The 243,793-nt window shown below is 48.9% G+C and overlaps 6 protein-coding genes, 1 long non-coding RNA gene and 1 pseudogene across 9 annotated transcripts; 1 reads left to right on the plus strand and 7 right to left on the minus strand.

Annotated features, from left to right (window-relative positions):
* Positions 1–133,781: 133,781 nt before the first annotated feature.
* Positions 133,782–135,972, minus strand: LOC128944155 (schlafen family member 13-like). The gene is given in 2 exon segments (XM_054287290.1): positions 133,782–134,496; positions 135,655–135,972. Coding segments are annotated over 2 exon segments (909 nt in total). The 5' UTR covers positions 135,849–135,972.
* Positions 135,973–136,065: 93 nt separating this feature from the next.
* BCL7B (BAF chromatin remodeling complex subunit BCL7B) lies at positions 136,066–140,246 on the minus strand. 2 transcript variants are annotated; one of them, XM_054287434.1, is made up of 6 exons: positions 140,128–140,246; positions 139,736–139,811; positions 138,925–139,021; positions 137,754–137,924; positions 137,484–137,563; positions 136,066–137,092 (listed from the first exon to the last, which is right to left on the minus strand). In XM_054287434.1, exons 1-6 carry the CDS (start codon positions 140,217–140,219, stop codon positions 137,000–137,002), a joined length of 609 nt encoding a protein of 202 aa, XP_054143409.1. In that variant the 5' UTR covers positions 140,220–140,246; the 3' UTR covers positions 136,066–136,999. The 2 variants fall into 2 exon arrangements, with proteins under 2 accessions (XP_054143409.1, XP_054143408.1); XM_054287433.1 differs by having other exon boundaries at positions 137,754–137,939.
* A 527-nt stretch (positions 140,247–140,773) lies between these two features.
* TBL2 (transducin beta like 2) lies at positions 140,774–146,479 on the minus strand. The gene is made up of 7 exons (XM_054287075.1): positions 146,273–146,479; positions 146,062–146,186; positions 145,602–145,786; positions 144,828–144,979; positions 143,615–143,741; positions 142,827–142,979; positions 140,774–141,360 (listed from the first exon to the last, which is right to left on the minus strand). The coding sequence occupies exons 1-7, from the start codon at positions 146,400–146,402 to the stop codon at positions 140,904–140,906; spliced, it is 1,329 nt and encodes a 442-aa protein (XP_054143050.1). The 5' UTR covers positions 146,403–146,479; the 3' UTR covers positions 140,774–140,903.
* A 660-nt stretch (positions 146,480–147,139) lies between these two features.
* MLXIPL (MLX interacting protein like) lies at positions 147,140–164,690 on the minus strand. The gene is made up of 17 exons (XM_054287488.1): positions 164,395–164,690; positions 158,301–158,407; positions 158,075–158,157; positions 157,795–157,884; positions 157,545–157,589; positions 157,055–157,253; positions 156,301–156,378; positions 152,650–152,864; positions 151,973–152,567; positions 151,259–151,332; positions 150,756–150,930; positions 149,997–150,109; positions 149,716–149,835; positions 149,384–149,511; positions 148,958–149,081; positions 147,697–147,826; positions 147,140–147,273 (listed from the first exon to the last, which is right to left on the minus strand). Exons 1-17 carry the CDS (start codon positions 164,688–164,690, stop codon positions 147,140–147,142), a joined length of 2,706 nt encoding a protein of 901 aa, XP_054143463.1.
* Positions 164,691–170,075: 5,385 nt separating this feature from the next.
* LOC128944286 (uncharacterized) lies at positions 170,076–186,432 on the minus strand (annotated as a pseudogene).
* On the plus strand, positions 186,339–227,746 carry BAZ1B (bromodomain adjacent to zinc finger domain 1B). Its single transcript, XM_054287516.1, has 19 exons — positions 186,339–186,543; positions 192,790–192,906; positions 194,962–195,106; positions 195,896–196,088; positions 197,472–197,593; positions 198,394–198,591; positions 199,710–201,405; positions 202,904–203,042; positions 203,507–203,637; positions 204,946–205,057; positions 211,484–211,582; positions 211,997–212,174; positions 212,626–212,811; positions 216,910–217,057; positions 218,557–218,704; positions 220,904–221,022; positions 223,214–223,362; positions 225,016–225,119; positions 225,657–227,746. The coding sequence occupies exons 1-19, from the start codon at positions 186,431–186,433 to the stop codon at positions 226,021–226,023; spliced, it is 4,464 nt and encodes a 1,487-aa protein (XP_054143491.1). The 5' UTR covers positions 186,339–186,430; the 3' UTR covers positions 226,024–227,746.
* Positions 203,857–209,538, minus strand: LOC128944317 (uncharacterized). Of its 2 annotated transcripts, XR_008483792.1 has the most exons (4): positions 209,353–209,538; positions 207,766–208,996; positions 205,146–205,270; positions 203,857–204,487 (listed from the first exon to the last, which is right to left on the minus strand). It is a non-coding gene; the product is annotated as an uncharacterized LOC128944317 (long non-coding RNA). The 2 variants fall into 2 exon arrangements; XR_008483791.1 differs by having other exon boundaries at positions 207,766–209,538.
* Positions 227,747–231,361: 3,615 nt separating the features above from the next.
* On the minus strand, positions 231,362–233,514 carry FZD9 (frizzled class receptor 9). Its single transcript, XM_054287123.1, has one exon. The coding sequence runs from the start codon at positions 233,461–233,463 to the stop codon at positions 231,709–231,711; it is 1,755 nt and encodes a 584-aa protein (XP_054143098.1). The 5' UTR covers positions 233,464–233,514; the 3' UTR covers positions 231,362–231,708.
* Positions 233,515–243,793: the final 10,279 nt, after the last annotated feature.

Raw genomic sequence — 243,793 nt, forward strand, 5'->3', positions numbered from 1 at the left:
GGACACGGCCAGAGAAAAATCCATTGGGATGCAAACAGACATCAGAATTTCACAGGGGACAGCACAGTTTTTTACTTTTGACACCAAAAAAGTCTCACCTTTTGCATCCTATCATTCTTCGGGTGGCATCCAAGAAACTCCAAATGGTGTTGGAGGTCTTTTCCAATCTGAATCATTCTATAATTCTAATTCTCTCTGGCCCACCAGCATCTTCCACAGCCAAATGATGATGGACTGGGGCAAAAAACCAGGATTTTGGAGACAATGGAGTGGAAACTCCTCTTAAAAAAGGTCGTTCCTACCTACCCAAGCACATGGATACTCAGCAGCATGGACACATAAATGCTTTTATTTTGGCCTTTATTTTCATTCATTTTTCATTATCCTTCACCCAACATTGGGGTAAATATAAAGACATTTAACTAACACACGGATGGTGACATTGTGGGACATGGGTGGGGACATGGTGGGGATGGGGACAAGGACCTGGGTGGGGATGTGGTGGGGATGGAGTCAAGGACCTGGGTGGGGATATGGTGGGGATGGGGACCAGGACATGGCTGTGGATGGCGATATTGGGCATGGGGGGGTGTCACAGATAGAGATGGTGACATGGGGCTCTATGGCCATGGAGGAGGACATGGGGGACATGGCCATGGATGGTGACACAAGTGGCCTAGAGACAAGTCCATGGGTTGACATGTCCATGCCATGGGGTGTCCCATGGCCAAGGACAACACATCCCCACCACCACCATGATACTGTCCCTTTCATGCTACCATTTATTCCCTGCTCCTCCCCATTGTCACCCCACTGTGAACCCAGCCAGGGACAGGGGTGACATTTGGGCACACTCCTGTCCCCACTCCAGCACATACCTGGGGCCAGCAGAGAAGGGGATGAAGGACGACGGGGACCGTTCCTTGCTGTTCTCCGGACTGAACCTTAGAGGACTGAACACCTGGGGTGACACCGACACAGTCACACCGAGGGGACACAGCTGTCACCACCATGGTGACAGGGACACCTCATAGGGTGGCCCTACCTCAGGCTTGGACCAGAGGTCTGGGTTGTGGTGGGTCCCGTAGATGCTCATCAGGCAGATGACCCCTGGTGGGATGGGAATGGCCACTTTAGGGACAGCAGATGAGGGTGGGTGGTGACACTGGGGACACCCTGGCCATGCCATACCCTTGGGGATGACACAGCCATCACACAGGGGGATGTCTTCGGTGCAGCGCCGGGACACAGCAGTGACAGGAGGGTGCAGCCGCAGGCTCTCCTTGATGCACATGGTGGTGAAGGGCAGCTGGGACAGGTCGTCCCTGGGGACAAGCGGGGGTGGCACCGTGTCCCCGAGCCACATGACCAGGGTGGCCCTGGGGACATCTCACCATTCAATGTCTGCAGTGTCCTGGCCAGCCAGGAGCTCCTGGACCTGCTGGCGGCATCGTTCCTGGTGCTCAGGATGGCCGGCCAGGTTGTAGAAGAGCCATGCCAGGCCACTGGCCATGGTGTCATGTCACTGGGTGAGTGAGGGGACGCTGGAGTGGCTCCTCCCCAATGGCACCTGCGAGCTCGTGCTCACCCTCAAACATGAAGGTGTCAGCCTCAGCCGCGATGTCCTCATCTGACAGGGTGCGGCCATTCTCGTCCTGCAGGGGCAAGATGAGCCACGGGCCACTGGGGCCACCAGTCTGTGGCCACCTGGGGCCAAATCCCATCCATGGCCACCACCCTATGGCACCACCATCCCACTGGCCACCAGCTCTATGGTCAGTGCTGCCCATGGCCACCACTGTTCTCCTGTGGCCACCAGTCTATGCCCAAGCCTCCCATGGCCACCAGCATCCTGCTGGCCTCTATGGCCAATCCTTCCATGGCCACCACCACTCTCTTGACCACTTTCATGCCCCATGGCCACCACCCCAGCCCCACCTTGGTGAGCAGCAGGATGTACTCGCTGGTCTGTCTGCACCAGGGACAATGGGGGGACACTGTGGCCACCAGCATGGATGATAGCAGGACCATTGGGGCCACCAGAATGGCCAACAGGGACAGTGATGGGAAAGGATGGCCAGTGGGGACCATGGCAGAGCCAGCACAGCCGCCAGGATGGCCAGCAGGGACAATGGTAGGGTCACCAGGGCCACCAGTATGGTGTCATGATCCGCTCGTACAAGCGGGGGTCATGATGGTTCGTTAACTGATCTCAGAGTGCCAAAGCAACAGGGAAGGGGATTTTGGTATTAATCAAAACAAATGCACCTTTAATTGAGTGCCCACAGCAGATGTGATGGAAGGATTAGAAAGGAGAATAAAGGATAGAGAGAGAGAGAGAGAAAGAGGGGAGGAATAGCTGCCAATGGAGAGACGAAACCCTCGTGGTCCAGCCAATAGATCCGTCTTGTCACGTCAGGGAGAATCTCAAAGTCTTGGTTCTATTGTAGTCCTCCACCAAGGGGGGGAACAGGTAAGTCTATTGAAACCACCGAGAAGGAACAGGTATGTTTACAGACAGTCCATGTTCTCAGCAGTGAGCGAGACCAATTGTTTTCTTGGTCCAGGGAACACACCTGCAGGCAACACTTGGCAAACATCTCGCTTCAGTCCGGCCAGCCCCTGTGTTAGAGTTATAGGGGTCTCAGTCTCAGCCCTTGGGAGGGGGCTTCAGTCTCCGTCCATCACAGTGGTCGTGAGGCAGATGAGGGAAACCTCAGAGTGTCTCTTACAGATGATCAGTGGGGACAGGTGACACTCACTCCTGGCAGTGGCTCTCGTGGCTGAAGATGCACTTCTGGAGCGTGTCCAGGGTGAGGAGGCTCAGGGGCTGTAGCACCTCCAACTCCACTGGCCCCCACCAGCTGCCACTGCTGCTGCCGCCCACTTACGGGGAAGGACTGGGTTGGGGAGGGAACAGGGAGGAGATCAGGGACAGGAGAGAGGTGATAAATTGGGGGGTGGGAAAGGAGTGGGAGAGGGGGAGGAGTTGAAGAGAGGGTGTGGAACAGGAATGTGGTGATGAATGAGGGGTGGGGTTGGGATTTGGGGGCAGCTTTGTGTTTGGGGTATGGGACAGTACAGAATTTGGGTACAGGACGGGGCTCGGGGTGCAGGACAGGACTCAGGATGCAGCAGTGGGTGCAGGACAGAATTTTGGGTGCAGGACTGTCCTACGGTGACGTTATGATGCTTGTATCCCCATCCATGTGTTCTGTTTATGCTGGATATTATGTTCTGTGCCTTCAAGACTGGCTCTAAAGAGTGAATGTTTTGTTTTGGTTTTGTTCTCAGTCGCTCCCCCACTGCTGGTGGGACACACAGACAGGGCAGTACATGGTGCTGCTTTTGCTTTTTGCTTGGCTTTTTGCTTTGCTCTTGCTTTTGTTTCTGCTCATTAGTTAGTTTAACTAAGCACTCCGAATTTTTCCCTGGACTGTTTTTCCTTTCCCTTTTTTGGAACCACTCAAACCTGCTCTGGACTGGGACCTGGGAAACACCGAGAGTTTGCACCTTGTGGCTGCAGCAGCTGCCCCAGCACCGGAGGGACTGAAAACAGAGCGACCACTCCCAAGAGAGACTTTCTGAATTTGTCATCTTTTTCAGAGTGGTGAAAGAGTGTTGTCACCTGGTATTGTTCATTCTGTGTGCTGGGGGTGCTTTGCCTGTTAAATGAACAGGTTCTTTCCACTTCTCTCCAGGGAATCCTTCCTGACCCAGTTGTGGGGAGGGGCAATGTGTGTTTGCTTCCTGGAGGAGCCCCTTTGGAGATTTTCTCCCAAATTTGCCCTAAACCAGGACAAAATTTGGTGCCCAATGTCTGGGGCTTGAGAGAGAGTGGAAAAAACCCTGTTCTGACTGCATTTTGGTTGCCATTACTCTGTGTTGGTATCAAGCAGTTAATGGCCATGTTTTTTGGATTCATAATGTCTCTTGGGGTGGAGGCTTGCATGCATTTCTGGTCCCTAGGTGCAGAGGATCATTAACGGGACATCACACCATGATCAATATGATCAAGTGAAGCCAATTTATTACAAAAAGCAAGCCATATTTATACTGTTCTCTATTGTTCACACCTCAAGCTAATACATGATTGGTTAAGTCCTTTTTACGCGCGAATTTTGATATTTCAGTTAATTTTAGTTAGTCTTTCTTCTTCATGCATCTCGCTGTGGTTTTCTTGTGTGCCTTTGCATCCTGAACCGTCTGCTGCTGAGCATGTTCTTCTCCTTTTGTGTCCTTCAAGGGCATAGAGACCTTACTCAGTTTCTATGAAGGCTGGATTGTGCATATGTTGCATATGTCCATTGTCCTGCAAAAAACCCTCGGCACTCCTCCCAATGCTTTCTGGTCCTTCAAGTGCCCTTCAGCTGACTTGTTTCATGCTTTGAGCTTCAGGGAATTGCCTAATATTTCTGAAGCTCAAATAAATAGCATATTAGTCAACATCTTAATTGTGTTTATATCTCACAGAATTGCCTTTTCTTTTGCCTTTGTCTAAAACTGTTCCTGTACGGAAATCTCTGGGCCATGGTGGATATGTCAGATGGTTCTGGGACATCCCAGAGCACTTGGACCTTGGCTCTGCACAGGAGAGCTCTTAATTCCCTTTCTCTCTTTTCCTCCCTCTGGGCATGGAGGGAGCTCCTGACTTCAGCGTGTGACTCGTGTGTGCAAAGAGCAAATCTGGGCAGAATCGGGGCAGGGAGGGTTTGGGGAGACCCTGGGATCTGTGCTGGGCACAGAAGGTGTTTTCCATTGCTCTGAGACTGTCTGCTTTGCAAAGTGGATTTAATATCCAGCAGAGGAATGACTTTTGCATTTGATGGAGCTGTGCCTCCCCTTGGCTTTATTGGCTGACAAGAAATGAACATCCCTCTGTGTCTTGGCCAGCTCCTTCTCCAAGGAAAGCAGGTTGGAGTTGGAGCCAAGGAGCTGAAAGCTGCAGGTGCAGCCTGGGCTGGAGGGAGCTCCGATTTGCACAAGGCTGCTCTGAGTGCCAGGGCTTGGATGGGGGAAATGGTGGGGTGGGGGTAGGGACAGAGTCTGATTGATTGTCAGCCATGAAGGACCTTGATTTTCATATCTATTCAAACTGCATGAGGAGGTGCTTGGATTCAGTGTTAATTGAAGATTGCACATATCAATTTATTAACAGGGAAAAAAACCTAAACAGGACCTAAGAAATCTTTTCTCACTGTTTTTTAAAATAGAATATATTCAGTTTGAATGCACTTCTGAAATCTGCCTAATTAACCACACACAAGATTTGAAAACTGAAATCAAATTATCCCCAGAGGCTTGGCTTGTTAAATTGTTCTGAATGTTACTGAGCCCTGGGACACTGAATTCCTGCACTGAAGAGCTGAAGGCTGAACAAGCCTCTGGAGCAGGAAAATTCAGCAGCAGCCTCCAAGGTGCTGAGGATGTCAGCAGCCCCCACTGAGGCCATCCCTGCCCAGAGACCGTGGGGGAATGGGCAGACAAGGAGAGCGTCCCTGGGGCTGGGGCAGCACAACTCAGAGGCACCAGGGGCTGCAGCTGGGAAATGGAGTGTGGAATGTGGCTGGGAGCTCAAAAGAACAAAACAGCCTTTACTGTGAACTTTAGAAAAATCAGAGAAACTTTGGCAAAAGGTTTAGTATGACGTTCAATCAACAAAAACCAATTCTCAAAGCACTGACTTGTCCCATTCACCTTCACAAACTCTTAGCTTCATCAATTTTAAGTTACTCAAATTTTACAAGAAGCGTGAATTAAAAAGAGAGAAAGACAAAAAAGATACAGAGGAGCACACACACAGCTACCAACTCCTGGATTCCTGCAGTGTTCAGATAGAAATTTCAAGAGGAGGTAGGGTCAAGATTCTGTGCTCCCTAGGTGTTATGGGGCCCCATGGTGTCACAGTGGTCCCTTGGTCTCACAGGGCCCCACAGTGTCACAATGGTCCCTTGGTTCCATGGCCCTGCGCTGCTGCATTCCCCCCTTCCCTTCTCAGGCCGGCCTGCCAGCTGAGAAATGCTCCTTGGGCCTTGGCCTTGGCCAACAGCCCCTGGGCTCAGCTCCTCTGCAGCTCATCACAAACACTGTCTGCTCCAGCCACTGCTGCTGCCCAACCAGCTCCTGGTTTCTGTAGGAGCAGCCCTGGGAACTGTTTTTGTTCCCTCAGTGGCACAACATCCCTGTTCTCACACTGCCAAAGAAAGCTGTTGATGCCAAGTGTGGCCAGGATGAACCATTGCTGGGACTGAAGCCCCTCTCTTGGGGCCCTGCAAACAGCGCTCCAAAAGGAGCCCTTGGAGCTCTCCTGGGCCAGCGACTCCCTCTGAGTGGAGCCTCTCCCAGCCGGGAACTCTCCCGTTTGCTGCACTCGGGGATCCCCAACAACGACGGAGCCTGGGCCAATCCCCCCACTCCTCCAGGCTTAATCCTTTGCCCTTTGCTGGGGAGATGCCAAAGGATCCACAGGGAGCATTCCCTGCCCTCAGGGGAATTGCTTACGGGTGCCTTGCACTGAGTCTTTGTGTCTGTGTGCACACAGGAGTGCCTGTGCTGGAGAAATGTGGCAGAAATGCTGCTTTCTGAGGGGCTTGAGTGCCTTGGACAGCTGAGTCAGTCAGGCCTGTAAGTAAGGTTACATCATGACAAATAAGTTAAGTTAAAAAGGGTATTGTTTCTTTTTTTGCAAAGTTTACTATGTTATAAGCTAAGTTTAATATTGTTTAATGTTATTCCACTATTAAATCCTTAACTCATTGGTTGTAAGTGAGGTTAAATGCTGTTAAGCTCTGTTCTTTTCCTAAATTGTGAAGTTGAAGGTATCAGTTAAGGTTAAGGTATCAGTGAAGTCCTGTTAAGTTTGACCTCTGTCAAGCTTTTATTTCTTTATTCATTTTATCCTTGCCCTCACTGTCCTTGTGTCTCACACACACTGGGACAGTTCTCAGCTCATTTCTGTTTGATTGCCTGGATTCTGTTTGGTTTTGTTGCTGCTTTGTTTCTTTGGTGTGCCTGAAGTGTCCAGTCAGGAGCAGAGTGACTCTTGCCAAGGAACTTTGTGCTGCTGTCCCTTAATATTAAATCTGGTTTTTGCTGTTCCCTTGCCAGGGATTTTTCAGCGCTCTCAAGCCCTCGTTGGTAGCAGGGTGAAGGAGCCCTGGCCCAGGCTCTGGCCCTGGGGGACACGGGGACGCTGCCGGGGGGTCCCTGTCCCCTTGTGCCACCCCCAGGGTCCCAGCCCTCCGTCCCCGTGTCAGGTTCTGGGGTCGATCTCGTGGAACATCCTCTGGGGGAGGCTGCGGGGCCGGGGGCGGGGGGACCTGGGGGGACAGGGGACCCTGCTGTGCACGAGCAGGGTTGGACTGCTCTGGGGGGAACTGTGAGGGGGGCTGGGGTAGAGTGACCTCCCCAGTGACCTCACACAGCCCCCATGATGTCACACTGCCCCTGTGATGTCACAGCCCCTATGATGCCACACAGCTCTTTTGCAATGTCACACAGCCACCAGTGATGTCACAGCCCACTCTGGGATGTCACACAGCCCCTGTGATCTCACACAGCTAACTATGAGATGTCACCCTATGATGTGCTACATCTGCTTTGTGATGTCACAGAAGTCTCTGTGATGTCACAACCATCTCTGTAATGTTACACAGCCACCCAGTGATTTCACAACCCACTCTCTGATGTCACAGAGCCACCCTCGATGATGGCAGAGTCTGCTCTATGGCCTCACACTATGATGTCACAGACAGCTTTGTGATGTCACAAACCCCTCAGTGATGCCACGAGACCTTTTCTGTGATGTCATACTGGCACTCTTTAATGTCACAGCACATACTTTGAACCTCACAGCCAGCTCTGTGATGTCATCCAGCCATGCCATGGTGCCACAGCCTGCTCTGTGATGTCACAGAATCCCCTCTATGATGCTGTAGCTGCTCAGTGACTTCCACAACAAACTCTCTGATGTCATAGACCAATCTGTTGACTTCAAAATTGCATCCTAGAGCACTGTATTCTAATAATTGATAAAGCTCCTGAACTGTGGAGTAAATAACTCGAGTTAAAATCTTTCTTTCCGATCATGATCAGAATCAATCAGAGCTGTATTTATATAAATATATCTGGTATTCCATCATTAATCCTGTGGGACAAATTGGGTTAAAGTTCAATTCCACCTGTCCAATCTTTTACACATAAACCTTTGACAAATTCTTGGGCTGGGATTGGATCCAGCTGTTCCCAGTCTCCTCTCTTAGAAGAAATTTTAGCAGTCTAGGAGCCCTGCAAGGGTTTGAGGATCCATGGTGGCTGTTGGGTGTACTTTCTGCATCTCAGGTCTCAGCAGGAGTTTCTCCAATAAAGAAATAAAGCTTTTGCCTGATGCTACCACTGTGCCCATGACAGGAACCCCTGTGAGTGTCTGGGACATCCCGGATCTTTGGCAGCCTGGGGACTCCTGGGATGTCATCGTGGAGCCCCCGTGAGTGCCTGTGACAGATCGGTGCCTTTGCAGCCCAAGGTCCCCTGAGATGTCACCATGGAATGGCTCTGACTGCCTCTGACCACAGGGCTCTTTACCATCCCCAGAAAGCCCTGGGAGGTCTCCATGAAGCCCCTGTCTGTGCCTGTGACATTCCAGCTCTGGAACAGCCTGGAGACTCCTGGAAAGTCCCCATGGAACCCCTCTGAGGGCCTGTGACAGATCTGATTCTTAGCAGGCAACCATCGCCAGGACCCTGTTGCTATGGTCAGTTTCCATAGCAACCATCACCAGCCCCCTGTTGCTATGGTCAGTTTCCATGGCAACCATCACCAGCCCTCTGTTGCTATGGTCAGTCCCTTGGCAGCTCCACAGAGACCCCATGCCAGGGGTGGTTGCCATGGACACCAGCTCAGGCCTGCAGCCACAGCCCATTGCCATGGCAACCATTGGCAGCCCCATCCCCAGGCTCATGGGATCCCAGAACCACAGAATTGGCTGAGCTGGGAGGGACCCATCAGGATCCTCCAGTCCAACTGCTGGCCCTGCACAGGACATTCCAACAATGCCAGCCTGGGCCTGGCAGCGCTGTCCAAACGCTGCTGCAGCTCAGAGAGCCCTGGAGCTGGGACCCTTCCCTGGGGAGCCTGGGCAGGGCCCCAGCAGCCTCTGGGCAAAAACCTTTTCCTCACATCCAACCTGAGCCTGCCCCGACTCAGCTGCAGCCGTTCCCTCCACTCCTGTCCCTGGGCACCAGAGGGAAGAGGTTCCCACAGACCCAGCCAGGGGCCTGCTCCCAAGGCTGTTGCCATGGCCACCAGGGCTGGGACCAGCTGGGATGCTCGGTTTTCACAGGCCGGGGTTCAGGAATGGAATCCCTGAATTTCCTGCTCCCACTAAAACCGCGCTGCCCTCGCTGCCCTCCCGCCACCCATGGAAAGAACAGAAGGCAAAGATCCTGGGCTGGGATAAGAACAATTTATTGGGAACAGCAACGAGACAAGGAACAACCAAAAACAGAAACAATATTGATAGCAGAAGGGACTGTTTACAGGGAAAACTCAACAAAACTCACTGGGTCTTCCTGGCCACAATTTCCCCTTCCTGGAAATTTCACCCTTCTCCTCAGGGAGAGAGAGAGTCCATTTCCTGCCCCTGGCAATGACCTGAGGGGGGAGTGAATGTAATGACAGGGCCATGGCCAGACCTTCATGTTTTTCCATCCCACATCATGTCATTGGCAGGGACAGGAAAAGGTACAGGTGTCTTCCCAGCATGGATCCTGGGGAACATGGATCATCAGGGCTCTGATGCTGAATTTTGCCCCAAAAGGCGAGAATAACTGCCTAAGAGACTCAATTTAAGTCAGCATAGATAGGAGGTATTTTATTACGACACGTCGGAGAAATCACAAAAGGGATTTCTGAGTATCTTGTAACAGAAGCAAGCCTTTTATACAGTTTTGAATATAAAGTTACATCATATCACATGCATAATCATGTTTTCGCATGCATATTCATAAGAGGCGTGGTGTAGGCGGAGCGTGGGCGGAGACATCTCTTTTGAGGATCATTTTGGTGGTCGTTCCGGTTGCCTTCATCGTGGGCAGGGGTCACCTGATGAGTCTTCCTCTTTAAACTTTTGAACTCCTATCCTAATATGGTCAAGTCCCGGTGTACTTGGCTTAGTCCCCATGGCTTGGCAAGGCTCTTAGGGTCAGTTTGACATTGTTGGCTCTGAACATGCTTAGCCCATCAATTCCCCTATCCCTATCTCTTTTTCCTGTCATTGTGTTCCATGCCTTAGCCGATTTATTGCTCTATATGTTTCCTAAGTGCTATGCTTTCTTCGAATGTTTCACATTCCATGTTTTAACTCATTATTTCTTGAAGGCTATCCGTTTTGGGGCTTCATTTCCCCCCTTTTCTTATAACTTACGAATTCTTTCGTCAAGTCCTGATCCTATAGGGCGCTGATACGCTCGTACCATAGCCCAAACCATTTTGGTCCTTTTCATAATGATTCTTAGTCTCCACCACATACAAATATTTGTGAGAGTTAGTAGTAACAGAGCTACAATTACTATTAGCATTGGGTGCACCAGGTAGTTGAAGACCTGTGTAGCTGTTGGGGAGTATCCTGTAAAGATATCCCACCAATGATGCTGGCCTACTTGTTCTACTTTGGTCAGGACATCTTGACATCTTTTATTTTCTCTGAATCATGTTCTACCTGCCATACCATTCGTTTAGTCGTTTGATTCACCTTTTGCACCAATTCCTTAACTTTAGGATGTGCGAGCATTGTTTTAAGAATTTTAACGTCCATCCCTATTTGTAATTTGGGAATCTCTTGATATAGGTTAAAATCTGCGTTAATTAGCTGTTGAGTAGTTATTGGGACAGTATAATGAAAATCACAACCTACTATTTTGGTAAAGTTGCATACACAAAAGTTAGTATTGTTAGTCTCTTCCTGGCAACTATCTATAGTGACGTTGTCACAAGCTGTCCTCACGCAAGCACACCCATTCCCTATATAGTAAACTTGTGATTGTGTTCTATTATGCGGAAGCATTTCAAAGGTACATAGACTATTCTCGGCATCTAAGCATAAATCTTCTGCTTCTACCACAGCGTTTTCGCAAACATAGCCTAATTGTCCTCTAGGTATACATGCTTCTGTGCTAATCGATTGCCACCTCTTTTTGGTATAGTCATAACTGGCCCAGACATTATGGTCTATTGGTCTGACAATGACATCCTGATGTCATTGTCCCTAGAGTGAGGATAGGAAAGATAGTTCTTTCCTCTGCCGCACTAATGGTGAGGACATAGGCTTCAATGTGTTCTTGTTGGGGCTCATAAGTGAAATTTACTAATTGCCACCAGGCTTGGTGATCCTTCTCAAATTGTGTAGTATGATTATCCTTTAATATGGTTTCCCTTATTTCTTGAGGTAATATACCTGACGTTCCTTCTCTCATTGTTCCTGCCGCTACGGATTGTACCCATTGTTGCGTTTGAGAGCATTGAATAGCAAGTGCAATGTCTTTGCTGAGTTCCCCTGTATAATCAGCGAGCTTCAGAAAATCCTCTGCAGTATGGTTTGCTACCATGGTTAGCAGTTTTACTACTAGCGATTGTGTTTCTGCTAATGTAAGCATGGATGAACCGAGGGGCATCTTAAGCCTTCCCAGGTTCGTCGTGACGGTACTTAATTTGTTTACTAATACCTCCTGATCTATCGTGTTTAATATACCAAATCCGGTGCCAACCCACCCACTCAGATCTCTTTGTGCCCTTCTATGATAAGACCTTGTCGCTAGCCATGCATTTCATCCCTTGAGGCTTTGCTGTATAAATGGTCGACAATCCTTCTGCAAATGTGTAACATCGGCATGAATGTTCATCCGCACCTTTTTCAGAGAATAAGTGGGGTCTAACAGTAATTTTAGTTCATTGGATTTTCTTATCACCTGAGGCCCTATAAAGGTCAGGTTATGCACTACTTTACATTCCACCGGTGGAGTGGTTTCTTGGGGTAAGTCTAGATCTGGATACAATGGGATCATGTCTCCCGATAATGCCACCCCATATTGGACAGCACGCCTAGGGAAGCTAAAACCCCGCTCCAGCGTTTTCAACTCCCTCTCGCATGTGAACGTCACTGACTGGTCTAATCTAAATGCCATCTCACACTGTGCTCTCCCTTCCTCAGGACCACTAGATACTACGATCTTTCCCGCAGGAGAGAGAAGAGGGTGGGGGTTAAAGATTATGTTTCGAGGATGTAGTTCCCCAAGTGAATCTTCTGTATAGATTACCGAGGTTTGGGGTTGTGATCCGGGTGGATCTTCCCGGAAGTCACTCCACTGGCATGAGATTGGGCTCTTTTGCTGGGTCCAGACAGTGGGCTGGCCCATCTTCACTGGACTAAAGGTAATTAGGCTATGTTCAGAGGCTGTCATCAAGGGCTTAATTGTTAATACTAGCCGCCTTGTTTTTCCTTCTACTGGGTCAAGCTCTCGACACCCAATTTGGATTTGGTCTCCCTTGTATGCTACCATGGAGGACTGATCCCATACTTTACTCGGGTATGGCTGATTGTTATGCAGAGCATAAACTTCGAAATAGGGTCCCCTCATTCCCAACTCTGGGTGGATACACTGATGTACATAAGACCATGGGTCTATTGGGGCAGAGTCTTGGGGAAAGGCTATACTTATCAAGAGTCCAATGATCAGAGTTGTAAAGGTTTGAGGTGGAGTCAGGATCATGATGTCTACTCCTCTTGTTTGTTCTCCGGAGCTCTCTTGACCCGTGAGTAATGGATCCACGTAGGTCGCTCCTTGATCCGAACCGCCGTGAAGGTAGTCAGCAGCACTTGGAAAGGTCCCTCCCACTTCTCTTGTAGGGGTTTTCCTAAAAGATTCTTAACATACACCCAATCACCGGGATTAAACGGATGCAATTTGCAATCAGGTTGTTTGGGTTGGTGCTCCATCATTACAGTAGCATTTTTATCAAACTGTTTCCCCACCGTAATTACATAATCGTAAATGTACTGATTACCAATTTGGTCTATGGCGTCCCCATTTACAACTTGCATAGCATAAGGTCTACCATATAAGATTTCAAATGGGCTTAACCTTTCTTTTGATCTTGGTTTGACTCTCAGCCTCAGCAGAGCAATAGGCAAAGCTTGATACCACTGCAAATTAGTCTCCTGGCATATTTTGGCAATTTGCTGTTTGATAAGGTGATTCATCTTTTCCACTTGCCCACTGGCCTGTGGATGGTAAGGTTTGTGTAGTTGCCATTTAATTTGTAATGCTTTGCTTATTGCTCTCACTATTTTTGCACAGAAATGTGTACCCCTATCCGAAGAAATGCTCTTCGGTACTCCAAACCGTGGAATAATTTCATTCAACAATACTTTAGCTACTTCTCTTTCCTTATTTGTCCTGCAAGGGAATGCTTCAGGCCACCCAGAAAATGTATCAGTTAATACCAACAAGTACCGAAACCCCCCTTTTCTTGGGAGTTCAGAAAAATCAACTTGCCATACTTCACCTGGAAATTTACCTCGATTTATTGCTCCCTGGTGTATCTTAGTTCCTGTATTCGGGTTATTCTTCAAGCATCGCTCACACTGGGATGTGACATGTTTTATGGTGGTAAATAATTTCGGTCCTGCTATCCTAGCTTGCAGGTACTGATAAAGCGGATCCAAGCCCCAGTGGGCTTTCTCATGTTCTGCTTTTATAAACTGCCACATCACGTTTCCTGGTATTACTAACTGCCCTGTTTCCAGTTGACCCCAACCATTCTCTAATATTTTGCCCTTATTTCTTTGAATCCATTTATGATCTGATTCCTGGTAATTTGGCTGGATGTTGGTATCCAGCTCTCCTGGTATTAGGGCCGTTACTTTCACTTCCCTAGCCCTTGTGGCAGCCAATTTAGCTTCTGTATCTGCCTTCCTGTTCCCTATTTCTGGAATAGTATTACCTTTCAGGTGTCCCTTACAATGTATTATGGCCACTTGTGCTGGGAGTTGGACCGCCTTTAGCAATCGCAGAACCTCCTCTGCATGCTTGATTGTTTTCCCTTGTGTAGTCAACAGTCCTCTTTCTTTCCAGATGGCTCCATGAGCATGTACAATGGAAAAGGCATATTTAGAGTCTGTCCATATATTAATTTGCATGTTCTCTGCTAACTCCAGGGCTCGAGTCAGAGCTATCAGCTCTGCCTTTTGGGCTGAAGTCCCTGCAGGCAAAGGGTTTGACTCAATTACTCTTTCTGTGGTAGTGACTGCATAGCCAGCCATTCTTACTCACTGCTTCACGAAGCTGCTGCCATCCGAAAACCAGTTGTCTGCATCTTCGAACGGCTCCTCTTTGAGGTCCGGGCGACTGGAGTAGACGGCTTCAATTGTTTCCAGGCAGTCGTGTTCGATGGGTTCGTCTGGGGCTCTCCCTTCTAGAAATGAAGCTGGGTTCACAATGTTAGCTATTTGAATAGTTACGTCATCCGATTCAGCCAGGATGGCCTGGTATTTTAGGAATCTGGAGGGCGACAACCAATGATTGCCTTTCTGTTCCAGCACAGCTGACACAGCGTGAGATACTAGCACAGTCACTTTCTGACCCAACGTGAGCTTCCTGGCCTCTTCTATGTTAATTATCACTGCGGCTACTGCCCTCAGACAGCCTGGCCATCCTTTACTTACTTCATCTAGCTGCTTGGAGAAGTAGGCCACGGCTCTCTTATGTGGTCCCAACTGCTGTGCTAGGACTCCAAGGGCCATCCCTTGTCGCTCATGGGAGAACAGCCAGAATGGTTTTGATACATCTGGGAGACCTAAGGCTGGTGCTCTCATTAGCTCCAGCTTCAGCTTCTTGAAGGCCCCTTCTGCTTCGGGAGTCCAAACTAGGACATTCTCGGTTTCCTTTAACAAATCATACAGTGGTTTAGCGAGTATCCCGTACTGGTAGATCCATAGCCGACACCAACCTGTCATCCCCAGAAAGGCGCGTAGATCTCTCACCGTCTCTGGTTTAGGCATCTGGCAGATGGCTTCTTTTCTAGCTGCTCCCAGGGATCGCTGTCCTCTGGAGACTTCGTATCCCAGGTACACCACTTCCTTTTGCACCAGCTGTGCTTTCTGTTGAGAGACTCGATATCCACTTAAACCCAGGAAATTTAGTAAGGAAATAGTCCATTCAATGCATTCTTCCTCTGTCACTGTTGCTATTAGGAGGTCGTCTAAGTACTGCAGAAGGGTGCCATCTCCCAGCGGCCTTTCCCACTGTTCTAATTCTTTGGCTAACTGGTTCCCAAAAATCGTGGGGGAATTGCTCCATCCTTGGGGCAATACCGTCCAGGTAAGTTGAGTCTTTCTTCCTCTATCTGCAGATTCCCACTCAAAAGCAAAAATCTTTTGACTCTCGGGGGCTAGGGGAAGGCAGAAGAATGCGTCTTTCAAATCTAATACGGTGAACCAGGCCAAATTATCCTTTAGTCTAGTTAGAAGCGTGTATGGGTTAGCAACTACCGGATGTAATGTCTTGGTTATTTCGTTTACTGCTCTCAGATCCTGAACTAGCCTATAAGCCCCATTAGGTTTCTTTACTGGCAAGATTGGCGTATTAAAATCCGATTCGCATTCTACCAATAACCCTAGTTCTAAAAACCTTTTGATTATGGGCTCAATCCCTTTCCTGTCTTCTATCCTCAGAGGGTATTGTTTTCTTTTCACCGGTTTTGCCCCAACTTTAAGTTCAACAACAATCGGTGTTGCTTGTTTTGATCTTCCCAGTTTATCAGTAGCCCAGACTAATGGGTATGTCTCGCTCAGAATTCGCTCGGAATTGTGATTCTCAGGTTTGGGTTCCACACAACTGATTGTTAGGCTTAAAGCTGTAATCAGTTGTTCCTCATTTACTTGAAATTCCAATTTGTCTTTGTTGAACTTTATTATGGCTCCCAAGTTCTCCAACAGGTCTCTCCCCAATAAGGGCTTTGGTGAATTTGGTAAATACAGGAACTGGTGAATTCCCATTTGTTTCCCGATTTTGTATTTAATAGGTTTCAAAAAGTAAGCCTTTTCTGGTTGGCCTGTTGCTCCCACAACTTGTACAAATTCATCACTTTTAGGTACCAATTCCTGATTTAAAACCGAAAAGGTTGCTCCAGTATCAATCAAAAAGTTCAATTCCTTTTTACCTTCCCCTAGTTCCATTTTAACCAGTGGGTCTGCTAGGGTACGGCCCACCGGTCCCCCTCATTCACTATCCTGATGTGTGGTAGTAGTGGTGGCCATCAGCCTTTCCCTTAGTCGGGGGCATTCTTGCTTCCAGTGTCCTATCTCTAGGCAGTAAGCACACTGATTTGGCCCTACTCTAGTCGGGTGGGGTTGGAGCCTCCCCCTCCCTCCTACTGGGTTGCCTCTACCTCTTCCCCTGGTTCCAGGTTCCGAGTAACCTGTCCTCTGAGCTGCCACTGCTACAGCCACTACTCGAGCTATCCTCCTGTCCTCCTTTTTCTTCTCCTCAACTTCTCTATTATTGTATACCTTCCATGCCTCATTCAGCAGTGTCTCCAGGTTCTTATTTGCTGGATGCTTGAGCTTTTGTAATTTCTTCCTGATGTCCGGGTTACTCTGTCCCATCATCAACCCTAACAAGTGCTGTTTCCCTTCTTCTGTTGCTGGGTCCAGGGGTGTGTATTGTCTCATCGCTGCCCTAAGCCTGTCCAGGAACTCTGATGGGGTCTCATCTTTTCCCTGTCTGATGTCATATAGCATTGACCAATTGATAGCCTTAGGAATCGCATTACGCAAACCCATCGCTATCAGTTTTCTATACTGCACTAATTGCTGATAGTGCTCTGCATTGCCCGGGTCCCACTCTGGTTTACTACTGGGAAAATTATCTTCTAGTCTCCCTGATAGTACTTGAGCATGTCGTCTTCCCGTTTCCAATATGAGTTCTCTTTCTGTATCCGTCAACTCTGACAGCATCACCTCTATATCTTCCCAATCGATATCTAAATTTTTTGCCATCAACTCAAATCTCTTCGCTACCCCCTCTGGATTCCTCCTGAAATTCTTTGCCTCATCCCTCCAATTGTTTAGATCACTTGTCAAGAATGGCACCTTTACTCTAGTCTTCTCCCCCACCATTGGCATAAGCTGTCGGAGAGGAGCTATCGTATGGTTCCCTTTCTCCCTTTGCTTTGCTTCCCCCCGTGCCACAGATCTGGTATAATACGAGTGACTGATCCCCTCCCCGGGATCTTCTTCCTGCGCCTCAGTGTCTCCCCTATTCTTTCTCTTCTCTTTCCTCTTTTCCCCTTCCTGTTCTTCATCTTCACCTCTCATCTCTATTACACAATCCATCCGATTCTCGTTTTGCATCTGTCGCCCTTTCTGTATCTGCCGGCTCCTATCCTGTCCCGGGCTGCTGTCCCTCTCGTCCTCTGCTCTTTTCTCATCCCTCTTATCTTCTATCTGAATTATTATATTCAGTTTCTGCGAGTTGCTCTCTACCTCCTTTTCGCCTGTTTCATTATTATTCTTCTCACTATATCTCAATTCAGAGACGTCGCCTCTCAATTTAGAGAGGTCACTTCCCAGTGAGTTATTTTTGTCCCCAGTCCTTGGTGTGCTGGTCTCCATTCTACAGATGCCTCCACTTCTGGATGTGTTGTTATCCCCATATGGACTGAGTTCGGACAGGCTACATGTCTCCCTTCGGCTCTCTGCTCCTGATGGACTACCTTCCTCCTCTTCGACTTCCAGTCTGGGTGGGCTGTAAGCATCCATGTAGCTCCCCGACCCCTGTGGACTTTCTAGTCCCTGAGTAGTGTTTTTCCTTTCATCGATCCCTGATTTTAGTGGGGTACCCTCCTCCCAATTGTTGTCTAGCCTCTGGGGGCTGTGCCCAAACCTAGATTTCCACCATCGATCCAGTTCCTTTAATGGGCTAGGATCCCCTTGTTCTTCTTTTGGCCTGGGAAGAGGCCCTTCCCGCCTTGGAGCGAAGGGATGGTATTCCCACAGGCTTATTTCGCTCTCCTTTCCACTGCCTCTTCTTGTTAACTTAAGACATTGTTGCCCAATGCTACATGCATCACAGCAACGTTCTTTAGGCTTTGAACCTTTCTTATCTTTTTCTAGGGCCAACACTAAGGGGTCCTGAGGTGCCACGTTTACCCCGCACTCTTTCTGCCACTCTGGTTTATTTCTTAGGGTAAAGAACATGTCAGCATACATCACCTCGTCCCATTTATTAAGCTGGCGGAGGAAAAGCATCAGTTGCAAAATAGTATTATAATTAGTTGTTCCCTCCGGCGGCCATTTCTCATTGTCATCTAATTTATACAATGGCCACCACTGTGTGCAATATTTAAGGAGTGTTTTCTTACTTATGTTTCCCCCCGGAATTCCTCCCAAGTCCTTCCAGTGCTTTAGGATACATCCTAAGGGGGTTTTCATATTTACGTCCTTGCTCTGTTGACCTCCCATGGCTATTCTTTGCGTCTGTGTTTTCGGTTTAGTCTCTTTCCCACAAACACTGTATGTCAATTTATTTTAACACTTCATACACACAATTTCCAATCGCTCATTCGCTCTCATTCATACCCACACTCTTTAATCCAAACTGTCCTACCTTTCCGGTCTATCAAAGTACACCGCGTTACCACAAGATGTCGTTGGCAAACCGTGTAGTACCGACACTGGTAAACTTCGGGCCGTCACACATACCCGTAAAAACAGCTGTAAACCAAGGTACAGTTTGCAGATAACATCACAATAAATTCTTACATACACAAAAATTGCGGTTACCACAAAATACCGAGTCCTTGTCCCGCAATCCGAACTCGCGTCTTAGCAAATTACAAAATGCTTGCAGACAACATAACAATAATAGACAAAAGCATAACACAAATATCTCCTCAAAACCTTATCAGAGAAAGGGAAAAATTGGACAGGGTCCCGGGCTTGGCTGGATACGTTCCCAGGCGTAGTTCAAAGATCCAAACAAAGCAGCAACATTTAGGGATTCAAGCAAAGCAACAACATTTAAGATGAAAGAAAAACACACACTCTTTTAACAAATACTCCGATTCCAAATGGGGGCTACAACCCCGATTCCAAATGGGGACTCTGACCCCAATTCCAAATGGGGACTCTGACCCCAATTCCAAACGGGGCTCTAACCCCGATTCCAAATGGGGCTCTAACCCCGATTCCAAATGGGATTTTGCCAAGGCGTCCCCTGGCTTTCCCGTCGGGCGACCACGTCTGGTCCCCGCTTCCCAATTAAAGCGCTTTACTCCAAAATCAATAAGCAATAAACAATTGAAATACCTCTTCATTGAAGCAGGAGATGCAGGAAACCCTCCGTCCACCAAAGAGCGCTGGTCCGGGGTGGGGAGTCTCCTCTGACAAAAATCTGTCAGGGGCGCCCGGAGGGTCCCGGCCCCGGACTCGGCTCCGGAGGACTCCTTAAGGCCCCGATCTCCCGTCTGTTCGTCCCATCTGGGTCGCCAGATATGATGCCGAATTTTGCCCCAAAAGGCGAGAATAACTGCCTAAGAGACTCAATTTAAGTCAGCATAGACAGGAGGTATTTTATTACAACACGTCGGAGAAATCACAAAAGGGATTTCTGAGTATCTTGTAACAGAAGCAAGCCTTTTATACAGTTTTGAATATAAAGTTACATCATATCACATGCATAATCATGTTTTCGCATGCATATTCATAAGAGGCGTGGTGTAGGCGGAGCGTGGGCGGAGACATCTCTTTTGAGGATCATTTTGGTGGTCGTTCCGGTTGCCTTCATCGTGGGCAGGGGTCACCTGATGAGTCTTCCTCTTTAAACTTTTGAACTCCTATCCTAATATGGTCAAGTCCCGGTGTACTTGGCTTAGTCCCCATGGCTTGGCAAGGCTCTTAGGGTCAGTTTGACATTGTTGGCTCTGAACATGCTTAGCCCATCAATTCCCCTATCCCTATCTCTTTTTCCTGTCATTGTGTTCTATGCCTTAGCCGATTTATTGCTCTATATGTTTCCTAAGTGCTATGCTTTCTTCGAATGTTTCACATTCCATGTTTTAACTCATTATTTCTTGAAGGCTATCCGTTTTGGGGCTTCAGCTCTTCCCAACATGGATACTCCAATTACTGGAGTTGAGGCAGTGCACAAAATCCTCCTGCACTTGGGGCATTGGAGGCCTTCCCTTACCAGTGCCTCCATTGGTGACTGGTCAAGTGAGAGCTCTGGGTGAAGCTCTTCCCACACTGAGGACACTTGTAGGGCCTCTCCTCAGTGTGGATGCACCGGTGCCTGATGAGGTTGGAGTTTTGCTTGAAGCCCTTCCCACAGTCGGGGCAGCGGAAGGGCCTCTGCTCTGTGTGAATCTGCTGGTGCTGGAGGAGATTGGAGCTGGTCCGAAACCTCTTCTGACACTGGGGACGCTCATAGGGCCTCTCCCCAGTGTGGATGCGTTGGTGCCTGATGAGTTCTGACCTATAGCTGAAGCCCTTCCCACATTCCCCACACTCACAGGCCCATTCCCCGCTGTGGATCATCTCGTGGCTAATCAGGGTGCTGCTGTGCCTGAAGCTCTTCCCACACTCCAAGTACTTGTAGTGCTTCTCCCCATCATTAAGCTGCTCATGGACCACCAGCTCTGAGCTCTGGCTGAAGCTCTGTCCACCTTCCTGGCTAAGGGAGGATCTTTCCTACTCAGAGCACCCTGGGCTGGGTTTGCAGCCCCTCCTCCTGTGGGATCTCTGGGGATTTTCCTCCCAGTTGAATTCCTGTGCCCTGGAGTCACTCATAACAGCCTCTTCCTCCAGGTTATTCCGTGGGGATTTTTTCTCCCTGGTCTCCATCCTCAGCTTCTTTTCTGGGGGAGGAAGGACAAGGAGAGGATGGGATTTGCCTCTGTGCCAGAGAGAAGGGGAAGGAGATCCCCCCAGTGCATCCCCGGTAGGATGGTGTTGGCAGCAGGTTTGTCCTGCAGCTGGGGACCATGCTGGGCTGGGAGATGGAGCAGGATAGAGGGGGAAAGGGGCACTGACTTCCTCCTCACTCCTGGATGTCCTGGGGCATCCTCATCTTCCTCACAGCCTCCTCTTCCATCTGGCAAATGTTTGGGAATGGGAAATCCTGTTTTCGGCAGAAAACAACAGGTGAGCACATTGTTTTTTTTACTGGTTTGAAGGCAAACCTGGGAAAGGGTCTAAGCCAGAATCACAATTTAAGAGGAAAATGAAGATCAAGGCAATGATACAGAAAAACTGCCTTAAACTGACAGAGTCAGGATATAACCTGACACCCTGTTGGGCAGGGTGGTGGCTTCAGTCCTATTAAATGGTGGCTGTAGTCCTGTGGGAGTGGTGAATGTGGTTCTGTCAGAGCAGTGATCCTGTAGAAGTGTCTGGCCTTTCTCTGAAGGTCCAGGTGGTGGTTATGGAGCTCTTGTCCTCTGAGAATCCAGTAGGCAAGCTGCTCCTGGTGTGGAGTCTCAACTTATATCCAGGTAGGAATGCTTGGATCTGCCCCCTGGCTGGAGCATCCCACAAAGGGATAATGGAATTTTATCAGTCCTGCAGTGACACTCAATGGCCCATTAGCCCAAGATATCTCCCCTGGAGGGTGTTATCAGGGCTGAGTCATGGAAGAGATAAAGAACACTGCCCCACCTGCTTATAGCAGTTGATGAAGATGGGGATTGAAAACACGCATTTGGTTACATCTTACATTGCAACCTGAAGCAGTGGGGTAATCCCTGCTCAGGGGGTGAACACCACCCCCCCTTACCCAAACTGGCTCAGGTGTAAAACCCCCACCCCAGGAAGGCCACACACACAGGGGACAATGTCACACTTGGCCCGCTCCAGGGGAGGTCTCTGTCCCTGTCACTCCCTTGCCATGCCCCGCTTTCCTCTTTCTTTTAACTCTCTCTACCTCACATTTACTGTTCAATAAAATCCACCTTGGATTTGGTCTCATTAGCGCCTTAATTGGGGCAGAGGCATCTCTCTAGTAATTTTCTTAACGAGATTGAGACATTATTTTGGCGCAGTGAGTTCAGGGCACTGTTGTCTGACCCCAAGTGCCTTTGACTACAGCATGGTTCCCTCCACTGAGGAGGTTGTGGCTCTTTCTGGCGGAACTCTTGGAAACTTGGATGCAGCTTCCTCTGAGCAACTTATGGGAAAACTGATAAGGAAAATGGCTGTGGTAGGTGGCCAGTGTAAAGAAAATATTCTGTTGTCCTTCCTTGAAAAGTTTGTTAAAATCACTGGAGGAAAGGGAGCAAATGATACCAGGAAGACTGAGAAGGTTCATTCACTCCAAGGTGAGGAACACAAGGCTGCTGAAAGTCCCAGAAGAAGCTCAGCTCAAGTAGCTGAATTCCCAAACAACTCCAGCCAGGGGTCTCCGGGAGGATTTTTTTGGAGAGTGTTCGGAGCCGGCAGATCCCGGACTGGAGCCCCGGATATCTCCGGGCTCCCTAAGAGGAACTTTTTCGGGGGGAGAGGAGCCGTGATCGCCCCTCAGGAGGGTCCCGGGGGGTCCATGTGGGGATGGCCCGGTACCGATGGGGCGGGACATTGGTTTTGGGGATCCCCGTGCGAGCCGGGGCTGTGGAACGGGGGAGCCCCGGGGCGGGGAGAGGGGAAGGGGCGATACCGGAGCTGGGGCACTCCCGGCAGCCCGGAGATGAGGCGGGGATGGGACCCCCTGACCCTGACAGGGGCGTGTCCTGGGGTGACTTCATGATGCTTGTACCCCATCGGTCTGTTTAGCCCAGAAATGAGTTCTGCACCTTTAATGCTGGTTCTGGGAGCGAAGGTGAGGAGGGAGAAGCTGCAGTTTGTTTTCATACACTGCACTCACTCCTCCACATTCCGGCTCCTGGACTGTTGTGATGCCTTAAGGAGCTGGAACAGAGGCCACATGGATTTAAGAGGAATAAAGTGGATTTTTACTGAAATGCCTTTAAAGGTCATACCCTGGCAGTACCGCAGCCAAAGCTGTGACTCTGCCTGGATGAGCAAAAGAGGGCTTGATCACAAGATCTCATATTTTTATAAGTTTTAGTCCATTTGCACATAACTGCCTAATTAATAACTTCAAATTATTAAGTTTCATCCTCCTTGCTTGCCCACCCTCCTCTTTTCACATTGTTTATGCTTTGGGCCTGAAGTTTGAAGAGATTGTTCTTGAGTCTCCAGCTAGAACAAGATTGTTTTGTCTTCACCACCCTGTGAAAAGATCCCAGTAACAGTTAATATAAAGCTAAAAGCTGCACATCGAAACAGAACAGAAAAACTTAAAACCTAAGGTATCAGTTGTCTGTGGACAGACAGACAGCAGGACAGAGCTCTCCTTTGCTTTTAGTTAGTTTTAGCTCGCTGAGGCAGAGAAGTTCCCTGTACTGTGGTTTTTCTTTTTCTTTGGAGCTGTTTAAACCTGCTGTGGACTGAAAACCCTGACTCGCACCTGTGGCCCATCTGGCCAAGCCTGGGCTGTGGCATTTCCAGTGCTGGAAGGAGGGATAAGAGACTGATAAGAGACTGAGTGAGCTGACCTACAGCCCACAGAGGGACTTTTTGAGTTTGTCATCTCTTTTGGAGCAGCACAAGGTTTTTTTTTCTAATATTATTCGTTTTTTGTGCTGGTGAACACTTTGCCTGGTAAATAAACAGGTTTTTTTCCCCTTTTCTCCATGGAAATCTTTTCTCGATCTGGTTGGAGAGGGGCCACTTGAATCTGCTTTCTAGAGGAAAATCTTTTGGAGATTTTCTCCCAAATTTGTCCTAAACCAGGACGGGGCAGTGGGGAGAGGGGGGAGCCCCAAGTGGCTAGAGTGGGGGGAGGCTGGACAGGGGGACCCCAAATCCCCCTGGAATCCCTAAGCAGGACCCTGGAGAGGGGGGATCCCCAGGACCCATGGGATCCCTACCAGCCCTGAGATGGGGGTCCACCAGAACCCGAGAGGGATGAGACTGGAAATGGGAAACTCCTGGTGGCTTTTTTTGATTCACTCTTGATTTTTGAAGGATTTCATGGACACCAGATGACTTCTAGTGATGGACTTGAGTGGGAGGAATCCCCAACCCAAGGCATTCACACCTTTTTTTTCCCCAAACCAGGATTTCCCATTCCCAAACCTTGGCAAGAGGGAGGAGGAGAAGACTTTGAGGAAGAGGAAGATGCCCCGGGATACCCAGGCAGGTGAGGAGGAAGTCAGTGCCCCTTTCCTCCTCTCTCCTGCTCCATCTCCCAGCCCAGCATGGCCCCCAGTTGCAGGACAACCTTGCTGCCAACCCCATCCTGCTGGGGATGCACTGGGGGGATCTCCTTCCCCTTCCCTCTGGCACGGGGGCAAATCCCATCCTCTCCTTGTCCTTCCTCCTCCAGACAAGGAGCTGAGCACGGAGACCAGTGAGGACAAATCCCAGCAGCAGAACCTCGGGGAAGAGGCTGTTTTGAGTGGCCGCATGGTGCAGGAACCCAATAGGGAGGAAAAGCTGCAGCAATCCGGCACAAGGATGGGCTGCAAACCCAGCCCAGGGTGCTGTAAGGAGGAAAAAAACATGGGTTTATACCTGTTTGTTCTAAGGAAATGAACTTGGTGAATCATCAGTTCCCCTTTGAAAAAAGAACACAAAGAAGAAAAGTGGAAAATAGGCAGCTAATGCCTCTAATGTAGAGCCTTGCAAGTGGCTGCTCTGCAGAAGCTCTGATGGGTCAGTGTCCCTTCATGCTGAGACGGAGTGGGGATCCATTCTGAACTAGGTGAAGTGTCTGGAAGAGGTGAGGGGTCTGTGGGGCCAAAGCTGAAGGAAAAGTCACATTCCAGAGACAACAAGGAGACAGAGAAACAAAAACAGAAATGACCACAAGGTCAATTTGCCCCAGACATAGAAATTCCTTTGATAAAGAAGAACTGGTGCTAAATGTCACTCGGAATGAATATGTATGAACTTATTGTGAAACTGTATGCATATGCATTTGGAAGGGGGATAAAAGAAGACCCGAGGTCTTCAGAGGTACGCATGCCTTTTTGGGGGCTTGTCCGGCGCGCGTCATAATAAAAGCATACCGGGCATTACAACTTTTACAAAGTTGTGAGGTTTCTTCTTTTCTCCGCAAAACATTATGGCGAGCCAGCCAGGAGTTCTCTGTCCCCGCAGGGGCAGAGGGGATAGACGGACCTCCAAGGCGCGCCCTAGGATTTTTTTCCTGGTGGGGCTCCACTCATCTCAACTTGCCACCTGCGGGGACAGACAACGACCTGCTGGCCTGCGGAGGAAGATACGGTATGTACTGAGGGGCCCCTGGGGGAGAGAAAGGAGAGCAAGAGAGTAAACCACCCAGAGACGTCTGGGTTCAGCTGATTGAGCAGCTGTATTAGAGACGGGGTTCATAATTCTGATAGAGCAGACCGCAAGCGGTTCTGGGGGTGAGCCGGGTGAACCCGTGTATGTGTGTATTGGGGGTTCATTGTTCTGATAGAGCAGAACTGCTGAGCCCCTGTGTGTTTTGTTTGTGTGTGTGTGTGATGTCTGGACACTGTGTTGCTGTATGGTCAATGCATTGTGTGGGCAGTGCACTGTGTTTGTAATCGTGCAAGTGTCTAAGTGTATGGTGTTTAAAAGAGAGTAGATCTACAGTGCGGGGGGGGGGTTAGTACTACCCGTGTTTGAAGCAGCCGAGTGAGGCCTGAGGCGCCAGCTGCAGCAGGCTGCGGGGGCAGGGAGAGAAGTGCCCTGCGGAGAAGTGAGTGGTGGAATGTCAGTGATGGTATTTATCCTGTTTAAATGTAGTGATTTGTGTAGATTTGGTACATTTTAACCGTGAGTATGAGCTCAGAGAGTTCCTTTGCCTTGGATGTTTGGACTTGATCTCTAGACTGTGTGCTGTTGATTGAGTCCAGGAAAAATTGATGTGAGTAAATGCCGAATTATGGTATGCTGTGTTGTGTTGAGAAAAGTGAGCATTTTGAGAGTTATGCCCTTTCCCAGTGACTTTGTGTGGTAATTTTCTTCCGCTGCATTGTGGTAATTTGATTCTCAGATTGTATAGTGGTGTTTGTGGAGATTTTAAGATCTCGTTGCAACAAGAGTGGCATTTTACATAGGAGAACTATAGTACAGTGATTTATGCTTAACTACGATAAAGCAAGTTAAAGGAATTCCAAGAATTCTCCCCCTCACAGCAATTCAAGCCTTGGCTCTAGTGAATTTGAGATAAAGGGGGGGTGCGGGTGCCTGTGTCCGTGTCTGTGGGCATATCAGAGTTTCGGCTGTGACTAGCACAGCCTTTTTGCAAAGCAGTAAAACAAGTGTAAGTAGGCACAGTGCTTAATTAGATTGTGCAAGAAGAGAACTAGAAAAGACTGATATTTTGTTTGATCAGAACATAGTGTCTACGTCACGTTTTTGATTAGCATGCTGTGTGAGGTGACAGTGGCTGTCCCCTGGGCACAGGGACAGCTCTGGCTGCCCCGTCTCCCCAGGGAACACGGGAATGGCCTGTGGGCAAAAGCTGGATGTGCAGGTATTATTGCAGTGCGGTGTTTATGAGAAACACTGGTATTGCTGTTTTGCTGTCAGGGCACATGCCCCGAGTGTAAATTAGAGGTTTCTGGTCAAGCGGATAAAGAACCTAAGGTCTTAGAGCTTGTGTGTGGGAATCACATCTGATACCTGCCACCTGGAGCTGTGTGTGTAGAAGGAAAACTGAGAAACTACTGTGAAGGTCTGTGAAAAGAGGTTTGAGTGGAAGCGAGATAGGGCAAGGAGAAATAAATAATGAGAACTGACCAGAGCAAACAGGTTCCTAAATTAGCCCCTTTTGGGAGGGGCTCACTGGGAGGAGGTTGCCAGTAAGAGCAGCTCAGAAAATAAAAAGATTTATAATACTTCATTGCTGTTAGTACTGTTTTATAATCAGAAGATAAATGGGATAGAGTTTTTGTATGCTGAAATGTCTTTTTGCTTTAAGAAATCACCCAGAATGGCAAAGAGACTGTAAGATCAGACCGCCCTCTGGTCTTGGCCCTTGAAAAAGGAAAACAAGGCAAAGAGAAAGCAAATCAAACATGTTGCTCAGCATGCAGCATAAGATAGCAACGTATGAAATCAGCCAAGGATTATCATGCTGAAATACAAAGCGATCACAGTTCACAAAGTGAGTACATATGATGTGCTAAAGGCTCCTCCCAAGGTAAGGGAGGAAGGGTAAAGATGACCTCCCCAAAAGGGAAGAATTTTTGCCGACACAAGGGCCATATCTTCAGTTTTAATAAAGCTTTAGTACCTTTGGAGACTCTTTATGTTGTAGTGTGGGGAATGAACAACTGGCCAGTCTGAGAAGGCATATTTGTGCAAACCTTTAAAGTAACATGTGTACTATGTGTACCTAAAGCTTTTGTACAATTTGCTAAACATTCTCAAATAAGAAAGGTTACTCTGGAGGCAAATGATAGAAAGAGGTTAGGCTTAACATTAACAGACACTGAAATTAAAGACATTAGTAAGGAGATATTGGAATAAGTAAACAAGTGTTTTCAACGGTATGGGCCTCTGCTGTACCACGGAGAGTGAAAGATGCTCCCCCATGAGCATCAAGCTTAAGGAAAGAACACAACTAGTGAGAACTGAGTAGTACCCTCAAAAGGAAGATAAGGAAGGAATAAGCCAAATAACTGATAGTACTGAATTAAGGGCTGTCAATAAGATAAGGCAGAATTTATACCCTGTGGTAGCAAATCCATATACCTTACTAACTTGTTTAACACCTGAGCTAACCTGGTTCACTGTTTTAAGCCTAAGAGATGCCTTCTTTTGCCTCCCTATCCACAAAGCCAGCCAGAAAATTTTTGCATTCAAACACGAGCTCACATAGTCCGTGTGCCTGAAGGCTTCAAGATTCCCCACTCCGATTGGAGAACAGCTTGCAAAGACCCAGAGTCCCGGGAAGCTCCACAAGAGGAAAGGAGGCTGTTGCAGTACGTGGATGATCTTCTAGTAGCCACTTGGATGAGGGAAGTGACAGAAGCCTGGACGGTAAGCCTTTTCAATTTCCTAGGACTCCAAGGACGCAGAGTCTCAAAGAAAAAGGCACAGGTATTGAAACAGAAGGTAATCTACCTGGGGCAAGAAGTGAGTGCTGAGCAGCAGACTTTAAGGCAGGGAAGCCCTATGCCAAACCCTGAAACCCCAGACAACAAAGGAACTCTGAACCTTCTTAGGCATGGCAGGGTAGTGCCAGCTGTGGGTTTATAATTATGGACTGTTCGCCAGACCCCTCTATGCTCTTATTGCCAATGGAAACAGAGATCTCCAGTGGACAAAAGACGCCACACGGGCCTTTCGCCAGCTAGAGAGTGCCCTCATGTTGGCTCCAGCTTTGAAACTTCCAGATGTAAGTAAAGCACTTTTTCTATTTTTCCACGCAAGGAATTGCCCAGGGAATATTGGCTCAGGACTTGGGCCCATACTGAAGGGCAGTTGCTTACTTCTCTAAGCAACTAGATGCAACAGCCAAAGGATGGCCAGGTTGCCTCAGAGCTGTAGCAGCAGTTGTGCTGAATATTCAAGAGGCACGCAAGTTTACCCTGGGACAAAAATGACTGTGCTAGTGTCCCACACAGTGTCCACAGTACTGGAAGCAAAGGGTGGCCACTGGCTTTTACCACAGAGGTTTCTGAAATACCAGGCCATCATGGTAGAGCAAGATGATGTAGAGATCGTGGTGACAAATATTGTCAACCCAGCTTCTTTTCTCAGCGGAAATCAAGGAGAAGCAGTACACCATGATTGCCTAGAGACCATTGAAGCTACCTACTCCAGCCGCCCAGACTCAAAGGACACTCCTTTGGATGATGCAGAGACCTGGTCCACTGACGGGAGCAGATAGATTGCCAATGGGAAGAGACATGCTGGGTATGCAGTGACCACGTACAGAGAGGTAATCGAGTCTGGACCCTTACCAACAGGGACCTCTGCACAGAAGGCTGAGATAATTGCCATGACCCGTGTCCTGGAAAGGGCAAAAGGGAGGAGAATAACCATCTACACAGACTCAAGGTATGCATTTGGAGTCATACATGCACATGGAGCCACCTGGAAGGAGAGGGGACTGCTGACCTCACAGGGAAAGAAGAGACAATCCAGCTGCTGGAAGCAGTTCAGCTACCTGAAAAAGCATGTTAAGGCACACCAGAGAGTGAGCTTAAAATTGGAGGAAAGAAATGAGCTGGCGGATGGAGAGGCAAAGAAAGCAGCAAAGGGTGAGGTACAGATTTTCCTCGAATGTAAGCCATAATACAATAATACTAATCAAAAGAGATGTACAACTGCAAGTGGTGGGCTACCATTGAAAGAGAGCTAGTAATCCCTTCCCATTTTTTGTGGTTACTAGTGAAGGAAGGGCACTAGAAAGCACACTAGGGCCTAACTACTTAAAAGCCTTTTGTAGAGTGTGGCTCCTTTCTCAAAATGACCAAGGCTGCGAGTGATACAGAGTGCATTGCAAAGAAGTGTTGACTTTGAAGCAGTAATTTCCACAGGCTTTCTAGAACACACACCTGATTGAAATAATCGTTGTATCGTTGTCAGGAATTTATATGCCACTATCACTCAGGTAAGCCGACAATGTGATCCTTGCCTCCAGACTAACCCCAAAATACCCCCTGGCCAAAACTCGGTCAGACTGGGAGAGGCCATGGGCCTGTACAGCAGTGGCAAATTAACTTTTCAGAACTCCCAAGGAAAGGGGGGTATCAGTATTTACTGGTATTGATAGATACATTTCCAGGGTGGCCAGAAACATTCCCCACCAGAACTGTCAAAGCTCAAGAGGTGACCAGATTATTTTTACAAGAAATAATACCACGCTTCAGAGTTCCAGCCACAATATCCTCAGATAAAGAATCACATTTGATTTCCAAAATAGTGCAACAGATTAGTAGCCATCTGGGCATAGATTAGGACAAGGGGAATGTCCAGAATGTCCATCTACATGATGGCATTAAGCAAACAGCTCAGAGTAATTGAGAAACATGTGGCTGTAACTCGGAGCAGGGAGTTAGATTGCCTGGGGTGATGTATACGTTAAGTGTCTTACAGAGAAGACTTCGGAACCACAATGGGAGAGACCACTGCGAGTATTTCTCACCACCTTCACTGCAATCAAAATCAAGGAGCAGAATGCCTGGATCCATCACCCTCGGGTGAAGAAGGCCCAGAAACCCCCTGAGAAGTGACGCCAGGAGACAATGAACTGAGACTAAAACTTACTCGGGCAAATGAATACATTGCAGTCAGGAGTAGCTCATATTTTAGTTTGTAGAATTGTTTTGTGTGTAACTTGAGAGTACCTCTACCCAAAGCAATGCTGAATGGCCTTGGTCCCTGGCATTTAATAAGTATACTGGATCCATGGGAAAACCTTCTGAGATAAAAGATTTAAACATATCTACTGTAGTAATCCACGAGAATCAGGTATGTGAGGAACAAGAGTAGCAGGAACAGGAACTGTGAACACTTCAAGGAATCTGAGGAGAAGAAATCAAAGTAAAGTGCTGGGTCATCAATAGGATGGCTTATGAGAGACCAGATGTAATTAGTGTCTGAACTTCCCCTGGTGTATATGAACACCAGGAAGTCTGTGATAGCCTAAGTGAATCAGACTGTTGGTGTAATTTCACCTTGATACAGCCTGTAGAAGTGACCTGCCTTTGAGCTCGAGTTGCTATCCCTTTTCCTACTGAGATTTGGATCAGTGATCGTCCCAGTCTGAGGCACTTGGATTCTGCTTAAAAGAGGTAGAGAGAGAGAGACCCCCCCCTCAGAGCTCAGCAGCAGGCTGTAGGATTTTGAGCATCACTTTTGTGCTGAGTGTTTCAAGCAGCAGAAACCTGATCCCAGTTTCTTCTGAGGCACTGCAACACTGCAATGAACTTAGGCTCTTCTCTCAGATTTCCCCTTCATTATTTACTTGAGGCTTGGACCTGAAGCTAGGGGCAAGGTGGGTGAGGTTTTGTAGACCAGGAGAGACATTCCTGCTTGCCACACATCTGGGAAATCAGGTGCTTTGGAGGGGGAAGGAGCTTTCCTGAGGTCTCTACATTTCAGAACAAACATCTGCCTCAAATATGACCTAAACCTCTGTCAGATACACTTGTGAAGTGTTTCTGAATTTGCAGTGTGAGCCCCTCTGGCAGGGAGGGATGGTCATGGACAGAAAGCAGTTCCTGTTCCCCATAACAAACATCTAACTGGCATATAAGGGACAAGATTAGGAGTTTTAAATGGAATTGATTCAGAAATACTGCTGAATAAACTGGCCACTGCAGCAGGTAACCTAACAAAATTAAAGCAGCCTTTATAGTAATCTCTATTGGCATTAGGAACTAGCCAGTGACAGATTTCAAAAGTACTGCCAAAGTAAAGAAGTATGAAAAGGCCAGGGACCAAGACCACAAGTTAACAGTAGAAGCACTTAGTACAGTTCAAGATAATGTGTCTTTAGCTTTCAGTTGTCTACAAGCACAGTTATGGATACAAGCAACAGCAGCTCTGATCATATGGGAAAGGGGTGAAGGTAATTTTCCAGCTGAAATTCAAGAAATTGTGTGGGATAATGCAATTGATATTGAAAGGAAGTTTCAATCCTGGTGGACTATGGTGAATTTCACCTATGATCCTGTTTCTAATGTGGCAACTGCCTTTGTGCTTACCATACCTTATGCCACTGTTTATGTTATCCATCCCATTGTTGCCCTAGGATTAAACCATGAAAAAACAATACTCTATCCTTCAGAACATAGAGTGTGGGCACGAAAGATGAATGGAAAGTGGCAGACAGTAAACTTGGAATCCTGCATTACTAGAGAACAGATGGGATTCATTTGTGAAAGCAATACTATTAATGCTCAGGATGTGTGTTTGGACACTGAACAGAGTCTTTGTCACTTTGGAATTCATCCAGTCACTGACCAGAAAACTGTCCTTGTATATACTGGAAAAGGGTGTATGCTTGAGAACTGCTTGTGCTGCTGTACAAATTGATAGCAATGATGTTATTCTGTCTAGTAGAAACCATTCTAATCTCTGTATTTGTAATTTTGTAAAGATTTTGGGTGTGATTTTTCATATTTGGTACCAGTAACATCCCACCAGCTGATTTAAGCCAATTACACAATGTATCACAGACTACCACCTACCCCTAGTGGGATGAACCTTACATTGGTAAAACAATTAATTAAGCACCAAGACCTATTGGAAGGCTTGAAAGAAATCCAAGAAAGTGGAAAGAAAACCTCAATTACTGTCAAACATGATACAAAGGAGACAACCAGGGTTCTACAAAGAATAAAACAAAATATGGATCATCACTGGTAGGATGTGATCTTTGGGTGGTCACCAACTGCGAATGGAATCTTTAATAAGTTGTGCCACCCCATTGTAGTTTTACTAATATTAGTTGGGATAAGCTTAGGATTATCTATTATATTGTTAATTTGGAACTGGAGAATGCTACAATGAATAGCTGTACTAACATCTTTGTCAAACGTACATGGTGAAGCACTAAAAGACACTTATTATCATGAGGGTTTTCCTTAAGTAAAAGAATTTACTTATTTTCTAGGAAAGGGGGGAATGAGACAGAGTAAAGATCCATTCTGAATTAGGTGAAGTGTCTAAGAAAGGTGAAAAGTCTGTGAGGCCAAAGCTGAAGGAAAAGCCACATTCCAGAGACAACAAGGAGACAGAGAAAGAAAAACAGAAAAGACCACAAGGTCAATTTGCCCCAGACTTAGAAATTCCTTTGATAAAGAAGAACTGGTGCTAAATGTCATGTGGAATGAATATGTATGAATCTTATTGAATATGAATCTTATATTGTGAAACTGTATGCATATGCATTTGGAAGGAGGATAAAAGGAGACCTAAAGTCTTCAGGGGTACACTTGCCTTTTTGGGGAGGCTTGTGTCCCGCGCGCGTTCTGATAAAAGCATACCGGGCTTTACAACTTTTATAAAGTTGTGAGGTTTCTTCTTTTCTCCACAAAACACCGGGGGGGCTGTGCCAGCACCTGCAGGGACCTCAAGCCCTGGGAACGCAGAACAAGTGGAACCCACAAGTGTGCAAAGGCTGCCTTTGCCCAAAGGAATGGCCAAGAGTAGTCAGGTTTTAAAAAGAAACACTATTTATTTGCCGAAAATTGGCAAATCTAGGATTTACAGAACATGTTTCATTATAACAATCGTTGTAACAACAGCAACAGTAATATACAGAACATATTTACATGGGATCTGAGGGGCTAAAAATCATCAAAACGTATTTACAGAAAACTGAAAACATAGTGAACCTATTTACAGAAATCTTCTAAACTTTCAAACGTATTTACAGAAATCTTCAAAACTTTCAAACTTATTTACAATGGCGTGGCATCTGTGCCATGATGTGCATGAGTCCTGGGAGAAAGGAAGCAGCAGAGCTGGACTGAACTGGCAGCACTGTGCCCAGCAGGGCTGGGAGCTGGGCCCCAGGGGCTGGGCCGGGGCTGGCAGGGCTGGCGTGGCCCCAGGCAAGCGCAGGGCAGGCCAGGGCTGGTGCTTGTGGCAGCACAATCCAGGCCTCCTGCAGGCACCCTGTCCCTGAGCGGGGCCATCCAGCCCAGCCCCAGCCTGGTGTCAGGGGACCCAGTGCGTGTGTGGGCAGGGTGTGGGAAGCATCTGCCTGTCTTACCTGTGGGGCTCCATCTTCATCCAAGGACCAGCGGCTCCTCCTCATCCTCCTCATCGACTTCCATCTCTTCGGTGTCACCCTCCTCATCCACTTCCATCTCTTCAGCGTTCTCTTCCACATCTACTTCCATGTCTTCAACAGGATTGGACATGGAAGTAGAGGGGGAGTCCACCTCCATCATCTCTTCCTCTTCCAGCCCCTGATCCACTTCCATCGCCTCCACAATGTGTCCGTCAGTCTGCAAGGGGCAGCACAATCTCCCAGTGGACTTCCTGTCCCGCACCATCCATTCCTACGTGGCTGCAGCCTGCCCAAGCTGGGTGCCCTCTGCCTGGAATGGCACTGTACCTCCATTGGCACAGCAGTGCAAATCCTGCTGGGATTGGCGCTCCAGATATGGCAGCAGGAAAAGCCCAGGCAGCAACAGCACCTCAGTGCTGAAGGTCAGAGCACAGGGTGAGCAGCAACTGACCCTTGGCAGCCGGTGAGGTGTCTGCTGTGCTCGTTTCCAGGTCCTGGACGTTCCACCTGGAACCCTATGGGAGCTGTGATGTCACTGAAGTTTCAGGGCCACTCCGCCGTGGGAGATGTGGATGGCAGAATGATCAAATCCTTGAATGGTTTGGCTTGAAAGGGACCCTTAAGATGATCTGGTTCCAAGCTGAGCAAGCTCCCAGCACAGCAGGTTGCTGCGGCCCCTGTCCCGCCTGGCCTTGGATGTTGCTGGGGATGGGGCATCCACAGCCTCTCTGCACTGGTCCCTGTGTCGGTGCACCCTGAGAGTAAAGAACTTCTTCCTATCATCAAATCTCTTCTACCTCTTACAGTTTGATCGCATTCCTCCGCGTCCTGTCACTACACTTCCTGACCATAGGTCCTCTCCCACTTCCCTGGGTCAGGCTGTTCCTGCAGGGTCACACGTTTAGCTGAACCTGCAGAGAGGAGAGAGAGAAGCCAAGAACGCAGTCAGACAAAGTGGGAAAAGTGGCATGAGGACTGAGAGAAGAAGGATAAAGACGAGACATGCAAGGGGGGTGTCATTTGGATGCATGGGGGCATCAAAAAAGTATTGAATTGAATTGAATTGAATTGAATTGAGAAGGTCTCTGTGCTGGTTCTCCACGGTGTTGGGGAGAGTATGGCGGAAAGGCCTCGCATTTGGTTTCATCGTGCAGGGCCTTTCTGTGTCTGTCTGGGGTTTCCCGCAAGCCACCGGTTTTTCTGGTGTTGGAAAGCATGTGGACGAGGGGGGCACTGAGGACAGTGGCTGTGACAGCTAGAAGGTCCCTCGTAATATCCTTTATTTTTACAATTCTGTTGAAAATGCCCCATCTCCCTACACTTAAAGCCAGGTCCTTTTTCATGTGTATGTCAGGGAATAACTTGGGAGGCTACTAGCACCTCTACTACACCCTTACTGGTAGCCTTAGCTTGGCTGGCGTGACAGTGTAAGGATGCCCTAAGCGTGCATGCCTCGACCATTTGTGCAATGGTAGGCTTTGGGTTGAGTGGTAGAGAAGGTAAAATGTCTTTACAGGTGTTATTAGCATTTGTTTCAGCAAGTTTAGTAAGGGGTACCTTCCTGGCTTTTGGGTGTTCAACTTGTTTCTCTGTTGCTGGTCAATAATTTTTAGAAAGGATTGCCCAGGTCCCTGCAGAATGTCTTTGAAATCTAGAGTAGGTGTTTCTCCATTGGGTGTCTGCATGAGAGCTGTCTTTGCAGCTCTTTTATCTCTTCTAACAGAGCTCTGGGAAGGTCTATTGAATGAGGTTTTGTGAAATCTTCCTCACTGGCTAGATGGACTAGTGTTATGTGTGTCCACCTGTCTTCCCTAGTATAGTCTTTTAATAATTGTTTTATTGGTTTTTTCCCCATTTCTTCCCACAGAATAATTTCAGTGGGACAAAGTAGGATGTTCATAAAATGGAGCAGATCGTGAGGCACCATAACATGTGCAGTGAAGATGGCATTTAACAAATTATTGAAATACGGTGAGCCCCTCCCATGGTCTTTCGCTGCTTTAGAAAGATCTTTCATCTCCCGTGTGGGACAGCTTCCCATCAGGGGTTAGCCCCACTCTGGTACTGCACCGGTGCTGCTTGTGTTTTAGCTACCAATTCCCAGTTGTCCTCTTCAGCCGCCAGCTTCCGCATCCTCTGCCAAGAATCCTCCGGCTCATGCTGAACGTCAGATGAACCTTCCCTCTCCTCTCCAGAAGAGGGAACTTGTTCTTTGGCAGAGGAGCGGGGCCTTGGGGTGACTGGCCAGGCCCGGTGTTGTGGGCCTTTGGTAGCCAAGAAGGCGGCCTTCCGGTTACCGCCCCTCACACTTCCAGCTCCGACAGTGTGGGATCCGCAAGGGGCTGACTTGGAGGGGGTAGGGCAGTGGGAGTAGGCAAGGAAAAGCTGGATCCCAATGCAGAGGTGGCTCCTGATGCAGGGGTAGGACCCAAACAGGGGGAGGACCTGATGAGACAGACTGTGGTGGGAGGGAGTTTGACATTGACAACCCGCTCCAGAGGAGGGACTGCATTTTGTGAGCTATCTGAGGGGGATCCAGTGAGGAGAGGTACTGGAGAATTGGTTAGGGCACAATCCAGGCCTGTGTGATCACTACAGACATGGGCAGGGGGTAGAGAAGGAGGGGAGATATCAGACAGTAGTTGCTTGTCTGTGCTTTACAGCAGTTTCCGTCTCTCATCCTATTGGTGTCAGACGGTTCCGGAATGCGGGGGGAAGAACTCAAAGACTGGATTGAATATAAGAACTTTGAACCCTTGAGAAAATTCCATAAACCATATGAAAAATTGGGTAAAATGTTGCGACTCTTCTCACTCCCTGAGTTTTCTAAAAATAGAGACTTTCCCTAACTCAGTCCCAGAATGCTATAAAACAAAGAGAATACACAGAAATGTCTGGGAGCTCCGTAAACAGCCAATGAACAAATGACTTCCAACTTCCCTTACTAAAATTCTTCCACTCTGCAAGGAGAGACTACCTAACTGGAACATATATGTCCCTCTCAGCTTTGGATAATTTGTTACTCAGAGCTGCCCCTGATGTAAAGGGTGGCCCACCCACAGAGCTAAAATATCACCCAAGGGTCCTGCACTGCAGGTGGCTGTCCCCCCATTCACTGCTCCGGTGGTGCTGGATGCAGATGTTTCAAAATGTCCCCTGGGCTTCACCAGCTGAGCCGGCCCTGTTGCTGCTTCAGGGTGCAAACGCTGCAATCAGTAAGCCTTGGTAAAACTGATAAAACGTTGTATTCAGAGGGCTGCCTCACTTTACTTTAATTTGTCATTTTTATCGTGCGGTATTATAATTCCTGTAATAGGCCCCTGGGCCTCCACAACCTTGTGTCCTCCTATCTATCATTGTAGTGAGGAGCTCAGCAGTGCTGAAAGCAGAGACCTGTCCTTGGTGTTCCCTTTGGGATGGCAGTGAAAGTTCCCTGAGTGCACATTCAGAGGCACCTTCATGGCTTCTCATGCCACGACACCAAAACTGAATGTGCAAGGTGGATTCCTTAAATGACATGTAGTCCTTTGAAATAGCTGCAGGAACTGGTCTGGAAATGCTTTCTTAGCCTGCTCCTTGGGATCATCTGTGAGGGGCTGAGGGCTGGCCTGGGCCTGGTGCTGTGCCCCACTGGGAGCAGCACCACAGGCTCACGTGCAGAGCAGGCACTGCCAGAGGCCCTGGAGTTCTCACCTGCCCTGCATCCAACACTGTCAAAGTACTGTAAACATCAGCTGGTGCTGACTTTCCCCTTGGACCCCTTGGTTTAGTCACTATGGGGAATTTTGTTCCTGAAGCCCATGGTATTTGCCCCTGGCAGGTGTGATGGGGATGCTCGGGGAGTGTGGGGCTTTGGGGGCAGCTGCCCAGGCAGGGGCTGAGCTCAGGGCCCTCTTGGGCCCATGGCCCCCAGCAGCAGCAGCAGCAGCCCCAGGGCCCAAAGCCCCGTGCCCCCTGCCCAGCACAGGCTACCCTGTCCCTGCAGCTGTCACCCAAGTGGGGCCCAGGGACGAGTGGCCGCTGGCAGCAGCAGGAATGCGGGCAGGGTGAGGATACCCTGGCTTGGCTTTTGTCTCTGGAACAATGCGGGCTCAGGGCAGTGCAGAGCAGGCTGGGAAGCAGAGCCCAAAGCCTTTGGAGGCTGCAAGGCTTAAAGATCAGCCCCTGCATTAGCCCAGATGCAGGTGGCCCGGTTGCCAAGGCTGTGGTGGCCTTGAAAGCATGCAGGTTGATTTTGCAGGGCTGTGGCCTACTGGTGCCTCTGGGCCCAGGAGTCCCCGTGGCTGCAGCAGGAAGGGTGGCTGAAGGTTTGCTGGCTGCTTTGGTGGCATGGCTGCAGGGGCCGTACGGTGAGAGCCCCCTGTGTGAGAGCTGGTGAGAGCTGAGCTCTTGGGGACAGCGCTGTGCCCCAGGCCAGGAAGAGCAGCAGTGCCCAGTGCCAGGAGGGGTGTCAGTGGGAACCCCTGTGCACAGAGACACCCAGCCCTGGGGTGGCTGTGCCAGCACCCCCAGGGACCTCCAGCCCTGGGAACGTGGAAGAAGTGGAACCCACAAGTGTGCAAGGCTGCCTGTGCCCAAAGGAATGGCCAAGAGAAGTCAGGTTTTAAAAAGAAACAGAATTTATTTGCTGAAGATAGGCAAGTCTAGGATTTACTGAATATTTGTCATAACAATTGTTATACCAACAACAGCAACAATGTACAGAAGATATTTACATGGGATCCGATGGGCTAACAATCTTCAAAACGTATTTACAGAGAACTTCAAACGTAGTGAACGTATTTACAGAAATCTTCTAAACTTTCAAACGTATTTACAGAAATCTTCAAAACTTTTAAACATTTTTACAAAGGCGTTGCATCTGATCCATAATATGCATGAGCCCTGGAAGAAAGGAAGCAGCAGAGCTGGACTTAGCTGGCAGCACTGTGCCCAGCAGGGCTGGGAGCTGGGCCCCAGGGGCTGGGCCGGGGCTGGCAGGGCTGGCGTGGCCCCAGGCAAGCGCAGGGCAGGCCAGGGCTGGTGCTTGTGGCAGCACAATCCAGGCCACCTGCGGGCACTGTGTCCCTGAGCGGGGCCATCCAGCTCAGTCCCAGCCTGGCGTCAGGGGACCCAGTGTGTGTATGGCAGGGCATGGGAAGCATCTGCCTGTCTTACTTGTGGGGCTCCATCTTCATCCAAGGACCATGGGCTCCTTCTCATCTTTCTCATCAACTTCCATATCCTCGATGTTGCCCTCCGCATCCACCTCCATCTCCTCGAGGGTGTCCTCCTCCTCTACTTCCATGTCCTCAACAGGGGAGGACATGGAAGTAGAGGGGGAGTCCGCCTCCATCATCTCTTCCTCATCCAGGCCCTGGTCCACTTCCATCGCCTCCACGGTGTCTCTGTCAGTCTGCAAGGGGCAGCACAATCTCCCAGTGGGCTTCCTGTCCCACACCATCCATTCCCACATGGCTGCAGCCTGCGCAAGCCGGGTATCCCCTGCCTGGCATGGCACTGTACCTCCATGGGCACAGCAGTACACATCCTGCTGATATTGGCACTCCAAAGAAGGTGGCACGAAAAGCCCAGGCAGCAGCAGCAGCTCTGTGCTGAGGGTCAGAGCGCAGAGAGAGTGGCAACTGACCCTTGGCAGACGGTGAAGTGTCTGCTGTGCTTGTTTCCATGTCCTGGACGTTCCACCTGGAACCCTATGGGAGCTGTGATGTCACTGAAGATTCAGGGCCGCTGCTCAGTGAGAGATGGGGATGGCAGAATGATCAAATCCTTGAATGGTTTGGCTTGAAAGGGACCCTTAAGATGATCTGGTTCCAAGCTGAGCAAGCTCCCAGCACAGCAGGTTGCTGCGGCCCCTGTCCCACCTGGCCTTGGACGTTGCTGGGGATGGGGCATCCACAGCCTCTCTGCACTGGTCCCTGTGTCAGGGACAAGCACCCTGAGAGTAAAGAACTTCTTCCCATCATCAAATCTCTTCCACCTCTTGCAGTTTGATCGCATTCCTCTACGTCCTGTCACTACAGTTCCTGACCATAAGTCCTCTCCCACTTCCCTGGGTCAGGCTGTTCCTGCAGGGTCACACGTGTAGCTGAACCTGCAGAGAGGAGAGAGAAGAGCCAAGAAGGCAGTCAGAATAAGTGGGGAAAGTGGCATGAGGACTGAGAGAAGAAGGATAAAGAAGTGACACGCAAGGCTTTGCATTGGGTGTGCTGTGGGATTCATGCCTTTTATTAGAGGCCAGGTTCCCTTTGTGTACTCACTTCCTGTATTTCAGCCTGCCCACAGCCAGCCTCTTTGAGCGACCTGCACTCCCAGAGCTGGGAGCATGCTTAAACTGCTGGTGAACGAGGTGAGAGAGGGATCTTTGTGTGGAACTGCAAACACTTCAGTGGATTACATTGAAAAGGGTCCAGGAAGGGAGACAAAATGGGGCTGCGCACACAGCGGGAAAATGGGGGGGGGGGGGGAAATCGGCGTAGCATTGCAGCAAGCCAGGTCCAAAATGGTATAAGAGAGGGGAGAACATTCTCGAGTGAGTACATATAAGAAAAATACAGTAGTTGAACTGGGTGATACCAACAAAATGGGCTGCATCACCATGAGCCTGCAAATGCCCATGGACGAGACCATTGAATTCAGAGTGATGTCTCTCTTTTACCTTGGTCACTTTGCCCAGAGGTATTACAGCTTCAATGGTCGGCCCCTCGGCCCCCAGATTTTCCCCTTTTTGTTGCCTATAAAGAAGGCTTCAGCCATAGAGTTTTGCAGGCATTTAGCATAATGGATAAAATAACTAATACAATGCAAACAATAAACCAAGTCCACAAAACAGTCTTAACTAAAGATGAAAGCCAGCCTTTTATCCCCCAGTGTTTGCAAAGTTGAGTGAACCAGTGGTAGTTGCCTTCCATCTGGATCTTCTTTCCTTGATCTTTTAGCAGCTGGATGACCTGATATACTGACTCCCTATGTGACAGCAGGTTGAAAAAACCCATGCCTTCAAATGCCTGACAGCCATCGCCATGGACAAGAAATTGTGCCTTCTCTGTGGAAGCGCCCAGCTGAAGGCATGCAGCTCAGTGAGGAGCATCCAGTTTCCTGTTCAGTAGCAACCAAAGGCAGCATCCTCTGACTTTAGCTGATTTATTATCTGGAGGCTTGGGTGTCCTAAAAGTAAACAGATAAAGTGACTAGAAGATGAAACATAAGTTCAGGTCCCACTAAACTTTCTCTTCTGTAAGCCAAGGGTGTGAACAAAGCTTATTAAAAGAATCATATATCAATGCTAAAATAAAGCTTTTATAAATGTTAATTCATGTATCCTGGTTACTGTTGTCTGAGCTATCTTGGTCTTGGTGTGTGTGGTCAACGCTGCTTAGGAGATCTTCTGTTCTTCTTCTTCTTTCCCAGGCTTCTGCTCTCTCCCTTAGGCTTCCATTCTGTTCTATTGATGGTGGCTCTGGTGTTTGCCTCACCGTTCCCAGAAAGAGTTTTTATGTATTTTGCTGGGATCGATCTTAGGAGTGTTGCTCTAGAGACATGGGCATCCTCTCTTTCCCAAGTAATTAACGGGAAGGTGCCCATAAATTGTTTAGATTCAGGTTCTTTGGTCAACACAGGTGGCTTTTCTTTTAATTGGGCTGCAGTTGAATTAGTAAACTGCCTGATGACTGGGGGAGTTGTCTCCATAAATGAGTTGTTCAAAAAGTTGAGTACATAAAAGGCCTTGGCCAGTCTCTCAATGGAAGATAATATCTGGATTACCCCTCTCAGTTGATCAAGGATCCTTTTGATGGCTCAGTTGGCCCTCTCAGCTATGGACTGTCCTGTGGCGGAGTGTGGTATTCCTGTGACATGTTTTATACCCCAGTGGTCAGAAACTTGTTGGAATCAGTGTGAGGTATAAGCAAGAGCATTATCAGTTTTAATTTCCTGTGGAATTGCTAAGGTGGAAAAAACTAAAAAGTAATGTTTTATAGCATCTTCTGATTTTTCTCCAGCGTGGACAGAGCCAAAAACCACACTTGTAAAGGCGTTGATTGAGACGTGGATGTATTTTAATCTGCCCAAATGGGCTTAGTGTGTGGTGCCTGATTGCCAGATGTGGAGACTCTCTAGTCCTCTTGGATTGACTCCAGCTCTGACAGAAGCAAGGGCATGTTCCTGACAATTTGGGCAGGTGGCTGCAATGGATCTTGCTGGGTCTGGGGTAATTTTGAACATCCTGAACAGCACAGGAATGTTTTGGTGGTAGAAGAGGCGGCCGATATTTGCCTGTATAAAGACTGTCTAAGGTGTATTGCAGTGTTTCAGATGTTTGAAGTAGGCAATTGAGGTGCTCTGGAGTGACAACTAATTATATAGTTGGTTCTATAGGCTGCAAGGCTTAAAGATCAGCCCCTGCATTAGCCCAGATGCAGGTGGCCCAGTTGCCAAGGCTGTGGTGGCCTTGAGAGCGTGTAGGTGGATTTTGCAGGGCTGTGGCCTGCTGGCGGCTCTGGGCCCAGGAGTCCCTGTGGCTGCAGCAGGAAGGGCGGCTGAAAGTTTGCTGGCTGCTTTGGTGGCATGTCTGCAGGGGCCAGTGCTGTGAGAGCCCCCTGTGTGAGAGCTGGTGAGAGCTGAGCTCTTGGGGACAGCGCTGTGCCCCAGGCTAGGAAGAGCAGCAGTGCCCAGTGCCAGGAGTGGTGTCAATGGGAGCCCCTGTGCACAGGGACCCCCAGCCCCGGTGAGACAGAGTAAAGATCCATTCTGAATTAGGTGAAGTGTCTAAGAAAGGTGAAAAGTCTGTGAGGCCAAAGCTGAAGGAAAAGCCGCATTCCAGAGACAACAAGGAGACAGAGAAAGAAAAACAGAAAAGACCACGAGGTCAATTTTCCCCCGACCTAGGAATTCCTTTGATAAAGAAGAACTGGTGCTAAATGTCACGTGGAATGAATATGTATGAACATTTTGTAAAACTGTATGCATAAGCATTTGGAAGGGGGATAAAAGGAGACCTAAAGTCTTCAGGGGTACGCTTGCCTTTTTGGGGAGGCTTGCGTCCAGCGCGCCTCGTAATAAAAGCATACTGGGCATTACAACTTTTACAAAGTTGTGAGGTTTCTTCTTTTCTCCGCAAAATATTATGGCGAGCCAGCCAGGAGTTCTCGGTCCCCACAGGGGCAGGGGGGATAGACGGACCTCCAAGGCGCGCCCTAGGATTTTTTTCCTGGTGGGGCTCCGCTCGTCTCAACTTGCCACCTGCGAGGACAGACAAGGATCTGCTGGCCTGTGGAGGAAGATATGGTATGTACTGGGGGGCTCCTGGGGGAGGGAAAGGAGAGCAAGGGAGTAAACCACCCAGAGACGTCTGGGTATAGCTGATGGAGCAGCTGTATTAGAGACAGGGTTCATCGTTCTGATAGAGCGCAACCGCTAGAGGCTCTGGGGGTGAGCCGGGTGAACCCGTGTATGTGTGTATTGGGGGTTCATTGTTCTGATGGAGCAGAACTGCTGAGCCCGTGTGTGTTTTGTTTGTGTGTGTGTGTGATGTCTGGACACTGTGTTGCTGTATGGTCAATGCATTGTGTGGGCAGTGCACTGTGTTTGTAATCGTGCAAGTGTCTAAGTGTATGGTGTTTAAAAGAGAGTAGATCTACAGTGCGGGGGGGGGGTTAGTACTACCCGTGTTTGAAGCAGCCGAGTGAGGCCTGAGGCGCCAGCTGCAGCAGGCTGCGGGGGCAGGGAGAGAAGTGCCCTGCGGAGAAGTGAGTGGTGGAATGTCAGTGATGGTATTTATCCTGTTTAAATGTAGTGATTTGTGTAGATTTGGTACATTTTAACCGTGAGTATGAGCTCAGAGAGTTCCTTTGCCTTGGATGTTTGGACTTGATCTCTAGACTGTGTGCTGTTGATTGAGTCCAGGAAAAATTGATGTGAGTAAATGCCGAATTATGGTATGCTGTGTTGTGTTGAGAAAAGTGAGCATTTTGAGAGTTATGCCCTTTCCCAGTGACTTTGTGTGGTAATTTTCTTCCGCTGCATTGTGGTAATTTGATTCTCAGATTGTGTAGTGGTGTTTGTGAAGATTTTAAGATCTCGTTGCAACAAGAGTAGCATCTTACACAGGAGAACTACAGTTTGGTGATTTATGCTTAACTACGATAAAGCAAGTTAAAGGAATTCCAAGAATTCTCCCCCTCACAGCAATTCAAGCCTTGGCTCTAGTGAATTTGAGATAAAGGGGGGGTGCGGGTGCCTGTGTCCGTGTCTGTGGGCATATCAGAGTTTCGGCTGTGACTAGCACAGCCTTTTTGCAAAGCAGTAAAACAAGTGTAAGTAGGCACAGTGCTTAATTAGATTGTGCAAGAAGAGAACTAGAAAAGACTGATATTTTGTTTGATCAGAACATAGTGTCTACGTCACGTTTTTGATTAGCATGCTGTGTGAGGTGACAGTGGCTGTCCCCTGGGCACAGGGACAGCTCTGGCTGCCCCGTCTCCCCAGGGAACACGGGAATGGCCTGTGGGCAAAAGCTGGATGTGCAGGTATTATTGCAGTGCGGTGTTTATGAGAAACACTGGTATTGCTGTTTTGCTGTCAGGGCACATGCCCCGAGTGTAAACTAGAGGTTTCTGGTCAAGCGGATAAAGAACCTAAGGTCTTAGAGCTTGTGTGTGGGAATCACATCTGATACCTGCCACCTGGAGCTGTGTGTGTAGAAGGAAAACTGAGAAACTACTGTGAAGGTCTGTGAAAAGAGGTTTGAGTGGAAGCGAGATAGGGCAAGGAGAAATAAATAATGAGAACTGACCAGAGCAAACAGGTTCCTAAATTAGCCCCTTTTAGGAGGGGCTCACTGGGAGGAGGTTGCCAGTAAGAGCAGCTCAGAAAATAAAAAGATTTATAATACTTCATTGCTGTTAGTACTGTTTTATAATAGGAAGATAAATAGGATATAGTTTTTGTATGCTGAAATATCTTTTTGTTTTAAGAAATCACCCAGAATGGCAAAGAGACTGTGAGATCAGACCGCCCTCGGGTCTCGGCCCTTGAAAAGGAAAACAAGGCAAAGAGAAAGCAAATCAAATGTGTTGTTCAGCATACAGCATAAGATAGCAACGTATGAAATCAGGCAAGGATTATCATGCTGAAATGCAAAGCAATCACAGTTCGCAAAATGAGTACATATGATTTGCTAAAGGCTCCTCCCAAGGTAAGCGAAGAAGGGTAAAGATGACCTCCCCAAAAGGGAAGAATTTTAGTCGACACAAGAGCCATATATTCAGTTTTAAATAAAGCCTTATTACCTGTGGAGAATGTTTATGTTGTAGTGTGGGGAACAACTGAACAACTGGCCAGTCTGAGAAGGCATACTTTGCAAACCTTTAAAGTAACATGTGCACTATGTGTACCTAAAAGCTTTTGTACAATTCGCTCAATTTGCTAAACATTCTCAAATGACAAAGGTTACTCTGGAGGCAAATGATAGAAAGAGGTTAGGCTTAACATTAACAGACACTGAAATTAAAGATATTAGTAAGGAGATATTAGAATAAGTAAATAAGTGTTTTCAAGGGTATGGGCCTCCGCTGTACCAGGGAGAGTGAAAGATGCTCCCCCATGGTAATCAAGCTTAAGGAAAGAACACAACCAGTGAGAGTTGAGTAGCACCCTCAAAAGGAAGATAAGGAAGGAATCAGCCCAATAATTGATAGTACTGGATTAAGGACTAATAAGATAACACAGAATTTGTACCCTGTGGTAGCAAATCTATATACTTTACCAACTTGTCTAACACCTGAGCTAACCTGGTTCACTGTTTTAGGCCTAAGAGATGCCTTCTTTTGCCTCCCTATCCACGAAGCCAGCCAGAAAATTTTTGCATTCAAACTCAAGCTCACATAGTCCATGTGCCTGAAGGCTTCAAAATTCCCCACTCTGATTGGAGAACAGCTGGCAAAGACCCAGAGTCCCGGGAAGTTCCACAAGAGGAAAGGAGGCTGTTGCAGTACGTGGATGATCTTCTAGTAGCCACTTGGATGAGGGAAGTGACAGAAGCCTGGACGGTAAGCCTTTTCAATTTCCTAGGACTCCAAGGACGCAGAGTCTCAAAGAAAAAGGCACAGGTAGTGAAACAGAAGGTAATCTACCTGGGGTAAGAAGTGAGTGCTGAGCAGCAGGCTTTAAGGCAGGGAAGCCATATGCCAAACCCTGAAACCCCAGACAACAAAGGAACTCCGAACCTTCTTAGGCATGGCAGGGTAGTGCCAGCTGTGGGTTTATAATTATGGACTGCTCGTCAGACCCCTCTATGCTCTTATTGCCAATGGAAACAAAGATCTCCAGTGGACAAGAGACGCCACACGGGCCTTTCACCAGCTAGAGAGTGCCCTCATGTCGGCTCCAGCTTTGAGACTTCCAGATGTAAGTAAAGCACTCTTTCTATTTTTCCACGCAAGGAATTGCCCTGGGAATATTGGCTCAGGACTTGGGTCCATACCAGAGGGTAGTTGCTTACTTTTCTAAGCAACTAGATGCAACAGCCAAGGGCTGGCCAGGTTGCCTCAGAGCTTTAGCAGCAGTTGTGCTGAATATTCAAGAGGCACGCAAGTTTACCCTGGGACAAAAATGACCGTGCTAGTGTCCCACACAGTGTCCGCAGTACTGGAAGTAAAGGGTGGCCACTGGCTTTCACCACAGAGGTTTCTGAAATACCAGGCCATCATGGTAGAGCAAAATGATGTAGAGATAGTGGTGACTAATATTGTCAACCCAGCTTCTTTTCTCAGTGGAATCAAGGAGAAGCAGTACACCATGATTGCCTAGAGACCATTGAAACTACCTACTCCAGCCGCCCAGACTCAAAGGACACTCCTTTGCATGATGCGGAGACCTGGTTCACTGACGGGAGCAGTTACGTTGCCAATGGGAAGCGACATGCTGGGTGTGCAGTGACCACGTACAGAGAGGTAATCGAGTCTGGACCCTTACCAACAGGTACCTCTGCGCAGAATGCTGAGATAATTGCCCTGACCCGTGTTCTCGAAGGGGCAAAAGGGAGGAGAATAACCATCTACACAGACTCAAGGTATGCATTTGGAGTCATACATGCACATGGAGCCATCTGGAAGGAGAGGGGACTGCTGACCTCACAGGGAAAGAAGAGGCAATCCAGCTGTTGGAAGCAGTTCAGCTACCTGGAAAAGCATATTAAGGCACACCAGAGAGTGAGCTTAAAATTGGAGGAAAGAAATGAGCTGGCGGATGGAGAGGCAAAGAAAGCAGCAAAGGGTGAGGTACAGATTTTCCTCGAATGTAAGCCATAATACAATAATACTAATCAAAAGGGACGTACAACTGCAAGGGGTGGGCTACCATTGAAAGAGAGCTAGTAATCCCTTCCCATTTTCGTGGTTACTAGTGAAGGAAGGGCACTAGAAAACACACTAGGGCCTAACTACTTAAAAGCCTTTTATAGAGTGTGGCTCCTTTCTCAAAATGACCAAGGCTGCCAGTGATACAGAGTGCATTGAAATGAAGTGTTGACTTTGAAGTAGTAATTTCCACAGGCTTTCTCGAACATACATCTGATTGAAAGAATCGTTGTCAGGCATTTACATGCCACTATCACTCAGGTAAGCCAACAGTGTGATCCTTGCCTCCAGACTAACCCCAAAATACCCCCCGGCCGAAACTCGGTCAGACTGGGAGAGGCCATGGGCCTGGTACAGCAGTGGCAAATTAACTTTTCAGAACTCCCAAGGAAAGCAGGGGTATTAGTGTTTACTGGTATTGATAGATACATTTTGTGGGGCCAGAAACATTCCCCACCAGAACTGTCAAAGCTCAAGAGGTGACCAGATTATTTTTACAAGAAATAATACACACTTCAGAGTTCCAGCCACGATATCCTCAGATAAAAATCATATTTCATTTCCAAAATAGTGCAACAGATTAGTGGCCACCTGTGCATAGATTAAGAACTTCACACTCCATACTGCCCCAATCAAGTAGCCAGGTAGAGAAAACAAATCATTTGATTAAGCAGCAGATTGTAACACTGGGGCAAGAAATTAATCTACCCTAGCCCCAAGCTCTTCCACTAGCACTATTGCAAATTCAAACTAAACCTTGAGCTAAAGGAATGCTGAATCCTTTTGAAATGCCTTATAGAAGACCATATAGAATACAAAGGGAATGTCCAGAATGTCCAACTACATGGTGGCTTTAAGCAAACAGCTCAGAGTAATTGAGAAACATGTGGCTGCAAACTCAGAGCAGGGAGTTAGATAGCTTGGGGATGATGTAAATGTTAAGTCTCTTACAGAGAAGACTTCGGAACCACAGTGGGAGAGACCACTGCAAGTATTTCTCACCACCTTCACTGCAATCAAAATCAAGGAGCAGAAGGCCTGGATCCATCACTCTTGGGTGAAGAAAGCCCTAGAAGTCCCTTGGAGAGCGATACCAGAAGAGAATGAACTGAGACTAAAACTTACTCAGGCAAAATGAGTATATTGCGGTCGGGAGTAGTTCATACTTTAGTTTACAGAATTGCTTTGTATGTAATTGTAACTGAAATTTCAGAACTTGAGAGTACCTCTATTCAAAGCAATGGTGAATGGCCTTGGTCCCTGGCATTTAATCAGTATACTGGATCCATGGGAGAACCTTCTGAGATAAAAGATTTAAACGTATCTACTGTAGTAATTCTCGAGAATCAGGTATGTGAGGAGCAAGAATGGCAGGAACGGGAACTGTGGACACTTCAAGGAATCTGAGGAGAAGAAATCAAAGTAGAGTGCCAGGTCATCAATAGGACGGCTTATGAGAGACCAGATGTAATTAGTGTCTGAACCTCCCCTGGTGTATATGAACACCAGGAAGTCTGTGATAACCTAAGTGAATCAGACTGTTGGTGTAATTTCACCTTGATGCAGCCTGTAGAAGTGACCTGCCTTTGAGCTCGAGTTGCTATCAGACTTCCATTTAAATTCAAAGCAGACACTGCACTTTTTACAACAGCAGGGCCTTATACAACCCATACTAGTTCAGACTCTACCCAAACTTGAACCTAAAGTGTATGAAATAGGCCCCTATGTAGTAAAGAATGTGAGTGAACAACAGCTATTATTCAATCCAGAATGGTCTCTCAAACGTGTGGAATTGATAATGCAAATTAACATCTCAAAAATCCAACCAGCCTGCTCCTCCTTCCTAAAAACATCCTTTGAGGGCTGGACGACGTGGTTACAAAAAAAGGCATATCTCAAGACCAGAGTAAGAAAGGCTCTAACTGGCATATTTGAGACAGGATTAGGAGTTTTAAATGGAATTGATTCAGAAATACTGATGAATAAACTGGCCACTGCAGCAGGTAGCCTAACAAAATTGAAGCAGCCTTTACAGTCATCTCTACTGGCATTAGGAACTAGCCAGTGACAGATTTCAAAAATACTGCCAAAGTAAGGAATTATGAAAAGGCCGGGGACCAAGACCACAAGTTAACAGTAGAAGCACTTAGTACAGTTCAAGATAATGTGTCTTTAGCTTTCAGTTGTCTACAAGCACAGTTATGGGTGCAGGCAACAGCAGCTCTGATCATACGGGAAAGGGGTGAAGGTAATTTTCCAGCTGAAATTCGGAGAATTGTTTGGGATAATGCAATTGATTTTGAAAGGAAGTTTCAATCCTGGTGGGCTATGGTGAACTTCACCTATGATCCTGCTTCTAATGTGGCCACTACCTTTGTGCTTACCATATGTAATGTCACTGTTTATGTTATCCATCCCATCATTGCACTAAGATTAAACCATGAATAAACAATACTCTATCCTTCAGAACATAGAGTGTGGGCACAAAAGATGAATGAAAAGTGGCAGACAGTAAACTTAGAATCCTGCATTACTAGAGAGCAGATGGGATTCATTTGTGAAAGAAATACTATTAATGCCCAAGATGTGTGTCTAGACACTGAACAGAGTATTTGCCACTTTGAAGTTCATCCAGTCACTGACCAGAAAACTGTGCTCATGTATATTGGAAAAGGGTGTGTATGCCTGAGAACTGCCTGTGCTGCTGTAAAAATTGATAGCAATGATGTTATTCTGTCTAGTAGAAATCATTCTAATTTCTGTATTTGTAATTTTGTTAAGATTATCGGGTGTGATTTTTTTGTACTCAGCCCCAGTGACATCCCACCAGTTAAAACCAACTACACAATGTAACTCCGATTATCACCTACCCCTATTGGGATGGACCTTACATTAGTAAAACAATTAATTAAGCACCAAGACCTACTGGAAATCTTGAAAGAAATCCAAGAAAGTGGAAAGAAAACCTTAATTAGTGTCCAAGATGATACAAAAGAAATAACTAGAATTCTGCAAAGAAGAAAACGAAATGCAGATCCTCACTGGTGGGATGTGGTCTTTAGGTGGTCACCAACTACAAATATAATCCTTAATAAGTTGCGTCATCCTACTGTAGTTTTGTTAATATTAGTTAGAATAAGTTCAGGATTATCCATTATCAAACGTACATGGTAAAGCACTAAAGTACACTTGTTGTCATAGGAATTTGTACAAAGTAAAAGAATTTACTTCTTCCTTTTAGGAAAGGGGGGAATGAAGCAAAGTGAAAATTTTCCAGGATAGAAATCCATTTTAATTTAGGTGAAATGTACATTTTTGAGTTGAGTCTCTGGTTAGAAATCGTAGTTATTTAGCCAGGCTGCAAGGCCTAAGCTCAGTGAAGTTACTTCAGCGAAGGACAGAGATAAAGGGGAGGAGACAGAAGATGATAGAGAGAGACAGGAACTGCTGTAAGGGCAAGTCGGCCTGACCTCAGAATTCTTTCTGATAAAAAGGAACTAGTGGTAAAAACACGAAAACACGAAACCCATAAAAATGAATATGTATGAACTATTGTGAAACTGTATGCATATGTACTTGAGAGGGGGATAAAAGGAGATCTGAAGTTCTCAGAGGTACGCATGCCTTTTTGAGGAGAGTTTTCTCCGCATGTGTCCCGCGCCGTAAATAAACATACCGAGCTTTACAACTTTTATAAAGTTGTGTGGTTTCTTCTTTTTTCCGCAAAACAGGGGACCTCACACTGCCCCTGTGATGTCACACTGCCCCCTGTGATGTCACACTGCCCCCTGTGATGTCACACAGCCATCCCTGTGATGTCACAGAACCAGCTTTATGTCACCTTGTGATGTCATACAGCAATGTTGTGACATCACACAAGAGTGATGTTACAAAGTCACCCTGTGATGTCACCATCTGTTCTGTGATGTCACAGCCTGCTCTATGATGTTACACAGCCACCAGGTGATGTCACAACCCACTCTCTGATGCCACAGAGCCACCCTCTATGATGGCAGAGTCTGCTCTATGGCCTCACACCCCACTCTGGGATGTCACAGCCAGCTCTGTGATGTCACCACCCACTCAGTGATGTCACAAAGCCCTCAAGAACTCAGTTCTATTGAAACACTGAAGTTCCTTGTACTTTGAAGAGATCCCTGTCAGAGACACAAAAGAGGAAGTGTCCCCAGGCCCCAGGCAGAGCAGAGAACTGGAGGCAGTGATGACAGGTGGGGACAAAGAGAAGCCAAGTCTTGGTGCCCTGGGGCACAGCAGCAGGGTCTGTGCCACCAAGGGCTGGGAGGAGACACCTTGTCCTGAGGCACTGAGGCGTCCTGGCACAGTCCCAGCCAGGCTGGGCACTGTCAGCCCCTTGTCCTGCCCTCAGCATCCCCCCCTAGCCCACATCCCAGGGGCCTCAAGGATCTGCTGGAAGGAGTCCCTGTGGAGCCTTGCTCAGGAATGGCCCTGAGGGCTCCTTAATACTCCCTGCAGGGACTGCAGGTTTTTCAAAGGACTTTGGATTTGGCTTTTGCCTTGGAGTCTCTGAGAGGTTTGTGCAATCATGGCCTCCACTTATCTGCTGTAATTAGTCCCTAGAGAGGCTTTGTCAGTAACAACACTCACTGGGGCTCATTAATGCTTCAAGGTACTACAGTTCTTTTAAGGTACTTGGTGTTTCCCTTTGGATACAGACTCTGGGAGAGGTTTGTGCAATCATGGCCCCAATTATCTGTGTTGATGAGTCCCTGGAGAGCTTTGTACTGATGCTCAGTGGGGCTCATTAATGCCTTGAGATACTCAAGGTTTTTAAGGTACTTTGGATTTTCCTTTCCACACTGAGTGTCTGAAAGGTTTCTGTGCCATCCTGGCCACCAATTCTCTCTTCCAAGGAGTCCATGAGGAGCCTGTGTTGGAGAGGGACCTCAGTGGGAGCCACGAATGCCTGGAGACACTTTGGGCGTTCCCTCTGACTGTGACTCCTGGCAAGGTTTGTGCAATCTCCTCCCAGGCCCTGGGGTTCAAGGGCTCAGCTCCAAATGCACCACGGGGCTCATTAGGATCAGGCAAGTCCTGACAAGCCATGGCTCTGCCTTGATTTCCCTCTGCTCTCATGCAGTTCATCAGGAAGGTTTCTGTAGTGGTTTTGGTTCACCAATTTGAGATTTCTTGGCCAAAGCATCAATTAGTGTGGTGTGGTTGGGTAATTACGAGTGCACTCACTAGAATACATTTACTCATTTCCCGCTGTGAGATAGGATTAAGAGAAAGGCAAAGTAGGCTCAAAGCTTTAAAAGGGTATAAAGAAAAGTTTGTCAATAGTAACTAAGAGTAATAAGAATTCAGAACACCTCTCCCTACACCCTTTTCTTTCTTACTGACAATGAAAAGAGACAAAACCTAAAATTTTCAGTCAGTTTACCACCTCTAGAATAGTCTTTCTTCAGTTCACTTAGGGAGAGGAGTCTCACTTTCATGCTATGGAGACTTCTCTATAAGAAAACAGTTCTCTTGCGGTTCTCAATTCCCATGAAGAGCAGCTGCCCTGAAAATCTGCAACTGTGAATCCCTTCCATTTTTCCACAGCTTTTCCCAAAGCTGTGTTTATTGGTCATGTGAACTCATGGGGTATTAGTTTAAAGATAAGCTGTTTAAGAGCAAAGGTTCACTTCATCTATTTCTGAAATCATCTTCATCCCTGAAAATAGAGATCTTCTTCTCCTGTGAGGGCACAGGGTCTGATCACTCTTTTCTCTTTCTCTGTTAAGCTTCTCATGGGATCACAGTTATTTCAATATTTGCTTACTTTAGCATGGAGGCCTTTGCTGAACAAGTCATCTCTCCATAGTTTTCAACATGTTATAGGGAATAAGAGAGTCTAATGTATCCATTACATCTTCTCCATGGCTTTACAAGAGGATTTCAGCCCCAAGATCAAGGTATCTCCTCATCCCTCCCATCTGGGACTCAACTTGCTCTTCACTGACCTCAGTGTCTTCATGTTGCTTCTCTGTGTGCCTGCACTTTGTCCTTTTCTCTCCCTCAAGGGTGGATGGAAGCACTGAAAGAGTTCATATCTCACCCGGGCCTGCAGATGGTTCTGTGACCCCAGCCGGGCTCGGTGCTTGCGGCCGGAGCTGTTTTATGATGGAGGTTTCTGCAGCAGCTGCGCTGGGGCTGTGTCAGGATGGGCCGCGCTGGGGCAGGGCCAGGATCGCAGCAGCCAGGCCAGAACTCAGCAGCAGCAGCATGGCCGGGGCCGATGGCTTCTCCTCCCCCTGCCTGGGGCTTGCGGCTGAACCCCAATGGTGGCAGAATCTTGGCCGAGCCGGCCTGGCCCGGGGCTGCTCCTGGGGCCCGGTGGATCATGGCTCAGCCTGGGCTGGCGGTGGGGCAGGGCTCAGCAGAGCCCAGATGGTCACAACTGCAGCCATGGCCCGGCCGGGCCTCGGCCCCGCGGCCTCCCCTGCCCTGCCCAGCAGCCGATGGGGCCTGGCGGGGTCCCTGGGAATGGGCCCGGCCCCACGGCAGGAGCCGCCCGGCCCAGCCTGGCTGAGACGGGGGCCGGGTCAGCCTTGTTGCCTCTTTGCCAGCCAGAAGGGAAAGAGACCCTCTGTCCTGGTTTGAAAAGCAAGTGAGTTTTTTGTGATGCTGTGGTTAAACCAATCGGTACTCAGATTTGAATATTGGCACGTGGTGTGGCCACTGAGGACATGGATACGCCTCTGAGAACACAGGGGGTTAAAAGCAGAGAACTGCCAAGAAAACTTTCTTTTTTTCCGGTGGGTGAAAGAAACCTGTTAGCTTTGTCTGCTATTTGAAATATTCCTGACTGTTGTATCCAAATTATTCCTAATTGCTCTAAATTTCTTGTCCACTGCATGTAATATTTTGCTATAATGTTTCGTCGTACTCATAATAAAAGACATTAATCTCATTCTTAAAAAACAAAAAAGAAGAGGAATGAACACCTTAAGAATGTTCAAGTAACGCAATATGTACATGAGAAATTTGGACAACTAATCATTTTGAATAATGCAATATTTACATGAGAAATTTGGATAAAAGATCATCACATCTAAATCCCAATTGAGTGTACCACAGTGAAGCCTGATTGATTCATTAACTTCAGGAGAAGATGTGCCTGTGTTTTATCATCAGCAGTTCAAAGCAGTCACCTGGTCATTCCATCAGATACTGATCAGCTCTGAAAAATGAAGCCCAGTGAAAGGACAAATAACCTCATCACCTTGCAGCCTTTGTGGCCAGAGCAGGAGCAGAAGGAGGACTGCCAAGACATGGCTGTGGCTGGAAACTGACAGAGGCAATTTGCCAACAAAAGCCTCATGGCATCCTCACGGTAGTGTGCTCCTACGAACCTTCTGCAGTTATTCCCTGTTCCAGTGCCCAGGAGGACATTCAGTGATGTCAAAGATCAGCATTTCCAGCTCATAGACTTTCTCATACTTCTCAACTCATTGGAAACAATGGTCATTAATTTCCATTTCCCTAAGAGACATTGGACATTATTCCTTTGTGTTCTCATGCTGCAAAACCCTTTGTCAATGACTTGATAGAATTTGCTAAGTTATGTTGATTGTAATTGGTCTTTTATCTATCTTATCCCATATCTAACAGATAACCAGTGACAACTGTGATGAGATAATACCCTCACAAGAGTGAGCTGTTTCAACATCAGAACATAGGAGCCTTTTTTAAATGAACGAAGAAGGGGAGATGTCATAGATAGGCAGAATAATGATAAAAGAAAGGCCTTTTGAAATCAGGCCTTCTTCTGCTATATTAATAGCATAATATGGCAGAACATATTCTGAGTGCAGCTAAGCAGTTACAAGTTCCCATGTGAAGCTATTTTGAGAATGAGACTTTGTGAACAATCTATTCTGAGGGTGAAAAACAAACGCACCTGCAACAACAAGGGATTAGTCCCATGAGAATCAGTGAAGAGGTAAACAATACAATAGAGAGATTTGATGCACAAGTAAAATCTAATTTATTAACCAATAACAGAAGAACTGCTAAGAAATCTATGAACTAACTAATGTTGCACATGAGGTCTGTCAAACTGTGTAAAATGAGTTTTGTGAATAAAGAGTAAAGAGTTCTCCAGCTCAGCTGGGTCTTCTGGGATTGCAGTTCCCCCCTTCTTTAGAGCTTTGGTTTTGCTCTTCTTTAGGGCTTTGGTTTCGCTCTTCCCTGGAGCTTTGGGTTCCTTCTTCTTTAGGGCTTTGGTTTCCTTCTTTTCCGGTGCTCTGGTTTCCTTCTCTGGGATTTTGGTTTCCTTCCTCTCTGGGAATTTGGTTTCCTTCTTTTCTGGGATTTTGCTTTCCTTCTTCTCTGGGATTCTGCTTTCCTTCCTCTCTGATGCTTTCGCATGGGCTTCTTTCTTCTCCCGGGTCTTGGTTTTCCCCTTCGCTGGTTTTGGAGCTTGCTTCCCAACAGAGACACTCTTCTTTTCCTTCTTCTGCCTCTCTTCCTCCTTCCCCCTGTCTTCCTCCTCTAAGGCTTTTGCCTCCTCCTCGACCTTTTGAGCTGGCTCCTTCAGCTCCCTTCTGCAGACAAAACAGAAAACATGGCTGAGAGTCCCACCAGAAACTTGGGCTCCCTAGTCCTGGCTGGCCCTGCACTTCATTCCTTGACCCTGAGGCCATTTCCATGAATTCTCCTCAACCCACATAGGTTGGGAACATCCCAAGTGAGGGCATGGGTGGAAGGGGACCTCCAGGACCAGCCAAACCTGAGATTTGCCATCATAAGGTGTTGGCTGTGCAAGCTCCCTCTGAAGGCACAGCCAGACCCCTCCAGCCCCTGCCAAAGGCTGATCCAGCAGCTCTCTGCGCTGGTGCCTGGAAACGCCCTTTGTCTCTTGGCTTCCCAGTTTAAAGCAGAGCACAGATTGCTGACATCTGCTTAGCTCTCCTACAGTTCATACTCAGCTCATTCAGCCCCCTTCTCCCTGGGCATAGCTGAAGCATGATTTTAAAGAGTTCAGATTTCAGCTGAGGGTTAGAAGCAATTCCCATTGATCAGGATGTACGTTAGATAGGCAGACCATAGGTTAATGATTATGAGATGCTTAAGCTGGAGCTGATTGTTCTATTGTTTACCATTAGGAGCTTCTTTCTAGAGGGAAGTGGAGGAAGTGAACTGTTATAAGAACATCTTGAAACCAGTAGAACGATGGTTAGCACCTGGGCTTGATGTCAATCAATCACTAAGTTGGGGACCTTGGATGGTGCCAGAGGGTCACAGAGATCTGATGAAGACATTCCTGACTTCATCCCTTAAGACCACTGACCCAATTCGAGACCATTGACCCAATTCAAGGGAAGAATTGCACAGGAGTGAAGGACCAATGACCTCATTTGAATACAGAGCAGGGATGGGAGGTGCTGGCGTTGTGCAGATGTATTGTATGTAAGATCTTGGGAAATAAAGAGAGGGCAAAGAACCTTGGACACACGGTCACACCTTTTAGGGACGTCTCTGGTGCCGCCCGCCGGTGTTAATAAACATCCCACAATCTAACTTTGATTAGTTAGAGAGTCTCTGCCCGTGATCTTCGGTTTTAATGGCTCCTAGCCTGCTCCTTCATGAGAACAATCCTATCAGTCAGAAAGCAAAGGCTGCAGGAACCCCTCTCCTGCAAGACAGGCTCTTGTCAGGCAGATTTCCTGCTGGAACCCGGCTGGGACCAAGCAAACCAGTGCTGGCTGCCATGGAAACCATTGGAAGCAGCCTCATCCGTCTCCTCCCCATGAAACCAACTTCAGCCTGGCCTGAAGAAGTCCTGATGCACAGGCTTGCTTTAAGCAGCCTCCACTCCCAGCTCCACACTTGGCCTGTGTGTCCTGAGCTGGGCTGCCTTGCTGGAGCTGAGCTTCTCCTGTGCTTTCCTACGGCTGCAGCTGCAGGGGAGCCTAAAGGACAGGAGCTTTTCTGGCTGCTGCGCCACCATAAGGAGAACCCTGGCAAATCAGCAGTGCAAGGACTTCATCTGTGGCAGGAGCAGGACCTAAAGCAAGGTTTGCTCTGTGCCCCACGCCTGCCCATACCACAGTCCCACTGTTCTGGTGAAGAAGGCAGATGATGAAGAAGATGCCACTCAACACCATGGACTTCAAGACACCTCCAGAGGTGGTGCCAAGGCAAGCCCAGAGCCCAGCTCCCTGCAGACAGCAGCTAAGCCAGCAGGGCTCAGAACTCAAATAGAGAAGAGGTTCTGTCTCAACAGAAGAAGGTCCTTCCTCTCTTGGCAGCCAGGGAGCTCAGAGTAGCCATCCCTGTGTTGCTGCTGGCCTTTGCTCTGCAGCTCCTCTGAGCTCAGAGGCCTTGGAGCAGGGAAGCCCTGCAGGGACAATAACCCATGGCAGAGCAGGAACCCATGGAAGGCTGACTCACCTGTCCCTGAGAGGGACCTGAGAGCGACAGTTGGTCTCCTGGGGGCTCAGGGAGGAGCTGACACGTGAGGCCGCCCTGGGCACCAGCACCTCGGAGGTGGAGCTTCCCTCCATGTGGCACAGCTCCGGGACATTGCAGGTGGTGTTGAGGTGGCCAGAGAAGGTGGAGGAGACCTGCTGGCTCTCTCCTGGCTGCAGCACACCTGGCAGTGGCAGGATACTGAAAGCCTGGACGGAAGACAGGAGAGATTGAGGTGTTGAGCATGGAAATGGAGGCAGAAGAGCATCTTGGAGCAAACTGCTGCTGTAGCCAGAGGGGCCTATTCCCCAAACACTGCCAGAATCACCCTCACCTCATCCTGCATCCATGCCATTGACCAGTGCAGGGACCATGGGGAAAATCTTCTCCCATACTCACAGCTCAATGCATTAATTAGTACATGACATGAAAGTGAACTGGGATGGCTCCTGGCAGTAGAAATTCTCTCTGATGCCCAACTTGCCTTTAAAAAGTTTCAAAACTTCCTGCTTTTAGAAAAGGAGGAGACTCAGAGTGAGAGCTCTTGGAGCTGAGGGAAGGAGTCCAGCCCAGCTCATCTGACTCCTGAGGCTCTTCCCCTCTCTCTCTGATTTAAATGCTTCTTTCTCAAGGTGCTACAGCAAAAGCTCCTGCAAAAATTTCCTATGGAGCACCTGAGGAGTTCCAGGGGGAGCAGTGCCCTCCACAGGTGCCGCGCAGCGTCCCTGGACAGCCCTGCAACGTGTCCTGCACGGCATCTCCAACAAGCAGCTGCTCCAGCAGCACTTTGTGATGGGCCTGCAGGGATGGGAGGCCCCTCTGTGGCCAATGCTGAGGGCCCCCAGTGGCACTGGCAGCTCCAGCCCTGCTTGCCACACTGACAATGGGCAAGGGAGACAGATTCCCTCTTGCCTTCTCTGCTCCCAGGGCAGTGTGCTCCACGTCCAGGGAGCACCTGAATCCCTCCAAGCCTCGAGGCAGGTGAGGGTGCTCAGCAGTTGGTGCTGGCACCCAAAAAACAAGCCATTTTCTATGCTGGGAGGAAGAGACAGCCCCTCTGCAAAGTCTCCCTTTGTCAGACAGCTCCTGGGCCAGCAGTGCAATAGCAGCTCTGGGTGAAAGCAGAGCCTTGCAAACAGGGAGTCTGGCTGCCTTGGGAAGAGGGTCCATGGAGATCAGGATCACCCCAGCTTGCTCTGGGAGGGAAGCTGGAGGTGTTACCATGATGATGCAGAGAAAAGCCTCATCTTACATTGGGAAGGAAACAAGGCAAAAAATCCCACACTCAGCACAGGCCTGTAGGATCTGAGTCAGCTTCTCCAAGGAAAACTCTCCTATTTCTCCCTCCCCCTCAGCCCATGTCCAGCCACTGGCCCTGCTGCCCAGCCCACTGTCAGGGCACAGCACAGCAGGGCAGCAAAAAGGGAGCTCAGCATGAGCAGGACTTGGTGCTGGCAGGCTGGGGAGGCAAAGCAAGCAGTAGGTGTACAAGAAAATCTACCTTTGCTCCTGAAGAGTGGCTAAAATCCTGCACTTCTTTCAGGGCTCTGGCTGCCTCCTCCTGTCCAGTCCTGAAGTGCCTCCATCGAGTTGCCGGGCAATCCAGACTGGTTCTCCTCTCTTTCAGTGGCTGGGGTTTGAATTTAGGTGGGTGGAGCTCATCTCTGAAAAATAAATAACTATGAACAGGGACCTGCAGTGGGAGGGAGGGAGGGACACCTGCACGAGCAGCTCCTGGCCAGGATGCAGCCCCTGGCTGAGTGCTCGCACGTTGAACTGAGAAATGGTTTGATCCAGCCCTTCCCAATCCAGGCTGGGGCAGGTCTGTTCTAAAGGCAGCCCAGGGATGACACTGAGGTGCTGCAGCAGCTGCAACTGCTTGCATTGAGCAACTACAGAGGACAGGCATTTACACGTGGTGGGGATGCAAAAAGCACAGTGGGAGAGGAAAAGACAGAGAAGGCAGCAAAAAGGTGAGATTTGAGACACCGAGGGGCAGACCCAGCCAGTGCCCAGCCAGCACAGCCCCCCCAGTGCCCAAGGCCAGAAACTCGGCAGCTCCACCTGGGATTTATCAGGAATGTTCCCCTGACACCGCTGGGGGATTGGTTGACATTTTCCAACACTCCGAGGTGACTCAGGTCGCATTCCCCATCCATCCATCCTTCCATCCATACATACACAGGCTGTGGTGCTGGGATCCTGCCAAGCTCTGCCAGCCTTGGGCTTGGGGAGATTTCTGCCAGCCGTCCTGAGCTCCGTAATTGTGCTCTCTGTTCCAGGAAGCAAGCAAGAAAGATTTTAAAAAACCCAAAACAAACCACAACAGAGAAACCTAAAAAACCTTCAACAGCTCAACCCTGCTCAAGTTATTTCTTTAGGGACAGCTACCACTCTCCAGCTGAAATGCTGGGCTTTTGGGGAAAAAGAAAATTACATGTTCACCTCCAAATCAAAAAGGATTAAGGTAAGAGAACCTTTCAAACTAAAAATTATTGGCCCAAAGCTTTAATCTTTGCAAAAAATCTCTAGGTAAGACCAGCCGGACAGTTAAACAACTGGTTCTTCTGGTGGGGAGAAACCCTCCTCTTTAAGGGAAGCAGCCTGATAGTTAAAAGCAACTGTTTGGTCAAACTTCAGGCTCCCTGGCACAGCCTGCATTGCCTTTCCTTCCTGTTCACTGATTTACAGGCAGTGCCACGATGGCCCGGGTTAAGATGTTTGGTGCCATCCAAGGAATTTGGCATTGCCATTTCCATATGTGGTAATCAAAGTTTCAATCCTTTCAACCAGTCTTCAAATGCCAGCTTTCCTTTCTTTTACAGAAAGCTCAAGGTTCCTAGAAGACTTCTGACATCCTCTTTTGTGCTCAGAGAGATGACATTTTCAAACAGATGTTTCCAAAGTTACCAGCATTTTAAAGAGTAATGAACTCAAATCCCCCTGGATTCCAGCTTAGCCCAACTCCATTCTGTGTCAGACACTGAGATTCCCACCTCTAAGGCAGGAGCCATTTGTGCCCCCCATCCCTCCTGTCCTTCTCCCCAGCAGCCTGTGCCTGTTTTCCCCGGCAGAATCCCTGTCCCTGTGCACCCTGCCAGGAGCAGCTGCACACAGGCTCACATCTCCCCTTGCCCTCACCAGGGGGTTTCTCTCATCCCCAAACACGCCGATGAGAACGTTGGTGCGATGAGTGCCCAGGGCCTGCACTGCCACCACAACTGGGATCTCTGCTGTGCTCTGGGGCTGCACAATCCCACAGGGCTTGGGGCTGGAGTAGAGCACAGCAGAGTCCTCCTTGCGTTTCTGGAAGGGACACAATTGTTGCCCGATTGATAAATGACACAAAACTCGGATAAGTTTTGTGGGTGCTTTATTACGGGCCCGGGGTGCTGGGGGACTCACGTCCCAAAAACCCAAGCCCCCGATTTCACATATGGGTGCTTCCCTCTTATACATGCGATTCACAACAAAGTCTCCAAGAAACAGTTCCCTTGTGATACATTCCTTGGTTCACAGGCAAGATCATAAATCTTCTGCTTATCTTATTCTAAGAGCATTGTATGCTGCCTTCAGACAGGTTAGCATTCTTACTCTCCTGCACTAGTTTAATTATTTACTAAATTCCTAAGACTACCTGCTAAGTTACACACAAACCAAACACACACACTATCAACGGCTGCAAAACTGCAAAACTGCTTTTAACAAACCAATTCACACACAACTCATAACTAAACTATAATTACACATTTTGCTAAATTTCATTTCTTTTCCAACATTTCCCCCCTTTTGAGCATCCTTCAGTCCTACTGCAAGGATGCTCAATCAACAGTATTGACAGTAACATCTTCATAACGAGGTGGGGAGTGTTCTTCATTCTGCCGCCCGCGGGTCATCGCCTTCAGCAACCGGAGAGATCGCTTCTTTTCCTTTTCGATCACTCCTAAGAGGCATCTATATACAATCCATATAGTCACTAAAAATACTAAAAACATTAGTGCATACTGTATAGCAGATGTAATCCAGCCAGACAGGTGAAGCCCCAAAGAATCAAATACTGCTCCTATCCAGTTATGCTGTGCTTCCTTTTCCCTTGGCTTAATTCGAATCCTGAGTAGGTCCAAAGGCAAAGCTTGAGGCCAGTGCAGTTTAGCTTCCTGGCAAATCTTTTTAATTTGTACTTTCAGGGTTTGATTCATCCTTTCCACCTGCCCACTAGACTGAGGTCTCCAGGGGGTATGCAAATTCCATGTTATATCTAACAGTCGTGCTAATTCCTGTACTACCCTGACTATAAAATGCGGACCCCTATCTGATGACAATCTTAAAGGTACTCCAGATCTTGGTATTATCTCTTTTAACAAGGTTTTTACCACCTCCTTAGCCTGATTAGTTCTACATGGAAAAGCTTCCGGCCACCCTGAGAACGTACATACATACACTAACAAGTATCTGTATCCCTGTGCCCTAGGCAATTCGGAAAAAAATCAACTTGCCAGTAATCTCCCGGTTGTGGCCCGACTTGCAGCTTTCCCATTTGTATTTGTCTCCTAACTACTGGATTATTTTTCAAACATACCGGGCACATTGCATTAACTCTTTTTGCCATTGTTAACATCTGATTAGAGATTATCTCATTTTTCAAAAATTTTACCAATACTTCTGCCCCCCAATGACATTTGTTATGTTCTGATTCCAAAATAAATTTCATTATGCGAGTAGGTACCACTATTTGTCCCATTGGTGTAACATACCACCCAAGTTGATTCCTCTGTGCCCCTAGCAAGTTTATTAGTTTTCCATCTTCTATTGAATATTTGGGCTCCTGATTCAGGTAAGGGGTAGCCGGATTCGTTCTTACCGGTACCAATGCCATTTGAGTCCATATTTCCCGTGCCACTTGCCGTGCTGTAACATCAGCAAATCGGTTTCCTCTGTAAACGTCTCCTTCCGCAGTCTGATGTCCTCTAACATGCATTACTGCAACTGCTTTGGGACTATGTACTGCATCCAGTAGCTGTAGCACTTCTTCCTGGTGCTTGATGTTGGTTCCCTGTGAATTCAAAAGCCCCCTTTCCTTCCATAATGCCCCATGTACATGAACCACACCAAAGGCATATTTAGAATCTGTCCAGATATTAACCCTTTTGTCCTTGCTCAAATAGAGGGCTCTGGTGAGTCCAATCACCTCTGCCTTCTGGGCCGAAGTTCCAGGTAACAAAGCCTTTGCCTCTATTACCTGATCCAATGTTACCACTGCATACCCGGCATAGCGAGTCCCATTCTCGACAAAACTGGATCCATCAGTGTATAGTTCCCATTCAGGGTCTTCCAATGGTTCATCCTTTAAGTCGGGTCTGCTGGCATATACTTGTTCAATTACCTCTACGCAATCGTGCACCAGTCCTCCAGCCTCCTGGTCACTGCATAAAAACTCTGCTGGATTAACATGATTAGTAGTCTTTATTTCAATATCATCCTGTTCTTTCAGGGTAGCCTGGTATTGCAACATTCGACTGGATGATAACCAGTGACCCCCCTTTTGCTCCAAAACAGCCATGACCATATGGGGAACAAACACTTTCATTTTTGCCCCCAAAGTCAATTTCCGGGCCTCTTGAATAAGAATTATTGTTGCCGCCATGGCTCGTAAACACGAGGGCCACCCGGAACTTACCGAATCCAGTTGTTTAGAGAAGTATCCCACTGGCCTCTTCCAGGATCCTACCTTCTGGGTGAGGACCCCCAATGCCAGTTTTTGCCTCTCATTCACGTACAACTGGAATTCCTTGGTCAGGTCAGGGAGTCCTAGGGCTAGGGCCTCCTTTAGTGCTTGCTTCAATTCCTGGAAGGCCTTCTTTTGCTGTGTTGTCCACTCCAGCCAATGCTGCTTCAAGGCCTCATACAGTGGCTTGGCTAGGAGACCGAAATTCATGATCCACAGTCGACACCATCCCACCATTCCTAGAAAAGATCTCAATTCCTGATGGTTACGAGGCAAAGGAATAGCACATATTGCCTCTATTCGGTTTATCGGTTTACTCCCAAACGTCTCTGCCCTTGTGTGATCTCACAACCGAGATAAATAACGCTATTTTTGACCAGTTGAGCTTTTTCCTTAGAAACCCGATACCCTGCTTGGCCCAGCATGTTGAGTAATTTAATTGTTAATTCCACACACATTTCCCTTTCCTTAGTAGCCAGAAAGATGTCGTCCACGTACTGCAGGACTACATACAAGGATGGGGATATTGTTACCTGGGTTATCTTCCATTCCTCCAGCTCCTTGGCCAGTTGATTTCCAAAAATAGTGGGGGACCATTTAAATCCTTGTGGGATTCTGGTCCATGTAAGGTGCTTCTTTCTCCCAGAATCAGGACTCTCCCACTTGAAGGCAAAATATTTCCTACTCTCTACTGCCAGTGGGATGCAGAAGAAGGCATCTTTAAGGTCAATCACTGAGAGCCATTTAAACTCCTCCGATACAGATGTTAACAAGGTATAAGGATTAGCAACAACTGGATGTATGTCTTTCACTATTTCATTAATAGCCCTTAAGTCCTGTACCAAACGGTACTTACCATTAGGTTTCTTTACTGGAAAAATTGGAGTATTATACTCCGATTCACATTCCTGTAATATTCCTTGAGCCAAAAATTGTTTAATTAATGGGGCTACTCCCCTCCTTGCCTCAAGCTTCAAGGGGTATTGCTTTACCCTCACTGGTTGGGCCCCTTCCTTTAGTTCCACCTTTACTGGCTGTGCAGCTTTAGATTTTCCGGGGACCCCTGACTCCCATACCCAGGGTACTACAGCCTGCTCAATTTCTTCTGGAATAGGAGAGGCATCCACTTCCTTGATCACAAAAATGCCTGCTATTTGTTCCTCAGGTATTTCCAATTTCACCCTTCCCCCTTCAAATATTATTTTCACATTAAGTCGGGACAACAGGTCTCTGCCAAGAAGGGGTGTGGGGCAGTTTGGCATATACAAGAATTGGTGATCTAATTCCTTCCCCCCAAACCTAAGATTTAAAGGTTGTAAAAATGGTTGTTCCTCTAGCTTCCCTGTTGCCCCCACCACCTGTACTGTTGTGTCACTCAAAGGTCCCAATAGTCTATCAAGTACAGAATAGGTTGCTCCAGTGTCTACCATAAATTCTTGATCCTTTCCATCTATCTCTAAAACTACCCTAAGATCCTTTTCTAGTCAGCTTTGATTCTGATAGTTTCCCAAAACTAGTGCTTGAGCGACTTCTGCTGGTCCTCCTGTGAATCCTCCCACAGGAGCATTCCCCATTGGACCTGTCCTTAATCCTATGTTTCCCATGCCCATACCTCCTCTAACCGGGCATTCATTTTTCCAGTGTCCCAATTATCGGCAAAACGCACACTGGTTTGGATCCAACCTCCCCGTGTTAGGTGCAAACCCAAATCCTCCCCGACCTCTCGCCATCCCCCTCTGTCCGCGGTTAGCTCCTCCCCGACCTCGACCCCTAATGGGTCTTCCTCCTGCCCCTGTCTGTTGCATTACAGCCAGAATACTAGCTTGTTGTCTTTTTGCAGTTTCTTTTTCCCTGTTGTTGTATACCTTCCACGCTACCTCCAACATTTTATCCAAACTTCGAGTGTCCTCTCCTTCCAACTTTTGTAACTTTTTCCTAATATCCTCTTGTGATTGCCCCATAAACAACAATGCCAATTGAAGTTTTCCTGATTGATCCTCTACATCTAAATTAGTAAACTTCCGAGCCATGTCTTTTAATCGTTCTAAAAAGGCAGACGGTGACTCATTCTTGTCCTGCTTGACCGAATACAGCTTAGACCAGTTCATAGTCTTAGGTATTCCTGTCCTAATTCCTTCCACCAACAATTCCTGATATCGTTTTACAGCCCTTATTCCCCCCGTAGAATTTGGGTCCCACCTTGGTTCCTCACTAGGTACCAATTCATCAACTGTCTCATTTAGTTGTCTCAACCGTATCTCCTCACGAGCCTTTTCTCTAGTGGCTTTAATAACCATTTCCTTTTCTGTGGAATCCATTATAGTATCTAATAATACCTGTAAATCATTCCAGTCCGGATTCTGAGTCTTTATTACCATTTTAACCACCCTTGCCACCCTTTCAGGATCCTCCCGATAACTCCCCGCTGATTGCTTCCATATTACCAAATCCCCGGGGGAGAAAGGCACCTTTATAAGTATCCTTTCTCCCTGTGGTCCCACAGCTTCCCTTAACGGCGCAATTAACTGTGGCCCCTTCTGCCCCTTCCTCCCCTTGCGAGTCCGCCCTGCTAACAGAGTTCTTTTAACACTCTCATTCTTTTCACCATCACCACCATCACTATCACTCTCACTAGATCCCGTTTTTATAGCTATATCCGCAGGGGGAGCAGGGGGCACATTAGGAGCAACCGGAGCCCTCGGAAGTGCTATACAGTAAGACAAATCTTCCTCAACTGAAGGATACAAATTACGCTCCTTGCTTTCTTTACATCCCACACACTCCCTTTCATCATTCACTTCTAAAACCAAAATACCACACTCCTTTTGCCATTCATCTTTCCGGTACAAAACGAAAAACAAATCCAAATATGGTATTTCATCCCATTTCTCATTTCTCCTTAAAAATTGCATCAAAGATTCCATTATCCCCAATTCCAGTGTACCATTCACCGGCCATCCCGCTTGCCCAATCTCATATTCAGGCCAACAATGATTACAATAATCTATCATTTTACTTTTATCCAATTCTTGATAATACCCCTCACTTTTCCACCGTTTCAATATACAGCCTAATGGCGTATTTCCAGGTATTTTACCACTGGCTTGCACTAAGGTTTTAAAAGTTTTAAAAGGCATCATATTACAGCCTTTAATTCCACCTTTAGTCCCAGTAAACCAATACACCTTAAACCAATATACCTTCTCGCCGTCCTTCCCAGAAAAAAAAAAAAAAAAAAAAAAACAGGAGGCAAGTTCCGGTCCTGCGTCCTTAGACGTCTTATGGCCGGAGCCTAGGCTTTTTACCAACCACCAAATCCAAATCCAATTATCACCTTTTTCCAATATAAAGCACCTTCGGGCTTACCTTGGCAGTTGTCCAACAGGCGCGGGGTCGGGCATGACCGATGTCTCCCCGAGAAGTGCTCGGTGCCGGCTTGGAGTGGATCGGGACGCGGAACCGCCCCAGCTGCCTTTGGAGTCCTGCCACGGTCGCCAGAAAAACTGTTGCCCGATTGATAAATGACACAAAACTCGGATAAGTTTTGTGGGTGCTTTATTACGGGCCCAGGGTGCTGGGGGACTCACGTCCCAAAAACCCAAGCCCCCGATTTCACATATGGGTGCTTCCCTCTTATACATGCGATTCACAACAAAGTCTCCAAGAAACAGTTCCCTTGTGATACATTCCTTGGTTCACAGGCAAGATCATAAATCTTCTGCTTATCTTATTCTAAGAGCATTGTATGCTGCCTTCAGACAGGTTAGCATTCTTACTCTCCTGCACTAGTTTAATTATTTACTAAATTCCTAAGACTACCTGCTAAGTTACACACAAACCAAACACACACACTATCAACGGCTGCAAAACTGCAAAACTGCTTTTAACAAACCAATTCACACACAACTCATAACTAAACTATAATTACACGTTTTGCTAAATTTCATTTCTTTTCCAACACAATGAAATGCAGATTCAGAGGGACCTCTCAAGAAACTTTAGGTTCCTTAACATCCACCACAACAGCAACTTACACAAACCTCTAAAACTCCCCAGGACAAAGGTCAAAGGCACAAACAAGATGCAAGAATTGTAGGGTTAGCACTCCCAGGGCATCCTGCAAGGAGGCTGTCAGCACAGGCACTGGTGTCTGTGGGTGCAGCAGCTTTTCACAACCCTCTAAGATCTCCCACAGGAAAACACCCTGAGGACTAGAACATCAACTGTTTCCTCAGGAGCTTAAACTGCCTCCTCAAGTTTACAGTTGGGTAGGATCCTATTCTCAGCAGATCTTTAGGACTGAATAGAAAGCAGCAAGGTCTTCTCCAAACCCTTTTTTCCCCTAATAATCTCCTCAGGAATATTTGACAGGAGGAGGTGGATGTGATGCCAAACCTGGGGAATAAGCCCGTAGCAGCCAGGAAGGTGGCTGGGATTCCTAATGAGGATCTTCCTCTCATAGGGCACCTTCAGGTGGCACTCATCACACAGCAGCACTTGGGGGGACACTTGGAGCTCAGGAACGAGACATCTGGGCAGAGATGACCCCAGAACAATCAGAGATACTAAGAGAATGGAGAATGCCTACCCCCAAAGATTGCGAAATGGAGCAGAACACATTGGTCACTGTCAAATGCACATTGAAGAGCCCTACAGGGATAAATTGCCTTCTACCTCTTCCCACTTCAACATGTCTTGCCAAGGAGGGGCAAACCCTGAGAGGCAGCACCCAGAGGCTGCCAAGTGCCCCAGGCAGAGCACTTTGCCCCACAGCTGCCTCAGCCCCTCCTTTACCCAAGAAGGCTTGCAAGGACTCCTGGAAGAGTCCCAGTGACCCACGAGCTCTGGGGGAGCCTTCCCAACAAGGATCAGTGCTCCCTAAGGCTCAAGGAACACACAGCTCCAGGGTCTCAGTAAAAATGACTCCCTTCTCTGCCATGGTGCTGTTGCCCTGCCTGAGAACTCAGCTCTTTGCCCCAGCCCTGGAGGGCACGAGACAGCAGCTGCCCCACAGAGGGGCTGATCAGCCCCTGCCAGGCCCTGCAGCTCCCTGGCTCCTTCACTGCACAGCTCCAGGCACTGCCTGGCCCCAGCTCCACCTGCTGTACACAATGGCAGCCCAGGCACTGCCTGGATGGCTCTGCCTGGCACAGGGAACAGCACCAGGGAGCTGCATCCCTCTGGGCATCACACTGACACCTACAGCAGCACAGCAGCATGGAATTCTGCTGCAGCAACGACTTTTGCTCTCAACTCTGACAACATTAAAGCTCAAAATGGGAAGCAGAGGGAAGGACAAAAACTGGAGCTGACCTGCCACATCAAGGGCTGCTTTCCCCTTGTCAGACCTTGCCCTCCCCACTCTTGCTGGGAGCCACTTCCCCCCTGCCATGTGCCCTCATGGACAGAGCCAGAGCCTGACTCCCAGCAGCTGCTTGGTGTGGCCCAAACCAGTGCACGGATCTCACAACCAGCACAACCCCACCTCTTGCGGTTGGAAGGAGAGGAGGCCCTTGGGAAATTTGTTCCACCTCAAGCACCAAAAACAAGGCCAATCAATGATATCATTCCTGGTGCCTTTAGAAGAGGGCCCAGGACCATGCTGGGCTGTGAGCAAACGTGCTTTTCACCACGGGCTGCTGCCCAAGCACTGCTGTTCTTGTGTCCAGCTGGCACAACATGAGGGCATTCAGCAGCACTTCTCCTTGGCAGCTGCAGCCAGCACAGCCTGGGCAAGGCAGTGCCTGGGGGAGGCCAGGCAAGGGCTGGTACCTGGCTGTGATGATCAGGGCTGCCACTCCCTTGCCAATACCCTCCAGGTCCACCAGCAACCTCTGGTAGAACTCCATCACCGTGTTGGAGCACAGGGTCACCTGGTGGAAGAGAAGAACAGTCAATTCTTCCTTCCAAAAGCTCATTACCCACAGGTGATATCCTCCAGTTCCTGAGGGAGGATTTGCCCTTAATTCTTCTGCTGCTCCATGTGTAGAGCACAGTCTCAGAGTAACAAAAGCCTTCTGGCAACACCAGATTTGTTAAACACACCTTGCTATCAGGGCACAGGTCAGCTACATTAAAACATTAGACTACAGCTCCATGCACCACTGCATTCAAATTAAGGGGCCAATTGCTCATCTGACTACAAAGACATCCATGTAGAGGAAATCTGACTTGACCACAATGAGTTCAGCTTTACAGCAGGAGGCTGAGGGCAAAGTGTGGCCCAGCAGGTGCTGGGCAGTTCATGGCTGCCCTGGGAGCCTGAGCCCAGGCTGGCTCTGAGAACTTCACACCAGGAGTGGGGAACTGTGCTGGGGTGGGCATTGACCAGAGGCAGAATCCTCAGACCTTCCTCAGGGCGAGCATTGACCACAGGCAGAACCCTCAGAACTGCCCCAGGGTGGGCATTGACCAGAGGCAGAACCCTCAGAGCCTCTTGCTCAACACCGCAAGAGATAAGCAACCAACGGGACCAGGCAGAGGAGAAAGGAGGAGGATCTGTGTCTTGAAGTTCCACAAGAAAGGGTTTATTCCAAGCAAAAGGATCAGAGCCAAAAGAGCCCTGCACACTCCTGTGCAAGGAATTTTGTACAGACACAAAGCAGGGGGTGGATACAAACAGCAAACCAAAAGGGAATCCTCAGCGGAGCACTGAGGGGATTACATCAAGTGTCTGGGGCCACTTTGGATAGGAGGGTGAGGAGGATGGCTCACATGGGCCAATGGGGCCTCCAGGAATAGGGGAATTCCAAAGGGGTGTTGCAGACAGGGATTGGCTCCAGGTTAAACTGGCAAAGATGGTTGGGGAACAAAAGGGGCTGGGTTTGACAGGCAGGAAAAGAGCTGGAACAAGGGGCAGGGGATGGCATGAGGGACAGCTTTGAGGGAGGGTTAAACCCAGGGGCAAACCAACTCGGGGAGAACACGGGGTACAACAGAACAAACCACTTAACAAGGAATCAATACAATAAATTTGAACTGCTACACATGGCTGCAGATTTTTTGTCTCCACTGGAGCTTCCTGCAGTGAACACAAATCATTCTGCTCCCCAGGAGGAGGGAAAAGAGACCAAGAAGAAAAGCTAACTGCTTGATACAATGACATCTCTCTAACAGCCACCTTCTGCCCTCATCCTTGCTCTGCCCCATTGCAATCAAATCAATCGTTCTCAAAAACACAAGAATGGTTTCAGGCCTTGGCCATAAGGTCTGTGAACTCAGGCATATGATTTTGGAAAGCAAACAGTGCTCCCTGAGGAACATCCCGAGTAAGCCAGCTAGCAGAGGCCCCCAGCAGTGCAGATCTCTCAGTGCCAGGATGCTCCAAGCTGGCACCAGACCTAAAGCCCTCCCACCCTGCAGTGCAGCTCCAGCCCTGGTGCTGCAGCGTCAATGGCTGGGCTCTTGCCGTACCTTGATGTCCTGGTGTCCCTGGGGGAGGATGGTGCCTTGGCTGGGATTCAGGGTGAACTCCCTGGGCTCCACATGGAAATGGATTCCCTTGCTCCAGGCCGGGTCGGTGTCCCTGCGGATCTGATCCACGCTGTCCACAGCCGGCTGCGTGCCATCGTCCGACATGCGGAGCTGGAACGTCAGGGGCACCGCGGAGCTGTTGGTGAGGCGGCAGCGCTGCGTGTAGGGAAAGCCTGGGCAAGGACACAAATATCCATTCAGGCACCCAGCAGGGCATGATCCTGGGGGTAAGATCCTGGCAGGATCAAAGTGGGATTGGAGCTGAGCTTATTATTATCTGAACTACAGCTCACCTAGAAGCTGCATGAGGAATTAATTGTCACTTAGTTCCCTTTGACACAGATTCCAGACTGCAGCCTTGAAAATGCCCACTCCTAGCCCTGCTGAACACTGCAAGCTTCTCTCTTTGGGATGGGGACGAGCTCCCTCACCTGCCCCAAACCAGCACCAGTTCTCTCTCAGTGATGAGTGTGCACCCAGACCCAGCATTTACTCTGAGAATTCAAGCTGTCCAATTCCCTGCTCAGCCTGCCAACACTCCCACCTTTTTCAAGACATATAAAGAGTGAGTTGTCAGTGAGAAGAAGCTACAGCAAAAGAAAATGAGGATGGAATCAGGAACTAGAACGTGATGCAAAGCACCCGAATGCAGCTTCTCTCTGCAGGACCCTTAAGGCATCTCTTGCTTTGGGCCAAACAGCTGAGCACATGACAGCTCAGAGCCCACTCAACTGGGGACACAGCCAAGCCTTGCTTTGAGATTAGCAATTAGGAACCAGGTCCCACCTCAGCCCACAAACAGGGACATCACAGCCATGGTGCTCACTGAGAGTGCTGCCTGCAAGGTTTCACCCCACTTTGGCTCTGAGATTTGCTTTCCATCCTGCAAAGCCAGAGATACAGCCACTCATGGTGGGGATGTCCTGCAGAGCGCGCAGAGCAGCCACAGCCTGCTCTGCACTGCACATCTGGCTGGGCTGGCCAGCTCTGTGGGGAGGAGACTTCTCCCCAGGCCTGCTCACCAAGAGTCACTGGGACACAGATGGGGAGAAAAAACAACTGCAGCTGCAGCCCAGAGCTTCTCTGTGCCCATCCAAGTAACCACTGCCAGCTCCAGCAGGGACTCCAGCAGGGAGGCAAGAGAGGCACAAAAAGGACAAACCCAGATGTCAAAACCTCCAATGAGACTGAGGCCAGCACATGCAGACAACAGTCAACAGTTACAAAGAAGCAGAGATACAACAGCTGCCTTCAGCCGGAGAGCCCTTAGGAATGAAATTGGATTCAGCAGGATCTGAATCTCCTGCTTCAGACCCATATTTCCATCTCTTGCCTTTCGTGTTTCATTCCTTCCAAAGGCAACTTGACAAGCGCCTCCGTGGTGATGCAGGCTGGGGAAGAAGCAGCTCAAAAAAGACAATGAGTTTCCTTCAGAAGCTCATGAACTTCATTGTTCTGGGTTTAGGCTTGGCAGTGAATGTTGCCCTTGGTCTGGGAAGGGGGATAGGGGTTCTGGGGGGTTCTGGGGGGGTTTGGCCCTAGGCTGGGCTTTTCCCTTGGGGTTTTTTGGGAGTTGTGGCGTGATGCCGTGGGCGGCTGTGCAGTGGGAGCTGAGGCTGGGCAGGGAGCGGAGCTTCCCTTCCTCCCGCTCGGGGATCGCAGCTTGGCCGCTGCTGCTGCGGGAGGTTTGTGCTTGGCCCGGGGCTGCCCTGGCTGCAGCTCAGCGCTGGCACCGACCCTGCCTGCCTGCTGCTGCTGCTGCTGCTGCTGGGCACTGCCCACATCCCCCTGCCCTCTGGGGCTTTGCAAAAGGAGCATTTCCTCCTTCCCTTCCCTTCCCTTCCCTTCCCTTCCCTTCCCTTCCCTTCCCTTCCCTTCCCTTCCCTTCCCTTCCCAGAACCTTCCCTTCCCAGAACCTTCCCTTCCCTGAACCTTCCCTGAACCTTCCCTTCCCGGAACCTTCCCTTCCCGGAACCTTCCCTTCCCGGAACCTTCCCGGAACCTTCCCTTCCCTTCCCTTCCCTTCCCTTCCCTTCCCTTCCCTTCCCTTCCCTTCCCTTCCCTTCCCTTCCCTTCCCTTCCCGCACCGGCTGGGGGGGGATCACTGCCCTGCCAGAGCCCACAGCTCCTCCTGCTGTGACCAGAACTCCACCAAAGGGGAAAAACAGGACTTGGCATCTGGGAGATGTCTGTTCCTGTCTTGTCTATGCTCTCCTGAGATAGTCTAGCAAAGAACTGTTATTCCTTTTCCCACAGTTTTGCCTGGGAGCCCTGTCATTTCGAAGGGATAATCATTTGGGGGGAGGGGCTCATCTTTCCATTGCAGCAAGATTTCCACCTTCCTTGGCAGACATCTGTCTTTTAAAGCAGCACAGAGACACCAGAAAATACTGCCTTTCTATTCCTTGCTTCCATTGGATCTCACAATGGCAAAATGCCCCCTGAGGCAGCAGCAGCAGCAGCCCTGCAGTTCACAGCCTGAAGAGGCTGCTGGGGCAGAGCAGGAGTGAGGGATGCTTTTCTGTTGGAAGGCACAGATCCCTGAGGCTGTGTCCCAGCCCAGGGAACACTCACCAAAGGAGATGTCCCCGAAGTCGAGCTCAGTGGGGTCGAAGTGTAAACTCGGTGCAGTGACGCTGCCCCTGGAGGCCGAGGACAGAGCAGGCAATGGCTCGGTTAAAGGCACAAGACTCTGTGCTTTGATGCTCAGAGACAGCTCAGGGGAAATGTGCTTCTGCCCAGCAGCTGCTGGGCTTTGTGCCCTTCTACAGCCCCAGTGAGGAAACAAAAGTTCCTGGCCCTGGTGCTTTGTTGCTGGTCAATCTGTCACTTCAAATGTGTTCTGGGGACTTTGCTGATGAATGCATCACACACAAAAACAAAGAGAACATCTGCCAAGCTGAACTTTGTTCATGTCAGTAGTAACAGCTGATGAACTCGCTTCAGGTTCTGCTCATTAAGGACCTCTTGCTGTAATTATGGGCTGACCTGTTCCCATTGCCACTGGTGAGAACATCGCTGCTGGCTGATGGAGAAGCCTTGGGCCAGCAATGTTCATGTGCTGGACGTGAGACTTTGGAGGCAGGGGAGGAAAGACAAGGCCCCAGCAGCCCCACAGCCAGATCAGTGCTCGTGCTCCTGCATCTGCCCTGGGGCTGATGCCAGCACTGCTGCAGCTCTGCTGGGGCTGGGGGGATCAGGGCCTGCTGGGGGCAAGGCACAGCATTCTGTTCTTAGTCTTTGGCCAGAAATTTCACCACAATAGAGAAGCTGCCAGTTAGGGGAATCCCTGGCCACGCTTCAGCACTACCTTCCATTCCATTCCCTTCCCACTCCTGCCCCATGTTACATGCTCCTGCCTTCAGGTGGCAGGATGGGACTAACATTCCAGGGATGACTTCAGGGCTTGCCTGAGAAAGAAGGTGTCTTCTTCTTTTCAAATTATCAGGAGAAGAGGATCCAGCCAAGTTCAGGACTCAGCTGTCAGCACTGAAAAACTGAGTGCAAATCAGCCCCCGCATCTCTTCAATCCCTGGGCAGTACCCACCAGACTCCTCCGTTCCTGCTGTAGCAGTCATCTCTCACACACACCTGGCTCCCCAAGACCCAAAGACACAAGCTCTACAAGTCTACAGCTAAACGTAACTCCTCTGAATTTCAGCCAACACCACTAAACTGTTCCCTGAGCCCACAGCTAGAAGAGCTGTGAAGGAGACATCCCTGACACTGTAAGAACCAAAGGAAAATCACTGCCAAGAGATAGGCCTGGAAAGCTAAATTTTGGGCTTTTCTCTGTTAATTGTGAGCTGCTCCTTAAGACACTTCTCATCCTGTTAGATCCATCCTCTCAATGAATCACTGCTGCACCTGACAGGCAGAAAAGATAAGGTATGGAGGGGTTTTAAAAGGTTGTTTTCTTCTGCTTTTATAACTAGGTCCATTGACATGTTTGTTTTCTTGTATGGCATCTAAAGACAGGTCCATGTCTCCCAATGGCACCTTGCAACCCCCAGACACTGCTCTTGCTTTGAGTAGTGTGTTTGCTCAGATGATTTCCAGAGGTCCCCTCCAGGACCACTGCAAAGCCACGTGCCTGTGGCCTCCCAGAGAATGGCTCTGTTTGGCTGACAGTGCTGAGGAAGCATTTCAGAAGCTGCTTGTACTCAGCAGGGTGCAAGCCAGCTCCCAACATGTTCCAGCAGCCTCCAGGGAATCTGGGACAGAGAAAGCTCCAAGGCCACTGAAAGCAAGAGCAGATGCCATCCATCCTGCTCACTTCCAGCCAGGCTGCAGGGCAGCAGATTCGACGCTTGGCTCATTCTGTAGCTCTTTCCCAACTCCGCTCTCACCCAAAGGTATTTGCACAGGGACAGATGAGGTGCCTCACCTCTGGGTGCTCAGCTGGTACCGAGCTGCCCGGGCACCGACATTGCGCACCAGCCGAGTCTGCTGGGTGCTGACCTTGACTGGACACTTGGAGAAGTCCAGCTGGGCAGGGAAGTCCAGCACAGCTCGGGCACCAATGGCCCGAATTGGCCCAATGATCCTTTCCCTTGCAGTGAGGCACACCAGCTCGTGGCAATAATCCTGCAGGAAAAGAAACTGGCTCAGCACAGGACATTTAGTGCCATCCCCACGGCAGAAGAAAAACCATTTCCTATACCCCTTCAAGGCCATCAATTTACCTATTGCACCCTCAAATGAACACTAAGTTCTACTACTATGTCACATTTTAAAGGCACCAGTGCACTTTGCAAAATCTGTCTCAGTGGCATTAAGCTCTTGTGTCACTTGGCTCATACAGATAACAGCCCTAGGCCAACATCATTCCTACTCTAAACTTTAATGATGTTAAAGAATTCCTAAGCCCCTTCTAAGCAACATGGAGCTGGGGAACACAGGACATTGCTCTTTAGGGTTCTATATTCCCACTGTCTGAGAATAGGACAAAGTGTTCAACTGACTCTAAGCAGCAAAAGGAAGAGGAGAAAACAGCTGCACCCAAAGACATCCTGCACCTCTGGCCTGGTGCAGAAACATCAGTTGGCTCACAACTCCCCTCTAACTTTGCCTGTCCAACCAAGTCAGGAGAAGGACAGTGCTAAGAGGTAGCAGGATGCTGTTGGAAAGGGCCTCTCTTTGTTTCCCTGCCAGGCTTCCTCCCTTCCATGCCATGCCCTCAACCCTTCTGTATGAACAAGCCTCCAGATCAGAACATGAACCCTCCAGATCCCAGCACTGAGATCAGACTTGCCAGGGCCTCAGCACTGCCGTTCAAACCTCCCCACAAAAGCACCTTTGGCACAGAATGGGTGCCAGCTGACAGAGCAAGCACAGGGACAGGCATGAAGACAGAGCCCCAGCAGTGTCACTGCCACGGGCACTGGGCTCACAGCTCTGCCTGCAGCTTGTACCTGCCCTACACCAGCTCCTGCAGGCAGGTGTTCAAGTCCCCTGCAGCTCAGCAACCTCCTGCTGACCAAGGGCACCCAGAGCCCAGTGTGCCTGTGCCAGGCCGGGCTCACAGGCACAGCACATCCTCTGCCCTGGCCCTGCAGCTGTGCCATGCTCACTTGTGCTCTGGGACAGCACAGCTGCAAGGCTGCACAACAGAGGGGCTGAAAAAGCACCGGCTTTGCTCCAGCCCAGGGGCAGGCAGGGAAGCTGTTGGCAGTCCAGGAAGGAGGAAAGCTCTCTGACCTCTTTGTTCCTCTGGTGTTTTCCATCAGAATGAAACCCCTTCCACTGCACCTAGAGATGGCCCAACATCTATCAGCAGCCCTCTGTCATTTTCATCCTGTTTCCTGTGCATCTTCCCTTGGCAATGCTCAGCAATGTGCAGGGAGGGGAAGCAGAGCCTCTCAGGCCTGGCTGCAGTGCCTGCCAGCAGTGCCCAGGTGTGACTGGCTGCAGGCTGCCTGCCCACGCCTGGAGCCCAGCTCACAGCATGCAATGGGCTGGAGCCAGAGTGCAGGGAAAACAATGGCTGTGGAGCTCATTGTGTGCTTTGGCTCCTCCAGCCTCACCTTGTTCTTGCTGGGGGTGAAGCGGATGCGCACAGGGGCAGAGGCGCCCGGCGGCACGGCACGGTACGCATCGCTGGAGCTCACCAGCTGGAAGTAAGGTGAGCTCTCCATGGAGACCTTCACCACGTGAAGAAACTGCAGCAAAGACATGAAATTATGATTTTGCCACTTGTGGAAACAGGACGAGAGGAGACCTGTCCATGCCCTGCTAACATCCCTCCCTTGCCCCTTTTCCAAAGCACTTTCAGCTGAGCAGGCACAGGCACATCATTCACAAGGCTGAACTTGAATCCCTTCTCTCTGGCTCCAGCATTTTGGCCAGGGGCAGTAGGGCAGTGCCTGCTGGGAAGGAAGGGCCGAGCAGGTCAGCACCAGCAGGATGGAGACACAGCACCTGAACCAAGTCACCTGCATATTCAACAAGGCCAAAAACCTGCTGGCTTCTGCCTGCACACAGCCATGAAGTTGTCATGTTCCAGAGGGTGAATGTGCTACCTAAAAGCAAACCAGCACATTACTGTGGGGCAAGGAAGAAATTCCCTTCCAGCAGATCAGGTTTGGGTAGGGACCTTCTGGGGATACAGTCAGGCAGGCAGAGCAGCAAGACAGGAGACCAAACACTGTGGTCTTACTCGGAATAAAAGCAAACCTGAAAAGCAAAAGGAGGAATGAACACAGCAAGACAATCCCTAAAACAAGGAGATGGCAAAGAGAACTTAAATGGGCAGTAAAGCAGCAAGGAAGAATCATAAAACCATGAGAGCAACCAGCTTGCCAAAAGTAACAGAAACACAGACAGGCGGTGTCTATTGACCATGGGGCTTCAGAGGCATTTTCTGCCTGGAGAAACAGGACCAGCACTGACTGACAGTGTGGTTCCAGTATGCAAAGCCAATCTTGGCTCTCCAGGGCTTCCTGCTGCCTGTGAAGGCAAGCTGGGCTACTGGGCATTCCTGCCTGCAGCCAGCAGGCCAGGTTCTGCCCTCTGGGGCTCACAGACAGAGCACACATGCATTTTCTAGCACACTGATATCATCAACCCCTGAGCACCAAAATGCTCTCCAAAAGTCTAAACCAGATGATTTGGGCTCCCTCCTGTCTCCTCCCACCAGCCCACTCTTGGCACAAGCCTCACTTGAGAAAATGTTTCCCTGACTGAAATTCAAATGGTCTCAAGTTTTCCTCTTTACAGTGGAACACAACTGACATTTTTCAACTTTTTCCCTCTCAGCTCTCTTGGGAAACTGCAAAACAATCCCAATTTCTTCAGGTGAAGGTGGAAACCTCCAGGAGCACATGGCTTTGGATGTGCTGTGCTTCTGCAAAGGGAAAGCAGAGCACCGTGTTGCTTTTGGAAAAGCTGAGCAGAGCTGGATGAAGCTGAGCAGGAGCTTCAAGTGGCACCTAAAGGCCTCTCACTGCTTCTGCTCCATCACTCTGATTGCAGGGCTCTTGCAGAACACAGTTCCTGCAGGGCCAATGCCATTAATGAGAAGTGATTCCAGCATAAAGTGCAGGAGGCTCAGCCCCTGAGTTTTGCCTGTGAACTGCATAAAGGGAGCCAAACTGGTTGAGAGAGGCAGAGATTCCTACCAGGAGCCAAGAATAACCAAGGACACACAGGGTGTGCTATAGACCCAAGGCAAAGCATGAGAGCAGGTAAGAACTGTACAGCCCTCAACATTCCTGTCAATCCAGAGCTTTCGAGAGAAGGAAACTCCTTTGGGATAGACACCATCAACGCCTGGCCAAAATCTGGGCACAATTCCCAGCACAGGAAGATTTCCACCATCTTGCAGAAGAAGGTGCTGAGACATTTTCTTCTGCATGTGCTGCAGCAGATAACTTGCTTTGCTGTACACTGAGGGAATGACAGCACTCTCCTCTTCCAGCACAGTGTTAAAACTCTGGGTGCCAGCACTTACCTTGTCTTTATTCATGAGAGACAGCACCATTTCAGAGACCTCCCGAGCGACGAAGTTCTGAAATACCAGCTCTGGTGGGGAAACCCCAAACCAGCTCTGTTTCGGAGCAGCTGACGGTAGCTGGAGAGGAGAGAGAGCAGGGAGAGCTTCAGCTGCTGGGAGGAAGGTTCATGCAGGAGAATCTTCCACTGATCCCCAGTGAAGTACAGACTCTGGGAGAGCACATCTGCCCAGCCCACACTGGGCAAACAGGGGCTCACCCACCTCTGCTTTGAGCTGATCCACAGCTGCTGGGCCACACAGAGCAGGCTCAAGCCAAGCTGCTCTTCTGGCATGGATTTCTCCAGGTTTCTTTCTCCAGAATGCCAGGCAGCACTTTCCTAAAACACAGCCCTGTGCCCACGTCGTCACAGAGCTCTGGGGCACTGACTGAGCACTCATGGAGTAAGTAAAACCCATGAATTTACAGGAGACTCCATGGGAAAGGATTTGGGATGTCTTTTACTCTGAGACAGGGAAACCAAGGCCCACACAACTGCAAATATCTTTTTTGCTCTAGAACTTAGACATCAGTAAGAAGAGCACAGGACCAGAAGAGGTTTGAGAGATGAGGTGACATTTGGCTGAAGCCAAAAGGTTATTAAGCAAAAGAATGGAATTTGTTGGTTCTGTGTGTTATTTGTGGTTTGCATTTGTTCAGGTTGGTTTGTTGAGTGTCACAGTGAGAGGGACAGGGTTGAAGACCTGACCAAAAGGAAGGAGGACGAGAAGGGAGGGCACAGAAAAGTTGGTGCTCAGTAGAGAATGGAAGCTCCTGAGTACCCATCCAATGGCAAAGGGCACAGGGACCGCCTGAGCCGGGTACAAAGGGGATACAAAGATGGCCATTTTCTCAGAGGGTGTGTGTGTGCGCTTGGCTCTCAGGGAGGGAGACATCCCCGGCTCAGCTGAATCCTTACTAAGATACACTTTTCTTTTGCTTTGATGATTTTGTTCCTTTTCATTGTATTTAAAAGTTAGTGTGTTCCAAAGAGAGGAAAAGGCAAAAATAAAAAGACAAATGAGCTGAAAATAAAAAGACAAGTGAGGTGAATGCTGAATGAGGATAAGTTTCAGTTATTTTCTCAGCAACTTGGGTAAAAGTAGAGTTGGTATCTCCTTTTTCAGTGGCCTTTAAATGGGTGCTTTCTTGTCATTACTGCGATCTTTTTCATGCCATTCTAGAGGCACGTCTCGAATGACACAACAACAGCAAATGCTTCTGGAGAAGAGACATTGCTTGGAGAAAACTCTGCCCTGCTTTGTCTGCCTTCTCCAGCCACACTGCTGTCACTGCAGAGACACAAGCAGGTCTCCTCTGTGACTTCACAGCAGACACATTCTGCTGAAGGGAGTGGCTGCAGCACACTGTCCCTTAGCTGTGCCCTTCCCTGAGGTGTTCCCAAGGCTCCTCTCCAGGACAATCCTTTACCTGGATTGTGTTCCGGGTCTCTTGCTGCCAATTTCCTGCTCAACAGCCCACCTCAGTCACCTACCCGTTTGGACTGTGCTTTATACCAAGCTAGTCCTGCCAGAAAAGCAGCTTTAAACACACCTCTGAGTAGGCACTGATCCAGACAAAGCACATCCATTCCCCTCTGCCCAGGGCCAGTCCCCTGTACATCTGGCAGCCTGCAAAATCTAACACCCAGTCAGGGTCCAACACATTGTTCCAGCCCAAAGCAGAAATGCAATTTGTTGTGTTCAATCTGAAGTAATTCCTGCAGATCCTTGGCCTTCAAAGGCCAACGCTGCCACTCTGCAGCGAATCCTGTGACCCCGAGCATTTGATGGTGACCACACCAAAGCAAGAGGTGGCTCCTTCAGCAGGAGAATGGCAAAGGGCAATTTTGGGTCTCTGTGTCCCCAGCCTTCCTCCCATTGTTTTAGCAATGGCAGCTGCACTCCAGCACACCCCAGCAGCTTCAGCAGAGGGTATTTGTGTTGGCTTAGTGCAGATCAGCACTCCCAGTCCACCACTCCCAGCACTTTGCAATGACAGCAGGACCTGGACACTGAGGTATTTTGCTGGAGGCAAGCCTGTCACAAACACACACCCTCTTCAAACTTCATGTGAAACAGAAAGGAAAAGAGCAGGAAAAGGCTACCTTTGGGCGAGTCTCACTCCTGTCTAGAAATGGGCCAATTCTGGGCAGAATACTCCCCCCAGTGCTGGCCTCCTTCTTCCTGCTGAGAAACTTCTCCCTCTGGAACTTAGAGGGAAGCAGCTGAAAGGCAAAAGTAAACCAGCTAGAGCCTCAGAGTTGTGCTTGTTCAGAAAGGCTTTTCTTGTGAACAAGTGGCACTGGTGAATAACTTGTGATCACAGCCACTAGGACATTCCTGGAAGCCCTGGGGGTTTCCTGCTGAAATACTTAGCATCAGTGAATTAATAATACAGAGTGGAACACACATACTCCAGCCATATGGCTCTGTCCCATTGCCTTCTCCATGATTGCATGGGACATGGTTGGGGATTTCTGCTCTTTGGGCATTTGTTTCCTCTTACGTTTCATTGGACTGAGGCAGTGACCTTTCCAGAGAATGGGGAGGAGCTCTCAGAACTGCCTGAACTCCATCCCTGCACAACGCTCAGAACTCACAGCAAGGAGATATCGCTGCTGGATGAGTCCAAGAGATGCAAGAAGGGAACACTGTACCAAGAGTGAGGTGCACAGGAATGTGTCCAGGTTTTAGTTCTCCCTGTTAATTGTTTTCTCTGTCTGGGCTGACAGAGCCCTCCACAGAAGAAAACAGAGGCATCTCCTTAACAGAGCCTCAGCAGTGGGGCATCTTCAGCCAAGTGAGCTTTGTGGCCCTGGCTCCAGCGCTGCCTGCAGGGCTGCATCTGTGCCCACACAGGAGCTGGGAGAGAACAGCTGCTTTGGAAGCTCTTCCAGCTGGGACCAGCCGTGGCTCTCAAGGCTTTGGGCAGAGTTTGAGCTTCCCCCCCCGACATGCCCAGGTGCCCAAGGGCAGGATGGTCAGAGCAGCACAGGTGAGTGCCCAGCCTGACAGAAGGAATTCCTGTGGCAAAGGGAAAGGGACAGAACACATGCTCAGGCCTTCAGCTGTGCATTGGTTTCACTTGGCTCTGCTGGCACAGCCAGGCAAGACACAGCTGAAGCATCCCACAGTGTTCCCTATTGCACCAGGACAGCCCCAGCAACAGCAGCACAGCACAAAGGGCTGGGGAGGGGCTCTGCAGCTTCACAGCACTGCTGGACAACAGGGGCAGGGAGAGCAGGGACACCAGGGCAGTGCCAGCCTTAACACAGCCACAGTGGGTACTCACAGTATTAGGCTTCAGCCCTTCCCTGGACAAAAGACGAGTTGTTGGTGTCTTCTTTGGCAATCCAGACGCCATTTCCAAGGGACGATGTCGCAGGCGACAATGCCTCAACAAAACTGGAAGGAGCAACAATGGAACTCTGAAAATCCACAACCCAATTCATGGCAGCTTCAAGGCATATTCTGGTGCTAAAAATGGTACATTACTTGAAAGTAGCTAAGTGCTTGTTTGGTGTAAGTAGCTAGTATAGTTAGGCCACTAGTTGGACTTTATTTGAACTATATGGCTACCTTGTGCAATTCAAAGTTAGATCATACTGAAACCTGGAGCTAAAAATCTGAACATTAATAACAGTTCAAAGAGACAAAACTGTAGCCTAAATATTACTCAAAAATAGCTAGAGTGGGCCTCCTCTTCTTTAGGCTAAAGCACCCTTGCTCTATCAGCTGCTCCTCACAGCTGAGAGACTAATGAGAGACTGGAATGTTATGGCTAATGGCTTAAATATCATTATAAAGGACTTTCTGTCCATTGTGACAAAACTGTATAAAGAAGCTGCGACCACCCAAGCCCACCCCTCCTGACTGGAACTTGGCACTGTGAGTTAAGCTGCCTAAGGGAACTTGAGACAAGATCAAGGTGACACTATTGTCCCATTACCTCAGGTCTGGGGAGAAGTAAACAAGGCTGAGGAGAAAAACCTATCCACAACAAAGCCAAACCCAGCAGTTGTCCTGAAAATCAGCTCTGTCTGGGGTCAGGCTGGGGAAGTCATAGCCACAGACTCTTCTGCTGAGGCCAGGTTTGCACACAAACCTCCCAGCTAAGACCTCCACAGTGCCTCCAGACCCATTCCTGAGGCCTTGCACCAGACGACTGCAGGGCATGCAAAGCAACACAACAAATCTGAAAATCCAGAACCCAACTCATGGCAGAATCAAAGGATATATGGGTGCCAAAGATTTTATATTATTTGAAAGTAGCAAGAGACAGATTCCAACTTGCCCCACCCCTGGGAGGTACCTGAGCAAGGTATCACCTTGCCCAAATCTGCATTAACCCAGTGGAGTCTTACATTTTGCCAGACCTCACCACAGAGAGGACCAGAAGAGGATTTAATGGTAGGCCAATGGGATCCATGGAATGGTGATATTTTCTACTAAATCTCTCTCTGTCACTCTCTTTCTCCTCCCCCCCTTCCCAACCTCCATCCCACTCCCACTTTTTCTTTTCTTTCTCTCTCTTTCTCCCTCACATTTACTGTTCCATAAAATCCAGACCATTGGCTTTGGCATATGGTCTCGTCTGCACCTCAATACAGAGGCATGTCCCTAAAAATTTTAAAACCCAGATGATAAAAACCCACTGAAACTTGAACAGAACTCATTCACCTTTAAGCAGTTTAAGCAGTTACTATAGGGAAAAAATGTATAGACTACTATCTTTAGAAAATGTTGCACTTCTTCAGTAAAAAAAGCACAATCAGTAGTCCATTTATTGTTCATCCTCTCAGGTGTACATGTCACTGAACTACTGCGCCAGAAGACTGGCATGATCACATTCTCTGTATCCCTTTGGCATTCTCTTTCAGAGCACAGATGAAACAAAACCAAAAAGTTCAACTTTAGTCGGTCTTTACCTTCAAATGAAATTCAGGACTCCCTAGCAGACACCAGTGTTCTGCACGCTGAGGAGCTTTTCGCAGAGGCCAATGCTCTGCACCTTTAGCAATTCTCTACGCCGACAATTCCCCTGGCGAATGGCCCGGTGCAGCCGCCTGCAGGAGCCCAGGCTGCGCACACCCAGCCAGGGCCGCGCTCTCAGGCAACTGAGGCCGCGCCGCTGTCACAGACGCTGAGGGCCCGGGCGCGGTTACCGGGCAACCGCGGCACCGAGTGCGGGGCCGGGCGGGGCCGGGCCGGGCCGCAGGGATTTGCAAAGGAGATTGGCACTGCAGCGACGGACTGCAGTTTGGGGCTTCCCAAGAGTCTTTCTGTAACTAATGAAAGGTTAAAATGTGGTGACGAAGGCACCTATGCCAGGTCTGTACATTGCTCTTTGCAGCACTAGTATCCGACTCTGGCTGGAACAGCAGGAGGGGCTGAGGCAGCAGGGAAGGGGGCTCAGCCTGGAGGAAAGGAGGCTCAGGGGGGACCTTCTGGCTCTGCGAAACTCCCTGACAGGAGGGGACAAGAGGCTGCTGCAAGTTCAGGCAGTGTGGACTGCTGCTTGGATGGGAGCTAGGTGCTCTTCCATTGCAACATGTCTGATCATGGCAGCAACATTGGACCCAAGTGGCAGTGATCTTAAAATGTCCTTAGTGGCTGAGTTGCATTGCTGGCTTAGGCAGTCTGCTAGCACAGGACCCTTCACCTCTGAGGGTAATGCAGAGGAATCTAATGCTGCCTGAAGACAGTCCACAAACTGAGTGAAGCTCTCACTCTCACTCTGCTTTATAGTGGACCATGGCAATGGTCTGGCTATTACTTTGGAAGCAACATGGATGGCTTCTTGGGCAGCACGGGTTGTTGTCATAACCTCATGGCCCTGCAGGCCCTCAGCCTGCACCTGGGGGATGATACTAGTGGGGTTTGTGTCCATTAGCCTCTGTATGCTGGAGCCATACAGTGGATGGTCTGCCCCTATTACTAAGGCTAGCTGCTTTACACAATTGTCCTCCCATTCCTGTTTAAAAACGATCGTCCTCGCCCCATCGAAAATCAGCCTGCAAGTCTGTTTGATATCAAAGGGAAGCATATCATCACCTCCAAAGACGCTGTCAATGAGTGTGGAAACCATGGCAGAATTAATCCCCCTGTCTGCAACTGCTTTAACAATTGCCTGCACGTCTTTCAAGTTTACCAGGGAGTAGGTTCTTTGATTTCCGCCTGCCCCCCCAACACGGACCGGGAACACCAGTGCGGCAGATGGAGCCCACTCCGCACAAGTCATTTTTATTTTCCGCCAGCCTGTAAGCGGGGTTCGATCTTTCCCTGATATCCCCTTAACCCACGCAGGAGCGCTGCAGCCAGTGATCTTGTACGCCGCTGCTCCCTTTTTGTTAAAGCCCGAGTCGGTGTTGGAATCCTCCGACCACCTTTCGAGCCCGTCCCAGCTCGAGTCAGAATCCCGGCCGCAAGTCGACTGGCCGGATATTTCCGGGCTGCTCAGCCATTTTCTCGGGCTCTGACCCCGCCCCTTCTTGCGGGGGTCAGGCCGTTCCCTCCCCCTGGGCTCCCCCCGCCTCCTGCTGGGGGAGGTCCTTGCCCTATAAGGACCTAATTTAAATTGAGCGGTTTGATTGGTCTTACTTTCCTTCTCAGGGGCCGCCCCTCCTCCCTGCTCACCCACACTTGTGCTGTTCAGCTAGCCTTCTGCATTTTCACCCCCCTATCATCATTCCAGCCCTGGTCACGAGCTCTGGCGCCATTTTCAAATGCATATGGGGGGGGTGCCTTTTTATCAACCGCTTCGGGGTCCGATATTATAGCAGCATTCCGCGCCTCCTCTGCTAGCCCATGCCAAAACATCCGCGCGCGCTCCCCCTCCACCTCCGATGGTGAGTCCAGTCGCTGAGGGGGTTCCTGCGTTCGCGCCTCCGCGCGCCCGACCGGGTCAAAGTCCTCCGCGGTTTGCGTCGCTGCCCCTACCCCCAACGGCGGCGTGGCTAATAAACAAGTTCGCGTGACTTTCCCGGTTTCTTGCTCTTGCCGAGCTTTTTGCAGAGCCTGGATAACTCTGCCCCACAATTTGAGGGTTTTCCCTGAGCCTGAGGACATGGTTGCCTCGGCCAGAGCGTTCGTGCAATTATCCCATATCTCCAGATGGAGAATTTCTACCTGGCTTTCTATAGCCCCTAGCTTTATCAATCTCGGCACTGGGAGAAATAAATCCTTAAGCTTACACTCGATACCCCACTGCGTGTGGATCTGACTTACGACCGTCGCGATAGCGTCCATGTTCCTCTCTGGTCCGGGGGCGTCCCCCCCGCTGCACTAGGCCAGCTGAGCAGCCGCCGGTTCCCCATCCAGGCGATCCCCAAATCCCAGGTGGTGATCATGTCCCGGGTTTCAGCACCAGATGCTGCCTTCTCAGAGCAAAGGTCTGACTGCAGGGTGGGGGGAATGTCCTGACTGACCGTACAGCCCGATTTCTTCCGAACGCATATCCCTAACTCTCCACTCCCTGACAAACAAAACTCACCTGCCCCAGTTCTGGATGGCAGATTGCAAGAGCCTGTTGGCACTGTCAAACCAGCCCGACTTGGCACTGGTGCCACCTTGGATCTGGGAACCATCCTGCGTATCGTGGAATTTCAGGAGCCAGCCGGCCACTCCCGGCCACAGGCCCCCAAACACAAACCTCGGCCCTCTTCCCTGACAAACACAACTCATCTGCCCCGCTTCTGGATGGCAGATTGCAGGAGCCACTTGGCACTGTCAAACCAGCCTGAGCTTCAAGAGGTGCCAGCTTGGGTCTGGGAACCATCCTGAGTATCGTGGAATTTCAGGAGCCAGCAGGACACTCCCGGCTACAGGCCCTCAAACACAAAGCAGGGCACGGTACCCTGGCAAACAAAATAATCTGCCCCGGTTCAGGACGGCAGATTGCAGGAGCCACTTGGCACTGTCAAACCAGCTCGACTTGCAAGTGGTGCCATTTTCGGTCTGGGATCCATCCTGCGTGACGTGGAATTTCAGGAGCCAGCTGGCCTCTCCCGGCCTCAGGCCCCCAAACACAAACCTCACCCCTTTGCCCTGGCAAACAAAACTCACCTGACCTGCTTCTGGATGGCAGATTGCAGGAGGCACTTGGCACTGCCTAACCAGCCCGACTTGGCACTGGTGCCAGCTTGGGTCTGGAAATCATCCTGCGGATAGTGGAATTTCAGGAGCCAGATGGCCTCTCCAAGCCACAGGCCCCCGAACACAAACTTTGGCCTCTTTAGCTGGCAAACACAACTCATCTGCCCCGGTTCAGGACGGCAGATTGCAGGAGCCACTTGTCACTGTCAAACCAGCCCAAATTTGAAGAGGTGCCAGCTTGGGTCTGGGAACCATCCTACGTATTGTTGAATTTCAGGAGCCAGCCAGCCACTCTCGGCCGCAGGCCCCCAAACAAAAAGCAGGGCACGTTACCCTGGCAAACAAAACTCACCTGACCCACTTCTGGATCACAGATTGCAGGAGCCACTTGGCACTGTCAAACCAGCCCGACTTGGCACTGGTATTTCTATCTGAACATCTGGGGGGAGCTGTGAGGTGGGCCGGGGCAGAGCAACCTCCCCAGTGTCACACAGGCCCTGTGACAGCACACAGCTCCTGTGCTGTCATACAGCCATCTGTGATGTCACATAGCCCCTGGGATATCACACAGCCCCTTATGATGCCACACAGCTCTTTTGCGATGTCACACAGCCTCTTGTGATCTCACAGCCCACTCTGGGATGTCACGCAGCACCCTTCTGATGTCACAGAGCAAACTTTGTGATGTCACCCTGGAATGTCATGCAGCTGCACTGTGATGTCATAGAAAATTCTGTGATGTCACAAAGTCACCCTGTGATGTCACTGTCTTTTCTGTTATGTCACAATCTCCTCTATGAGTTACACAGCCACCCAGTGATGTCACAATCCACTCTCTGATGTCATAGAGCCACTCTCTATGATGGCAGAGTCTGTTCTATAGTCTCAGACCCTACTCCATGACATCACAAACAGCTGTGTGATGTCAAAACCCTCTCTGTGATGTCATACTGCCACGCTGTAATGTCAGAGCATGCACTTTGACCTCACAGTCCACTCTAGATGTCATACAGCCATGCCATGATGTCACAGCCTGCTCTGTGATGTCACAGAATCCCCTCTATGATGCTGTAGCTGCTCAGTGACATCACACAACAAACTCTGTGATGTCATAGCCAAATCTGTGACCTCACACAGTGCATTCTGTGCTTTCATACAGCCCCTTGCTGACATCACAGCTGCTCTGTGTCTCTGTGACACAGCCACAGAGGTGCTGCTGTGACACAGTCCCCTCTGGGCCATCCCACAGCCCCTGCGAGTGCTGAGCCCCTGTGAGCTCTGTCTGTGCCCTGCTGGTGTCCCTGAGGGGCTCTGGCAGTGTCCCAGCCCTGCTGGGCTGTGCACAGGAGCTGCTCCTGGCCAGAGCTGTCTCTCTGCAGCGCTGCCCTTGCCAGGAGCTGCCTCTGGGCCAGGAGCCTGGCCCAGCTCAGCAGCCCAGACACAGCACAGGGACTTTAATGACCCTCTGGGGCTTTGGTGCTCTTTGCATCAGACTCAGTCCCTCAAAGAGGGCTCAAAAAATTTCTCAAGAACTCAATGTAAGATTGAAACACAGAAGTTTCTTGTACTTTACGTAGATACCTGTGAGGCACAAGACTGACAAAGTGTCCCCAGGTTCCAGGTAGAGGAGAAAACTGCTGGCAGTGATGACAGGCGGGGACAAGCAAGGCAAAGGTGTCTCTGATGCTGAGCAAACCTGCGCCTCTGTCCCTGCAGGCGGTCGGCATCCCCCGGCTGCCCCACCTGGCTGGGCCCTTCCTTTGCTGACAGCTCTGCCTCCTGCCTGCCTCTGCCTGCCCACACAAAGCCTTGGGCTACTCCAGCCTCTTTCTGGGGAACATGTTGCACCACAGCCCTACCCTGGCAGGGAAATTCCTTTCTCCTGGTGTCCAGTCTGAGTTTCCCCAGGTGCCTTTGGAATTAATTCTTTCTTTCTCTGGCTCTTTTCTACTATGTGAAAAGGATCCAACATCTCTGAAATCACCCTTCCGTCCATCCCAGGGCTCTCCTCTGCTGTCCTCACTCTCCACCCCACTGAGCACAGAGCTCCCATGTTCCTATAAATTTTCAAGTGCTTGAGGCCAGGAGCACGTGGACATGAGGGACAGTTCTTTTCTATAGGAAGGAAACCACAGAACCCCAGGGTTTTAAGGCATATGAGAAGCAGTCACCAGAAGCCAAGGCCAGCCAGACCTGTCTATCCTTGCAGATTTTGTCTTACAGTAACCCTTAGATATTCAGGGAGTTTTGGGGGTGGAATTCCATTTCAGCCATGGGTTCCTGGACTGGAATGATAGATCTCCATAGGAAGGAAAGGGTGGAGCCCCAGTATTTCAAAGGCTGATTAGAGGTAGCCCTAAGGAGGCCAAGGCCAGCCAGACCTGTTGTCAGGGAAGAATCCTTGGAGAGACAGAATTTGGGAGGCCAAACCCCACTTTTGTCTAGGGGCATTTGAATGATCTTTTCCATAGGAAGGAAGGAAAGTACAGAGTCCCAGTGTTTCAAAGGCAGATGAGAGCTGGCCCTCAGGAAACCAAGGGAACCTGGACAGTCCTAGCAGCTTTTGTTTGGGAGCTATCCTTATATCCAAGGCAGAGTACTGGTTTAGGGCAAATTTGTTAAAGAATCTGCAAAAGGAGGGCCCCTCCAGAAAGCAAAACCCACATGGCTCCTCCCCCCCAACTGGTTCGGGAAAAAGTTCCTTGGAGAGAGGTGGAAAGAACCTGTTTATTTCAGGCACAGCACCCCCCAGCACACAAAATGAACAATACCCAATGACACCGCTCTGAGAAAGATGACAAAATCAGAAAGTCTCTTTCGGGGGTGGTTGCTCTGTTCTCAGTCCCTCCGGTGCTGGGGCAGCTGCTGCAGCCAAACGGTATTCCCGGGTCCCAGTCCGGAGCAGGTTCGAGATGGTCACAGAAACAGGAGAGGAGAAACAGTCCGGGAAGGAATTTGGACTGTTTAGCTAGAACTAGCTAATAAGCAGAGGCCAAAGCAGAGCAGAAGCAAGAGCAGAAAAGGGAGCAAGCAAAGCAGCAAGCCGAAAGCAAGAAGCAAAAACAGCCCTATGTACTGCCCATCTCTGTGTCCCTGATAAGAGAAACCCAAACAAAACTTCCACTCTTCAGAGCCGGTCTTAAAGGCACAGAACAGATGAATGGGGATACAAGCATCGTAACGTGACCCCAGGACAGCTTGGTATTTTAGAATGGGCTGTTCCCTGCATGTGCTCTGCTCTCCCTTCCTCCAATTGTTCCTGTTAGCTGTGCTCTTCTATGGGCTGGCCATGGCACTTGGTAATTAATATGCTGTCATGCTGTGAACTGAATTCACACCTTATAGGGCTCTGTTTACTGGGTCTGCTGGATCAATGCCCACTTCCTTCCTCTGCTCCTCCTCACTCCAGGACTGTAAGAGACCAGCATGGGGTCAAAGACCCTGCAGTATCATTACCCTCTGGTAATGCTCAGAGGTCCTCTAAGGGCTGTGTAATGCACAGCATCTGGGTGTGGGGCATGTGCTGAGGAGAAAGAAAGAGTCTGTGAGAAAGCTGAGCTGCTCTTACATGGGACTGAAAAAATGACAGGAACTTTTTGGCATATAAAGCTTTTCTTCCAGGTCAGGGACCAGGGAAGGCCTAATCAGCTGTGCCCTACAGGGCAAGTCTGTGCTAACTCCCAGCACCAAGTGCAGGGGTGTGGGACAGGGCTCCTACAACAACAGCACAGCTCTGTGTGAGAGCCCAGCCTTGCATCTGGGTTCCTGCCTGCTTCCCCTTTAGAGACAGCTGTGGCCTGAGGATTTGTGTCTGAGGGAGAGCTCCATCCTTGGACCTCCTGATCTTTCCCAGGTGGCCAAATGGGGATGCACCAGCAGCACTGCTGGGAAGGTGCTGGCTCAGTGGCTGTTTTTTGAGACTGCGCCCCCCATATCAGCTTTATGTGTGTGTGTGTGGGGATGCTCTGGTGGGTGTGGTTACACACTCACTGGCCTTGGCAGAGCACAAGTCAGAACCTTTGAAGGTTCCAGCTGTTGTAAGGCTCAGGAGGCAGAGCTGGTGCTAGGCACAGTGTGGTACTGTGCTGAGGGAAAGGTAAAAACAGTTAATAATCCACCCTCAGCTAATCACTGAGTGCTGATGGGAGGCACAGGCTTCATGGAGCTGCTTTGTACAGGCCAAGGTGCTTATCAGCTGTGCAGTGTCCCCAGCAGCCCCTGGCAATGCTGGTGCAGCTGAAGGACAGGCTTGATGGGTCTGGTGCAGCCCCACAACCTCAGACACTGCAGCTCCACTGTGCAAAGCAGCATGGCTGAGCTGGTTGTTGGTCAGGTAAGGGCTCAAATATATTTCCTGCAACTTGCTCCAGCACAGTTCAGCCTGGAAAAAAGGCATTTTTCCAAGTGTAGATGAGTCAAGCTCCAATAAATGTCAGCTGAGCCCTGGTGCTTGCTCCCCTGCATGAAGCCTCAGTGAGGCACCAGGGCCTCCTGTCAGCAAGAGGGGAAGGGAGATCAGAGTTGTTGGAAGAATACATGACTGAAGGCTGAGCACAGGGTTGGTGGTGCTTTGCATGGCTCTTGCATGACATCCAGGCTGGGCGTGGCAGTGTAAGCCAACCTTTTGTTTTGCATCAGGCTTTATGCCAGAGCCAGCCTCTCTCCAGCCTTTGGGGTGATTACAGCTGTTGCTCTATATTTCCCTCCCTCCTTTTTTTTCCAATAGCTATTCTACTCCAGCACCATAGGCAGGCAGTGATGGCTGCCTGTAGCTAACAAGACAAACTGAGATCTGCCTGCAGAGCCATAGGAAGGTGTCCCTGGGCTTGTGAGACAGGCCAGGACAACACAAACTGAGGCCATAGCCATGCTGTACTTTCAGTTGAGCCTGTGGTGGAGCTGCTGTGCTTGTAGTCAGCATCTAGATGGCGCAGGTGGCATGTCTGTCTTAGCTGGGACAGAAACAGAAGTACAGCCCTTGCACAGCATCCTTCTGCTAGGCTGTGCTAAGCTCAGGGGCCTGTAAACTGGCCCTTAAGACCTAAGTCTCCACTCCTTGCCCAGATCCCCAGCCTCAGGGAGAAGGACTTGGGTTTAGTAGCCATGGCTTTTTCTTCCATCAGACTCCATTAAGAAAAAGTCAAGTTAAGTAGTTCATTAACATTTAAAATACTGCACAGTGTGTACACCAAACATCCCCCTCCCCACAACAATCCTGTGCTCTCAGCGGATGCTTTAATGAGGAATACTGCTTTTGGCACTGTCTGCCTTCTCTTTCTTCTTCTTCTTGTAGAAATCAAGCTTGAACACAAATCCTCCTAGGGGCAGTTCTTGCAAAAGACTAATGAGTTCTTTTTGTGTTCACAGGCCTGGAATATTTAGCTTTGGATCACAGCAAAATGCAGATGACAAAACGAGGTGTCGTGGTTTGACTGGAAATGGGACATCTGGGATATGCTGTTTTGCTGTGGTTACCAATGGGTGGTCGGATTTTAAGATGAGCACCTGGTTTGACCAGTGGGGCATTTGGATCCGCCTCTTCAGCCTACAAACCCAAGGAGTTAAAAGCAGGGCTCTTGTCCTTCAGAGCCCTCTTGGGATTTCCAGCGGGAAGGAATGTGGTCTCTCCCCCGGCCAAGTTGCTGGCTGGGCTGGGGGAGGGGAAAGCCATGTGGTCCATCTACGGTAGGCCCAGATTCGGTGGAAGGGTGGCGGAGCATTGAGTGACCTGTTTATTTCCCCCCCCCCTTTGGAGATGGAGAGAATGCAGCCCGTGCTTGAACTGTTTACCTTGAAACTTGATATGTGCCGGCACCACGGCTGGAGGAGAAGGGGGGGGCAGCGGGCAGTCTGGCCGCCTGGGAGAGCTTTTAACCCTTGTGGTAATGAGAACTTCACGGAACATTACCTTTCCTCGAAAGGGGATAAGAGTGGAAGATGAAGGAAGAAACAGGCCAGTAAGGGGGTCTGGCAAAGAGAAAGAGAGATGTTGAAGGAATGGAGGAAGATGGAGTGACAATCTTGCTGGACTCTTTTGTTGTGTATCCATGGGCTGTTTCCTGGTGATACAGAGGCTGCATTGCAGGGGGAAGCGGAGGCTCGGAGTCAAGAGAGTTTGGTTTTGAGACCCCTCGGCCCCAGGGGGTATAGAAGAAATGGGGGGGACAAAGGTCCCAGAGATGAGACTGTGCTCTGCTTGAAACGAGACGAGGCATCCTTAAAAAGGTTCACCCGAAAAGCGGGCCTCTGCCTCATCCCATGCCTGATGGTGAGAGCACCTTGGCATGGAAAGGAGATGTCACAAGATAGCAGGACTCCAAGCAGTTGCTGATTGTGACAAGAAGTCCGTGGGACAAGGAAGGACTCCGTCTACTCTTCATGAGCTGAAGATTTGATTTTCTAAAGGGTGGTGCCAGACCGAGTGTGGATAATTTTGGGAAGTGTAAATGTATTGGGGATCTGGAATGGAGGAGGAGGGGAAAGTGTTTCTGTGTAGTTTTCATTTTCCTCGTGTGTTTTTTTCTTTCTTCTTTTGTAGTTTAGTTTTTGTAGTTTAGTTAATAAAGTTTTTTTTTTCCTTTTTCCTTAAGCAGGAGCCAGCTTTGCTTATTTCTGGGTACCATCTCACAGCAGATGCCAGGGAGGGGGGAATTTTCATGGGGGGCCCTGGCATTGTGCCAGTGTCAAACCATAACACGAGGCCTTGAAGTCACATCCAGTAGGAAGCAGTACGAAAGAGGAAAGAAGCTGAGAGCGTCAACCCTGCTAAGTAGTCTCAGTATTCTTCTTGACATTAGCAGAAATTTGAAATGAGTCTCTGAAAATGACAAAGGAGGCAGAAGAAAAGGAAGAGATGACTCCTCTGGCATAGTGTTTCCTAACAGGGATCTTCAAAATGTAAAGATTGTGTCATCCTTTCAACTGAAGGAAGGTATGAAAACAACAGGAAGGAAATGGCATCAAATGCTAGAAAGACTCTGGGCAGCGTACCTCTAGGCAGAAAGGCCACTGATGGAAAACCAACTAAACTGGCACCAATGCAGCAGCATTGTACTAAAGCCAGAAATGTCCAGCGCTTCACTCTCTGCCATTCCATTCAGATGCACACAGCAGCTCTGCACCATTCCTACTGATCATCTCCTTGGCAAACTGGGAATGAGGGTCCGGGTGATGCAGAGTCCCCAGGCAGATGCAAAGGAGAGCTGCTTTCTTGCAAAAACCAGGCTTTTGAAACACTCAGGCCTTTATCACTTCCATAGCTTTAAGCCATAACAAACACCATTCAACCAACCACCATGCACCACGCTGTGAATACACGACAGTTCTAGAACTTGTTGATCTACCTCTAATTCAGCTGCCTCACCTTCCCACAGTCCTTTTCTACTTAGCCAAAGTAATGGGCCTCAGCCCAAGGCCTTCCTTTTGTAAGCTTCTAGCTAGATGCAGCAGCCAACCACTACGTTCTTCTGTGCCAAGACTTTAGGTAGACGATTTGCATCTGCCCTTCCAGTGAAACCTAATAGGGAGAGAAAAGCCTGTCAGAGATGTTCAGTCATTCAATTTTCTAGACCGGCCAAATCAAAAGAAAAGCAAGCTATGGGATTGTGTACTTGCTCTTACAAAACACCTGCTGCCCTCTGACAATCAACTAGCAGAAAACCAGCAAAACTGAGACTTGAGGCAAACAACCCTTGGAAGGGAATAATGATGTGATCAATAAAGACAACACTTTTCCAGGCTACTGAGATATTGGAAATGTCAGCAAAGGCTTGAGAGCAGAGGCTGAACTAATGGGGAAAGGGTAAAAGAATCCCAAGAAAAACATGACCAAAGGTTAAAAGAATTCCAAGAAAAACATAGGCAACTGACCTGTTGAAGCCTTCAGGAGATCAGTGGCCGCTGATTTAGGTAGGCCATTCAAGTTCATTTACCTGTGCACCTTCCACTCCTTTTTCAACTTTCAGCACCATAGGGTGAATTGAGACCATGGAATCACAATTCCTTGGATTCTGTTCTGAACTTTAGGAGAGAAGTGCACCAGCTGAAGTACCTGTTACTGATGTGATACCCAGAAACACAGAGTTGACACATTTCATTCTTGGCCAATCACAACCAGCAATAGTAAGAGGATAAGACTGGCTTCTTTTCATGAAAATTTTCTTGTTTTACAGCCTGCTTTGATTCTGGTGAAACTTTTTCATTAGCTTCTCTGTAATGGGAGAAACTCCAGTTCAATGTCCCGCCCTACTGGTGCAGGATGATTTGTCGACCATAAAAATGGAATTGGAAGGTACGGAGCTCCCCATGGCTAAGTACCGCTCCTGGGCGCCTTTTGGCAGAAGCCGCGCTCCAGAGAGCACTGCGACCGGCAAAATCGTCTTTGCACGAAGCCACTTCTTCGCCTCCGGGAGCCAGAGAGAGCGGCAGCTTCGGAAAGGTAAAGAAGGAAGCTGTACAACACGGGGATTGTGTGCGCAGCTTGCCAACAGATAGAAAACAGTACCTTACCACTCTCCTAACTTTTCCAATCACATGAGCATTCCATTGAAAGGTGTTTTAGACAACTTTATTTTCCTCATGTAAAATACTCTGCAGACCTCCGTGCAACTTCTAGAACATGATGGGAGATGTTTTCTGTGCTGGCACAGTTTCTCCCTGCCAGACATAGTGGAACAGCTTTTTGCTAAGATGTAGAAGAGAAGAGACTAAGAAGGGATCTAAGTTCCTTAAGCAGTGTTCAAGAAGAATGTAAAACTCTGGGACAAATATCTCTTCCTTAACTGAATCACTTTCATGGGAAAATTCCCAGCTATAGAAAGATCTTCTGATACGCATGCTTAAGACTGACACTGGCTGAGCAAATTTCTCCCTATGTGTATCTAAGGCCAGTTAGGATCTTCACCCAAAGTGTTGTCAACATAGTCACAGAATGTCTATTGTTAAGAAGTGACAACTTCCATCAGAATGACAAATATTGGTCCACAAAATGGATTAATGGACGGGAATTATCTACTTGGGTTAAAAACAAAAAGAAAGAGTTGGTCTTTATTTATCAGTTTCATTGCAATATTGATGAGGGAAGAAAAATACCTAAGTCCTTAACTTTCTTAACTCTAACCAAGATTTTAAAAATTCCTTGTAAAAATGTATTATCATGATCAGATTATTGAAACTGTTTGAGTTGGGAAAAAAGTTCCAAATTTGTCTAGATAGTGGCAAAGAAGCCAAGAAAATAGGAAAGAAACAAAAAGAGAGCAAAAGAGTCAGCTTTAGTGTACAAGCTCCTTCTAGAAGTAGTCTGCAGGGAAAAGGAACCCCCAGTTGAATTTTCAATGTATTCCTGCGCTGGTTTCACTAACTGGTCAATGGAAAAACCAATCCTTTTGTACAACTTCTCCCAGCAACAAAAACTCCAACAGGTTGACACCACCATCATGCCTGTTCCAGACATATTGAAAAGAGAAAGGATGATTTTCTTGAAAACCTACTTGCATAAAAGTTGCAAGATGGTGGAGGGATTCCCACATTCTCCTTCCTCCATCTGGCTTGAAAGTATCTTTGATAAAATATGCAACAAAGCACATGATTTATAAGGCAGAGTCAAATGGATGGTTTGGGAATTGATCTCTCGTTGATAGTAAACTTCATATCCACTCTGTGTGACCTTTCTAAAACAAAATGTGGAGCTGAGGCATGAATCTGCCACAACAAGTGTTAAGCAAACGTACACACTCCCCTTCACATGCCCCCCCCTTCCACACACACCTAGGCACACACAGAGATCGGCATAGCAGATCATGAACACCTTGGAAAAGACTGAAATGCTAAATGCCTCTCTTTATGGGCAAAAGAGCTGGTGCAATAATTCAAAAGCCTGGTACAAAAATTCTGTTGAACATTTAGCTCCTGTTTAAAACACAGCTTTTAATTTCATTCTATTTACAAAATATTTTCATTTCATTTGTTTCTTTCAAATTGCTTAGTTCTCACCTGTTGTATGTCTAGGAATATTTTCTTTGAAAAATAGGAAAAAATAGGTGAGATCTTTTCAGCACAAAACATTGCTTGAAACAATTTTAAACCATCGTGATATGGAAGAATTGTTCTGTCCCTCTCTAAGGTGGAAGAAGTATTTGGATCACAGATCAACTACAATGAAATACTTGACATGTTTAAGATGCTTTCAATCCATTTTGATCCTCAATTGCTTATGCGTTGTAAACAGTAATTTTTCAGTGAAGGGAAAGTGTGTGTGGTATATCTACATGATGTTCAAACCCAATTCCTACTAATGGCCAGGTTGAACTCCAGTAAATAATGTCCCAAATGATATTTTGCTGCCTTCTTTGGCACTTCATGAAATCTTACCATGATGAGGTGCTGAAAGACAGAGATTTTCTCTTAGAGAGTGTCTCATGTTGTAACCCATCCCATGAATTTTATGCTGTAATTCTTATCTCTTTTAAAATTTGCTCTCTTCTGTACAGTTTTCATGAAGCTTTCTGTTACAGTAGTGAACATCACAGACAAATGTCATTTTGTGCAACTTTGAATTGACCCCAAGAGCTGAGAGAAAACTTGCTCCTATACCTCAGTCCAAGTTTGTTCTATAGTCAAACTTTTTTTCTCTACCATCAAGATTCTCCTTTGTTGCTGCTCCAAGCCCCGTCCAACCTGACCTTGAGTACTTTCAGGGATGGGACACACACAACTTCTCTGGGCAACCTGTTCCAGTGTTCCAGCACTCCCACAGTAAAAAAGGCCTTCCTTCCATCTAATCTGTGTAGGAAATCAGAAATCTAGGCATAGAAACTTGGAGTGCAAATTTGAAATTCTTTTGATTTGAAGCACATTTTAGATGAATACTGACTTAGAGATGACTAAAAGATGTTGATGGGCATTTGAGCTGACAAGTTTTGCAAATGTGCACGGAATTTAAAATTGAAACCAGTAAAATTAAAAACGTCTTGCCATTTTCTTTTTCCTCTCCTATTCAGAATTGCATATGTCATATATCAGTGCTTCATGCAAACCTCTCAGATGCTCTCAGAGAAAAAGCTTTTCTTTCAGGCTACGTTGCCATTGACGTAGAACACTAGAAGTAGTGAAAGTTTTTCTGAGCATAGGGGGAACATCTTCTCATTGGCTTTGTGTGCAGAATGCATTTTATCCAAAGTGGAAAATTGATCCCAGCTCTATTCTATTCATCATTCTTACTGCATCAGGCCTGAAGATTCTGTGAAAAGTAGCCTGTGGACCTTGAAGATAGTGCATGTGAAACAGTCGAGAGGTGCTGGAGAAGTTGAGGGAGAGAATAAAGAGCATATGGCCCAGTAGGGACACCAGAAAGTATTTCTTCATGTGATCCATAGCCTGAACAATTGTTTAGCACCCTTTCAAGGTGGTGTTTGACAAAGAGGGCTGAAGCAGATCTTCAAAAGGTCCAGGAGATCAAAATCCATTGAAGCAAATTCTCCTGGCCAGTCACCTTGCTGCTGCTGCTAATTCACCCTCCATACCAGCTGATCAGGCCTACCAATGCTGCTGCAAAAAGATTGTGAAAAAGGTAGGCATGTTTTCACAGATGCAGGGAAAATCCCCTTGGATGATGATTCCAAGGCATAACTTGATGGAGCAAGTTATGCAGCCTTGTCTACTGGCAACATCTAAGTTGGTGAGTTCACCATCTGTCAGCATCACTTTAGGAAATAAATGTTTGATCCACAAAAAAGAGATTTCATATGTCCTGTCTACCTGCTTCATTTCAACCAATGAATAGGCTACATTCCATCAGCAAAGGGTTTATCATCCTATCTTTCTTTCAACTGTGATCATTCTTGATTTTTTTCTAAATCAGACACTGTCTATTCATAAGATTCAGATACCCATGGTAGGGGTGTAACTAAATTCACATGCTAAAAAATATCCTTCTTTTTTTTTTTCTTTGAATTACCCGCACGTAACATCAGTCTGAGAGCTGAAGAAAACCCCTTCATTTGCTGTTTGCCAAGTATCATCTATGGGATACCAATTCTACTTGAGAAATCACACCCATTCATTGCCATGTAAACAACCTTTTCTTCATCATTAGGTATTTTGGTGAAGTGAATGATTAGAACATAAGCAAGGGCATTTGTTCAAGATGCTCCAGAAAGAGCTGTGCTCTGTTCTCTTCTTTGCTGCCTATGTTAGCACTGAGCTGCAAAAATGAAAGACTACTAGGAAAAGTGTTACTTTTAGTCTAAATTCGTAAATGATGTTTGAAATAGCCTGGTAAATGAAAAGGTGCTCTTTTAAATGATGGCATCTTAAGGGAAAAAGTCAGCTTGGAAGAGGTTTTGAGACAGGTGCTTCTGGAAAAAAAAAAAAAATTGGAGGCATCTAAGGTCTTTAGCCATCCCATCTTGAAGATTGATTCAAAACACAGTTCCTTCATCTAGGAAGAACGGACGACCATAGATGGCAACCCATTTGAAAATGGAGTTCTATTTCTTTCTGGTTGGGATTACCGGACATCATTTCTTGTGAAGTCGAGGGACTGCAGTTAGCTCTGCACTAATTTCCTTCCCTGAAATTCATCTGCATTTGCTCCTTTCTCCAGGGTCCCCATTTCTTAGTGATGGTATACTCCATGTTTGCATTAGAATATTCAACTAGAGCGTGTGTAACTCATGTCTGCTAGGTTAAATTAGCTGTAATGGAATGGATAGTTACAGTTGCTTGTATACAGTAGTCTTATTTTGACAAGTTTTCTTTAGACAGTGTTGAAGCAGCACTAGCAAATAGGAAGTACAGTTTGCAGCAGGGAAAGACACTCTTCTGCTTTCTCAAGTTTCCTTTAGTTAAATAGATGCCAAAATACTTTTTGTAGTATTACTACTGTCTTGTAGGAATTCTTGATCTAATCCTACCTTTGATAAAATTATTAATGGGTTACTTTTCTACATGGCAGAACATTTTTCTTTTCATAATATGCTTTTTATATGTTGGAAACATGAACTTGTGCACCAGTCATGTGGAATGTATTCCTACTCCTTAATAAGTTTCACAACCTTCTTTAAAAAATATTGACTCTGTATAACTTCAAAATAAGAATTCCGGGCATCTTCACTCTATTGATGTATTTTTTTTTCTTCCATGCTGGTATTGTTTTCTATCATTTTTACCAATAGAAATATTTTTCCCTGACACCTTTGGAAAAGACCTATGTTTACTAAATAGTGCAGCATCAGTACATTGTTTAGAATTATTTCAACATGGTCCCAAACATATTTGACAGCTAGACAGCAGAGGTTAGCAACAGTGAATGGGAATAACTTCTGAACCATTTCAGTAGATTTCCCAGGAACGGCTTGCTTTTTGCCACTGCAAATTTTCCCAGAGATATTGTCCGGTTAACAGTTGCCTCAAAAGTGTATTTTTGCACAAACCTTGGGGCAAGCTCTGTCTCAGATTTACTAGGGAATGCAAAGAGGGTAAAAATGCTGCTTCAAAGCCCTTTGTGCGCTTTCTGTACCAACAGAGGGGTGACCCCAGAAATAAGTTTTGATCTTTCTTCAGAAGATCAAAGGCATGTCATCACCTCATTCTTCTTCTTCTGTGACTCATAGCATCTAAAGACTAAGAAGCTCTCTTGTTTACTAAAGTGTTTTCAGCAAAAAAACCTTGTCTCATCAGCAAATTTGAACACAACTACAGTCGAGTCAATTCCAATGCTGGCAGGGCAATACTCTACCCCAGTTGTAACATGCCACTATTAGAAGACTGTGTAAAAATATTTGTGTACAAAGTAATCAGAGGGAAAAATAAAATTGGGAAGAACTGCACATTGTTCTGGAAAAAGACTTCTGCCACAGTCTTACAGGTATCATTTGCTGGTATCATTTTTAATAGTTGGGGTTTTTGAAATTTTGTATAAGATAAAATATTACTGCACCTTTATGTTTCCTTAATAGAAGTTGTCCTGGGTTGACTATATGATGCTTTTATCCCCAATCGTCTCATTCTGTTTATGTTGAATAATAAGTTTTGCACCTTTAAGAGTGTTCCAGAGAGTGAAGGGGGGGAGAGAAGAAGTGTGCAGTTTGTTTTTAGACACTGCGCTCACTCCTCCACATTCCTCCTCCTGAATTGTGTTGTCTGCAGATGCACAGACAGTGGGACAGAGCTCTTTTTTGCATTTTAGTTAGTGTTAGCTAGCTGAGGCAAAGAAGTTCCCTGGAGTTTTGGGTTTTTTTCCTTTTCTTTGGAGCTGTTTAAACCTGCTCTGGCCTGAATACCCAGGAGAGCACAGGCAGCTCCACCTGTGGCCACCAGGCCAGGCCTGGTCTGCAACATTTCCAGCACCAGAGGGACTGATCAGAGCCTGAGTGAGCTGAACTGCAACCCGGGGAGGGACTTTCTCATTTTGTCATCTCTTTTGGAGTGGCAAGGAATTTTATTGTTTGATATTGTTTCGGTTTTATTGTTTAATAAACAGGTTTTTTTCCACCTTTCTCCAAGGAGGTATTTTTCTCCCAGACCAGTTGCGGATCTGTTTTCCCACCGGAGCTCCTGTGGGGAATTCTCCCCCATATTTGCTCTAAACCTGGACAAAAGTACAGCCATTTCTTAATAGATTAGAAGTAAGCCATTTGAATATGTACAAATGGCCTTTTCAAATACATATGCTATAGCACACTGTGAAAGTCATTAGCTATAAATAGAAATCTAAAGTTTTAAAAAGATTTTTAATAAAATAAGTCTAAGGTGATAGAAGAAGAAGAAAACAGCAGTTTTCTTCTGGTGAAAAAAAAAACGGAGGACATTGTACAGTAGAGATTATTATTTCACTTCCTGAAAAACTGAGTAGGTTTGCTATTGCCAGTGGTTTTCATTAGGAAGGAAGAGATTCCTTTGGCAAAAAAAAAAAACCTTCAAATTGACTTGACATAAATGTTATGACACTTAACTTCACCAGTCCTGAAGAAAAATTCTCATCACTTGATATGGAAATCATGATGGTAATGGAGACAAGGATGTCTAAGCCGTGGCATCAGAAACATAAAAAAGCATTAGAATGCAGGTAAGACTGAGCTCCTGAACTAGTGAGAAGAGAATGCAACAAAGACATTTTCCTTTAAGAGTCTTCAGGATGAAGAGCAGATCAAATTTCTTCATGTGAAGTACTTATGAATAGAATGAACCTTCAAAATAACATTGTTTTCAAAAACCTGTTTACAGTATCTCTTAGAATGATACAGAGTTCTTATTAATAGAAAAAGAAAAACACTTTTTTCCAAACTGTTGTGCACTCTTAAGCAATCTACAATAAAAATAGTACTTTTTCATGCTAGGAATTATGTTAATTACAAAAAAGCCTTGTAGCACACTTGGCACTGTAGTCTCTTGATTAGCATAGTTTTTATTCATCAAATAAGTTTCATATTGACTATTTTTCACCTTTAAATAATGGTGTCTTTGTACTTATGTCGCATCCATGAAGAATTTCTTGTGATTTATTTTGTACCTGATCCTAAAAGGCAGGTTCTGCATTCTGCCATCTGTCTAGCTTTCCCATTTGATGCTGCTTCTGAGAGGTATTTTCAGAATTGAGGACTGCCTGCAAGAATGATTCTAAATGCATGCATTTTACTCCTTGGTTAATGCAAAACTTTTTTTCCTTTACAGCACAATAAGAACAGGAAAATAATGATGGTGGATTCAATCCTTACAGTAATACTAAGAGGACTATTATCATCATTAGATATCAAGCAAGTTGTATTTATTGCACATGCAGTACAATCACTAATGGAAATTACCCTGTAAATTCAAAAGGAATCTATATCATAAGAGTGGATTGAATGTTTCTATTAATATTTTGCTTAAAGCGGAAAATTAATTCTTTTGACAGCCAACTCATAACTGCAACCTCACTTTCAACTACAGCTTTCAAACAGTTGAAACATGTCTGTTTATAAAATGATACAGTACAGTACACAATAGCAAATCAGGTCATAGACATTCAAAAGAAAAACAAGATCAAAGGACAGATTCATTCACATCTGCAAGCCCTCAAGAGTATACATGTCAAATGTCCCCAGAAAACTAGGATGGTGGCACAAATTCTCTATGTTGGCACCAGCAGAAGCAGCTGCTATCTTTATAGGATGCAATCTTGCTTACATCACCCTTCAGAGCAATCTTCTGTACCCCTGCCCAATACACCTTCTGCTCTATTCCTCGGACTTCACGTTTGCTTTTCTACAGAGTCCTGTCCCGCAAACTGACTCAAAGTTCAGGTAATAGATTTACAAGATTTAGAAATGTTGTGTTAAGTTTATTTATTTCATTCTGTCTAAGCAAACTGTAACTTTCTGAAGTGAAATATGTTGAGTATGTCACATGTATTTTGCAAGTTATTTCTGCTTCACATTAAAACTTCTCACAGACACCTGTGATGCCTTACTGCAAAAATATATAGCTGCAAAGAGTGGTTGTGGGAAGTTAGAAGTGCCAGAAAACCATGTAAACAATCCAACAATAGAGCCTTGAATTTCTGAATATAATTGCACCGTGTAAAGTCAAAATATAATATCTAAAAAATTTTCATGTAATGATGAGTGTGGGGTAGAGAGAATCTAGAGAGAATTATTTTTTTTTAAACACTTCCAGGAAAAACATGGCCTTGACTTGGAAGTATAGCATGAAATATTTTTATACAGCATGAGTTCTCATTACCTAATCATATGATTGGTATAACTGAATTAGAAACCAGGAAATAAACTAAGAAAAATATTCAAGCTATAAAAGATGTGAGTTTAAAAATTTCTTTGTATTTCTGATTAAAACTATAAATTAGCAAAATGGTCACTCATTATTTTAAAAAGCATCTGGACATTAAAAATAGATAAATTTCTGCAGGACTTGGATATCAGCTATTCCTGAAAAGCTTTATTTCACTACTTCCCAACCCTGAATCAATCCACTTAAACACAGTTGTATTTTAGATGCTCAGTGAAACTGTCCATGTAATGCATATAGTTGACAATCTGCAGAAATAGCTAGACAGATTTGAAGATCTTTTCCTGTAAATGACATTCAAATTATTTGCACAAACACATAGATGGAACTTCTGCTGCCTTCTTCAGGCTACTTCCTCCAGAGAGCTCTCCATCAAATCTCTCTAGTTCTGCTCTTCTGGTGATCCAGAGTCAGCACTGGGATGGTCCAACTGCATGGAATTACTGTCTGCTAGAGGTGCACCCTGAGGGCTTCTGTGTGCAGCATCACGTCAGCCCTACTAATGTCACCCTGTTGGTATAAATTGAGCTAGCTGGATCTTAAGGCACAAGATTGTGCACTGATTTTGTAATAGAAATTAGGTACTAAGAAGGAGGCTGAAGGATTTAAATATTTCTGCCTCCAGCTTAAGCAACAATAAATCTTGGTCTTTATCTGAAATACTAGGTGAATCAACCCATTCGGCATTCCTATGCTAAAAATGTCAGTAATACACTAAGAACTGTCAAAAGAGTAACAATTCCAATCATTACTTTATAAAAATAATTCATTGGAAGAAGTCGGGAAGAAGGATGAAACATGCCAATATCCTGCCCTGAGAATCATTCTGTTGATTTGCACAGGTTTCCCATTATATACCCATCTAATGCATTGGACATGCATGCTTGTGATGACACAAATACTTGCAAAGCTTACCAGATAAACCATGTTCTCTTCAGACAGCAAAACATTTCTTGATGGTTGTATTTGCTAACTACATTTAGACTCAATGTTGTTAAAGGTCTTTTCCAACCTAAGCGATTCCATCATTCTCTAAATCGCACATCCTGCTTGTCCTGGTTTAGGGCAAATTTGGCAGCAAACCTCAAGAAGGGGTGATTTATTAAAAATATTGATCTAGTACTGATATCCAACTGTGATAGACAAAGACTCTCTAACCTTTTAAAGTTAAAAAGTGTATGTTTATTGCAACTCCAGGCAGCATGCAGGATAGCTCCCAAATACACACTGTGATTTACAAATGATTACAGAGTCCTTTTATCTATACAAGCATTTAATACCCAAAATATAAATACATATTCATTATTTGGTACATCCCATTCCCCACTTCATTTGGTAATTAGTTCAAAAGCTATTAAGCATGTGTAGTTTGTTCCTCAAAACGAGTCAGTGGTCCCTTTCACGGGGAGGGGTCCCAAAATGAGAAAATAAATGAAGTCTTCCTCGTTCTGAACTTTCTACATTTTCAATGCAAATATGACAAATGAACCCATTGGTAGAACTCCCATTCCCCATCTTCAATTGGTTTCAGAACAGAGGAGGCCTACAATTGTCTCATGTTCCTAAAAGCTATTTATCAGATTCTACATTCTTCATTATAAACCCAGCTAACCAAATATTATGTTGACAAGCAATCAATTATTAGTTAACTACTAACTCTTAACTTCATCAAGGCCTACCTATTTATTTTGATAAACTCTAATAAGGCTTATCTCTAACTAAAAGCTCAGCTCCTCTAAAATCCCTAAATTCCTTAAAGTTTATGTCTCAGCCCTGCCCCCCCCCCCGCCCCCAAGAAATCCCACCCACACAGCCCCTCCCCTCTACTGGTTTGGGAAAAATTTCCTCTGAGAGAAGTGGAAAAAACCTGTTTATTTAACAGGCAAAGCACTCCCCAGCACAAAAAATGAACAATACCAGATGAAAAAACTCAATTGCCTCTCTGAAGAGAAGACAAATTCCGAAAGTCTCTCCTGTGGATGCTCGCTCTGTTATCAATCCCTTTGGCACTGGGAAAGGCTGCTGCCCAGAGTAGGCCCCCATAGGCCACAAAGTGCAAGCTCTCAGTGCTCCCCAGGTCCCAGTCCAGAGCAGGTCTGAACAGTTCCAAGAAAAGGGAAAGAAAAAAAGACAGTCCAGGGAAAAGTCTGCCTCAGCCACCTAAACCAACTGAAAAGCAAAGGAACACTCTGTTCTCCTCTGTCGGTGCCCGGACAACACAGTGCAGAACAGAATGTGGAGCGGTGTTGCTTTTCGAGGAGTGAGTGCAGCCTCTGATAACAAATTCCATGCCTCTTCTCCCCACCTTTGCTCTCAGAACCAGTCTTGAAGGCAGAGAATATAAGATCCAACATTAATAGAACAGATGGCTGGGGATACAAGCATCATAAAGTCACCCTAGGACACTGCTCTACTGAGATATGTCACCAGACTATGCTAAGACAAAGTTTTGGAACTGCTAATTAAAATTCTACTATCACAGTAAAGCTGAGGAGGAAAGACAGTTCACTCCAGTTACCTTGTCGCATACAAATACTTCCTTTCAATCGCACTGGTTTTCATTTTTAAGTCTGTGACATCACAGGCATAATTGAACATCTTTGGGCAGGAAGGAGGATATTATTCTTCTCATTATCCTGATGGGGAAGCTGAAATGCAAAGCAGTTAATTCAAAGTGAAACAGCGATAAAGTCAGTAGTAAAACTCACCACAGTTTTGTTTAATACCCTAAGTCCTTACTATCCCAAAATACAAGAACAGCTGTAAAAGCCTTGTGGCTACCTAATTTTTTCCTATACCTACATGGGAGGGTAAGGGATATATGGGATATATGATCCCAAACAATGGTAATCCACAACAAAGCATTCTTGACATCATATTCAGCTTTTGCATAGCAAGCTCTTCACCTGATCAAGTTATTCCATTGCAATAGTTTGGGGAGTATCTTAGAGGGCTGGGTGTTGTTTGGTTTGAAACCATCTTGATCATTCAGGAACCCAGTAGCAATGAGAAAGTTCAAAATAAGATAGTGTTATGCATTGATTTTCCTATATGAACAGACGTATTTCTACAACACAGAAGGCTGACCTAATGCTTCACTACAACATGGCTGAAGTGGCATCCTGTTCCCCATAGGTTTTTCTGTTTATTTTTAGCTGCTTTCTTACCAGATTAATGAGCTGAACTAGCTCAAAAAGGAATCAGATAAGTGCCAGAACTTTAAAACAAAAAAACAAAAAAAAAAAAAAAAAAAAAAAAAGCAAAATGGTGATTTGTAGGCAAGTTTGAAAATAGAAATTTTTTGTATTTTTGATAGATACATGGCATTCTCTAGAATGATATTGCTCCAACGGTTTGAGTTTGGTTTTCTTTTTCCCCCTCAATTCTAAATGTTATGCATTCTTTTTGACCATTTCAGTAAATAGATTTTTTGATACGTGTGAAAGACAGTCTGAAGTTCTTCTCATTTGCCTCATGACCATCCACAGGACCCATATCGGGACCCTGAGGACCCCGATGGGAATTCTGGCCTGCCAGTGGTGGATGAACACCAAAAATCCTGAGGCCCCTGAGCAGAAGTTTGGCCTGCCAAGTGATTGTTCGCCTCTTTGTCTACAGTGACTGCTTCTAGCAGGGTCTGCCAAGGGGCGACATGCCCTATACACTTGCACCTGCTTTGAGAAAATAGGCCAGGAATTTTCCCACCTCTTGGACAGATGAACTTGCTGGGGCAACTTTGGCAGCCCCCCTGATGCCGGCAGTTTATTTACAGATGCAAACAGGACGGGGCTGCTGGGAAAGCATATTGGGCCATTTATTTTTCAGCATCAGTCTCATTACATGATTATGATAATGGAGCGATGTGAACAGCTCACTGTCCAGGCAGCAGACTAGAAAACTTAATGTTACAACATACCATATAGCCTTCTTAGCCAATTACACAAAGCAAAAGCATATTGACAGTAATTCTATCCAGTCACCATAAGCACACGTAGCTTTGGTTAAAGCAATGCTTGCTTATTTTCGAATACAATGCCCGTTTATAAGAGACAATGCCCAGAGCACTATTCATAAGCTTAACCTTCTTAATATCCACTAGATAAACTTTTTGCAGCTTAGAAAGCCAAACAAATACTAATACACAGCTCTATTGTTCTTATTCTCATATCTTCTCTACAGTTTAAATAATTTTTTCTGCTGCTTTAGCACTGTTCACAATTCCGCTGTATCTGAGGCCTGTCTCTTACAACCTTCCTAAAACCCTCTGATTTTATGAATTCCCACACCCCCCCATGGAAAATCCTTCATCTGCTCCACTACCACCATGAGGGATGGAGATTGAAGCTCCCCTACCAAGGACTGGGACTGAGACCCATGTGATTCTGATCCAGGGGTGCTGGCCTGACTGATGCAGGATGCCTGTTAAGTGTTGCCTACAGATGTGTTCACTGGACCTAGACTGTTTTCCCATAGAAAGCAGTCCTGAAACAATGGGTCCCATTCACTGCTGGTACTGACTTATCCTGCTGAGAAGATGGACTGTCTATGCCCATCTTCAATACCTTTTTCCCCCTCAGCAATTTCAATAGACTTCTTGATTGTATCTGTTCCCCCTCAGCCATTTCAAGATCTGTTTCCCCCCTCAGCAATGGACTATAATAGAACCTTGAGTTAACCAGGACTTTGAGATCTTGCCAACATGACTATGCAAACTCCGTCGGCTGGACTACGAGGACTGTGTCTCTCCACATTTGGTAGCTGTATTCCCTCTCTCTTTCTCCCCCTCTTTTCTATTCTTTTCCTCTCCCTAATTCCTTTCACGCATTTGCTGTGGTCATTCTATAAAGGTGCATTTGTTTTGATTGATACTGCAATCCCCTTTCCGTGTTGCCTGTTGCACTGCGAGATCAGTTAATGAACCATCACCACCCCCTGTTGGTATGAGCGGATCATGACAATACGTTCTTTCAAGCCGAAATTGGTTCTAGTCCATATAAGCACACTGGTAGGTAAAAGTAGACTCTAAAAGATAACATTGAGAATGTATTTCCCTTGTCTTCCCATTATAGCAAGTGAAGAAAGCAGACAGGAGGTCTTCAGATAACATGCTATGCAAATTGAAAAGATTCTGTCCTTATTTGAAGCAACTGAGAAACTCACACAATGAAATACAGTTCAGACAGATGGAAGGGCCACATATGATGTCAAATCTATACTTTTAATGTTTGAATGAAACAAGATTACTTGAATTACAATCTTATAAGGTGAAGAAGGTGAATTTGCAGAAGCAATTGAACTGGGTCTGTTTTATAAATACAATGTTTTCTAATTAACCTGAGGATTCAGGAAGGCAACCTTGGAATTAAAAGGATTTAGAAACATATAAATACCAAGACTGGCAGTTCATTAGCTTTAACAGTCTCTTTAAAATAAGATTTATTTTTAACTTCTTCTTGTAGTAGGTCTGAAGACATTAGGAATGATGCAATTAAAAAAAAAAAAAAAAAAAACCAAAACAAAACCAAAACGGCTTTCTCAAAAAGCTTGAAGAAACCAGAGAAATTATTATTTTTATGGGTTAAGTAGTCCTTTAAAAGTTGTCTCTGGGAAAAGAGATAAAAAAACACTAATTGACTGTGGAATATATTCCAAACCTGTAATGAAGCATGTAAGGGGCAAGAGCCTGTAATAAAACTACTGTGATGAGTTCATCTGTTGAAAGCATTCCAGAATGATTAAAATTATGAATCACATAATGTGGGATTAAAAAAAAAAAAGAAAGAAAAAAGAAGAAAACATAAGGAAACAATATTTTGAACATGTTTTCCCATTCCAAGATGGTATAATGACTTTATTTCATTTTTTTCCTAAGACAGATTTATAGCTTATGAAGTGTTTTACAATCAAGAGTGAGTGTTCACACTAACCATACAATTTGGATGGATCTCTTTTACTTTGCACAGCAGCAGATACGGTTTAGCACTCCACAGTTCAGACCCCGAAACTGAATGGGTGTGGCAGATTTAACCTAACTGCCCAGTTCACCAGAATGCTTAATTATCTTGAAAAATGCTTTGCTGTATCTCAGTATCTGGACATGTCTCTCTAGCTCCACTTTGAGCTCCTTGATCTTTCATCTACAGGATGAGATCCAATTTAGCTTAGCAAGGACATAGCCTTTCAAAACCACATCTTTTATCTTCTGTATTCATACAAGTACATTTCTACTGCAGGGAACCATTTGGAAGATCCTAGTTGTTTTGTTTCTCAGATATGTTGTTGCATCAAATAGGTCTTCTTTTAATGTTTTCCCTGCTAAAGTATAGGCTCTGTGCTTAAATGATTGTGATGCTAACTCATGATCATCTGTTTTTCAGTCATACAGAATATGCAGCAAAGTTTCCTGCTGAGGACATTCTACTCTTTTTATGAGAAATGCTGAAGATCTGACTTTAGTTGCAAAGGTCACTGATTGACAGGTTGCAAAATTTTTAAGTATAGTAACAGCAGGAAAAGTGTGCTGTGGCTGTGTCTCTAAATGTCGTGTCAGCTGCTGTTGGGATAAAAAGCATGAGCATAAGCAAAGATATCTGCATGGATAGAAAAGAAACAAAGAAGACATTTGTTGTGATTTCTGCACTAAGGAACAAAAAGAAGTATGAAGCGCTAATTTCAGTGGCTAAGACAGTATCATCCTTGGGCCACTTCTCTTCAACGTTTTTTGAACAACCTGGACATAGCACTTGAAGGAATACTAAGCAAGTTTGCCAAAGACACTAAATTGGGATGAGCTGTGAACTAACTCCCTTGTGGGCACAGAGACCTTGCAGACAGATCTTGCCAAATAGGAGAAATGGGCAATTATAGCCAGCCGGGGTCTGAGTACAAATCACAAAAGGGGCGGGACTGCTGGGGACAGCGTCTCAAGCTGTTGTATTTTCCAGCATCAGTCTCATTACATGGTGATGACAATGGGAAGCTGCCATCAGCTCATGTCCCCAGCAGCAGAAAAAGAACTTAAGGTTACAACTTACTTTAAAAGTTTTTTGACCAATCACACAAAGCAAAAGCAGATTGACAGCAGTTCTATCCAATCATTGTAAACACATGTGCCTGTGGTTAAAACAATGCTCGCTTCTTTCGAATAAAAGACCTGCTTGTAAGCCTTAAGAGACAATGCACAGAGCTCCATTATTAAGCTTAGAACTTCTGGCTAGATGTACTTTGCTGTAGCTTAGGGAGTTATTCTAGACAAGCATTAATACACAGACCATTGTTCCATTTGTCCTTACTTTTCTACTTCTCATATAATTTTTCTGCTGACAAACCTTATGACTACTGCTTAGCTCCAATGACTGTTCTGCTGTCTCTGAGGCCTGCCTTTTGCAGCTTTCCCAAACCCCTCTGTTTTTGAGGATTCCCACAGGCAATGACCAACGAGATGGAGTTGAACAAGGGCAAGTGCTGGATTCAGCACCTGCACCAGGGCAATCTTGGTGTGTGTATAGACTAGGGAGAAAGAGGCTGGAGAGAAGCACTACAGAAAGGGACCCAGGCTCCTGGCCAATGGCAGGCTGAAAGTGCATCAGCAGTGCCTGGCAGCCAGGAGGGCCAAGCCTGTCCTGGGGTGCATCAGGCACAGCATCGCCAGCTGGGCAAGGGAGGGGATTGTCTTGCTCTGCTCTGCTCTGCTCTGGGGGGCCTCACCTTGGTATTAGAAAGTCCTCAAATGAGGTCTACAAGGACAGGACTCAAAGAAATGACATGCAGTGAGTCAGGGGAGGTTTACGTTGGGGATCAGGAAAAAGTTTTTAATCAGAGGATGACTGGGCACTGGAAGAGTCTCTCCAGGGAGTGGTCACAGCATCACGCCTGTCTGAGTTTTGGACGTTGCTCTCAGTCATATCTCAGGTGTGATTCTCAAGGATGGCCCCATGCAGGGCCAGGAGTTGGACTTGGTGATCCTGATGGGCCCCTTCCAATTCAAGTGATTCGATGACTCGATGGTTCTGTCCTGGCCACTCAAGGTGTATTGCTTGGTCTCATCAGATTTTGATCTGCCCTGTTGGTCAGACTTTGTCACTACTGGCTAATGATATTTATCACAAAAAACAAAGTGCCTTTTCTCAATTTTCTCAAGAAATTGGAACATGCACCCTAGAATCCTAAAAAAGTCTTTTCCTTGAAACAACACTGTCTCCTGCTCAATAGTCTTTCCAGATCTTAAGGAGAAAGAAGACAAAATGAGGGGATGTATTACAATGAAGCATTGTCAATTTTCTGGTTCTTTAGCAGTATATTTGTATTTCTACAACTCTTTTCTATAAAATTGTGGTTTTGTATAGCATCTAATTTTTTAGCAAGACACATTTCTGCAACTGAGCCCATGAGTCTCTGTGAAAATATATTGTCAAAAGCACAAAACATATGAATAGGCAGTAAAAGTATGAGTATGAGAAGCAGCTCCGTGATACTAAAGTGAGACAAGAAGGAGGAGAAGGTGCAGAGAGAAGGTGCAGGACAGAGCAGAGAATCCCCCACAGTCCCTGGAGGACATCATCATGAAGCAGGTTTTCTCCCAGCAGTCCCTGGAGAACCGTGGAGGAACACATACCTACACTGCAGCTTGTGGAGAGCTCCATGCCACAGCATGTGTATGTGCCTTGAAGGAAGCTGCAGCTTGTGGAGGGAGGGCCAGAAAACCATCCTTGACCTCTTCTTTAGTGGAAGAGTACATACAAACGTTAAACAGCTGCTAACTCTAAACTATTCTCTTTCCGCTTCTTGTCTTAGGTAAGTAAGAAGACAATCCAAGAATTAGAAGCCTAAATTCTTTCACTTGAGGCTCCCATTCTCTCTTCCATCCCCTTAAAATTTAGTTTGATATGAAGTAAAACTCATGATAAAGTTCTTAAGGCTTGATGTTCAGGGTTTTCAGAAAATAGGGAGTGCAAATAACTCTTGTCACTGTCATTTTTTTCATAGAATGGAAAAAGTGAAATTACCGTTTTCGAAGGACTTATGGAAATCAATTGGTAGAGGTGGTGAGACTGAAGAGTATAATTAATCTGAAAAGAGAATATCATGGAGCAACCTCAGCTGTGTACAAGTTTTTTACCAGGAACTCTAGACTTTTAAACCGACTTAAGACACAATAGTTATCTCTGGAAATATTTTGGTATGTATAGTACATTCATCTTTAAATAGTTCTATCTGTTTTACAGTTACGACTTAGGCTTTAAATTTTATGTGAAAAGAAATATTTGTGATTCAGATCATTTCCATTTCTGAAGCATTTCAGTTGTTGACAGTTTTTGCTGTCTCCTGAGGGCAGGAAAATAGTCTTTGTACCAATACTGAAACAAACTAGATGGAAAAAATTGTTTTCCTCATTCTTTTCTGTCTATTCTAACAAGCACAGCAGCAAGACCACTCCTATGAGTCTAAGTGGCCTTACCACTCCTGGATGACAAACTTGTAGTGTCTAGTATTTTATTCGCACACATTTCTGATGCTGGTTGTTAACTATTGTGCAGAAAGATCTGTCAACTGTTTTCACAGGAGGACACTCCTGAATGCCTTCACTTGTCTCTGAACCAGAGAACTAAGCTGGCACTCAATTTCTGAGATCTTGCTGTGCTAGCCCCCATGTGCATTTCCTTCAAATGCATTGTACTTTCAACCAAAGCGCTTCATTACTTCATGATGTAATCTCTTGTTCTTAATGTTCGGGAGATTGTTTTAGACCAAGAAGAACATATTCCAGTAAGCAGGTAGAACATCTGTCTTAAGTAGTATCTATCCATCACTTGACTTTGGTTCATGCATCATAACATCTGCAAGGAATGTCATTTGCAATCAATAGATAGGCTGGGGTAACAGGTTTAGGAATGGGCCACAGGTTTAGGAATCTTTCTCCAATTAATTTTGCTTTAAAATTTAGCTCTTATCATTTCAAGTGCATCTTTATTAAAACAATCAACTATTTATTACCTGTATCACAACCAAGAACAATCAACAGCGGCTGAGCATCCTACAACAATTCCAAGAAGAATGGTCTAAGCCCCCGGTGCAGCACATGGAGTCTGTCATCAAGCCAAAGTTCTGCAGGCGTTTTCTCAGCCTGGAGAAGAGCAGACTCTGGGCAAATTGTTAGAGCAGCCCTCCAGTAGCTGAAGACAGCCTACCAGAAGGAGGCAGATGAGCTACACAAGGGCACAGAGTGATAGGAAAAGTGTGGATGGCTTTAAAACCTGAAGAGTATATGTTTCCTTTGGATATTGGGAAGAAATTCCTTGCCAGGAGGGTTGTGAGACACTGGAACATGTTGTGGGTGACCCATTCCTGGAAGTGTTCAAGGCCAGGTTGAATGGGTCTTTGAGCTTAAGGCAATCTAGTGGAAGGTGTCCCAGCCAATGACATGGGGGGCGAAATTAGATGAATTTAAGGTCCCTTCCAAACCCAACCATTCTATTATTCTAGGGTAATATTCATTCTGTGCAGAAGCAGTAAGTAGTTGAAGATAGAAATAACAGACTATTCATTCTGAGAAACTGCTGTCTAATGAGTTTAACTGTTTGGGTCTCACACATATGTTCCATTTAGCAATACTATATCTAGTATCTAGTCCTTGCTCTTTATCATACGTGCAAATATTTTATCATTTTTAACGTTTCTGACATTTGGGGATTTTCTTTTCTTTTCTTTTCTTTTCTCTTTCTCTCTTTCTTTCTTTCTTTCTTTCTTTCTCTCTTTCTTTCTCTCTTTCTCTCTTTCTCTTTTTCTCTCTTTCTCTCTTTCTTTCTTTCCTTCTGTCTTTTATTTTCTCTCTTGCTCTCTTGCTCTCTCTTTTTCTTCTCTTTCTTCTCTTTCTCTCTTTCTCTCTCTCTTTTCTGTCCTTCCCCCACTTCCTTCCTTCACTTCCTTCCTTCCACTACATCCTTCCTTCTGCCACTTCCTTCCCTCCCTCCCTCCCTCCTTCCACTTTGATGTTAATTTGCAAACTGTCAAGTAGTTACAGGACATTACTCTTCTTTAAATATAATTTTGAAGCTTAGAAATGAAGAAATAACAAAACTGTGTCAAAACAGTGCATTTACAAGCGATTTTAAAGTGACAATTAGCTATTGAAAATTCAAAAATACACAATTGAAATGATGGAATGGATGGTTTTAAGGGATATTCTTTGTATTTCTGTGGTACAAATGAGCATGTCAATTTTTACACCTTCTAAAAACACATGTTGAAAGTTATTACTTTCAGTAACAAAAATATTTCCAAAATAAGGAAACTGATTTATGCAGATGAAAATATCATCTTCCAAATAGTCATCATCAAGTCCAAATGATTGCCCTGCTTTTACACAGTAAGCTTTATGGAGATTTCTATTCTAATACAAACACAGAAGAATTTTTCAAATTACTAGAAAATCTTTAAAAGCAAATTAACCTTTGAGAAAAAAGATCCAAAAAAGAGCAGGAAATTATAAACATCCACACTTGCTAAATGTTGGTTACTAAGTTTTGGCGCTGGTTTGTGGGCGAGTACACTTCCCATTCACACACACAGATACCCCTCTTCCTCCTGCACACAGAGGGGTGATATTGGGTCTCAAAGAATGGACTATCTGTTTTTCTCTTAGACAGGTTTTGGTTCTCAAAGTCAAAGGGTATTCTTCCTGAATCTATGACGTAGATATTTTCCTGGAAGGTAATGTGCTTGTGTTTGTTTGAAATGGGGAGAAGGGGACAGGGAGCACCGCAATTTGAAAACAACTTGCAGCTTAACTAAGAAAGAGGGGTGATTCTTGAATCTGCAGCATATGAAAGATCGGGGACATAATCGGGGAAAGTTTGAGGTGCTAGAAGAGTTTCTCTTTGCGACAGCTTTTAAACTTATAGACAACAGTACCTTATCAATCTCCTGCCTCTTAAACTCACATTAACATTCGAATGGAAGGAGTTTTGGACAACCTACTTTTGCTAATCACTAAACAATGTGCAGCACTCAGTGGAAATTCTAGGGCAAGATTAGGAGATGTTTTCTATACTGGCACAGTTTCTCCTTGAGAGACATGTTGGAAAAGCTTTTTGCTAAGATGTAGGCGACAAGAGACGCAGAAGACGGAGATATGAAGCTCTCCGACGCTAAGTGCCAGTCCCGGGCACCTTTCGGCAGAAGCCGTGCTCCGGAGAGCACCGTGACCGGCACCATGTTCTGTGCATGAAGAAGGCGCTTCTTCGCCTCCAGGAGTCGGAGAGAGTGGCAGCTTCGGAAAGACAAAGAACAAAGCCGCACAACACCAGCATTGTGTGTGCAGCTTGCCAACTGAGAGAAAACAGTACCTCACCACTCTCCTGCTTCTTTCATTCACATTAACTTTCCAATGGAAGGAGCTTTGGACAACTTTCATTTGCTTCTTGCTAAACACTCTGCAGAGCTCCATGTAACTTCTACAGCAAGATCGGGGATGTTTTCCATACTGGCATAGTTTCTCCTTGTGAGACATAGTGGAAAAGCTTTTTGCTAAGATGTAGGTGACAAGAGACGCAGAAGACGGAGATACGGAGCTCTCCGATGCTAAGTGCCGGTCCTGGGCATCTTTCGGCAGAAGCCACGTTCTGGAGCGCACCTCAGCCAGCACAATACTCTGTGGGCGAAGAAGCCATTTCTTCGCCTCCCGGAGACGGAGAGAGCAGCAGCTACCAAGAGGCCAAGAACGAGGCCACACAATACCGGGAATGTGTGCGCAGATTTCAACTTGAGGAGAGGACAGTACCTTACCACTCTCCTGCATTTTACATTCACATTAACATTCCTTAGGAAGGAGTTCTGAAACAACGTTCCTGTGCAGCTTGTTAAACTTTATGCAGTCCTCCCTTCAACGTTGAGGGACGTTTTCCATGCTGGCACAGTTTCTCCTTGCGAGACATAGTGGAAAAGCTTTTTGCTAAGATGTAGTCGGCAAGAGACGTAGAAGATGGAGATACAATCTTGGACGGAGGTCTCCGAAGCTAAATTCCAGTCCCGGGCATCTTTCAGCTGAAGCCGTGCTCAAGAGAGCACAGCGACAGGCACCATGTTCTGTGTGCGAAGAAGCCGCTTCTTCGTCTCCCCGAGATGGAGAGAGCGACATCTCCCGAGAGGCCAAGAACAAAGCCGCACAACACCGGGATTGTGTGTGCACCATTCCAACTGAGAAAGGACAGTACCTTACCAATCTCCTCCTTTTCCATTCACATTCACATTCCTAAGGAAGGAGTCCCCATTACAAGTTTCATGTTCAGCCTGATAAAATTTATGCAGGTCTTCATTCAACTTCTAAGGAAAGTTCAGGGGACGTTTTCTGTACTGGCACAGTGTCTCTTTGTGTGACATAGTGGATAAGCTTTTTGCTAAGATGTAGGCAACAAGAGACGCAGAAGGTAGAGATAGGGAGCTCTCCAAAGCTAAGCGCTGGTACCGGGCGTCTATTGGCAGAGAAAGGGTGGCACCAGGTTAGCGATCGGCAAACTTTGCTGGATTTCTCCAAAATTAAAACTATCAGTAACTAGGACCCTGCAAGACTTAAGAGCACCAAACACCACCTTTTATCTAATACCTAGGCCCTGAGGAAATGACATTTTTTCCACACTGAAAATGGACTCCGTTTGAGGCCACTTGCTGTGGCAGACAGAAGGGCGCAAGGTTAGAATTGGGCAAACTTTGCTGGATTTCTCCAAAACTAAAGCTGCCAGCCACGAGGACCCTGCAAGTTCATAGAGCACCAAGGCCACCTTTCATCTGATACCAAGACCCTGGGAAAATGACTCCTTTATTCCCATGGAAAATTGCCTCTGTATGTGGCCACTCGCCCTGTCCTGTCGCAGTTGAGGCGGTCACGACATAAAGCAGAGACCATAAGCAGTCAGTTGGCGTCAGTTGGCAACTGTTGGCAACCGTTAGCAACAGGTGGCACCAGTTGGCAACGCTTTATTAGTGAAATGGCTGATCTTTTATACACTTTCCAGTTGTTTCCCATCCAGCTGCAGAATGCTCTTATCTTTCTTCTCTCGATCTCCTTGGTTACGGCCTTGGAGAAAGCTCCTTATCAGCTTCTTCTTCTTACTTCTCACTCCTTTAGCTAACAAGCCCGCTGCTAGCCCCTTCCACAATTCCCCCTTTTTTTGTTTTTGAACTGTAAATACAGCTGCTATGGATTTTTGCAGGGCCCTTTGCAAAAACCCAAGCAGGGAGGGGGCACACAAAATCACAATCACAACCATCAACAAAATTCCCATTCTTAATACAATCGTTCCTGTCCTTCATCCATCTTTAATTACTGATATATGGTCTTAGCCAGTGTCATCCGCACGTTCTGCTTCAGCTGCGGAACCATCGATCCTGTCCTTTCCCGCACGCTCTAGGTAAGGTTTGACACAGCAAGCAGGAACCCATCAAGGACCATTATCTGTCAAAACACAAGCATAACCCCTCCCCCAGGTTATCAGTTCCACTGGACCAGACCATATACCAGTAATCAAATCCTTGACCCATACCTTGATATTTCTATGGAAATTTAGTTGCTTAGAATTCAAAGAAGAAAAATGGCAAAAGATTGGAGATAACTGTGAGTCAGGTAAGGGACGCAAGAAGTTTAGCACATAAACAGCTTTATCTAATCTCATTTGAGGTGACTCCTGTTGCATTCCCCCTTTTTGTTTTTGAACTTGATGTTTAAGAAGTCCGTGAGCTCTTTCAATAATTGCTTGGCCCGTGGGGACATGTGGAATACCTGTTGAATGCTCAATGCCCCAGGCACGAAAGAATGCTTGCATTTTTTGCGAAGCATATGCTGGGCCGTGTTCTGCTTTTACGTGATACGGAACACCTAGAATAGAAAAGGCATGATAAAAATGATGAATAGCATCTCAAGTTTTTTCTCCTGTGAATGCTGAAGCAACCATTGCGTGAGAAAAAGTATCAACTGTAACATGAACATACTTAAAGCGACCAAATTATGGCATTTTTGTAACATCAGTTTGCCATTCTTCTAATGCAGAAAGACCTCTAGGGTTGGTACCATAATACTGAGTGACGTGAGTCATATGACAGTCGGGACAAGAGGAAAGAATAGATTTTGCTTCGGCAGTAGACAATTTGAATTGCTGCTTTAAAGCTTGAGCACTCTGATGAAAAAACTGATGGGATAAAATTGCCTGCTGCAACATATTGGGTACAGTTTTGATTGCAGCAGCAGCTACTAAAGAGTCTACATAGGCAATGTCTTCAGCAAAAGATCCTGGCAATGATGTATGACTGCGAATGTGCATGATGAAGTAAGGATGTTTTCGAGCACCAATAACTGTCCATAACTTCACTAGTATGGTAAACAATGGTTTCTCTTGAATATTATACAACACTGCTTGATCTAAATGCTTAACCAAATTGGCAACATAAACTGAATCAGTAACTATATTTACAGAACCAGGAAACAAAGTAAAAGCCAAAAGAACAGCAGAAAGTTCAACCAGTTGAGGAGATCCCTGCTGAATCACTGTCTGATATTCCCAGTGATCATCCTTTCTCCAAGCCACAGCTGCTTTTCCGGTTTTCCCAGACCCATCTGTAAAAACCGTTATACCTTCCACTGGAACAGGAGAACAAATTTGCTTGCCTTCAAAAGGAATCTCTTTAGTCAGTGTTAGAACAGGATGAGAAGGCAAATGATATGAGATTTGGCCTGTAAAACAAGATAAGGCAGATTGCAATTCATTATTATTTTGAAAGCACCATTCAAAATACCACTGTTGTACAGGTATCACAATGGTCACAGGGTCCTGTCCCAAAATCTCATGACAACACCTGAGGCCCTTGATGATAATATCTGCAAAACGCTCATAAAGTCCTGGAGCTGTTTTCCAAGATCTGAAAGATAAAAATATCCATTCCAGAATATGCAATTGATCTTCCCAATTATCATTCCATTGACACAGTATTCCACATGGTATTTCATGGTCTTTCAAAATAAAGAATTGAACACCAACAGAGGTATCTATCCTCTTAACAAATTTGTGTGCTAGGTCTAATTCAACTTCTTCTAAGGTCTTTTTTGCTGCTGAGGTCAATTGCCTCTCATCAGTAGAGGAAGTGATGTCTGAAAGCAAATCAAACAATGGCTGCATCTGATGATTAGTTATGCCTAAATATGATCGAATCCAACCTATTAAACCAACCAATTTCTGTACATCAGTAGCAGTTTTAACATCAATGTCTAACTTTACAGGTTGAGGCATAACTTGAGTGTTGGTCACCAACATACCTAGGTATTTCCAAGGCATGTGTTCCTGCACTTTCTCTGGAGCAATGATCAGACCAAAAGCTTTCAAATTTGTCACAGCACATTGTTTAGGAGCTGACAACTGTTGTTCATTGTCAGATGCCAACAAGATATCATCATGTAATGATAGCAGTAGCAGTTTTTAAATTGCTCCCGGACTTTTGACAAGGCCTGTGCCACAAACCATTGACAAATAGTTGGCGAATTTTTCATGCCTTGTGGGAGTACCTTCCATTGATATCTTTTATCAGGTTCAGCATGATTTATAGAAGGCGCTGTAAAAGCGAATTTTTCTTTGTCCTGCTCAGCCAATGGAATAGTTAAGAAATAATCTTTTAGATCAATGACAACTATTTGCCATTCCTGTGGAATCATCGTAGGTGTAGGAAGGCCTGGTTGTAAAGCTCCCATTGTTGCCATTACAGCATTTATCTGTCGTAAATCATGTAAAAGTCTTCATTTTCCCTATTTCTTTTTTATTACAAAAACAGGGGTGTTCCAGGGACTAAATGATTCCTCAATGTATCCTGCTTGCAATTGTTCTGTAACTAATTCTTTCAGGGCAGTAAGTTTTTCAGTAGTCAGGGGCCACTGGCAAACCCGGACAAGCTTACCTGTCAGCCATGTCAGGGGTACAACTGGACGTTCATTGCCCAGCAACACAGTGGCCTCCATTAAAAATCCGTGGTAATTTTGACACCTCATAGAGATAAACAATCTCGTCCCCACAAACTTTGAGGAGCATCGGCAACATAGGGTCTGATGTTAGCTTGTTGGCCATCAGGATGTTTCTCATTAATTACAATGGCTGACAGGCCACCTGTTCTAGCACCACCCAATCCCAGGAGTCCAAAACTTGCACGAGTGAGAGGCCATGATTGAGGCCAGCAAAGTCGCAAGAGTATTGTGACATCTGCTCCAGTGTCAATCAAACCTGTTACTGATATAGTTCCTGGATGACATCCACTGGCGGTGGGAATGCATGTCTTTTCTGGACGGCTCTCTGTTACTTTCTCAGTCCAGAACACTTGAGATACTCCTGTCGATCCAAAGCTTCCTGTTCCGCGATCTCGGTCCACTGTATTTGGAACAGAACTCACAAAAGGTATAAGTTGACCAATGCAAGTTCCTTTCTGAATAGTGACAGGAGGATCATCAATGGATACCATGGCATGAATCTGCCCTAAATAATCAGCATCAATAAGCCCTAGATGCACATGAATACCTCTGAGTGTAGTACTTGATCTCCCTATCAAAAATGCACTCAATTCCCGTCCTATCGGACCATAGGCATCAAGGGTACCTTACATATTTCTTTTGTTAAAATGGTTACTGTGTCAGCTATGGGTATATCAATCCCTGCAGACCCACTTGTTGCCCCTGAGTATTGTTCACAAATGGGTAGCTTTGCAGTGCTGGGAAGGCCTGCATTTGCTGTTGTGGTTGTTGGGGTATTTGTTTCCCCACATGCCCCCTCAGGCTTCTCTTTGGGTTTCCCAACAATAGCTGACCATTTGCATGATATTTACTCCTGCACTGCTTAGCATAGTGCCCAGATTTAGCACAGCGATTGCATACAACATCACTGCTTGCACTTGGCCTAAATGTTGTTTTCCGGACAGTACACTGTGACTTTACGTGCCCCTGTTGTCCACAATTATAACACTTCGCTGGAGGTCTTAGCACTGCAGCAAGAGCTGCCATTTTATGCTCAACTGAACCAACTTTTGAGCAAGCAGTAACCATTTCAGATAAGGTGAGTTCCCCAGGCAAAGTGTCAATAATCTTTCTGCAATCTTGGTTTGCATTTTCTTTAGCCAATTGTACGCACAATTTGTCTCGCAAAGTTTCATCATCTACCTGTTTCTCAATAGCGGCAGCATGTTTTTCTGCAAACTGCAAAAATGGTTCTCTCGTCCCTTGTTGCATAGTGACATATTTCTGTTTTGGAGCTGCCATTTCCATTGTTTTAGTTAAAGCACTCATGCCAATTTGCTGAGCTTGTGCCAAAATCAAAGGATCCGACCTTGCCTATAAATCTGGATTAGCAAAAGGCCCAGTGCCCAGTAGGGTATCAACACCCACAGCATGACGACGGTCGTGTTGAGGCAACTGCATATTTGTTAAAGCGGTGCGCTCAGCCACTCGCCTCCAAGTTTCTTGAAATACACCATATTGTACTGGCTGGAATAGAATTGTAGCAAGATGAGTGATGTCATAAGGTGCAAGCAAATCTGCATTAATTACACGTATTAATTGCATTACCTCTGAGGAATTAATACCATACTGAGCTACTTTCGATTGGAGGTCTTGCACAACCCTCCAGGCAAAGATGTGATGACTGTTGTTCTGTCCAGGAACTGCTTTGAAAACTGGAAAAGCCATAGGGTTATCACAAGCAACATTTGCATTGGCACTGTTCTCCTGAAGTACTCCTGGAGCACCTAACCTTTCTATGGTGTCCCAATTCTTTTCTTCAAGTGCTTTCCTCCTAACAAATTCCCAACACTCCTGAGGGTGTCGAGGAAGCACAGTTACTTGACATGGAGGCAAAGTCCATGGGGCAGTAAGGCTAGAGCTCTTAGGAGATCGAGGGACCAGAGCTCCTTGTCCCAACTCAGGTGTTACTGCGGGAGACTCATCAGTTGATTCGCTGTTGCTGTCACTGTCAGGTAACGGAGGATACAGCCTTGCAGGTTGTTCAAGCCGCTCAGAGGGGAGCCGGGGGGCGGACGGCTGGACCAGAGAGGAGGGAAGCGGGGGGGCAGATGGCTGGGTTTCTCTCTCTGCTAAAGACATTTCAGCTAACTGGAGTAGCGGTGTAGTATATACACCATAGGCACCATCGCGAGCTGCTGTGCAGGTGTGAGATAAGGAGGCTTAGGGGTCTGATAAGAAGAGGCTAGGGCAGGTTGCCCAGAAGTTTTGGCAGCTTTCCCAGAAGCCTTGGCAGCTTTCCCAGAAGCTTTGGCAGCGTGCCAGGTAAGTCCCTTGGCATCTGAACTTTCTTCACCAAGTTCTCCATCAGAGCCCCCTTCTACCTCAGAGGCCCCCCTGTCAGGTTCTATTATCAGCCCCGACTCTTCGTCCGCATCTTGCTCCGTTTCTCTCTCTATTTTCCATTCCTTTAAAGCCTCAAAGAACGAGTCCCAGGTAACTGCTAGATCAACAACTGTTTTATCTCCCGCTTGAATGACTTGCCAAAGTCTGTCCCCGAACTTTTTCCATGCCTTAACACTAAATGCTGTGTCGGGATCAGTGCCAAAATTCTGTAATTTAGCCTACAGCAATATATTACGAAGTGCATAATCTGACGTATTAATTCCCTTATGTCTTAATAAAACTTTCCATGTAGACAGAACATTTTCTTCCTCTTTAGATAAATTTTGTCCCATTATTACTAGTTGGTGGCTCACCTACTTCCAGGTGTCTTGATTGGAGGGAATCAGGTCCAGACTTCCGTGTAGCTTCCACCTGCCACTCTCAGCTGCACCAACGCCGCCTCCCCCACTACATCCTAGTGGGTCACGGTTGTCAGTTGCTAGGACCCTGTATGGGCCCCCACCGACTATGTTCTTATCACATCGGCGGTCACCAAAATGTCACAGTCGAGGTGGTCACAACATAAAGCAGAGACCACAAGCAGTCTCAGTTGGCAATCATTGGCAACTGTTGGCAACCGTTAGCAACAGTTGGCAACAGTTGGCAACACTTTATTGGTGAAAATGGCTGATCTTTTATACACTTTCCAGTTGTTTCCCATCCAGCTGCAGAATGCTCTTATCTTTCTTCTCTCGATCTCCTTGGTTACGGCCTTGGAGAAAGCTCCTTATCAGCTTCTTCTTCTTACTTCTTGCACCTTTAGCTAAGAGGCCCACTGCTAGCCCCTTCCACACTGTCCAACAGTGCTGTGCCATGCTCCAAAAAGGCAAAATTTGCTGGATTTCTCCAAAACTAAAGCTGCCAGCAACTAGGACACTGCATGTTCTTAGAGCTCCAAACATCACCTTTCAACTGATTCCCAGACCCTGGGGAAATGACTTCTTTATCGCACAGAAAAATGCCTACATTTTGGGGCCACTCGCTCTGGCCAACAGGGCAGTGCAGAGCTCAAAATTGGCAGACTTTCTGGATTTCTCTAGAAATAAATCTGTCAGTAACTAGGACCCTACAAGGCCTTAGAGGCCCAAAGGCCTCCATTCATCTGATACAGATACACAGATGAAAGGACTTCTTTTTTCCATGGAATACAGACTCCATTTGAGGCCACTCGCCTTGACCGACAGGGCGGAGCCAGGTTCGAAAACTGCAAACTTTGCTGGATTTCTCTAAAATTAAAACTGCCAGTAACTAGGACCCTGCAAGGCCGCAGACCCTCAAAGGCCACCATTTGTCTGATACCTAGACCCTGGGTAAATGCCTCCTTTTTCCCATGGAAAATGGACTCCTTTTGCAGCAACTCCTCCTTGCCGAATAGGGCGGTGCCAGGCTAGAAATAGGCAAACTTTGCTGGATTTCTCCAAAACTAAAGCTGCCAGTAACTTGGACCCTACAAGGCTTTAAAGCATGAAACACCACCTTTAAACTGATATGTGGAGCCTGAGGATAGGAAACCTTTTCCACACGGAAAATGGCCTCCATTTGCGGTATCTCACTCTGACCGACAGGGCGGCGCCAGGTAAGAAACGGGCAACCTTTGCTGGATTTCTCCAAAACTAAAGCTGCCAGCAACTAGGACCCTGCAAGTCCTTAGAGTCCCAAACATCACCTTTCAACTGAATCCCAGACCCTAGGGATAGGACTTATTTTTCCCACGGAAAAATGCCTCCATTTTGAGGCCAGTCGCCCTGTCTGACAGGGCAGTGCCAAGCTAGAAATTGGCAAACTTTGTTGGATTTCTCCAAAACTAAAGCTGCCAGCAACTAGGACCCTGCAAGTCCTTAGAGCCCCAAGGCCACCATTCATCTGATACCAAGAGGAAATGACTTCTTTTTTCCATGGAAAATGGCCTCCCTTTGCAGCAACTCCCCCTGGCAGACAGGATGGTGCCACATTAGAAACAGAAAAACTTTGCTGGGTTTCTCCAAAACTAAATCTGCCAGCAACTAGAACGCTGTGCGTACTTAGAGCCCCAAAGGCCACCTTTCAACTCATTCCCAGAGCCTGGGGAAATGACTCCTTTCTGCCGATGGGAAATGGCCTCCGTTTGCGGATTCTTGCTGTGACCGACAGAGGGGCGCCAGGTTAGAATCGGGAAAACTTTGCTGGATTTCTCTAAAACTAAAGCCGCCAGCAACTAGGACCCTGCAAGTCCTTAGAGCCCCAAGGCCACTTTTCTTCTGATAGCCAAACTGGGAAAATGACTCCTTTATTCCCATGGAAAATTGCCTCTGTTTGTGGACACTCGCCCTGTCCAACAGGGCTGTGCCATGCTCCAAACAGGCAAACTTTGCTGGATTTCTCCAAAACTGAAGCTGCCAGCAACTAGAACCCTGCTAGATTTTACAGACCTGAAAGTCACCTTTCAACTGATACCCAGACCCTGAGGAAATTACTTCTTTTCGACACGGAAAATGGCCTCCATTTTGCGGCCACTCGCCCAGACTGATATAGCACTGCCAAGCTCTAAATTGGCAAATTTTGTTGAATGTCTCCAAAACTACAGCTGTCAGCAACTAGGACCCTGCAAGTCCTTAGAGCCCCAAGGCCTCCATTCATCTAATACCAAGGTGAGAGGACTTCTTTTTCCCATGGAAAATGGCCTCCATTTGCAGCATCTCATCCTGATCGACAGGGCAGTGCCTAGCAAGAAATGGGCAAACTCGCTGGATTTCTTCAAAACTAAAGCTGCCAGCAGCTAGGACCCTGCAAATCCTTAGAGCCCCAAAAGTCACCTTTCAACTGACTCCCAGACCCTGGGGAAATGTCTCCTTTTTCCCATGGAAAATGGACTCCCTCTGCAGTAATTCACCCTTGCCGACAAGGTGGTGCCAAGGTAGAAATTTGCAAACCATGTTGGATTTCTCCAAAAGTAAATCTGCAAGCAACTAGGACTCTGCAAGGCTATTGAGCCCAAAAAGTCACCTTTCAACTGATACCCAGACACAGAGGAAAGCACTTTTTTTTCCACACGGAAGGTGGTTTCCACTTGCAGCAACTCCCTCTAGCCGACAGGACGGTGCCAAGATAGAAATAGGCAAACTTTGCCAGATTTCTCCAAAACTAAAGCTGCCAGCAACTAGGACCCTGCAAGGTTTTAGAGCCCTAAAAGTCACCTTTTAACTGATACCCAAACCCTGAGGAAAGGACTTCTTTTCCACACGGAAAATGGCCTCCCTTCGAGGCCACTTGCTGTGGCAGACAGGGCGGCGCCAGGTTAGAAATCTGCAAACTTTGCTGGATTTCTCCAAAATTAAAGCTGCCAGAAACTAGAACCCTATAAATCCTTAGAGCCACAAAGGCCACCTTTTATCTGATACCCAGACCCTCAGGAATGGACTTCTTTTCCACGTGGAAGATGGCTTCTGTTTGCAGCCACTCCCCCGGTAGACAGGACAGCGCCACCTCAGAAATAGGCAAACTTTGCTGGATTTCTCCAAAACTAAAGCTTCCAGCAACAAGAACCCTGCAAGTCCTTAGAGCCTCAAAGGCCACCTTTCATCTGATCCCCAGACCCTGTGGAAATGACTTCTTTTTCTAACAGAAAATGGCCTCCGTTTGCGACCACTCGCCCTGGCCTAACAGGGCGGGGCCAAGCTAGAAATAGGCAAAATTTGCTTTATTTCTCCAAAACTAAAGCTGCCAGCAACTAGGAGCCTGCAAGTCCTTAGAGCACAAAACGTCACCTTTTATCTGACACCCAGACTCTGTGGAAAGGACTTCTTTTTCCCACAGAACATGGCCTCCGTTTGCAGCATCTCACCCTGACCGACAGGGCGGTGCCAGGTTAGAAATTGGCAAACTTTGCTGGATTTCTCCAAAACGAAAGTTGCTAGCAACGGGGACCCTGCAAGTCCTTAGAGCTGCAAAGGCCACCTTTTATCTCATACCCGGACTCTGGGGAAAGGACCTCTATTTCCCCATGGAAAATGGCCTCCAGTTGCAGCCACTCGCCCAGGCTGACAGGGCAGTGCCAAGCTAGAAATTGGCAAACTTTGCTGGATTTCTCCAAAATTAAAGCTGCCAGCAACTAGGACCCTGCAAGTCCTTAGAGCTACAAAGGCCACCTTTCATCTGATACCCAGAACCTGAGGAAAGGACTTCTATTTCCCACGGAAAATTGCTCCGCTTGCAGCCACTCCCTCTGGGTCACTGGGAGGCGCTTACCGAGAAATTTGCAAACTTTGCTGGATTTCTCCAAAACTAAAGCTGATAGCAATTAGGATCCTGCAAGTCCTTAGAGTCCTAAAGGCCACCTTTCATCTGATACCCGGATCCTGGGGAAATTACTTCTTTCTTCATGGAAAATTGCCTCCTTTGCAGCCGCTTGCCCTGGCCAACAGAGTAGTGCCAAGCTAGAAATTGTCCAGCTTTGCTGGATTTCTCCAAAACTAAAGCTGCTAGCAACTGAGACCCTGCAAGTCCTACAAGCCCACAAGGCCACCTTTCATCGAATTTCCAGACCCTCAGGAAATTTCTTCTTTTTCCCAGGGAATATGGCCGATATTTGCGGCCACTCACACCGGCCGAACTGGGCAGGGTCAAGCTTGAAATTGGCAAACTTTGCTGGATTTCTCCAAAACTAAAGCTGCCTGACTAGAATCCTGCAAGGCTTTAGACCCTCAAACCTCTCCTGTAAGCTGATCCCCAGACCCCAGAGAAAGGACTTCTTTTTCCCATGGAAAATGGCCTCTGCTTTCGCCCCTTTGTCCTCGGTCACAGGGCGGCGCTTACTGAGAAATTTACATACTTTGCTGGATTTCTCCAAAACTAAAGCAGCTGGCAACTGGGATCCTGCAAGTCCTTAGAGCCCCAAAGGCCACCATCATCTGATACCCAGACCCCGGGGAAATGACTTCTTTTTCCCATGGAAAATGGCCTCCGTTTATGGTCACTCGCCTGGGTTGACAGGCCACTGCCAAGCTAGAAATTGGCAACCTTTGCTGGATTTCTACAAAATTAAAGCTGCCAGCAACTGGGACCCTGCAATTCCTAAGAGTCCCAAAGGCCACCTTTCATCTGATACCCAGACCCTGGGGAAATGACTTCTTTTTCCCACAGAAAATTGCTCCGTTTACGGCCACTCGCGCTGGATCACCAGGAGACACTTACCGAGAAATTTGAAAACTTTGTGGCTTTCTCCAAAACTAAAGCCTCCATCAAGGAGATCCCTGCAAGTCCTTAGGGCTACAAAGGCCACCTTTCATATGATACACAGACCCTGGGGAAAGGCCTTCTTTTTCCCATGGAAAATGTCCTCCATTTGCGTACATTCTCACTGGTAGTCCTTGTGGTGGCAATTTTGAATTTTGCAAACTTTGCTGGATTTCTCCAAAACTAAAGCTGCCAGCAACTAGGAGCCTGCAAGTCCTACAAGCCCACAAGGCCACCTTTCATCTGATTTCCAGACCCTGGGTAAATGACTTCTTTTTCCCATGGAAAATGGCTTCCATTTGTGGCTACTTGCCCGGGCCACAGGGCGGTGCCAAGCTAGAAATTAGCAAACTTTGCTGGATTTCTCCAAAACTAAAGCTTCCAGCAACTAAGACTCTGCAAGTTACTAGAACCCCAAAGGCCACGTTTCATCGGATACCCAGTCTCTGGGGAAAGGACCTCTATTTCCCATGGAAAATTGCTCCGTTTACGGCCACTTGCCCTGGCTGAATAGGGCGGGGCCAAGCTAGAAATTGGCAAACTTTGCTGGATTTCTCCAAAATTAAAGCTGATAACAACTGGGACCCTGCAAGTCCTTAGAGCCACAAAGGCCACCTTTTATCTGATCCCCAAACCTTGGGGAGAGGACTTCTTTCTCTCTTGGAAAATGGGCTCCATTTGCGGCCACTTGCCCTGGCTGAACAAGGCGATGCCAAGCTGTCACTTGCAGCACAGCACAGCCTCATGGAACACAGTTGCCCCTGGAACTTTGCTACTGCTCATGAATGAATGTGTCCATTGTGAAGCAGCCAAGTCTAATTGAACAGAGGAGAACATTGTTAGAAAATGGACTCTCATGGAAGCAAGTGTCAACTCTTTTACAGCAGGCCCTCATGGAACCCAGGAGACCACTGTGATGCAAAGGAATCATGGGGAAAAAAGTTTCAATTTTGAACAGTGTGGGGTCTCATGGAACAAAGATGCCACTTGGAAAATGCCAAGGCATGTGGAAGTCCACGTCCACTGTGACAAAGCACAGCCTCAAGGAACTCAGAAGACCATTGTGACGCAATGGAATCTCATGGATCCAAGGCTCTACTTTGACTAAGTTGGGCCTCATGGGCCACAGGAGCCACTGGGACATCGGCAGGCTTAGTAGAAACAAGGCTCCATTATTGCACAGCAAGGCCTCATGGCACCTGGGAGGCCACTGTGATGCAAAGGAATCTGATGGAAGTAAGTGTCAATTGTGACATAGCAGGGCCTCATGGCACTCATTAGACAACTGTGACACGATGCAATCTCTGGGAACCAAGTGCCAACTGCAAACAGAGTGGGGCCTCATGAGACACAGTTGCAAGTTGGATATTGTCAGGGCAGGTGGAACTCAGTGTCCATTGTGACACAACACAGGCTCATTAATAATAGCAGAGCACAGTGACACCATGGAATCTTTGGGAACCGTGGGTCACTTGTAAACACAGCTGAGCCCCATGGAACCAAGGAGACCACTGTGGTGCAATAAAATACCAAGGAAACAAGGGTTTTATACAGTTATAAACACATCAGTCTCTCATGAAACTAAAGGGAACATTGTGATGCAGTGGAATCTCATGGATTCAAGGCTCTACTTTGAGCAAGACAGGCCTCATGGAACACAGGTGCTACTAGGACATTGCAAGGCCTAGTAGAAACAAGGTTCCATTATTGCACAAAAAGGCCTCATGGCATCTGGGTGGCTACAGTGCCACAAGAGCATCTGATAGAAGTAAGTTTTCATGGAGACACCAAAGGACCTCATGGCACCCTGGAGACCACTGTGACGCCATGTGATCTTGGGGAATGCAGTGTCAACTGCAAACAGGGCGGGGCCTCATGGAACACAGGTGCCACTGGGATATCCCCATTGCTTATGGAAGCAAGTGTCCATTATGACACAGACAGGCTTAATGGAACATAGGAGACCACTGTGACACAAGAAAATCTCAAGATACTAAGGCTCCATTGTGACACAGAGGGCCATCATGGAACCAAGGTAACCACTGTGAGGCAATAGCCTTATGGAACAAAGAGTAAATTGTCAACACAGCAGAGCTTCATGGATCCCTGGTGCCAATGGGACATTTCCAAGACTTGTGCAAGCAAGTGTCCATTGTGACACAGCCAGGCCTAATGGAACACAGAAGAACATTGTTAGACCATGAAATCTCATAGAAGCAAGTGCCAACTCTTTCACAGCAGGGCCTCATGGAACCCAAGAGACCGCTGTGATGCAATCGAGTCTTGGGGAAAAAAGTTTCAATTTTGAACAACACTGGGATTCATGGAACACAGGTTCCATTTGTGTACTGCCAGGGAAGGTGGAACTAGGTGTCCATTGGAACACAGCAGAGACTCATGGAAGTCAGAAGACTATTGTGATGCAATGGAGTCTCAAGGATCTACTTTGATTAAGTGGGACATCATGGGTAATAGGTGTCCCTGAGACATTGCCAGGCCTAGTAGGAACAAGGCTCCATTTTTCAAAGCGTGCCCTCAGGGCATCTAGAAGGCCACTGTGTTGTAAAGGAGTATGATGGAAGCAGGTGTCCATTCTAACGTAGGAACACCTCGTGCCACCCAGGAGACCATGGAGACACAATGCAATCTCTGGGAACCAATTGGCAACTGCAAACTCTAACCCCTAACCTTAACCCTTGCCCTAACCCTCAGCCCTTCTCCATCACCACTGCCCCTCTGTTGTATTGCACTACATAGTTATTTAGTTGTTTGCACTGGGTGTTTGGTAATTTACACTGTTCACATGATTTGTATCCTATGACCACATGGTCTTCCCAACCCCCGCCAAGTGTCAGCATTGGTGGTCTCTTCCTGGGTTACCCCTCCTCTTGCCCTTCCTCACAGGTATCCCATTGGCTGTGGTCCTCTTCCTTTGCCCCCACTCCCCCGGGTTTAAAAACCCCCTAGAGGCAGCTGGCTAGCCTCTTTTTTCCATGTGAGGTTTTCCATCTGATGGTTCTTCTGGGAATAAAGAGAGGAAATTCATTACCACGTGGAGAAGAATGCTTCTTGTCTTTTGCCTTTCTCCATGTAAGATCATGTGGGCTGGGGTCCGTAGCTAGTTGGATTGGACCTGTACAGTCTGTCCAGACATGGATTCTTACATCCCACCATCCCTGTCCTAACACCAGGAAGCACTGCAAGCCATACTGCACTGCAAGTTGGAAGTTGAGGTCTAGGTTGTGCTCAAGAATGCTGGAAAACACCTTTCTGAGAAGAGCTGCCTTCCCAAAATGCAATTTTGCATTCTTTCCCAAAGTTCATTTTTAGCCTGCCACCATCTTGGGAAGGAAATCTTGACTCACATGCCTGTACCACCATCTTGAGTGTACCTGTAGTGACTTCTGGCCATTATTGCCATCTTGAGTGCGGTGTGATGCAATTTCTGGTAAATCCTCACCATCTTGAGAGTAGCACTACGAGTTTGTTCTGCATCCACCATGTTGACTGTTACAGCACGTGACTTCCTGTCATGCTCGCCATCTTGAGAGTAGACTGATGCCAATTCCTGACTCCTCTACCATCTTGAGTACATTATCATCACAGAATCACAGAATCACTAGGTTGAAGAGACCTTTAAGATCATCTAGTCCAACCCATGCCCTAACACCACCTCAACTAAACCACGGCACTCAGTGCCACATCCAATCTTTTTTTAAACGCATCCAGGGATGGTGACTCCACCACCTCCCTGGGCAGACGATTTCAGTTCTTTACCATTCTTTCAGTAAAAAGCTTTTTCCTAACATCCCACCTAAGTTTCCCTTGGCACAGTTTAAGAATGTGTCCTCTCATTCTGTCGGTTGTTGCCTGGAAAAATAGTCTACCCCCCACCTGACGACAACCCTGTTTCAGGTAATTGTAGAGAATGATAAAGTCACCTCTGAGTCTCCTTTCCTCCAGCCTAAACAACCCCAGCTCCCTCAGTGTTTCCTCGCAGGGCTTGTGCTCCAAGCCCTTCAAGTCATGTGACTTCCTGCAGCCAAAGCCCAACAGCACATGGCAAGAGCCCTCTTTCCTCATTTGGCTCACTACAACCCTCCTCAGCCACTGCCACTGCAACTGGATTGCGCACCTGGTGCTCCCAGGCACCACATGTGCGCCAGGGCCAGCAGGAGGCAGCGGTAGGCATGGAAAGCGCCTCAGTGACACTTCGACGAGTCACTCACTGTCCGTGCGAGGATTTCTTAGTTGCAGCACTGCTTTTTAGCTGCAGGTGGCCGCAGTGAGTCGTTTAGGTCATGGCACGTATTCCCATTTCTTAGTTGCAGTACTGCTTTTAGTCTGCAGGTGACACTACTGAGTCACTAAATAGGATACATGCACAGTACCTCGTAGTTATCACCAGGTGGCAGCAGCGAGGTGGCAGCAGCGATTTAAGTCCCAAGATATCAGACTGTTTTGGAGTGACACATAAAATGCTTTTTGCTTGAATAGACAGAGCTATTTTTATTGCCTTCATAGAGATCATATTTTCTCCCATTTTCAAGCCCTTTCTTGTTTAAATTATATATACAAAAGGTACATTTGTATTTTCAAACGCTGTGTATTAAGATAATATGCGTATTTAGAATTTCTTATACTCTTAAGATCCTGCATATAAAACAGTAGATAAAGGGTTGCATTTGGAAATCAATGTTTATAAAAATTTTATATATATATATATATATATATATATGTATAAAACATGAGAAAATTTACCATTTTTAACTACCCTAACCATTACCCCTTACAACTGCACCTAACCCAGCAACTCTGTATCTCAGGAGCAGTTCAGAGGCAAGTCCCAGGAGCCCAAAGCCAGCCAGAGCCATAACTCGTGACAGCTTTCATCTTGTAACAATCCTCCAATGATCCTCCAATGTTCACAATTTTAGGAGGCAGAATCCCACTTTTAGCCCCAGGAGTGTGACTGTGAATGTTAGCTCTTTTCCAGAGGAAGGAAAGCCTCGCAACCCACTGTCTCAGGGACAGTTGAGACACAGCCCCCAGGAGTCCAAGGCCAGCCAAAGCCTGGCAGATTTCATCTGGAAGGAATCCTCTGATATTCACAAGTTTAGGAGGCAGTTTAGGAGGCACTATAATCCATTTTTGGATTATAGTGCCTGATCACAAATTGATGACCCTTTTCCATATGAAGGAAAGCCTGGCAACCCAGTGTCTTGTCGGCAGTTGTGTTCCAACCCAAACCACTCCATGATTCTACAATTGGGAGTGCTTCAAGAAGTCCTGCTGAATGAGTTCAGGGATAGAGGTGCCACTGCAGGCCAGTAACTGCACCATCATCCCAGTGCCTGTGGCTGGGCATGGGTCAAATGGCCTTTTCTAGGTGTGGTGAGAACACCCTGAAAAGAAGTTGATCTTTCCTCCTGAATGTTTGCAGCAGAACACAGAAATGAAGTTGATGCTAACATTAATGCGGGTTTTATTTATCTGGGTCTGCAGCTGTCATGAGCTCCATCCATTTCCGGCTGCTCAGTCTTTTAGTCAGTGCCCAGCTCCCCACACTCTCCTCCCTGATAGTGCCCAGCATCATCCAGAATTCAGGGTCACCATCAAGCACAGTGCAGCCAGATGACTCAATGTGCATGGCACAGGCATAGCCCTGTGAACAGCCTGCTTGGTCATAAACACCCAGGATGTGCACCTGGATCTGCATGCCAGCCCCAGAGCCACAGAAGTGATGGGCACACATTGAGCTGATGGCATGAGCTACTGTTTGTTCTAAAGCTACTTTCTCCACATTACTGTGGGTCCCAGTGACTTTACTGTTGTCATCCACACCAAAAAATAAATATCCACCCTCAGTGTTTGCAAAGGCAGAGACGTATTTAGGAAAGTTTTTTCTGATGTATTACAAGCTACTCTTTGTACTGCATTCCTTAAATTCAATATGTGTTGCCTGTGTGAAACCCAGGACCTCCCCAACCAGCACTTCATCTTTCTTTATAAACCTGGCCACGGTATCTTGGATGCTGTGCTCTTGGATGTTCGGAGGAGTCTCTTTTGCTCCCCCATCAAAACTCAGGTGAGCTCTCTTGGGGGTCAGTCCATTCTCTTTGTGGCACTTGACACAGTTTTTCTTCTTCAGGAATTCAGGAGCTTCTCTGGAAGTCACAGGATAAACCAACGTGCCAGACCTATAAAACAAATCAGTGGTTAAGCTGCAGCGGTACAACTTTGTGGCTGCACCTCCCAGCTCCGGGCCTCCACAGCTCCATGTTTTAACAAAAAGCAGCAGGTTACTCCCCTGCTGCATCCGTGCAAAGTATGGATGAGCCTTTCTTCTGCCAGTGCAATCCCTGAGGCTCGTCTCTATGTCTCCAAAAATGCCATGCTCCCAGAAGAAGTAATTCCTGTCCTCACTCTCCATTCTCAAAATTCCTCCTCCGGAATTCAGCAATGCACACTGCTGCTATGGAAAAGACTTTTTCTGCTTTCTGATTGCTAGACTTCTTCTTTCTGGAACTCTTTCCTAAAAGTGTTTTCCCAATAACTACCAACACATCAGGGTAGTTTGTGGTCAAATTAATCGGCAGCTGCCTCTCTTGGCTGGCAATCATGATCCTGAAATGATATATTATTAAAACCACTTCATGATTATCATAGAATTGTTAGGGTTAGGAAACCTTTCTGAGACCATGGAGTCCAATTGGTCCCACAGCACTGCCAAGACCACCACTAACCCACGTCCCTCCCCTCGTGCCACATTTACACATCTGTTAAATCCCTCCCCAGGTGGTGATTCTATCACTGGCCTGGGCAGCCTGTGCCAGAGCTGGAGAACCCTTTCACTGAAGAAACTTTTCCCTGATGTTCAACCTAAATCTCTCCTGAGAAAACTCAAGACTGTTTCCCCTCATGCCACTCCTTGTTCTGTGGGAGCAGAACCCAACCTCACCTTGCTTGCACCCTCCTGTCAGGGAGTCCTGCAGAGCAAGAAGGTCCCTCTTGAGCCTCCTTTTCTCCAGACTGAGTCTCCCAGGCTCTTCAGCTGCTCCTTATCAAACGTGCTCCAGACCATTCCCTAGCGCTACTACCCTTCACTGGACATGAATAGAAGGGCATACACGCAATATCGGGCTCAAGAAAACTTGGGAAAAAGGAAACATTGGAAAATGAAAATGAAAATTAAAATAATTTATTACAAGGGCAGTCAGGTCTGAGCGGGCTTGGTGCGGAGGCCACGGCGTAACGATGGGAATTGCTTGGGCGCTCTGGCACTACTCTGAAGTCACGTCGAAAGCACATCCCCGCCTCCCGAAGTCGCGGCCGATTTTTCCCGGCCCCCGCGGTACCTGAGGGCGAAGAGCCCCGCCCCGCGGGCAGAGTCCCTGGGGTGGGCGGGGGCGGCTGCGGAGCGGGCAAAGCCCCGAGCCGGGCCACGGTCGGAGGCGCTGCGCAGGGCTGAGGGGCCGTCCCGGGCTCCTCTTCCCTCCCCACCCGCCCCCGGCCGGCCCCGCCGGGCGCCGCCGCCTCGTCTCGGGGCCATCCCCCGCCGCTCCAGACAGCGCCGACGACCGGCAGGGAGGAAAGTGTGGAGAACGGGGACCGGGCGCTGACCGAACTTCCCGGGGAATCGGGCTCCGGGCCGGCTCTGTGGGCGCCGCAGGCGGCGAGTGCCGGCACAGGGCTCCGTTTGGAAGAAACTTCCCTTCCTTTCTCTTCCCACGCGGTCCCTCCCCACTCGGCCGACATCGTGCTCTGCATCTGTATTTCAAAGTTTAATTTTAAAAATATTCTATTCAGTGCTAAAATAACTTTCCACTTCCACGCGCGGCCGCGCCTCCAGCTTCACCAGGCTCGATCACGGACTCGGCGGGACATGCAGTGGCAGCGGGGGGAGAGTTGGGGCTAGGGGGGCAGCGGGTATTGGGGGGCGGCAGAGCCCCAGGGCGGGAGCGCTTCCCGGGAGCTCCAGCACCCTGCTGCTTCCTTTCCCACCTCGGAGATAGCGGGTACCTAGGCCGGGGCAAGGCCCTCCAGCATAGGGCAGCGGCTCCTCCTGCTCTGCAGGCTCCTGGGGGACTGCAAATTCCACTCGGCTGGAGTTGTGCCCCGAGGCAGAGCCGAGGCCAGTCAGGACCTGCCCTCTGGGAGGGGAAAGCGCTCCCCTCTCTCCCAGCATGAATGGCTTAAACTAGCAGCTTATTGCACAGCGTCCCAGTGGGTCCCTGCCGGCGGGGGACCTCACTGCCCCCCACACCCATCATCACCTGCTCCCACAACCGAGTGAACACATCACCCGGAGCAGGTGGAAGGTGCCTCTCCTGTTCCCAGCACCCAGGGGAAGGGCAGGCAGGGGAGCCACAAGCAGGCAAACAGCATCTGCCAAGTGTCCTGGGGACCATGGAGAGCAGGGAGCCCCATGGAGAACCCCCCCCCACATGCAGCCCACCCAGCAGAGAGCCCCAGCTCTAGGGCAGGGAGCAGGGAGAGAGGGAGCCAATAAATAGAGGCAAATTTGCAGGTACTGGCAGCAGCCCCATCCATCGGGCAGGGCAGGATAGGGCAGGGCAGGGCGCACTTGATGCGAGTGGTGGGAGCCCCGACACCGGGGAAGGGGCAGGCTGGAGGGAAGCACTGGTCCTGGGGGGCCAGGTGGCTCTGCAAGGGGCTGGCGAAGGTGCCGGGCCAGGCAGGTTAGCTCTCTGAGGCTGTGTGGCACACAGAGTTCTGGTCAGCACAAAATCTCTTCAGAGGTGGCGCACCAGAGTCCTCATCCTCTTCAGTTACCTGCAAGAGCCAGAGGTCACAGGCAGTGACACTGAGCTATTCACACCTAGACAAGACTGTGTCACACTATGGGGACAGCCCAGGCTGTCACCCATGCACAGGCCCCAGGGCACCAGGAATGGCAACCCACTCCAGCCCTGCAGCCTGCCAGAACTGTCATTTTCCCACATCCCCATATCCTTCCCTCACACTCCAACACTTGATCTGAACCAAGGAATAAAGACTAAAGCTCAGGAAACCAGGAGGTTCTGGGAGCTCCCAGGGGCACTTCGGGACTGCAGAGCAAGTCCATCCACCAAGATGCTTCTGCTACAAGAAGCAGGAACAATGGTCAAAGGGCCAATCTAGGTCCATGCACATTTAAAGATGGTTTGAATCCCCCTTCTCTTACCTGAGTCTCAAGGGGGACTGGCTCTTCCTTTGTGAGAGTGGGAGGCTCATCTGCCACTTCTGAGGAAGGCAGGGAGGGCTCTGGGGAGAACAGGTGCGTCAACAAAAATGCAGACCTCACACCCAGGTCAGTGCTGACCGAGGACAGAACACCTAGCTAAAGAAGTCCCTGATGCCCTGTCAGCTTCCAGCAGTGCCATGGCCACCCACTGAACCACCATGTTCCCTGATCCCACCCATCTGCCTCCTCCCTTCTCAGCCCAGCACCCACCTTCCAGGGTCTCCTGCCCCAGGGTAGGAGGCTGTGAGTCGTCTGTGCGGAAGTCAGATGTGTGGGCAGGACTCATGGACTCACTCTGTTGAGGACTGGGGCTGGAGTTGGGACTGCTGTCCACCTTGAGCTGGTATACATCAGACAGGGAGCTCTGGTTGCTGTTCTCATCTGTAGAAACAGCACCTGATGAAAAAGAGCACCTTGACGCAGGGGCACAGGCAACTCAGGGCGGCACTGGAAGCCGGGGTCTTGCTGAGAAGTCAGAGCACAGTCAGAGAGTTAAACAGGGGATTCACTGTTCCACATCAGCCTAAGGGCTGTCAGGCACAGGACTGAGTCCTCCAGAACACAGCGGGAATCATATACACAACTGGCCATGGGAGAGGGAATGTTCCTGCCCTGGGAATGAGAATGAGCACTGCCAAATCCCACATCTGCAGCGTGGGAGGGCCCTGGGCATCCAAGGGCAGGAATCTCCTGCTGTTGGAGGCAGGAATCTCCTGCTGTGTACCACGGTTTTGTTCCTCCTCTGTGAAGCAACACAAGGAATAATGCTCAGCATCATTGAAGAAGCAGGCCTGGCACACACCTTGCCGAAGTGCAGACCTGCAACATAACCCCACCACATCTCCTGGGAGCGCCCACAAATTTTCCTTAGCCACAGACAGAGCAGGTGCTGGGCAGATGTGTACACTACCTCAGCAGCAAGTCTGGCACTGCTGAAACCTCTCCTGGCTGCACCACAATGCCTAGACCAAGAGCAAGGCCAGGGACAGCCTTTGCCCCTTCACCCTAAGGTCCATGGAAGTAACTTTGGGAAAAGCAAGCTTGGCTGCAGGTGGCTATTGGCCTCTCCCCAGCAGAGCATGGAAAGGGGGGATCAGGAAACCCCACTTCTCCAGTTGGCTGTGAAGCTTCCCACAGAAGATACCAGAAACAGCCCATTAAGACTCTCTAACAGCAAAAATGAACAGTTTGGACAGGGACAATCCAGAAGTGGATCAGCCCAACTCCACAGCTCAACCTCACTGTTCTCCACTCCATGCCAGTGCTCAGGGGCAAGCACTGCTCTTCTCCATATTGGCAGCACACAGAACCAACAATGTCCCAGCTGCTGTACAGCCTTGGAGTCTTTCCCCATGTTGAAGGCAGCTCAGCCCAGACCCACCTTGGAACTCCAGAAGGAGGGAGGAGTTGGCAGAGGTGTCAGCTGGGAAGCCATTGGCTTCTCGGGCCGTGCTGCTACTCGATTTGGATTTCTCTTTCTTGAGGAGAGAAAGAAAAGCACAAACACAATGTCAGAGAAACACATGCTGCTCCAGAGGAGCCATTCCCCTTTCTGTCTCCAGATGCCCAGAGGGATGTGCTCAAGCTGGCCTCTTCCCTTGGCTTTGGGGGCACATTCCTAAGTGAGAGGCAAAACTCCATCTATGAAGGGACTGGGAATCAGGAAAGAGAGGAGGAGCTGATGCCCATCTAGGAATGTCACCAAGTAAAGCAAATCATTGGAGGAGTCAAGCAGAAGCAGGAGGGGTCTCAAGAGAGCTCAGGGGGTTCGATAGTTCAGGGGAGGCTCAGGTTGGCTGAAGGGGCTCTTTGGGGCTGGGGGTTGCCCAAGAATGCTTGACAGGAGCTCACGGGACTTCAGAAGGGTGGGGGTCGGGGGTCGGCTTGGAGAGGGATCAAGGCCTTGGAGGCACTCGGGGGATCTCGATAGGGCAGGAGGGGCTCGGTGCGGCCTCAAAGGTGCTCAGCAGGGCTGGGAGGGCTCAGGTGCTGGCTTGGGGAGGGCTCAGGGGTCGACTTGGAGGGGACACAAGGTGGTTTGGTGGCGTCCGGAAGAACTGGGGGGCTCGGAGGTGGCTCGGGGGGCTTCGGTGGTCGGCAGGGCTGGGGGAGACTCAGAGCTCAGCTTAAGGGGGGTTGTTAAGGGAGCTGTGGGCGGTGGCTCCTGGCCCATGTCCACCAGCGGCACCCACCTCCTTACTGTCCGCCACTGGCACCCACTTGAATATCCGCAGAGACGTGTCGCCCACCGTCACCCACTTCTTCTCCCTGCGGGACACAACGCTGACGGACCGGACCGGGCCTGGGACACCATGGCAACAAACCCCGCCATCCCGCCACGCTCCGGTTGGCCCAGAGGAGCGTCAGCTCAGCACCGCGCAGCACTCCCCCCTGCCCCCCGCACTATGATTGGCTGGGCCAACCGCCCTTCACAGTCGCTTCCCTCCCCGCCACGCTCCCATTGGCCGCCGCCCCTCCGCCCGCACCCGCTGGTTGGGCGCGCACTCTCGAGTCGCACCCCGCGGTGTGCTGATTGGCTGCGCGCGGGTGGCAAGGCCCTCCCCCCCCGCGGGCCCGCCCTCACCATCTGCGGACGCGCTCGATGGCTGCCATCACCTTCTTGATGTCATCTTTGGCGCGGCTGCGGGTCTCGGCCCGCACCGAGCGCCCCGACATGGCGCGCGCAGCCCCGCAGCACCGGCCCCGCCGCACCCGCCGGCGCACCCGGCCCCGCGCACGCGCCCTGCGTGGCCCGCCCGCGCGCTGCGCTTCCTGCGTCACCACGCCCGACACGCCCCGGCTGCTGCGCCTGCGCAGGCATACACGCCCTACAGTGGGCACGGAAACGACGCGCAGGCGAGGCGACGGTGCACCGCCATCTTCCTTTGGGGCAGGTCCTGCCGCACGCTACCGTGAGATCACCCTGAGATCCCGGGCTGGGGGAATGCTGCACCGTTTCCGCACTGCCCCGTTCCCTGAAGCAGAGTCCCCACCGTTTAGCACCAGCATTGAGCTTTGGCAGCTCTCTTAAAAAAAAAAAAAAAACAACCAATCAAAAAACCTACCCCAAATCCACACAACTCCCGTTTCTAAGCTCAGGAGAACTCGTAGGCATTGGCTTAGCAATCGATTTCATGGGATACTGATGATCTAAGCCCGGGGGGAAAACAACACAAGAGTGTGGAGTGTGACACTGGGAGACGCCACTGTCCCCAGCCCTGTCCCGCCCACCACACAGCACACAAGGAAGGACCTGGGCACTCTTTTATTACTGCTGTTCACAGTTACTAAAAAAAAAAAAAAATCCAAAACAAAACATCTCCAAGGCAGAGCACAGTTGCCTCCTGCTTTACAGGTAGCTTAGTGCTTCTTGCCATAGATGGCAGCCAATGCTTTGCGAGCACTGGAGATCTGCTGCTCCAGCCTCTCCTGCGTGGCTTTGTTCCCAGTTTTTTTCAGCATGGCCTCCATCTCCTCCACCACGGCACGGTGCCCGGCAGTGTTGTGGAGGACACGGATAGCGCGGTCCCCACAGGACACGACATAGCGGCCAGTGGTGTCAAACGCAAGGTCTGTGATACAATGGCTGTGCACGCCAAGAAAACGCTCCTCCTCCTCACCGCGCCGTGTGTTGTACACCACAATGTCTGTGCCGCTCGCCACAGCGACCGTGCGGCCATCAGGGGACAGAGCAATGCGGCATGGCTCCAGCACTGTACACTGCCCTGTCAGAAGCAGGTGTGGGTCCTGCTGCTTCTTGTACTCCACATCTGTGTCCCAGAACTTCCATGTGCCATCCTTTGACACGGTCGCCATCCTGCAGCCAAGAGAGCACAGTGAGTGCATGGAAAAAGGGTGGCACCTCTTACCCTGCCCTGTCCATGAACCAGGAATCCTCTGTGGAGGTTATCTCTTGGGAAGTGTGAGTCTACACACAGATACAGTCTCGGTTCTTTTTCCAAATCAAAAAAACCTACCACTAGACCAGGCTGCTCCAACACAGCCTTGAACACTTCCTGGAATGGGGCAGCCACATCTTCTCTGGGCAACCTGTGGCAGGGCCTCACCATCCTCACAACCAAGCCTTCCTTCCTAATATCCCACCTAACCCACTCTCTATCAGTCCGAAACCATTCCCCCTTATCTTGTCACTCCAGGCCCCTGTAAATAATCTCTCTCCCATCTTTCTTGTCAGTTCCCTTCAGGTCCTAGAAAACCACAACTACATAACCTGAAGCCTTCTATTTTCCAGGCTGAGCAATTCCAATTCTCTCAGCCTTTCCTCATACCAGAGCTGCTCCATCCCTCTGATCATGTTGGTGTCTCCACTAGACTCACTCCAGCAGCTCCAAGTTCTTCCTGTGCTGGAGAACTGGAGGCAGTTCTGCAAGTGGGGTTTCACCTGAGAGTGGAGCAGAGGGGCAGAATTCCACTCTCCCTTGTTACCCACGCACTGTGGGATCAACCCAGAGGAGTTTCTGGGCTGGGTCATATCCACTTCTCACTCACAAGCACCCCCAGGCTGCTCTCAGTCTGTTCATCCCCATCTTGGATACCGGGGGTTGCCCTGCTCTGTTTGGGCGGCCAGTCAGGAGTCTGATGGCTCAGCCTGGATGCCGCAACCTTCCCAGAGAGAGATGCCGCAAGAGCCAATTTTCTAGGAGTCTCAGGCAGTCCTTCAACTGCTGGGTAACCTCAGCAAGGGGCAGGCAATTCAGCTCTGAGCAGTGATTTCAGCTCTGCCTTGCTAAGTGTACCCTGGCCAACACAGGGACAAAGAGACAGGAGCATTGTGTGGTTATTCCACAGGGGTAGCCTTTATTCCAGCACCCTGCCAAGGAGGCCGGGGATAGCAGCTCCCCCCTGAATGGGGCAGCAACAGGGGTTTTTATGGGGAAAATTGGGAGTGGTACAAAGGGGAAAAACCAATCAGTCCCAACAAATTTACATGGGCTTCCAAAGCATGCTGGGAACTCACCATGACCAAAGAGGATTTCTCAGTCCAGGAGGGTTTGAGAAGATCTTATCATAACCTATTCAAGGGATACCTCTCCAAGGGAGAGGTTTGGCATGCCTATCTGTCTCCACACTGATCCAGGTGCAGCATCAGCACTTGGTCTTGTTAAACCACATGAGATTCCTATAAGCAGGGTGGCACAAGCCAGATTTGGCTCCCCAGAGCAGTGTTTTACCCCCTGCAGCTCAGTGGTGCAGCTGGTGAACACTGAAAGAGATGAGCTTACATGTCCTTACAGTAACTAAGAGCAAGTAACACACACATACCTCCTTGAGTCGTTGGAGAAGGAAAAGGATTGTACACCAGCAGTGTGGCCCTTCAACTCAAAAGCCCTGGTCACCTCCCTGAAGTCTCCGTTCTTGCTAAAACACACCACCCATACCTTCACATCAGGGGTAAAGCCACAGGATGCCACAAACCTGTGTGAAGGAATAAGCAGACACACAGATTGCCTCTTACAGAGAACCTGAGCGAGGCAGGGCCACAGCTCTGCAAACCTGTTCTGACTCCTGCACTCAAGTCTGGTCATCTTAATTTCAATTTTTCCCTGAAACCTGGCTGGTAAAGGGAACAGTAAGGAAGGACACCAGAACAGCTCAGGAATGAGAAACTCTCCGGTCAAAGTAGAAGAGCTAAATGCTTTTTAGCCCCAACCTCCTCATGCCAGGAGCAAGGCAAATCAACCAACAGCAGCAAGTGATTTCCCCAAAAAACAGATCTCCCAGAAATAAAACCTTTATTTTTATAATTAACCTTTAAGAGGTCAAAGACAAGTTCAAAATGCTGTTTTCTTTGCATAAGCCATTTGCTCTGTCCCACCCCTGCAATCTGAGGCCAAAGCTGTTCTCAGGTTACCAGAACAGTAGCGCTGAGGCAGGATGACAGAACAAGAGTGCCTGACCCCACATCAGCTCCATCTCCTGGGAGGCCAAAATACCTTTTTAAACTGTAGAACCCTCAGAAAGTTGCATTACAATCGCAACTAACTGCCAATGGTCTGAACTGATGTTATCCCTGTTCAAAGGAGCAGCCTGAAATCCTGCCTGTCACTCACCTCCCACAGGGTGACACTGTGGCATAGGCATTGTTCATCTGGTTGGTGTTAATGCTGGCCAGGACTTCGCCCTTTGGGCTCCAGATCAGGATGGTGGTGTCACTGGAAGCTGTCATGATAAACTTCCCTGGGAAAAAAAAAGGCAAAGATCAGGAGAGCCCCCAGACCTAACACTACCACAGACTCAATGAAGCCCCAGGATAACCTCTCCCTGCAGCTGGAGAAAACCAGCAGCAGCACCAAAATCCAGGGAGTATCAGTCTCCTAGGACAGGGTAAAGAGCGGTATCACAAGACTCAGCTCCTGGTTATGCCTCAGTACTCCCCTGGCTCCTGAGCAGGCAGGAGGCACTGAACCCATGTGTGCCCTGTACTCAGAACCCTGAGCCCCACAAGCAGAGCTGGGACCCCCACATGCAGCCCCACTGGGCTGAGCCACAACCAAGAACAAACACTCCATCTGACCTGCATGCCCAAAATCGGCTTGAGGATAAGCACCTTTCAAGCTGTGCACTGCAGGCAGGCAACTGAATCCCAGTCACAACACCATGATCCATGATTGCTGGTTGTGCCCATGCTGGACTGCTGCTTGTTCCCACTTCCCCTTTGCCACCTCAGCCCAGGCAGGGAGTTGCCTGTTTACCTTCCAGGTACTTGGTTTAAGTTTTCGCTTTCAGAGCTCCACTCTCAGTTAACATTTTCCCTGCTCTCCTATTACAGAGGTGAACTCACATCCACCTGCTTCCAATTGCCACTGGCACATACCTGACACATTAATCCATGAAGCCCTCACCACTAAAATGTAATTTCCACCCATCCACCCGCATCTCTGTTCTAGATGATCCCAGAAGTTCAAGATAGACCATATTAACTCACTAGAGAGATTTCTGACTGGTTAAAGAGAGACCGGCAGCCCAGAGAACAGCAATCCTCTCAATATTGAGACCAGACCTCTTTGCAACAGCATCCCTGGAAATGTAAATTAAGAAACTGTGCATATTGGGGAGCTGGTTACAGGGATATTATTGGTGTGAAAACAACACCTTTTGGTTCAGTCGGCAGCAAATTAAGTTAAAAAAAACTAATAGACTACAAAGCTCAGTACTGGTGCTGTCCACAGCCCTGAGAACGCCAAAAACTCTAACACTTTGAATCCAGCAGCTTCACAAGGAAATCAAAGCTGTACTGGAGAGGTGATCAGCGCATTTCCATACCTGTCTCTGCAATCCCTATGTTAATGACAGGAGCCTTGTGCTTTTTTGGGAAGTCCCCAGAAGTCGCAGTGAAGGTGAAGCTGCTGTCATCCTTCTTGGTCATCTTGTAGACACGAATGGTCTCAGCATTGGCCAGCCAGACAATAAAAGCCCTGTGGAGAGAGAGGCTCTGAGCCCCAGCTCAGCCCAGGTCACTCAGGGGCACCTGGGAAGAGGGATATGCTGCCACGTAAAAATATTTACAAGGGCACCCTCTTTTCTCCCTATGTTGGCTCAACTGCAACACTGAATGAAAAAGAATGAAATTTATTATCCATACCAGGAAACAAGATCCCTTCTTTTCTTTCTAAAAGAGACCAAAAAGCCAAAAGATATTCTTCTGCCAGATTTCCCACCCAGCAAGAGCTCCCCTGACCACTGGAGAGACTCAGCAGCACATTCCAGCTGCACTGTCAGCTGGCAGTGATGTCAACAGGTACCTTCCATGGGGGCAGCAAGCTGTGCGCAGAGATATTTGCCCTGAAAACCACATTAACCCACCAGGAGCTGGACTAGACAAACTCCAGAGGTTCCCTCCAACTCAAACTACTGTGATTCTGTGATTAAATGCCAGCTGCTCTCAGAAAAAGCCATAAGTCAATGATATCGTGATGACCCAGTGAGAGATGCTGCCTCCACCCATCCCAGAGCAACACCACTGATCCCACCACAGCTTGGCCGTGAGATTGGCGGCTCTGCAGGACATCCCGGTGCTAGTATAAGGTCCGGCCGTACCGTGAGTCGGGGCTGAGGCAGACGAGCTCGGCGTGGTCCAGCCCCATGTTGACGCGCAGGCAGCGGTGCTCCCGCCCTGCCAGGTCCCGGGTGCTCCACAGCCGCACCGTGCGGTCCTCAGAGCATGATGCCAGGTACTTGCCGTTGCTGCTGAAGTCCAGGCAGGTGACCGGGCTGCTGTGGCCCTGCAGACAGAGAGTTGTCACGAAGGACGCGGGAGGGGATGGGGAGGAGCAGCAGGACACCAGCACCGCGGAGGGGAGAAGAGGGACACCGGCACAGGCAGGACACCAGCATCGAAAGGGACACCTGCACCGAGTCCGGCAGGACAATGGCACGGGGGGGGGGGGGGGGGGGGGGACGGGGCACCGGCGGGACACCAATATCGAGGGGGACACCGATACCGAGGAGCCACTGGCATCAGCACCGGGAAGGCACCGGCCCCGTGCACACGCGGTACCTTGAGGGCAGCCACCAGCAGCCGGTGTGCGAAGCTGTGCTGGTGCGGCTTCTCCCTGCGAGCCCTCGCCGCCGGCTTCGCCTTCCGCGGCTCCTCTGGCCTGGCGTGCCCGTTCGCCCTGGGTTCTGCGGGAGCGGAGGGGTCGGTGGGTACGGTTCAGCTACGCTCCCCTCCGCGCTGCCCGGTGCCCCACTGTCCGCACGGTACTTACCGTCCTGCGGGGCAGTGGGGGTCTCCCGCGGAGCAGAGCGGTGCAGCGCGACCGCCAGCAGCAGGACAAGCATGAGGACGATGAGGGCGCCTGGCAGCACCGACCCGCCCAGCCCTGCCACCGCCTCCATATTCCCGCCGCCGCGTCAGCGGCTGGTACCAGGAGGGGGAGAAATTTCCGTGTGCGCATACGCGGCCCCGGTAATACGCGCAGGGCGGCCCCTGGCGGTGGTACTGCACCCCCCGCCCCGGCCGTCCCCCATTCAGCTAAAGGACACCCCTCACCCCCTCCCCAGTCCCTGTTCTCAGCCCTTGCCTCCCACAAAGCCCCGTAAACCCCCCCCAGACCCTCTTCTAACTCCCCCAGCACCTGAGCACCCCAGCCCGTGCCTTCGACGAAGCCCGGGCTCCTCTCATCCCGGCTTCTACGTCCCCCCCACCCCGGTCCCCGCCCACATGCTCCCCAACCCCGGCTCTCCTCCAGGTCCTGTTCCCCCAGGTCCCGGCCCTCAACCCACCCAGCTCTTACCTTAACCCCGCCCCCTGCCCCCGCCAGCCCCTGCCCGCACTTCCCTTCACCCCCCCCCCCCGCCACAGCCTCTTCCTTCACTTGCCTCCAAGCTTGGTTTCCCTCATTTCCCCCAGCCCCTGGCCCCACTCCCAGTCCCGGATTTCACGGCTTCCGGTGTCACCCCGCTCAGTCCCGGCCCTTCCCGGCCGTGCCCAAAGCGGCGCCGGGGCTGAAGAACCAGGCGGAGTCCGTGGCACAGCAAGTCCTTTATTGCAGGGGGACAGGGCGGAACAGCCCTCGTGCAGTCCCGGCTCCCCACGCCGGTGCCCGTGGGACACCCCGGAACCCCTGGAGCAGTCAGATGGAGGGCGTCCCAGCGCCGCCAGGCCGTCCCAGCGCCGCCACTGCCTGCGCCGCCTGCTCGGGGATACGGGCCGGGTCGCTGAGGATGGAGGTGGAGATGCTCAGCTGCCGCAGGGAGCTCAAGACGGCTGCGGGGATAGGGGACGGGGCTGGAAGGCATGACCCATCCTGGGGAACACGGCGCTGCCCGGCCCTGTTCCAGCCCCCGGAATGGTGGGACTGGTCGCTTCCACAGCCCCAGAAGACGCGGTGGAAGGAAACCCTCCCTGAGAGTGGGTTTGGGGAGGGCTGAGGGGCTTTGGGGAGGGCTGAGCCTGCCCTACCAGGACATGGAGTTGGGACACTTCCGGCTCAGCTGGGGCGTGGGTGTGACAGGAGCGCGGGAAATCACTGAGCAGGAGCCCAAGGACATCCCACAGATCAGCCCTGCCATCCCCCAGGACACCCCTGTCCTTTTCCCCTCTGCCTTTCAAGGATGCCTTTCCTGGACTGAGAAGTCCATGCCAACCCGACTTGCTCATGGTGCCACTGCCAGGCACAGGATCACCTACTTGGCCGAAGCGCTGGGAGGGAGCAGTGCTGGTCCAGCCAAGCGAGTGATGTTTGGGTGAGGCTCTCCATGCTGGCTGTGGACACCATGCCATTGAAAGACTCGAAGAGGGGCCGGATGATGATACTGAACTGGTGGGATCAGAGGAGTTAAGGACCAGTTTTGCTATGACAAGGGTCTCACTCCTCGCAGGTGTGGGCATCACCCTCATATGGCAGTAGGACAGACTTTCTTGTCTGGACATGGAGCAGAACTGCTGGGACAGCAGGACAGGCCATGGAACAGACCTGCTGACTGCCTTCCCAGCACAGCACCTCACCTGGCACTAGCCCAAACTGCTAGGGTGATGGCATAAGTGTCACCTGGGTAAGCAGTGGGAGAGATGCAAAAGCCCTGTCATGGCTGGGGCTACAGAAAAGGTTGCTGAGACAGAAGACATGTCCTCCAGAGCAGGTCAGGGAACAAGCTAGCAGAGTGCTCAAGGGCAAGGAAGGACATCAGTGTGTCCCATAAGCTCCCCTATTGCTTCCAACTTGCAGGGACCAGCCTGCAGATTTTGTGCAGGCAGTAATCCACAGAGATACCTCTATCACAAGCATATCCTAGAGCCCATGTTGGCTTTACGATACTCCGTGTCCTGAGGAAGGAGCTCCCCAGCCCTGCATCAGAAGTCACCTCTGCCTGGTCCAGATGCCCTGTGCTGGATGGGACCATGGGCAGCAGTGCCTTTCATCACTCTGCCACTTGGGATTTCACACCCCTCAAAGGCTCTGTCAGTGAGTCCCAGTGTGTCTAAACTGTGCTCAGAGAGGAACAGATCCAGCTCTTTGCCCACAGGTTCCTTGGCTCTTGATCCTCCCCCCATCCCTGTGCTTCCAGGGTATGGTCTGCAACCACGAAGACCAAGCCATCACGTCCACAGCTTTGTGTCTGGACCTTTCCTAATCCATGGCTGCTACCTCTCAGAGCCAGTTCCCATGTCATCGAGAGCAATTCCCTCCATAAGCTTAGCTCCACTTCCCTTCTCCCTGAGGACCATTTACCAACTGTTTTTGATCCCTTGGAGCAGAATATCCCTCCTAAACACAGAATATCAGCATGTTCCCACCATGCGACTTTGGCTGGGAATCATCTCCCTGTGGTCCCCAAAGCCTCCTGAGCTTGAGGGACCCCGAAGACCCAGTAGCAGAGGATGAACCAGAGCACCTGGTGCCTCCAGTGGAGGGTGAGATGGAGCAGCAGGCACTGGCCCCGAAGGATACAATCCAGAACTTCCAGTTCTGCAATGTGGAGGAGCGAACATACTCGTCAAACATTCTGCGCATGTGGTCAAAGCGCTGCCGTGTGATGGGCACCCCTGTGGCCGGCAGCTGCTCCTGGCACAGGCTGTGGGGCACAACCAGTATTGTGGGGCCATGTTTGGGACTGGGAACTATGGAAACTCAGCAGGAGTTGCCAGCCAATGTCCCCCTCCCAGGACAGGTGTGAGACCTGGCCCTGCCTCTGTCCTGCCTCTTGAGCATCAGCCCTCCCACAGAGAGGGTTTGAGGAGGGACAGTCAGCTGGGAGGTGCTCCAGGGAGACCTGCCATGTCCTGCTGCCATCCTGCCATATCCTGCTGCTTGCCCTGCCTGGCTACCCCAAAGCAGGCAGTGCTCCCCCATCTCCCCCAGCCACGCCCCCCTTACTTGATGGAGCCATTGAGCTCCTCGATCTGCTCCCGCAGACGCTGTGCCTCATCCTGCAGAGCTGCCCGCTCCTGCTGCAGCTTGCAGATATACTCGGCTGTCTTCTGCAGGGTGGTGGCCTTGCTGACCTGGGAGGGCGTGGGGTGAGAGGGGAAGGGGGCCCAGACCACCCTCACACAGCTGCACTGTGTGCCTGCTGTGTGCTCCAGCCTCCTGCACCACAGGCTGGGGTGCAGGAGAGGAGCTCTGAGCTGTGGGTCACAGCAGGGATGCAGTGTCTCTGGGTGATGTGCTGTGTCCCTCCATGCCCAGGGCTGGCCCTGGGTTCTCACCTTGATGCTGGGCTGAGCACTCAGTGTGCTCACCAAGCTGTGCAGTGTGGTGAAGCCAAGCTTGATGTTGAAGCGTCTCTTCTGCTCAGCGGAGATGTGTGTGATGCGGCGGCTCTCCAGCTGCAGGTCAGCGCTGTCAGGCACCTCCCCGCAGCAGGGACAGCCATGGGCCAGCAGCCCCACTGGGAACAGGCTGGCCCAAAGCTTGAAATGAGGGTGGAGGGTGTCGTGGGGGGAGGAGGAAAGGGGGGTGCATATAAAGTTGGCAGCTTCTGCCATACCTTGGTGGACTCAGACCTTCCCGGACGGGACATGGGCTGGTGCAGGGAGATGCTAGTGCCCTGCCTTGCAGTGGGTCCTGGGGAAGCCTGGCTGGGCTTGGGCCAGTCACTGCCTGAAAAAGGGAAGGTGCTGTTCTGAAGAGAGGGATAGCAACAGCACTCATGACAAGGTGACATCTCAGCACCTGGGGCAGGCAGAGAGGGGCATCCCACAGTGCTGCCCCCACCTCAGGACAAGCCACCCCACTCAGTTGATTGGGATGCTCCTCTTCAGCCTCCAAGCACACATTATCCCAAGTCCCTCTCATTTTACAGCTGTTCAGAAATGGGAACATCTGGGATTCGAGGTTTTAAATTCCCAGCATTTCTTGGGGTGGAAATTGCATGGAAAGAGGTGTGAGGGCAGCAAGGTTATGGTGAGCAGCACCAAACTGAACTGGGAACAACACCAGAGCCTGGTTTCCAGCAGCCACACTGGTTATTGTGGGTGAAAGCGGATGCTTCTTGCTCCAAAACCAAGCTCCGGAGTTTCAAAACCACAGTCCGACATTTTGCTCCATTTTTGTCTTTCCCTATTTCTGCTTTTGCTGCTGGAGAAAGAAGCAGGTGAAAGGGCACAGAAGGAAACCTCCATGCTCATCAGATTAAATAGAAATAGCCAGGATTGCAGCCAAAATGAAAATTCCCACAGTGCTTGGTCTGAGCTCTCTGCAGGAGCCCCAGTGCCCTGTGGAGCTCCTTGGGGTGCTCCAGACTCACCACAAGCTGAGGTGGGGGACAGCTGCTCTGCCTTGGTGACTTGCAGGGGGCCCAGCTGTGTGCCTACTGTGTGCAGCAACACTTGAGAAGGGCTGGAGCCAGGAGCCAGTCCTGGGCTCATCTGGGACATTCTGGAGAGGAAGGTGGCAGGGACTTTGGAGACAGTGCTCTGCTGCTGGGAGAAGACAGAGGAAGGGGAGTTGAGGGATCAACACCTCATGCACACCAGGTTGGACTAGGATGTGCAGCCCCTGCCACTATCTGCAGGGGCAGCCACAATGCCCCAGTAAAGGGGCCCTGAAAGTGAGATGTCTCTTACCTCTGCCTTGGTTGTTTTAAAGAAGAAACTTGGGCAACTCCTGCCATCCCCAGCCATGTGCCCCCTCCTTCTCTCCATTTCTGTCCAGCCCACACCAAAATGTGACCCCCAGAACCCATCTCCACCCCTTCCCCAGCAGCCAGGAGAAGGCAATTCCCAACCTGGGGGGTTGTTGAGTGCTTACCTCAGAGACAGGGGTCATGGGCATGAGTCCTGCACCTATTGGGCAAGGGATATCCAGCGCCAGGTCCTGCTTGGCTGAGGGGGCATGAAGCAGATGGGCATTGCTATGTGGGGCTCTTGGGGCTGGGGTGACCTTCCCTGCCCCAGGAGACAGCTAGCCCCTCCCTGCGCCAGAACTGCTGCAGCCCCTTCCCTGCTGGATTGCCCCAGAGAACAGGGATGCACCTCTGGAGGAATCTGTTCTCCTCACAGGAGAGTTCTCAGGAGCTTCAGGCAAGCAGGGAGCTCCAGCCCCTCCTCAAGCAAGCAGAGGGCCATAACTGTGCCCAAGGGACCGTCCCATCACACCCACAGGCAGCATATCAGGCAGGACAGCAGTGAACCCCCCAGCCTGTTGTGCCAACAGGGCCATAAAGACCAGACTAGGGACTCTAGGAACTGCTAGGAACTGCTAGGAACTTCCTAGCAGTGCCTGTTGCCAAGTCCTGGGGCTGGGCGGCATTTCCCCCTGAGGCCACTGAAGCCAGGGCTGATCCCTCAGACATGGCTTCACCCCTGGGTTTGGAACTACCCCAGTATGGGGACTGCCTTGTGCCCTGCCCAGTATTCCCTGTGTCCCAACCCCAGGAAGAAATGGGGTCCCCACTCTGATCCCCACAACAGCATGCCCCCCGCCTCACTCCTGTGTCCCCCAACAGCCACCCAACCCTGTTACCTGTGGTCAGGAGCTGGCTCGGGCAGGGGTTGGGCTCAGGCAGGTGGGACAGGGGGTGTCCTGGCAGCCTCCTTGCCTTGGTGCCACTGGACTTCACTTTGGGCCGCCCACCCTCACCCTGGGGTGGCCCCTTGGCGGGAGTAAACCTGGGGTTGCCCAGCAGGGCAGGGGGCAGGAGCTGGGAGACAGCAGGGCTGGAGTACACCTGGGGCCCCGTGCCTGTGGCATGGCCCAGTCCTGGGACGTAGGGAGCAAAGCAAGGGCTCGAGAGAGGGGAGGCAGGGTGAGTGGCAAGCGAGGGGTCAGGTGAACTGCTGTAGGGGAACTTAGAGCGGGAGGCCGAGGTGGGGGAGAAGGGGCATTCCAGGCTCAGCAGTGGTGCCCGGGAGGATGGGATGGGGGGGACATAGGGGGGTGCTGGTGGCTCCAGGCTGAGGCACTTGCCAGGAAAGTCGTACTGCAGTGTGGGCTTGTGTCGGAGCTGGGGGCTGAGGCTGCTGGGTGCCACGTCGGGGGGTTCGGGGGGCAGGGGGGCGAGGGGCAGCTCAGAGCCCAGGAAGGCACTGTGGAGGCTGCGCTGGGAGGCACCACTGGGCTGCAGAAGACATGGCAGGGTCAGGGTGGATGACTGGTACACCACCAGTAAGCCAAAGGCTGCAGGCTGGGATTTCACTCACCTGGAGGAGGGTACCAGGTAGGAGCGGGGCCTCGGGGCTCACAGGAAGACCCCGAGCACCCATCAGGGACCCTCCACTGCTGAACAGGGGCTCAGCCATGGGCGAGAAGCAGGATGGATCCTGGTAGCCCGGTTGTGTCTGAGATGGGGGTGGCAGGTGGCTGGTGAAGATTTCTGCAGAGCCAAGTAGAGACACAGTGACCGGCATAAGTGGACCTGCCCAGAGAGGATGGGGATGTCCTGGGGCATGATGGGTGGAACCATACGCTGCTACTGGCACTCTGCACTTTTTGGGACCAGGGCAGCTCAAGCACATTTTCACCCATGGCCAACAAGTTCTGTGCTGCCCACTCCAGTGCTGCTGTGCGTGCAGCCTGTGGCTAACCACATCCCATGGCCTTCCTGAAGCCAAACCGCGTGACCCTGCTGCAACTCCCTCTCCCTTCCTCTCTCCTTCCCACAGCCCTGGTCCTTCCGCAGGCCCAGACACCACAGCACAAAGGGTGGGCCCCACACTTTTGGCAGCTGTCTCCCTGGGCACATCAGCCCCATGAATGCCTTGGCTTAGTGCCTGTGTCAATGCTGGCTCTGGCATCGCCACAGGGAGGGTTTATCATGGAGAGGATGACTGTGGGACACAGATGGCATTGCTGGATGCTTCCCTGTAGGATGGAGTAGGAGAGTTCACTAGGTTTGCTGCCCAGCAGCCACTGGCACAGGTGCAGTGCCTGAGCAGCCAATGGGGACAGGCACTTGCACCTCCTCTGGGAAGCACCCAGCTATGCTCTCCAGCCCTTGGCTAGCACTGGCAGTGCCAGCTCCAGGCCCTGCTGCTAGTTCTGCCCACTTGGTGTACACAACCATGCTCAGAGCTGCGATCCAGGCTCCAGCAGCTGGGGTGCCCTGGCTGGGACCCACAAAGGCCTAAGACTCTGCTGAATCTACACCAGAGGAGCAAACACACCAGCACTGTGGGATGGCAGGAGACTGGGCATGGTGATGTTTCCAGCACACCATGTGCTACCATCTGAGGGGAACACTGATGTGAGACAGGACAGAGCCACTGCGAGATGTCCCAGTCAGCTCTCAGAGTGCCCCTTACCCCTGCAACAGCCATGGTGAATGCCTGACAGCATGTCAGGGCCATCCCTGCCCCTCCAAAGGCCAGCGCCTTGTATGTGCTGCAGTGCTGCCAGGCAGGAACTTGGCCTTCCTGGGATGCAGTCCAGCCCCACATTGCTCCCACCTCAGCCATGCTCACACCAGGGTGTCCCTGCTACCAGCGCTGAAGCTCTGCAGGTATTTCTAGGAATTTGTGATGCCCAGCCTGCAGATCCTATTGTGCCTCTCACCATACCTGTCAGACCCTCTTGTGCCTCTCACTGTGCTACAGGGATGGAAGATGCCTGGCAGTCCCTGGGAGCCTTGTCCTCCCTTTCTCCTGCCTCTTCCTCACCCCATAGCTCTTGCCCATGCTCCTTCTCACTGTTGTATCACCCTGTTACACTTGAGGCAGTGTGGCATGGCCAGGGCACAGCCTGCTCAAGGGAGAAGAGCCTGCATGGTCAGCAAACCACAGCTTTGGTATCCTGCTCAAACCTAGGGATGCTCTCCAATGTGATTAGGCCTTTCCAACCCAAAGACCCTTCAGCACTTGTCCCAGGCTTTGGGGAGAGTCCTACAGTCCAGCAGGGCATTGCCACCCCATGGGACGGACAGCCCAGCCCCAGTGCCCAGCACCAATCCTACCTGAAGCACAGTGCCAGCAGGGCACAGGGCTGGGCTGCTCCTTCGCCTCTGCCATGAGGACTTGTCCATCTGCCTCACACCGCACTCCAGCACCCGCCGCAGACACAAGATGCTTCCTCATTTGGGGATTGGTTTGCAGGCACTGACTGACAGGCACTGAGCTCTGCCACACGACCCCACACAATGACAGCCCTGTGACCCCATGGTGCCTACCCCACATGCCTGCCCTGTGTAGCTCTGCATGAGGCTGCTGGATGATCCTTGCTCCAAAGCTGCCTGCCCTGCTGAAAAAGTGACGTTTTGGGACATAATTGGGTTGGCTGGCACCCAGCACCCCAACCTCCTCTCCCCACTCTCCCCACGGTCCCAGGGGTGCATGGCATACACAGTGCTCAGATGTAACACCTTATCACCCAGGGAGCTGCTTCATCCAGGACAAAACTCCCATCAAAAGATCTCCAAGCACCCCAGGGGATGCTGCTCTGTCCCAGAACACACTAAGCCTGGCAGACCAGGAGCCACAGATAGACTGGGGACCCTCCCCAGCCCCAGCAGTGTCCCTGGGCTGAGGCACTGGACATGGTCAGAGCAGGAAGGGATGTTTCCTTGTAATGTGGTCTGCAGTAAGACCCATCCCATTGCCAAGAAGCACCCTAAAGCAAAAGGCCTTTTTCCCAGAAAAAAGCTAACCTAACTGATATATTGGTTCAGAAAGGAACCACCGTGCTCCTGCCATCTCCTGTTGAGCTTGAGACCATGCTGGGCCCTCAGAGAGGTGCTGGAGCTGCTGCTGCGACACCATACAGGCCCTCTCAGGATAAGGAACACTTACCAAGTGTCAATTTAACCCACTTGGAGATGTCACACTTTCTAGGAACTGATGACCACTTGGGGCACCAGGGGCAGAAGGTGAAGCACCAACTATGGCAACAGACACTCTTCCCAGCATGCCTGACTCTGATGGGATCTCTGATTGAAATGAGTTTGAGAGGGTGGTGGCAGGAGTCTTCTCACCTCATCCATCCCAAGAGTATCCATCCCAAGGGCACCCATGCTACCACCTGCCCTGGCACATGGAGTGCCTAGCCTGCTCCCTGCCAGCATCTGGTCTTGCAACACCCCACAGCCATATGGTGCAAGTACCCTTTTTATTTCCTCCTCCAGGAAGTGGAGACAGGCCATGGAGCTCCAGGCTGCTCACACAGGGGTCTGGAGATGCTGGTGCTGCCCAAGGACACTAGCTATAGCTGGGTAGCCAGCAGGCTCCCACCCTGCACGATGTGCATAGGCTACCAGCTCTGACATGTTAGAGGGCAAAGCTGGTCCCCAACAGTGCCTTGCCCTGGCATTTGGGGACACTGCTGTGACCAGGACATGTCCCAGCTGAGCTGGAAACCAGGGCCAGACTTGTCTTTGGTCAGCCTGGCAGGGACAGTGACTTGTCCCCAGGGGATGTAGCACAGCCCTGTGCAGGGTCCTAGCTCCAAGCCAACCACCCAGGCTGGCTGGGCAGTGGGGTGAGGAGGGGACTCAGCAGAACCTACTCTCTAGAGGTTTCCTCCTCCTCTGGGGGACAATTGTCCTTCCTCTATTTGCAGTCAAAATGAGGGCCTTTAGCACTCCTGGAAATAACCTCTTTTTGTAGAAATCCCCTCCCACACCTCATGGCCAAGCCCTTCCTGACCTTCTGTGCCTCTTTCCAGGGTCAGGCAGGCACAACAAGGCTCTGCCTTCAGCCCCTGCCCATCCATGCTGCTTTTTCCATGCCATTAGACGTCCAGTGCTTTCTGCCTGTCTCAGCAATTCCCACTACTGCCAGGCCAAGCCTGTGTCCCTCCATTTTAAGCAGTCACGGTGTGCAGGACTGGGTGGGATGTGGTACTGCATCCAGGCTGCCTCTTACCTGATATGTCCATGTCATCCAGGCTGGGCTGCAGGGGTGCCAAATCCGGCTGTATCATGTCAGCATTCCCAACATACGCTGGAAGAGGGCAGAGCTGGAACATCAAAGCCCAGATACTGCATCCCTAAGACCCACCTTGAGGGCTGCTCCCACCACTGCTCTGATAGCTACCTGGCTTCCACACCTCTGTGTCACCCCAGAATCACCCTGTATCACTGCACCCTGCCCTGGGCAGGGATGTAAGTGCCTACCCTGAGGAGAGCCAGGGCCATCCCATCCCATCTCACCATTGTCCATCAGCCCCTCTAGGGCCTCATCCAGTTCCCAGGAACCCCAGTGAAAGGCTGATTCTTGGCTCAGGACCTGGCTGGAGCTGCAGATGCCCGAGAGACATGGCCAGGTAGGGACAGCAAAGAGTGGCCATGGAAGAAGGACCTGCCCTGGGGGCTGGGGCAAAGTCCTTCATGGTGCTGGTGGTCCCTGGGGAACTCAGCCCTCAGCATGCTGGTGCATAGGGAACCACAGGAGAAGAGGATGATCCCACCCTGCCCAAACACTCCTCAAGCATCCTCTCCCCTGGTGGCTCCTGTTTGGGAAGAACAGGAACATCCCTTCCCCCTGCCCCATCAGGGCAGATGCCTGGGGACCCTGCCTGCTCAAAAGGACGTGGCTGGCAGCTCTCAGGGGCTAAACCAAGACACAACATCTGGATTCCTCCTCCACATCCTGCTGAAGCATGGTCTGCAGCACCTACCATCTTCAGGGAGTGCCTGGTGGGTGCTGGGCATCTGTGTCATGGTGAAGAGGGTGTCAGATATGTCCGAGAGGAAGGTGTCCAAATCGAAATGCTGCCTACTCGTATGCTCTTCCTCCTCATCCCCAAGCAGCATGGGCACTACGTTGCAGAAGAGCTGGTTGCACCATTTCTCTGTAGGCCTCCAGACATCCTCGTCCTACATGAGGTAGAGCAAAGGAGCCGAGTGGACGCCTTTCATGGGTGGGGTCCATGTCTGCTTCCCTGGCTGCTCCCCTGGCAGCTCCCATGCTCCCTGCAGTGTTTGTTCCCTCCAAACCTTAACTCCTGGCTACTTCCAGAGGGTGAATCCAGCATCCCAGATGCTTAGCATCTCATTCCAATGGGCTTGTCATGCCCTGCTTTTCTTTGCCCTTCTGCCCAGTGCAGGGGTCCAAACTGTCCTCCCTTTTCTCCCTCTTCCCACCCTCAGCAGTCTCAGCAGACTCACCCTCTTTGGACTGGAGATCCCTCCCTCCCGTGTGGATTTTCGGAGCTGGAAGGAGAAGAGAGCCTAGGTCATGCCCCAGGCAGGGAGAGCTCAGGGGTCAGCCAGCATCCCCCTCCCATGCTGGCAGAAGCCTGTCATGTCCTGCTCTGTCTGCCATGGCTCCAGGGAGCCATGTTCCATCCATCACACTATTCCATCCCACTGCTGGCACTGCCGCAGGATGGGGAGCAGCATGGCCAGAGCCACTCACCCGCTTCTTATAGTAGATCCTCCATTTGTGGTACTCCCTCATCACCACCTCAATGCGGCGTTTCCAGTAGTTGCCCTCCAGCACAACAGCCTGGGGGGCAGGACAGGGGGTTAAGACTGAGCTCTCTGGCCCCGCACCCCATAGCCAGGGCTGCTTTCCATGTGCCATATCAGAAACACCTTTTCCAGCAAATCTGTGAAATGCAACATGTCCCCACATCCCTGCTGTGCCACACAGACCTTGGTGCTGCCCAAGAGAGCTGCAAGGGATCCTGCCCTACCTCTGGTTTTCGGTGCTCATCAGCCTCCATGCCCTCCAGAGGGGTGATGAAGCCGCACACAGGGTTTTTCCTCCGTTCCACATCTGCACAGGGGAGAATACAGCTGGCTGTATCCATGCCCCATCCCTATCTCCGCACCTGTACACAGTCATTCCAGTGCCAGCCCCATCCCACTGGCACAGCCTGGCATCTGGCAGACAGAGTGGGATCTGGCACCCATACTCACATTGGATGTACCATGCTCTCCAGATCACATTGTTGAGTCGAATTTTATCCCAGCAAAGCAGACGCAGTCCCTTGAAATTCTTCCACTTCGGAGATACTAGCTTCCCACTGAAACACCAAGCAAAGGGGAGGCTGAGGGGCACCACCTTGAAAGATGTACAGGGGCCACCAACCTGGTGGCAGGTCAGGAGCAGGTACAGCCACGTGACTCTGCTGCAGGTACTTGCCAGGCACCTGTGGGAGCACCCACTGGAGCATTCCAAGCTCCTGCACACCCTGGGAGCAGCACTGACCTAAACCCTGAGCTTCACACACCCACAGAAGGCTTCTCAAACCCCTGGATTAAAGCACAGCCCATTGAGGCATTGATTCCTTGATATTTGAACCCCAGCTTTGAGGTGGGATCCTGCTGCCCCTGACCAAGCCAACTGTGTCCTGGCCCTGGGGGACAGGAAGGTAAGTTTCCTGCGCAGGTGAGATGTGTGGTAACATGCACTGTAGTGCCTCTTTCATCATCACAGTGTTTGGACAGGTAATTCTGACCCTTCCTTTAACACCAGGCAAAGCTTGAAAATGCTGCCTTCAGCTGAGGCAATCAAGGGCAGCCCTTACGGAGGGTCTGGGAAGAGAGGATAACACTGGAGGATGTTCAGGATGTTAAGGGACACTTGCCTGTGTTCCAAGACAGACACATAGTGATACCAGCCAGTCAGAGCTGCCCTGGTTCTCCATACCAACTGCTGCAAACCTGCCCCCCCAGCCCGAGCTGAGCTCCCCGATTCCCATTTCCTGGTTCCCAGAGGCAGCTGTGTTTGTTCTGCAGCTCATCGTAGTGGTGGTGGTGATGTCCCTGATGGGACCTGCAGTGCAGGAAGCCTCATTTCACTCCTCGTCTTGTTTCCATCCAGCCAAGGAACACAGCCCCTCATGTGCAGCCACCGAAAAGCTCCTGAGGGTCCTGCTGCCCCAGGAACTCTGTGGGGGAGGCCAGGGTCCCTCTGAGTTACTTTGGGATCCATTTCACATCTCCAGCTCTCCCAACAACATGGCGTGGGCCTCGGGGCAATGCCAGGTGCTCCAGGGGTCACTTTGAGAGCTAGCTGCAGGCTGCCTGGCATTCCTGCCTGAGAAGCCATGTCCCTCTCCAGCAGACAGTTTTTACCCCAAATATCTTGGTGCTGCTTTGACTTCCACTTTTCCTTGGTACATGCTTGGAGCAGGAAAGGTGGAAGCTGAGTTGGTGTCAGGGTGGTGTATATCCCCTGTTTCCAGCCCCTCCAGGTGCCACACGGCTGTGTCCCCAGGAAGGGGAAGGTGCTGGGAATGAGAGTGGTGCATGAAGCCTCTGATTTGTTCATTGAAGCTGGTGAAACCTCTAAATGTTCTCAAATAATGATTTTGGTGGGTTCTGTTTCAACCTTCCTTGAAATCTGCCTCTGGGAGAGGGAGAAGACTGGGGACCCCTACAATTCCAGAGCCTGATGCAGAGATGTGTCTAGGAGCAGGTGCAGGAGTGGATGAGGATGGTCTCCCAAGGGAGACCCAGCCTGACACATGGCCCAGGGGCTGGAGAAGGACCTGTGACTCCAGCCTACAGAGAGTTAAGGCTGACACTGACCACTCTGCTATCACCAGGATTTTGAACTTTCCCCAGGCGCGCATGGCAAACAGCAAGATGGTGCCAAGTGGAGGAGCCAATGGAAGGGACAGGATTCCTGGGCACATGGCCAGATCATGCTGGTCAAGGCCATGTTCCTCACTCACAGCCAGCTGAAAAGAGCAGCCTGAGCCTGTGGGACACACCTTGGCCTCGTGTGAGGCCAGTGGGCCATGACTAGGAGTTGCTGTGGGGCCTGGAGGCAGCAGATGCCTTTGAGCTTTCTCACTAAATGCTTTTTTTCCCCCTTCATGATCCTTTCAGTTTTGGGGCTTAACAGGCTGATCTTTGCTCCCTGCTATGCCTTGAAAAGGACCCCACCCTTCCCTGCAATTAATCTCCCCTGGGGAGATAGATGCAAACTTCCCATTGAACCTGGGAAGGTTATAGGGTGCCCCAAACAGGTTGGGGGTCCTGCTGCCTACACTATCAGAAGGAGGGGGACACAGACCCTGCCACTGGCTACAGGGTGTTTGTGGAATAGGGTGAGGTGGCAACAGGGCTCAGCCTGGGTCAAACACTGGCATGGATCCAGCAGTACCTTGTTTGGTCTGTGACTCATTTACCCATCCAGCAGTTTCAGGGAATGGGGAAAGGGGAAACCTTGGGGAATGACAGAAGAAAGTGCAACTCCCTGCCACAAATGACAGCAGAGCCACAATGCAGCGTGGGTGTGTTTAGCCCAAGCACGAGCCTTTCCCACTCATTAGACCCTCTAGACTGGAGGTCTTCTGCAAGAAAAAATAGGGTTGAATGATGAACTCCAGTGAGTGCATTCCTGGAGTCTCTGCCTGGTGTTCACTACCCCTGTGTGAGCATTTAAGGCACTGTGAATTAAAGAATCAATAGCAGCAGTTCCACTTCTCCCAGGGTGCACGCAGGCTGACAAGAGGATGAATTAGTAGGGGACTGGCCCCCCAAAGACCTTGTTTTAAATCACAAGAAAGGCTGAGTGTATACTCCAAGAAACTTCCCAGTCTGCTGTCCCTTTCTTGTCAAATCTCTCTGGAGCACAAGACAGATGTTGCCAGGTAAGACCACAAATGACTGCAGTTCACATCTCCCAATCTGCCCCCAGTTTTCCTTCCTTCGGGAGGATGTTCCCCAGGTCAGTGATTCCCAACAGTAAGGCACAAGAGGGAATGTGAGCCCAGCCATGACACTGTGCAGGCCACGCTGTGGTGATAGAGAGGATGAGCCTTCTTGTGCTAAGGCGAAAATGTCAGCAGTTTCTGAAGGAGCTCAGCTCCACCCTCAGCTTTTTGGGTAATGAGATGCAGCCAGGTGGGCTGTAGAGAGAAACAACATTCTAGGGAAGGATTCAACAAATGCAGGATGTTGCAGGAGAATGAGTGGGAAAGTATCATTACACAGGAAGCTGCTCTAAATGTCCTGGAATACAGGTAAAAAGGAACTGCTTCATCCTAGCCTTAGGAGGAAGACCTCAGAGAGGGGAGTTGCCTCCCTTTGGGGGATCTGAAGAAACAAATCAAAATGTGGGAAGCAAACCTTGATGTGGAGAGAGCAGTTCTTTACCAGTGAGGAGTGATGCACAGTCCTGCCCGTGGAAGGAAGATAAGTCATATCCCCAGAATTATTGCTTAGGCTGAGACAGGACTGCTATAATGTCTGTGAAATGCAGAGGAGGAATGCTGGAGAGGGGAAGAACTCCAGATGTAACCATTGAAAAATATTTAGGGAAAGTTTAGTGAGTTACCTTTGAAATGGTGCGAGCCCAGACAGCAAAGGATGGGTGGCTGTAGCAGTCACAGCTCATGAGGGGACAGGGTAGTTTTCCCCTCTGCTCCACACTGCTATGGCAAAGTCTGGACATTGTGTCCAATGGACAAGAGAAGGAGGTTTACAAACTGGAGTGGTCCTGGAGGAGGATATCAAGTACATTGGGGACTAATATATGTGACAGAAGAGGACTGTCAAGGATGGGTTTGTTCAGCCTAAAGAAGGTGAAGAGAGAATTACTGCCATCAGCTGCCCTAAGGAGGAGACAGAGCCAGACAGTTCTCAAACATGCACTGAGAAAGGCCAAGGGGAAACAGACATAAGAATTGGAACAGGTAAACTCCAAACTAGAGCCATGGACAGCAATGCCCTGTGGGAGAGGGGCAACCCTGAGTAGGCTGGACGGGTGCTGGGGTCACATCGTAGGGCTCCATCTGTCAAAGTGATGGCCCTGAGCAACCTGACCTGGCTTTGGATCTAGCCCTGCCCTGCATGAGGGTTGTATGAGGAACTCCACAGGAGCCTTCCAGGTGACAGCTTACAGTGGTTTCTCCTTGGTTAGGAAGTTAGTCTGAGCTTAACTGTGGGTGCTCTCCTGAGGGCTGGAGGATATTGGGCTGGTGACCCCAACTGAGGCTGTGCTGCCTCTGGGAACCTGGCTGGGAGGGGAAGTGTGAAATGGCAGGTGATGCAGAGAAGTGTCAAATCAGTCAATACTAAATGTAGAAATGCACCAGAAACACTTAACTCTATTTTCTCACCCTGATACCTTTCTCCAACTTCTGCCTACAAGTGTGTCAAAAATGTATTAGCAAAAGAAAGGCAAAGTGAGCTGGGTTGTCCAGCCTGGAGAAGAGACGGCCCCGGGGAGACCTTAGAGCTCCTCCAGTGCTTAAAGAGGATCCAAGAGAGCTGGAGAAGGATTTTGATCAAGGGCCTAGAGTGACAGGACAAGGGGGACTGATTTCACAGTGTCCGAGGACAGGGCTAGATGGGATATTGGCAAGAAATTCTTCCCTGTGAGGGTGGTGAGGTACCCGGACAGGCTGCCCAGAGAAGCTGTGGCTGTCCCATCCCTGGACAAGGTTTAGGTGAGTGTCCCATTACATAGGAGCCAGTATCTGCACTGCCATGTTCACTGCAGGAAGGAAATGTACCACTGAGAGTCCAGGGAGTAAAGAGAACTGGAGCAATGGAACCCTGACTGTAGTGGAATGGCCAGCCCCCAGTCACACATAGTACTCCAAGTGTCAAAGCCCTTGTATCCTGTCCATTTCCACTCTGCCTGGGAGCTCCAGAGCCCAGGGCCACACTGAAGCTGCCTTGCACTTCATGAGTCTACAGTTTGAGCACCCTGGTGTGACAGTATCTGCTTCTCCAGCCTCAAAGCTGCAGGGCTCAGGTATGGAAAAAATGGGGCTGGGAGAGGAAAAGACAGCAAGGCCACCAGTGTCTCTATGACCCCTGTTTGTGGCACTCAGGGTGACCTGCCCAACCAGGAAGCATGATCCTTACCTGGGTCACCCCATGCTGAGGCTCCCTGTGCTCCCAGAGAGCACTGCCTTCCCCAGCCCCTTGGAGCACAGCTGTGCTGTGCTGGCTGCTGGCAAACTGGGATGATCCCATCCACCACCTAGGATATGGTGATGGGTCAGAAGTACACAGCTATGTGGGAACTGGAGTGCTGTCTCTCTGCCCAGCATCCCCAAGGATGTCCTGGCAGTGACCACATTCCCTATTGCATTGAGCATTCAAGGACTCTAAGACAAACCTGAGAGCTCAGCCATACTGGATGAGGTAATGGACACCTCTTCAAGGCTGCTTTGCTGAGGTTTTGCTTTCACATGGTAGAACATCATCATCATTTGGACATTTTGGGAGAGCTATACATGCAGTTTGGCACTGACTCCAGCAGAGCAACATCAACATCATCAACATTTAGACATTTTGGGAGAGTTATACACGCAGTTTTGCACTGATTCCAGCAGAGCAAATCATGTTGATGCCATGCTGGAGAGAACTCAAAACCTTGGGGCTTGGCAAAGGAAGGGAGCTGCCTCCAAGAATGTGGACTGTGGCCATAGAAGGCACATTGCAGTCTGTCCTGTTGTCACCAAAGAGCTGTCACTGGGCCTTGGCAATTTGTCAGGCAGAGGAACAATGCAGGCACCCATCTGATTTTTCAGGAGAGAAGGAGGAAAGCTTTCAGGAGACCTTGGACGAAACCCATGCAGCCATCCAGTCCCAAGTGCTACTGCATGTCATGGAATAACCTCAGGACATGGGGACAGAGTAAAGGACGGAAGGCAGGACTCCTGCTCTGGGCTGGGTTGCCAAAGAACTGAGTGTTAGCTGTCCACAGGGTCACTGCTGCTCTACACAGTGTGCTAGGTCTGGCCCAGGAGGAAATACAGCTGGGCACAGTGACACCAGATCTCATGGGAAAATGGAGGAGAGTCAAGCTACACGTGGAACAGAGAAGCTTCTCACCTGGCTCCACAGCCAACAACCCGGCATCAGCTCTTTCTCCCTGAAACTTCCCAGGATGGCAATTTCTGAGCATATGACACATCACAGCCCATGGAGAAGAGGAGGTCAGATGGAAACAAATTCCTGGCTGGGGGATAGGGCTCATCTAGCCTCCTGCCTTCAGCTAGCTGGGGGTCCATAAGACACACACAAGGGCTCTGGGACTCACCTGTACTCCAGGCTCATGCACTCAAAGAGCCGGGTGAGGGTCGGGTCAATACTCCGGGGATCAGCCAGCTCGGGCTCAGCACGGTGGTGCCGTCGCCGGGGCAGTGAGTCGCTGTGCGGGCACGACACCATGAAGTGGCCACTGTGGATGACCTGGGAGTAGTTCTGTGTCGCAGCACTGGGTCCTGTGCCACCCACAGCTGCATCCTCTGAGTCAGAGTCAGAGTCGGAGACAGGGCAAGGCCCAACCGGAGGCTCCAGGAAAGGTCCCGGCAGTCCCACCTGAGTTCCTGCCATTCCTGCTGCCTACTGGGGGACCCTTATGGATCTGACCCAGCACTGTGATCTGTGCCCCAGTTAGCTGAAGCCCTACAGACACGGCATTGGCATCGAGCACATGCTGGACTCCCCAGTACAGAACACTGGCACCACGCCTCCTCCTAGGCACCTCCTCCAGCCAGCCCACGCCACCGTCTGTTCCTTGCTCTAGGGTTCAGCCGTTGGTTCCCCAGGGCAGATTCACTGCCAGCGCTATTTATAGTGCTGGTGGCTGATCCCGCCCATGGCAGACCATCAGCAGGACACGTCCAATGGCCACCAAGCACCAGAGCTTCAGCTCCATGCCACCATCCTGCTCTAGCAGTGTCCTGACAACCCCAGCTTTTACATCCCCCACACACCTGGGGAGGAGCGTCCCCTGTCCCCCCTTGCTGTGGCCAAGGGTTGGCTGGCAGTCGGCTCTGTTTACCTGGAGTTAATCACTGATCCGAGGTGCTGGTGGAGTGAAGTGCAGGCAGTATTTACCCAGTGCCTCTGCTTTAATGGATCTCCCTGCACTTTCAAGGGAACAAATACAGATTAAGGGACACAAACAAGTAAAATTATAGCAACGGGCACTCAGCTCAGCGCAATGCCAAGGCACTGAGCCAAGTGCCGAGCTAAGAAACAGCTCAGGGAAGCCTGCGCAAAGCAGTGATCCAGCAGGAGAGGGGATACAAAGAACAAATATGAGAGAGAACAGATATGAGTTTGGGTATGTGGGATTTACACACCTTGTTGTTATGTAGTCCTTAAAATGAAAGAATCATCAAATCCTAGAGTGATTTGTGTTGGAAGGGACCTTAAAACTCATTTCATTACACTCCCCTTCCACTAGACCAGGGACACCTTCCACAAGAACAAGTTGCTCAACGCCCTGTCCAACCTGGCCCAGAGTACTTCCAGGGATGAGGCAGCCACAGCTTTTCTGAGCAGCTTGTGCTTGGACCTCACCACCCTCCCAGGAAATTTTTTTTTCCTAATATCCACTCTAAATCCACCCTGGGTTGCCTTCACCTCTGAGGTTTCCTGAGAGATTTGGGCAGGCAGGGTTTGATGCACCAATCCCTGCTCCATGACAGTGGATCTTGGACAAATACAGGATGTGGAATGTGCCATCCCAGCTAGACCTGTGTCGCAAGCATCTGCTCACTGACCTGAGCCACTGAAGGACACAGTACATATAATTTCACACTTAAAACATTTCTTTTCTTTCTAATTTCTGGCAACTTCTTTCCCAGCCCCACAGCCTGGAAGGAGCACACATGCCTGGAAAGCACTCAGGAAAGCACTCAGGCCGAGATCTTAGGTACCTCTGATGGAGATACAGTATAAACTCAGAATAGACGGCTGCAGACATTGGAACCCTAATCCAGTTTGTAGATGGAGCTGAATACTTTTCATATCACCCAGGTGAGACCAAGAAGGGCCAGCAGCTATCCAGGGTATTTTCCAGATCTGGAAGAAGAATATGCACAAGAAGGTGGTTTGGACAGTTTCTACACTGGTTGGTGCAAACCTCCCTTTCACACCATTTCTTCACTTAAGAACCACGTCTTCATTTTCTAGACAGATTTCTGTGGGTCTGCAGCTTTGTTTTCTCCTCTGTGATCCATTACAACCACCTCAGCCTGTCCCAAGCTGCCTGTCAAGGTGTTGAAGAGAGAAGTAATTTTAAAACTACTGTCTGTATGTATTTTGAAGTAGTAACGGGCATGTGAGTGACCTAGGAAACAAAGAATTAGGCAAGGCACAAAGAAACAAAGATGTCAAAGATACAGATACTTTCTGGGCACATTCCACTCATGCTGTGCAAAAGAGACTTCCCAGGATTTTGACCAAAACCATTTGCCATCTGTTCACCAGTCCCAGACAGACTTCAGTCCTCTGAGATAACATTTGTTTAAGGGAAACAGAGAAGTGCATCAGTGAGGCTTTTATGAACATCACAACTCCCTCATTCCTGGTCCAGCAGATCTCATGCTGCAGAGAAGGAAAATCCCACAGGCAAAGGGCATCCAGCCTGGAGGAGGGAGTGACAGATCCTTAGTCAACCAGGGAGCAGAGCAGGAGTCCTACACAGGGGCAGGTAGGTTGCAGAGCTGAGGAATTTTGTAAAAGACTGTTTGGGTCCTCAGATGTGTGATGCCGTTGGAAATGAGAGTCAACGTTAAGGGTAAAGTGAAGCACATCCCTCACGGTACACTAGGGGACTCTAGATTAACGCTAGTCAAGAGCTAAAGGTAACTGTAAGCAGTTCCCTGTAAACATCAGCTGAAGGTTCATGAGTAAATTAAAAAGAAAAAAAGGCTCCAGATATTGCAAGGAAAATATTGCTTGCCCCCGTATAAAGCAAGCTCACAAGTGTGTGTGGCTCTGGTGCCTGGCTCAGAAAAGATGGAAAAACACTGGAAAAGGTCACAGAGATGAAGAAAATGGTAGGTCAGAAGTGGGAATGGCATCCTTGCAAGAAAAGGGATCAGGACTGTTAGGAAAAAGGTGAATGAGGTGACAGGCACTGACAGTGTAGACATGGATGCAGTAGGAACAGGGAATGGTTGGAGATGGTTATTCAGCACATTTCAGAGCTGGAGGTTGGAGTGGATGATCTCCAGAGGTCCCTTTGAACCCTGAATATTCTGTGATTCTGTGTTTCTAGGGGCACCAGGCAAAGGAAGGGCTGGCATGTTCATCTCAGTATGTTGTGAAACCAAAAGTCCAATCAGGAATTGAGTAAACTGATGGAGGACTGGAACCATTAAAAATTTTTGTGTGCCCAAAGCAAAGCTGACTAATGGGAACTCAGAGCTTGTAGCACCCTGGTCTAGTGGAAGGTGTTCCTGCCCATGGCAGAGAGATGGAACCAGATGAGCTTTAAGATCCCAAACCATTCTGTGAGTCCATGATTCGATATCTATGCAATGAGGTTCTTGGTGATTTTTTCCATGGATGGCCTCTCTCCCTGTGTGAATAGCTAGTGCTGACAGGATCTTAACACTCCATGTAGTGGCAGGACACAGTAAGGAACATAGAAAAGAAAATTGCAGCCTGCAGCCAGACTCCTCATAGAATATTTCTGGGCTCTCCTTGTCTGCCAGATTTCCCTCAGGAAGCTGCCTGGCAAACCCTGGGCAAGAGCACCCTCTGGAGACCAACAGAAATGTAATGGTGATATTACACTTCTCAAATCCCTTCTTTTCACATTGACATTGCATTTTAATTGGGTTTCATGATGGTGATGCATGCCAGGTTGTTTGCCCAGAAAGTGGAGCCTGCTGGAGAGGGCTGGCTCACTACATCCCATCTCTGTTACTGTGGGACAAGCTGAACCTCCCTGGAGAGAGCAAGACAGGCCTGAGGATGCACAGCAACCTTGGAGCTTCTAGGAAAAGTGAGGTATCACCTCAAAAAATCATGGAGTGGTTTGGGTTGGAAGGGACTTAAACATATTTCATTCCAACCTTACTGCCATGGCCAGGAACCCCGTCCACTAGACCAGGTTGCTGCAAGCCCAGTCCAAACTGGCCTGGAACACTTCCAGGGAGGGGCAACTTCTCTGGGCAACCTGTGCCAGGGCCTCACCATGCTCACAGGAAAGACTTTCTTCTCAATATTCCATCTAACCCTGCACTCTGGCAGTGGGAAGCCATTCCCCCTTGTCCTGTTACTCCAGAGTCTTGTCCAAAGTTCCTCTCCATCTCTCCTGGAGCCCCTTCAGGCACTGGAAGGGGCTCTAAGTTCTCTTTCCCAGTCTGGACACCCCCAGCATGCCCAGCCTCTCTCCACAGTAGAGGGGCTCCAGCCCTTGGAGCATCTCAGTGGCCACCTCTGGACTGGCTTCAACAGCTTCACATCTTTCCTGTGCTAAAGACCCCAGAGGTGGAGGCAGCCCTGCAGATCGGGTCTCACAAGGGCAGATGGGGACAGTGTCTTCCAGACAAATGTCACACTGGTTAAAGATAATGAGGGGACATGGTGCAAAAGAGACTTTTCTGCATCTTGCTAAGGAGACTCACTATGAGGATGGAATATCCAATGGAATTGTCTTTCCTGTCATGGAATGGAATATGATGCTGGGAGCCCACCACAGGTAGGGACACTGCCCCTGAGCTGCCTCTCACCCTACCTGCATGTATAGTGAGTGTCCAGCCTGGGAGGGGAAGGCATTAGCAGAGAGTTCCTTTAATCATACATCTCAATGTGTATCTCAAGGCAAGAGAGTTAGCCAAGAAAAAAACCAAAAAGATTTCTAAATGCAACAAGAAATTCCCAAGTTTGACAGCCAAGAACATTTTATGTAAGTTATTGTCTCCTACACTGCGTTTAGTCTCCTTTCTGAGCTGGCAGATGCCTACTCCCACCTGTCACACACCTCATGACTCACTGCAGAGGAGCAGGAGGCAGTAGGAGACAGGGAGAGAAATCCCACATTTCAAGGTAGACACGCAGTTAAAATGACAGCGTAAAAAATCACACACAAGCATGACAAAGTAATAGAAGATTTGTTATTGATGACTTTTATTTTCTAGCTCATGTCTCTATATTGATTAGGAAACAGCTCTCATCTCCCTGAGCCAAAGGCACTCCAGGACTCATATGCCCACTGGAGGCAACTTTAGTACATAAATACCATGGAGGCCGGAAGCTGGAAAGGGTGGCATCTGCTGAAGGGTTCTGCCCTCAAAGATGAGGATGTATCATAGAATCATGGGGGTTGGAAAAGCCCTCTACATCAAGCCCAACTGTTCTACCAGCACTGATTCTGGAAATCATCATGGCTCAGGGAAAACCTGAACTGCAGCAGTAGAAACCCTCTAATGCATTAACCTCTTTGAGAACTTCAAAGGTCTGAAATAAACTTTCACAATTCAGACAGTTCTTTGAATACAAATTTATTTGACTAATTAACATCTATTAAACTTACATGCAGGAGGTTCGGAGTGGGAAGTTGTCTGTGCACTTTAGTATCTTGAGCAAGATCTTCAGTAGAAATTAGGTAGATTTCCTGAAACTAAAGATGTAAATTAACTGACAAAGCCACAGAAGTCTACTGAGTTGAGCATTTCACATGTTGTATAAAGTGCACTTCTGATCTGGAAACTTCTTAGTTTCCAAGAGACTCTTTCTATTATTAATGTAATTAAAATGGTCTGACTCTGAACTAGACAACACAGGCACAGCTGAGAAGTAGAGAAAATCTACAGGAGGAAGAAAAAGTTGAAAATGTCTTATTTTATTCAGTAGCTACATATGACCAACCTCTGCAAAGACCCTGTGGCACATCCAGTTTGGTTTTGCTTTGTTCCAATTCTTTGGAGAGCCAGAATTAGCCCCAGGTTGGGCAGAAAGGAAATGAAAATGCAACTAGCAGTAGGTGGTGGGTTTAATGAGGATGGCCGAGGCTTTGCAGTTCCCCAGGCACAGGTTACTCCATGTCATGGCCCCTTTGAAGTTCAGATGCACAGAGTGACATGCCGAGTTCCACCACCACCCCCAGAGCTGGCGGCACAGCTCCCATTAGACGTGTCCTGATCCCGATCTCTAGCAGAGAACTTCACGTTGTCATGCATGGTGGTCATGCCCTTGGAGGCCATGGCATCCTTCGCTCCCCAAGTGCACTCCCAGCCTCAGCTGGTAGCTCTAGAACTCATCATCCAGGCTGAACAGTTTGTAGTCTGCAAACTTCATGTTATTTGAAGCATCCCAGATGACAAACCTGACCTGGTAGACATTCTGCCTGGTGATCTGGTGGATGTACTCAGTGACCAGCCAGAACTCGGTGTGTACATTCCCAAAGCCATGCTTGTAGGTGCTTCAGGACTCATCCCAGCTGACTGGAGTATCTCTGTGATTCCTCTGGATGACAGTCCAGCCTCTATCCTCCCTGTTCATCTCACAGTACACCATGATGGTTTGCTGTCCTGTGGGTTGGATGATGTAGATGCCACTGGGGCTGCTAGCAGGGACCTTGCTGCAGTCCTTGGGCCAACCTGGGGCATGAGGGAACATTGGAGGACCAATGCACAACATCCCAGTGTGCTGTCCCTGGCATCCACTGCATCCCTATGGTTGAGAAGGAGGAAACCTCATTCCCTTAGCATTAGACCCTGTGGATGGCTGTCCCAGGGACATCCTGGGACTGAAAAGGGACATCCTCTGTGGGCCTGTGGCAGCAGAGTAATGATAGCAAAGTAATGGCAGTAGAGTCCTCTGAGATCACAGAATCCCTGAATGGGTTGGCTTGGAAGTGACCTTAAAGCGAGTCTTGTTACACCCCCCTGCCATGGCCAGGGACACCTTCCACTAAACCAGGTTGCTTGAACCCCCATGCAACCTGGACTTGGACACTTCCAGGGATGGAGCAGTCACAGCTTCTTTGGGCAACCTGTGCCAGGTCCTCACCACCCTCATTGTCTGACATCTCTTCCCCATTTCCAACCTGACCCCACTCTCCTTCAGTGGCCTTCAAGTTTGGAGGAGTACTTGGAGTTCTGCTGAAGCACTGGGCTGGCTGATCCCCAGGCTGATTGCCAACTCACCACAACTGTGCCTTCATTCCCTACACCCCTCCCTGTTCCCTGGGGAATGTGGGTCCTTATTGCTGTGGCCCTGTGCCTGCTGAGGGTCAGCTGCCTGGTTCTGCTGGATGATCCCTCCAGCTTCATCTGCATCAGGAAAACAAGGAGTGAGAAGAGCAGTCCTGTGCCACAGCACAGAGGTAAGTCCACCCCCCACAGGATATTATTTCCAGCACTGAGTTTTTTATAGGGCATTTCAATGATGCCACTTGGCTCATTTTTCTTCCTGTGTGGTAGTTTTTAGTTGGAAAATCTTCAAAGGCATCAGAGACTAGGAATGGGAATGCTGCATCCATTAACGGCTGCCTATTTGCTCCTCTCAGCAAGGAGCAGACAGCATATCTGAGTAGAACCACAGAATCATGAATGGTTTAGGTTGGAAGGGACCTTTAAAAGACTACCTAGCCAGACCGCCCTGCTATAAGCAGGGACACTTTCCACTTGAACAAGTTACTCAGGGTAGTAGTGATGAGTAGAAATATGTACAGAGAGAGAAGGATTGAGAGGGAAATCAGACTATGGGTGCTCTCAGACCAAGATCAACAAATGGAAGGTGTTGCTGTGAACCTGTTTTTCAGTGATGAAGGATTCATATGCTCGTTCAATTCATAAAGAGCTCCAGAAACCTTCAGAGTGTGAGGGAGCTCACAGCTATGAGAGAACAATGCTCTGTTTCAGAGAAATCCCAGCACCCATCTCAGTAAGACTGTTTCCTTGACAGCCTCTAGAATTGTGACCTCCATCAGTGGTGTGATGAAGTTTTGGGATTGTTTTGCCACATGCAAGCTTCAGAAAGCATTTTGGTTAGTCGCTTATACAAAGTCTCTCTGAAGTTTCAGGGCTGTAAATGACTATACAAATATATATGGGAAGAGAATACATAAAGGAAGAGAAACAATCTGTCTAGAAAAAGCTGCCACATACAACCTTGTCAGTAACAAAGAAGGCTGAATTACCAAATCTGGTGAAGTTTGTTTAAGATATTAAATTAGAGGAAGATTTGATCAGGATTCTTTTATTTCTACAAGACTATTTTCCACATCTCCCTTTCTGTACAGAGGAGAGGGCTCCTGATATTTCGATAAACAGAGTTCAGGGATATAAGACAGAGAACACATACCAGGAAGAGGCCCATCAGAATGGATATTAACAATTTCATCTAAATTTACTTTCATCTCTCCAGGTTTTCAATGTGCAGAGCAAGAAGTGGGGATAGCAGGGCCAGCATGGAGGTGAAGAACAGAGGACTGTAGTGATGAACAGCTGGAGAAAGAAGATACACAGTGAATTTGGGAATGTGAATCCTCTGGAGCAGAACTGACATGTTGGGTTGTGGGCATTGCTGGTACCTAAAGATACTCAGGAGCTCCTGGAGGAGGGATAAACAAAGCACAGGGACCTAGGAGTTTGGAAAGAAAGGCTGGGATGCCCAGCTGCACACAGAATTCATGCCGTGCCATGCCGTGCCATGCCATGCCATGCCACACTCATCCATGCTGTCTCTGTTGGGACCCTGTGCAGTGGGGAGCTGAGTAGGTCTGGTCTGGTGGCAGCATGGCCAACCCCTATGTTTTATAGGGCTCATCAGTGAGGTGAAGCAGCTGAACAAATAGCAGTATTCATCTATTCCTGGAAATTTATGGTCTATTTGTCCTCTACAGGTACCTCTGCTCATCTGTTGTGTGTCTGTGGTAAGGGTTCCCAGCTGCTGGGGTTCACACAGGATTCCACAAAATCAAGAAAAGCTTGTGATAACACCTAGCAGGACCATGGTCCCTAGGGTCAGCCAGCAGGTCAGTGCAGAGGACCTGCTGGTGCTGCCCAAGCACTGGATGAAAATGGGGACTGAAAGCAGGGGGGAAGAAAGATGAGATTCCAGTCTGATGCTGGGGATTTACCAAAATACCCTGCACAGATGTGACCCAACAGTTGCAGCTGCTGCCTGATGCACTGGCCACAAGAGAATGGAGATGTTCTCCATGAGAAAGCACCCCAGCTGGGGTGATGCCCACCCACACACAGTGAGGGAGAGCAGGTCAGCAGAGCCCTCTTGAGCTTGTTTCTCCCCCTCAGGACATATAGGATACGGGCAGGGAGTCTAGGGAAAGTGGCACTGTATGACTACAAAGTGTTTGTTCAGAGCTGCCACAAAGCATCCAGGAGTCAGGGACCACCCCTAGGAATGGATGTTGACCTTGGCCCCAGCCTTTGCTGATGGAAGGCACAAGGCATCTCTGCCTGCAGTCCAGTTCTGTTTGTCAGCAAGGTGAAGTAGTCAATCCAAACAGCAGAACTCACCTGTTGTTGCCGTGTGAGCTCATTTCCTGTTTTAGATTTCCCAGTCCCTTCCCAAGTGTTGCAATACCTCTCCCTTCCCCCTCCCCCTCTTGCTGGGTTGTCAGTCAATCCTTAACATTCCAGCAAGGCCATCGTGTGGTTGGTCAAGTTTGAAAGATGCCCCTCAGGCCTGGGGGTCATTGGCACAGCCAAGTGTCGCTTAACCCCTGAGACCGTCCTCCTCCCACCTGGTTGGTGCTCACTTGTCCCTTCCCCTCCCTCTGTTCCTGGGCTTAAATTGAGCCAGGACCATGTGGTCAGTATTCTGTTGGAGCTGTTACCAAGATTCAGATGTCTGTGACCATGGAATAAAACTCTGGATTAAACCCTCTGCAGAATCCGTCTCCTTTTCCTCTTCACCCTAGCCTGAAGCGTTTCCACCAGAGGTAAACTGAGTTTCTAACCTTGACCGGACTTGTTTCAGTGCCCAGCTGCAACATCCAGCCAGCCAAAAGTGTCTCTGAGGTGAAACACCACAGCTGCCACCTTTGGCCCAGCAGCAAGGGTCAGACGAGCCCAGGCACAATCTGCCTGGTAATATTGGGATCTTATTCCAATAACCCGTTCCTGGAAATTATGGTTTGCTTACCTCCTTTCACAGACTCCTCTTCTCACATGCCAGCTGTTTTGCTTCAGTGATAAGAGTTCTCAGCTGCTGGTGTTCACACTGAATTCCACAAAATCGACAAAAGCTACTGATAAGGATTTTTCTGAGGGTTGTTGATACTTGCAGGGTTTGAAACCAAGCCCTGTAGGGACAGTCTTTCACCTGCTCATGCCAGAAATTTCTGTTAGACATCCACCAGGTCTGTCCACCTTCACCTGGTGCATTACTTGAGGGGATACTGTGCTCTGACATTTTGCATGGGATTCCACACACAGCAGCAAAAGGGCCTCATCTGTAGCTCTGACCCTTGCTTCCAGTGCCATATATAAGCAGGGATTGTAGCATTTGTCTTAGACACATTTCTGGCAGTACAATGTCAAAACAGATGAGAAAGGTCTCCCCAGCCCTTCCAGCAGCACTCCCCATGCCACACGGGAGCAGGGCTGGCTCTCTGCACCCACCTGGGCACCAAGTGCAGCCCCAAAGCCAAGGTGCCAAGCTGTGCCTGACATCCCAACCTGTGGGCACTGGGGAAGCCCTGGCTACTGTTACCCCTCAGCAACATCCTCACCCTACAGCTATAAGGGAGGTCCTTGCAGCTGGGACCCCATGGTGTGCCCCTCCAGCACTGTGGACCCTTGAAGTAACAGTGTCAGGGCATGGATAGCCTTGGAAGTGTGAGCCCAGCCAGGGTATCTGGAGGCCACAAGGCAAGCTGAATTATGGAACGAGGGAGAAGAAGGGACTGAGCCTCCCCCAGATGGAGACTTGCAGTTGTCCCCTGCTCCTCCCTTGCCCTCACTGTGGGACCTGCTGCCCAGGGAACCATCATCCAGAACAGAGAGTGTACTGGAGCCAGATGAACACCCAGTGCTGGTGACACACAGGGGTACAAACGGTTCTACCAGGACCACAGCAGGAGCTGGAGGTCAGATGGCAGATCAGGGGGGAGAATCTGCTGGTGCCACCCAAGCACTGGATGCGTGGGCCCAGTTTGTGTGACCAGTTCCTTGGGTGGTGAACTGGGCGCTGGGGCATGGCCAGGTTAGGGTGCAGGTACAGGGGCTGGTGGTACAACAGGTGCAAGAACTCTCATTCTGTCTCATCCTGCTCAGTGCTGTATGGAAAACCATAATATGAAAAGCCAGTGTCCATAAAGGAGACAGAGGAGTCCTGCAACTTTATTCCAATAAAGGGAGAAAGTCCACTGGGTCACACTCCCATGGGGTTTTTTTCTCTCGAGGTTTTGGAGGACGCAGCCTCCTTTGATCCTGCCAGGAAAATTAACCCACAAACACCAGAGATTTATGTCCAAAAAGTAGACAGGGGAGTCGCATTACTTTACTTGAATAAAGGGAGAGGCCATGGGGCATTCCCCCGGGGTCTCTCCAATTTTTGGACGACACAGCCACCTTTTTATCCTAATTTCCCAACCACATGTCCCTCTCTCTTTCCCCATTGGCTGAGGTACTTGAGAGGTACAGACTCCCCAAAACACCTAATACCTAAGGCCCCTTTCTAATGTATAACCTCCCCACACCTTTGTCTTTTCCTTGTGTCAATTAGTGGAATTCCTTATGGAATTTATGGTTCTTCCCATTGTTTCTTTCAACTCCCTATATTGAATTTTATTTATCAAAAGACCTACAATTTATTTGTAAAGATAAATCTCTCATTCCATTTATGAATCAGTGGAATTCTTACCATTGTTTCTTTTATCACTCAGTATCCAGCTTTATTTACCAGCAGATCCACAGTTTGTTTGTAAAGACAAGTCCCTTATTCCTTTTGATCCTAAACTTCCAGATGCATGTTGCTGTTGCCAGAATTATTTTTACTTTTATATATTCTCTATATTCTTTACACATATATTCTAGCTCTATTGCTGTATAGTTATATAGTTCCTAGCTAGCCCCAGTACTTTTCCCCACCCTGATAAGCATGTGAGAAATGACTGCACCCTTTAAAATTTCAAAAGTTTATTAAACTGCAACAAACACAACAAAGGACTGAATAAGGAAAACGGACAGTGCTGGGAGTGTGGCCGACTGTCAGAGGCTCATCCACAAAATGGCTGCTCCACTCTTTATACCCCTGGTGTTGCAACAGCCAACCCTAGCCCCTCCCAAATTCTGCCAGGCAATTCTTCTTGCCATCCCTTGGTGGAAACCTTCCTGCAACTTGCTTGGAGGTGAGATGTTGTGCTAAGCCCCCCAGCAACAAGCTTTCCCCATTCCCAACTGCCCCACGCAAGGGGCACATGTACACACCCTCCCTCCACATGTCCCTGACAGCCCTGACGATACAGAGGGGGGAAAGGGGAGAACAGAGGGTGTCCAAACAACAAACTACAACAACATAACCATACATCAACAAAACTTCTCTTAACATACACACAATATTCATCCCTTTATTGCGAGAGCCAATCATCATATTACCCATCTATAACAATCCCCCTTTTCCTTTTTATAAGTCATTTGGCTCAAGCAATTCATTTCCATTTTCCACTCATGCTTTTCACAGATCACTTTGCCTTCTTTGTGGGGGTATTTTTGTTTGTTTTTCTTCTTCAGCATAGTTTTGAAGGGTCATAACAGTGAGGGTTGACAATAGTGTGAGTAGTGAAAAGAGTATCCACATAAAATGATTGCTCAAGAATTTGTTTGGATTCCAGGAGGGAAAAGACAACTAAGGTGAAATAGACAAAAAGGGAATGATAGGGGTCTGGTATGGCTTCTATCCCCACCTACTATGCCTACGGGGTTGCTGCATGCAGCAGAGTTATATAATCTTCTCGTGGGCAAACACAGGCGCCAACCCAGTCTTGCCCTCTAGTTCCTGTCGTACTCCACTTGTCAATTCCCAAGCAAATCAACCCAGCACTTCCCACTGTTTCCTGTGTACTTCCCCTCAACAGACACCTGCAATCCCTATCCATTAAATAGGACAATTACGTCAATAACCAATACAATTCATATCTCCCACTCAAAGTGTTACTTAAGCAGTCCCCAAGCTGGCTGGTAGAAGACAGACCCTACTTTTTGGATGTCCCGGGGCTTTTCTGGTTATCTCTCAGTCTCTGCTTAAAAGTCAATCTTGTCTCACTCGGTCTGGATGTCACGATCCATTCCTTTGGTTCTTCAACCAGGCCCTTAATTCTGTTGGCATGAGTCCATCCCCGCTCTGCAGTTCGCACAGCCGACTCAGTGGTGAGCAGCACCTGAAAGGGACCTTCCCACTGAAGGGTTTGAAACTGGTCTTTCCATGACTTCATCATTATCCAACCTCCAAGGTTAACATTATGAATTCTGAAATTTGGGGTCGTAGTTTGAGGGATTATCCCTTCATGCCTTACCTCTTTTAAGGTCTCTGCTATAGACATATTTCTGGCACTGGCTTCCCCCTCCTCATAGCTGGCAACTCTCTGTGGCAAAGTCAAAAAAGGTAGTCCAAAGTTCATTTTATAGGGTGAGACTCCTAAATCTGACTGAGGCTGGGTTTTAATTCTTAACAGGGCTAAAGGGAGGCATTTTATCCATGACATCTGGGTTTCAATCAGCTTAATCAGAGTTATTTTAAGATTTTGCTTCATCCTTTCAACACTACCAGAACTTTGTAGATGCCATGGAGTGTATAGCTCCCATTTTACACCCAGGGCTTGAACAACAAGTCAATGATTAATGCTGCTCAAACCTTTTGTGCCCTCATCCTTTTGCACCCTCTCCACCCCCAATCTCCATATTAATTCTGAATTGATTCTGACCTGGTGCTCATTTCATCCATGTGATAAATAATAGAATGGACTGAGCCAGGGACATGGAATGTTGGAGAGAATCCAGAGGAGGCCACCAGGGTGATCAGAGGGATGGAGCAGCTGGGAGGAAAGGCTGGGAGAGCTGGGAATGTTCCCCTGGAGCAGGGGAGGCTCCAGGGAGAGCTCCCAGCACATTGCAGGGCCTGCAGGGGCTCCAGGCCGCGATCTAATCAGCCAGGCTAGGATCTGTGATAAATAGGTATGATTCGTGCTGATAAAAATTGAAACAGTAATCAATACTGATACAGTAATTAATATTTGAGAATAATAAAACAGTTAATAGTTAAAAGTTGTAATGCCAAAGAAGATAGGGAAAGGAGGGGCTTTACCCACCCCCCCCCCCCTTCCTAGCAGATGTTCTCAAGGACCACAGGAAAGAAGCTGAAGATACCGTTGCTAAAAATGACCAAGAACCTGGTTGGGTCCAAGAAAATGCTAATTATAAGGGACTTATTGCTTTGATATGCAGATGCAGTGATACATTAGTCTTGGCTTACATTGTACTGGCTTGGTGTGCATGTATAACCCAAAGGTGAATTAAAGGACAATGAAGAAGACTACAGGACCTTCATCAGTGACGACCCCCAAAGACTTGTGCGACCACCAAACCGAGTGGTGGCGCATGTGTGGTAAAGGTGGTAATGAGGGTGGAGACAGAAAAGTGACAAACCGAAAATAGGAGGAGATGGTATTGACACATGGCATATAAGGGGTGACTTTTACTTGGCAAGCTTGTACATGAAGTGGCATGGGTCATTGAACCCTGCCCTCTGTACCCCGCGGTTGTTTTTGCTTATGCGCTATTATTTGAACCAAATTATCCCTTGTTTATATATTTTCTAAACTATTTAATTAAAATTGTTACTACTTTTAATATTGTTTGGCCTTTTTATGATGGGATAATTGGGCAAACATAACAGATCTAATCAGCCAGGCCGGGATCTAATCTGCCAGGCCAGAACTCAGCAGCATCACGATGGGGGGGGGGGGGGGGGGGGGTGGCTTCTCCTTCCCACTGCCCGGTGGCTGCGGGCGAACTCCATGGTGGTAAAATCTTGGCCGAGCAGGCCCGGCCCGGGCTGCTTCTGGGGGCTGGTGGACTCAGCTTGGCCCTGGGCTAGCAGCAAGGTGTTAGAAATTGGAGCCAGGGCCCGGCTCACGGCACTCCCTCCCCTTCCCAGCAGCCGATGGGAGGGGGCTGGCAGGTGCCCTGGGGGAAGGGGCCCAGCCTGGGGCAGGGGCCGCCCGGCCTGGCCAAAACAGAGGGTCAGGGTGTGTTACCTCTTTGCCAGCTGGAAGAGAAACAGGAAGTTCCCAAGTTTCTTTCATCTTTAACATATTTTTCACAGAGATGTGTACAAGTTTCCAGTGGCTAAAAGTTTTGCATCACTTCCATAAATGTCTCCCATGCAAAACCAGGACATTGAGGCACCATGTACCTCAGCTGGGGTCACCAAGCTTCCGCAAAAAGAGAAAACCGATGGAATAGCAGCTTGACATTGCCTCCCCTTGGCCAGCACTGAGCGCTGCAGGGAGAGCTGTAGGATTGGGCCCTCTAGATGTGTGTCTCTGGTTTCTCTCAATTCCCCAGTCACAGAAACACAGCACATGAGAAGGAGCTTCCCTGCCCATTCCCCAGCCTGAAAAAAAAATGCTGGTTTTAGGCCAGAGCAATTTCTTACCATGTAGAGGACAGCAAAGAGAGGGGAGAGGGCCCTTTCCCAAAGGGATCCTTGGGTACCAAAGGGAATGTGGTCTGGTCAGATGCAATGGCCACCCCTAGGCTCAGCAGCCTACAGGACTCTACTTTTTGCCCATATGGGTACAAAGGAGCTCCCAGCACATGCAGGAAGCCCCATGGCTGTGACTGACCCACGGCAGGATTTTTCCCTTGAAGACATGCAACTGTGAGCAGGCGTTTCCTACCAGGAATTTGGGAGGATTGGAGCTGAGCTGTGGAGTAGGGTTTGGCTGTTGCACACTTTTGGTCCAACTGCCTGTGCTGCAGTGCCAGTCCAGAACCCTTGACTCAGGAGCTATCAAAATGTGCTAATATTGCTGGCTTGTACTAGGATGATTTTATGATACTTGTATCCCCAGTCATCTGTTCTGTTTATGCTGAATATTAAGTTCTGCACCTTTAAGACTGGTTCCAAGAGCGAAGTGGGGGGAAAAGAAGCACAGTTTGTTTTCAGAAACTGCACTCACTTCCCCGCATTCCTTCTCATGGATTGCATTGTCTGCAGCATGGACAGACAGTGGGAGAGAGCTCTCCTTTTACTTTTGTTTTAGCTAGCTAAGGCAGAGAAGTTCCCCAGACTGTGGCTTTTCTTTTTCTTGGAACTGATCAGCACTTCTCTAGACTAAAATCCCAGAAAAACACCAGGAGCTCATGCCTGTGGCCCAGCCCACTAGGGCCAGGGCATGGCATCTTCCAGTGCAGGAGAGGCTGATAAGAGACTGAGTGAACGGAGCTACACCCAAGAAGGACTTTCTGAATTTGCCATGTCTTCAGAACAGTGAGGAGTTTTAATGTTTAATATTTTTTTATGCTTTTGAATACTTTGCTTGTTAAAGAACCAAAGAAAGTTTTTTTCCGCTTTTCTCCAAGGAAATCTTTTACCAAACCAGTAGGGGGAGGGGCCACTTGAATATGCTTTCTAGAGGGACTTTGGAAGTTTCCTCCCAAATTTGCCCTAAACCAGGACAGACTCTGATAGTGAAAGATTTTGTGACCAAAAATATATAAGGATGTATATTTGCACCTGGGATGGCCATGTGCTGCATGAGCAAGACCACCAGCTTGAAAACATGCTTCAGGTTCACAGGTATGGAGTAAAGCCAGAGCCTTTTGGTCCAATTCAAATGTTCACTGATGTTAGAAAGGAACAAGATTACATCTAGCATCTGGATTAACTCCAGGCTGGAGCAGGAGAGCTGACTCAGACACACCTGGGATGTCATCACCAGCAGCAAAGAGAAAGAACATCTGTAGGTGTCCCATGGAATCTGCATCTGTTGTGTGTGCTATGAGCCAGGAGCTGGGCAGTGTTCACTGCTTCACTGGGAGAAGGTCAGTGATGCTGGTGATGTTTGGTGACATTCCCTAGTGTTGTTTTCCCACCCCTGGGAGCCCTCAGGTGCTGCTGTGTCCAGTCCACCAGGAACCTGCCTGCCTGTCAGGGACACAATGTCACCTCAGCATCAGGCAGGCAGCCAGTTCCATTGGAAGTGACTGACTGCAATCAGTCAAGGAAAATAGTGTCAGAAATTTTATCACAGTCTCCTGGGAATGTATCAAAGCAGCACCAGGCTCTTAATAGAATAAGTACTGTAAGCTGTCCTGCACATAGAAGCAGTAATGGGGTGCGGCTCCCTGCAGGAGATAGTTTGATGTATCTGGACAATTTCTAATGAAATCCTCCCTGAAGTCCCCTCCTTGTGGCTCTTCCAGGTCCTCCGGGATTAAACAGCTCTCTCCTTTTTCTCTGAAAGACACAAGGCTACTTGCAGCTCCAAATGCAAAGCCCTGTGGGAGCTCCCCTCTGGGGAGCATCAGTGGTGACAGCAGGGTGGCAGCCTTGGCCACCCACTCACAGCTGTGTCCTGTTTGCAAATCCTGTGTTATTTATGGAGGTCCTTGCCAGCACAATGTCCAGACAGCTGGCACTGAGTAGTCCAGCACTGTGTAGTCCAGCAGGCACTGGGGTGAGGGCAATCCCTGATTTTGGATCCTGGCAGCTACCTGGGGTGAGGGGAGAGGCATGTTATGACCCACATGGCCAAAATCACATTTAGGATCAAACTGACCTTGGAGCACTTGGGGCAGAGTTGGCTTCTGCTGGTTCACCAGCCCAGAGGATCAGTAACTGGGAAGTCCCTATTGCCCTGGGAAGGATGGGGAAATTAAGAAATTGCTTGAAGATGTAGGAACATAACAGGAAACAGTTTTCAAGCAGAGATCACAAGAACAGCTGACAGATCAGCAGGATGCTGTGCCCAGAGATTAGGCACATTGACTCCCTCCTGTGTCAGTACAGAGAAAGTCCATGACCCAGAGAAGGGCTTTGCAAACCACCAGCTCAAACAACGAGTGTGTTTGGAAGCTGCTAGGAACAGCATCAATGCAGTACCTCTTCAGGTGCCCTCAGGCCAGGCAAGAGTCAGACCAGCAGCATGGCCAGTCTGGACAGACCCCTGTGTCACCTCTCCCACCACTCACCAGCTCCTCGCTCCTCTGCGTCACAAACTCAGTCTTGCTCTCTAAACACGCATGTACCAGACTTGCAAATCTGCTTTTGTTTCTGAAGAGGGAAAATCTGAGAACCTCCCCAGGGTCACAGCTTCACCACCTACCTACATTCAACTCATTCAGATAAATCCATTTAGTTCCACCAGAAATTAACAGGAGTGGAAGGTTATTTCAAGTGAGTCCAAATGCTTTTATTTCCTCTATGTCCACTGCTGGTGAAGGCGAGGGAAGATGGGGACTGAGGGAAAGGGCAAGAGCAGTTAAAGGCTGTGAGGAACAAAGGGTCCAATGGTGATTTCCATCATGTGCTCCCTGCTGGAATGCTAAAGGCACCAGCCATGGCTGAGAAGAGGCAGCCAGTGGTAAGGCTTCATGACAGTGGGCTCCATCCTCATAAGGATGCTCTCATTTGACAGTGACACCAACCCATTGCTGGAGTTTCTGCCATCAATACACACCCAGGAATGCCTGCCTGCTCAGCAGAGACTGTTCTCACAGCTCACCACTCCAGCTTTGGTATCTCCCAGAACAGGATATATCACCAGACCGTGCAAACGTGGTCACTTCCCTCCCTAGCAGAACCAAACGAGTTGGGATGATGATGGGATTTTCCTCTTCAGACAACCTCTGGTGTGTCTGGAGAACAGCTGCACACACTGTCCAAATGCAGGAGTGCCATCTCCTGGGCACTGGGAGACAGTATACAACAGCCTTGGAAAACCATCCTGGAGTAACTCAGAGCTCCTGAGGCTAAGAAGCTGCTGCTACGGGCAGGTACCACCCATGAAGAGAAACTCAACCTTTGTGTGCCTCAGCAAGCAGCTGCAGGGTCAATGAACAGCTCTCAGGTCAGTGCATGTTTAACCTGTGCCAGGAACTACATACAATTTCCCAGCTTGAAAAATGACTGGGGGACACCAGACCTTGACCAGTCCTGTATTGGCACTGGAAGGTTGCCATGCCTCAGATCCCAGTGGTTTGCTATGGAGGAACAGGGACATGGCTCCACAGTGGATGTGCGGGGACAGGCACCTCACCCTCCCATCCCTCCCTGTGGTTCTGCTTCCCTCAGCTCCTTGCCCTGCCTCAGGCTCCTCTGAGGCTGCTCCCTGTCCAAGAACTATCCCTATGCCTACTGCCTCCCTCCCTGCATGCTGCCATTCCCCAGGATCAGACCCCTGATGTGTCCCCACAGTGTCAGAGCTACAGAGTGGCCATATTCACTCAACACCGCCTTCCAGCTAAGCATGTTCTTCCCACATTATACTGCTCCACAGGTCTGTATCTACTCCCCATTCTCCCTCAGTTCATTACACTTGTTTTCCTTCTCCTCCCCACTTTGCCCTCCAATCCAGAGGGCACGTAGAATTTCAGCTCTCTCGGGGTCTCTAGCTGGTCAGAGTGACCCTGAGATATGTCAGAAAGTCTCTTTTCCCAGCCCGGGGGTTGAAGAAGGAGTCAGAACTCTTCATTTCTCAGTCTCAAGGTTGTTTATTGTATCTTATCTATAAAATTCTTTCTTCTGACCTGCCGAGGTCTGCTCAGCAAGACAGTCAGAGGCACTCTGCCTGCCCCCGGGCAGTGTTACCTTTTTATACTAAAAACTACGTATACAATATTTACAGTTACTTTCCAATACCTATCACCTATGTTAGACAGTGAGCTTCTACTCTAAACCAATCTAAGAGTGCCAACATCACAGCCGCAGATGGAGGCCAAGAAGAAGAAGGAGAAAGGCTGGATGTGCCCAGATTCCTCCATCTTGCCCCCTGAACCTCTGTTTCTAAAAACTCCAAAAAATCTATTTTTTCACCCTGTGATAAATACACTGTCATTCTACTTAAACTGTCATGGCTTGTAATTCTTCATATAAGGTTGGTAATTGTTTTTTCCAAGGGCTAGATCAAAGGCACAGGGGTCCTGGGCTCTGTGCCAAGGCCTCTGAGCCCCCGGACAGGGGCTCGAGTCCTCCAGGGCAGCCAGAGGAATTTCCTGGGTTCCAACAAGCTCAGGTACTCTAATTTCTGACAAAATAACATGGAATGAAGCCAAGCTCCACGTGAAGTCACACAAGAACCTGTTTCACTGGCTGTGAGCTGACTGTGCTTTCAAGCAACTCTTACAGCCCCTTACAGGGGTAATGGGAATCCTCAATAACCGTTCTTACACTCACTGATGGATTTATGGCAATACATATCTCTTCTGGTACTACACAGAATCATAGAATCATGTGAGGGGATAGGCTAGAAGGGACCTTGAAGACCATCTTGTTCCATCTAAATAATGGACAGGGACACCTTTGACTAGATCTGGTTGCTCCAAGCCCTGTCCAGTCCAGCCTTGGACGCTTCTAGGGAGGGGGCATAACTTCACTGGGAACCTGTTCCATTGCAGAATACTACTACTAGTACCAACAACAATAAAGAAAGAGTGAACACTTATGTTACAGCATTACCCTTCTTTCCTGCCCGTTTACAATGCTGTGGAAAATACACCGGACTTCTGATTCCAGCAGACACTGTGCTCCATTATGCAATTGCTGTGTTCCAGGGATACTTACAGCCCAAACTTCTCCCCAGAATTACACAACACATCAAATGAGTGTGCACCCAGGGAAGTTAAATTATTTAAATACTTCACCAGCAGAAATTATGAGATCCTCATTCCTATAAAGCAATCTGGTGAACTAATAATAATCTGATTATTACATCTACAATTATTACATCTGGAGAATACTGTGTGAGATCCAGTTACTCTCCTGTCTTCCAGGGAAATGAATGATACCATTAATTCTTTTGCTCCAGAGCAGAACTAGTCCCAGTTCATACATTCCCTTGGGCCAAATCACCCAGCCCTTTACAGGCAGGGGCTAATCTGAGTGTCCAAGTGCCTGACGTAGTGCATGGTTAGATTGGGTATTGGGAAAAAAATCTTCCCTGTGAGAATAGTGAGACCCTGGCACAAGTTGCCCAGAGAAGCTGTGGCTGCTCTATCTTTGGGAGGGTCCAAGGCAAGGTTGAACAGGATTGAAGCAGCTTGGTCTAGTGGAAGGGATCCCTGCCCACGGCAGGAGTTGGAACAAGATGATCTTTAAGGTCCCTTTCTAAGCAGTTTTCCAGGACTGCTGCTTCTCATCCTGAAGCAGCCACAACAAGGCTGTAAAAAGCAGACCTAGTCTTCAGTGCCACGAACAGCACAAACCCAGGATCCCTAGAATGTATTTGCACAGTAAACACGAATCTCCTTTCCAATCCCTTGGAAAGAGCTATGAGATCACAGCTTCTGTTTTGACTGCTGCCGCCCCTCCAATCCCCAGTAAATGTTCATGCCACAAAATCTCCCCACACATTTCCTATGAAGAAAAAGAAAGCCATAAACCCACAAAACCCAACCCACAACTCTCTAATTTTTGTCTTTCCTCCATTCCCAGGAGCAGCACCCACGGGGTGGCCGAGCCTCTCTCTCCACTGTCCCAACAGCCCCCAGGCCGCAGCTCCTGCCTCTTCTTCAACCTCATCCGCCCCGGAGGCCGCCGCTCCGCCTCCCCGCAGAGCGGAGGGACCCGGCGCCGAGGGGCCACTGAGAGTCCGCACTGGCGGGCCCGGCCCGGGGCTTCCGACGGGAGCGGCTGCGCCGGCCACACAAACCCCCACAATACCCCGCGCCAGACGCGGAGGACAAAGCCCGGCGCGCGTCCCCGCAGGGGTACCCGGATGGGCGCGAGGCGGGGCGGTGGCCAGAACGCGCTCTGATTAGTGGTCACACAGCTAGAGGGGGCGGAGTACCCTGTGATTGGTCGCCGCGCGGCAGGGGGAGAGGGCGGATAACGGGGGGCTACAAAATGGAGCCGTGCGCTGCGCCGCCACTTACATAACGCGACCTCTCACCCCACCGCGCCGGCGGGGCGGGGCGAGGCGGCGCGATCGACTGGCCGTGAGACCAATCCGCAGCTGGTGGAGCAGGCGCCTAGCCAATAGACTTTCGGCACCGCTACGGCGGGGGTGGGTGCTGCGGGGCGGGGCAGCAGGGTAGGGGCGCGCGCGCGGGGCCGGTCCCGCCGCTCGCCGTGAGGGGGAGCGGAATCTCCCGCCATTTTTCAACCGTCCCGCCCGGGCCCCGTCGGGTCTCACCATGGCGCCGCTACTCGGCCGCAAGCCGTTCCCGCTGGCTAAGCCATTGCCGCCGGGGGAGCCGGGCGAGCTGTTCGTCATCCCCCACACGCAGGAGGCCTTCCGCACCCGCGAGTATCCGCCACACCGGGGCGCGGGGCGGCCGGGGCGGGTCCCGGGGCCGTGGAGCCGAACAAAGCGGTGGTGGGGTCGGGCGGGTAGTGGGACCGTGAGGAGAGCGCGGCGGGCGCTGCCCTGGGCTCGGCGGGATCGTTGTTCCCTGAGGAGTTCGGGAGCCTGTTCGGGCGGGCGGGGGAAGTGGGACAGCAACTCCGCGGGGCTGGAGCGGAGCTAACGGGGACCCGGCACCGTCAGAGCGGGCTATCAGAGCAATTCGCGCACTCCCGCGGGCCAGGAGCACACTGGCACCGGAGGCTTCCGCAGTCCTTAATTTCTAGAGAATTAAACAGCGGTAGGAACTCTCGCTGTGTACATCCCAGGCTTTAGTTCCGAGCATATCTCTTCCTGGGCTGCTTTTGCATAAAAACCAGTTTTTTAATTTTTTTTTTTCCTCTGCGTGTGACAGCCTTTGATCGCAGGAAGTGGCCAGACTGGTGTCTGACAGAGCTGCGCGGCAGCAGAGTTACTGACTAAGTCCGCAGCAGGGCTGAAGGGGCAGGACCTCGGCGCTGTAACGTGCAGACTTGCTGCTGCAGAAGGCTGGGTTAGTGTTTGTGTAATAAAAATCAGGATCTGAGTTGAGAACTAAGGAAGGGCTCTAAGTAAGAGGGAATGCATGGATATGGGAAGGAAGTGTTGGCAGTGTGGAAGACAGAGGGGCTCCAGAGCTTCCATATCCCCTGTGTTGAAGAGTGTCTTGTTTCTGCAGTGAGCAGAACAGGCAGAGGAAGCCCCTAGGAAGGATTAGGTGGCCTTTGAAGAGGAAATGCATCTCTTGAGTGCAGGTAGGCATTGTTATAATGTACTCAGTAAAATATTATAAAAAATTCTAATGTGGCCCAGTAAAACAAGTTAGGTGGAGTGTTGGAGACATGCTTTTTAACTGTGTTTCAAATTAAAACATGCAGTCTGTGACGCCAACCTGCTTTTTTGGTGTGTGCAAACTGAAAGTAGCTCAGTCATCTACCTGACCAGGCAGTTCTGTCTTTTTACCTGTGAGGAGTGATCAGTGATCAGAAAGACGAGTTTAAGTCTAAATACTAATTTTATAAATAAGACATGGCTTTAAGGGCCATCTGCCTTGTCGAAACAGCACAGGGGAGCTCTGGGGCTCCTTCTGAAAGCACCATTTTGTTAGATGGCTCTTGTGGATCGAGCGAGTAGGTGGAGGACACGTTTCTGCAAACACTTGGGTGGTATTAAAATTAAGGGGGGGGAAAAAAGATAGTTTCTCATCCTGAGAGAGGGGGGTGTTAGCTGTACGATTAGAAGGAAAGAAGAAACCAAGGCAAGCACTGAGGTTCTGGAGAGGCGCTCTTTTCCTGGAGGAAGTATTTCATGGGGTGCTGTGGGAGGCAGCCTAGCATGTTCTAGAAAGTTCATCTTGGCAGACAGACGTCATGAGGCTAAAAAGAGAAACCAAGCAATGTTGGGTTTCTGCTTTGCCTTGTTGATGGTGTATAATATATGCTAGGCCAAAAGTGGAACAGAAAATTGCAAATGAGCCAGTGAGCTGGAGGGAGATGTTACCCAAGGAAGACTTGGAGGGCGTTTTTGGTCACTTCCATTTATCCTAGATAGTGTTGAGGAGGAGTGGCTCTGGTAGATGGGAGCGCCTACTAAGAGTGTGCCAGGAGGTACCTAAGTCTTCACCCAGTGTTATTTATGCCAAGATCTGACAGAATATATTCTCCTGAATTGTCTTCTATCTTGGAAAATTATTGATCAGCTCTTCCCCTAAAGACTATGTAAGGTCTTGTACTGCACAGCTACAAGTGAGGTGTTTGAAGGACACCAAAATTTCTTAAAGCTTTTTTTTTGTTGTTGTTAAAATTTGCAGCTGCAGCAGGTTGGGTCACACAAAAAAATGGAGACTGTGGTGGCGTGCATGAGGAGAGACAGCTTCCCCTTGGGTGTGTGTTATGGAAGTGTTTGGTGGCAGTGGGAGTGGAATAAGTTGGTCAGTGGAGTTGAGGTGTGTGTTTGGCCTTATTTTACCTTGTAGCTTTTTGTGGTTTCCTTTGACTGCCAAATCCTGCAAAAACCTTATAAGAGAAGTCCTGCTGTGTAGAGCCCTTTGCGTCCTGGCAGAGCCTTGGGTCCTGCTAGTTGTGTGGGTGTGGGGAATGGCAGATTGTGGGGCAGCCAGGGATAGACTCATCCCTGCAGGAGCTCAGTGGGATCTGCTCTGAGCTACCTGAAGTGTCAGGACAGTGCTTTGGATGTGTACAGTGCTGTCGCCAGTGCAGTGGGTGCTGAGTATTTGCAGGCTCCCGAATACCCAGTGTGTACCCTGGTGAACGGTCAGCTCAGCTGTGGGCATGTGGGTCTGCTGCAACATGGTTTGGAAAACTGCTGCCGGATCAGGAGATAAGCTGGGTTCAGAGAGCTCAGCCAGCCAGGGCTGTTCCAGCCAAAGCTTTGCCCCAGCTTCCAGCGCATGGTTTTGGGAAGCTGTGTTGTCTCCTCTCTGGGTAACAGCCTGCTGTCCTTCTTTAGTTCATACTCCCGTATGGTATCAGCGCAGGGAAGAAGAAGGGTTTGGCAGGTTAAAGGCTGCTGCTCTCTTCACATGTGATACTGGCCTGACAAACTCTACCTGGAAGGTGGCAGCACAAAGACACTGTTGTGTCACGCTCTCCAATTGCAAGAAGAACTTTGCTACACATCCAGGGAGTAGCACCTTATAAATGTACCCACATTTCTGGGAAGTCTACCTTCTTGGCTAATGTAAGTGCAAACAATTCAGATGGAGTAAAACTTTTTTGAAGTTGGTATTCATGCTCTCCCAGAAATTAGTAACTGAGGAAAAAGTAAACGTTTTATTCTGTCAGCAGTTGTTTTGTGCAGTGGTTAGCTTGGTTACTTTTAAACATCTTTCTTTAAAAAGGTCCCTTTTTTCTACTGTAATTTTGTTTGTACTCTAATTTTGACATCTTTCAGCATTGGGTGATCTGCAGTGGGATGCAAACAGATGTGATGCATTAACAGCTACACAGTGGATAGTCAGCTCTTTCATTTAATATACATGTTATTCATAACTTTTTGGGCAGTGTTCGCAAGTAGCTTGTGTCCAGGATTTTATTTATTCCTGTGTTGGAAATTTTTGGCAGTGGAGGCTCCAGTTGTGTAGAGAGATGGATTGATTATGGCGTACCAGGGGCAATGATGACTTGCAGTCCTAGATCAGATCTACTGAACAATCTGAAATTTCTTGGGTTTGTTTCCAGTCTGAGTGGAAAAGACAAACAGTGTATATGTAGTGGAAAGTTTGAGCTATAGTAAACTTTGCAGAAACATCCTCCTGCATTTTGGCTTTGTGCTGGCCCCAGGAATTCAAAGCAGGACCTGATCTGGAGCTCTTGGCTGAGCACAAAGGCAGGGTCAGCGCTGTGGGACAAGTCTGGAGCCCTGGATAAGGAGTGTGTGCAGCGTCAGTGTTAGATGAGCTGACCAGCTGGAGGTGGAATTAAATTGCATGGAAGAGGCAGATCTGAGCTGAACAGGGAATGACCCTATCTGTCACGTCTAAATTCCAGGCTTGTCTGGGAAATGTGAGTCCTGATATGGTGAGGTTAAGCCTGTTCTCATAGGTGTGGATAAGGAGTGGAGCATTCGTACGGAAAAGTCTCTTGGATCTCCCTACTGATATGGGAAATGATGTTAGGGGAAAAAATGTGTCATTCAGTTATTCCACAGATACACAGAAGGAAACCAAGGGAAGAATGCAGAGGGATTGCAGCAGGATGAAGCTGAAGATGGCTGCTGGTCCTGCATTTAAGCTTCTGTCTGCTGTGATGATTGGATTTGGTTTTAAGGCTGTTCTTAGTGGGAAAGGCACAGGAATAAATAGTGTTATGGTTGCAACTTAGTCATTATTAAAGTGATTATTGAATCATAGAATCTCAGAATGGTTTGGGTTGGAAGGGATCTTAATGCTCATCTTGTTCCACTCCCTGCTGTGGCAGGGACACCTTTCAGTAGACCAGGTTGCTCCAAGACCTGTCCAACCTGGCCCCAGGGATGGGGCAGCCATAGCTACTCTGGGCAACCTGTTCGAGCCTCAAGTTGCTGTAAATTCAAAGAGAATTCCTGGTTTCTTGTTTGATTTAACTTTTTATATTTTTTTTCTCTCCTAGCTCAGTATCACTACAACAGGCATCACAGTGGCACTCCTGGGCTGGTCAGTGGGGCTTTGCAGATGAGCTGATTTTTTCCTTGCTCCACCGCAATGATCACACTTCCTGCCCCTGAAGCACAGAACCTTTTGTTTCTGTGAAAAATTTAGCATCTTTTAAACCCTTGAGAGGGTAAGAATGGACCAGAGGGCTTGAATTATAGTAGGGTGATGAATTGTCAGGTCTTTTCTTCTGCTGAGGAGCAAGAGACTCCACAAGCAGGACAAGCTGAGAGACCACGGGGTTTCTGCTGGAGTTTGCAGTGTGCTTCAGGGAAAGGGAGTACTGTGGCAGACTTCTGGAGTTGACTCTTCCTGGTTAATACCCTTGCATAGTGCCTGGTTAATATCCTTGCATTGATCACGGGGCAAGATTGCTATGTCTGCAAGTTACCTGTACATCAACACTCATAATGCAGCTGCTGTACCTTATTATGCTTTACCTTGGGGCTGTGAGGAAACATTTAAGGAAATTTGCTTTGATGGAGTTGTAATTCCTAATAAGAATCTTAAAAAAGAAAAAGAAATAGGTTGGTCACACTACAATGTTCTTGAATGGCAAAAGGTGTGAGACATACCAAGTGCTTTTCTGTGACTGGTGGCTCTGCCTGTGCAAGAGCATAGAGCAATCTGCTGTTCCCACAAGACTGCAAATCAGTGCTGGTGCGGCAGTGGGCTGAGCTGTGGCTGTACCCAGTGTGCCTTATGCTTCATGCTGGCTTTAGCACCGGAGGGCATATGCAGGAGAAGCAAAAGGTGCTTTTCTTGCCTCTCTTAGAATGTCTCCTCATAACTTCCCATTAGAAGGCATGTGGCATTGATCATGTGGCAATTGGTGTGGATTTACACCACACTGATAATTGTGCCTGTGCATCTTCTGTCCATAGTGAGTGTGAAGTAGCTGCTCTCTGTTTACCCTGACTATTAATTACCACCCAGGCGGAGCAGGGAGAGCAGCTAAACATGCTCACAGCAGAGTAGCTATTGCTCTCTGCACCCCGATGGCTTGCTCAGGCAGCCTTTAATCATGTCATTCCACCTGGAATAACATAACTTTGAGGGAGGTTGTGACAGAGGAGTGTCAGCACCTGAAGCGAGCCAACAAGAAAGACAGAGAGGGACTTTTTGCAAGAGCATAAAGTGACAGGACAAGTGGGAATGGTTTCAAATTAAAAGACAGTAGGTTTGGATTAGATATTAAGAAGAAGTTCTCTGCTGTGCGGATGGTGAGCTCCTGGCATAGGAGTCTAGAGAAGCTTTGGAAGTGTTCACGGCAAGATTGGACAGAGCTTGAAGCAACCTAGTCTAGTCCCTGCCCATGACAGGGGGATGGAGCAAGATCGACTTTAATGTCCCTTCTGACCCAAACCATTCTGGGATCCTGTGATTCCATGAAGGAAGTGATGTAGTTGGTGAGAGAGCTCCTCATTTTGGAATGCAGAAGGCTGATATTTTTGGAAACCAAAGGAAAAAAAATGGTCTTTCCAGGGGTTTCCATTTCAAATAGGTTGTTTTTTTTCTTTTGTCAAAAGATTGGGGGTGATGGGTAGCCTGGTAATTTGCATCTGGATTTTGTAACACTACCGTAAGGCATTAGTACTAGCAGTGCCACAACAGTTATTGCCAGGAATGTAGCAGCAATCCATGCTGTACTTCCTGCATGTGCCTGTGACATTGGTTGTGCTGTTTTCTAGTGTATCAGCCTGGAAAAGCTGAAGTAAGCTAGCAATGCTGTGAAACCTTCAGCCATCTGTGTTCCCCCTGTGCAGTGCAGCTGAGCTATTGGTGGTGTGGAACCTTTTGTGCCAGGATGAGCAGGACGGGCATTTCGGCCTCAGAAAGCACCAGCACATTTGATTTAGCGCAACATCCTCATGGTGGTCACAGGGTCAGAGTGTGTTGAGGCTCTCCTTGGCCTTTGTACGCTCCGGTCATAAGAATTGATTAGATTTTGCTGTTTTGTGCTATGGTGATTGTGGTTTCCACTGCATAAATCCTGTTTTCCTGAGCTGCCACTTGTACAGAGAGTACGAAGCACGTTTAGAGCGATACAGCGAGCGGATCTGGACGTGCAAGAGCACAGGAAGCAGCCAGCTGACACACAAAGAGGCTTGGGAGGAGGAGCAGGAAGTTGCTGAGCTGTAAGTACTGGTGGCGACGTGGGTTTGTGCCTATCTTTAGGTGTTGGGGTGTAAGAGTGGGCTTGGGAATGTGTGGCTAGTCGGTGAGGTGAGGTAAGGAGATCTGGGGGTTCTGGAGTTAAAAGCAAATGAAGTCCAAATTGTAAACCATCACAAATACAGTTTGGTAATTTACTTATTTGGTGTTGTATCTTGCTATTGCTTGAACCAAAATAGTTCAGCGTAGGGCACTTGGCATATTTTAAAGCCCCTGGAGTGTTGGGAATATTTTAGAGGGAAAAATAACAGATCTTGAACAATGTACAGTCAAAATAGAATAAAAGGAGTCAGTTGAAATGTATGAGATCAGCCAGGTCTGCACCTGTAATTACTTTCTCTAGGTCTGCATTAGAGTTGTTGCACTAATTTAAAAAAAGTTGTAGTGAGATTTTGGAGAATCTACTCTACTTGAAGCAACGAGAGTCCTTGTTCTGTGCAAATTGTGTTCCTCTGGGCTGCTGTGGCCCTGACCTTCTCTAGCCCCCAGGAATCTTTGGATGAGATCCAGTATGGCCCTTGTCTTAGAAATGAATTTTCTGTAAAGGTGCAAGTCCTTGTCTCAACCAACACATATAATTTATTGTGTGATTACCAAATCATAGGAATTATGCTAAACAAGTGATATATTTCTCCATTCTGTCAACTTATGACTTGGACTTCTGTGACTTTTTTTTCCCCAGGATAAAAACTGTGGACAGTGTCAGTGGTATCACCTAAGAGGTGGAATTTTCTGGTGCTTCTCTTCATGTTTCTGATCCATTGGCAGAGTTCACAGCCTTCTCCTAAGGAAAAATTCTCCATCATTTGTGGTTAAGCACAATCTTAAAGTCAACAAATAAGAAGCCCATTTGCTAATAGTCCTAATTTCTTTGAGGGGTGATACACTACTGCCTTCAGGCTTTGCTCCCTGATGTTCTTGTTTGAGAGGGCAGGGAAGGTGTGAAGGCAGCTCCATTAACTTAAAATCCTGAGTCGAAACTCAGTGGTCTGCTGCTACTTTCTTTTGGTTGTCCATGTTGGATTGATTGACCGCTTCTGGAAACATTAAGAAATGTCAGTGAAATAGAAACAGGAGATTTCTCAAATTTCTCAATAACAAATTTAGCTGTAGTCTTCTCTAATATGGAGTGGGGGAGTGGGATGTGAGAAATTCTGTAAAATGAGATTTTGGCCTTGTCTCTTTGAAAGTGGATGAAAAGCTTCCCAGGTAGTTTGCTTTAATACCTGACGCTAAGCTGGATAAAAAAGTTCATTTAGGCAGGTTGCTAAAGGGATACATTTGCTTATGGCAGTTGTAACACAGCACACATAGCTGAAGGTTCTCAGCCACGGGTCCTGGAGTTTGGGAAGATGAAAGTGCTTTGGAAAAATGGAGTATTTTTTTCCTCCTTACGGTAACTTGAAACGGACTTTATTTTTTAGCCAGAAGACTTTGTGCAACATATGCCTTAGTGTCCCTGCAAACTTTCTGAGGTCAACTTTTAGAAGGGAAAGAAGGGAAGTTAGTGTTGTTTTCGTTTCTTTGAATGAAAAAGTTTGAAGGTCATGACACGTGAAACGTGTAAGATAATATGATTGTGTAAACCTGCCCCTGTCTTTACTGCACTGGCAGCCTGTTGGGGGAGAAGGAAATACTAAATCTTTATCAGAATCATGGTGTTACTGGAAACAAGCATTTTAAAGTAACAAGCCCCAGGATAATTGCATCATCTGGATCTGTATTTAATATCTAATAGAGGAACAGTAATAACTATCATGAAAGAGTTCACACTCAGTGCTGCTCTTCCTGAGTGTTTACAGTATTCTTTCTGGGAAGAACCAGGACATTTGGGATTTTCATGCCAGCTAACACCCGGAGAAAGGAGGGGACCAAAAAACCCTTGAATGTTTGCATGCTAATGGAGCATCTGCCTCATTGTGGCTGTTAACAGGAATTCCTGGAATTGGGAAATGGGAGGGTACTTTGCATTTGGGCTTTTATTCCCCTGAATAAGGAAAACTTCTATGCTTGCTCAGCTTAAAGGAGGAGTTTCCTATCTGGTATGAGAAACTGGTCCTGGAAATAGTCCACCACAACACTGTGTCATTGGAAAAGTTGGTGGATGCAGCTTGGTTGGAGATCATGACCAAATTCGCAGTGGGTGAAGAGTGTGACTTTGAGGTAAGGATATGTTTTCTGTTTTATCTTGTGCTTCTGCATAGGGCTAATTCCAGATAGCTAAAGGTAGGAGACAGGAAGAATATGTTAGCCACTCAAGTTATTAGAAGGATGTGAAAACTTATTCTCTATAGAATCCCAGTGACAGCACCTGCGTTTGGATGGAAAATGGTTCTGTGAGCCATACTTCTGGTGGAAGGTGTCCCTGTCCATGTCAGGGACTTGGAGCTGGATGGGTTTTAGGGGCCCTCCAACAGGATCCTGGAATTATAGCAAGCAAAAAATGACTAATATATGTGTGTGCATGGGAAAGTAATAAAATTGTTATACTGCTTAAATATGTGATGATCTGTTTATATATAAATACATGATTAAATTAGAAGAAATTAAAAATAATCATCTGTCATAATCTTTTCACTTGACACATTGCCAGAAGGAGCAGTAGTCTGAAACAAATGGAGCCTGAAGTCAAAGCTTAAAAATCTCTAAAAATACCCTAAAGATTTGAAAATTCCTCCAAAACTGGGAATGTTGATGAAAACTCCAACTTATTGAAATGGGGAGGAGTTAAATGTTGCGTGTGGGCAACATTTAAGACATAGTCTCTTAAACTGGGGCTACCTTGTGCGCATGCTGTGTCCTTAGGCTGAGGAAGCAGCATTGGAAAATGCTGTGAATTGGGAGTTTTGCTTTTAGGTCTCTTAGCTGGTATTTTTCCCTTCCTCATAATGTTAAAGCCCGTTAGCTCACCTGTCTTGTTCAAGTTCACTCTTCACCAATATTTCTGTGCAGGTTGGTAAGGAGAAAATGTTGCCTGTAAAAGTTGTGAAAATGCATCCCCTGGAGAAAGTTGACGAAGAGGCCTCAGAAAAAAAATCTGACGGAGCTTGTGATTCTCCATCCAGTGACAAGGAGAACTCCAGCCAGGTAGCCCAGGACAACCAGAAGGAAGTGATGCTGAAGGAAGATGACAGCAGGAGTATGAGTAAGTAGAGAGACTGCATGGCAGGGCAGTAGGTAGCACCTAGCAGTGAGTGTTGGAGTTTGCTCAGTGATTATATTTACATCTCGGTGCTGGGCTGTGAATGTCAAAACAGTGTTATAGGGTGAAAATCCAGAATTGTACTTGTTAGTGGTGAATTTTTGGGGTATCAGTGCTGTTGGCTTTCAGATGCTCTTGCCTGATTTAAAGCAGAAAATGTGCTGTCATTCTAAGGTGTAATACCAAAAGCAATGCATCATCCATGTGGCTTTGAACTGTTCAAGGGATAAATGTATGTTTTATTACAATAGAATGCAACAACAAATGAAGCTGGCTTTTTAAAATTAACTTCAGGATGGAATGGATAGTAATTTCTTCTTCCTCACCCAAATACCCAGGTGCTCTTTGATGGAATTCCATATAGCCATCCCTATTTGTGGAATCTAGACACTAAATCACAAAAGACGAAGTCACTTGGGTTTATACCATGTTAGGTATAATGGTGCTGGAGCTTCAATGCTCTATTATGTGGTTCTGAGGTCTATATTCTTAAGTTTTATTTAGGTTTAATATCTACTTTTATTCTCTGTATATTTAGTAGATTATTACTCTCATCCCTCATGCTTGCTTTATTGTTTTCTTTGAATCCTAGGAAGAAATTCTTCCCTGTGAGAGTGGTAAGACCTTGGCACATGTTGCCCAGAGTAGCTGCGGCTGCCCAGTTCCTAGAAGTGTCCAAGACATGATTGGGCAGGGCTTGTAGCATGGTGGTCTAGTGGTAGGTGTCTGGTCTAGTGAAGGGGGCATGGAATGGGATGACCTTTAAGGTCCCGTCCATCTCAGACTATTCCATGATTCTGTGGTAGCCACAAACACAAAAACATTTGGAGATTGCTTTCTTTTCTTAAGAGAAAACAAAGTCAGTGATTCCTATCATGGAACTATTTCAAAGAAGGCATGGCATAGGCAGTCAGGGCTGTTGGAGGAGTTCCCTTAGCAGATTTACTGGTAGGGTTATATCTCCCTTTCATAAATCTTGCATTTTCTCCCTTTGGGTAGGTGGTTGCAGCTTACTGCAGAGAGATGGGTTTAAATGAAGACGGTCCTTTTTACTCCGTGAAGATAGATGTTACCTCCTTAGTTCAGAGCTGGTCTGGACCTCCATTCCTGGCCTGTATCTTCTGGCTATTTCTAAAATCCAGTTTGGGTTATATTCCTAAAGTTCTAGTTTAACCAAACAGTGTACAGATACCAAGAAGTCGGATGCCCTGTCCAGTAGTGGTCTCAATTTTTCTCAATTTTTACCTGGTTTTTTTTCCTTCTTTTTTTTTTTTCTTTTTCTTTTTAACTCTAATAATAAGACCGTGTCTCGCCTTCTTTTATCAGATGATCGAGCACGTAGGTCTCCTCGAAAGCTTCCCACTTCGTTGAAGAAGGAAGAAAGGAAGTGGGTCCCACCTAAGTTCCTGCCACACAAATATGATGTCAAACTGAAAAATGAAGATAAGGTGAGTTGTCTGCTTGAGTCCTTTGTATTATAACATGAATATGCAAGTTTAGTTAATCACTGTCGGTGATTATACAGCACAATGTAGTGCTTTCTGCCAGAGTCATGGCACTGGAAGCAGGATAGTTGTCTGTGAGGCTGACCAGCCCGTCTGTTTCTATCTGTAATTGGGTTTTGTGCATGGAAACTCTTGATACCACACACACTGAGTCACAGAGCTTTATTGTGGTTGCTGTTAAGTGCCTCATCTCTGGTCTTGCAGTTCATGAGACCAGTGAAATCATGAATGGCAGTTGTTGCTGTTGTCCTGACCAAGCTGCTCTGAGTTGGAGGTGGCAGTGCTTTCAGAAGCTGTGGATAGCTGCGGCACTGCTCTGTTATTTTTGTCTGTTTTTTGGTAATTTGACGAGTGAGACAGTGCTGACCTCAAAGAGTACCATGTGCAGAGGTGCTCCTTTGGTCTCAGGAAAAAAAAAAATCAAACGTGTATATGTAAAAGCTTAAAAGTCAGTAGCAAGCACAAGCTGCAGGAAGACCAGAGATAAAACAGTGGGCTTTGGCAAAAAATCTGCATCATAAACTCATGGTTTCTACTGTTCTAGCTATCTGATTCTCCTACCAATCTCTGTGTCTCAGTTCTGCAAATTCTGTTTGGTTTGAGTCTTTCCCAGACAGCTTTGAATGAGCGAGGAGTTTTCGGACATGAAGCAGTACAATGATCCTTGTTCCTTATAGATATATGATCTGTATTTATAATGTGGTTAGAAGTTAATCATTAACAGTGTGTCTCTTATCTCCAAGATCATCAGCAACGTTCCAGCAGATAGCTTAGTCCGTACAGAGCGTCCTCCCAACAAGGAGATCCTGAGGTACTTCATCCGTCACAATGCACTACGTGCTGGCACGTGTGAGAACGCTCCCTGGGTTGTGGAGGATGAGTTAGTGAAGAAGTACTCTCTCCCCAGTAAATTCAGTGACTTCTTGCTTGACCCACATAAGGTAAGAATTCCTAAAAGTACCTGCTTTGCTTTGCTGCCCATTCCTTGAGTCTTGGCAGAGACCTCAGTGTGCTGGTTGGGTTTTAGAATCACAAAATCATTAGGGTTGAAAGCCATCAAACCTCACTGTTACCCAGCATCACCGAGGCCACCACTAAACCATGTCCCCAAGTGCCATTTCCAGAGAGAAGCAGAGCAGGAATACCTACTCTTTTGAAGGGTGACCTTTTGAGAGGTGACATGGCTTGAACATCTGGAACAGTGGTCTGCTTTGAAAACTTGAGATGCAACTGCCTTTTAATTTTTCCAATGGTTTGCATTACTTGTCTACAAGTAAAGTTAAGTTTCTGGTGTAAGAGAAATGGGAGAGCTGCAGTCTTTATGTGGTAGTGTCAGGTATTGAGCCCAAGACCTGGATGCATGTGACTTCATGAGGCCTGGTTCATGTACAGGGCTGCCTTGAGCGATGGCAGATAATACAAATTTAGTACTGAATACGTACATAGCATGAATGGGTTCTTCCAGCCCTTAGGGCTAACCAGCCAAATATAATATTAACCAACTAAATGCCATACCATGAAATGTGCTGTTTTAAAATCCATCTTCTGTGTAGAAAGCACTATTTTGTTCATTCAGTAAACTCACTTTTTCATAGACTGTCAAGTGTTGTTGTAAAACCAGGAGATAAATATTTGTTCAGGGCAAGGGGGAATGACTTTAAACTCACACAGAGTAGGTTTAAATTGAATATTGGGAAAAAATTCTTCCTTGTGGGGAAGGGTGGGTGAGGTCCTGGCACAGGTTGCCCAGAGAAGCTGTGGCTGCCTCATCCCTGGAAGTGTCCAACTCCAGGTTGAACAGGGCTTGAAGCAACCTGGTCTAGTAGTAGGTGTCCGTGCCTGTGGCTGGGGTTGGAACAAGATGATCTTTATGGTCCCTCTGAACCTAGGCCATTCTCTGACTGATTATGATTGCAAAAGCCTGTTACCCTTAGAGCAATGAGCAATTTCATTAGGAAAAAAAAAAAAACTTAAAATGGGCAAAAATAATTGACAGATATCTAGATAACTTTATTTACCTTTCAATATTAATACAAAATAATTCTTCCTTTAATTTTAGTATATGGCTCTCAATCCCTCAGCCAAGAGGAAGAGCTCTCGGTCACCTGAAAGAAAGCTTCCTAAGAAATCCAAAGCAGATGGATCTTCACTGGGACAGCCACTGAGTCCAACCCTGTGGTGTCACGTGCATTTGGAAAAATCTATAATTGCCTCTCCGCTGAAGGTGAAAAACTCTAAGAACTCAAATTGTCCTAAAGAGGAGCTGGAAGAGGTGATGAAAATTGTGTCACCTGCTAAACTTGGTTCTAATTTTCACATTCCAAAGAGGAGCCGACTAGGAAAGGGGAACAGCAAATCCTTGGACAAAAAGCAAAGAGGCAAAAAGGTTCTGAATGGGCAGAAGTCGTCGGGGAAGGCAAAGTCTCCCAGAAAAGGTTTGAAGACCGCTAAGATAAAAATGAAGCAAATTACACTGCTGGACATGGCTAAAGGTACCACTAAGGTATCCAGGGCTCCCAGGAATTCTGGAGGCACCCCTGGATCTTCCAGGAAACCCCAGAAACATCTGCCTCCTGCAGCGCTCCATCTCATTGCCTATTACAAAGAAAACAAAGACCGGGAAGACAAAAAAAGTGCTCTGTCCTGCATCATCTCCAAAACAGCTCGGCTGCTTTCCAATGAGGACCGTGCCCGTCTCCCTGAGGATTTACGAGGCTTGGTACAGAAACGCTATGAGCTCCTGGAACACAGGAAGAGATGGGCCACCATGACTGAGGAACAGCGGAAGGAGTACATGAAGAAGAAAAGGGAAAAGCTGAAAGAGAAACTGAAGGAAAGAGCAAAGGAGCGGAAGGAGAAGGAGATGAAGGAAAAACTGGAAAAACAGAGGAGATTTGAGGACCAAGATCTGAAAGGGAAGACATTGCCTACTTTTAAACTGGTTGATACTCCAGAGGGACTTCCTAACACACTTTTTGGGGATGTGGCCATGGTGGTGGAGTTCCTGAGCTGTTACTCAGGGTTACTGATGCCAGATGCTCAGTATCCCATCACAGCAGTGTCCCTGATGGAAGCCCTTTGTGCAGAAAAGGGAGGCTTCCTGTACTTGAACAGAGTACTGGTCATTCTCTTGCAGACCCTGCTGCAGGATGAAATTGCTGAGGATTATGCTGAGCTGGGAATGAAACTTTCTGAAATCCCACTTACTCTGCATTCCGCTTCAGAGTTGGTTCGCCTGTGCCTGCGCAAGTCAGATGTGCAAGAGGAAAGCGAGGTCTCGGATAACGTAGATGAAAGTAAGGATTTGGCAGCTTTCGAGGATAATGAAGTACAGGATGAGTTTTTGGAGAAACTGGAGACATCGGAGTTCTTTGAGCTGACTCCTGAAGAGAAATTGCGGATCCTTGGAGCACTGTGTCACCGGATCCTAATGACATACTCGGTGCAGGACCATGTGGAGGCCAAGCAGCAGGCCTCAGCTGAGCTGTGGAAAGAGCGCCTGGCTGTCCTGAAGGAGGAAAATGACAAGAAGAGGGCAGAGAAACAGAAGCGAAAAGAAATGGTGGCTAAAACCAAGGAGAATGGGAAAGAAGAGCATGTGATGGGAAGAAATGAAAAGAAAAAACACGAAATTATGAAAATAGAGCACCGAGTGGAAATCGAAGCTGATGATATGATCAGTGCTGTGAAGAGCAGGCGCCTTCTTGCCATCCAAGCCAAGAAAGAGAGGGAGCAACAAGAAATACAAATGAGAGGTAAGAAAAATTACCTAGCAAGTAGAGTGTTTGTGTGTTGTGGAATAACTTCATGGCAAAAATGACAGCCTGTTTCCAGAAGCATTTTCTGAATGAAACCTAAATAAAGCGTAGGAATATAGATCTCAGAATGACATAATAGAGCACTGAAGCTCCAGCACCATTATAACATGGTATGAACCCAAGTGACCTCTTCTTTTGTGATTTACTGTCTAAATTCCACAAATAAGGATGGCTATATGGAATTTAAGGGATATGCTCACTGGAGATTTATAGTTCATCTCCTGTGGTTCCTGTGGCAGCTTAAACTTTTTGTAAATTTAAAAAAAAACAATACTTGCTTCTAGTTTTTTATTTGTGTCTGTCTTTTGTTCAGTACCTTTCTAATTATGGCAGGCCCAGAGAGGGTTGGACAAGACAGTATCTGTTTTGGGAGCAGAAAAGAACAAAAAATTTGTCTTATGTCCAAACATCATCTGGTTCTTGGGTACAGAGGAGATACTTCCTGCCTAAAATCAGTTCCTACTGCTGGCCCTGCTGCTGTTCCCATGGTCAGGTTGTTGCCAGCAGCCCTTCTCTCATATCAGGATTTGGGCAATAAATCTCAGTTTAGTGTTTCTCGCTTTAATGAATTAGTTATGGAGCTGTGTAAATATAAACTGTCCACTCAAACCTCTCTAAATCATGAGTTGCAACACCAGACCTTGTCTCTGTGTAAGTAGTGCTGCTTGAGGAGTATAGGTGTAAAGAGAGGACACGTCAGAATTACAGTTTAGGGGTTGTATTGGTTGTAAATGTGGATGCTGGGTAGATGGAAGTGGACTGTGTAGCTCATCTAGGTTATTTTCTTTCTGAAACAAGTGAGGGATAAGCATCCCTCATGGAGCCTGGCTTTTGCTCCTTAGCTGGAATGTGGGAGTATCTGTTCTGGGAGACCAAGAATCACAGAATGGTTTGGATTGGAAGGGACCTAAAAGTTGATCATGGTCCCCCCTGCCCCCTTCATGGGCAAGGACACCTTCCACTAGACCAGGTTGCCCCTAGTCCCATCCATCCTAGCCTGGCACAGGTTGCCCAGAGAAGCTGTGGCTGTTCTATCCTTGGAAGTGTCCAAGGCTAGGCTGGACAGGGTTTAGAGCAACCTGGTCTAGTGGAAGGTGTCCCTGACCATGGCAGGGTTGGAACAAGATGATCCTTAAAGTGTCTTCCAGCCCAAACCATTCCATGATTCTGTGATATGACAGTTTTTATCCAGGGTTTCTTCAGCCCAGTCTATTCTTACACCTTGACCACTTCTATATAGATCTATATGAGATTTTTTTTTTTAAGAATGGTGGGCAGAAAGTAAACGGAAGAGTATATGGTTGTGAAGAATGTTTATTAAAATCCCCAATAAAACTGCTTTTTTTTACTCCCATGGTATAGTAGAATAAAGGACAATATTGATGTCTGGATACAATAAAGGAAAGCTAATGCTGCTCTTTGCTGATTCTAACAGTGAGGATGGAGAAAGAAGCAGAGGAAGAAAGAATCCGGAGGCATAAAGCTGCTGCTGAGAAAACTTTCCAGGATGGAATTGCCAAAGCCAAACTGGTGATGCGCAGGACCCCAATTGGCACTGACAGGAATCACAACAGGTGGGAAAGGAGATGACCATGAACTTCCATCTCTGCCCTGAGAGAGGGGCTGTGTTAGATACCATCCCCCAGGAAGGGATTGACTGGGAGGGTGTATGGAATTGCAGAGGAGAGAGAAGGGGAAAGTATTTGTGTATATGAAGTGTAGTGGCTGGTTACATGCCCAACTTTTTGAAGCCTTCCCATGGAGGTCAGGACTAGTGGAGGTTCAAGTGCTGGCAATGGCTGCTCAGGAACCTTGTTATCATCTTTTTTTTTCATGGTTCTTGCACAGGCATGCTCTTGGAATGGATTCTAAGCTAAGCTTTCCGTGTTTCTCAGCAGGGCTAACATAAAGATATGTCTGCATTCAGCTTTTAGTGAGTTGAGCACACAGATGCTTCTTGACTCAATGCAAATAAAAGTGTGTGTGTTTAACTAGCCAGAAAAGGAGACAAGTACCTAATAACACATATTTCTTACAGGTACTGGCTGTTTTCAGATGAAGTTCCTGGCTTGTTTATTGAGAAAGGCTGGGTACATGAGAGTATAGACTACAGATTTACCCTTCCCCATCAGAAAAAGGAAGATTCGAAGAAGGACTACAGCCCTGGAGGTATGGTCTCTTGAGGGTATTTCCTCTGCTCTGACTATTCAAATGGAGTCATGAGTGTGAAAGAACTGTCTAGACCGACTGTTTTCACGGGTATGCTCTGATTTAACCCTCCTTTAAACTCTAGAAGCTTGCACAGAGGAGGTGCTGGTGATATTTCCATTCTGCTGCTGCAGGTCTGGAGACTTGCCTGCAGTGTTCCACCTAAGGACAGTCTCCTCTCCTTCAAGTAGCAAGGTTAATGTCAGTTGGTATCATCCCTCTGGTTCACTCTGACCCTGCTGAGTTGCAGTGTGCCAGACCCCTTGCACAATTAGCTAGTTGTGCTGCAGAGTGAGGATGTCTGTCACAGTGCTGATATTCCACTGGTGCCAAGACTCCTAGATCAGCCTGTGGAATAGTAACAAGCAGGGCAGTCTGTTAGATATGCATAGCTTTGCTGATTGAGATTGTTTTGGTGAACATCCCTCATGCACTTCCTCTCAACCTTCTATTCACCTTTGCTGAATGTGCAGGTGAGGTGGAAGGGACTTGCTGAACTTCTAGTGCTTCCTCTGTGATTTTGCCTGGCTGACTTGGAGCCTGGGTCCTGGAGCCTTGCAAGCTTGAACAGGCACAGAAATCTATTTGTACAGAAGGAAACTTAACATTTCTGTGTGCAAGTAGTTCATGAGACGGAAGATGCTGCAATAATCTGACTCAACTGAGTTTCAGTCGTGATCATTTCTTGCTTTTGGAACATCACGTTCTGGCACTGAGTCCATCTACAGCAATTCTGCATGGGAGAGCTTATGGAGTTAGATCCAAGCCCTCACCAGGTAGGATTGTCTTAGACAAGGGGCAAACTAGATACCTGTAGAGGAATAGAACAGGGCAAACATACAGTGAGATCCTTCATCCAGGTGTAATTTTACAGGCACCTGTGTCTTTGAGACTGATGGAGCTGGAGGTGTATCATTCCAAGCTCCTCCATGTTACAAGAGCTGTTTCAAATGCTGACCAGCTGTGTTCCTGATCAACTCTTTGCTTCCAGCTGTTTTCATCTCTCAGCCGCTGCTGCAGCCAGTGGGCAGGATTTCGGCACATTCCTTTGGAAACTTAACAATCGAAGGCCTGAACGAGCAAAGATTTAAATTCATGTCAGAATGTTATCTGAGATGCTCAGAAATAAAAATTCATGCTGCTTATACCTCCTATGGTTTTCAAAGTGCTTTGTCACTCTACAGCTAAAAAGTGAAACTAGTTTTTTGTATTTGGAATAGTAGGAATGCTGCTCAGGAATCTACCTGAGCCTGTGCTTTTCTTTTGCAGAGAAGCGGAAGAGCACAGGCAATGACAGCCGAGGGAACAAGCTGCACCGCTCCATGCCCACCACAGACCTGCCTGCTGAGACCACCACTCCCAAGCAGGGCCAGAACTTATGGTAACACACACTTCCATGGCTGCAAAGTACTCAAAGTGTAAAGGTCAAGGAATCTAGACAGATTTCTTTTACTAAACCTGCTACAAACCTGTTCCTCTTTCAGTGCTGAGCAGTTGGGTTGGTTCAGCAGCTCCGCAGGCCTCTGCTGCTGATATTATTACTGCCCTGCTGACAGGGTAGCCAGTCCAAGAGCCAGTGGAGCCATCATTCAACCTAATCAATCATACAAAGGCAGTATAAATTAAGCTTTTAAAATGCTTCTTAGATGTATTGCTTTTTAAATATTTTATTTTTCCATGTTGACAGCCTCTTATCCCTTTAATGCTTCCCAATGCCAAGCAGCGTCTTCTAAGTGAATGAAATCTACCTTTGAGCATGGTTGATTGTAACCTGCAGCAGTAATTGGCCCTATCAGTGTCCTTAAAGAAATTCTCCTCGGTTGAATGTTGCTCTGTGTGGTAAGGAGTACTCATCAGTTGTCCCCGTGCCAGAAAACCCTGGCTAAGCTTCACCTGTTAACTGCTGTGGAGCATTGTATATTTTTTTAGATAACCCTGAGCATAACTGTCACCAAGTATGTGTTCCTGCAGTTCCCCTCTTAGCAGCATCTGTCCCACACAGTTCCACTGCTGACACACAGAGTGGGGTTGCTTTGGTCTTTGATAAATAGAGCTGAACTCATCTCCAAAGAGCAGTTGCCAGTCAGAGCTACTTTACTAAACGCGTACCTGCTTCTCCAGCAGGAACTGTAAAAGACACTGAAATTGTGGATGTCTTGATTTATCTGAACCACCAGCATTGGGTGCTGACTCTTGGTATTGCCCTGCTGCTTATCTGTCATGGCAGCAGGTCATAGGATATCATAGAGTTCCTGTGCTTTCCTTCCCTGCCCCATCCTCCCATGACAAATCCCCACCCTGTTACCCCTGGGCCTTCGCACATCTTGGCAAAATTCAGGCGGTTGGGCTTTCCTAGGGAATGGGTCCTGCACAGGCAGTGTGATCCACAGGGAAGTCCTCTGCTCTTCCTGACTGCCTCCTCTTACACTTGATCTTCATTGAGCAGAGATGGCAAGGTGTTTTCCAGGAGAAGGACTAATTCCATAAGGAAAACAGTAGCTTAAATTTACAGAGCACATTGCTAACACTGAGGGCACCATAGAGCCAAATTGGATGAGTTAATTAACACAGAATTCCTTCAACTTTTGTGACTCCAGGCTGAACTTGAAAAAGCACAGTATTTGATCTGCTCATTCAGGTTGGCAACTCCAACAACATTCTGAGGGAGATCAGTGTGGTGACAGAGGCAGGAGTGCTGTGTGGAGTAACCAGTCACAGCCACAGCTCTTGGAACCAGATCCTGGACATACTCAGTGCTAAATTATATTCTGTTGCTAAGAGCTGCTTTGTATGGAGTGGCCATAATAGATGGTATTCTCCTTTTAGAAAAGAAAGCAACAAAAAGAATTAATAATCTTCTTTAAAAAAAAAAGTTTAAAGTGACAGCCAGAAGCCCAAAACACTTTCAGAAATATTTGCCTTAGAGTTTCCTACTAAATGGTCAGAGAAAATGCTGTCTCTTACCTTTGGAAAAAAAAAAGGGTTGAGGAAGTTGGAAACAAAACTGTAGCAGCAATAACAAAACATTTTGAGTTCACGTCAGGATAAGGAAGCTGTTAAAAGTAAGAAAGCCTACTTAAAACCTGTGGTGAATCTCAGTGAAAGAAATAAAAAGAATGATAAAGTGAAGTACAGACTAAGGGCAAAACAATTTTTTTTCCCCCTTGGGGAACAATCCTGCTTCACATAATCTATCGTTACAGGGTCTGGCTTCGGAGAAGAGGGAAGCTCTTTGCATGAGAGAATAATTGGCTAAGAAATACTAAATAAATAACGGAAACACTCTAAACTTGTATGTTCAGCAAGGAGATGGAGAGTAATGCTAGAGGAAACTGGGGAAGTCTCCTAAAGAGGTTTTCTTTGATAGAGAAAAGAGGGATCAGGAAACAAAAGTAGCAAATGGCTGTTTTGAAATGGAGAGGAAAGTGCTGCAGCTGAGGTACACAACTGGCTGCTACCAACTGCTGTAGATCTGTGAATTGGACCTGTTCAAAGCACCAGTGGATAAACTGCTGAGAGAGGAGTTCATTGAGGAGTAGGAAGCGCAAAGGTAATTGTCCTGGCACACAGAGGAGTCCTCAACCCAGCAGATGCTGCAGACTGGAGGAATAGGTTGAAGAACTGTCACTGCATACCTCCTCTGCCTTTTGGCCACTCAGACATCAGACACTGAGCTGGGGTGGGAGGGGTGGGGTTGGCCTGGCTGTTATGCCACAGTGTCCTTAATTTGTGTTCTTTCTTGTCCACGCTAGGAAGGACTTTTAAGTGCTGACAGTCACAGCGCTTGCTGGTTTTTTACAAGGGTCTCGTGCCTGTGTGCACTGTTCTGCCAGGCAGGAGCAACAGTGCAGGTGGAAATCTGAGCCAGGCATGGGCCTTGAGCAGGGGCACGGAGGCAGCTTCTCAAAGGACACATAACCCCTTCTAATTGAGTGCTGTGGTGACTGCCTCTCCCTGAGAGATAGGGCATCCAAAGCCATGCCTACAGCTAAGCAGTAAGGTCTCTCAGCTGAAAGGTTTTTCCTTAAAGATCTGGAGCTCCTTAGGGTTTGTTTACTAAGTACCTGTCTGACACCTGCCACCACTTACATGTAAGCATCCACAGAAAGCCAAGTGACAGGCTGGGAGCTGTTACTTCAGGGGATTGCCAGGAACTAGAGCTTTCCTCTGAGGAAATCCATATTCCTTTTTCTGTATTTTCCTTTTGGGGCCATTGCCATTGATCTCAAGGACTGCTCTGAGCATAAAGAGTTATGGAAGAGTCTTTTCCTTGGCTGCTTTTTGCACGTTATCCTTGGACGCCATGAGGAGCCCTGACCCCACACTGAAGTCCTTGGATATCTCTGTTGTTTGGATACAAGGACTTGTCCAGCTACAATGTATAACTTTTGTATGCGCATAGGAGGTTTCATTTCTTTATGTTCTGCTTTAGGTCATGCTGTTTGTCTCTTTTCCTAGTGGTATGTGGGATGTGGGATTGAGTAGCCTCAGAGTGCATGTAAAGGATCTTTAGCTTTACCCTTTCTTTTATCCTTTAGAGTGATGGGACTGTGAAATTAAACCCTAAATTAACTCTGATTAGTTGTATTTTCACAGTCCTGCCCCTTTTCCCTTTAAGGATGGGAGCTGGTAGGGCACTAATAAAGGGAGAAATAGATTTATACTTCTTTCAAGAGTTACATAAATAATGTCTCACAGAAGTAGTTCTGCTGTCAGTACTTTGTCACAGAAAAGGGTCCAGTGTTCAAGTATTAGTTCAGTGCTGCTAAAAGTGCAGCATCATAAACACTTGGTTACTTCTGTCTTCTTCAGACAAATGGACCACTCTGTCTGTTCAACTTGTGCTCCACTTTCACAGATGTTGATCCTTATTAAAAAATCTCCATGATCTGGGCACATAGGCTCTGAAGAAGTCTCTCTCTGTACCATAGTGCTTGTGAGCTGTGTACTTTCCTGCAAGAACCATGGGGGAATCACAGCCTTGGCAGGATATTAGCATGCAGGAGACTTCTTGCTCATCCTGATAGAAAGGAGTTGAATTTTGGAAACATTGGCATCTCTGCAGAGTAACTGCCATTGTTCTTCATCTGTTAGGGATTCAGCGTGGTAGGGTGGGTCCCCTCAGAAGACAATTTGAGTTAACTATGAGTGGGTGCTGACAGACTCCCTTTTCTTGCCTATATTGTACAAATGGAGTTCCCCTGTTTCCAGCAACCTTCCAAAGTAGGTAGTGGTCCTGGGCTCCTCTAGTTGTTCTCTCAATTTTGTTGTTCCTTAGGCCAGGTTTTAGATCTTTCTGTGGTCCCTTGCATCCTGTAGCCTGAAAACAGGTAGGAATATTCAGTGTGAGTGAATACTGAGAGCTCCTTTTGACTTGATGCTTGTGCTATTTGTGCCTTTTGTTCTGGTTGCTGACCAGTCTGTTGGCTTATGCTGCCAGAAATGTCAGGAGAGAATCTAGGCCTTTCTTTGTGAATGCAGGAAGCCCTGATACCAGTCAGGATTTCCCCCTTGTATATAAATTTGAAGACCCTCACCTGGTCTTGACTTTCCCAAAGGGATCTTTCCCCTCCCTCTGGAGTGTGTGACTAATCTGTGTCAGGCAACATGAAGGGCACCATCCCTCTCTTCAAGACCCACTTTTCTTCCCCATTTAAAATGTCAGCCCTGTCTTACCATGTCAGTGCTCCCAGCTTGGAAGTGGTTGAGCTCCAGCTGGATGTGCAGGTAATTCCTACAGGTAGGGCATGCCTGGAGCTAGTTTGGGAAGCAGGAGCTGTGGCTGCACAGAGCAGAAAGGGGTCAGTAATCAAACTAAAATGATGTCTCCAATATGTTTGTATTTTGCAGATCAGGCTTAGGTTCCGGCGTAATTAGATCAGTTCCCTGTCCCAGAAATCCCAGTTCTTACTCTCAAAGTGAACTGGGAAGATTTAAGTACCTGTTGATGTTCTTCCTTCTCTGTCCCATATCCTTTTCATCAGGAACAAAGTTGTACCAGGGCTTAACTCTGGCTTTCTTAAAAGGGTGGGAGCTGTTTTCTGCAGCTGCCCAGCAGCCTGTTTTGTCTTCCCCCAAAATACTGGAGAGTAGAAACCCTACATGATGACTGTTTCCAGAGCCCTTTCTTTTTTACAGTGTGACAGAGCAGTGCAGTGAGTGCCCCCTTTGTCTCCATGGGAGAAAACAGGGAAAGCTCAGGCATTGTCATCTTGAATATTTGTCTAGCTGGATTCCATGGTGTATCACCAGCAATGTCTGATGTTGTTTTATGCTGACCTGGGCGACCCATCTCAAGGTGTCTGGGAAATACTTCTGTGCGGAGTATCTGTAGAGCAGATGGTTTGGTGTCTGGATTATGCCATTCCCCAGCGGTGACAGATTCTAGTAGGTGAAGGATATCTGAAGCTGCTCTGTCCTATTCTTCAGGGAGAGGTGCAGAGAGTATGGTGCCCAAAGGTTTTAATCTCAGGGTACAGAGTGAGGATGCTCCACAGGGTCAGATGTACTTAAGATGACTGGCTTGAAGACATCCTGCTTCCATTGTTGAGCAATCAGTCCTATGTTCTATTAGAGTAATGAATTTCCTAGCTGAATGCAAATTGTGAGGCTATTACCCTAGTAGGACCATACATAGAATTATTAAATACTTTCCGATATGGTGTTTAGTAAGTATTTCTGCCAGAAAAATAAGCATTGTGGAGACTGGTATTCCAAGAAGAGCCACAGCGATACCTTTCTCTAGTTGTTGCTTGGCTCATCTGAGCTCATGCCCAAGAAGAAAGATTGGATCTGGAATCTTCTGGTAAGGATCACAGAGTGGTCCTTTGCAGTTGTTTCCAAATGAGGTTGATTCTCCTCTTTCCTGTCTTCCCTCTTCTGATGAGCAATCCTCTTATAGAAGGTAGGGAATTAGTCATATTTTCTGTAATGACCTCTGAAGTTTGAGTTGAGTCCACATCTCATCACGTGAAGAGTCTCCATGGTTTCCTAGAATAGAATTGGAAAGAAAAGAAGGAAAGGTCGGAACCTCATTTAAATGTACAACCCAGCATGCAAACATGATTGTATTTTGGAATTGAAGAATATCTTGATTTAGAGAAATCTGTAAAAGTAGTTCTTCTTTTAGATTGGACTAACTGCTGATGGCCATTGCTGTCTTCAAGGATTCCTGAGCAAGAAGGTTTCAAGCTGATCAGTATGGTTTTCAGATTCTGCACTTGGGTTTTCTTGTTTGGGCAAGCTTAGAGAGGAGGACTTATGCACTTGCAGAGACAGAGCCTGCACAGGCACACATCTCCAGCAGCAGAAGTTGTGGGATCAGCCAGGACATCTCCTTTTTAATCTGGGGATTTCTGTTTCATGAAAGAAAATAATATTAAATTGCCATGCTGTCAGTGCATAGTATGTTAGTCTTTTCTAGTACATCTAACACAACATTCAGATCACTTAACTGCAGAGTAGTGAATGGAATCCCTGGGATAGACAACTAAATTCAAATGTCAATGTTTTAATAAACTTAATGGGGAAAATACATCTATAAACCAGTTTTGTGTTTATTTTGATTCTGTTTTTCTTACTCTGGCATTGGCTACATTTGGGGACCTTGAAACGAAGCCAACCTGAGGTAGAATTCTTCTACCAGCATTCCTGGAATGTTTCACCTTGCTCCATGGCCTCAGGATATAGGTTACCTCTTATCCCTACCTGCTGATCCTTGGGAACTATTTAGAAGAAGAAATTGTATCGTCACAGAGATACCCTAGGTGGTCGAAGGTAGTGGTCTAGGTGCATGTTTTTCTTTCAGGTTTCTCTGTGACAGTCAGAAGGATTTGGATGAACTGCTGGATTGCCTGCACCCCCAAGGAGTAAGGGAGAGCCAGCTCAAGGAGCGCTTGGAGAAAAAGTGAGCCTACTCTTTGTTTCTCTTATTTGTGCCTTCTCCAAGTCAGAGCAAGTCCTTGGCACAGCAATCCTTGCCATTCCTAGGGCAGCATCTCAGGCTGGGCTTTGATTATTCTTGTGCTGAAGAGGGGAGGACATTGAGGTAGAGCAATTGCTGGGTTTTTTGGGCAGATTCTTGATAACACTCTTGAGCAGTGAGGAAGTTCTGCCAGTCTTTAAATTCCTCCTTGAAACCAAGAACAAAGGCAGTGCTGGTTGCTCTGAGCCAGATTTGCCGTGTGCTTTCATGTGTCTTTCAAAGAACGTTCTGCACTGGTGGAGCTCATAGCTCTCACTGAAGACCATTGTCCCAGAGTCTGCTCTGCTCCCAGGGCAGTGCTCTGCCTGTACTCAAAGGTTGTGTTTGATTTTCCAGGTATCAGGACATCACACATTCCATCCATTTGGCTCGGAAACAGAACTTGGGCCTCAAATCTTGTGATGGCAACCAGGAACTGCTGAACTACCTCCGGAGTGATCTAATTGAGGTTGCAACGCGGCTGCAGAAGGGAGGCCTGGGATATGTTGATGTGACACCAGAATATGAAGCAAAAGTGAGTGAACAGGCAAAGTACTGAACAAGACAAGTGTGTGAGATTGATACTTTCTGTGGAAGGTCTTTGGTCTTTTGTTCTCCTCAGACAAGAGGAGCAGGAAATCAGTTTTCTCATTTGTCCTTTAAACAATTATTTCAAGATTACATAGCTGATGGCTTGAGGTGTAGGCAGGTCATAATGTTGGAGCTGAGTGTCCTGTTCAATTGTCCTGTTTCCATATTCTCACGACAGGCTTCTTTATGGAGCAGAGCTCCATAGCTGATTTTTATCTTCTGTATCAAAGCCAGCATGTCTTGTTGAGACAGCAGCAATATGCTGGTTCCATAACCACCAGGTGTGGGAGGTAACCACACTGCATTAGGTACCACGGGCATCCATTTGCAGATGCACTTTGAGCAGCAGAGAGAGTAATATCCAGCTGTTATGGGGTCCTGTGCTCTTCCAACAGGTGTACTCGCTGGAGAGCCTAAAGGATTTTGGAGAGTGCGTGATTGCGCTCCAGGCTGGTGTTGTTAAGAAGTTTCTGCAAGGTTTCATGGCCCCTAAGCAGAAGAGAAGGAAACACCAAGGAGAGGATTACATTGCCAGGGCGGACGAGATAGATGAAGACAAGAAAATGGCAGAAGAAGCCAAGGTATTGTTCACCTCAGGGCTCTATTTCGGTCTTGCAGTAGAACTCTTTGAGCAGTAGCAGTCCATTTCATGAGGTACTAAATCTTGAGCAACTTCCTCCCATTTCAGATTTGAAGTTGAGTGTATTTGGTGTTTATGGGACCAGGTGTTGCCTGTTTATTTTGAGGAGTAAATGTATGGGGAAAGTAAAAATAATAGTGAGGAGATGCCTTTTTTTCTCTCTGTGAATAGGAAATGGGTCAAGTTCCTTCCATACAATTCTGCTTAAATAAAAGTATATTATAGAACATTTTCAGAGAACTTAATAGGAGTTGTATCTGCCAGAGAGGACTGATGGTGCTTTGGTCCACAAAGAGAAGGAGAGACATGTTTGGGTTCTGGTGACTTCAAGGGGATGAGATTCAGGTAAATACCACATTAGGCAAAGGGAGATAAAAAAGTTGTTGGATGTGTGGGAGCACTTGAGGAGATGTCTGGGCAAGCAAGCCTCCAGGAGAAAAGCAGTATTGTGGGTCTAAATATGTATCCCTCCTAATAAAAGGGATAGAGAGGAGCTGCAGAGGGTTGGGAAGGGTACTGCAGGCACTTATGCTGCACCAGTGTGAGAGGTACTAGAGTTCAGGGGTGGTTTCTGTATACTTAGTTGAACAGGACGTTAATGCCCCGTGACAAGACATTCCCCACTGTCCTCAGCTCTGGCCTGGCTGATCACTGACTTCAGCAGAGGCAACAATATCAGAATTGGACCAGCAGAAGTACTTGAAAGTCCCAACTTAAAAACCAAATTATATTTCTTCACCTGTGTTTACCTGCAGGGAGCAGGCAAGAAAGGTGGAGAGCGTATAGTGACAGGACAAGAGGAAATGACTTCACTATACAAGAGCGTATAGTGACAGGACAAGGGGAAATGACTTCACACTGATAGAGAGTGGGGTGAGAGTAAATATTGGGAAGAAATTATTTCCTGTAAGAGTGGTGAGGCCCTGGTACAGGTTGCCCAGAGAAGCTGTGGCTGCCCCATCCTTGGAAGTGTTCCAGGCCAGGTTGGATGGGGCTTGAAGCAGCCTAATCTAGTAGTAGGTATCTTTGCCTATGGCAGGGGAGGTTGAAACGAGACGAGCTTTCAAGTCCCTTCCAACACAAACCTTTTTGGGAATCTGTGACTGAGGCTAGAGGTAGGTTTTTTGCTGTGGATCTGTGGGGCTTTTTTTAAAGCTCCTGTCACTATATGCTGAATGCTTGTTGGAACATCCGGTCTTTGCTAAGCTGTGCTATTGCTGTGTTAGCAGGATAATTTGGATAGGTGCTAGAAATTTTCACAATCCTCGGTTGTCCTGAAGTATTTAACTTTGCTAATTTTAAATCTTCCATCCTGAGTGGAAGAGTAATGGGAGGATGCTGTCTCCTGAAAGCTCACAGCAAAATGGAATGCTGTAAAATCGGTGAGGTCTGAGGCAGAAAGGACTTGGATCAGCACATTTCCTGTTTCTACAGCAGCACCATATTGTGCCTTACTCCAGTTTGCCTTAGGGCTGTAACCCTGAGGGCTGTACCTGTAGGGCATACTCAGGGTAGCATCAGATTTACTACAACACAGTCCCAGTATGTGATTGTGCAGATCTCCCCCCTCGCAAGCACTGGCTTTAGTGTCATGCCAATCTCTGGAGCATTTTTTAATGCAGTGTAGTGCTTACTGTCTCGTTCAGGCTTTTCTAGACCTTTGTGGTGGTATAAGCAATGTTCAACATTTTTGGGGGTGTTTGTTGCTTTGATTTGGCAATTCTTTTTAACCTCAGTTTGTCTGGAATAAGCTTTCTTTTTGCCAAAGCAGAAAGCCTTTACAGATGACCTTGAAAGAGCAGCCTTCTTCTTAGATACAGTTATCTGAGGAAAGTCCCTGACTGCCAGGCCGACTGTTCTGAAGAAAAATCTTCTGCATAGGCTAGGAATTATGAAGCCTTTTGAGCCAGAACTGCACTGAGAGCACACAGGAGGTAAAATACAGCATAGCCACACTGGGAAACACACTCAATGTGCTTCCAGACTTTAGAGGAAGAATTACAACTTTGTGGTATGGGTATGTCTCATTTTCCCTGTGAGAAACAAGTTATGGCTTAACAGGCACCTGTTTGCTGACATAATTGTCTGTATTAAGGGTTCCTCCTGGCTCAGCTGCATTGCTGAAGCTCACACTGCTGAGTGGCAAAGGATTGCAGTGAGACCTGGCTTTTGTGGCTGCTCCTAAAAATCAGGCTGGTGTCTCTGTTGATGAAAATATTCCCATTTTTAGTGGCAGTAGCATGCTGGACTGTCCCAGAACAGGACTTCTTTGCAGCATGACATTGCATCACTACAGCCTGAGCAGAGTGAAGAATATGGGTGGGTTACCACCCCTGTGACCCGTGTTCAGTAGTCTGTGCAAGGGGAGAGTCAGTCTGCACCTGCAGACAATTCCTCAAAGAACAGCTTCACAACCAAGCAATTCCAGTTTCAGCTGTTCCAAGGGGTTTCAACTCAGGGTGCCAGGTGAGAGCCTTTGTATCCAGAGGCTTGTCTGCCTTTACCAAAGAAGGTGTTTTCTGTCACTCTGAGGTTGACATGTGACTGAGGACTTGTACTTTTATTCTGGGAGTTGCTTTTTGTTTTTTTTTTCCCCTGCTCAGTTGCTGCTATCCAGTAAGGAGGGGATTTAAGTAACTTCCTCCAGTCTCCCATTTTGCCTTGCTGGCAGCTGGAACTCCCTTGGTACTGGTGCTGCTCAAATGCCAGTCTCCTGATGCTTGGGAGGCAAGGCTAGAAATTTGTTAAATTCCACAGACCTGGGGAGGAACATCTCAGCAAAGCTTGCCAACAGCTTTTGCAGATTTCTCTTGACCCAGCATGTTAACAGCAAAACCCATGGAACAGTTCCTTGGAAAATCAATTACACCGTATGCAAAGCACCTCAACAATGTTCTGCAAAGAAAGAGCGTAGAGCTGTGTAGCTTCCACAGTGGGCTCGGCAGCTTTACATTTGTCTCCAGTGATGCTCCAGAATGCACACCAGCAACAGCAGTAGGGATGTTGGCATTTCAGAGCAGTTTGTGTGTTTTTCCAAGCATCTAATATATGCTGTGCTTCCTCAAATACAGTCAGAGGAGAATGTGCAACTCTGCAAAACTCCAAGGTTTTGTTTGGCTCCCAAATTGCTGTCAGCTGCAGAGTTTAGATTTTCCCATCTGACACTTCACTGTTTGTTCTTTCATTCTCCTGGGGTAGAAGAACAGAAACTAAATGCCTGTTATGTCCCTGTCATGTCTGGGCCATCACCTTACTGTTGTAGAGCACAAGATTGCCATTGGAGAGGGACATGTCTCTGGATAACTTCTGTCCTGCTGCATTTCGGATTTATCAAAATGGTATTTCCAAACCTCCTGAGCTGGGTGTGTGGTTTCCCATTGGCCTTGCTCTGTGCTGACCCTGGCAGCTGCCATGGTGCGAGGCTCGGTTTTGATGCTGTCATCCTCATCACCAGTTTCTGGGATTTCAGATGAACTGAGGCCACAGTGTCTCAGGGAAGCAGCTGGTTTCATATTTGGCTGTCCAAATGCCTGTGCAGTGTGATTGTAGCTGGTGGCACTGGGTTCCCTCTGCCACCTGAGCAGCTCAGGGACTGCACGGGTGTTGCTGCGGTCCAGGTGCCTCTGTGGTACCCACTGGAGGGCAGCACAGGTCACTTCAGCCCTCCTTCCACTGTGATTACCAGCTGTTCCACAGTTTTCCTCCCACATTTTACAGTGCTAGATTTCTGCCTTTTATTTTCTTAGCCTGCTGATTATTTGGGTTAGACCTTCAGAGCAAGAATTTAGTGGAGTTCACATAGATTGATTCAACCTGACTGTGAAATGCAAAGCAGTTGACTGTTAGGAACAAACTGTCTGATCCTGGATGACTGGATATGGATAAACCACTACCAGAACTGCTGAGATAACACAGAAAGAAAGAAATATCAGAGTTGAGCTTTGGTTATGAAGGTTCCCAGCTAAGGGATAGAAAAACATCTTTAGACTGAAGGGATCTGTGTCTGTGCATTGTTGTAAGATGTTAGGTCTGTCTTCAGGTTGCTTCAGCCATGGAGAAATGGAAGACAGCAATCCGTGAGGCCCAGACCTTCTCCCGTATGCATGTACTGCTGGGGATGCTGGATGCCTGTATCAAGTGGGATATGTCAGCAGAGAATGCCAGATGCAAAGTGTGTCGCAAGAAAGGTACGCATTCCTGCCCACAGAATTCCTGCTTGTGCAGCAATTGGATGCTGTCACCTCTCTGCTGTGCTTAGGTGATGTGTCCCTTGTAGTCTGTCACTCTGACTATGGCTGTATTTTAAGTTCTGAATGTCAGGATTTACAGTCACCAGCATTGATCTCTCAAAAACATTTGACCCTGACTCTAGTAAACCATTCTTATGTACCCAGTATTGCAGAGCTGCTATCCCCTGGATATTTAGGGTACTTGGACAAAAGTCATCTACAATCCTTCTGGGAATATTTGTGCAACTGTCCATTTCCTAGTTTCATTTTTTGAATGATCTTTGGATCTCTGAGCCTTGTCAGTTAATCCTGTCTTTTAGAGAAGGAGCGAGCAAGGGGAGGGGTTGGGAAGGTTATTATGGGGAAAGCGAGGTGGGATATTGCTGCTCTGATGCCAGAGTGGGAGCAGAACTCTACTCAATGAGCTGGGGAGGTCACCAAACAGGTGATGAGGGGATACTTTCTCTGTGTGCACTATAGAATGAAGGACTTTAGAGTCTTCCAGGTGGAGGGTGAGGTAGAAGGGGTGTCAGCAGAGATTGATTGCTGGTATTTGTTCTGCCATAACCTCTCCTGTTGGATGGCAGCCTGGAGGAAAGAGCTTGGTGGTACATTCTGCCTCATCACTTTTATATTTGCTGAAACTGTAGCGGAAAATGAGGGCAGGCAGAGCTCAGGGGACTGCTGGGCACCTTTTGTTTACCACAAGGCTAGCCATCCATCCCTTTAGAGAAGTAAGGGCTGAACTGGTGCAAAATCTGCCTTCACTGCAGAGCCTCAGGGGTTTGCCAAACCAGTGCCAAAACTACCCTACCTTCTGTTGAGAGGAGTTTCTAGGCAAAAGTAAGGAGGGGCTCACTTGAGACTAACACAATAGTTTCACAGAAGCTAAGAACTGAGATGTTAGAGGAAGACAAGCTGGCAACCCCTCTACACTTTTTCCACTTCTGTAAAGGAAAGCTGGCTCAGGATTATTTCCCTGTTTCCCTTCATCAGTGGGAGGCACAAAGAGACTACTGCTGCATACTGATTTTCAGTGTAGCCTTGTCACCCTGAGTGGAAAGAAGATACCATGTAGGTTAACCAGACTGAACATAGAACAAGAATAGCTCCATTTTTAGCTTACAGCTCTGGAGCCCTGATTGCCGCACATTTTCCCCATGTTTGTCTGAGTGGAACCTCTTTGGCAGATTTCTGTCTTTGCCTTGAGTGAAATCTTTGCAGGGCGAGGGACTTTGCATTGGTTTTGTTTGTTTTTAACTGCTGCTGTTCATAAATACAGTGGTGGGACAGAAAGAAGGATCCCCAAGGAAGGTCATGAGAGAAAGGGTCCCTGCCCTCAGAGGGGACTCTGCATCTTTCTCTTGCTTAATCCTGCCTTCCAGCACTGCAGCAGCTTCTAGCTCTCAGGTTGACTGAGGCTGTGGCCTTGTTACAAGTGAGCTGCACTTTGCTAGGTGAAGATGACAAGCTGATCCTGTGTGATGAGTGTAACAAGGCCTTCCACCTATTCTGCCTGCGGCCGGCACTCTATGAGATCCCAGATGGGGAATGGCAGTGCCCAGCGTGCCAGCCTTTGACAGCCCGGCGCAGCTCACGAAGCAGGTGAGTGACCCTTCCTGCCCATAGCCTTGTCAAAAGCACCGTCCTGAGCCTCTTTTCACAAGACCCAAACCAGCCTGGAGCAAAGCCACTTTAGAAAGTTTGAAATCACCCAGTTAAAGCAGCACTAAAACAGAAGAAAAGCAGTTTCAGGATGTAAGTTTAGCACACGTGTTGTACTGATGCATTACAAGTTCATGAGTTTTAATAAATAATTTGGGTTTGGAAATGAAAACATAGGCAAAACACCCATCAGAATTAGTTACACTAAGAGTTGTTGTTTCCTTTGAGCATGTGGTTGGGTTATTTCTTCATGTAGCTGGTGGCTGCAATTCTGTGGGTCCCTGGGCTGGGTTACTGCAGTGTTCTTTTAAGCTAGAGCAGACATTACTCCAGGCTGCAGCTCAATCCCTACTCTGCTACGACAAGTCAAAGTGCCATGCTAATGGTTTTCTGTACCTGATAACCTCAGCAAAACAGGACCATCTTATAATGTGACAAAGGGAATGTGATTTGAGGAGGCGTGGCAAATATGAGTTGCTGCCTCCTGACAGCACAGGGTTAGATTGGTTTTTTGAGTTGCAAGCTGGAAGTTAAGCATTTTACAGTGAGAGTCATTTGCTGGTGGTAGCTGTGCTACATCTCTCTGTATATCAGTGAGGTGAGGCTGTCAAGTGGCACCTGATGCAGAAGCAGAGAGCAGATCCTCCCTGACAGAGGAGCAGCACAATAGAGGTGTGCCAGCCGGTACTGTGCAGGTGGTGGTATATGGCCTTAAAAGTATTACTTACTCTCTGGACAGCATTTTAAGAGTTCATCAGGCTTGTACAGAAATGACAGGGCTTAAAAGCAACTCTTGTAGCCTGAGTTCATAGTTACTTTTATGTGGCTGAGTCACCTGCAAGCTGCTCAGCTCCTGACCCAGACCCATCAGGTGGAGAACACCTGTTTTCTGCTTTCTGCTCTTGTCTTCTTAGCTGAGATAGGAAAAGAATGTCAGCTTGGCAGATTCTTCGCCCTCTGTGCTTTGGAAGTTTTATTCCTTTTATTGCTCAAGATCCTCTTTCTCCAGGGGATTTAGACTCCTACAGTAGCTTTGCCTGTGTTCCCTTTTGTTTGGGTATTTTGGTTTTTAATGGTCCAAATCAGACCCCACGAGCAGTGCTCCCTCTAGTTCTGGGATCCCCAGCGCAGGAAGGACTTCAGCCTGTTGGAGCAAGTCCTGAGGAGGCTACCTAGTTGATATGAGGGATAGAGCATCTGTGCAATTAGGGAAGGCTGAGAAAGTTTGGATTGTTCAGCCTAGAAAAGCAAAGGCTTTGGGGTGACCTAATTGCAGTCTTTTAATACCTGAAGGGAGCATGCAAAAAAGATGGAGAGAGACTGTTTACAGGGGGGAATGGCTTCCTTGACATTGTCCCTTGACAGAAGGCAGGGTTAAATTGGATATTGATTGGGAAGATCTTCTTCCCTTTGAGGGTGATGAAGCCCTGGCACAGATTGCCCAAAGAAGCTGTGACTGCCCCATCTCTGGAAGTGATGGAGCTTTAAGTAACCTGCTCCAAGTGTCTGAAGTGCTGAAGTGTCCCCTGCCTGTGGCAGGAGGACTGAAGCAAGTTGAGCTTTAAGGGCCCTTCTAACCCAAACCATTCTATGATTCTATGAATGGTTGAACAGACACAGATGAGAAGCCAGAATGTGGTGGGCAGGGAGTCTGCATGGCTTCTGACTTTTTAGCACTTGAGGAGCCTGACATTCAGTTCACCAGTTTGTTTCCCATAGTGTAAGGAAACCAATCTATTTCCTTAAGTATATGGAAAATATTCCAGCAGGAAAAAGAGCCCCTCTTGAAATTCTTTAGGCCTGGTCTGCAGACCTGGGCAAATAGCAAATCGTCCTCTCAGGGAGGAGTAATTACACAGCAATCAGAGTCTTATAATCCCGTGCCCCGTGGTCATGGTGCCTAGAATACCAAAAAATACCATGATTCAGCTCTTGGGAATTTTCAGTCCTTTCAGATTTTTAGTTGAGGAAGTGCCTTTTGAGCTATAGCTATAACTTGATATTCTAGAATACAGCAAGCTGCTTTCGGCTCAGCCTGGTATTTGTTGTACAGTCCAAACAGTACCAGGCCCCTGGGGCCACTGATGCTCTGATGCTCAGGCTCTTGTACCACAAACACATACACCTGCCTTGTTCTAGGAACTATGCAGAGGATTCTGCTGAAGATGAAGGTGAAGAAGGTGAGGAAGCTTCTGATGAACCAGATGCTGAGGAGGAAGAAGAAGAGGAAGAAGACTATGAAGTTGCTGGACTAAAATGTAAGGCTTTGACCATGTAGGGAAGTAACAGAAATAGTAACCCTCCTGCCTTCAGTATCTGAAATACTGATCGTCTTTGTGATTTTTCCTCATGCAGACCAGGTATAGGCCTGGGAGATGTCACAGGGAAAGGCTGTGGCTGTGCTGGAGTAAACCCTTGGCCATTTGTGATGGGGTCAGCACTAGCAAAGATTGAAACTGCTCACTGCCCAGTCACTCCCTGGGGACACTGCTGTTCTGAGGGCTGAGAGGGGTCATTAGAGACTGCAGTGGGCTGGGGGGGTCAGCAGGGCCTGCAGAGCAGTGGGATTGTCAGTCTCTGCACCTACTGGATTTGTTGTACACTGGAAGCTGTTTAATTGCTTATGGGAGCTCTCACCAGAGCCCCCTCTCCTTTCTTTTCTTGTTCCCACCAGTTCATAACCCCTTGAGTGCAGGACTTCTAGTGATTTGGCAAGGAGGCATTTTGAAATAGGAGGACTAGCACTTCCTCTCTTGATTCCAGTTAGAAGGCACAGTGCTCCTGGTGTAGTGTGGCCTGGACCACTAGCACCCTTTGATTGCCTACAGAGACCAGTTGGGATGCTCCTGGGGCAGCTGGGAGGAATAAAAGACCGTTTTCTAGATTCTTCAATGTCTGCTTCTTCACCTAAACGTATTTAGTATGTGTATCCACTTTGGTTTTAGGGGAGTTTGATTCAGTCTCAGTTGGGCAACTTGCTGCACTGAAAAGTTCAGTCTGGGAATGACACACTGCCAGCATTTGCTTTCTGTCAAACTGTCCTTGACTGACATAACATTAAATACAGGTTGTCGTAAACAGGGCAGATGGAATCCAGAGGCTGGGGCTCGGAGGATTATCCCATGTTCTTTTGAGGGTTTCCATCCAGGCCTGAGTCTTGATTCCCTTACTTTATTCTGGTTTCAGGGAGGCTCACTGATACCACGGCTGTGTGCACTGCTTGTTGTCCTGCGGTGTATCCATGTCCACACTTGGAGTGTGTTTAGCCTGTGTTGCATGGCCAAGGCAGGAGCTGAGCCAAGCTTTCCAAACAATGGCAAAAGAGGGTTACGGTCACTAAAAATAAAGTGCTAAATGCAACCCCTGGCTTTAGAGAGCATTAACATGGAAAGGTCACCATGGAAAACTTTTGTTTGAATAGAAAAATCACATTGATCCTTATGGCGTTTATCCTGAGGGATCTAACCTAGAATGTTGGATTGTCAGACATTTAGCACGTGCTGCACGCTTGACACACAAGCAGAGTGACAGCAGGTGGATGCCCTGCAGCCTCGCCACATGCCCAGCACAATGATTTATGGGACAGGGCTGGATCAGAGGCTGCAACTGAGGTATATCCAGTGTGCTGGATACAGCTCAAGGACTTGGGATCAGGTGGAAGGGCTTGGACTTGGGAAGGCAAACACATTCTCCTCATACAGAGGGTCATGGGAGAAATATAAGACAAGGGAATACATCAACATGCTTACATTGCCACCAGTGGGGAGCTCTGAGAGGCGGACTCACACAGGCAAGTGCATTTCTCTAGGAGGTAATGTGGCAACCCCCAAGTCTTGGGGAATAAAATCCCATTGTTTCCCACTTGCAGCACATGGAGCAGCTTCCAGCTGCAGTAATTTGACACTTCCTCTGCACACAGTTCCCCTCTCAGGGGGCTTATCCCACTATGTGGGCCACTTGGAAAAGCACCCATCCCCAAAACTGTGAGGAGCAAAGGGGCAGTAGGAAACTGAGGAAACTCCTGATTTCTGCTCCCAGTGCTTTCAGAGGATATGTTGCTGTTTTGAGACAGCTGTCTGTCCTTGCATTGCTTTCCTGTCTTTCCCTCAAGCCTTGATGTGTTGGGGTCTCTTGGTGCTGCAGGCAGAGAGGTTTGCTGTGACCTGCAGTGGATGATCCAGGAGCTCCCAGGTTTCCCTTGGAGCTTGAGGATCTGCTCTGTGTGAGTACCTTTTTAGCAGCAGGCTGTTGCCAGCCATGGCCTCTTCAGGCAGGTGGTGATGACCCACAGATGCCCTCCCTAGAAGGTGTGAGAGTGTAGCTGAGATGAGGCTGGGTGGTCCCTGGGGTCACCAGCCTGAGTGAAGCTCAGCCTAGTGTGGGAAGCAAAGGGTGGTGTCTGCTCCCAGATGCACCCCGGCCTCTAAGCACATGGCTTATCTGTTTCAGTGAGGCCCAGGAAGGCAGCCCAGAGCAAGCAGGGCTCCATGTACTCCTCGAGGCAGGGAAGGCACCAGAGGAAGAAGCAGACATTGCACTCTGTGCGGGGACCCCGGCAGCGCATGGCACCTGTCAACGGTGCAGACATCGATGAGCTGGTAAGAGCCAAATTTCTCCCTGGAGACCACTCACATTGTGAGTTATAAACCAAACAGGTGGCAGGCTTCCTCCCATCCCTTCGCAGAAAAATACCCTGAAGCCCGGGTTGGGCTGGGTTAACAAAGGAAACATATCCTTAAGGGCCTGCTGCAGACAGAGCACAGATATGTCAGGCATCCCTCCCCAGCCGCTTTCACACATTGTCCCCTGGAGCAGCAGGCAGCCTGCAGCTTGTTAAAGGTTTTTAAATAGTATCCTTATGTCTCTGCAGAGAGGTGGGGGAACTGAGGGGGTCCTGGATGGCCAGAGAATGCCAGCAATGCTATACCCTTGCTCCCTAGCCTTGGCCATTCTATGACAGTTGTTGTCTGTGTGATCACTCCCCAACTTCCAGGACATAATTTGGCTGGTTTAGGTTTCATTTGATATTTAAAGAATAAAACCATAGGCTCCTGCACAGAGCAGTCTGTGCGTGCTGGGTAGGGGGAGCTGCAGTGACTGTCTCTGGGGAGCTACACGCCATAGGGGATACGTGAGGATACTCCAGCCCCACAGCCACGTCACAACGCCCTGCAGATCTGCCATCTGTCCCGTGACCAGCACTAGTGGTGCTGGTGAGTCCTGTCACTCTCCTTGCTCATCGACTGTGGGCTCACTGCTGCTTATGCTAGGTCTGGGGGACTGTGCTTGTGGTCTGTGTTATACACTGGAGGGCAAGCAAGCCCAGCATAGACAGCCACAGCCAGCACAGAGGGATATTCCAGTGGGGAAAATCTTACTGGAACAGCACACTGGCTCAGAGAAGAGGACTTTGTCATGATTTATCACTTGTCCTGGGAAGAGACCGCAGCTGGGTCAGCATAGTGAGTACCCTGTGCTGTGGAGCCTTCCTGTCATTCAGTGTTTTCCTCAGCAGTGATATACCACAAGCTGAGCTCTGGAAGCTATGGGGATGTCCCCATGCTGGGTGTGACCTGTTCTGGGTCCCTGGGCACATGAGTGACCTTGTGCTGAGCCTGCACAGGGATGACAGTGCTCAGGGCACCAGCTGCTCCTGGGATTTGAAATGGCACAGTCAGCTCTGCCAGGACAGAACAGCAGCACAAGTGCTTCTCCATCTGCCTCGGGTTCTTCCTGCCGCAAGCTCAAGAGAAGGCAGGGAGAGGGAATTCACATTCTTCATTTGCTGGCATTTATTTTTTGGCTGCTTGTTATGGCCATATTGTCTTTGAACTTATTTTGAAAAAGCCACCTGCTACCAGAGGAGAGCTGGGCAGTTTGTGAGCTGTTCCCACCAAGCTCCTGAATGAAGCTGCTGTCCTGAACCCAAGCGGCTGCCACATGTCATAATCACAGAATGGCCTGGCTTGGAAGGGGTCCTAAATGCATCGCATTCCAACCCCTCTGCCATGCACTGGGACATCTTCCACTAGACCAGGTTGCTCCAAGCCCTGTCCAACCTGTCATTGAACACTTGCAGGGATGGGGCAGCCGCAGCTTCTCTGGGGAGCCAGTGCCAGCCCCTCGCCATGTTCAGAGGGAAGAAGTGTCCTGGCTGTGCTAAGAACTAGTTCCTTCGGCCTCAGGGCTGTTAGCTGAACTCCGAAGCCTGTAGCAGTTCCTCCTTTTACCAACACCCTTTGTGTGGGCAGGTCCTTCAGACAAAGAGGACAGCGCGTCGCCAGAACCTTGAGCTGCAGAAGTGTGAGGAAATCCTCAGCAAGCTGATCAAATACCGTTTCAGCTGGCCCTTCAGGTGAGAGCAAGTGACATCTTCCTCCTCTGTGGGCAGGACTGGCCACAGGCTGTGTGGAGATGCGGGCTGGCTGTGGTGCAGTCCTGCCAGATCCACTTGAGAAACTTAGGGCTCCAAAAGCAAGACATATCTGGGAAGAAGCTGCTCCAGAAGAAACCACCATGTTCTCAGTCTTCTGCTGGACTGAAGACATGGTGCCCTTCTGAGGTGGCAGGCAAGGGGCTAATGCAGGAGGTAGGTGTTCTCTACTGCCCCCAGGATTTTTGGAACACTGAGGTGCTGTGACTGAGGGAAGCTTCCCTCATGGACCTTCTCCCCATGCCTGAACCAGCTCCCTGGGCTCCTGTGCTTCCCATTCTCGTGCCATAGGGCTGATGTATCTGTAACACTGTAGTGGTATTGCTTGGGCTTGTTGCAACACCGTGGGACTGCAGGTCAGGGGTGCCACAGGGGCAAAGAGGTGGCAGGACCCACTTCTCTGCAGTGGTGCCAGGGTTTGGCATTCCCTTTCTATTGCTGTGGCCCTTCTTTTGGCAGGGAGCCAGTGACCACGGAGGAAGCTGAAGACTACTTTGAGGTCATCAGCAACCCCATGGACTTCCAGACTATGCAGAGCAAGTGCTCTTGTGGCAGTTACCGCTCTGTGCAGGAGTTCCTCTCTGACATGAAGCAGGTGTTCTCCAATGCTGAGCGCTACAACCAGAATGGGAGTCACGTACTGTCCTGCCTGGAGAAGACAGAGCAGTGTTTGATTGACATGGTGCACAAACACCTGCCAGGCCACACGTATGCACGCAGAAAACGCAAGAAGCTCTCTGCTAGGTGCCAGGGACTGGAGGAGCAGGAAGGGGACAGTGAGTCAGAGCCCCTTGAACATTCCCGGGGGCGGAAAAGGAAGAAGTGAGGGATGGGGAGGCTAGGGGAAGAGCCAGAACTGGAGCAGGCCTTCTGGTGCTGCCAGGCAGTCAGATGGGTTGTCTGGAGGGAGTTGAGGAGCAGCAGGCACTTCTCTATTAATCCAGCCTTCCCTTGGGCCCATCCTAGTTTTAATTTTTCTGCAATTTCCTCAAGTCATCCATTGAGTGGCAATGACTTAATGCTTCCTCAAAATCTACAAAGCTCTTCATGAGTCTGTCCTGCCAGAGGGGAAGGTAGGAGGGCAAGGGGAGGGCCGGGCCAAGTTTGGCTGGGCAGAAGAACACCAGCATGCTCCAGTTCAGGCACTGTCAGTTTCCCGGAATGAATTGCTTCCTTGCCTTTGCAAGCAGCCAGAGCACGGTGGGGCAGTCTGCTGCCAGTCATGTGAGCACACCAGCCTCCAACTGGTGCAGGGGGGGGATAGTGTTGCTCCACAGAACGACTGGGAGCCATCAGGCCAATGGGCTACTCAGGCTTGCATGTATATATTTATATGGTGTTAATTCTGAGCCTCGGTTCCAGGCTGTGTGGCGCAAGCAAGCACTTAGGTGTACCGCGGTCTGGCTTTCACCAGCATCCCAACACCACTGCTCCAAGGTGCTCCTGCTTTCCCCTCTCCTTGGGGAGCAATCCTTGAAGGTCTCAGTCCAAGGAGAGCTCTAAGCTCAGCTCCCCACCTGTACATGCCAAGAGGAGGCTCCCTGCTCCCCTGGACATGCATGCCGTCATGCAGCCCTGTGGAGTGCCAGCAGCAAACTGGAGAGTGTGGGTGTCTACACAGCCCAAGGAGAGCTCCAAGGCCAGGGGAGAAGCAGAAATGTGCTGTGTAACTTTTTAAATTAATTTTTTAGTTGAAAGTGGCTTTGTTTCTAGCTGTGATCTTGTACAAAGAACACCTGTAAGATACCCTTGTCTTGCTTTGGCACATGTACAGTTTATATAAAATCGTGTTTGCTTTATATTTCCCCCTTCTTTAAAACTCATTTTCCTACCAGTAGCAGGAGTTACATCAGGGGACTTTGGGGGAGGAGAGGGAGATCCTAGTCTCTCTCAGCCACACTCACAACATTTCATAGTAACACCTTTGTTCCTGTGCCATGGCCCAGCACCAGCTCCTGCTGCCCCAGATGCTGACTTTTCCTTAAGAAAAGGGTTTGTTTTCTCATTCTCTCTTCCCCTCCATCATGACAGGTTTGGATCATACAATCAGGGCTTGAACTTCTTATCCCAGAATGGTTTGATGTGGAATAAATGGGCCATGGGGCTGTTTGGTGCTGGTTTTGCAACAGAAAATCAGAAGCAGCTGTTGTAGCTCCTGGGATTTGAGAAGAAAAGAATAATCAGTTACAAATTTCAGCCTAGTTTTGCAAATGTTTTAGGTTTGGGGTTTTTTTTAACAGGTGCTTGTTTTAAGTTCTGGACTGTCAATGACTGCAGATGAGGCAAGTTTCCAGGTCCTTCCCTCTCCTCAGCCTCACTTCCCTGCCCCACAGAATAGCACTGACATTTGTACCTCGCCCATCCCTTCAGAGGCTGTTTTGTCTTGTTTCCTAGAGATCATTTCCTGCAGGTCCTACATGGTAGAACCTTTGGAACTGCACGTTTTCTTAAAAATCAGTGTCATTTGGGGGGAGGGGGTTTCTGCAAAGGGCTGTACTTGTAATAAATTGGAAACTTAAGAATAAACATTATGTACTTGTGTTTGTAAACATGGCTTGTGTGAGTTCTTTGTTGGTCCCTGTGTTGATGTGGGATTGTCTGATATGGCTCTCCTCTGCCTTCCTAGAGCTACCACCAGACATCTCTGGAGCACAAATGGAGCTATGGCATAAAGGAATGGTGAGTCAGGATCAGATCAGCTTCCGGGATGGCGCTGGTGTATTGTCACCCTCCCCGAGGACAAGGAACGGAGCTGTGTTCTGCCTGCCCCTGGAGTGGGGAGCAGTCCTTGTTCCTTGTCCCCTGCAGGGTGCCAGTGTGACACTTGTCCTCCTGTTCCATTCGGGGTGGCACTGGGCACCCCTGGAGGGACTTCCTCCAGGTGATGGGGAGCTGAGATGTCTCTGCTCTTTTGCGCTAGCGTGGCCTGGCTACCCCCAAAGCCTCTTCCCTTGTGTTGGAGTGTGTTACGCAACCTGAGCCATGCTTGCAGTAAGAATTATTGCTGCTATGTCCCAGGCCCCCATTCTGATTTCCAGCAGCCCAGCAGGGACACTTGGAGCTCGCTCCAAGGGCAGCTAGAGCAGTGGCATGCCAATGCTCATGACCACAGCTGTGACAAAGGGTTTGGCTGAAGCTTTGCTTATTTCTGCTGGGACAGCGAGGGTTCCTGGGTGTCTTCATCCTGCTCCTCACTCCAGATCTGTGCTGGGAGTGTTCCAGCCAGGCCCCATACTGCTGGCCAGGGAAATCCTGATGGATTTGAGGGCTTGAAGGCTCTCAGCAATGGGCTGATGCTGTTTTCCCTGGAAAACGCTCCTCTCTCCACAGGGGATGGTTTGGCTTGCTGGCCATGCAACAGGACCTGGGTGAATCTGAGTGACTCCAGCTGGGATATTTCCAGGCCTCAGTATAGAGATCTTGCAGCAGCATCTGCTCTAAGACCTTTCTGGAGGCTTGTTTTTTATAGCAGCCCCTCCATGGCATCAGTGTCCTGTGCAGGGCTATAAATAGCTGTCCTCACACCTGGCAGGGCAATGTGGGGGCTTGGCAGGCAGCCGGAGCCCTGCTATCACCATCATCAGCCCTGCTGCACCTGCTGCCTGCAACAAACCCCCGGGGGCTCCTATGATTGCTGGAGTTCCAATGTGGCCTTGGGAAAATGAGACCCAACTTTGGCCCCATGGGTTTTCTCATGGCTTAATTCTCAATCGTTAATTAATATTCTGGGTAATGGGGGTTTTAGCAAATTCCCAGAGAACAGTGGCTTTTCTTTTGCTACTCAAACTTGGAGGGAGTGTCCATCCATGTGAGGGTGGATAAACTCCATAGCTCAGCTATGCCAGGAGTGATAAGACTCCACTTCTCCATGCTGAGCTGGACCAAGACCTCAGGGACATCAGGATGTCCTGGCCCTGTTCTCACCCAGCTGGCATTCCTGCCTCGCCCTCCACAGCCATCCTAGGCCAGGCACTGCCCTGTGGGGCCTAGGCACTGCTGACCCCTACTTGTTGTTTGTTGGGGGTTTATTGGAGCAGATGTTTGGTGTCCTTGGGGCTGCTCTGAGGAGGATGGAGATGGGATGCAGGGATGAGTTTGGGTGGGGGTGTACAGAGAGAGCCTGAGCCCCAGAGCACAGGGTTGAAAGAAGCTGTGACTAGGAGCCAGCAGTGTCCCTAGGCCAGTCCTTCTGTGTGACAGCTCCGCTTTGCAACAGGCTCTGTGGAGCTGTGTCCTGGCCATGCTCAGCTCTTGAGACTGGCAACCTCCAGTGGAGCCAGCTGGGCTGCTGGGGCTGATAGTGGGTAGTGGTGGGTGCCGGCGGCCCCTCTGGGGCCCGATAGCAAGAACCCATTGGGACGGCTTATCTGAGTGAGCACTCCAGAGGCAGCCGCTCCTTGGCAAGCGCCGGGTGCTCAAGGGCAGCCTGTCCCCAGGGGTGCCGCCGGCCGGGCACCAGCACTGGGCTGCGTGCCTGGCGCACAAGGTGAACCCAACTGGCCCTGGGCTTTAGCACCCAGGGCAGAACACAAGGAGAACACATGGCTCTGTGTCCCCTTCCCAGGCAGCCCCTGCCTAGAGCCATGCCCAGCTCCCCAGCTGGACTTTGGAGCCTGTCCCACAGCCAATATTGACTCTCCTGCCCCAGGTCATGTCCCTTTGCCCAAAACAAACTTTCCTGTGGCAACCAAGGGAGCTCCAGAGGCTGCAGCCCACCAGTGCTGGGGCCAGGTAGGGTCCTTGCCCTAGCACCATCATCACCACCAGCCTGGGGAAGGGGCTGGATGCCCACCATCACAGCCAGGGGTACCCAAATCTGTTGAGAGACCCTCAGTGTTCCCCCAGCGACACCACATGGGCACTGGGGGCTCCTTCACACCTTGTCCACCACACCAGCTCCTGGGGGAGGAAAAAGCTTTTCTCAGCTCCGTGGCCCAACTTCTCCTGCCTTCCTGGCATCCCAGGGGTGGCAGGGAACAGATTAAAGGCGCTTCACCAATCCCAGCATCACAGGAGCACAAAGCCCTGGCACAACTCAATGGTGAGCGAGGGATCCCAACACCAGCCCTTGCCCCCCACACCAGCCGTAGTGTGTAGGACTTGCCCCAGTCCTCCAGCCACAGTTTGACAGTCTGAACTGGGAAGGCTTCAACAAATGGGGACCAAGGGCTGTTGGGGTGAGCAGTGGATGCCAGGTTGAGTGCTGGAGAGAGGGTCCATTGCTGGATTGTTGCTCCCTGGACAAGAGTTGACCCTCGCTGGAGTCCAGATCTGCCCAGCCTGCAGGCTGGCTAATTAATTAGATGATGGACAAATCTAAGCATCACTAGAGCTGTGTTGCCCCTACAGATCCTTCTTGCCACAGGCGCTGTGCTGCCTATGCCCCTGCCACAGCCCCCTGCCCACTTCTCTTCCCTAGCACTGGGAACCCCTGGCACATGCCTGGGGACAGCCAGGCAAAACAGCCCCATCAAACCCCTAGAGAGACGAGCTGACCCCTGCCAGCCCCTCAGAATGTCTCAGGGGGGTAGGCACTTCCCTCGCTCTGAGCCCCTGCAGAGGCACACTCCTGCCCACCCTGTGCCCAACAGCCCTGGCTCCTCCTGCCAGCTTCACCAGCACCAGCTGAAGCTTGAATTTCCCTGCGGACAATGGGGAAGGCGAGCTGGGATTGTAACCAGAGCGGGAGATAAATAAAGCTGCCCAGAAGTTTCCATTACCCGCACCTCAGGCTTCTGTGGGGAGACATCAAAGCTGAGCCCTCTCTGCCCCAAGTTCCTGTGTCCCCAGCCCATCTCCCTGGCTCCCGGCCTGCCCCCTCAAAGCTCCTCAGCCTGGCACCGAGGCTCCGGCAGCCAATGGCACTGACACTAATCACCTTCAGAGCATGGAGTGGAAAAGATGATTCGTGTCATAGCATAGGAAAACCCTCCTCCTCTTCCTTCTCCTCCTTGCCAGGGGGCAGAACCGGCCCCAGGGAAGCCACGGAGGGGAACTGGATGGTGGTACCTGCTGGTACCACACTCTTGCCAGCAACAGAGGCACCCCTGTGGTGGCATGGCCTGGCATGGCCTGGCCCAACATGAAAGACCCCAAACTGGGGTAGGGTCCCATGGGGGAGCTCTTGATCCCCTGGAATCCCTGCAAACAGCACCAAGCTTGGATCAAATAACACATCCAGGGTTTATTGTTTTTTCCATTCCTTGCAGCTAATGATCAAAAAAAAATTTAAAATAAATTACAGAATTAAATAAACATGGATGGATTATTCCTCTCCCTGTCCCTTCCCCACCATCCCCCAAAGAAAGCGTTATAAGGAGTCACTGGATTTGGCAACAGCAACAACAAAACATCCTCTAGGAAAAAGCGGCTACTTGTCAGTGAGTGGTGCTGGGGGATCCTGCAACCTTGCCCCCCTAAACCTGGGAGTGTCCCTCCTGCTGCACACAGCCCTTGCCCTTGCCCCTTACCCATGAGGCCACTTCTTCCAGTGTGGGGGCAGCCCCCGTCTCTAGACGTGAGTCGGGTTGTCCAGGTACGGGTCCGTCTTGGTCATGTGCAGCATGACTGTAGGGGCTTTGTAGTGGCAGTGTCCCCCACCACAGCTGACCCCACTGCAGGGCTTGCTCCGCGTCCTCATGCCCAGCCGCCTGTTGCACAGGCTCTGCCAGGTCTGCAGCGTTTTAGAGCTCCACACCCACACCCCGCTGGTGATGCCCACCACCAGTGACATGAAAATCTTTAGCATGAAGACAGCCACAGTGGGCACCGAGGCCTCAAGGGAGCAGTCGGTGGCACGGCGGCCAGGCAGGCGTAGGCAGCCATGCTCCAGTGCCCGCAGCATCCAGTAATCCACATTCAGCCGCTCGTAGAAGTAGCAGACAATAACACAGGTGGCCGGAACAGTGTAGAGGATGGAGAAGACCCCAATCTTCACCATCAGCTTCTCCAGCTTCTCTGTGTTGGTGCCACCCGTCTTCATGATCTTCCGGATGTGGAATAGGGCAACGAAGCCAGTGAGGATGAAGGAGGTGCCAATGACCAGGTAGCAGGAGAGGGGGATGAGGACAAAGCCAGTCAGGGCACTGACGTCCATGCTCCCCACATAGCACAGCCCCGTGAGCTCATCCCCTGCCACCTTCCGCATGGTGAGGATGACAATGGTCTTCATGGCTGGGATGCCCCAGGCGGCCATGTGGAAGTAGCTGCTGTGGGCCTCGATGGCCTCATGTCCCCACTTCTTCCCAGCAGCCAGGAACCAGGTGAGAGTGAGCACAACCCACCAGAGAGAGCTAGCCATGCCGAAATAGTAGAGGATGAGGAAGACAATGGTGCAGCCTGTGCTCTCCAGCCCCTCCTGTATGATGTAGAGCTCACCGTTCTCCCGGTCACAGGCAATGTTCTCAGCCCCAGCCACAGAGCGGATGATGAAGGCCACAGAGTAGACGTTGTAGCACATGGAGAGGAAAATGATGGGCCTCTCAGGATACTGGAAGCGGTGGGGGTCAAGCAGAAAAGTAAGGACGGTGAAGGCAGTGGAGACAAAGCAGAGGGTGGACCAGACAGCCATCCAAATGAAGGCGAAGTCCTTGTCCTCCCGGGACCAGAACACGTCCACCCCGGGGGAGCACCTGGGTGCGCACGAGAGGCTCTTCTCCACGTACTGGAACTTCTCAGGATTGTCGCAAGCTCCCAGCCCATTGGGTCCCCGTCCCTCGGCAGCGGTACCAGGTGGCCAGGGCCGGGGGGCCACAGGCAGCATCCCCTGTCCCTTGTGCGGCTCAGCGGCTGAGGCATTTTCAGGGGCCTCCATGCAGAGGGCATTGGGGTCATTCTTGGTGGGCAACCTGCCACAGTCAAGTGACTCAGGCCAGCCGAAATTGAACTGTTCCATGATGGGGACACACTTGTGGCGGGCCTGCTCACACATGGGGCGGCAGGCAGGGATGCTGGCGCTCACCTGATCGGTGCACATGGGTGCGTAGAGGGAGCAGAGGAAGAAGCGCAGGTGAACGTGGCAGCCGTACTCCACCAGCGGGGCGAACTCGTGCAGCTTCAGGGCGGCCTCCCGCTGGCTCTCGTGCCCCAGCAGGTTGGGCATGCGGGTCAGGTTGTACCCGATCCCCCGGCACATCGGGATGTCCACAGGCTGGCACCGCGCCGCGCGCCCCCGCGGGCCCTCCAGTCCCGCCAGCTCCAACCCGCGACCGCCCACTCCAAAATGCCACAGCACCCAGAGGGCCACCCGCAGTCGTGCCGCCGCCATCGCCCGCCGCCCGCACCGGCCCCGCGGCTGCTACAGCTCCGCCATCGCCCGGCCACGCTGCCCCCGCCGCCACGGGGCCGATCGCTGCGGTGCTGGAGGCGCCGCGCCGGGGCAGCCCCCGGCCCCGGCCCCGGCCCCGGCCCCGGCCCGCGCCATGCGGCGGCGGCCCCGCCGAGCGCCCCGCGCCGCCCCGCGCCCGCCGACACCGGCAGCACCGCCGAGCGCTCCCGCCCCGCCCCGCCCCGCCGGGCGTGTCCGGGAGGGGGCCGGACGGGGCGGGGCCGGGCGGGGCGGGGCGGGGCGGGGCGGGGGGCGGGGCGGGAACTGGCAGCGAGGTCCGCGCGCAGCCCGGGAGCTCCCCGGCGCTGGGGACGCGCGGGAGGGGGAGACGCAGTCAGCGCACTGAGGGACACGCACACGCAAACACGTGTGCACAAACAGAACATTTACACAGCTGTAGATACACAGATACACACGTGCGCGCTCTCGCACGCACTAATGGGCACGTGTTCCTCTGCACACACACAGGTAACGTGCACGCTCACAGACATGCACACCCTTCCACACATCTTCCACACGCATGTGCACACCCTAACGTGCACAAGCCCACACACATTATCACATATTAAAACACACACACATGCACACGTTAACATGCACTAACACACACAGACATAGCTACACACTAATGTGCACACGCACACATGCATTAACAAACGTGCCCATACCGTGTGCATGTCCATGTGTACACACGCATACACTCACATGCACATGCCCACGCACACGTAGACAAGCACAAACAGGCTAACACATGCACGCACACACTCATGCACCCATAAAAGCATACACATACACTAACATACACGTGCACATATACTCGCAGACAGACACACGTGCACATCCCCACACTGCCAGCCAGGCCCCGCACAGGGGTGTGCACTGGCACATGTATGCACACATACACCTGGGCACAGGATCACACAAGACGTCACGACTGCCCAGACCCGCCGAGTGCTGCCAGGCCCCCCGTGTGCCAGCAGGGTGTGCGGGCACGGCTGAGCACAGCTGGGCACACCCCAGGGCTTGTTGTCCCTGGGGGAGGGATCCTCTCCCCGCAGGAGGACATCCCTCAGTTTGGGAACACAGACTGCAGCTTCGGTGCCGCTGCTGAGAACTGGAGAACTCACAGCGCGTGGCACATGGTGCCCCTGGGGCTGAGCACGGGGTAAGACAGTGGAGACTCCGGGAAATGGCTCAGCTCCAGTGCCCACAGCACAGGCCAGGAAAGCCGTGTCTCCGGCTGAACAACAATTCAGGGCAGGGGACAGCAATGTCACTGTGAGGCCAGGGCAGCTCCTGGGAGGTGACACAAGTCAGAGTGGTCAAGCCGGGGCTGCCAGACCCCAAAGTCCAATGTCCCACTCACAGGGTGACCAATTACACCCAAGGCACAGGGAGATGTTACACTCCGGGGGTGGCGGCACCCTGCGGACAGGCTGTGCTGCCCGGGCCACCATCACAAGGTGCAATCAGCAGCCCCCACTCCTACGAGCTGCTGATCCCAGGTCAGCCCGGGTTGCTCTGTGCCATCTCCAGCATCCCTTTTGGAGCAGCTTGTCCACCCTGGGGTGATTCCAGCAGGGTCCCTGCAGTGTCCTGCAGGACATCTGGCATCCGGTGCCTGGCTGGCGCCAGGGGGTCCGGGCATCCAGCCATTCCTAGGCATTCCCACAGCCCTGCGGTTTCTTTAGTCACAGCATAACAACCTGTCAGCGTGGCTCCTAATCACTGACACCCACTGCGCAGGATCCAAACATCCTGGGTCCGACACTATAGGGAAATTCCATGGGAGCTGCTTATCAACCATGTAACCGAGCACGAGATAAGGCGTCACCCCGGAATTTCCCTCTAACATGGGGTGTCTGCACAATGGGCTCCGGAGTCCTGTGAAAAGGACTATTGGGGGATATTTGGGATTATTTGGGATGTTGGGATGTTTTTCACCTTGGCCACCAGCTCTGGGGTGTTTCAGAAATCACTGTCCTGTGTGCCTAGTGACACAAAGCTTCAGGGGGCTTCATGGTGTGGGTTAGGGCCACATACTCTAACAAATGGTTGTTTGGGGGTAGTTTGTGCTGTGGTGCAGCTCTGGGGACAAATTGTCACGCATAGCTGAGCAGCAAAGTGATGGGGATGGAGGTGGCACGTGTATTGTGCTGGGACCTTTCCTTGGGTCCTTCATCTCTCCAACCCCCAGACCCAGGGCATGTGTCCTGTGTGAGGTGAGGGACCCAAGGCAGTCACTGCCATCACTCCAGGACACCCCAAACATAACTGTGGCCACTAAGGCTTTCCTTCAAGGAATTGATTGCGAAGGAAAGCTGGGAAGCATCACCTGGAAAGCCTGAAATGTCTCTGACCCAGCCCTGGCTGCCTGGTGAGAGTCCTGGATGGGCGGTGGGCACAGGCAGGGGCTGGATGAGACCGGGGGTCCTCGCCCCACCTTCCTGGCTCCCCCCCCATGGGTGCCCTCCACCTGGACTATGAAAGGTTGGGGGCGTTGGGGAGGAGAGGGCACAAATAAATTTAATTTAATTAATTTAATTTTCCTTTAATATGTAAAACTGTTGCTCTTGGCTCCTGTTACTGCAGCCTGGCCAAGAGCAACATACGGATTTTTGGAGTCAAGGGGCTCGTTGTAGAGGTGTGGCTGCCCCTAACCTCTGCCCTGCACCTTGGGGTGCTCCTCCCTCATGCCCCCCACCAACCCCCAGGTACTCGTCGGTGTGCCCAAGCCCTGCCTGAGCCCCAAGGAGCTTCCCGGAGCTTCATCTCACCCCGGAGGTACGCAAGGGATATCAGGAGGTACCACCAGCACCCCAAGCCTTGCCCTTGCACTGCCCCACTGCCTGTGCCTGATGGAGAAGTGACCTGTCCATGCCTGCTCGCACGCCTGGGTAGCGCAGGGACGGCGGGGAGGGGACAGTGCAGGAGCGGGGACATCCCGGCCACGAACAGAAGCCGAGATCTCCAGCAGGTCTGGGAGCCCCACAGTGAAAACAAGTACCTCAGGTAGAGCAACAGAGAGATTTACGGTCTTGGAAGTGGCGCTGCGCTGTGGATCCAAGATCAATAGCAGAAAGAAAGGGCTCTCAGAACTGCTCAGGAATTCTGCCCGGGAAGCGGCCAGGCAGGCGAGCGGGACGGATCGCCGGAGCCCGGGAGCCTGTGGTTCCTGGCAGAGCTTTGCCCCATTTCCTTTCTTCCCGTCAACAGCGCCTGAAACCTGTGCGAGAGCCTCGGAAGGGGAGGGGATGAACGGAAAAAATCCACTGGCTGCTCCCCCCCCCCATACCCCGGGTACAGGAGGCTGCAGCAGCGCCCCTCTGTCCAGCCGTGGCATGGGGGACGCCGTTCTGGGAGGAAGGGCTTGGGGGAAGCTCTTGGCACCAGAGATGGGGACAGCCCTGGTGGGAGTCAGGGAGGGGCAGTGGAGGTGGGGTGGCAGTGCAAGGGAAGGGATGGTGGAGCTGGGGAAAGGGTGATGGAGCAAGAGAGGAGGCAATGGATGTGGGGAGAGGGAGGGGAAAGAAGATGGGGAAATGGAAGTGGGTGAGTGGTGGAGTAAGGAAGAGAGTTATGGAGGTGGGGAAGGAGCAGTAGAGTAGAGGAGGGGGTGATGAAGCTGGATAGGGGGGCACCAGAGCCTGGGAGAGGTGATGGAGCAGAGAAGGGAGCGGGCAAGGGAGGAGGTGATTGATCCAAGGAGGAGGTAATCAACTTGGGGAAGGGGTCAGCAGGGCAGGGGAGGGGGCAATAGGGCAGGGGAGGATGTAGAACGGCAGGGCATCAGAAGATGGAGTTGGGCAATGGATTTGGGAAGAGGGTGGTGTAACTGTGGCAGGACTGTGGGTGCTGCTTTGCCCAGCCTTGGCCAGGGCAGCAGGACTTGTTGCAAGGTGGGGGGCTCCATGCCATCATTGCCCTTGCCTCTGTCTTGATGAGCCCCCAGATCCCAAGTGGTCCCAGTTCCCACCAGTGCCTGGCTCGTAGAGAGAGGCATGGGCTGGGGGCAGGGAGAGGAATCCACGAGGACAGGCCATGTCCATGTGAGCCAGGGCTCTGGGCACCCTGTGCCCTACCTGCCAGCTTGGAAGCAGGAAATGGCACAGTCCTGCAGGGATCTGGGAGGGATAATTTTCCCTTCCTGAAGAATTTCACAGGAATTGCTGTGCAAAAGGCCAGCGGCTTCAGTTTCAAAAGGATGCCAGTGCCAGGCCGGATGGGCTGGTGAGCAGGTGGAGGGGTCCATTCTGGGAGCAACCCATGGGGCTGTGGACTGGCACCCACCCAGCCAGAGAGGCAGATCACCCCTGCCCCAGCCACCATCTCCTTGGGGACACCAGGATCACCACGAGTGATCCTCAAGCCCAAGCTCCTCCTGCCCCAGGCACAATCCTGTGTGATACCAAGGCACACACATCTGCAACAGACTGTGCCCACCATAGGACAACTGTTCTCTGTGCCCCTGGGCGGGTTCCGTGCCATGGGCAGGTGGAGTAGTGGAGAAAGATGGGGATTTTGGGGTCTGGTCCCCAAAGAAGCAGGTGGAGAGCAAACAGTGTCCCCAGGCAGTGTCCCCGTCACCTCCTGGCCTCTGGTTCTCTGCAGGTATTTGTGGTTACAACCCAGCCCACGGTGCAAGGACACTGTGGCCAGGAGTCAGGGATGCAGGCTGACACGTGTGACATTACCAGGGATGCTCTCTGCAGCCTTGTCAACCCATCACCCCCCAGATGGGGACTTGTGGGTCATGGTGCCAGCCAGCCCCCCCTCCCCAGCCCTGGCCACAGTATCCCTGGGCCATGACATCCCCATTCACATAGCAGTGACACAGATCAGGGAGGAGACACACGGCTCAGGGATCCCTGGGAGCCTGAGGGACCACATGCAGCTGTGGAATTCAGCAGATGGGGCAGAGGACAGTGGTATGTCCCATGGGAGCCATGGCTGGGAGAACGAGGGAGGAGAAAGACAATGTCTCTACCTCACCCACAATATTTTTTTTGGTGAGTGTGGTGGCAGCACAAGGAGTTACTTTCAGCTCCTGGCAGAACTGAGACAATTGTCCCCAGCAATGGGACCTCTCCCATCAATGGGAAATCTGGACTGAGCCACACCCCACCCTCAGCCACCTCATTTACCCCTGCAGACCCTTCTAGGGGGACAGGAGCCAGGTGAGCCCTGGCAGCAGCCATTCACTCTGAACCCTACTGGTGGCAGCAGCTGAAGATTGGAGCAGCTGCCTGAGAGAGGCACATGAATGGTTGGAGCTCCCTCCCAGCTGCCTCAGCCCTGGGAAGAGCTGCTCATATACCCCCCCCATGCTGGGCCATGGGGCCACCACGTGTCCCCTCAGGTGATCTTCAGTGCCCACCTCTGTTTCCTGGCAGCCCAAGGATGGGCCGAGGAGGTTCCTTGTGCTGGGAGCAGGTTCTGAGGTGCTCCCAGACAACATCCCAAGCCAGCACAGAAGCCTTTTACCCGCAGCCCTGCTTGCCCCCCGAAGTGAAGTTTCTTCCCCAGGATACTCCATCCTGGGGGGGGGGGTGCTGGCACCGGGTCCTGGTGCTCACATACACACTCAGTCCTTTCTTCAGCCTCAGCCACAGGCTCGGTGCTGGCAGGAGGCTCCACGCTGCACAATGCGCCTCCTTGTTCACCGGCCCAGGGCTGGCTTGTGGGGAATGGCAGGGAATCGCCTCCATTTCCTGCTGGAGTTTTATTACATTCACCGTATAAATAAATAAATACAATCCAGAGAAGAAGGGGAGAAGCACGGGGCAGGCTGGAGCCAAGCAGAACATGGGCTGGGACTCAGCCCCACAGCACCAGGGCTGGGGGCACCCTGGAAGGGGGTAGGAGATGCACCATAGCAGCTGTGTCCTGGGTTGTTCATGCTCCCTGCACCCTCAGTGCCTTTCCAAACAGCAGCAAAATCCAGGAGGCAACTGCCTGGTCAGGGACTGTGGTCACCAGTCTGGACTGGAAGAGAAACCTTCTTCCAAGCAATTTGGGAAGAGTTGGAGCCCCCTCAAGCCCTGCCACCTCCTGATGAATTGCTGTGTCACACTGAATGATGCCAAGAACTTCTGAGCCTAGATCTTCTGCACAAGTTTAGCCTTTTACAGAATAATAGGCTGGATACAGTCAAAGCATCCCCTGGGAAGAAGGAACATTCTCAGAGAGCTGAGCCCCAGTCCCAGTATGCTGCAGGAGCAGGGAGGGCTCTTGGAACATGCTAGAAATGGTTTTATCACACCACTGACTTGGCCAAGCAGCCCACCTGGTTGCCAAGACCAACCACATGTCTCCAAGTGCAACCTCAAGGCTCTGTCACCTGGCATTTCCCCTGGGTGCCCCACAGCCATGGAGGACTTTCTCCAGGTCCTCACCTACTGGCAATACCATTGGTGCTGTGGCTCTCCAGCTGCATGGACCAGGAGGAAGAATCCTGGCTTTTCCAGGGCTCTTGGGTTGAGTTGGTGTCAGCTCCCCCACACAGCTGGGCCCAGGTGCAGGGAGAAGGCAGGAGCAGCCCCAACTGATGGTCTCCTGTCCCTGATACCTCTGGGTGAGCATATCTCCTGCCAATTACTGGACAGAGTTATCAGTGCTGGGAAGCCCCACACTGCATTTCTCCCTTACTCCCCAGGCTGCAAGCACCTTCTAATAGGTGGCATCCCAGTCTATGGCAGGAAGTTGGAACAAGAGGATCTTTAAGGTCCCTTCCAATCCAAACTACTCTCTGATTCCACGGAAGCAGCCCATGTTCAGGCATCATTCTGATGGTTCCTACCCAAGGCTGGGTCACTCTGCTCTGGACAAACCATCTGGCACCAGCATCCTCCTCCCTGGGCTGGTTCCTCTTTGAGTACTGCCTCTTGTCCTCCTCTCCATATGGAGAACCCTAGGAGATCCTCACCACTCACTTGGCCAGAGGAGGAAAGAGAAAGTTCCTCAGACTAACCTGATCACCAGAGAGCTGCTACAGTGCAACAATTCCATCCCCACCTTCCCTGGGCCTACTCTGAAGAGGAGCTGCTGTGGATGAGCTGCAGCTCAAGGACCTGAGTTCCCCAGAGCCTTATTTCTCAAAGAACAGAGCCTGATGTCCTGGCAGGGCCAGCTCAAGGGACGCAGAATTTTGACAAGTTTAGGATAAAGAATTTTCTGCTCTGCTGGAGATGGACCCAGAGCCCTTCTTCCCTTTTGCCTCCCATCACCCACAGGATTTGGGTTCATGTCCAGATGGGAGGCTCTTGATGGGTCATTCTGCTCTTCATTGTCACCAGCTGGTCAAATGGGCTGACACCTCTCAGGGATCAGAAAAGCCTTCACCTGCTTGGCCCCCTAAACACTCCACTTGGCAAGTTCAGATCTGATCCCAGTCTACCTGGGGGAGATGGGATTTAGGCACAGGGAATCCAAACCAGCAAAGAACTACACCCCAGATTATCCAAGGGTGTTCCAGAAAAGCAATGTGACCTCTTGCCACTCCCTGCAGGGCCACGCAGTCAGGAGCATGCCAACCCTCCCAGCTCCCTGAGGCACCCATCCCTTGGGCAGCATTGGTGCATTCCACCAGGGAAGGACTTTGCATTGGAGCAGCACCAGCGTGATCTCCTTCTATCTCAAAAACACCCTAATATGCCAACATCTTTGAAAATATTTAAAAACCCAAAGTTTAACAAAGAAAGCAAGCAGCACCATGGTGGGGGAGCCAGCTGCAACCTTTCTTTTCCAAAAAATATCTTCACAAGATGGGGCAGTGCCTTGTCAGGTCTATCATCATGGCACCAGGAGCTCAAAACAGCAACTTGGAGTGGAAACCCTCAGGTATGTCAAACAAAAACACAATTCCCCATTGGCTGGCTAATCCTGTTCTCCTTGAGGGGAAAAAAACCACAAATCTCCCAGATTTATTCAGACAAACTCAGCACTTTTGAGTTTTGCTGATGGTGTCTAAATATAGTTTGTGAGAAACAAATAATCTTTCAGGGATTTCTGCTACCTCCATCTCTCCAACCACCTTGTTTAAAGGTCAGCGGCTGCAGTGAGGGCTCACAGGCATCATTGGCCAGGAGCCTGGAGATGAAGAATTGAGCTTTTTGGTGTGCCACCAAGGCTGTGAGCTGGGTCATCCATCCCTGGGCTACTCCAGCAGCACTGGGGTGGCTCTACTCTGTCCCCATCCCCAACTCCAGCCTGTCTGTCTCCTGGCCCTGCTAATAGCACAAATTTCCCTGTCATGTGCTGGTCACTGGAGGAGATGGGGAGAGCAAAAGCTGTTATTGGGGAAGCCACAAGCTAGAGGTGACATCCCTATCCCTGGAAGTGTTCAAGGTGAGGCTGGATGGGGCTTGGAGCAACCTGGTCTAGTGAAAGGTGTTTGGTGAACAGAAGTGAAAGGAATTTGGAACTGGATCGTCTTTTAAGTCCCTTCCAACTCAAACCATTCTGTGATTCTGATTCCATGATCTCATCCCACAGCAGCAGGAGACAATAGATCCGAGCTCTCTGAGTGCCCGGCTGAGCCTCTTCCCCTGATGTTCAATCTGCATGTTCCTGCTTTTGCCCTGCCCCACGGTACCCTGAGTTACCTTCCTTCTCTTTCCGTCCCTAATCCTGTTCCACGCAAAAAGAGCCACAGGCAAGGGAGTTGGTGCTGGCTGGCAGAGCTGAAGGTCCCACCAACTCTACATACTCCCCAAATCCAGGGCTGGAAAACAAACTTGTCTCCAGGTCTGCAGCAGAGCCATGGCCCATGGAAATGTCATATCGTGTCACCCTACTGTGGCTGTCAGAGGGTTGTGTTGGCAGGATGGAGGGCAGAACCCAGCTGCCCTCTTAGGTGAGTCCAAGTGTTTCTGCAGCCAGCTCATGGCTCCCAGTAATACAGGTTTGCTGCAAACACCCCAGGAGCAGCAGTAAGGTGTCTAAGTGGGATTTGAGATATCTGCATGCCACGGGGGATGGCCTTGGGTGGTGGGAGGGAGCTGCAGTACTGCAGCAAACCTGTGTCCAGCCCTGTGCTCCATGTTCAGGCGGGTCCCCTGGCACCTCTCTAGCATTCCCATCACATCAGCCTCAGGGATGCCAGACCATCCCATGGGACCTGAAGCCCAGGCAGCTTATGGAGCTGCCCTGCTTCCCAGCAAATTCCTGGCCCCAACTACCCTGAGTGGGGACACCTCTCAGATCCACTGGGCTTTGGCATGTACCATGTCCATGTCCCTGCCATGGGCTCTGCCCTGGCAGGTAGGTCACATCCCAAAGCCCCCAGTGGCCCCACACCCCTCCTCTCCCACATTTTCCACCTTCACTGCAAGCCTCCAGTGAAGGAAAATGTGAAGCCATGGAAAACCAAGCCTGTCCCTGTCAGCCAGGCCACATTCCTCCTCCTCCTCCCCCTCCTCCTCAGCCCCTTGACTCTCAAGCCACAGATTGTCCAGCTCCAGGATCTCCAGTGTCCCACCACAGCTGGTTGCCCACTCCCCCTGTGCAGGATCTGGAGTTTCAAGGGTAAGAGTGCTGCTGGTGTAGCCCCAGTGGTTCCCCCAGTCACCTTTCCCTGTGTCGCTCCAAGCCCAGGTCCTGCATTAGCTCCAGCCTTCCTGAGCCCACATTTGGGACTGGTCTCTCCAGCATCCAACATAGGAGGCCAGGGAGACATCACTGTCCCTCTCCTCTGGGCTCACCAAGGGGAGCAGAGCTGGGAATCATCACATTCCCGACCCTTCCACCTGGAATGACCACAACCTTTCCCCCCACACTTCTCATTTCTGACACAGGTCAGTATTTCCACCCTCAACTTTCAGGCCCATGTGCAAAATCTGAAGTCTTCCTTTGCCTACGTAACTCCAGAACCTTCTCTACTATCTCCTGCAGAATCAGCCCCCAGAGCCTGTCAGGCACAGTTTCTGTTTGGCTTTGCACAAGAGGATGCTCTGCACTGTGGGAGAAACAGGGGAGGCACCAGGATACACTGAACACAAGATGTGCATGGGAAGGGGTGGACAAACTGCCAAAAATCCCAGAGAAAACAGCTCAAATCTGATTTTTTTTTTTCCCCAAAACCTGGAAAAAGAAGTGCAGGATCATCAGGGAGCTCCCACTTTTCTGCCAATGTCAGGACAAGGGGAGGGGTTGAGGATGCATAAGCTGGACCCCTCCCAGGAGCATCCTTACCTGGGAGCTGCATCATCCCTAGGGAGATCCCTTGGGCCCTACTTGGATGGGAATGCTTCTGTCAGCTCTGGAGCCACAG

This window comes from Melozone crissalis, unplaced genomic scaffold (assembly GCF_028551555.1).
Source record: "Melozone crissalis strain CALT ecotype California unplaced genomic scaffold, PUWL_Pcris_2 ptg000057l_1, whole genome shotgun sequence".
NCBI classification, from domain to species: Eukaryota; Metazoa; Chordata; class Aves; order Passeriformes; family Passerellidae; genus Melozone; species Melozone crissalis.

Coding starts and splice junctions, on each gene's coding strand:
- BCL7B (XM_054287433.1), bottom strand. CDS start 140,219: ATGTCGGGGCGCTCGGTGCGGGCCGAGACCCGCAGCCGCGCCAAAGAT. Junction 137,564..137,753: donor GGGGCAGGAGACCCTGGAAG/GTGGGTGCTGGG, acceptor TGTTCTCCCCAG/AGCCCTCCCTGCCTTCCTCA. Junction 137,093..137,483: donor CAGTCCCCCTTGAGACTCAG/GTAAGAGAAGGG, acceptor TGGCTCTTGCAG/GTAACTGAAGAGGATGAGGA.
- MLXIPL (XM_054287488.1), bottom strand. CDS start 164,690: ATGGCAGGAACTCAGGTGGGACTGCCGGGACCTTTCCTGGAGCCTCCG. Junction 152,568..152,649: donor TACCTGGTACCCTCCTCCAG/GTGAGTGAAATC, acceptor TGTCTTCTGCAG/CCCAGTGGTGCCTCCCAGCG. Junction 149,512..149,715: donor GTGCTCAGCCCAGCATCAAG/GTGAGAACCCAG, acceptor ACGCCCTCCCAG/GTCAGCAAGGCCACCACCCT.
- BAZ1B (XM_054287516.1), top strand. CDS start 186,431: ATGGCGCCGCTACTCGGCCGCAAGCCGTTCCCGCTGGCTAAGCCATTG. Junction 195,107..195,895: donor GTGAAGAGTGTGACTTTGAG/GTAAGGATATGT, acceptor ATTTCTGTGCAG/GTTGGTAAGGAGAAAATGTT. Junction 217,058..218,556: donor CAAAGTGTGTCGCAAGAAAG/GTACGCATTCCT, acceptor GCACTTTGCTAG/GTGAAGATGACAAGCTGATC.
- FZD9 (XM_054287123.1), bottom strand. CDS start 233,463: ATGGCGGCGGCACGACTGCGGGTGGCCCTCTGGGTGCTGTGGCATTTT.
- TBL2 (XM_054287075.1), bottom strand. CDS start 146,402: ATGGAGGCGGTGGCAGGGCTGGGCGGGTCGGTGCTGCCAGGCGCCCTC. Junction 146,187..146,272: donor CCCCACTGCCCCGCAGGACG/GTAAGTACCGTG, acceptor CCGCTCCCGCAG/AACCCAGGGCGAACGGGCAC. Junction 144,980..145,601: donor TGCCTCAGCCCCGACTCACG/GTACGGCCGGAC, acceptor CTCTCTCCACAG/GGCTTTTATTGTCTGGCTGG.